We start from the raw sequence: 241032 nt of genomic DNA, 5'->3' as shown, positions 1-241032 counted from the left end.
TTAAAACTGTGCTGGCTACGTTATTATATATTGGACCGTTTGGCGAGAAAAAGCTAAGAAAACAGCCCTAGGCTTACAGAGTTACCACTGCTCCACTCTGTAGTTCTCTCTCTCTCTGTTAAAGCGCTGCCAATGGACCTCTCTGGCTGCTGAGCTGCTGTTAACTTTCGCGCGGGATTTGAAATCGTAACGGTAACGGTGCCTGGGCAAAGGAAATGTGCATAACTTAAGTGCATTGCATATATAATTGCAGCTACGATGCACCTAAGGCTGGCCACCCAAACGACGCGTCTTTGTCGTTTTGCTTGGCTTGCCGAGATTGGAGATTCGGATTGAGACTGAGACTGAGCCCCGAGCCCCGAGCCCAGCACGCTCCAGTTATTTTGGATGCACTTGCTTTTTTATTGGATGTTGCACGTTAGTTTCGGACCTCCGATTCGGATCCGGAGTAGCAGCCGCTTTGGATTTCACCAAAATCCTTTAAATCAACACACATGAATATTTATACAGATTTTACAGTTGTTAATCACTGAATATTACCGACGGCCGCTCTTCACGGCTCCTTGGCTACAAGAAATCTTAAGCGGAGTTAATTATGCGCCGCAAATTAATGTTCAACTGCATGCCAATCTTTGATCCAAGCTATATATTTTCAATTTAAAAAGCTTAAGAGCAGGCGCCAATATTTGTCACCTCAACGGAACTATCGAACTATCGCATTGTCACAGTTAACATAAACTGTTAATAAACCTAAAATAATAAAGATAGAAGTACATGTTAGAGTGTATAAAATAAAAAGGATTCTTATCTCTTTAGGTGTATATTGTATGAGAGAAATAAGAACATTTTATTGGCTTATTGGAAACATACTCTTTATATTCTGGCAACTCTGGCGACGAAATGTTCGATAGCAATATCGATAGCAAATACTCGCCTATCGCCAAGCCTCTCCATCCCTAACTTAGAACTTAGAACCAATAACAAAATTTCTAGAGTGCATTTGACTTGATTTATTAGTTTGTAGTACATAGCAAAATTCTGGTCTAGACCGATACACTAAATTAAGGAGGCTACACCCCCGCAATATCCGCAACCCAGAGACTGTCGCAGCAGGCTCCAGAAGAGCAGTAAGCGAGCAGAAGGATAATTAAACGAGGCAAACAAAAGCGAAACGAAAGACTCCAAGAGTGGGTGGAACAAAAACAAAAATTGCCCGATTTTTTCTCGTAACAAAAAGAGAACTATATAGTAAGGGAAACGGACAGAAATCCAAAAATTTTGCTCGATAGTGCTGTGCGTATGTGCAGGTGTGTGCGAGTGTGCGAGTGTGCGTGAGAAAGCTGGCGGCGCGTGCATTATTACAACGATAATTGCAAATAACTTGCGTCAACATAGGGGCGGGGGGAGAGCGCGCGCGCGATAGAGTGAGACAGAGCTGCGAAGCAACCGAGATTTGGCCACCCGCCCAGGCCCCCGCCCCACTAGTCTCCGCTGCCTTCACACTTCCGTGTTTACCAAATCAGTCAAAAACAGCAACAAGAACAACGGCCAGCAGCAGCACCCACAACTATCAGCGAGGGAAACGGATAGTCGAAGAGTCTGAAAGAGACAGAAATTAAAGACAGACATGGATGTCCTGGAACTCCTGCGCGCCAGCGCCACCGGCAGCTACACGGCTCTCTTTTCGGATGCCTGGTGCCAGTACGTTTCCAAGCAGATCACTAACTCGGTGAGTGTTACTGGAAACTTCAGCCCTTCTTTGTTTATTGTTCGCAGCCGAGTCGAGAGAGTGAGTCAGTGGTGTGATAAATGCGGGCGAAAGAGAGAGCGCTTAAGAAAAACTCTTTCAGGAAGTAGCTCAAGTTTCTTCATCAGCTCAGCTGCCTCTTGACTTTATCAGAGTGACCTTCGTGCTGTCAGGACTCTGTCAGCTGTCTTGGGTTCGGAACCCCGCTAAAGAGAGGACGAAGAGCAAGAGCGAAGCTCCAAAATGCTCTCGACAATAATTGGCAGCTGATGCTGGTGGCCCCTCCACTCCTCACCTGCCCTTCCCCCTTCCTAATCTTTACGTCACGTCCGTGTTTTGGTATTCGCCTTCAGTTCTATATGGCCTTACATAAAAAAACAAGAAAAAACTAAACCGAAAACCACTACAGTAGCCACCAGCTGATAAGCACTGATAGTGGCAGTGCTGAGGCAGTAAAAAGGGAACAGCATGACCCCCAAGAAGCTGATAAGACTTCGCATAACTGATTGCTAATCAGAAGCACGTGCATGTGTGGGTGGGTGGGGTACTGGGGTACTGGGGAGGGTTCAGTTCCTACCAAATCAGTTTTCAATAATTCAATTAACCCCTTGGGGCTAAATCAATTTAGCCTCCAGTCCGTCCGGCAGTCCAACCGTGTGACTGGATGGGTAGTCTTCCCAGCTAGCTACTCTTTCTCTGGCTTTTCCTGCTCTTCCATGGCCAGATCGGATCACTGCAAAGCCAATTCAATCCAATTGGATCGGCGAGGAATGCGTGGCTCGGTTTCCAATTAGCTTGGCCAGCTTGGCTGCCAATTGGAATCTGTGCTGCAGGAACGAGAACCTGTTGCGAAAATAAACTGTAAACAATAAACAAACAGACAACAAGTTAATAATAGCAACAACAACAACAACTAGAGGGCAAGTAACAGAAGTGGAATATCAAAGAGCGAGCGCCAAATGCGGAAACTGCAGACGAATGCATCTTGATAAACACCAACAACAACTAAACAACAACAACTAAACAATAACAATAACAAGAGCTGTGCTGCGGCAGAGACGTCGCGTCGACGTTTCAATGTCAAAATGCAATAACAGAATAGCGATCAGCGCCAGGGGCAGGCGGAAGGGGGTCTGGGGGGATTAAATTACCCTTTCTTTCCAAATCACTCGCAATGGCTAATGACTAAATTGTTTCCATTCCACGACTAATACGACTAATGAGAGAACTATTCCTCGAATCCTTGCTCTCTCTTTTCTGTTTCTGTTCCAATAATCGCATTCCATGGCAGCCCAGTCCCCCCCTTGCATTCTTAAGCCCCACCCCCACTGATGAACAACAAAAGTGCAACCGGACAGCTGATGAGCTGGATTACACGGGCGTGACACTGGCTGGGAAGCAGCTTTTGGGAAATTACAAGTGTCCGTTCGTGCTGAATAATTCAGAGAACAAGTGGCATGCCTATAATTTAGCCATAACGCGCTCGAAATAGCCCCCAAACGCCCCCTAAATGCCAATTTAGAGTGGACAAGAACAACAAACAGGGTACTTTCAATAAATTATTACAACTTGCAGTTTAAAAGTCAATAGATTTTGTCAAGGACTGTCCTTGGGGGAGCTCTTTAAAGTCTACTTTTAACTACATTTTAGCTACAAAGCCAAATAACAATGTAGTTAGTCCTAAAACTCTATACAAAACAGATACTTTATCTATCAGATACTTAACCTAATAGTTGTATCTTTCAGATGTACCTGTATTGCGCCCTGGGCGTGCTGTCGATGGTGTTCCTGGCGTGGTTCATGTACTTCAAGCGCCTGGCCCGCATCCGGCTACGAGACGAGGCATCCCGCTCCATGAGCGCCGTTAACTCCTCGTCTGGAGGGGACCTGCGCGGCCTCAGGTTCCGGAAGCGGGACAAGATGCTCTTCTACGGCCGGCGGATGCTGCGCAAGATGAAGAACGTCAGCGGCCAGATGTACAGCAGCGGCAAGGGCTACAAGCGGAGAGCCGTGATGCGCTTCGCCCGACGCATCCTTCAGCTGAGACGCGACAACATGCCGCTGGAGATGCGCACCGTGGAGCCGCCGGCCGAGTATCTGGAGGAGACGATCGACGGCAGTGATAGGGTGCCACCGGATGCCCTCTACATGCTGCAGAGCATCCGCATCTTCGGCCACTTCGAGAAGCCCGTCTTCCTGCGGCTCTGCAAGCACACGCAGCTCCTCGAGCTGATGGCCGGCGACTATCTCTTCAAGATCACCGATCCGGACGACAGTGTCTACATCGTTCAGTCGGGCATGATCAATGTGTACATCTCGAATGCGGACGGGAGCACGCTATCCCTGAAGACGGTGCGCAAGGGAGAGTCGGTAACGTCGCTGCTGAGCTTCATCGATGTCCTGTCTGGGAATCCCAGCTACTACAAAACGGTGACAGCGAAGGCGATAGAGAAGTCCGTGGTGATACGGCTGCCCATGGAGGTGGGTTGAGTCACTTCCATCCCTCGCCCCATTCTCAAGCTCATTCTTTCTTTCTGCAGGCCTTCGAGGAGGTTTTCCAGGACAACCCGGACGTGATGATTCGCGTCATTCAGGTGATCATGATCCGCCTGCAGCGCGTGCTCTTCACCGCTCTGAGGAACTACCTCGGCCTGAACGCCGAGCTGGTGCAGAATCACATGCGTTTCAAGAGCAGCACCATAATGGCGCCGTCCACCCACTCCTCGCAGTGTTCGCGCCAGACTGGCTCCCAGCCGACACTCGGCGTACCCGCTCCAACGTGCTCGAACACCACCACCACGGCCTCGCCGACGACCGCCAATACGGTGCATTCCGGTTTGGCAGGTGCTAATGGCGTCATTGGTCAGAGCCGGCCACCCATCTCGCCTTCCCGCCACTCGCGGGAGGAGCATACCCTATCCGATCCCAATCCCAACCCGGATGTGATAAACACCAGCGTCGGCGGCGCCTCCGGCACCAGCATGTACGCCGAGGTGCACGGCGATGCGCCCAACGTGGACGTGTTCCATCAGCAGCAGCACTCCGTGGGCAATCTGTCGACGCGACGCGGTTCCATCTCCCAAATGGCTCCCGATTTGGGGCCGGCCCTGTCCCAGCCCGGACTGGGGCAAGGTCAGGGCCTGGGACCCGGTGTGACGGGAGCTCCCCCGCTGATGACCGGAGCACCCGCGTCCAAGATAGACATGCGACTGGTGCATGCCTCCGCTGTGGACAGCCTGCGCAAGGAGCTGGGCCTGCCCGAGGAGGACTCCCACATCATTGAGCCGTTCGTGGAGGTGCGAGAACTGGAACCGAATGTCACCCTCATCACGGAGGGCAACTCGGACGATGTGTGCGTGTGGTTCGTGATGACCGGCACTCTGGCCGTCTACCAGGCCAACCAGGACGCGGCGCGGGCGAAGCAGCAGCAGGAGAAGAACGACATGCTCATCCACTTTGTCCATCCGGGCGAGATTGTCGGCGGATTGGCCATGCTGACGGGCGAGGCCAGTGCCTATACCATCCGCTCCAGGAACAACAGCAGGGTGGCCTTCATCCGCCGTGCGGCTATTTATCAGTGAGTGGTGAACCCATCGAAATAAATCCCCAACTAACCAGAACGCTCTTCCCTTTCAGGATCATGCGGCAGAGACCCCGCATCGTGCTGGATCTGGGCAATGGAGTGGTGCGTCGGCTTTCGCCTCTGGTGCGGCAGTGTGACTACGCCCTCGATTGGATCTTCCTGGAGTCGGGACGAGCCGTGTACCGGCAGGACGAGATCAGCGACAGCACCTACATTGTTCTGAGCGGACGAATGCGATCTGTGATTACGCATCCCGGTGGCAAGAAGGAGATCATCGGCGAGTACGGCAAGGGTGACCTGGTTGGCATCGTCGAGATGATCACCGAGACGTCGCGCACCACCACCGTGCTGGCCGTGCGCGACTCGGAGCTGGCCAAGCTGCCCGAGGGCCTGTTCAATGCCATCAAGCTGCGCTACCCCATTGTGGTAACGAAGCTGATTAGCTTCCTCAGCCACCGCTTCCTCGGCACGATGCAGACGCGCTCCAGCAGCGCGGCGCCAGGTGGACCCGTCGAGGCCAATCCCGTCACGCACAAGTACTCCACGGTGGCTCTCGTGCCCATTACGGACGAGGTGCCGCTGACGCCCTTCACCTACGAGCTCTACCACTCACTTTGTGCCATAGGTGGGCTTTAAATTTATTTAAAAATTAAACAAATCTATAAAAGAGATTCCCATTCCGCCGAAACAGGTCCCGTCCTCCGTTTAACCTCCGATGTGGTGCGCAAACAGCTGGGCCCCAACATTTTTGAGGCTGCCAACGAATACCGACTGACCTCGTGGCTGGCGCAGCAGGAGGACCGGAACATCATCACCCTGTACCAGTGCGACAATGCGCTGAGTGCCTGGACACAGCGCTGCATGCGGCAGGCGGACGTCATCCTGATCGTGGGCCTGGGCAACGGCTCCCATTTGGTGGGCAAGTTCGAGCGCGAGATCGATCGGCTGGCGATGCGAACACAGAAGGAGCTGGTGCTGCTCTACCCCGAGACGACGAACTCCAAGCCGGCTAACACGCTCAGCTGGCTGAATGCCAGGCCCTGGGTAACGAAGCACCACCACGTGCTCTGCGTGAAGCGCATCTTCACCCGCAAGAGCCAATACCGCATTGTGAGTGACCCGTACCAATAAGATCTATCAAGTCCTATTCATGCGTAGGTGTGGTTCCTTCGCCAGGAAATAACCATAGTATATAAGCTTTAGACTGGCCTAGCCAGCACAGTCCTATCCCTGACATTCGCGGCTAATCAAGAACAATCCGAAGCACTTGAGAGTCATTTTGTTATTGCCATAAAAATTAGATAGTCGTAGATTGGACGTGAGCCCTGTAATCGCGCAGACCTCGCTGAGATCGCAGATTTTTTCATTTTTTCATCATCACGCTTCAAATTTTCATGACTGACAGAGTGTTGGAGATAAGGTACAGATACTAAACTGGGAAATGAGATTGTTTGTCGCTTAAGGTTGTCATTTCTACAACTGATCTCCTGACGACCCATTGAATCTACTTCCAGAATGATCTCTATAGTCGCGTCCTGCTCTCGGAGCCGAACATGCATTCCGACTTCTCGCGCCTCGCCCGCTGGCTGACTGGTAACTCCATTGGCCTGGTCCTGGGCGGGGGTGGAGCTCGCGGTGCGGCCCATATCGGAATGCTGAAGGCCATCCAGGAGGCGGGTATACCCATCGACATGGTGGGCGGCGTCAGCATCGGTGCCCTGATGGGAGCGCTCTGGTGTTCGGAGCGCAACATCACCACAGTGACTCAGAAGGCGCGAGAGTGGTCAAAGGTAATTAATTATTATTAATTAATTATATTAATTAAAAGTAATTTATATTTTAGAAAATGACAAAATGGTTCCTACAACTGCTGGACCTCACCTACCCGATCACCTCGATGTTTTCCGGACGGGAGTTCAACAAGACCATCCACGACACCTTTGGGGACGTGAGCATCGAGGACTTGTGGATACCCTACTTCACCCTCACCACCGACATCACGGCCAGCTGCCATCGCATTCACACCAATGGTGAGTGATGCTCGCTTCGCTCTTGCCTTCTCTCTCTCTCTCTCTCTCTCTCTCTCTTTTTCTATCTCGGTGTCTCTTTCCCGCTTTATCTATGTACCTCTCCCTGTCTTTCCCTCTACGCCTTTGTTAGTCTCTAATTTGGTCTATAGTTTATTTTGGTATGCGGTGGATATCAGTCTTTAAAATCTAAATGTTTTTTCATTCAAGAACGTACAAGTTGCGACATGTTTTCGTTTCATTATCCTGTTGCTTTTGGTCTCAATCTGCGACTGTACTCACTTTTCATATTCTCGCTTTCTCGATTGATATCTGCTGCATTATTGTTTGGTTTATCGATAACTTTGGGTTTTTGGAATTGTAACGGTAATAGATTGGGGGGCAAACCCCGCTTTTCATTTGGCTTTGATGCACTTTTTATTCCTTAACCGTATTACCTCGTATTTTGCTTTTTGTACACATATGTATGTAGTTCTATGGTCCCTAATGTCCTTAGAGCTAAACGAGTCCCTAGTGTGAATCCAAACCAAGAACCCAGACAATGTGACACGCACACACACGCACACCCCCTCGACACAACCTCACAGCCTCATTCCACGGTCCGCCAACATAAATTATTATTATTAGAGGTATTTTCATACACATTTTAATGCGAAAATCGAACTTATCGTATACTTAGTTTATCGATTGCTGCGCTGTCGATCGAAATTGTGCCGTTACGTTTGAATTTGAATTTGAATTTGAATTGAAAATTCTCATTGTTCTTGCTGTTGCTGTTGTTGTTGTTGTTGATGTTGATGTTATGGAGCTTTTTGTCAAACACGAACTCGAAAACCAATTCTTGTGCTTTTTGCTAGAGGCTAAAATCCCGTTTTTTCCATCGCACATTTCTAATTGTTCCCTCATCGAACCCCCCCCCCCACATCCTTGCATTGGTAAAAAATGAAAAAAATACCCTTTAAAACTAAGAAAAGATCGCTCAAAGCTGTTTTCTTTCTCTTTTTCTCTCTTCCCCCGATAAAAAATAATACAAAATACAAAATTACGACTAAAAACACTAAAAAAAACAACACCTTAACACCTTTATCATTGCTGGCATGTCTTCTGTCGTTGATATATAAAAAAATAATATCACCACCACCACCACCACCTACAAAATCCAGGATCTCTGTGGCGTTACGTACGCTCCTCCATGTCGCTCAGCGGCTATATGCCACCACTGTGCGATCCAAAAGATGGACACCTCCTGCTGGATGGCGGCTATGTGAATAATTTGCCAGGTAATTACCAAAAATACCAACTAGCAACTAGCACATAGAATACGATTTAACAAAAAATAGATAACATTCAACCTAAAAATATAAATAAACATGAATTTAACCCCGAGCGTCTAATTTCAATCTAAAAATTTATTTTTTTTTTTTTTTATCGATTTTGACAAATGTCGATGGCACAGAGAGCGCGCGCGCAGAGTGTTGGAAATTCCTCTTGTTCGATCATGTTCGGTCATGTTTGCCTGCGTTTCGTTTCGCGTTCCATTCCATTCCGTTTCTAACCTAATCCTGGATCGTCCCGATAGTTTCTGGTGTAAATATGTATAGTCCTTACCCCCCCCCCACCGCCCCAAAACACAACACAAAAACACACACACACACACCGACACAAGTGCACAATGTTTCTTTTAATTTCTGCCCCCCTCCCCCCCAAAAAAAATAATGTAAATTATTCTAGTTTTTTGAAAATTGATTTTTTGTGGTATGCGTACTTTTTAAAATGGTATTTCTTGCTCCTTGAGTTGCTCCTTAGTTTGTTACGTCCCATTCGTCCCTCTGTTGTTGTATTTTGTATAATTTGTAGTTAGTTACCTTCATCTTAAAATCTTAAAAAATATCTTTAAAAAAAAACCCAATTTGGTTAGTTTAAAATCTGTCTATCTCGTTCTCTCTCTCTCTCTTTTCTATTTACCTCTCACACACCAAATAAAAAATGAATATTATTAAAAATGACACAATTCACCATGCAATCCACTCACACACTTCACACTCCACACTCTACACCTTTGTGCCCGTGATACTGTGACACTGTTGTTGTTTTTGTCTCTTTGGGTGACCTTTGACCTGAAGGTCAGCTGTGGCGATACTGCCGCGCCAGCATGTCCATTGCCGGCGTCTTCCCGCCCTTCTGCGACTATCGCGACGGCCACCTGCTCCTCGACGGCTGCTACACGAACAATGTGCCAGGTAAGGATCCAAGGATCCATCCCGAACTCCAACCAATCCACCATCCACACAGCTTCCGTTCCGTTCCAACCTCCAACGCTCTGTGCCGCCTTGCGTCCGCCCCAGATTTGGGAATCGAATTGAACTCATTAGCTCGGCTTTGCCTCAGCATCTCAGGACGTGCTATTCCTATTTAATTCAACTGTAGATCCTTAGATCCTGGGGCAAGCATAAAACAACTTTAAAACAATTAAAAATATAAAATTTATAATTTCTTTACTTTAAAGATAAAGAAATTGTAAATATCGGGAACTAAGCTATCAACAAAATTTGTTAAATCGTAGACACTTGCATGGTTGTAACGAAAAACTAACCACACATTTCTCCACAACCACATCGTCAACCCAACCCCCAAATCCACTCCAAACTCGCTGTTGCATGCCCCACACACACACCCCAACCCCCACCCCCACCCCCACCTTTTTAATCCGCCACGATAGCCGATGTGATGCACAACCTGGGCGCCGCTCATATTATCGCCATCGATGTGGGATCCCAGGACGACACCGATCTGACCAACTACGGGGACGACCTAAGTGGCTGGTGGCTGCTCTACAAGAAGTGGAATCCATTCACCTCGCCAGTGAAGGTGCCCGATCTGCCGGACATTCAGTCCCGACTTGCCTATGTGTCGTGCGTCCGCCAGTTGGAGGTGAGTACTTGCTACTACCTAGCCTTCCTTGCCTTCCAGAACACTCATTTTTATTCCCTTACCCAGGAGGTAAAGAACTCGGACTACTGTGAATATATCAGGCCCCCGATTGACAAGTACAAGACTCTGGCATTTGGCAGCTTCGACGAGATCCGGGACGTGGGCTACGTCTTTGGCAAGAACTACTTCGAGAACATGGCCAAGGCCGGGCGACTGGGTCGCTTCAACCAATGGTTCAATAAGGAGCCGCCGAAGCGCGGCAACCACGCCTCCCTCAATGAGTACACCTTCATCGATCTGGCCCAGATCGTGTGCCGTCTGCCGGAGACGAATGCCGGCAACTCGGCGGACATATTCAGCGAGGACGAAGACTGTGATGGATATATTTCGGAGCCGACAACGCTTAATACGGTAGGTGCCGGTGGCGATGGTGGACGTGGTAATTTGTGGTACAGGTGGAGCAATCACCAGATTTGTATTATTGTCTTTTTGTCCCTGCCAAGAAAGGATGAGCTGTACTCTTTTTGATTTCTTTTTCTGTTCCCTATATTTCATGTCGCCCGACCAGGATCGACGGCGCATCCAAGTGCCACGTGCCGGCAATTCGTTGTCGTTTTCCGAGAACGAAATGGACTCGGATGTGGAGCTGGATCTGCAGCTGGATCGAAAAACGGAAAAGTCTATACACTCCGCTGCCACGTCGGTGGCGAGAGGCAGCATGCGTTCCAGGGAATTTCATAAGCTGGAACAGGATCGGAGTGTGGAGATCACGAGGCTCAAGGACGAGACTGAACGCATTATGGCGCCAACGAATCTGGACCGGAAAGGGGATGGTCAGGAGCAGGAAAAGGAACCGGAACAGGAGCAGGAACTGGAGACAGAAGAACCGAACCAAGAGAATACCGAAGTAGAGGAGGAGCAACGGAATCAAGGCGAAGGAAACGAAGACAACAAGGAGAACAAGGGAGGCGCGTATAACGAAACCAAAAACTAGGCTATAGAGGAGCAGAGGTGGATGTCCAGGCCACAGTACCCCAGCAACAGCAACTACTCAACCCACTCAAACACTCAATGCAAAATCCAACTCAATCAACTTGAAACTCCAATCACCAATCTCCAGCAACTGGCAAACGGATCATGTTAACCCCTAGGTTTAAGAGCAACCAAGACTTAGGCTTAGCGTAGCATATAAACGAATTCTGATACCCTCAATCCCATCCAGACCCGTCCTCTCCTTCACCTCCTCCCTGAGCTGAGCCCTTTACCTTAACTTTTCACGCATTGTAATGGAGGCACAAGTCCAAAACGAAACATTATTGTATATACATAGTTATATATTTTTACTGAAGCAAAAACACAAAAACAAAGACTTCCTTGCAATAACTCTTGATCCACGATCCTTGATCCTTGATCCTTGATCCCTTACAACCGCCTCCTATTGCCGCACACTTGTTTAGTCTCTTATTTTTTAATAGTTACGCAAAAAAGTTTGTTTAATGGTCGAAATATTTTACTCTATTTTTTCTATTGTGAATGCAAGCTAAATAAATTTAAAAAACTTGAAAGTACAAAAGCATCGAAATGTTACTGAAATTTTGTTTAAAATCTTTACCTTTAGAACTCCGAGTAGAATCCTTCTCAGTCAAAACCCGGCCATAAAATGTAGGAGCAAAATGTCCCCAGATCGCGAAGTCGCAGTTTTTATGGGGGTGCCCCTTGGAAAAATTGAAAAATTTCAAAATGACTTTTAAGCAATATTTTGAGTGAGGAAAGGCGGCTATTAGTTCGCTGATCACAAAACTGTATCTTATTTCCCGATCGGATATAAATTGGCAGAGCTATGCTCATCGGAAGGGACAGAAATGTCCTCACTGTAAAAATGACGATTTTCATGGGGGTACCCCTTGGAAAAATTTAAAAAATTTCAAAACTTCTTTTAGGATATATTTTGAATAAGAAAAGGCGGCTATTGGTTCGCTGATCACAAAACTGTATCCTATTTCCAGATCGGATATCGGCAGAGCTATGCCTATCGGAAAGGAGTAAAATGTCCTTAAATCGCGAAGTCGCGACTTTCATGGGGGATAAGTTGTTTCGCTGCGTGCTTTAACGTCACTGCTAACTCCTCCTGGTTTCTGCTCGCCCGGTACTGCAAACCTGTTACTTCAAATCTTTTTCAGGACGAATCTGGAGCAACTGGTGAACAGAACCCGAAGGAGATACTTTTGAGACTTATATGAATTAGTTAGATGTAGCTTGACATTTTATTTTATTTTATTTCAGGTGACTAGTTCGCCCACAAGCCTTAAGCTCTCATCCTTTAGACTCCTGGGTTTCCAAGATCAGCTCGTCCACCAGTTCGGCTATAAATCGTTCATCCACCACCCGTGGAGGCTCCTCGCCCTTCACGAGGATCTGATGCGGCTGGTGCGGCTGCTGTGGTTGGAACAGCATACCCTGGGGATGCCAGTAGATCATATCCGGATACTGACCCGGATAAAAGTAGATGTAATCATCGACTGGCTGACGGGGAAGCGGGATGCGGCGACTCTGGGGCGGGGCATGCATCGGCAGCTGGTGACCGACGACGAACAGATCTGGAGTTGACTTGGCCGCATGTCTGGAAGCTTTCCTCGGCGGGCGCTTCCTCGACACTGGAATGGGACTGGCACGTGGCGTTGGTGGGGGTGTGGGAGGAACCTGCCGTAGATGGGGTCGCGGCAACAGGGCATGCGCCTCCAAGCTTCGCATTTGCTGTCCGCCCTTCATCCGCCTCTGGATGCTCAGCTCGGCGATGGCAATGGCGATGGGAGGCGGGGATGCGTCGTTGCAGAGTAGATCGATGGACCGTTTTCCGGTCAGCCGCTTGAGGCGTCTGGTAATTCGTTCCCGTTCCAGGCGATGTCGCTGATAGGCCTGCTTTAGGCGATCCTCCATCTTGACCAGTTATGGGGCTCTATGTTTGTTTTGGTTGTTTTTCCACAAAAAGAGCGGGGTTTTTCCGAAAAAATAATTGTAAAAGCAATGTCTCGACCAGTTCCGAATTTTGATTTAAATCTACAGGGTGGCCATTTATTAAATGACAAGCTCTTGTCACTATATTGTTTGCTGATTCGGGCCCGAATCTGGCGATCCGGGTGGCCATTGCTTTTCCCACCCATCTGTCAGTTGGGGATGTTGGGGCCTCAGTGTGTTGAATCCTCACAACTCGAACGGCTCCCCCATCGTATAGATCGTATGTGTAGTTTCCTGTTTTTTCAAAATTTATTCAACTGAAATTTTCTAAGTAATCAATCATCGAGTTGGATTTTAAACTTTTCTATTCCTACCGCTTTTTCTACCGCGAACTAATATTGTTTTTACAGTTCCTGTTCCATCCTAGCCCAGATTAGCGGGTTTTTAAGATGAATAAGCATAGGAATTCGCAAGGTATGTTACTATCCGGTGCTCCACAGGTCTTCCATCTACTTCAAGCAGTGTCTCCTGGAGGATAATACTACACACTAACCCATTTCTCGATCTCTTTCCATCAGGTTTACCACGATTGATTCGAAATTTTTACACATTCCCCAGAGTCTGGCACCATATTTTATTCCACGCAATCTTTTGTGGTAAATTATAACAAGTTTTAAACATTCTTAGACCAAAACATAGACGTTTTGACTTGAGTATTCGTTTTGAAACTAGAAGCAATGTCCTTGGCTTACTTGCGCTTACTTTTCATATTTAACTTAATTGGAGTGGCTTTCCTCAAGCCCAATTTTAAATAATTCTCCAAATTTGAATATGGAAAGTATAAGTACTAAACTTGTGTAGTTCTCCGTCTGCGTATGTCTGTAGTTTAGTTGTGGGGTGGAGTTGGCTTCGTGATGAGAGTCCTTTTCCTTTTTTAACCGAATCTAATGACCTTAGGCGGACCTTCGTCGCCGCCCCGTGTTCCCGGACCACACCAGGAGCGCCGCAGCCAGAAGAACCGTCGCAACAAGACCGATGCCAACGGGGAGGAGCGCACCGTCGTCAACCGTCGCCCCAAGTACTTGCCGAATCTGAAGAACCTTCAGCTGCCGCGCACCATCTGCGAGCACAGCGACCGCTTCGTCCTGATTCCGTTGTCCTTGCAAGTGCACCAGCACGATGCTGCCGCCGCTGCCGAGCTCCAGGACGAGAAGTGCATCTGCTTCGACTTGCCGCGCACCATGTTCCCCATGCACGCCCCCCTGGGCAAGATCACCTATTTGCCGCGCCAGCTCCTGCCGTCCGGATTCGATGCTGGCGGCGTCTTTGCCGGCGGCGTCCTGTCGCGCAAGTTTTATCCCATCGGGCTGATGGCCATGCAGCAGAAGGGCCAGACCCCGCCCCTGTTTGTGGGCCGTCGCTCCAGCGTCGTGGCGGAGCCACGTAGACGCCAGCCGGTAATTAACGCTGCTACTGCTCTGCAGCCGCCAGTCCGTCTCGCCTTGAACTTGAACAAGCGCCTGCTGCGCCACGAAATAGCTGTGGCCCAGATTGTCCACCAGCCGGCCAGCCTGGCAGCCGTGGCCGAGTATCTGAAGCGCCAGTGCCCAACTCAGACCAACATTTATGTCCCGGACATGAGCCAAGTGGCCCTGGTGACTGCCCGTCCGTGCCGCCTGGCCATTGTGATCCTGTCCACCGTTTTACATCCCCATGTCCCGATGGTGGCCTTCGCCACCTTGGGCGATGATGGCGAGGCCAATTGTCCACGTTTCGAGTTGCCGTGCGAAGTCTTTCCCGCCGGCGACGGCTTCCGCCGTCCGGTCTTCCTGCCGCCGCAGTACTTGCCGCGCGGCTTCGACGCCGGCTGCGTCTATTCGCCGGGCTCCTTGCCGGACAGCCTCTTCCAGGGTCCCCTGAAGCTGGGCACCCCCCAGCCGCAGCACAACGTCGCCATGACTCCACCCCTCTTCGTGGGCCGATGCAAACGCGGCGTCTCCTTGATCCCGGACCACCAACAGATGCTCATGCAGCTGCAGGAGCTCTCCTGCCAGGTCTCCCTCGGAGGGGTAGTTGCTTCCGGGGACAGTGCATCGTCATCATCCGCCGCAGCCGCCGCTGCTGCCACCGCCGCCGCTCTGGTTCCGGCTCTATCTTCTCTAACCGTCTCAATGCCGATTCCTCCCACTACTGTCGGAGTAGCCGGCGACTGCCACGAACTGATGGACATGGACATCGAAGAGAGTGATGATGACGATGAGGAGGAGGAAGAGATTCCGCGATGCTCGCACTGCCCGAGGGTACCGCCAATACCGCCGCCGTGCACCCTGGAGTTTGTGGAGCGCCTGGCTCCCGAGAACTGGCGCAACGAGCTGGCCTCGGCGCCGCCCGTCAAGACCTTTGATGTGGACGCCGACATTGACGCCATTGGCGATGTGCTGGAGGAGATGCGCACCCGCGGCGTGGACCTGGTCCTCAAGGGGGACCTCGGCCACGGCTTCAACTACGATCGCGCCTGCGAGCAGTTCCGCGACATGATGGAGCGCCGCGACGAGATCCGCGACCAGATGTCCGTCTCGATGCGGGATCACGAGGAGAAGATGCAGCGCTTCAAGAAGCGGGCTCTGCGCCGCCTAAAGAAGATCGGAGGCCTAACCGATGACCCGAACGCCACGCGCACCATCTGTGCCACCTGCGGCGAGTTGCACTAAGAAGTGCCTCTATAGAATCTACAACAGGAAACAACTTTAATAATGTGCCATATGTCATTATCATTTCATATATGATTCATAATTGTTGCAATTTTATTTAGGATTTTCCGGGTTTGTCACATTTCAATTTGTATTGGGGATCTAACTTGTGGCTTGTATCTGTATCTTGTATCTTGTATCTTGCTAGTGTGTGTGTATCTGTATCTGTGCATTTAATCTCGTAAACTGTCTGCCATTAGATAATTATTTTATTTGTTATTCTAGGACGCCAACCGAAGTCTCTATATTTTAATAGCTACATAGTAAAAAAAAAAAAAAGTATAAATGTGATTTAAAATATAATATATTAACTTCTCTCAGTGTATTTACAATGTGCAGCAAATTGAAAGAGAAATGCAGAGGTGGGCCAAGGGGCGGGGGTGGGCGAAATCCAACTACCAATTGCTAATAAAAAATAAAAGACGAACAACCATTCAAATGGAAACCTTAATGTATATTGCTAGATTTCCGGCACCGGCTCCGGCTCAGAGTGCCCCGGAAGTGAAAGACGTACAACTGATCGATTAAATGAGAAACGGAATTAATTGAATCCGATTTAGAAGCCCCACCTCGTCCGATCCTCAGCGTCCGATCTTAATCGTATAATCGTACAAGGTATCTATTATGTGTATGCAAACTAATTTCTACGCAATTCACAATTCGCTTTTCGTTTATTTGTATTCTCTTGCATTAACTTTAGTATTTATATGGTATTTATATATATTTATGGTTTATATATATATATATTAACTATATAATTGTGTTTTAACTGATTTTTAGTATTTAGTTTTCATTTTTTACATGCACAAACTCATGAGGCCAAGGAGAGAGTTGTTATAATTTGTTAGGCGCTTTTCGCATCATCTTCCTTCGATTTCTTTCCCTAAAAAAAAAAACCTATAAAGTTAAGGACTTAAGACTTAGTTTAGGTAGAACGCAACTAGAGAGACCCGCGCGGTGCTTCAACTTTTTTTTTTTTTTTTTGTTTTTTTTTGTTAATTTTATGTTCTGTTAACGTCTTTGTCCAACAAGCCACTCAAGTTTTTTGGGTGTAATATATATATTTTTGTTATATTATATATGTATATTTATAAGTCGTACTAAATTTCTTGTTAAACATTTTCGTGTTTTTTTTTTTTTGCTGCTCGAGAGATTCACATGCCCGTGTGCCGTGTTTCAATATATTTATGTATCTTGGCTTAGACGTTGCTTGTTTGTTCTGTTTGCCAAACTCTCTCATCCAACAATTATTTGAATTCCCTTCAGTTTCCACCTCGGCCTTTTCTTTTCGCGACTAATTTTCCGTTTTATATATAAAATACATATTTGAATATCAACTATTGCGCCAAAAGAAGAGAAAGGAAGAGAAACGTCAATGACCGTAGGTGCATACGGATACGGATGCGGATGCGGTTTGGGTTTGGGTTGAAGATTCAATGCGAATCCTATTCTCGCCATGAACTAAGCTTAACTGGGGTTCAGATTTCATTAAACGGAACTCGCCTAATCTAAAAAAGACAAAAAACTGGGAGCGAGAGAGCCTGTATGTGGGTGTGTCTTGTGTTTGCATGTGGACTTATCGAATCTCGGATCATGTGGCTAGTGGTGTGGTTCTGTGTGTCGTTTCTGACTCGACTAGGCGGAGAGTGGGGGAGTGGCAGGAGCGGCTGCCAAGACGACATTGTTCCAGTGTTTATTCCCTCAGATCTGGCCAACCAGCTCCTGTATGCTGCGCAGTAGGTCTTCCATATTTCACAAGAGATCCCGGTGGAACACCCAGGTGTGTTTTGTGTGGGCAAACTTATGCGACAGCCACTGCGACTCGAGCAGATTGAACCGATCCTGGCTCAGATACAAGGGTTTGCCGCGTCTGTCAAAGGAGTAAATTAATCTCTCTTCCAAAAAATGAGGGTGAGATGGCTTACTTGAGATCGCGATCCTCTTCGTCAAAGTCGTCCAGATAGAGTGAGCCCCACAGGCAGGCGCGGCGTCCGCGGATCACGATAATATAGGTTGAGGTGACCACCAGGAAAATGCCGATGCCTCCACCGCAGGACAGCGTGTGCTGTCAGAATGAAAAGCAGAAGTTTATGACTAAATGCCGCAGACTAATGGGATCAGGGGGATTGTCAGTCCACTTACCCGCACCGCCTCGCAGCAATCGTTCTCCGCACAGCAGTTCTGCTTCAAGCACACAATCGTCCCGCACAGCAGGCAGATGGAGCTCTCCTTGGGTACTTTGTAGCAGTTAAGGCAGGGCCGTTCGTGGTAGTACTGTTTAAAGCGGACAGGATGATGAATCAGAGCCTCTTCGTATTACACGCAGAAACACTCACCGTAAACAGGCGCTCGTACTCGCGGGGCAGCTCCAGGAGGCGCGGCTGCTGCCACAGTGAATGCTGGTTGATGAGCACTAGTTCCCGCACGGTGTCCGTGGGCGGGCGGACGTCCATGAGCTGCTGGCACCAGAACTGCGGCAGCGTGCGCTCGGTGCCCGGTATGAAGCACAGACCCTTGCTGGCATTGAAGCAGTCCCAGTCCATCGAGTCTGTGACCAGTTCCAGGTAGTAGACCAGGCGCACAAACTCCAGGCCCGGCGCCGAAATCTCCGGCATCTCTTGGCGGTACAAATGCTGACGCAGCAGAGCAGCCACGCGCAAAAAGGGCAGGCAAAGCGATTGGAGCTGCAGCTCCATGGACTTGAGGTTCACCCCGGCCGGGGAAGCGGAAGAGGATGAGCAGGCTCCTGCTCCAGCAGCGGAAGAGGAAGTGCTAGCAGCCGCAGCTGAACTGCTCGTGCTGGGTATGCTATCACGTCGCAAGTGGACTAGCTTGTTTGTCTGTTCCAAGACCAGAGTCATGGCCTTGCCCAACTGCGAGGAGTTCTCCGGGCGCTGGCCACCGGCACGACGGCGTCCCGGTTCCGGCGATGATTCCGTGGCAGCACTATCGCTGGCACTGCCGCCGTAAGTGGCCAGAATATGATCGACCTCGAGATCCGTGAGGGTGACGCAAAGCTGGACTACGATCTGGTAGTATAGCAGGTTGTACATCACCTTCACCATGCAGGTGAAATAATCTGCGAAGGAAAACAATTCGTAAAGATGCCGAATTGCGCCTAAAAAGATAGAATCACTCACCCTGGTCCAGGTGTAGCGGTGCCAGTAGAATAAACTTGAGCAGCAGTGCTATGGGATCGGCCAGCAGGCTGGGTATCAGCTCCACGCAATGCGCCGGCAAGGGCTCGGTGTCGCTCACGGGCAGACCCGCCAACGAGGCCCAGCTACTCCAGAGCGGCCACTCCACCAGGACGCGCACGTGCACCGAGAGCACATGCAGAAGCGGCACAATGCAATCACGTTTCGGCTTGTATCTTGTGGCGTTGGCGGAGCAGAGCGAGCCGCCGCGCTGAATGATCTCCGCCTCCAGGTTGGTGCGGGCGATAGAGGTCACGAAGACGAACAGCTTCCGGAAGGTGATGGAAGCGCACTTGGCCTTGCGCTGGGAAATATTGGTCATCACCTCCATGGCATGGCCCATGGCCTCCGTGAGCTTCGTTGCCTGCTGAAAATGGATTCGAAAGTGAGGGATGTGATGCAGGCAATGTGATTCAACTCCACTTACCGGTATTGTCTCATTCTCTTTGATCAGATCGGTGAGGTCGGCCACCAGGCGTTCGAACGGTTGATTCCCGCTTCGGACCAGGTGCGTCGGCCTGTCCAGCTGCGGACTGAGCGGCAGCACAGAGTTGGATAGCTGCCGGCACACTGGGCAGTAGAACTCGCCGCGATCCTGCACAGGCTGACGCTGGGTGGTGTACAGCGTCTTCAGGTACGCCTCCAGGCAGCTGAGATGGACATGGTGCCCGCACGACTGCACATGCACTCCGTTGTCGTAGGCCATGTTGTTGGACAGATACCAGGACTCGTCCCCGAACTTGAGGCTGAGCAGTTCGGTGCGGCGTCCGAACTCCGCCGCCAGGCGAGTGGTGTGCGCCAGTCGGTACTCGTCCTCCACATTCAGCGGCAGGGGCAGGCGCTCGGCAATGCGGCGACGATGGCCGACAATGCCGCTGGACTCCACCAGGACCACCAGTCCGATCGGGTTCGACTCGGTGCTGGGCGTGGTGCAATTGCAGATGATGCAATCGTACTCCTTCTCGCGCGGCTGCTCCTCGTACAGGTCCTCGTCCTCGTCGTCCTCCAGTCCGTAGTTCATGCTGCCGGCCGCCGCCGCCGCCGACTGCATGAACTGTTTCTGCTTGTTGGCAAAGTCCTGCATCATCTTCTGCTGGCGCTCGCGAGCCCGCTTCCGGCGCTCCTCCTTCTCCTTGGTCTCGCGCGCCTTGGCCTCCGCCTGCTTCTCGCGCTGGTTGGGCCACAGCCGGGCACGGATGTCATCGATGTTTTGAGCGCACAGCTCGTCGCGTTTGGCTATCTTGCGCAGCAGATTCCCGATGAAGAAGGGCCCGTCGCCGATTCTCGAAGCAGACACGTGGATGTCCTTATAGTTGCGAGTGGCGCTTCTGCTGCTCCCACCACCACGTCCCCTCTCGGCCAGGGCAGTGCTCTCGGCAGCCGCCGACGAGGTGCTGGCCACGTCCATACAGTCCACGTCCATGGCGTCGTCTCCGCCAGTGGCCCGGTCATCGCCGTCGCTGAGCGAGAAGCTATCGAGCGTTCCGCTGAGTTGGGAATGGAGCTTGAGCAGCAGCGATAGGATGCTCTCGTCGAGATGCAGTTCGTCCTTGTTGCCAACGCCGCCGATGGCTATGTCCACGGACCTCTTTCGGGCACCGCCCGTCTCGTAGTTCATGCGGCGACCGCCGCCAGAGCCACTCACGCCCGACGTGAAACTGGATCCGGCGCCCAGGGCATTCGATGGGACTATGTCCATGTTGCTGGGCACGGCCACAGGCTGGACCCGCTGGAAGGGCAGCAGCATGCCGCTGCCAGTGGGCGTGGTGGGGGAGAACATCTCGTTGGAGGGATTGCCGACCGAAGCATTGCCCGCTCCGGCGCCACCACCTACTCCGGGACCTCCGCCAACGCCCACGTTATTGGTCTCGGCCAGGAGAAGATCCCGGCGTATGGCCACCTCCATGCCGCTCTCGGGCAGCGTGATCTGTTGCAGAGGAAAGTGGAAGTCCAGGGCAGCCGCTGGACTCATGTCCATGGCGTGATCACCGTCGCGCAGCAGCTCGTCGTCGTTGCTATCCTGGCGTATCACCACCCCGGTTTCGGCAACGACCGAGAGATCCGGCGGCAGAGCCACTTCCATGCCGGGCACTCGCAGAGGGACGAGAGCCTGCGACACGTTCCGGCGACTCAGGGCACCCGAAACGGCTCCAGACATTCCGGCGGAGCCTATGGCACCGCCAATAGCTACACCGCCGGTGGCTTCATCGGCATCGGAGTCAACGTGACCGATCATGCGCAGCGCGTGATCCGGATCGGTTTCCACGTCGTAGTCGAGGTCCGAGTAGAAGGGATTCGAACGGTAGCTGGAGGTAATCACCTGGGGATCGCGCGACTTGAGCGACACCTTCTTGACCACGTGGCGCAGATTGCAGCTAAGATTATCCGTGGGATAGCACTGGAAGAGCTTCGGCGGCTCCTGCCGGCCGGGCCCATAGCCGTGATAGCCCGATCCGCTGGACGACGATTCCACCACGGCTGCGGCCACAGATGAGGGGGCGCGGTCGCCGCTGCCGCCAGCGCCACTACCACACCCGCTTCCCGCCTGACCGGAGCCCACGTCGTTGCTGGTCTCGACGGCGATCTCCAGAAGGAACACAGCCAGGGCCAACAGGTGCTCGGACACGTCGCGCGTGTGCACGGCCCGGAAGAAGATCGACAGTATGGTGGAGTGGAAGACACGAGAGTTGAGGATCCGGCAGGGATCGCTGAAGGAGCTGTTGGCCGGCAGAGCCTGCGGCAGGCGGAATGGGGGCCACAGGTTGCCGCTGGCCGGCATCTTTTCTTTGGACTTCACGTAGTTGGTGAAGCGATCTAGCGACGACTGGAAGTCCCGGCGATGCACAGCCCGCAACAGGACGTGGAGCGGATCGTAGTGCTTCTCCCACACCTCGTCAATGGGCGTGAAGAGGCCCTGCTCCAGGTTCTCGCTCCCACTGGACGGAGCCTTGTACACGGACAGCTTTTTGAGGAAGATCTCGAAGTTCTTGGTGTGCACATTCCCGGATCGCTCCGGCATCAGTTCGAGGAGCTGCGAGTGGGTCTTGTTCTCGGTGGCGAGCAAGGCACTGATCTCGATGATGCACTGGGTGGCCTCGTCGTTGCCCAGGTTGGTGCGGCTCGTGACCAGGGTGGCCAGGAACGTGAGGAATCCCTCCAGCATCGAGGACTGCTCGGCCTTCTGGGGCTGCTTGAGGGGCGCGGTCTCCAGCCACTGGCCCACGTCGAACAGCTCGATGGTGTTCTGCAGGAAGAAATACTGCGGCAGGTTGGTGGCGCAGATCTGCAGGAAGAACAGGTCCATGTCGGCCATCGAGTTGCAGAAGTTGGCCTGGATGTAGGTCATGGCCTGGCCCTTGATCTGCAGTCCGTTGCGCACCCATTTCCCGGCCAGGATCTCGTAGAAGAAGCTCTGCAACGAATCAAATTTGAGACATGAACTTCGGATTCAAACGCGGAGCGCCACATTCATCGATGACTCATGACCCCGGCTATCGAAACTGGCTCTGAATTTCAACCCTGAGCCACGCACTACCTATTATGCTCCGACCTCACCTGCTCTCCCGCTCCCGCTCCCGCTCCCGCTCCCGCTGCCGAGCAACCCGAAGCACCAAACAAAGAAACAGTTACCGTGGAGAGTGTGTGCCGTTGTGTGAGAGTGTGTCTGCAAGGGGCAGACGACACATGCGACGCACATCTGGGAGGGTTTGTGGCGATGGCTGCTCTGCTCTCAGCATCGGAAGCGAGACACTTTAATCCACTCGCACCATCAGCCATCGCCAGCATCTGCTCACAGCAGCACAGCTCTGCTCTCCGCCATCGCAGCGACCCATTCCAAGCCACAGAAGCTGAACCCGACACTCGTTCTCTGAGTGCTGGCCGCGGGTTTCGGCATTCGTGTTTCGATTTTCAGCGGGCACAGTTGCGTGCGTGTGTGGGTGTGTGCTGGCTTCAGACTGCCCGTAAACAGTTCTCCGACGGGCGAAATTTAATAATAATATTTAGAGTTACCCGAAACTAAACAAACAATTCAACGGAAACGCGCCACACTCGCCACCCTCGCCACACTCGCCGCCATGCATCCGAAACTGGGACTTCCCCTTCTGATAACCAGCATAATGCTGCTGGTCTGCCACCAGCCCACGCCCACCTCCGCCCTGATCGAGGACGTACTGGACATCATCCATGTGGTCAAGGAGGTCACCTCCGGCGTGCTGAAGGCCTGGGACATCGTCCAGTCCTCCCCCCTGGCGGCAAACATTGATTTTCCGCTGATGCGGGAGAAGCAGAAGAAGGTGCTGCAGCGCCTGAAGGAAGTCAGTCGGCAAATCGACCAGACCGAAGAGCAGGTGAGTCAGTTCCCACACTCTGGGAGTGGGAAAGTCCCACTCGGGCCGGCCACTCATCACCACTTGTAACCTCGCCTCAGCATGCCGAGTATGTGGCCATGGCCATCGACTCGGTGACCAGCTACATGCACAACAACGCCGCCATCATGGCCAAGATGAACGACATCGCGGACACGATCAACAGGATCTCGTCGCGCTACCAGCAGATGCAGAAGTACGAGGCCTACAAGGACAAGCTCGAGATGTCCACCCTGATCACATTTGCAGAGTGGACAGTCTCCCCGAACGCCCATTCCGTCCACCACCTGATGGACCGCCTGCACATTATTCTCTTCGGAACCGAGGACAGGGCGAACAGCTCCTCCGGCAGCAGCAACTTGCTCTCCCAACTGGCCACCGCCTATGAGGTAATACCATCCGTAGCTTGTAGGGGAACAGAACTGGGGAACAGTCAACATAACCCACAAGATCCCTGGCAGTACGAGTCTAGGTTAGACCCACTTTGGGGGCTTCCACTGTAGCCTACTGTTGTAGATCATGAATGGGGTGGCAGTGTCGCGAATTGCGAATTGTGCTTCCTGCATGCCATGATGCCCGGCTGGGTCGTATAATTCGGGTGAATCATGCCCACTTGATTCGGGTCTAATGAAAGGCTTTAGGCTACCCGACTTTCCGGTTGTCTTCGCTTCGTCACTACGGGTTCTTCGGCAAAAGAAAGTCGCGCTTCCAGGGTATTAGTCATCGCCCATCATTAGTGTCTTTGTGGCAAAAGCGAAAGATTTTAGGAACAGTGGGCTGCCGCTTTAAATGCATAAATTAATCGTAAACAGAGCTCGCCCGCCAAACACGCACTTTATGCAAAAGCTGGTGCTGGGCCTGTGTGTGTGAGGTCAAAGGTCTGGTGTCAACAAAAGACTGCGAATCTTGTTAAACAAAAAACAAAATGACAAGAACAAAAAACAAACAGTGGAAGAAGGCAGAGGCACTGCAGCACTGCCGCCCCCATGCGGAGGTTCAAAAATAACGAAAAAGTGGAAAGGGGAGAAGGGGAGCGTAGTCGAACTCTTTGTTTTCCTGCCTGCGAGGAGGCAGGAAGAGAGCAGGCGCTGGCGCTGGAGAGAGCGCTGGAGAGAAAGAGCTCAGTGCAGGTGGGGAGAGAGGCGCACAGCTGTTTGGCATACAAATTAATCGGAATCGAAGCCAGGGGGGCCAGTGGAGAGCGGTGGGACGGGTGCCAGGCAACTTTCTAGTTATCGAATATCGAATATCGAATATCGAAACCTGTGCGATCGCTAAGATATTGTGCAACCGAGCTCGGCTCGGCTGGTGGAGCAGTAGTTAGTGTATCAATCAAGTCCGGATGGCCAAGAATCAAACAAAATTTGCTCAGCTCGCGCTCTCCCACTCATGAACCGAACACACAGACCAGACCGACGACCACTCGTCTGTGTTTGTTTTTGTGTGAATGTTTACGCTTCACAAGAAAGAACAACAACAACACAGGGCCTGAAAAAGAGCTTCAGTCAGCAGCGATTCATTTCAGCTTTTTTCCCCCCATTTTTGTAAACGTACACGACGTCGACGACGACGACGACGACGACGATGATGACGGCCACTAACACATCCGTAAATAATAACGAGCGGAGCTGAGCGCGGAGCGCTTGAAAAAATCAGAAACTGAAAATCACAGTAGCTGAACAGCTCTCAGAACAACAACATCATACCGAAACTGAGCAGAGGGAACGCGAATTAAAGTAAATCGCAAATTATTAATAACGAAACTGAGTTGATGTGGACAGGTGTCCTACAATAACGGGGATTCATTGTCCGTCAAGCAGTTGAAGCTCCACTTCTTAAAGTGCAAGCAGTGCATAAGCATACGAGTAAGAAGAAGCAGAAAGCAGGCTATCCACTGAAGAAGAAGAAGAGCGGACGGACGCAGACCTTTCAAGGCTGAGAAACCCCCTTTATTGAAATCCAACAGCGGATATATCTTATCGGGACAGCCGCGAAGCCAAGATGGCGCCGCCGTCTATCGCCGTTAGTTCGGTTGCGATTTCATGCCTTTGCTGGATGATTTCCGCCGCGGCGGTCTCAGCTGATGGCTGGATGCAGAGGCACCCCGCCTCGCAGAGCCGCGTACCCCAGCTCACGGTCGACGCCATGCGCACCGAATACATTGCCCTGGAGAAGGCCCTGTGGGACTATCTGGAGAAGACGGCCAACAGCCAGAACAACAAGGAGACGCAGCTGCGCAAAATATTCGACTCCCACAGGGACTTCAACGGACGTCCGCTAATGGAGCGGACCTTTGAGGAGAATCGCTACAAGCTCCTCAACCACTACGAGTGGTCCCTGCTGGAAAGGGATCTGGTGTACATCAGTAAGCTGTACGAAGCCTACAAGGTACTCTCCCCCAGACCAGAGATCCCTTCCAGACTTGCTCAAGATCTCTTCCTCTCTCTCTCTCTCTCCCGGAAACAGGAAGTCTTTGTGAAGCAGAACAACAGCGCTCAGCTGGATGAACTGGCTGTTCTGGACCTGGCACGGGAAGTCCTGCGGAACGACAAGACCATCTCGATTCCACGCATCCTGGACGAGATTGAACGAGTGATGGTCCAGCAGACGCTCTACTACCGGGCCATGCTTGTTAGTTCCCAAAGTTCCAACCTTTAAGAGTCTCCTGTCATGCCACGCTTTTGTGAAACGTGACATAAACAATACTTTTTACTGCCCACCAGTTTAGAATTCGAAAAATCCCATTTTCTGTGCCCAATTTGCGACAACCCGCCACCCGCGAACAATTATTAATTAGCGAGTTATATAGCTTTCGGGGCATGCCAGCGATTTTAACGGCCAGATGCGATGGCCAATTACGGCTAAAGAGCCAACCGAACGTACCAGGAACGCCACATGACAGCTGGGACACTCCGATAACTGGATATTGATAACATTCGTGCTAATTTCTGCTTGCAGGTGTCCAAAGATCAGATTTGCAACACGCAGCAGTCGGCCCAGCAGTTCGTGTACTCCCTCTACGCGGACATCGCCCTCACCGAGCTCAAGGCCTACACCATGATGGAGTTCTCGTGGATGATGCTGCGGGTCTACGGCAAGGGCAACTACACCCAGGAGGCGGAGCTGATGCGGAACGACTACGAGAAGCGGACGGAGCGCACGCTGAAGCTCCTCAAGGACGTGATGCTGAGGGCCGACCGTATCGTGTACCGTTGCGATCCTCCCAAGCACATTCCCAAGGTTACCTACGACGAGGTGACCCGTCTGTTGCAGGTTGGAACATTGTATCTCTCTTTTGAAACCATATATAAGCTTTACGATCCATTTTCAGGGCTATGTTGAGAACGAAGTGGACCTGAACAACGAGGAGACGTGCCGGGAAACGTGCGACTTCTACCAGTCGACCCGCGCCGAGGGCTGCTTCAAAGAGAAGTACTGCGCCCGCCAGCAACGCTGCTCCGGCCGCATCTACAACTGCCAGTTCATCGACTCCGACATGTGGGTGTGCCCCTCTCCCCAGAACAGCACCCGGCGCTACGAGTTCATTGAGTACGAGAGCGGACGTGTGCTGGGACAGAGAACCAAGTGCCACCGCGGCACCACCAAGGTGGACAGCTGGTGGCGGTACCTTCTGTGGCACTGCAGCTACTGCTTCTGTCTGTGCGACGAGCAGGGCCTGAAGTCGGATCGCTTCTTCAACCTGCGCGACTCCATCGCCGATGTGAAGAAGAACAGGTGCGTGGTGCTCGAATTTCATCGAGGTCCAAGACACTAATCCCCAAAGGGAACATTCTTTTCCAGAGTTGTGACTGGCCTGCGACTGGTCAAGTCGAATCGCATCTTCCACCTGCAGATCCAGGAGGGAGAGCTCATGCCGCGCGGCGTCATCAACCAGAGCACCTTGGAGTGGAGGCCGGTGGAGAAGTACAACATCTTCGACCGCGACGTCAAGAAGGGCGTGGACTATCACACGCTGAGCTACGAGAGTCGCTCCATCGACCTGGACGACGTGAACACGGACGACAACAGCTTCGTGGTGACTGGCGTTAGGTTCCGACTGGTGGGAGCTCACCTCAACCTGGAGGCCTACTTCACGGAGTTCGACTTCAAGACTGGCAAGCTCATCCAGCCGGAGATCAACAGCTACTGGAAGTCCAACGACAACACCGACGTTGGCGGCGGAGCACGCAGGTGGGTCTCGATAGAAGCCACTCCACTCCAGTTCGTTAGTTTTAATCTCGTTGGTGTTTTTCAGGGAGAAGCTACGCCTGGCAAACACCGACCTGCCCACAAGGACAATTGCCACGTCGCTGGTCCAGTCGCGGCACAACCAGTACATCGACTTCACCAACACCGGCCTGGACAAGGACGCGGCCCAGAGCACAGTGCCGTTCATCGACATTCAGGACGTCGTCTCGAATCCCCCAGTGCCCCTGTCGGGCATCGGCATCTACTACAAGGGACGCAACGGCTATGGAGGCTTCGTGGGACCCAAGATCATCACCTACGACTTCATGCCGCACGTCCAGGTGCCCAGGACGAAGGCCTAGGGGAGAGCAGCAGCGGGCGTAGCAGCAGCAGCATATTTCATAGCTTTCTTAGTTTTACACACTACTCTATCCAAACACTTGCAAATACTGTCGCGTAGTCTAAGCCAGATCGGTGCTAGGTCGGTCTAAATCGAGGGAGGACGAGTGGGACGTCGGAAGTCGGAAATCGGAAAACGGAAGAGACGCAGAATCGGCAAGAATCGAATCTAACTCAAATTATATTGAAATTTAGCCATAAAATGAGAATAAAGAGAATCTGAATCGGAGAGCTATGGCTATTTAATCGTAACAGTGGGAGGAGGAGGACTCACCTGGACACGCAACGGATGGATCATCAGCAGGGGCAGAAGGTAGGGGCGCGAGGGCAGCACCTCGCTCAGACTGATTCCCATTTTGGTGACTGCCTGGCACACGAAGGCCGCCAGGTAGCGGTGCAGTGGAAAGTGGAACGAGGCCTGCATCATCTCCTCCTGAAATAGAGAAGCGCACACATTAATCCGATTCATTTCCGCTCGGGGGAGTTGTTTCATTTCCTCACCATCGAGAGCCGTGCCTCCATGAAGTAAATCGAGTCGAGCCACTCGTGCAGCGTTGTCACACAGTAGTTGATGATCTTCTTGGCCAAATTGGCGTGCGTCCCGTCCTGCAAATGGGAGATGATGGACCACATCGGATAGGCACTGGCCTCCAGCTCGCACGAGAAGGCCGCATAGTAGCTGTTCGGCTCGAACTCGACATGGGAAGCCGTTTCCCGGAGGTTCACGTTCATGCCCTGCAGCATCTGCAGGAACTGGAACCACATATCGATCAGGTTATCGTCCCGCAGGAAGACCAAGGCCACAGATTCGTGCGAGAGTACATTGTTGAAGTCCGATACCAGCGGCCAGTAGCAGTGGTCCTTCATCACCTGGCGCGTGCAGTCGATGACAAAGTGGAAGTTCTTGAGAGGATCTGGAAAGCGAATGGGATTGGATAAGTCAACAGGAAGAGATCTCACAAGATCACAAGCCACTCACCGTGCAGGGTGTTCTGTATGAGTATCTTGGACATCATCAGCTTCAGACTGATGATCATCACATGCAGCAGCGACAGCTCGTTGACCATCTTCAACGCGAGGCTCTCGTTGGAGAAGAGCTGGACGCTCATGTGCACCACCCGGTTGCTTAGTGTGTCCGGATCGCGCGACATTTCCAGTACGGACGGAATGCGACTGTAGTGCATCACAAATGTCCGGGTCAGGTGCTCCTTGTAGTCCTGATCGGGCAGCATGTTCAGCAGGAAGCAGACCAGCGTCTGTGGAAACTCGAACTTGAAGGTCCAGAAAATGAACTCCTCCAGCAGCGTCGTGTGGACCAGCTTGTCGCCCAGCGCCGGCAAATCCCTGTACTCGTCCGGCGGCTCTGGATTGGGGAATCTGTTGACCGCATCCTCGTACTTCTCGCGATTGGCGCGCAGGAAGCGGCCGTTGCGCGTATCCAGGCAGGGCGCCTCCATGAAGTAAGCGTATACCTCCGGGTTGATCAGAGTGCGCGTCATCACCTTGCGCATGATCTCGCCCATGTTGTTCAGGTCGATCAGCATGTTGGCGAACTCCTCGCACGAGTAGGAGGTCTTCGCGTGCACCTGCAGCGATGTGTCGCTGTGCTCGCGGAAGTGCTGCAGAAGGCGAAAGAGCAGCTTGGGCATGATGGCCTCCGCCACGGCCAGCAGGTTGTTGGGCACTGGGTCGCGGTTGACTCGGTTGTTGATCCCGTGGTCGCTGCAGAAGCCCTCGGCCTTCATCACGGACGTGTCCCCGCAGTCGCAGGCGCCGCCCGCCTGCGAGAGGAACATGTTGAAGTCATGGTTCGCGTGGTTGCCCTTCTTGAAGCAGTCGCGGCAGATGGACATGCAGGGGGATATGCCGCAGGTTCGGCATCGGTAGGCCACCACATGCGGCACCCAAACGAGGCCGCATTTGGCATGGTTGTCATAGCTGCGCACTGCAATTGGAAGAGGATTAGATCCATTAGTGGGGCAATCGCAAGAGACAATCCCATCCCCGCCAGTCAGTTTTCAATCAGAACCGTACACTGTCCTTGGGGCTCATCGGATTGCCGCACGGCGGCAAGTGGCGGGTTTACAAAAGTCTTGAAACAACGCAGAATCTATGTATATATCTTTTCGAGGTGAATCTAAATCGTGGCGAGGTGAGTCGCTTCAGCCGGAATGCCATTGCTATGGCTATGGCTATGGCTATGGCTATGGCTATGGCTATGGCTATTGGTATTGATATTGATTTGATTCGAGTTCCAAAAATAAAACGATGCACTCATTGCTAGTTAGCTTCGCTTGTTGCGTGTTGCGTGACTCGGTGTCTTTGTTTTTGGCTCTGTGCGGCTGAAAGTGCGGCTAAAAAGGTCAACGGCGACCTCCGCACGCGGAAGGAACCAGAGGAACGAGAGCAGCAACTGACAACAAACAAGAAACAATAAACAATGGCAAAAGTTGATTGACAATTTTGTAAATGGCGATCGATCAGCAGACAAGTTGGCAACTAGCTCTGGCCCGCTCTTCCGCACCGGCCGTCCCTTTCTAACTCAGAGACGGGGGGGTGGGGGGACAGGTGATGCATGGGAACGGAAAGAAGGTGCACTCGCTCTCGCACACTAGTGTCTAATAACATAACGGTCGGTCAATTGCCGATTAAGAACACAGTGGGCCAAATCGCAATCAGTGGCAGTAAATTGAATAAAATAAATGATTGCTCCCACTGTGCGTGAGAGGTGGCGGAGGTGGTAGTGGTGGCGTGTTGCGCCGGCAACTTTGTCAAATCAACAACAATGACGGTCAATAAACTTTGGTCATGCAGTGCAAGTCTGCAGTCTGCAGTCTGCGGTCTGCAGTCTGCACTTTTCCGAAACTAATGTTCTTCAGGCCCCGAAGTGGGTGTGTGGTTCAACGGGAAGATTGAACTTTGTATCGTTCTGTCCAGGGCCCGGACCAGGCACAATTTAGTGGAGCAAATCAGCGAGCAACTGGCTCAAGTGTTTGATTTGAGCGTTCATTACGCAAAACGGCAAAACGGCAAAACGGCAGGACGGCAGCTGCAAACAGCTGACACAACCACAAGGTGCAACTTGCAGTCCACTGTGCGTGTGCGTGTCTCTTCCGTGGGGGCGGGGGCGGTGGCCCGACAAGTGGGACAAAACGGGAACGAACGCCAACCATGAACGATAAAACAGACTTCGGCGACATACGCAGCCTGGCACAAAAAATAAGCGTAATCATAAAATACTATGCAAAAAGGCAGAAAAAACAAAAAAAAAAACTAAAAGAGCATTGCAAATAGATGAGCGGCCGAGATTAAATTGGGCTAAAGTTGACTCCCGTATCTGTGTGCGCCGTGCCGCCAGTGTGAGTGAACGCGCTTGATTGCTGTTGCCATGGTGGTGCACTCCTCGGTGCTCTTCACGCTGCCATGCACCTTGCTCCCCCCTCGCTCTCTCTCTCTCTCAATCTCTCACCTGGCGCGCTCTCGCTACTCCCTTATAGGGCGCGCACAGGTAACGCACGCACGCACACATGCAGCCGCTCAGGGGCAACGGACTTGAGCGATCAGCTGGTGGAAGAAACTTACCGATTTTGACAAACTCCTGCGGCGTACGGCCGCCGGCGATTAGCCATCGTATCCACTCGATGTTGTCCGGATTGTCAATGGGCGTGCCCGGATTGAACAGAGTGTCCATGATGGAGTCCAAGTCGGGTGTTGGGCTGCCACGGCAGCACTCCGTGTTGATCAGGGCGGCCACCTCCTTGCGGCTGCGCAGGCTGAACGAGGACGTGCCAAAGAAGAAGCTGGGCTTGGCGCCGGAATCGCCAGTCGAGGCACCTGCTGAACTATTGCCGCCACTGCCTCCTGTGCTCGCTGCACCCGATCCTCCCGATCCACCTACCCGATTGGGTACCGGCGGCGGATCGGCACTGGAGTCCCAGTCGTGAAATGGCGAATGTGAGTTCCCTGGCCCAGCAGCTCCGCTAGCTCCGCCACTGGCGCGTGGCGAGCTCCCAGCACCGGCGGCTGCTGTTCCCGTTCCCGTGCTTATGGACACATTGGCCGGAAGCACGTAGGCCACCGAGGAGAGATCCACATCGGAGGCCTCGTCATCCTCCTCATCGTCCTGTACCATCATTGTCTCCCGCACCTGCTCCACATCCTCGATGCTGATGTCCGGATTGGAGAGGTTGTTATCCTCGTCCATGGTGGTGGTGCTGCTGTTGGTGCTGCGGCGGCTGTCGCTGGGTTGTTTGGTATTTTGGTGACGTCGCGGCCGCTAGGAGCACGCTTCTTTACGATTCTTCTTCGATTATTCTCTTTTTTTTTTTCGAAACAAGTTTTCAGCTTGTGCTGGCTGGTGCTGGTGCTGGCCGCTGCCTGCTGTCTGCTGCTCTTACTGATTTTTTCTGCTTCGATTTCTTGTTGTTTGGCTGCTTCACTCAGACTTTTTGGTTTTATGGGCGAGTTGTGTCAAATTGAATGAATTTTGTCGTTTTTGTCGTGAAGTTGCGTTTCAGCTGCGGCAGAGGGCTCTGGATGTGGAGAGCACGGATAGGATAAGCAACCGATTGCGGAGGAGACGGATAATTTCACAATACCACACGGAAAACCGACAACTGAAAACCAAACACTTGACTTTGACTCACACTCGTTGGAGCCGCTTCTACATCTCCACTTCTACTTCCACACACCTCGCTTCCTACTCCACTCTCTCGTTTGACGTCGATTGCACGGCCTACTGTATACCCAATAGGATATACCTCCTATATCCACATCCGTGTGCGGATGTGGATTTGGATTTGGATGCAGAATCGGTTGGCTTCTGGGTCACTACTTTTCACGCCGTTTCTTGTTGCTGTTTCATTTGCAAATAAGCCGTCACACCAACACACATACACAAGTGTGGCCAAATATATTATTCGTGCATTGAACTTGCCAATTACGCCTATTTTAGCACACTATCCACCAATTTGTGGCGCCCGCGGCTCTTCTACGGAGCTCCCGTGTCCAATGGCACCCGTATCGCCGCTGCCTGATTGCTGGCAAACGCTTTTATTCCTGCCAATTTTGATATTTTTGCTCCACGAATCCGTTCGCTTGTATGTGTATATGAATTTTATCTGCAATGCTATGCGAGAGCTGCTTCTGCTGGTCGTTAACCAGCACTCGCGTTATCCAACACTGATCAAAACATATTTACGGCAAGAAGAAGAACAACTATCGATAACTATCGAGTGATACCAGACTGTTTACAGACTGTCAACCCCCCCCCCCCCCCTCAAAAGTCCACAACTTTCCCTTCCCCATTACCCAAAGCACTATGGCACCACTCTGGTTGCACTCTTCATTTCCATTCTTTATTTCTACATTTATGCTGTATTTTAAGTTGTACAAAAAAAATTAACGCAGCTTGGGGAAAAGAACAATAGAGCGCCGGCACCTTTAACCCAAATTTACAGACGACGACCACGACGACCTCCCTTCCTGCGGGTGGAGTCCGAGGGAATGGGAGTCACATCTTCGATGCGACCGATCTTCATGGAGGAACGGGCCAGAGCGCGGAGGGCGGACTGGGCACCGGGTCCGGGGGTCTTGGTCTTGTTGCCACCAGTGGCACGCAGCTTAATGTTCAGAGCGGTGATTCCCAGGGTCTTGCATTTCTCAGCCACATCCTAAAAGGGGTAACGAGAATTAGTAATAGATTCATGAAGGGTGTATTGGGGAAACCGGCTCACCTGGGCGGCCAACATAGCGGCGTAGGGAGAAGCCTCATCACGATCGGCCTTGACCTTCATACCGCCGGTGACACGGGCAATAGTTTCACGGCCCGACAGATCCGTAACATGGACGAAGGTGTCGTTGAAGCTGGCATAGATGTGAGCCACTCCGAAGACGATCTCTCCATCGCGAACCTGGGGTCCCAGCTGGACCTGGACCTCTTCCTTTTGAACTTTAGCCTTTCTGGGAGCCATTCTGTAGCGTCTGTTCGTCGATCAGCAACTATTGACGGATAGAGAACATATATTCATTAACGCCGGCAAATCAAAACAACAACAACACAAAACAGCGAAGGCCACATAAACACAAAATAATTCATTTGCATCCGCGTCTTTTAATAAAGTATTCGTTATTTTATGAACATTATTGCATACTCAATAAAATGCAATATGTGTTTCATAGTTTCGTTTGTTGCGATAAATTCGCAAATCATGTTATTTTCACAAAAATATTTAGGAATCAAAAATAAACCAACCAATTGCGTGAACGGATGCGAAAAAAGAAGGCAAAAAGCACAGCTGTTCGATAGATATCGGTAACAGGGATGATAATATCGATTAATCGACTATATTTTCGCCGATACATCGTTACAAGGGGTGGCAACGCCGCACAGCTAATCAGGCGTTTTTGTAAACATTTAAAAATATCTTAACGAGATGTTATCCCATATACATCCTTATATACCATGTTCAGAACATAAACTAGCAATTACATTATCTTTTCCTGGTTTATTACAGTTCATTTATGCACAAAAGCCAAACATGTTTATGGTCATATACACAAATGCAATATTTTGAATTGTTAACAGAGTCCAGTAGTTCGAGAGCATTGGATTCCATTTACAGACGACGACCACGGCGACCGCCCTTCCTGCGGGTGGAGTCGGATGGGATGGGGGTCACATCCTCGATGCGTCCGATCTTCATGGAAGAACGGGCCAGAGCACGCAGAGCGGACTGGGCACCGGGTCCAGGGGTCTTGGTCTTGTTACCACCGGTGGCACGCAGTTTGATGTGCAGAGCGGTGATGCCCAGAGTCTTGCACTTCTCAGCCACATCCTAGATAAACAGGAAATACATTAGCTTCCGGCACATCCGGGCTGACGGATAATAAAACCTACCTGAGCAGCCAACATAGCGGCGTAGGGCGAAGCCTCATCACGATCGGCCTTGACCTTCATGCCACCAGTGACACGGGCGATGGTCTCGCGACCAGACAGATCCGTAACATGGACGAAGGTGTCGTTGAAACTGGCGTAGATGTGGGCCACGCCGAAGACAATCTCGCCGTCGCGAACCTGGGGTCCCAGCTGGACCTGGACCTCTTCCTTCTGAACTTTAGCCTTCCTGGGAGCCATTGTACGGTAGTTTGCTGATCAGAAACTGCGGGAATAACAAGGAATATTCACATTTAGTCCACATATCTCCACGGTCACAAACAAAACAATTGCATGCGCACAAACAAAACAAAAAACATAAAAAAAATTGGGTATGGAAGAGTTTTTGTAGGGTTCTGTATTACGGCCATCGAGCCTGTTTGAGGGGACACTTTATTACATCTCAAAAGGGCTCGAAATCGGCGTTTTTCGGTAAAAATTAAGGGGCTTAATTTTCGAACGAACCACTTGCGTGAACCGGATGTCAAAAAAAGAAGGCTGTCGTAGCTGTCAAAATACCAGGGATGCTCTGTAACAACGACAGACATGAAAGAGATGTCCCATCTCTAATCGGTTATCGAACCAAGTTGGCAGTCCTCATTTTGGTATGACCAGATGCATATAGTCGTAACAGTCTGGCCACTTTGTGGACCCGTATCACAAGACACCCACAACACAAAACAATCGAATCCTTAGACCACGACTTCGTCCACGTAAGGAAAGCTTATCACAATGTCGTGGGTCTCTGACTATCGGTACACCTGGCTGGAATCCACTACGATGCAGGTGCTCCGTGCCTGTGGCCACATTCCGCACCACGTAGCCTTTGTTATGGACGGCAATCGACGATTCGCACGATCACAGCAAATTGATAAGATTGAGGGTCATTCTCGTGGCTTTGCTAAGCTGGCAGATTGCCTCCGCTGGTGCCTGGACATTGGCGTCCGTGAGGTGACCACCTTTGCCTTCAGCATAGAGAACTTTAAGCGCTCCAGCGAAGAGGTTGAAGGTCTCTTTAATTTGGCCCGAGAGAAGTTCGCCCGGCTTCTGGAGGAGACTGAGCGTTTAAATGAGCATGGCATTCGCATTCGTATTATTGGCAACATTGGGCTGCTGCCGCAAGACCTCCAAAAGCTGGTGGCCACAGCGATGCTCAGTACGGAACAGAATGACAAGCTTTTCCTCAACGTGGCCTTTGCATACACGTCGCGGGACGAGATTACCCAGGCGGTGGAAACTGTCCTGCGTCACTCCAGTGATGATCTGCGCCCGGAGGACATCAACGAGCGGTTGATGGAAGAGTGCCTCTACACACGCCATTCCCCGCCTCCGGATCTGGTCTTTCGAACGTCCGGCGAGACCCGATTGAGTGACTTTATGATGTGGCAGGTAAAGTGATGTATCCAATGCTGTGCATGGTGCAATTAATACTGTGGGGCTTATACTCGTTATACCCCACACTATTCTCAAAAATACGTTTTTAAATCGGTATTCTTACTTCTCTTCAGCTAAGCACTTCAGTGCTTTACTTCAGCAACGTCCTGTGGCCCCAAATCACGTTTTGGCACTTCCTGGCCAGCATACTAGCCTATCAGCGCGACCGCTGGCAGCTGGACGACTTCAGAAGGTCGGAACGACTGCAAAGTCTACAATTGGCAAAGAGTCACGACTTTTACAGCGAGCGGATGCAGAAATTCCTGGCCATCATAGATGAGGACCGGCGGAAACTTTTGGTGCGACTGGCCGCCAACTAATGTTTGTGATATGCTGTTAGATAAAGCCGAGTTATGTACGTTGTGCAAATAGCTGCCAAGGCCCAGCAGCCTTCTTCCAGATTTCTGTGAGAGATTTCTTTAATAAAATACACTTGTTTAAGATATTCACCTGGCTTTGTGTTCGCGGCAAAAAAGCACTACTTAGTTAAAAAAAAAAAAATACAGAACAATAATTCTTAAACGCCTATAAAAAACTTTTGAAAAGAAACAAATTGTTTTATTTAAGACTCTTAAATTAAGAGGAACGAATACGTTGTGACCACTGATTGAAATTTCAAAGAGCACTAGAGTATTTTTATTTCAGAATTGGGGACGAAGGGTTTATAAATTTGTTGCATTAGATTGACCTTAGTTGGCTACGCAGAAGGCAAGGATACTTTGTTACCAATAAATATTCCTATAGTTGCATCGAAAATTTGAATTTTCTGTCTGACCTTTCTGAATGGCGCCAAGATATCCTCTTTGATCCCAGTATTACCGGTTAGAAAAATTAGCCATGTCAAGTTATATTTTGCCAATAAATAATAATAATTATTTCAAATGCTTATAGTTATTACAAAAGGTGGTAAATTTCTTTTTAGCGATTTAACAGATAGAGCTTTATAACCGCAATCTCTACCCGGTTAAATAGCAGGGATGCACAAATAGAGGTGGAACTTGGATCCCTCCCCGTGTGGCAACTCTGCGGCGATTGGCAACGCTGTTTTCGCTGTCGATGGTTTCACAGCGAACTATAGACGCGTTTTTTTTTGTTGTATAAAATACCTAAAATACAAGATTAGTATTAGTTAAACCAACTAAACTTTAGTTAGCTTTACGGTTAGTTTTCCGTGGAAAGGTAAAGTCACGGCAAACAAACAATTCACGGCAAAAAGAGGCGTGCTTGTAGTGAGCTAGAAAAAGAAAACCGAAACGACCAAGCAAGTCAGGGAAAGGAAAATCGAAAAATCGAAGAGGCTTCTGAACGGACCGAATCGAGCTGTCAGCAAATGTCAGTAGCAGGGCATAACTACATAAATTGAAGCCCCCCCAACAAGTCAGGCTCTTCAAAATTTACACAGAAGGCAGCCAACAGGAAAAAAGGTAAGTCTCTTCGAGGCGTGAAAAAACAGTGCATTTTTTTTATTTCTTGTGATTGTGTGCGCGGCGGTGCTTCCTTTCTCGCAAACGCTATGTCTCTTTACCTCTCTTTTCCGCCGCTTGCGGCACCCGCTCTCGCTATCACCCACCGTTCTCTTTATCGTCTTCTCGTTTTCGGCCGTGCGATGCTGTATTGATTTTTTCGGTGGTGGGTGGGTGTCCTCCGACTCTGTTACGGTCTCCACCCGGTTTCGATACTCTGCGTATATACATATATAAGTCCGCATATATCCGCATAAATATATATATAGTTATTACATATATGTATTACATACATTTATATATACATATATATATGTACATACATGTTTAAATTTTTGCATTTCAAAATATAGCTCCGTTTTACCTTTCAAGTAGGCTGCCCCTTTCCAGTCGAACCGTTTAGTCCATTTACATTTACACATCCACCAGGCAGCAATAAGTTTCGGTGAGTTAGAGCTAGTGTGAACAAGAAAAAAAAAAACGAAAAAAAAAAAAAAAATTTAAATAAAAAATCTAATTCGCATTAACAGTTATAAAGTACAAAGTACTACGCGAGTGTGTGCCCCTCCATCAGTCTTTGTTCCGCTTCCTTTTTAAGTGAGTTTTCGTTTTCCTTTTCGTTTCCGTACAGGAGTCAGGATTTAACGCGATGTACGCCGGAGCATATGCACCCAACGCCGGGGGCGTTCAGCAGCACACAGGAGGTGGTTATTATGGAAACGGTGGCCAAGGCGGAGCAGGCGGCGGCGGAGGTGCCGGTGGCGGACCGCGCCACGAGCGCCCCTACTATCCACGCAACAATTTTGCTGGTGCCGGCAATGGGGCTCCTCCAGGAGCCGGAGCCGCTGGCGGAATGCACTTTGGCCAGCCCTACGGTGTAATGACCTATGGTATCCAGAACGGGATCGGTATGGCCGGTGGAAACCCATCGACCGGCGGCGGAAATCCGTACCGCCAGCAGAACGGCGTCGCTTATGCCGGCAATGGCATTGGACCGGGCGGTGGTAACGGTGGCCCCGGAGGCAGCGGTGGCAATGGAGGCGGCGGCGGTGGCGGCTACGGCGGACCCCGTGGCAAGAACCCCAACTACGCACAGCGCTACCAGAAACCGCACAACGGCGGTGGCAACTATCAGAGCGGCAACTACAACGCCGCCGCCTTGGGCATGCTATCCAAGGAGGAACGCGCCGAGATCCAGCGCGAGAAGGCCAAGAACCCGGGCCGTAATCTTGTCAAGCCCGTTTGGAGTAACCTGGAGCCGTTCAACAAGGATTTCTACAACATCCATCCCAATACGCTGGCCAAAACCGAACAGCAGGTGGCCGATATGCGCCGTGAACTGGAGATTACCGTTTCCGGAAACGATTTACCACACCCGGTGGCGAATTTCGAGGAGTGCTCACTGCCGGCTCACGTCATTGATGAAATGAAACGCCAGGGCTTCACCAAGCCGACAGCCATCCAGTCGCAGGGCTGGCCCATTGCCCTGAGCGGTCGTGATCTGGTCGGCATTGCCCAGACTGGCTCTGGCAAGACATTGGCCTACATGCTGCCGGCCATTGTCCACATTGGCAACCAGCCGCCAATCTTGCGCGGCGAAGGACCGGTGGCCCTCGTGCTGGCGCCCACCCGTGAGCTGGCTCAACAGATACAGTCGGTGGTGAGGGACTACGGGCACTTGTGTAAGCCGGAGATCAGACACACTTGCATCTTCGGCGGATCGTCGAAAGTGCCGCAGGCCCGTGATTTAGAACGCGGCGTTGAGGTGATCATCGCTACTCCCGGACGCCTGATTGACTTCCTCGAGAACCGCAACACTAATCTACAGAGATGCACCTACTTGGTGCTCGACGAGGCAGATCGCATGCTGGACATGGGCTTCGAGCCGCAGATTCGCAAGATCATTGAACAGATCCGGCCCGATCGTCAAGTGGTTATGTGGTCCGCCACTTGGCCCAAGGAGGTGCAGGCTCTCGCCGGTGACTTTTTAAACGATTACATCCAGATTAACATTGGGTCGATGAGCCTGTCGGCCAACCACAACATCCGCCAGATAGTCGAGATCTGCACCGAGATGGAGAAGCCACAGCGCATGGTGCGTTTGCTAAAGGAGATCGCTCCGACCACCAACAATGCTGCCAACAACGGCAACAAGATTATTATCTTTGTTGAAACCAAAATTAAGGTACATTTTAGCATTTTTCCTTCATCCTTGTTTCTTAATCATCTTTTCTTTCTTTTTTTTTGTTTGCGTCCAGGTGGAGGACATCTTGCAGATCATACGTACTGAGGGCTACACTGCCACATCCATCCACGGCGACAAGACTCAGAACGAGCGCGATTCGGTGCTCAAGGACTTCCGCAACGGCAAGTCAAACATTCTGATTGCCACGGATGTGGCCTCGCGCGGCCTGGACGTCGAGGACTTGCAGTACGTGATCAACTACGATTATCCAAACTCGTCAGAGAACTATGTGCACCGTATCGGTCGCACTGGACGCTGCCAGCAGCTGGGCACCGCCTATACATTCTTTACACCGGACAATGCCAAGCAGGCCCGTGAGCTTATCTCAGTGCTGGAGGAAGCCGGCCAGACGCCCTCGCAGGCGCTCCTCGATCTGGCTCGCTCGATTCCTAGCTCCGGCGGCTATCGCGGCAACAAGCGTTGGAACAATTCCGGTGGTGGAGGCGGTGACCATCGCAACGGCGGCTACCAGCAACGCAACAACAATCCATTGAACTACCAGGCCGGCAATAGCTATAATAATAATCGCGGCGGACCACCGCAAGGTGGTGGCTATCAGCAGTATACCGCAGGCGGTAATAGCTATCAGAACGGCGGTGGTGGAGGCGGTGGTAACTGGAACCGCATGAACCATCAGATGAATCATCAGGACGGAGGACAGCAGCGCAACGGGAATGCTTATCGCCCTCGTGCTCCGTTTAATAACGGAGGACCACGTGCCATAATGGGCCATCAGGGCGGTGGCGGCGGTGTTGGAGGTGGTGGTAATGGTGGAGCTGGCGGTGGCTCCGGTGGAGGAGCTGGCGGTGTTGCTCCACAACCGCATATGGGACCCCAGCAGGGCGGACATCCCCCCTATATGGCCCAGCAGGGTTATCGCGGTCGTGGTCAATTCGTACCGCCAGGAGCCGGAGTCGGAGCTGGAGGCATGCCGCCGCGTTTCCAGCAGTATCCCAAACGGGATTATCAACAGCAGGGTGGAGGCGGTGTGCACCACTATCAGCCACAGCAACAACAGCAGCAGCAGCAGATGCCGCAACAACCGATGTCGCAGCAGCAACCGTCAAAATCGGCCAAGGACGACGGAAAACAGCAGACCCAGGCACCACCGCAGCCACAGCAGCAGCAGCAGCAGCAGTACGCTGCTCCACCGCCGCCGCCCGCTACCGTGACTACTCCATTGGTGCATTATACTCCGGCCAATTCGCCGCCGATAGCGGCTGTAGCTGCCGTAGCTGCAGCAGCCGCCGGACGGGCTGCGGCCGTGGCACCGGGGGGTGCCACCTATATGTACGATGCTGCCGGAGGAGTGTTGGCTACCACAGCCGCACCCGGCACCAATCCTTATGCCAATCAGTTCAGCATGCCGGCCACCTACTATGCTACTCAACATCATCAATTCGCTCCGGCTGTGCCGGCCCCAGGACCAGGACCGGGCCAGCCGATCGAGCAAACCGGACAGCACTAAGCGTTCGTTCGACCAGAGTAAACGGGAATATAGTCATCAAAATCAATATCGGATAGTGGAAAGCGGATAGCGGACAGCGGACAGCGGATAGTGAAGAGCAACAACATCAACATCAACATCAATTTGAACAACGTCAAAAGCAACAAGAACTAGAACCTTATTACACGGACAATGAAGCAAATATCTAACGAAATACATCCAGACCGTAAATGTCAGTCAAGTCATGAAAACTAAATGCTCAATGAAAGGCAAAATGCAAATTGCGTAAAATGCTTATATGCTAACAGAAAATATCTAAAAAGAAACAGATAAAGAAAGGATATTTTGCAAACACAAGAGCACAATGTGGACTTTTTGGTCATATTTTTTTTTTATATTTACACATCTTCACACTAGCTATTCTATTGCTATTCTATTTTTTGCTCAGCTTCGGGTAGAAGTTGATTTTTTCACATTTTCTCCTTTCTGGTTCTTTTCTTTTTCAACTGTTGGGCTGACAATCACAACACACAGACAGCGGTGAGTCGAGTATTCCTCAAAGATCCCTAAAATCCCTGCAACTAAAGTGATTTTCTATATATCCACAGCTTTAACACCTGAACCAAAGGACACACTTTACAAACAGCAAACAGCCCAACACAGTCCTCAACGAGGTAAAGAGAAAATCCAACTCGAAAGTAGAATACTTTAATTAGTTCTTAAACCTTTCCAAACACACCAAACACAAACAGAAACTGACAGTTGCATGTTCTTCGAATGTAGGATTACTCTAATTTGTTTAATTTTGCCGGCAATCGATACCCATTACAACTTACAACTTTGTTAACGTAAATCTAAACTCTGCGACAGGCTAAACTGTTAATTTAGTGATATTCATGTGTATTTAGTTTTTACACAACAGAAAACACAAGCACGCAACCAAAAAAATAATATTTGAATTTGAAAATTGTGAAAACAAACGAGAAATAGGTGCAGTGCAGTGGAAACGACTTTTTCACTAACTTGGTTGGTAAGAAATGAACGGTTTGCTTATAATAACACATTAAAATGAAATTGTTTATTTTGTTTTTGAATGATATGTACATCCGTGCTAAATTTGCAAGAAGGCAATTACAACAATGGAAAACTGACAAAATTCTACACAAATTCAATTCAAGATGCAGATGCAGACTGCCAATTGCAGATTGCATATTGCAGATTGCAGATAGTTTTCGTTTTCTAATTATTTAAGGAAACAAACACTAAAAACGAGATGAAATTTCGAAAGGAAAGGCAGCGCTGCTTTGGTAGGAAGTATGTAATGGAAACTAAATAATAATAATAAAATGTAAACACACACCAGAAGACACACCCAACATACGCACACACGACACACATACTACATACTACATACTACATACGCTTCAGATTTATATAGTTATCATTTTGAATTTCCCAATTTTAAGATGCATATATGTGTGTATTCGATATATATGTAGATTTGAGCTTGATTTTAATCGAAGATTCAAACTAACTCGAGACTAACTCATTTTGTTTAAGAAAAGACAAGACGACCATAGGATTTGATAGTCCCCCAAACACATTCGCATAAATCAATGATGTTTTTTCAAAAGTTCTATGCAAATACTTGAAAACTAAAATTAATTACACGAATTGACCAAAGATCAGATCAGAAGCCGGAAAAAGCTAATGAGAAAAAAAGAAAAGACGCCACATTCATCCATAAAAACAAAGGAAAACTACTAATTTTCAAAAGCAAATAAGACAAAAATAAAATTAGGCGGGATAACACCTAACAATCGGAATCGGGAATGAGAACGAATCGAATCGAACAAGAGTCGAATATATGTAATGATGCCAAGCAATGCCACACGAAAATAATGATAATAATAATACAGCAAACATAATACATACTTCTGACTTTTCCAAAACCGAGAATATTGCTAACAAAGGTAGCTTCTTAACCATTTTGCTCTCATTAAGAAACGATTATTTCGATTATTGTTTAATCACTTTTCGACCAGTGTTCAGTGCAGTCGTGGTAGAAGGTATATGAATTGCGAACTGATTGGCAGCTCTCCGGGTTACATGAAGGAAAATGAAACTCCCAATATATATAGTTAATTGTCCAGGTATCAGGTATCAGGTATCAAGTATCCAGTATCCAGGTGTTGCTGTTGTTGTCCTCCTCCGATATATAGATCTCTCTCTCTCTCTCTCTATGTACATAATGTGTACATATATATATTCAGTTCAGGAGACGGAACCGACACAAGGGATTTTCTACAAAAAAAAAAATTTAAGAAAAATAGTTTAAAATCACGTAGATTATATTAAATATTCAGACACATATATATATAACACATATATATATATATATTTATATATTTATATTTGTTAGCCGGACCAGGGGAGTGAAAAGAGAAAATTTTTATAAATTTGTTGATTTCTCGTCCTATGATTTTCTACGAATACGTTTCATTATTAGAAAATAGATGAAAATATTTATATATCTATATATCGTCAACACAAGGATCTCTTTGAAGCGAAACAGATATAGGAAGAGGGGAAACTCGATTTTTATATGCATAAAAATATATACATATATACAACTAACATTCATAGACGGAAGGATATGGAGGAGGAAGATATATATGGTTTAATTTTTATTCCACTTCTCAGTTGATTTTATTATTTCTTCGGGGGCTTCTGTTTTTGTTTAGTGCTTTTCATTTAAATCAATTTCCCGCTCCTAGCACGGCGGGTACATGTTATTAGTTATTTTATTCGAGGTGTACTCGGTACTCGGTGCGTATACGCAATATTTGCCAGGGAAAGGGAAATGCATAGATATCGGGAGTCGGGCGGGAGTTTACTTCTTATTTTTTACTTTTATTGATTATGATTTCGATGCAACCGAATTGTGATGATGTGATAGACTTATATAAAGAATAAAAACAAAAAACATACGAAAAAACATACAAAAGTACTAATTAAATAACCAATTTAAATAAAGTAACGCAGCCAGGCCAGGCCAAAAAACGCAAAAACTGAAACTGAAGCTGAATCAGTGTCTGAATCAGAAGAGGAATATGAATATATGTTATGTATTTGTATTATTGTCGTTGTCGTTGTCGCTAATATATATTGACAATGTCCGATGGCTACAATATATAGATGTATTATGGATGACTTGAGGCATACATTCTTTTTTTTGAAGAAATAAAACTATAGAGCGCGATATTTGTATTGTATTTATCTATAAGTTGTTGTATACACACTGCGAAACAAACAAACCAAACAACAAACTCAAAAACTAAAAAAAAAGCAAAAACACGGGGAACATACACACGAAACCAAAAAACTTAAAAAACAAAAAAACGAGAAAAAAAGAGCAAAAGTTGAAACTGATAATATTTAAGGTTAACTCTGACCCAAAAAAAAAAAATTATGAAAAGGTAACGAAAGCATTCGTCTTCCCTATTTTCCTGAACGAAAAAAAGTGAAACAATTAAAATTGGAAAGGTAACGAAGGCATTTGTTGTCCCTTTCGAACTTCGTTTAAGTCCTGATCGATCGCTCTCTCTCTCTCTCTCTCACTTTCTTTCTCTATCTCTATCTTTGTCACTCAGAATCCCTGACTAAAAAAATCGCCTATATCAATGATAGAAATTTGCGAACACATATATTTTTGAAAGTATAGAAATGCAACTTTTGAAAAAATGCAACCAAAAATGAAAACTGAAGAAACTAAAGACTAAAGCCCAAAAAAAAAATGGAATTCAATGGTTTGGAGCAAGGACACAAAAAGGAATAGAAGAAATAACGCCGGAAAGAGGCCCACTTGGGTGGGGGAACGTTATTTTGGATAGTTTGTATAGCTGTTTTCGTTAATTTGCTTAGGGATCTAAATCGTTTAAAGACACACACACACACACACACACACATATGTATATATATTTGTTATATATATACTGTACCTATTGTACACTAGTTTTTGGTTGAATTTTTTGTTTAGTCCCTTTTTGTTTAACCCTCTTGTTTTGTTATAAGTCCTTGTTTTGTATACCAACAATTATATCATATATATGTATAGACATACATGTATCTATGTCGTATAAGCGATCGAGTGAATTGCATTTACCGTTACGGTGCGGTTTGTCGCACAAGTGCCAAAAATGCAAAAACCCAAAAAACAGCACACCCCCGCACTCACACACATACACACACACCGAACACACACACACACAAGACACCCACTCCTTATGGCACACATGAAAACCCAAAGAGCCATGTTCAAATTTTTGTAATCATACCCGGTACTAGGGGGCAATTATACAATTTTTTGTTGTTGAAAATTTTAGTTTTATTAGTGACGAATTTAACGTATATTTTGAGATTGAAAAAATAAAATTTTTTGTCGTTATGATTTATAGTTTAAATTACCATTTATTTGAAAATCACGTAAAGAATAATGGTTTTGCGAAATCAAGGACATGGCTGAAGGGTTGGAAGGGAACACGAAAATATTTACATACGAAAACAACCTACAAGCATACTTTTAAGCGCCAAAGTTAGGAGCTGTGACACGCAGCAACAGAATTGTTGAACAAAAAATGGTAAAAGCAAAAAGCAGCAATTGTATATCATAAGCAAATGAATTTGGAAAATTCACATTTGGCCGCAAATCGTAGGACGATCGGATCGAAGATTAAGATATAACTACTAATCGGGGGAGGAAAATGTTGAAACCAAAACAAACCCATTGTGATAAAACAGCTGCGTAATGAAATACGTTAGAGCCCGATAGACGACGGTAGATTGTGACGTCGTTTTACGGTTTTTATTGTCTAATTAATTGTGTATTTCGATTGCAATTCGACAAGTGCATGTCCCGACAGGGGATGCCCACTAGGTCCTACTTACTATAATATAATATAAATTCAATCAAAAGCAAGCAAGCCAACAATTTATCCAAACTAGTTTTTAAAAAAAGGGAAACATATACAACTGAATCGAAAATGAAAACTGAAACTGAAACTGAAAAAAAACTGTTTAAAAAGCAGCCAACAACAAACAATATACACTTACACGAACTCTTTTTAAAAAATAATTTGAAAAGCTAAACGAAAGGATACAAAATGGTAACACTTCCTGATTTTCATTTGTTGTGTTGATCAATGCAAATTTTAGCAAAAACAAAATATATAAAAACTATGAGATATGTATTTTCGAAGAAGCGTGCATTTAGAATATCCTTATATTACACATGCAAACCATTTGAATTATTTGAAGATAATGCCTATGATCTGAATCAGAATCGGACACGGTAGAAGAACTCGATGCAAATAAAAACAAAACAAATAATATATATTGAAGCTAAGCAAACGCGTTTGAATCAATGTTTGCAGCTAAAGCCTAAGCTAAGTAATCACACATACACAATATTCTATTGATTATAATATTGAATATAATTATATATATTCGTATGCAATTTACTGCATACTCGCACCCCTCGCCTTCGTCCACAAAACAAAAAATTACAATTAAAGCATTAAAAAGAATATTAATTAGGCGACGAAAGTGATGAGAAACTAATGGAGGAACCTAATTTGTAATCAATTCACCTATCTAATGTACTACATACTAGGTTACACGAACACATAAATAAATCACTTCCCCACCCCACTCCAATTCCAATATCCTTAAATCTTAATCCTAAAATCCTTGAATCCAAGCCTTTGCTCCAGCCCAAAAAACGCATAAATTTGATTGTAAAGGGCTTGTTTACAAACAAAAATCATAAAGAGCGAATATCTTCTATGTAACAAATAAAAGCCAACAAATCACTTTTAAATACAGAACAATTTTATTTTGAACGTGGGCTTTTTTAAGTTTTTTGTTCAGTGGTTTCGGGGACCTCGGCAGGGCCTTTACGTTTAATGAAATTGACTTTAAATGGCATCGACAATTTAGATTTTGAGAAACAAAACATCCAAATGACATAAACAAACAAAAATCAACCCGCTCCCAATTTTTTAAATTTTTTGAAACGAAAAATGTTCATAACTCGGGTAATACTTGTCAGATCAAGAAATGTTATACCTTCCCGATTTTAGAACTCCGAGTAGAATCGTTCCCAATCAAAATCTGCAAATGAAAATTTTGACCCATTTTTCGAAATTTTTCAAAGGGCCATCATGATTTTGGCCAAAAAGTAGCCCAAAATTTATTTTTTTGATATGCAGTTCGATGGCGATTAGTGTTCTGATTCATAAATGGTATTCCGTTTTGGAATCCGTTGCGAAACAGTTAAAATATTCACTAAAACGTTCATCAGAAGTTCATAATTTGAACAAATAAAAATACTTAAAGAACCGGGTCTCAATTATTTTTATTTCTGAAAGGCAAGTGTCTTTAACTCGCCTAGTACTTGGCAGATCATGGAATTTTATACCTCCCCGATATTGGAACTTAGAGTAGAAACAGTATATTTTGTATTAAACCTAGCTAACAAAGTTTTTATTGAAAAATGTAGAGTTTTAATTTATGAAACGGATTGAGCATCAACAGGCAAAAGATATTTCTAAATAACATTTAAATAGACGTATTTTGAATTATCCACCGCTAGCGAAAGGTTTCAAATTTCCCACCTCTAACGAAGGGAACTAAAAATATCGATAGTAAATTATTTTGAATTTCCCACCTCTAACCGGATCTAAAACTATCGATGATTGAACCGGTTTTTATCTCACCTCTAGTAAAATTTTTAAATTTCCCACCACTAACTAGGTGATCTAAAAAATATCGATGATCGAACCAATTTTAAATATCTCACCTCTAGTAATTAATTTTGAATTTACCACCTTTAAGTGAACTAAACAATCGATTAACTTAATAAATTATTTTAAATTTTTCACCACTAACTTGGCGAACTAAAAATATCAATGAACTAACCGGAATGTTATTTCCCCGCCACTATCGAAGGACAACCATAAGTAACCATAAATCATAGACTTAACCAACCTAATATTGATTTCCACACCTCACCAGGATTACGGAAGGTGTCTCCTGGATACGAAAAATATTCTCATGCAGGGTATAATGAACAAAATGGACACAAAGGCGACCTCCCACAAATAGCTGCGGCATGTTAAGGTGTAAGGACGAATACCGCGGAAAATAGCATGAGTGAAAAGAACGTATCTGGAGTTCCAATTTATCCACGATCGGTTCTTAAATAGAAAACATTTTTGTAATGAAATGGTATCCAAATAAATAATGTATATAAATAAAACAAATGTATACAAATAAATAATGCGTGTGTTTTATTTTCGGAAATACTTTCAGTCAATAGCCAAAATTGGATTCGAAATGCTTTGCCAAATTACAGTCTCAGAAATAGGATCAGAAACAATGATCCTATGACGGAGGAATGCGATTGGCAATAATGTACATTTTTGATGAAGTTTTTAGCAAATATCTCTGCATTTCCTTGGCCGATTGGGAATCCAATTACCGTTTTGGAATCAGGACATCAATATCCTTTCAACTGCAACCCAACATTTCGAAAATCAAACAAAAAAAATTCGACCGATTTTTGAAAATTTTGCGAAAAAGGGAAAAATTTTATTGTTCGATTTCGAAAAACTTTAGATGCAGATCGAAGGACATTGAGGTCCTGATTCCAAAATGGCTTCCTTTTTCAAGATCGGTTGGGAAATGGCCAAGATATGAGCTTGGCAAGATGCCCAAGCGGCGGCCGGCGTTTCGGCCGCCAAGGCTGAACTTTCGGAGCGCATATCTTGGCTATTTCTGGACGGATTTTGAAAAGGGATGTCATTTTACGATCAGGACTCCGATATCCTTCGAACTGCATCCCAAGATTGTGAAAGTCGGGCAAAAAAAATTCGACCCGATTTTCGCGATTTTGACAAGGGGTACATCAGGATTTTTTGCAAAAATCGGCGAAAATTTTATTGTCGGATTTTAAAAATCTTTTGATGCAGATCGAAGGATGATGATGTCCTGGTTTCAAAATTACATCCTTTTCCAAAATCCGTTTAGAAATGGCCGAGATATGCGCTTCGAAAGTTCAGCCTTGGCGGCCGCAAATTTCTTAGAAATCGTATGGCAGAAAATCTGAAGCACCAGGCCAACAGAAACCAGCAGAAGGTGGACGAAACCAAGCAGTGCAAGCAGTGCAGTGACGTCAGAGCAATTATTATTTTCTGATCATAAGGGGGGAGCGGGACAAACAGATCCGAATATATAACGGCCTAGCCTTGCCTCCCTTTTCACCTAATGCAATGGAGATCCAACTTAGACTTCGTGGGGGGGAATGGGACAATGCACTAAGAGGGAGACAGGTAGACAAATGGGGCTCTCTTGGGGATGGCAGTACTGAGTGTCTTGGAGCCACGGTACTCACGACATCTCGGCACGCAGTAACATTCCCCATACAAAACAATGAATTTTCGCTCACGATGGCCCCAAATCGTGACACGCGCAGAAAAACAACGTGTGTCGTTTTAACTTTGCCATCTTTAAGTGAATATTACCGTTCTGGACTGGAAATTGCGATGCAGGGATTGGGGAAGTGTCGGCCATCATGGATTTCAGTACCGTTTTTTTCGAATTTATGAGAGAATACTTAGATTAACCCTTCACCTGTCTTTAACATTGTTCAATCTTTATTTTAAGTTATGTACATGTACCTAGAAGAAAAAACAATCCATCAATGAAACACAACGAGTTAAAAATGCTGAAATTATAAAAAGGAAGCATTATTGTGCTTTTTTATTGCCGTATTAATAAGGCTTTGCTTGCGAAAATGTTCTTAGAACTTTAAACCCATGGGGCCAGTGAAGGGATAATCGAGACAAAATTCTGGCGAAGTGAGGGTGAGGGGATGGTGGAAATCCACCTTCTGCTGATTTCTGTTCGCCTGGTACTTCAGATTTTCTGCCATACGAATTTCGTGCAATTGGCGCAACATTTTGGGCGGCGCAATATCGCCACTTTTCAAACTCATATTTTAGGCAATTCGCAATGGATTTAAATGTTTTAAAAAATACAATTAAATACTATAGTATTTATATTCAACAAAATTATATAATTTCATAATTAAAAACTTCCCAATTACCCTTTTTTAAGCCATTTCTTAAACGCCTCTTCATCAAATCTAGAAAAAATTTTCCTTGATTTCAGTGGATTTTACCCGTGGCCAGATTTGAAGTACCAGGCGAACAGAAGCCAGCAGAAGGTAGCCAAGACAAAGCAGTTCAAGCAGTTCTATGCAATTTTTCTCATTTCGCCATGTGTGGGAAAGGGAGGAAGGCAGCTATGGTGGCACCTTGCCTCCCCATTGAACCTTATGGGATGGGGATCACAGTATCATACTCTATGGGGGAGAACGAGATAATGCGATCGAGCGGGACAGGTAGATAAATTAAGCAACTTTAGTGATGGGGGAGCAGCAGTGATTTAGCACGACATTTATCACGCCATCCCGGCACGATGCGCCATTCCCCATGCGATCCAATGCATTTTTACTCACGCGAGCCCCAAATCGTGACACGCGCAAAAAAACAACGTGTGTCGTTTTGACTTTGCCATCATTAAGTGAATATTACCGTTCTGGACTGGAAATTGGGATGCAGGGATTGGGGAACAGTCGGCCATCATGGATTTTGGTACCGTTCTTTTCATTTTCAGCAAGAGTAAGTTAAAGAATATGTACCATTAGAGGGAAAGGGAGGCAAAATGCCGCCATATTCAGATATGTTTGTCTCGCTCCCCCCTTATGACCAGAAAATAATTCCTCTGACGTCACAGCACTGCTTGATTTCGTCCACCTTCTGCTGGTTTCTGTTGGCCTGGTGTTTCAGATTTTGTCCCATACGATTTTTAAGAAATTTGCGGCCGCCAAGGCTGAACTTTCGAAGCGCATATCTCGGCTATTTCTTAACGGATTTTGAAAAGGGATGTCATTTTGAAACCAGGACATCATTATCCTTCAATCTGCATCAAAAGATTTTTAAAATTCGACAATAAAATTTTCGCCGATTTTTGCAAAAAATCCTGATGTACCCCTTGTCAAAATCGCGAAAATCGGGTCGAAATTTTTTTGCGCGATTTACAAAATCTTGGGATGGGGATACAAGGATATGGAAGTCCTGATTCAGAAATGGTATCCCGTTCCGGAATCGGTTGCCAAATGGCCAAAATATGCGCTTTTTTTTTTTTTTTTTTTACTTTTATATATGTAGAAATTTTATTCACATGATTAGCGCACTGCTACCCAAATGGCAGCTTAATCTAATCGTCTTATCAAAATTAATAACAAAACTATGTCTAAGCGGTGCTTAGGGCAAAATATGCGCAACCAAAAATTCGAAAACCCAAAAATTGTTGCATACCGTGAGGGGCGACTTCTGGATTGGATGCGAGCCTGCAGTTTGGCTTAAAAACTCTTCTTTTGATTTAAAACCCCCTCAACAGAAACACATACATTCGTTTTATATATTTTTGACTTTTATTTTATTATTATTCAGTTTTATCTTTTTGTTTTTCTTTCATAATGAATATTAATATCCTTCTAACTGCATCCCATGATTGTGAAAATCGGGCCAAAAAAATTCGACTCAATTTTCGCGATTTTGGCAAGGGAAAGAAAGAATTATCAAAGAAAAACCGAAGGAAACAATTGAATAAAAATAAAATTAAAGTCAAAAATATATAAAACGAATGTATGTGTTTCTGTTGAGGGGGTTTTAAATCAAAAGAAGAGTTTTTAAGCTAAACTGCAGGCTCGCATCCAATCTAGGAGTGGCCCCTTACAATATGCAACGATTTTTGGGTTTTCTAATTTTTGGTTTCGCATATTTCGGCCATTTGGCAACCGATTCCGGAACGGGATACCATTTCTGAATCAGGACTTCCATATCCTTGTATCCCCATCCCAAGATTTTTTAAATCGCGCAAAAAAATTTCGACCCGATTTTCGCGATTTTGACAAGGGGTACATCAGGATTTTTTGCAAAAATCGGCGAAAATTTTATTGTCCGATTTTTAAAAACTTTTGATGCAGATCGAAGGATAATGATGTCCTGGTTTCAAAATGACATCCCTTTCCAAAATCCGTTAAGAAATGACCGAGATATGAGGTTGGAAACAAGCGCCTTGGCAGCCGCAAATTTCTTAGAAATCGTATGGCAGAAAATCTGAAGCACCAGGCCAACAGAAACCAGCAGAAGGTGGACGAAACCAAGCAGTGCAAGCAGTGCAGTGACGTCAGAGCAATTATTATTTTCTGATCATAAGGGGGGAGCGGGACAAACAGATCCGAATATATAACGGCCTAGCCTTGCCTCCCTTTTCACCTAATGCAATGGAGATCCAACTTAGACTTCGTGGGGGGGAATGGGACAATGCACTAAGAGGGAGACAGGTAGACAAATGGGGCTCTCTTGGGGATGGCAGTACTGAGTGTCTTGGAGCCACGGTACTCACGACATCTCGGCACGCAGTAACATTCCCCATACAAAACAATGAATTTTCGCTCACGATGGCCCCAAATCGTGACACGCGCAAAAAAACAACGTGTGTCGTTTTGACTTTGCCATCATTAAGTGAATATTACCGTTCTGGACTGGAAATTGGGATGCAGGGATTGGGGAACAGTCGGCCATCATGGATTTTGGTACCGTTCTTTTCATTTTCAGCAAGAGTAAGTTAAAGAATATGTACCATTAGAGGGAAAGGGAGGCAAAATGCCGCCATATTCAGATATGTTTGTCTCGCTCCCCCCTTATGACCAGAAAATAATTCCTCTGACGTCACAGCACTGCTTGATTTCGTCCACCTTCTGCTGGTTTCTGTTGGCCTGGTGTTTCAGATTTTGTCCCATACGATTTTTAAGAAATTTGCGGCCGCCAAGGCTGAACTTTCGAAGCGCATATCTCGGCTATTTCTTAACGGATTTTGAAAAGGGATGTCATTTTGAAACCAGGACATCATTATCCTTCAATCTGCATCAAAAGATTTTTAAAATTCGACAATAAAATTTTCGCCGATTTTTGCAAAAAATCCTGATGGTACCCCTTGTCAAAATCGCGAAAATCGGGTCGAAATTTTTTTGCGCGATTTACAAAATCTTGGGATGGGGATACAAGGATATGGAAGTCCTGATTCAGAAATGGTATCCCGTTCCGGAATCGGTTGCCAAATGGCCGAAATATGCGAAACCAAAAATTAGAAAACCCAAAAATCGTTGCATATTGTAAGGGGCCACTCCTAGATTGGATGCGAGCCTGCAGTTTAGCTTAAAAACTCTTCTTTTGATTTAAAACCCCCTCAACAGAAACACATACATTCGTTTTATATATTTTTGACTTTTATTTCATTTTTATCTTTTGGTTTTTCTCTTATAATTTTTTCTTTCCCTTGTCAAAATCGCGAAAATCGGGTCGAATGTTTTTTGCCCGACTTTCACAATCTTGGGATGCAGTTCGAAGGATATCGTAGTCCTGATTACAAAATGACATCCTTTTTTTGAAATCCGTCAAGAAATAGCCGGGATATGAGCAGAACCCCTTGGCAAAATCGCGAAAATCGGGTCGAATTTTTTTTTCCCGATTTCCAAAATCAAAAGATGGGGATACAAGGATATCGAAGTCCTGATTCAGAAAATCTGAAGTACTAGGGCCGCGAAATGGGGCGTCTGAATATAGCAGAGACTATAGTTTGACCTTAAGGACCTTAAAGGTATTATAAAGCTTTTGGCAGGTAAAAAGGTGAAAGAAAAATTAAACAAAAAAGTTTGAAGGTTTTATTTGTAATCGATACAATGTAAATGTGATATGAGTTTCTAGACTTTTTCCAATAAGGATTCCTTATTCGACTGATCTGCTTACTCGTGCATGATGAAGCGCAGGAAACGCCTGTAGTTAATACCCGGATGACCCTCATCCTCCATGCCCCGGGTTAGAATCTGCAGCTCCTCGCTGGTGAAGTGTTCCTCGCTGCGATTGAGTACGCTGAGCAAAATAGATTGATCGATGTAGCCAGTGTTGCTGGGATCGGCCTCTCGCAGGGCATCAATAAACTCGTCCCTCTTGGCCATGTCCATGTCGATGGCATTGCGGCCAATAGCCTGCAGATACAGCCTGGCCTGATGCACCGTCTCCTCCGTCTGGCCGTCCTTGGCGAACATCTTCTTTACCAGATGCTCGTAGTGGACATTCCCGCTAATGTCCGAGACTGTATGGAGCAGACTGAAGACCTCCGCCTCCTCCAGGCGCTCACCGACGGTGGTCAGCATGTGACGCAGTTCGGAGTAGGACAGGACACCGGATCTTTGGCGGTCGCAACTGCGCAGAGCTACCAGTACCTCGTCGGCGGTGAGCTCGTCATTCAGGGTGGCCAGTTGGCAGTAGAGCGTGAGGACCAACTCGAAGGACGCCCTTCTTGCCACATGGGCGCCCAATGGTCCCAGCGCTTCGCGACGACGGAGTTGCTCTACCACGCGGTCGGAAAGCCACTTTTCGCTGGGAAATAAGCCCATGGTTCGGAGGCATTCGGCCACATCAGAGAGATCTATTGTCGGGGCCCCACCTAAAACGGTTACTGAGCCCGATTGTTCTTCAGTTCCAGCTCCAATTGCTGTGCCTTCTTCAGCTTTTACTTCTGCGTTCACTTCTTCTTTGGCCTTAGCTTCGACGTCTGCTTCTCCAGCCACTGAGGCGGTTCCTGCTGATCCCGCTACCGTCTCCGCTCCGATACCTGCCTCGGCTGGAGTTCCCTCCACCTTCGCCTGCGCCCTTGCGTTCACCTTGACGGCAAACAGCTCAAAGATGTCCCGCAGCTTGGGCACCTGGGGCAACATTATCATCAGCTCGGACCGTTTGTGGAAGAATCCAAATTTGTGGACAGATCGCATGTCTTCTGAAAACACCTCCATAGCTACTAGTATTTTTTTTTGTAGTTTTTTGTTTTTTAAATAGAAAAGAAAGTGTTACATAAGATTTTTAGATACGAGAGCCGAATACATTTACAGGGTGAAGTTTTAAATGTGAATGTTCTTGCAAAGCTTGCTAATAAAATAATTGAAAATATATATTTTAGAACGTTACTTTTCTGTTATTTATTTTATTTTATTTTAAAACTATAAACGCACATATTTTGTTTAAATGGCAAAATAAACGTGGAAATCGATTTTACTGCCAAAAGCAAATATTCATTACTTTATGAGGTATTTATTACATAATTGTACATTATGGTGTTAAAAATATTTCATTTACATTACATTTTGTTAAAAAAAATAGGCTCTTGATGGATCTCTAATCCGTAAAACCCTGGATCGTCTCCCAGGTGCATTTAGCGTAATCATGATCCCAGGGAATGTGGCGCTTTCTCTTCCCTTCCTCCTCGGGCGGGGAGGATCCATTTGGATGCCCTGGATTTGGCGCCTGGGAGAGGGGGGGTTCCACGACTGCATCAAAGGTGTCTACCTTCATCTTACCTGTATTACAACGGGCGCTCGTGCTTGGAACAGGTTCCTCCATCACAGGTTTTTCGTTTACAGCATTTTCCATAACAGGAGCTGCTATCACAGGAGCAGGCATCACAGGTGCAGCCATCACAGGAGCCATCATCCCAGCAGTTGCCATTACGGAAGCATCCATCACACCTGTTTCCAACACAGGGCCTTCGACTAGTAATGCTGTAATCACAGGGGTTCCTTCCGACAAAGCCTCTGTTGCAGGTGGTGACGGCGGTGGTATGGGCATCATACCTATCGGTGAAGCTGTGTAGACTCCATTGCTGCTCACCGTCTCCACCGTGGCGTCCTGCTCCTCCGGCAGGTATTCAATCAAGCTGTCCATGTCGAGGTGTACATTGCCCTCGCTATCCTCCACATAGCAGACAACACTCTCCTCCGTGTCTAGGATGTAAACAGACGATTCGTTGATGTCGATGGCCACCGTGTCAGTGGCATTATAGTGAACCGGGCCATCGCCCCCGGTTAGGATGATCAAGGGGCCGTCGTCAATGCCGATCTGGCGCACAGACATTGGCTGCATCTCCTCGGTGATTGGCTCTTGAGTAGTGTAGAGGTTATAACTCCCGTCCGGCTGAAGTAAGAACATGGTGGACTCCATGTAGCCCATTGGGCCGGTTCCATCGGGTTGCTCCTCAAGCTCTAGAATCTCCGACAATTCGGGCTGCTCCGCCTGATGCAATTGCTCCGATTCCGGCAGCTCCGGATCCTCCTGTGTCATCTCCAAAGGATCCAGTTGGTCTATGGGCTCGAACACCTCCTGAGGCACCTCGGCAACGGCCACTTCCTCGGTTTCCATGGGTTCAGGTGTGGCTACTAAGCTACGGGGCTCTATGCCGACCACAACCTCGATCTGGGAGCCGAGCTGTCTGGTGAAATGCTGGCAGAGATCTATGGCGTGTCGGATCTGGTCCTCGCTGAACTGCGCCTCAAGCTGCTGGGTAGCCTCCACGGATGGCATCTTATCCAAGATACGTTTCAGCTGAGAAGTGTCCAGTAGAGGAACACTGCCCGGCGAAGCGTTCAACTTAAATGGAGCCATCCTCTTCAGCTTTAGGTTACAATCCCTAAACAGAGATATTTATATTTATAGAGATAAAACTTATTGGTTTTTTATTTTAAATTCACAAAGAATTGGAGAAAATGAAGGTAAAGAAAAATTGTTGTTGGACGTAAAGAAGAGAAATGTCACTTTCTGACAGAAGACTTCTGTGCAAAATGACGGAAGGCATGTGGATAGAGGATTAGGTTGACAGAAACTCACTTGGCCTTCGAAGTCATTACGGCACTGCTTACTGGAGTCACCAGGGCCTCCAGTCCATTGGCCATCTCATTGAAGTGCGGCTTCTGATCCTTCACATCCTTCAGTTTCTGGGCCATGGGACCACGGCTCTCCGGACGCATTTTGATGGCCAAATTGGCATCAGTTGCCACTGGTTTCTCCACCTGCTTATTTCCTTCCTTCATTTTGATTATGAACTTTTTTTGATGGGATTGTTAAATAAACTGAAAAACTCAGCGAAAAACACAAAAGTTGAAACGAGAGCACGTCCTATTACTTCCAGTACTATTCACTGAATGAAGGTTGTCAGCTTCCGTCGGAACCAAGTCACAAAATTCGAATGAGAAACTTGACAGCTAAGTCAAAGGTTGCTTAGATAATGAAGAAAAGGATGCCCACTTGGTCAGCAATAGCTCTGCAAAGGGTTCCAAATTGGCAGTTCCAGGGTTTCCTCTTTTTTTTAAGTTTCGGTCAACGGCTTTTCAAACGTTTTCGTTACAAAAAAGGTTATACAATTTCATATTTTAGCTGAAATCTTTTGATGACTATTTGAAAACCACAAGCTCTTCATTTTTTATAAATTCAATAAATATGTTTATTGTGACGCATAATACATACTCTTAAAAATAATACCAAAATCGGTAAATTCGAACGTTGGACCTTCATAACATTTGATGTGCTTTACTGGTTTCTTTCCCAAAATCTTTTGGATACTTACTAAATACTTTACACCTTATCTTAGGCTACATTTTTGGTGGAATCATCGAGTTGTGAGAAGAGCGTTTAAGGTGTTTTATAGATATACATATATGTAGGTGTGGAGCCGCAGCAACTGAGAAAGAGCAGTAGATAGCATCTCCCACTCGTTTTCGTGCATTTGGGCGGAGGAGGCGGATCAGGAAAAGATCTTTTTGCAGTGGGTGATGAGCGAGGAAAGCATAAAGATCTCCTCGGTGAGGTTGGTCATATGCTGGGGAGTGGCAATCAACGTGGGTGCGAATACAGTGGCCAAGTTGTGCTCGTTCATCTTGTTGACCGCGTAGTGGGAGGCCACGCGCTTCAGGTGCTCCAGCATATACTGCAGGCAGCTGTAGTGAGCAGGTGGCAAACGATGCACTGCCTCGGTCATGAGTTCTAGCTGCTCAGCTAGGTTGCTGTTGCCTATGAAAGAATATATTTACTCAAAGTACACTTTTAAAAGCGCAATAACTTACGGCCGGCCGCCATGAAACTGGGATAGGCCTGAAATGTGATCAGCGGCACTGGCAACAGGCGCAGATAGAGCTTTAGCGTTCCGGCAATAACGTTAACATTCCCATAGGCCGTCTCCGACATGTCCGTTTTTTCCCCGTCCTTGTCCAGAGCCAGCTTCAAGGCCTCGATTTCATCGGCAAATCCGGAAACCCGATAGATGCCCTCCTGCAGCATGCCCCTGGCCTCAACCTCTTCCACACAGCGGCGCACTACGAATGGTATTGGATGGTGCTGCTCCAGCTGGACCATGGTGGTTAGATCTGTGCCAAATACACCGCGAATGCGCTTCAAATCCGGCACACACTTGGGCGGCACCAGCTCAGAGCACTTAGCGTGAGCCACAAAGCCACATGCCTCACACTTGACACCCTGGGCGGTGAATCCCCACAAGAAATTGGCGCAGAACTCACACCAGTTGAGGCCCTTGAAGGTGTGCACCTAGAAGATCAGGATAATATAGTTTATTGTTCGTATAGTGAAATAGAACAGCACACACCTTGAACTGATGCGGCTTCTCGTAAACCAGAGGCATGGGATCTACCGCCGCAGCTGCCGGAAGCCTAACTTGGGACTGCTGTAGCTGGGACTCCCCTTTCTGTTCGGCATCGGTCTGATCGTCTTTTCCTGGCGCCGGCTGTGATGTTGGCGCTGGATCCTTGGGCTTCTCTGGAGCCATCTCCTTGGAGAGCGCTCGTAGCTTACGCCCATTCAGCGTCATGTAGGGACTCTGTTGATAGCAGTTTCGGGTCTGCTGGTTAATCTGTTGGATAATCGGACCGGCGTGAAGCTCCATGTGATAGTTAATCAGCCCGTCTGCCACCATGTCATGAACCGAGTCAAAGCACTTGTCCTGATCAAGAAGGTAATGCCCTTTATCGGGCTTGTAGACCACTTTAAAGTGTTTTGTCCGCTTGTTGACCCGGAGACTGAGAGTGTAGTATCCGTCAGACTGTGGACTTCGCCGGACGAGATAGCTTCCCTCGCAAGCATTAGCCAGCAGCTCCTCGGCCTCCAAGTGACCCATCACGCCATGGTACTCGGAGCCGTACAGCCGCACAGCCAAGTCATTGGCCCCCACAGCCTCTGCCTTGGATTTAGCCGGCAGCGTCAGCCGGACTCTCGCACAGCGCACTGGAAAAGGAGTCGGAGCTTCCAACTGAATCTTGTACACTAAATGAGAAGGAGATTGGTGAGTAAGTGCTGGTGGAGGGCGTTGCCTGGACTTACACTCCGGCTTCCAGACCTTCTGGACGGGAGAGCTGGGCTCCTGGGAACCACTGGCCACTACGCCCTTACCGCCGCCAGTCTCCGGCCCTGCGTTTAGGGGCATGGTGTATCTGCAAGCTGTGTTGGGGCGGCGGCTAATTAAGGAAATCAGTTGCGGCAGCGGCTAATTACTAATTAATTGTCGGGAAACATCTTCGCTTTTGTTTTGGAACACAAGAGGCAGTGTGGCCAGACGGTCAGTCAAAATATACCAAAAAGCTTAATTCGTATTATGCTTTTTTGGTAATTTGTGGGCGGGCTTTTTGAAAAACATGAATCACTTTCTAATATGTATCATACGGCTATATGAGTCGCCTGATCTATTAAAAGAAAAAACCCAACATAAGAGGGATAATGTATTATTCATATGAACTTCATGTGTCAGCCCAAAAAAGCAGAAGAAAAACACCATGTAAGGTTTCAATTGGTTTAATAGTTTTAAGTACGTTTCTTTTGTAAAAAGACCTACACATTCACTTGTTCTTTTAATAATTATTTATTAAATACAAATATTAAATTATTTAAAAAAAATAAAACATGTAAAACTTCAAAATGCGCATTTAAATTCAAACATACGCCGCTGACTTCGTATATTAAATTTAGTTACAAATACTTTTCGTGATACTCTCGCTGTTTGCTCCACTTGTTTTTAAATATTTTCTTAAGTTTTGACATATGTATCGAGTGATTGGTACAAAAGAACGCCTGAACTACGGGATAATTACGTTTTTTCCTGTTTTTCGTTTTCTCTTTTAGAATAATACGCACAATTCACAGACGTGGATTAGTGATTAATCGAGAACCTATATGTCTACGTCGATGGTTAGTAAGTTGGAAATGGAAGTGGTTGTGGCCTCCAACCTCTCTGTGCTGTTCTGCATTCTTCCCAGCTATCGGCTTTGTCTTTCGTTGGAATTCCCGGGGCAGGTGGCTCTCAATTGGAATAATGGAGTTGGAGTTTCATTTATTTTTGGAACTTATGGCGGAATGAACGGCTCTCAGCTAGCTTGGCAGGTGTGTGTGTGTATTGTGTGTTTCAAAAGTGCTGTGGATAGTTAGTGGGTTGTGTGTGGTGTGTGTCGGAGGATATCCTCGCTTCCTAACCGCTCATAACCATGCGCACGAACTCCTCGTAGTTGATGTTGCCCTGCTGGTCCTCCATGTTGGCCAGCAGCTGCTCCACCTCCTCATCGGTCAGCTTCTCGCCGAGCGTGGTCAGCAGGTGGCGCAGCTCGGCCGAGGAGATGTAGCCACTGGCGTCCTTGTCGAAGTGACGCAGTCCCTCGATGAAATCGTCGGCCGTGTCTCCCGACCGGGCCTTCGAAATAGCCTGGTAGATGGGCAGGAAGACCTCGAACGAAATGCGCTCATCGGGCTTCAGTTGGTGGGTGCACTTCTTCACATCCGACTCGGTGGGGTTCTGGCCCAAGGCCCTGAGGCACTCGCCCACCTGGCTGAGCTGGATCTTGCCATCGCCACGGTTGTCAAAGAGATTGAAGGCCTCCTGGAATTCTGCATAAGAAGAAAAACATACATTTTATTTGGGTTTATGGATGAGATGCTGCCAAATGAATCTGCCACCTTCCAGCGTGGTGAATGTGGGTTTCACATGAGCCGTATAGTAATACATCTTCTTATATTTATGACTTTTATTGTGGTTTCGCGCTTTGATCACCACCTTGCCAGCTACTGTGCGGTAAAATGACTGAAGCAACTGCCTCAAACTCCGGCTGCCCGGATTTGGAGCCTGGCACCGTCGCCCCTGCCGCCGGCGTCTCCTTCTTCTCCTCCACCTCCCATATTGCTACTCTGCAGTCCTCCCCACTTAACCGCCTTGCAATACCCTCACTTCATCGGAGAACTTGTTTACGCAAAAGCAACAGGCCTGGGCCGAAGTTGGGGCTGGGATCCCATGAAATGAGCACTAAGGCTTTGTTTAAAATTACGATACGTTGAAAAATGAGTTGTTTAGAGCAGAGATTCACATTGAGTTTCATGGAAGAACACCACGTATGGGTGGGAGGCCCTTTTCCTAGGCAGGGCAGTAGCATTTGGCATTCGGAAACTGACAGTGATGAGTGAAAGAGCGTCAGGGAAAAGACTCCTGCCCCACAGATTCATCTGTGGGTGGAAGAGAACTTAAATTAGAACGAAGGAAGTGAGTTTAAAGAGCATACCGCCAATCCTGTTTGAAAATCTACAATAATCTTCCCTCATTTTCACAGAAAAGAGCATGCCATATTCCATAAACTTTAGACACGAACGAGGGGCAGTTTTTGTTTGGTTATCATGCGCATACAACATCCAAAAATGGCAATAAAAACAAACGATTCCAGCAAATTTTTGACCATTTTTGGCGATGACAAAAGGCGACGAATGCGAATCGGCGGACCAAAGCCGAAGTTTGCAACAAGGTAAGCGTCTATATAGTATATATCTATATATCTGTGGCATGTACTTGATCGAATGCGATGCGGGCTGACGTCAGGGATCGGATCGGATCGGTCGGACTTATCAGGCAAATAAATACACACACTGCCAACAGCCCAGGCCACAGCAATTGATTTTGATTAAGTTATCACGGCGGCGTCGCCAGTTGCGTAAAAATTCGATCGCATCGGATTGGACTGGGATTGGAAACGTGACCCAGAGAAGGTGACTGGCCCAGCCATAAAAGGAAGCTGGCCTGTCACTGTCACTTTTTAAGTGGTTTTTGTTTTCGGATCTTATCGCTGGCATGTTGCAGTTGCAATTGGTGTTGCATTAGTTGATTTCTCGTTGAGCTGCCGGCGGGTCGAAAAACCGGGTGATTATCGTACAAGCTGCCTCTCCTGCCTATCTAATCGCCCACATCCTATGCCTCGAAACTGTGTTTTTTCGCGGTTTTATACCCTAGACTAAGGGTACTAAGATTCTGAGTAGAACTTGATGGAATTCGTCCCCAATAAACTTTATTGCTTCAGTCTTTGGGAGCTTAGTCTTTTGAAGAATTGCATCCAATGATCTTTAACGATTCTAAGTTATCAAGACTAACTATGCAAACTATAGCTTTAATGGTATACATTTCTTAGAGTTCTCTCGGGTTTATCTCTTCTATAAACTACTATCATCTTTTCTAGGGAATCCAATATTTCGACGTCCGATTTTCTTCAGGTTTCGAGTGTTTCGGCGGGTGAGTCATCGCGATCGTATTCATATATTCGTCTTCGTACTCGTATGGCTGCTTTCCAGTTGTGCCGCCGCCGCTGCTGCCCTCGTATTTGTTTTATCAATGATTCATATTCAACATACCTATAGGTATGTCGCCGCTGAAGATGTGTAACACTAACACAGATACTTTTTCGTCGCTTTCACATACCGCTGCCACTGCTGGCTTGGGGGTCACAGATGTGCTGGCCCACAATCGCATGCAAATGTTGCGATTTGTTGGCACTTCGAACTTGTGCGCCCCATTTCCCCAAAGACAACACCCACCCAACCCACACAGCCCCACTCACACACACACTCGCACTCGCACTCACCAGCCAACTGATCCTCGGTGTAAGCTGCCTGAAAAACAACAAAACAAAGGAAAACATGAGTCGTCGTCGTCATCGTTGCTGCCGAAGCGGGAAATAGGAGGTCCCGTAAACATTCAATTGTTGTCAAATATACAAAGTGTCATGTTGCCTACTTCACGCACTTACCATATCGATTTGTTTTTTTAGCTAGCTGAGGGAGAAGAGAAAAACACAAAACACGGGAAAATTCGGTGGCGAAGCAAACGCAAGCAAATTTTAATACGGCAACAATGTGACCAGCTGCCTTAACCGACTGTATCCAAATATAGTGGGCCTACCGGCAGGTTCAACTGCTAGGGCTGCAAACATTTATCGTATCGTGCATGTAATTTTTGGCTATTTAATAAAAATTTAATAAAAACAAATTATTCAATATACAAATAGAATTTTGTTGATTATAACGAGGTTTTTGTGCTTACTTCTAGTCTAGGGGCTGGTTAGCACCTTGCAAGCACCATCACTAGAAACAGTGTTGTAAGACACTTTATGCTGCCGGCACACGTGCGGCGGGATTCATTTGTTTTTGTTTCTGGTCAGGATTTAAGATCCCCAAAAGGACCCTCGAGGACTTACCTCCCGCCATGGCCAGTCAGAAACTGGAGTACGATGCCACGTTGGGCGGAAAAGTGACGCTGCCCACGCATGTTACCACATATCACTATGCGGCCGGAGCACTCCAGGAGATTAGGAGCCTAATAGAGGAAGCTACGCATTCCTCCCAAAGAACCAGCAAGCTGATCTTCCAGACTCTGCCCAAACATATGCGCCGGCGGGCTATGTCGCACCACCCTAAGCGACTACCAAGGAAGTACCGCCAGGCGCACAAATCTCAAATGGGGAAGAGTGGCAATCATCCAGTGAACACTAAGCGTCCCTCTAGGAAGTACCGTCGACGGCCGAAGAATCTACTCAATGAATACGTTCGCCGGCAGCGAAAACACATTTGGCTGGAGACTCATATCTGGCACGCGAAGCGCTTCCATATGGTGGACCGCTGGGGTCATCGTTTGCCCCTCGCCAGCTGTGATAAGACCTATCGCGCCTGCTATCGTGCCAGTGCCCAGCACTGCTTGCTTCAGGACATTTCTTTCTACTGGTGTTTAGAGCTCCGTGGTAGTTTGGAGATGTTGCGCCAGGGTTTCGCTCGTCTGACCAGTCCAGACTGTGGTTTGGGCATCACCGCCAAGACCTTTGTTACTGGTCGCCGCGAGGGCAGTGTGGAGCTCTTCGAGGATAGTCAGTACCCGCACCGGGCTCTGCAGAAAGCAAGATTTCTGTGGCGTCCTGAAAACGATGGTCAGACGGAACGCGCTCTCTGGCTTTGGCTACATCCCAGCGCGGCTCAGACTACTCTGGAAGAGCTCCTGAAGGTTTTTCAATTGAAGTCCTGCAAACAACAAACACTGCCCTTGGAGGAGCACATGCAAGTGGACGAGCCTCTCGAAGCAGGGGAGCCAAAGAAGCTTAATACCGAACAGGAGAGTCTGGATAAGAAAACCTCTAAGGAAGGCCAAGACCAGAAACTTGCTAAGAAACAGAACACTGAGAAACCGCTGCGATTCTGGACTCTGACCAAGGCCTTTGAACGATATCCCGCCTATGTGAACTCGGATAATACTGTAAACTTGCTGGTCCTCCGAAAGGAGTTCAATCGCTTCCGTCTGACAGGGCCGAGGGCCCAAAGTATTTTGGCAGCCAGCTTGCGTCCACACCAAGCTAACCCTCCAGAGCTCCAGCATCAGTCTGAATACGTCCAGGCAGCCCTGCAACTAAACTCACCCAGTGAATTACTTTCCAACATGGTTATGGGTGTCCAAGTAGCAGATCCTCGCCTGCAGCGTCCCAAGAAACGCACGAAAGCGGAACCCGCCGAAACACAAGCTCGTTCTCCTGAAGATTTGCTGGTGAACCAGCCGAAGACCTTGCCAGATAGTCCCTTGTGGCTTCTACAGGAACGGCAGCGCTTATCCAAGAATATCCTGTCCACGGAGAGGTACGATAAGTTGCGACAGCAGCACGCCATCGTTCCGGGAGCATCGTGTGCGTTCGAGGCGAAGATGCAGGCGGTTCCTCTGCTCCTAATACAGCGACCGGGATCTCAGGATGCCAGCTACAAGAGGCTAGGCTATGGCTGTGGTTGGGACGTGATTGCTCCGGCTGGCTATGGCATGCTCCTGTGGCTGACGTTGACTATGTGGGGCGCACGGCCTGGGGGATTGCGGGAACTGGATTCAGTGGCCAGGGAGGCGGGCTCCGAGATGCATCTGCCGGATACGGTGGCTGGTGAGTTCTGGAAAGGAGTTAGTTATTAATTTTTGGGTAAACTAAAGTTTCCTTTCAATTTGTCCAGGAGTCCAAGAAGCCAATGCTGTGGCAGATGAGCGGCGGGCTAGATACTTCCGGCTACCTCCAAACAAGCGCACCAATTACCGGAAGTTGGCCGTGGTCAGTCCGTTTAGTGCCCCCTGGAAGCAGCTGGTTCGGGATTGGCACGATGCTTCGTCTACTGGGCCCTTTTATGTACTGCGGCATCGCCAGCAGCTGGAGGCAATAGCCGATAGCTTGAGGCGATGCAGTCCTCTACCAAAACCCTTGCCCCAAGCAGCTCTAATCCAAATCCAACTGCGGCTTTTGGCCCGAGGCCATGTCAAGACCAACGCACTGATCTGCCTGCCCTCCACGACGGACTACCGCAACCGCTGGCGGCAGATAAAGCGAAACGATCAGGCTCCCATACATGTGGAGCCGCCACAGCCGGACTTGAATGAATCTGTCCGTAAGGAACTGCGGCGTGGACACAAGCTGATGCTGAAACGTCTGAGGGGACGCAGACTTCGAGAGAAGCGCCGTCTCCAGGAAACAGCCACTAAACGCGTTCACATTCGGCCGGCTAACACAGCTGGGCTGGTGCGCAGCCACCTCCTGGAGATGTGCCGCCTGTGGCTGCCCAACGATTCGTCCGAGACTCGGGACAGCGTGCGACGGCAGTGCAGTCGGGAAGTCTTCGGCTACGTGTCTTCAGCCGGCTTCAGCTTCACGGAAGCCACAGTGTGCGCCGTCGGTTACGTGACTCCTGGTGGCTTGCAAAAGCTGCTGCAGGACGTGCCACAAAGCACCAACAGGAACCAGACGCGCCAGCCACTCATGTGCCTCCTCCGGGATCCTGATAGCCGGGACTATCGGTGGGCCAGCTTCCAAGTGAATCTGGACGTGTCCACTCAATGTGCTTGATACGGATTCGTTTCCAACCGAAGTATTCTTAAGACCGTTCTTGTTTTAACTGTAGGCTTAAGGCGAAGATATGGTACCTATGACGGAAACCTCAACCATATTCCCCATAAATAATAAATCAACTTGATTTTTGTTGTACATATTTAATACTAATTTTTATTCAATTTAAAATTACTTGTATGTCATCTTTGCTTCGAAAACATGCGAACAATTTGATGTTCAAATTGTTAGCATGTTCTGGGATTTCTCGGTATCTTCGTTATGCAAATTGTTATGGTTTTTCTTCGAGTGTGTGTCTCTGAACGTGAGTGTGGCTTGAGTGTTGTGTGAGTGTGTACGAGTGTAGATGTCTGTTAACAAAATTGTTCAAATTGTATTCGTTCTCGTTTGGTTTCGTATCTAAAATGCGACAATGATTAAAAAATTGCATACAATTTTTGTATTTTTTCATGTTCTGCTAAATTTTTTTGTATTATATCGGAGAGTGTGCTGGCGCACACACTCATAATTAATAGAATTTTTAGAATTCATTAATATATTCATTCATCGTACTCATTGTTCGAACTTGGTTGCTTATCCACTTGAATTCGTTTCGTATTTGCTGATTTATTTGATGCGGTTATGGGAAAATGTATTTGAAATGCATGTAATTTTCGCTCTTTATATATATAATTATCAGTTATTGAAATTGTCTATATACTTACGAGTATATAAGTACGTCTATATATATATATATTTACTTGTGTGTGTGTTTTTGGTTGTATCATGGAAATTTTAGCGGCTGCTTTGGTGTTTTTGGTTTTCTCGGTTTGTGCGTTAAGTTTCTCGCTCGATCTGAATACGTTTTTTTCCAACTCTTCTCGTTTTCGAATTTGCAACTCTCCAGTGGCTCTACTTAGATACAGATACATAATTCCATTATGTAAACTCTCACTTATAATTATACAACTTAGTTGAAACATTTAATAAATATTTCTTCTGTCTGCTCACTTTAATGTTGTACGGCGTAAAATATGATTCGATCTTATGTTTAACTAAATTTTAAGGAAAAAACAATTGGATTTATTTATATATATATACTCATATATATATGTATATGTATAGTTAAATATATGTATGGATTTATGTGTGACTTTTATGCGTACAAGTACAATTTCTAAGAGCCTATGCAAGAACAAGTTTCAAACTGAATTTGATTCGCAAACTTTGAATATGATTTCCCTGGATGTTATCCTCCAGATCCTTGTTGTTTGAATGTATATTGTGTGTGTGTATGTATGTATATGTGTGTATGTAAGTGTGTGCTGAACTACTAATGGTTGGGTTTCATTATTTTCGATTTGGCTTTACCTATTTGCTTGCTACCACGTTACATTTGATTGGATTACGAGTTTTGAATATATCGTTTAGCGATATAACATGCATTTTATATAGACTTGTAGACTTGACATTCATCTGTGTATAATCAGCGATATCCCGCGGATCCGTTGAGGGCAGTGAGTTCTACCAACAAATTCTCATCTCATATTTGGTTTGGTTTTCTTTGGTCTTTAGCAAACTGATGCTTTCTGACTGCCTGCGAGGGGATATCCTATTCTTCCACACAAAAAAGAGGATAAATGGAATATGGGGGGGACAGGAGAAAGGATCGGATCGGATAGGTCGGGTTCACTCCTCGGTATAGAGATAGAGAGCTTGGGACCAGTCCCAGCCCCAATTCTTGTCTTGCGCATCGTCTCCATTGTATAAAACGTTGAAATACTTTGAATTTGGTGGGTTAGTATACATATATTTATAGATATACGTGGCAATATATCTTTCAAAATGTTTTTGTTACTCTTTAACAAATTGTAAATTGTAAACAATTTGATGCCTTCTGTCAATGGTCTCATCCTAGCTCCTAGCCATCTTCTTGACCTTCTTCTCCTTGTTCTTCGATCATCAAACTCGGCAATCCATTTTGCTTTAGCTAAAATTTCATTTATAAATGCGGGGATTCACGTGGAAAGATTTCAATTTAAATGTCTTTGTTTTCAGTTTTCAGTTTTAAGTTTTCAGTTTTTGGTTTTGATTCATTGGGGTTTTCGTGTTTTCTTTTGAGAATTTCTTGGTTTATCCGATTCTCCGCTATAACATACATACATATTTCAATTATCATTATTATTATTACCGTTAATTATGTTTTGCTTTTTAACATCACTACTAATAATCAAAAAATGGACATTTATAAACTTTTATATAATGTATATTAAAAATGTTTTTGTTTCTTTTTGTTTTTTTTCGGCCATTGGATGCCACAATTTTGTATGTTCTTTGTATATTATTTTTGTATTTTTTGTTTTTCGTTTCGTTATGTTGTTTTTGGGGAAATGTGTTTTACAATTGGCCATGAAGTTGTCTTAGCGCCATTGTTTCTAAATTCTTACAAAAGTTTTCGGCTCAGTTATTGTGGGACTTAGCGGCTGAGGAAAAATAAAGCACAGAAAACGAAGGGCGATTAAATGAAGTTGAGAAAACAATTCAATAGCTAAATGATAAATGTTAAATTATATAATTCATCACAGTTTTTTGTTGTTGTTCTTGTTGATCGGCTGTTACTTTTATGTGTGGGGAAGTTAAATTTTCAAATCTATTCAGAATGCTCGAGCGAAATTCCATTCGTTTCCGGTTTCCGGTATCGTTTCGTTTTCATTTCGTTTCCGTTTCCTGTGGCTGCGTTCTTCTTCATGGCATTTTGCATTTCCCTGTCTGTATCTGTGTGTTTTTGTTTTCTGTTATTTGTTTTTTTTTTTGGGGTTTTCCGGGGAGTCTTCCGCCGGACTTACCTACTCGTTGAGCACACTCAAAATCTCAATCGCAGAGTCGCAAACGCGCGAAAGTAAACAACCATTTTCTTCAGAATAACTTCTTATTCGAAAAGTAAATTTTAATTGATTTTGTCGTTTTTTTTTTAATTTTGAATTTTTAAATAATGGTAAAACAATTACAAAATTTATATTAATTTGCGTTTCGTTTGGTTTTGTTTAGTAACAAGGTATTGCAGCGTGTTATGAACGAAACTATAAACTAAACAATATTTAAACATATAACTCAGGCAGCATAAACGCTATGACTTAGTTCTTAAGTTTTTCAAGTGATAAAAAAAAAATAATGTATGTTTACGGGGAATTGGGGATGGGGGTTTCAAAAATCAACAAGCGACTTTGCAAAGCGATTTAAATTTGTTATCGCTATCCTTTTTATCGTTATTCGTAAACTTTTCGATTTAAGCTTGTGGTCCGATCGGTTCGTTATCGTTTTCGGTTTTAAATTTTCTTTTCACTTTACTTGATTACCTCGCTTTGGTTTCTTGTTTAAATGTTTTGTTTATTCTTTATTGTTTTTGAACTTAGATAACCTATGCATATGCGTAACTAAAGACGAAAACGACGACGGAAAAAATAGAATCAATATATTCATATATGCATTAATGTATATATTATATGTAGTATGCATATGTTTAATACGTAATTAGAAACTAACTTTTCACTTGATTTCGGTTTCGGTTTTGGTTTTTGCGTTTTGGGTTCGCTACATTTTGGGTTTTTTTTTTTTAATTTTTGGTGCATTTTCATAATTCCCATAACTGCCACGTCCTGCTATGGCCAGGACATACGTATGTGTGCCGGGATATATGTGTCTGTATATATTTACGATCCAGCTTACTCCAGGCGTGCCTTGTAGGTGGTCTTCCAGATCTCGGCGAGTGTCACAGCGCTGTGGAAGCGATGGAAGATGCACAGGGGCAGTGTGATGCGCTGGATGATCGACCAGGGCACAAATCCGTAGAACTCCAGCTGAACCTATAGTGTTGAGATGGAAATGGGTTAATAAAGCTCTCATGGAAGGGTTCTCTTCGGGCTAACAGCAACAATAGCATGCAAAGCTCACAGCAATGTCAGTATTTGAAACGTTTAACGGAACAATGGAAATGAGTCGATATTCTCAGAGATGAACTGTGTTTTTAAGTGTTTTCTGAACCCATAAAAAAAGCATGCCAAAAAGACGAACAATTTACGAACAAGAACAAGGACTTGGAAGACATGAGTTATATTTTAAACAAATTATAGTATTTGTTATCGGGGTTATCGGTTATCGAATATGCATAGAATAACGGTAAGGAACGAGAGCGTTAATCGTCTTACTTAAACTCAGTCTCGCTTACGTACATATCTACTTACAGGATTGGCGAATACTTTTTGAGCTTCGAATGTGTAGATGGCGAACATGGCCACGTTGCAGATGAGTAGGAAGGTGACGATCTGGCGGCCGGGCTTGCTCCTGTCGTGCTCCGGCAGGTGGACACGTCGCCGGGACACGTCCGCAATGAATAGCAGCTGGAGGATCACCTGGAAGACGGCAACTCCGCCGGTAGTCGTCACCAATAGACTGGGCTCGCTCTCCAGTACCTTCAGGCTGCCGGCTATGATGCTGAACACGGAGTAGGTGAACAATCCAAAGGCCGAGATGCGCAGCAAGATGTCGTTGAGGTTCGACTGCTCCTCGCAGCGGAACTTGAGATTCTTGACTCTGTTTTCGGTTGGAAAGGATTATGGATTAGTCAAGATCTGTACAGACTTCGTTAGCTACTGCCTGCAGGGGAAGAGTATTGCGCACAAAGTATACATATTTGGGGAATAATTCCAACAAGTTTCGAAAGCAAATACTTCTCCCCTTCACAGGCAATCAGCTCCCAGTCCCATCCCAGTATCCAGACCTGATAAAGCCCACTATTATGGCCAGTATGGCGAAGGCCATCAGGATGCAATGACTGGCATCGGCCAGGTAGATGGCCAACAGCGAGAACTGCTGATGGCGCACCAAGACGAAGAAGAGTATCAGGCAGATGAGGGCCCCGACCAGCAGCAGCAGCCCAAAGAAGAGTCCCTTCGACGAGCCAACGCAGTCGACGCGTCCGGAACGCGCCTGCTGAGCCATAGCCACCGCCCGCCGGGAGAGCATCACCTCCAGCCGGTGCTCCAGGTCCTCGTCGTTCATCCGGCCCGGGTAGCGGCCGATGTGCTTCCACATCACATACAACACCACCGCCCCGATCAAAGAGTACTCGATGATGAACGGATACAGATACGGGGCCGAGTCGTAGACAATCGTTCCCATAATATCGATGCGTCCACAGGCGGTGGAGTTGAGTGTACCAATGTTGGAGGACAGGGCCGCCGGATAGATATTGTCGAGGCTCTCCAGATTCTCGAAGCTGACCAGGCCGGTGGACTCCTCGTGGCCAAAGTCCGTGTACGTCTGGAAGCTATTCTCCATGGGTCCCTGGCCGAAGAGGTTGTTCATGATGCTGGCGCCCGGGCCCTGAGTGCTGCTCTCCGGGCTGAGGCTGCTGGCAAGAAAGGCGTCCAGTCCCGTACCCGCACCCGTACCCGAACTGGCGGTAGATGCCGGACCGAACCCGTCGACTGGCGCGGCGGCGCTGGAGAGGATTCGCTGTAGGCCACTGAAGCTGCTGCTGGTCTCCAAATTTCCGGCCGACTGCGACGGCGATGACGGGAATGCGGTGGTGAAGGTCGATGATGATGGGATGTAGGTGCTGGTGCTAGATGGAGGCGGAATCGTAGTGGTGGTGGTGGTGGATGTACTGGTGGATGAGCTGGTGGAGGTGCTGCCGCCGCCGGAGATGCTATTGGTGGCCGCGGTGGTGGCGCTGGTGATAAACTTCTTCAGCTTGCGGGCCATAGTAGTGCTGTGCCATTGGTAGCCCGGGGTGGTGTACGGCGCCCGGGTTGTGGTGGTGGTACTGGTGGTGGTGCTCGTCACGGAGTCGCCTCCCATTCCCAGGCTCTTGGAGATACCATCGACCGTGTTGCGGACCAGCTTGGACAGGACGTTGTCCGTTTTGTAGACGTCCTTGGGTAGGATGTCCTCACCGTCCAACACCTCGAACTCGCTGTTGGGTCCGGCATGGGTCCGGAGCACTGTGCCGGCGTGGCGCAGGGCATGCTGCCTGATCGAATGGGCAATGGAGGAGGCACCAGGCTCGGGGTCGTTCTTCTGGTGGTAAATAGTGATCTCCAGCAGGGATTCCTTGACCAGGGTGCGGATCCACACGCAAATGTTGGTGGCCACCACGTGCATCAGACCAAAGCGGGCAATCACCTTGAATCGGTGGATGTTCAGCTGGAGAAAGAAAAGAGATCCGGAGAGGAGCAGAGGAAGAGAGAGAGAGAAATAGCGATCCACGCTTGAGTACGGCTGGCAATTTGGCGGAGTTTCAGGAGATACTTCGAGAACATTACGGATTACGTAGATTAAAGTACGGGCAAAAGTGAGTTCTCCCAAGGAAGAACTGGAGGCCAAGTCCACTGCAGCTCGATCAGTTTATAGACCAATTGCAAGGCTAAGGGGACTAGGGATAACTAGGATACAGATCGGACCAGATTGGACTGGACTTGGATTGAAATTCGGTGTAGTCTGCAGTGGAGGTGGCAACTAAGCAAAAACCAATCGACCCATGTGGTTGTATCTTAGAGATATAGTAACTTGTAAGCTAGTGGTTATCATAACGTACGAGTATATGGTAATATATCTTTTTACATAGGGGTAGTGGGTATGCAGAGGTGGGCGAAATGAACAGATCTTTGTGTGAGGTGGGGGTAGAGTATAGTAGGGTATCAGTAGAGTAGAGTAAGGTAGAGTAGAGTAGAGTAGAAAATGATATATATCGTACCTGAAATGGCGGCCTAGTCTGCGATCGCGAATCGAATGGGGCGGAGTTGTGGGATTATGTACACAAAAATGGTTCATTAAATAACTACGTAGCAAAATTTCGAAATTTTTTGTTGTTTTTTAAAGAATGGATATGCGTTTAATGGATGAATGAATGAATGAATGAATGAATGAATGATGGGTTGGAGTGATTGGAGGGATGACTGGATGTGTGTGGAGAATATACTGTGCGCGCAGACCAACCAGCAGAGGCCTCAGGAGTCCATGTTTAAGGATGTGGACTTAAACATAGACTACGAGGACTCGCAGTGCATAAATACAGATTCTGCGTATGTGAACTTTCTTGATGTCTTCAAGGGGTTGTCTAATCTCAAGCTCTTTTTTCAGTGCACTTGTCTGTGAGTGGGTTTCGTCTTCAATGATTCACTTCAATGATCGTTTCTCGAATAAGTAGCAAGCGAGTGAATGATGTGATATGGCAGCGTGGTATTTGATGGATGCAAGTGCGGTTGCAGATGCAGACACTTTACAGATACAGATACAGATACAGATACAGATACAGATACAAATGCTGATGGATGATAACTGAACGCAAAGCTGCCAATTAAGACGCCAATGATACGGATTTGCTTTTAGTTTTTAATTCATAAATCCGGAACTGACTAAAAAAAATAGGACCGACCTAACTCTTTATTCTTTTCGTGTTTTACTTCATTTTTTTAACCGGATAAACTAACCTCGCTTCGGGATCTTCTGGGGATTTCTGAGGACTTGGAGTCGTGTACTTATGGTTGGTTTAACATTTAATTTTAATTATAGTAGTATAGTAGTAGTAGTAGTAGATAATAGCAGTAGGAGGTAGTATTTATCAGTAGTAGGTAGTCTCATATGCTTACAGTGTTCGTTATCTTAATGTGATTAGTTTTGAACGACTTACCCGGGCGTTCATGAATATAAAGTACATCTGCATGAAGGTGAAGATCATCTGCAGGAGGGGGTTGACTCCGATCAGGATGTGGTGGCACGGAGAATCGAAGGGGATCTCGAAGAAGGAGCCAAACTCCAGTCCAATGTAGATCATGGCACCAAGACCGAAGGCTGTCGGGGAATAGAGACCAGTATATCAAAAAGATATCATAGGAAACTGTATAGCCGCTCCTACCTATGGCTCCTACTCGCAGGAAGAAACTGCCATGGGTGGGATCGCTGTGAGTGGTCTTCCTCTTTCGCACATTCTTCGGGGTGACGGCCACCTCGGCATCCACGGGTGCTTCCTGTTTTTAGTTTTATTTGGATATTGAAGAGATAATGCAATTAACAATGCCAGATAATCGGCTAATTGAAGCGACCTCAGTGCGCTTAGCACCCAATTAGCTGGGTCATGCTTTTCACATCCGAGGGACGGGCTGTGTCCTCAGTAATTACTGCCAATGGATGGGGTTGAGAATTACCTGATAGGCGGCGCCCTTGGCAGCCTTGCCAGAGTCCTTAGAGCCCTTCGCGTCCTTCGAATCGGCCGGATCGGCATTCTTGGCTTTCTTCGACTTTTTCTCCTTGGGCTGGGGTTTCGGTTTGCTGCCACCGTTGCCGCCGTTGCAGCAAGAGCTTTCTGTAATTAAAAGTGACTAGTGAGCACCAGGTATCATATCGTAGGCCTTCAGACCTTCCCAGGAGCTTGGAAAGGTCTGACAACCTAGGAGTATAGTTCTGAGACCTTATATAGAGGATATATTTGACTTACCCTGCAGCAGGAAACAGAAGACGTAGAGGAGGAAGAGTATGCTGACGCCGTACAGATAGGTGAAGAATGTCTCGTAGTAGAGCACCGGCAGGCGGTGGGTGGTTACGTCACTGATTACGTAAGCGATGCAGACGACGATCAGGAGGATCGCGTACACCAGGCTGGTCACAATGAAGAGCGATGTCCTGCGAATCGAAGGGCAATTGGCGGGAGGGGCGGTTCCCGACATGAACACATTAGCTTTCCCGTTATCAGACTCATTTCGCGATTCGATTATTTACAGAAGAGTGAACAAGGGTGCTCGAACAAGTGTGTGTGCTTGTGGGTGTGGGTGTGGGTGTGAGTGTCAGTGTGTGTGGTGTTATTTTTCTCTGTGTAAGTGTCTGAGTGTGTCGGGATGTGGGATGTCGGGGCGTGTGTGGACTAACTGTGTCAAGATCTGGCCATAACTGGGTGCTATACTCCCCTAAATTGACCCACTGCCCCGCTTCCGAAAGTGATTCTCAGTTAGTGCTAATTTTCCACTTTACCACATTGTTGTTAGGTGTTCTCTACTCTTATTTTTTTGTGTGTACGAGTGGGGTCTTGGCATGCAACTACTCGGCATCGGAATCTGGATTTGCATCTCGAGTGGAAGCTCGAGAGCATAACCGCCTGGTATTAGCCCCTATTTGATGTTTGATTATCCACAGGGTCTGCACAGTGGTCTGGATTGGCTTATAAGCTAACAGCGATGTTCTAAGCTTCTAGTTTTTATTATTTCTCTAGAGGTTCAACTTTTTAGAATATGTAAGCATTTAAATACCTTTTTATTTGAGTTTAAAGGGAAGTCTAGTTGTGTTTATCTTTATTGTTAGTAATTTATTGTTAGTAAAGGTTATTTATTGCATATCCTATAGATTTCAGTGTTTTCAGCCCACTGTTCCTGCTGCGAAACTCATTTACAGTATTTTGTGACCCAGTTAGTTGCAAAAGCTGCTTTAAATACACAAAGCGGCCACCCACCTACACCCACACCCTCACCCACACCCACTGCCACCACCCACCACTTGAGCACCCATTTGAATGTGTAAGCAGTGGGTAATGGAAGGGAGGGGGCTGTGGGTGGTGGGCTGTGTGCTCCATGTCTGAGCTGAATCAAATCCCATGTTTGCATTGTACATCTACGAAGAGAATTCCTTTAATTATGCATGACATCAAAGCTGATTTTCCAGCAATTCAAACACAACGGAATGCTGTGCGAAACGTGAAGGATGTGCCTCCTCAGGATGGACATATTTCAGAGTAATATAACCAATTACGATAGCCCTAGAGTGTGGGGGAATCATGAAACAGAGGACGAGGGGGGGGCGAGGATAGGTCATGGTTCTCGTGTCACATTACCATAGTTCGATGGGTCCAGTTATCGGATTTGTTTCGTATGTGCCCTGTACCGTAATTTTCGCTGGCATAAAACTGTATTTATTTGGATTTGGCTTGAACGTGTAGCAAACCCTATAAGATTCCAGGTGAATAAAATGGTTCATTTCCAATAGGCTTGCTTTCATTTTTTATGTTTTGGATTTTATTATGGATTCACATACATTTATAGCTTAGGTGGGTCCGCGGGCGAAAGGACGCAGGGGGCGTGACAAAGGGATAAGCAAAACATAAAAAAGGACCCGAAAAGCGCATCTTCCGGGGACCTTGGGGATGGGGAGAGAGTGAGACGCAAATATACGCTTTACGGTTCACGCTTTACGGCCGGGAAGTGGGAGGTGGATTGCACTTTTTGTTATATAGCATATACATAGACATAATATATATACGGGCTGGCGTATTTATATACAATGTGTAGGGGTGCGGTTGTGTAAGTGAGCGTGTCAATGTGTGTGAGTAGGTGCCTTGGGTGAAGCTGTTATACACAGGGATTAGCTAAATACTCGTACTAAATCGAGGCGCGGCCTTGGACACGACTCCCACACCCAAAGGATTAACCACACAGGAATAGGTGTCAAATCAGGGATATACGATTGCAAGAATCTCCTCAAACCTTTACCCTTTCAAAATGAGCAAAGCTTTAAACTTCCCACGCAACCTATTCGATCACTTATTCGATATCCCCATATCCCCTAAAGTGTTATCGGTAAAACTCCCACCTCTGCAGCGGCTGCGGCATGACGTTCTTCAGCTCCATTTCCTTGTTGGCGGCATTGTTCTTCTCGGCGGAATCGGTGCTGCCGGCGGTGTGGGAACGGGACACCGGTAAGGTGGCCATATTGTCCCCGCCCTCGACGTCGACGGTAGCGACCTTCACTTCACCGCCGCCCATTGTTTCCGTTTCCGTTTCGGTCTCCGTTGTGCTGGCTTTTCCTCCGATCTCGATTACCTATCGATAACTACTTCCGCTTTCTCCTTCGATAGAGCTCCTTGGCGGTTATTTCCGGTAGATTCACTCGGTGTCACTGGTTCTTTTGTTTTGTATTCTGTATTTTGTCGACTCTAAATGAAACAATTTGCGTGACACTGCGGTTTTTAATTGTTTTAAAAGCAACAGAATTTCTTGTTATCCCCCCACCGACTCATACCGGGGCCTATATCTGTCCCGTTTCCAGATTGACTTTCTATGGTTCCCTCTAGCTCCCTCTAGCTCCCTCTCTGTTACGCATTTTTCGGGTTCGAGCTTGTGGAACGCATCTCTCAGGATGCATGTTGACAAATGGGCAAATGAGGCGTGGCCAGTGCATCCCGGATGGGGAGCGACCTAGTGACCTCTCTCTCTCGCGACTCTTGACTCTCTCTCCGCTACCCTTCTCCTGTCGCCTTTCTCCGGCGTGTAAACAAGCGAATCAACCCCCGTATTTTGGCATTCCGGCGGGGAAATTGTATTGTATCAAAAATGGAAAGAAAAAAAAAACAAACTCCGTGTGTATGCAGTGGACCTAAGTGGAATTTCATCTCCGGCGGAGGAGATTCTCCAGCTTCCACCCTGTCCCTCTTCCTCCTGTATCTCTGTCCCTCCGGTTCGTGCTCTCTCTCTGGCTTTTGTGTATAATAAGCTCCTTAATGTATATGTTTTGCGGGTCCTGCCTTCCCGGTGCCATCCAAGTCCTTTTTTTGGAGGCCTGGCCACAAAGTGTTAACTACAGATTTTCGGCAAATTGTTTCATTTCAGTCACAAAAACAAAAAGGAAATCACAAAACGATTCTAGATTTTCAAGGTTTTTCAGGATAGTCAAAGTTCCCGCAGATTTGCACACAACTTCCGATTGTTTCGTCTTGCACTTATAATCACTTGCAAAAAACACTATTTTCAAGCAACAAACAAGAAAAAAAACGAATTGTTCTTCAGTTTCATTCAGGAAAAACTACAGTTTTCCCATTTCAAGAAGTTAAGAGCTTGGCTGGGAGTCCTTTGAAGAGGGCTCTGGAGCTATGCTAGGCTGGAGGATACCTGGCGAACGTTTCGCTCGACACGTCCAAGACCCTTTACTATCCAACTACAACTGAAACGAAAAGGACCCTGGCAGGATAAATTCAGCATCGCCGCAGACGCAGCTTCAGATTCAGTTTCGCACTTTTTTTTCCCATTTTTTTTATTTAGCCGCAGCCGCCCTCAATCTGCGCCGAATCTCTCTCGCCTTCTCTCTTATTTTCAATGCCCGTCTCTGTCTGGCGGATGTCGCCTCTCTGTCGCTCCGGCTGAAAGGATTTTAGGGGAAAAAGGGTCCTGTACGTATGGAAGAAAGTAGGACACGCTTGGTGCGCGTTCTTGTTGCTCTCAGTTAAGTGTTCGGTTGGGTTATTTTGGGTTATGTCGGGCTATGTTTCCATGTTCCATGTTCTTTGGTTCCTCGGCTCCGAGTCCTGAGTCCCGAATCCACCATTCATGTTATTTACATGGCCCAGCATCCCAATCCCAATCCCAACCCATGTACACATCCAACTGGCTTTTGTTTGCCTTGATTGAAAGTTAACTGTCATCTCCTTACCTTTTTTTATTATTTATGATTTTATCCCAAGAGTTTAGAATGCTTTTGGCTTTCTTGGCTTCCGGACTTGGTCCTGCGTCCATTGCAAAATTAATTTGCGGCTTTTAAAGGTTTAAATATTCATTTCATTCAACAGAGTTCCTTTTAGGTTTTAGCAATTAAGAGCCAACTATTTTTCTTGAGCTCGTTCGGAGGATCCTCCTGGTTTAATGGGTGAAGCATTTCCCTACAATTTCCATTTGTTTCCCATCTGGAGTGCCTGTGCTGGCCAAAAAGGTATCTTTTAATTGAGTTTCGCATCGCCGGCCAGCAGATGCTTTGTTTTAGCCACACTCGCCCTGAAAATGGGTCACTTTGCAGGGACGGCGTTAAAAAAAATAAAACGCCGCCACAGAGGGGGCAGGTTGAAATGCCAATCAGCGCCGAGATGCAGCTTGCAACGGAGAAAAAGAGGGGCAGGCATCACAGGACCACAAAAAAAGAGAACAGAACCGGACGAGCCGTCAGTCATCGGAAAGCAACAGCCCAAAACTCAATTACCCGGGATGGTCCTGCTCCTGCTCCTGCTCCTGTTCCTGAAGCTTGTGCCGATGCTACGAGTACTACTACCGTTTGTTGTTGTTTTTATTGTTGTTATAGGGCCCACCCCGTATAGTAACCCCATCCCCTCGACTCACCAAACAGTGGGTTGCTTTCAGGCTATTGTGAACTTGAATGAGTCGAGTCCGCATTTAGGTTCTTTTTTGCAAGGGCTCACATTTTCATATTTTAATATTTAGTTCAAAGTACAGAATGAATTTAATAACGAAGGAAACTCAATTAAAGTATGTTGCTTTTAATTCGGCTAAACATCGACCAAGATATGGCCTTCGGAAGGGACCAAAGCCGGAATCCCCAGCATTTGAAGGGGGTCCCCTAGAAAAAATTGAAAAAATGGGATCGAAAATGTTGTTTCCAGGTTTTGATGCAGTTTTGCGGAGAATGGTTCCAGAAATCGTTTGAGGTACTTTGCTTGAGAATCGGATCAATATTGCCCGAGATATGGCCTTCGGAAGGGACTAAAGTCGGACCCCCAAGAATTTGAAGGGGGTCCCCTAGAAAAAATTGAAAAAATGGGATCGTAAATTTTGTTTCCGGGTTTTGATGCAGTTTTACGGAGAATGGTTTCAGAAATCGTTTGAGGTACTCCGCTTGAGAATCGGATCAATATTGACCAAGATATGGCCTTCGCAAGGGACCAAAGCCGGAATCCCCAGCATTTGAAGGGGGTCCCCTAGAAAAAATTGAAAAAATGGGATCGTAAATTTTGTTTCCGGGTTTTGATGCAGTTTTACGGAGAATGGTTTCAGAAATCGTTTGAGGTACTCCGCTTGAGAATCGGATCAATATTGACCGAGATATGGCCTTCGGAAGGGACCAAAGTCGGAATCCCAAGAATTTGAAGGGGGTCCCCTAGAAAAAATTGAAAAAATGGGATCGAAAATTTTGTTTCCAGGTTTTGATGCAGTTTCACGGAGAATGGTTTCAGAAATCGTTTGAGGTACTCCGCTTGAGAATCGGATTAAAATTGGCCAAGATATGGCCTTCGGAAGGGACCAAAGTCGGAATACCCCGCTTTTGAAGGGGGTCCCCTAGAAAAAATTGAAAAAATGGGATCGAAAATTTTGTTTCCGGGTTTTGATGCAGTTTTACGGAGAATGGTTCCACAAATCGTTTGAGGTACTCCGCTTGAGAATCGGATCAATATTGACCGAGATATGGCCTTCGGAAGGGACCAAAGGTCCTTGCTTTGAAAGGGAGTCCCCTGGAAAAATTGGAAAGGTCCACTCTCCAGTTTTTTGTGGGAGTCTGATGAGAACAATTTTGTTTCCTGCCTGTCGTAGCTTCTCTTCAGATCCTTAATGTCTATCCGGGCGTTCATTAGAGCGCAATTATCTTGCTGCTCCTTTGTGCTGGCGCGTTTAATCCCTTTGGAGGACCTGCGTAGCCCATAGTGCGCTGCGGCAGAGCTTACGATAAAACGACGTCAAGCTGTCTGCGATGTTCGGCTTCGACTTCGTTCGTCCTTTTTGGTGTTCTCGTCCTGTTCGTCGGTTTATCGTCTCGTAACTCCATTTCGGCCGGCTCGTGTTCGTGGCGTTTGCTTTGTGCGCATTTCACAACAACCAACATTGCGGCATTCTGTTTTGCTTTCCCGTTCGCCGACAGTCCTGGCAGCAGGACCTCCATCTCCTGCCTTCCGATCCGTTGCCTCCTCCCCCTCCTAAGTCACCCAACTCCAATATGCCGCAGTCATTTTGAAGTGCAGAATGAAAGGTAGAGAGTGCGGCAGGAGCAGTACTGAGATAAAAAACTGCGGGATACACTGATAAAAAGTCCTTTGTGGGCTCTAATCTCTAGTTTCTGGTTTAAGCATTGCCTGGAAAACCTATTTCATAACTTTGTCAAATAATATTTTTGAATATCAAGCAACTATTGACTCCTTTTTTGTTTCAGTGCCTAAATAATTGTAAGGATTTGCGTCGCAATTCGCCAACTGCGTCGCAAGGATGCATCGAGTGGCAAAGAGGAGGGTGAAGAGCGGCTTCCAAGGGAGGGTTTCCACGTCGCAGTCCCAGTCCCAGTCCCCTCCAGATGATGAAGTCGTGTGACCCAAATGCCACTCACTCACTAATCCTGGGAGCAGAAAAATGCGGAATAAAATCCTTGAAATTCGAGAAGCCTAATGCGGAATCAAATTGAAATTGAGGCGGAGGAATATAACTTTATTTGGTTTTTAGACTTCCTCTGAGTACCAATAAATCATCGACTAGTTGTTTTGACTAATTTGGCTCAATGACGAACGGATTAGGAGGACCAGAAGCGCCCTGGGGAGCACCCCTCGCGAAGCTATAATTGTTGCTACGGCGAAAGCCTTTCATCTACGGGGTTGGTTCGTCCTTGCCTAATTATATTTTTAGCCACCCTCGGTGAGGTCTTTATCGCGGGCTTAAGATATTATTTATAAAACGTCCTGGTCGAGGGTGACCATATCCTTGGGCTAGGCGGCGAAAGGTCCTAGTCCCCAAAAACCTTGTGCCTAATCGGCTGATAATTTTCTGTTTCCGCAAATAGATAGAACAGAGGAACAGAGGCCTACAGGTTTTAAATATGGTTGCATACTTAGTAGCTGTATGATAGCCGGTACCTTGGAGGTTTACTTTTTGCAGTAAAGTCAAAACTCTGGCCAACTGCCAAGCATCGATGGCTTTTCTGCCACTTTTTAACTTTTTTGTACAAGTATTGTTGGCGAATTGCTAAAACTCACGAATGTAAGTCATTCGTACAATGACACTTAATGCCCAGAGACAAAGCCGCCCAGTGGGTGGTGGTTGGGGTGTCTAGGGTGGCTAGGGTGATGTGGTGCAGATGCTGAATGCTGATGCATATGCCAGATCTGGTGGCATGCATCGCTGACAGTTCATGCCGCAGCCAGCCGAGTGGAATGCTTTGTCGGTTTGTCAAGTTGCGTAATTTGTTTGCAACTTCTTCCCAGCATTGCACCACTCCTCGCCACCTAAGCCACCCAACCACCCAACCACCCAGCCATCCAGCCACCCAAAACATCTAGTCTCTAACTGCATTGTGTTAGCGATTTTGGATGACTCGCCTGCCTACTTATTTGTTTTATGTGTCCCCGGGTCACGGGGAAGAAAGAAAACTATAAATGGGAATGGGAGTGGTATGGGGGACTGGTAATGGGAGTAGGGATTGGGAAGACAACCATCGGAAATGTAAGGCAATGTTCTGCCTGTCGACCAGTTCATTGACATTATAATCCCCGGATCCGCTGGATGCCAAAAAAACAAAGAAACTTTGGAGCAAAGAAAAAATCAAATTGGGCTCGGCTAGTTTTTGTGTGCGACTCCCTAAGCGGATAGGCTACTTAATTTTGTGTTAAGCCACTGGAGAAAAAAATACATAATCGGGGAATTAACTTTATTTACATTACGTCTCGATTACAACGTTAGTGGTGCGTTTAGAGTTAGGCAAGCTACTTCTAGGAGAAGCCATCGCAGGATGCAGGTGGAAGGTCAAGAAGAACTACTTTCGAGTGAGAACTATCGACTATATAGCTTAGATCTGTTGGGTTAGTATAGCAGTACGGTAGTGGTTCTACGTTCAGTGGTCTATCGGAAGTATGATAGGCTTTAGATGTCGGAAGAGAGAGTACAGGCTTTAGATATAGGATAGGGTTTTCAAATCACTTAGATATTTAGCAGAATCTGACCTTGGCTGCGGACGCATCAGGACCGGTGGATGTTTGCCGCTGTAACGGTTTCTTACTTATTAAAATTGAACTTTAAAGATCTTAGCATATTTTAGACATAAGGTAATTGATATTTTTCTACATCTTTATACAGTATCAGGGATCTACACAGAGTTCTCACAGATCAGAAATAGGGATGATGATTTCTTATAGTTTTTGTAGCTGCTCAGGGATGATTGGAATGGAATGGATTGAGACGGAGTGAATTGAAACGATAACGGAAGAAGCTTAGTTACGGAAATGGAATGCGAGAAACACGAAACACAAAACAGTTGATGGTGGAGACACACATATTTGGAGTATAATTTATTTATACTTTCGAGTGGTGCTAGCAAATGGCAAAAACAAGTGGTTCTTGGGATGGGGTATCGATTGATTTATCGATTATCGATTCGGAGACTACTTACTTGGCGTTTTTCGGTCGTCGCACATCGATGGGAAAGTCGTCGTCGAAATCCAAATTAAAGTCCTCGCCAAGATCATGTGGAACTAGCGGAGTCCTTTGGTGGGCGGGACTCGTGTGGTAGGTATCGCCTTGTAGCTGTGGAAGTATCAACAATTGACATTTTTATTTTCCACTCTATTTATGATAAAGGGATCCCGCTGACACACAATAAATTGGAATTATATATATTTTTTTATAATAATAAAATATATTTACACAAAAAATAATATAAAATTACTTTATTTTGAAGATTTTAATCCATACACCAAGAGAGTTAGAAAATAATATGTCTGTATGTTGAATCAATTCCAATTTATTGCAAAAAATCATATTACTTTGTTTTTGAATTTAGTGATTTTTGAAGGAACATAAAGTTAAGGGCGAATCGGTTACTCGTGCAAGGATTTTGTTGGTTATTTAATTTGGTTTCGGGTCCGGCTAGAGAAGAAACAATCTTGAAACATAAATGGTTAATCTGCCACAAACACACCGACACACAAGCACACACTGAACGAAAGAGGAGGGTTATTCCTTAAATCATATGCAATATTTACAAACTTTTCGATTAGTTATGATTATATACATTCTGGGACTTGTGGTATGTATGAGAGTGGGTCTTGTGAAAAGCCTCCCATTTGTAAATGACTTGAGTTTTTCGCTTGAAATGTTTTCAGTTTTCAGTGTGTTATGTACGAGTCGTGAGGGTTTCGAATGTGGTTAGATGATATATTGCATATGAGTCGAACTTGAATCCTTGTAGCGAGTAGATCGAAGGGCCCCTACCTTCACCACAGTGCCGACCTGGTTGGACTCGGATGCCGACTGGCGGTTCTCGAGCAGATTGGCCCGCTCCATGTTCTCCAGCTGAAGTGTCTCCCTCGGTTGGTCCAGCAATCGTTCCCGCATCTCATGAATGTAGGGACACCGCTGCATTCCCCGCTCTCGCTCTCGGTCAGATCTGTCAGATATTCGGGTATGTGTTTGGTTCCCTTAGATATGCTCGCTGATATTTGGGGCTCTTTAATGCTAGTTTTTAGCTGGTCTCTGGGTTAGATTCTAGCGCGGCTTATAAGAACTAGCTCCAAAGGCGGAGTTATTGGTTTTCCATTTGTATATAGGTGTGTATATAGGTTTATATTATAGTATATATAGCGCTAGGTAGTACAAAGTGCCTAAGGAGGTAATCAAGCTGTTGGTTGAACGAGAAAATCAGTCATACGGTTTGCAGCAGCAGTTGAATTTCAAGACTTTTGGTTGCACAAATTGGTCGAACTGCAAATGAACAAGAAATAAATAATTAATTAATGAGAACTTGGAAAAGCTTCAATCAATATATTGCTTTCAGACTGCGCCCAGATGATGTGATTATTATTTTTACCCGCGAGTCTATATTTTCTTATGGAAATATGGGCCAGCATAGTGTCTGATTTGTTTCGATCAGCTTTGTTTTTATACGCATTCCCCGATATTTTTGCCAGGGGCTTAGTTTGGGAGGGATTGGGGCCCGGTACTCCAGAGGCTGCCTACGACCTGACGCCTCTAGAACGCATGAAAACAAAATAAACATTATTGCAGCATGCAATTCCGATTTTATATATACTCTCCATATATAGAAGATGATTTTTGGCGAGAGTCCAACATGAAAGTGTGGCGCACAATCAAGGGAAACTATGCTTTAGTTCAGAACTCTGGAGTCTGAGATCTGGAAGAGTCGGAAAAACCCCCTTCCGCCATCAATCTGTCAAGATCTTGGCACGAATCCATCAACATCATACTCTGGCATCCATGGATTAAATGTGATGGCCATAAACCGCTCCCCCATGGAATTTCCAGACTATCCACTTGTTGCTCTTCAACGGAAAATGCTACCAATTCAAGGCCGCACATGGAAGACTATTTTGGGGCAGCCGGCAGCGGAGGAGCATCACATCTAATGCTTTCGATTAAAAATATTTTTGCTCTTCGGGCCTGTTTGGAATTTGGCAAGAAATCATAAAATCAGAATATTCTTTATGGACCTCGGTCGTTGGTCGTTGCATTGCTCCAATTTTGATCTTGATTGTTAGAAGAATATACATTTTATAAAATGGATTTAATGGCAATAACTTATTGGCCATTCAGGTCAAGTTCTATTCAGCTTTTTGTTTCGTTTTCTTACCAACAATGTTGTTTAGAGCCAAAATAAGAGAGCTGCTGCGGCAATTAACAGCATTGGGTTAGTTTTTGCACATATGGGTGGTGTGCGGTGTGTGCGGTGTGTGTGTGTGGCTGTTAGCCATCAAATGTTAATGGTATTAGCCAAGCTTTCAATTTGCGCGACTGTGTTGGTTGGCTTGATGTTGCTACCCAAACGGGAACATGCGACAATTCTATCTTGCAAATGGCCATGGAAAAGTAGAAAAGTCGCAGCAAAAATAAAATAGAAAAGAGACAAAGAACACACTGCTACATTGTGGCCAGATTGCCTTTATGACCGCCGACACTGCACCTTTCTACGCTTTTTTTCTAGTTATTTCTTTCTCAGGTACGCTGAGGTAATGATGTCGTAAACTCTAGACTCTGGAGGCTCCCAGGGGAGGATGATGGGAACTTCTTTATGGGAACTAAACCAAACGTGAGCAGAAAGCGAGATCTCTTGTCTCTTCGGGAATTCTCAAGGAGGGGTTTGGAAAAAAAACTGAGTTTTTTAATTATTTTAGACCAATTAACGCTTGACCTCCCAAATGGATTTTTATTGGTCCCGAAGGAGCTGCCAGTTAAGAAGGCGTCTCGTTCTTTATATTCTCTGGAAATAGGGCCTACAATAAAGCCGAGAAATAAAACAAATAGAGATCCAATATTTGTACTTTACAAATATTAATAATTTAATAATATATATTTCAAAAGAAAACGTCCAAAAGGCGTAACTAATCCGATCATAAAGATAGAGATAGAGGTTCAAGTCGTGTTGATGCAGGTCGAAGTATATTAATTTCTTATTTTAAAAGGACATCCCTTTCTAAAAATCACAGAGAAATGAACAAGAGTCATATATATGCTTTGAAGTTTACGATCAAACGATATTCGATATTGAGAGTTGGCCACCAATATACCGATCCTAAATTTTGAATTCCCCATCTCTAGTGGTGCGATCTAAAAATATCGATGACCTAACCGGTTACCTGATTCCCCACCTCTAGTGGCTGTTAATTTTTATGATTTAAATAAAAAATGCACAATTTAAAACAATAAGAAACCGTGATACACCTAGTCCCAATTATTTCCATTTTCTGAAAGGAAAAATTTGTATAACTCGGCTAATACTTGGCAGATCATGAAATGTTATACCTTCCCGATCTTAGAACTCCGAGTAGAATCATTCCCAATCAAAATCTGCCAATGAAAATTTTGACCCAAATTTTGAAATTTTTCAAAGGGGTACCATCATGATTTTGGTAAAAAAATGGCCCAAAACTTATTTTTTTGATATGTCCGATCTTTTGATGCAGTTCGATGGCGATTAGTGTTCTGATTCATAAATGGTATACCGTTTTGGAATCCGTTGCGAAATAGCTAAAATATCTAGTAAAATGTGCATCAAAAATTCATATTTTGAAACAATAAAACAATTTTAAAACTAGATCCCAATTTTTTCCGTTTTTGAAAGGAAAAATGGTCATAACTCGGGTAATACTTGTCTGATCAAGAAATGTTATACCTTCCCGCTCTTAGAACTCCGAGTAGAATCATTCCCAATCAAAATCTGCAAATGAAAATTTTGACCCATTTTTCGAAATTTTTCAAAGGGGTACCATCATGATTTTTGCCAAAAATTGGCCCAAATTTTATTCGTTTCATTTTTGGGATATTTTGATGCAGATCGAGGGGGAATGGAACCCTGATTCACAAACGGTATTTCGTTTTTGAATACGTTGCGAAATAGTTAAAATATCCGCTAAAAGGTGAAGCAAAAATTCCGATCGGTGGACAATAAAAAACATCAATCACGGGGGGAGATCAGGGAGATTATTGCGTCTTTGGTGACTGGGCTTTTCCTTTCTTTTTTTAACAAGGTTTTTCCTTTTCCAGATTGGTCTCGCATCAATCGATCTGGAAATATGAGTGCCACCAAATGGCTGCTCGTTTTTTATGGTAAACAAGCTGTGCCACTTGAATTGGGCGACCATTACATCGCGCTGCATTCGCTGCATTTGTTGCATTTGCTGCACTCGCCGTCGATGTTGCATGGCTTATGACGGGCCCGCAACAGTGTCCGATGACAGATTACAAACAAATGACAGCCCCACCCACCCACACACGCCGCAGATCTAAAATAACGAGATCGGCGCCACTGCACAGCAAGAAAATGTGCGTGGAGTATATCTATTAATAGATATTTTGTGGATTATTTGAAGACGTGGAAGATGCGAGGGTCTTAAGGAACTTTCGTTTCGACCAGCTGTTAAAATGTATCTCTGGAATCTATTCTCTCAGTGTACAATAAAAAGCTGATCTGTGAATGTTGCAGAGACGGCGCCCACATTGAGAACCGGATATGCAATTGTATACTTTGAAAGAAAGAATGCCAAACTGGGAGTCCAAATCCGTATCCGAATCGAAATGAAAATGGGAATGCAAATGGGAATAGTTAAGGGGCATGGATGCAGTGTTTGGTATGGAAATGAGCCTGAGAACTCTGCCGGCAGATGGACGCAGTCCGGGGCATTGGGGTGACCTTATAAACAAAACCAAAATCATCACAAAAAAGAGTCGTCTGGCGGTTGCAGTCCGTAGTCTGCAATCCGTCAGTTTTTTAGGGTGCTGGTGGTGGTGGGTGGTGCGTTCCTCCATTCGCTCGCACACCCACCCACCCATCCAGTCATCCATCCATCCATATCCATCCATCCAGTCATCCAGTCATCCAGCTGGCAAGTCATCCATCCCCCGAGGTCGTCGGCTCATTAGTTAATATACGTATTCTGGCACACGATATGCAGAATGTGCATTCCGCTCTGTTTTTGTTTTGTTCCCTTTTTTGTCCACAGTATGTATATATTATATTTTATGCTGCCAAGTCCAGTCGTCAAACCACCACCACGGCCTAAGGCAAAAAGAAGGAAAGGTAGCCGCACCACCCACCCACTAGCCGAACCACCCACCTAACTAACCACCGCTGGAAATCGCGTGTCGCTCGCTTTTCAACCCTCGCGAATGTGTTTTTCATCTTACCGCGCTTTTTTCCAAAACATTCAATTTTCTTAAGCTCAGATCGATTGATAATAATCGATAAATGTCGATAACGATCACTGCCACTGGAATATTTAAGAACTTTCATCTAGAAATCGAACTCAAGCGTTGGTTTTGCTTGAAAGATTCAAATAAAAAGCAAATTAATCTAGAAAAACTGGTTGTTTTGGCTTTAGATTAAAAAAAAAACAAATTTGTAGAAGACTGGAAGACCTCCAAGACCTCCGGGCTTCAAATCTTCTGCTTCTGCTAACAAAATATAAGGAAGCCCGTGTGATCGACGGGGAGGATTAAGGTGTTGACCCAATTCTGTTAAATGATCTGCCCTCCGGAAGACTTCCTCCTCAGTCTTCTGCCCTCCGGCTTTTGCTTCTGTGTGGTTTTAGTATTTTTTCCCCTTGTCGCGTTTCTTGTGCAATTAAGATTTTCCGCTTGGCCCAGCACTTTTATGGGTTTACTTTGGCGAAGGTAGCGAAATCCAGAAACAAAAACTACAAAAAAAATACATGGGTGGAAAACCAAACCGAACCAAAACCCAGCGATTCCAATGTCTTTCTAATGGAAGACCAAGAAATGTGTGTTTGTAACCGGAGAAGGGCAGGCCGTTTGATTGCTTTCGCTACGTGTGGGGGGGAGGGGATCAGAAAGAGCTTAGCACAGTCAGCCTTCGATAGGGGGGACTTCCCCGAAAATTCTGACGACATTGTGACAGTTTTTGTGACACTTCTAAGGTGGTTCCTGGATAGTTTCATATTTCTACCAAGCAATACAGTGAAAGGATTAAAAACAAAATGACAGCTCCTTCGTAACAAGGCTCTACTGTACATGATGTCACACTTGTGCGGCGGATCTTTCTGGGGTATCCAGTGGATCCAATCCACTTGACTTACTTTATATTTTAGGGCCTCTTCTCTCGTCGTTCGTCACATGCGTCTTCCTTTTCAGTGATGTCCTTTTTGATGTCCTCTTTGTTTTGCGGCGGAAACAGTCTTTTGGGGAGGCGGCGAGGGGGCGTGGCGTCTGTTGCGCGCGCTTTTATTCCGTTATATTCGCTGCGGCTTGTTGTCCTTCCTGTTAGCCTTATTCCTCGGCTCTTGTTTGCCTGTCATTCACTCCTGTCTTGGCCAAAAATACGTGTTGACTGACTGGACCGGAAGTTCACGCCAACACAAGTGCAACACACACACACACACAGGTCCAGAGCAGACAAAATGGACGACGCACTTGCCAAAAATTTACTTCGCACTCTGATCTCCGTCTTTGTTTTCTACTTTTCAGTTTTTGACTTTTTGGGAATAACACTTGGCTCACTGCACAAAAACAAAAACAAAGCAAATGATTATAATGCAAGCAATTAACTAGCTATTAGACAGTAACTAACCAACAACAACAAAAAAGCTTGTGGGAAAAGAGCAATTACAGCCGCTTACGAATGACTAACTAACGCGATTCAGTCACTTAGCATTCTTGGCCAGAAGCTGCAATTGCTATTTCAGAATCCTATTCGGTTTTTTGTTATTGTTGTGGTTATTGTCTGATTCTGATTTTTGTGATTAATTTTTCAGGCATTTGGCAGGCACCGGTCTGGAAAAGCTGCCTTCCATCGCTCGTAACGGTTCACTGTCGACTGCGGCAGCAGCGGCGGCGACAGCAACAGTCGACTCGACGCCGCCGGCCGCAATATCGTAAATTTCAAACGCAACGATACGATATTCGGAGTTTCCGGCGTCTGTTGCTTGCCTTTTTGAAATAAAGTATCTTTCAGTGGCATATTTTGGGGAAATTGTGCGTAAAAAATGAATCTTATTTTAGATTTGAAGATATATGAGTCTTCGATATAAAAGACCAATTTTAAAATGTTTTTTTTTCATTATAGGAATATAAGTTTTATGGTTTTTGTAAATAAAATAATTTAAAACTCATTCCTTTCTATTAAAATTATTATGTTAATAATATAAGTGTTACATTATTAATCGATTAGTAAAGAATTGTTGTACTCCAGAACTTTAGGATATAATATTCACATCTCTGAGGATAAATCTTTATTATTTTGCTTGATTAGGCAACAAAAAAAGGTTTAAAAATATCTAGAATTATATAGCTTTATTAAGATGGTAAACTGATATATAAGGTACTGATATTTCCTTTCTTCTAACAGTTATTCAATATTATTATCTTCTGGAATACAACTCAATATCTCCTTCAATCAACTTCAATTTATTGGAAATGTATTAGAAGTTAAACACTTATCGAAAGCCCCTTGAAAATATTAGGAGTTCCTGCGACTAGAAAACTAGGCCAATTACATTTTCTGTTTGCATATGCACTCTATTCCCTGTTGAGGAATTGGAGAAAAAAGCCGTGTAGTAGCAGCAGGGACTAATGGACAGCTACGAGGATGTCCCATGGGGAGGATGTCATTGTCCGACTGTCCGACTGTCCGCCAGTCCGGCCCTACAGCTCTCCGGCTCTTCGTTCGATTTGTCCAAGCGGGTAATCAGATTATCAGCCGTGAATAGAACGGGGCGCTGGCCTCTCCCCGGAGACAAAAGACGCTAATGGGCCGAAAGGTGTGACCCAAGAATCCAAGATGCAGTCTGGGGATGGTGGGGTAGTTTTTGGTGGCAAAGTGCGAAAAAGGGGCGGCTAGTAGTTGGGTAGATGGGTGCTACGGTGGCCACTTTTACATTTGACGCATGCGTCGAGTCCTGCCACAGGACATTCACCTCGGATGGCTTTTAGTTTGCCGCCAAACAGGGTGCATTTGCGTTTCTAATTGCAGGCAGGCAGCTTGGCGCGCCCACGACATAAAAAATACACAAATAAAAAATCCGAAATAGTTTTTTTTTTGGGGGGATTAGAAGGATAGTATGGGCTAGGCAGGCTAATTGAATTAGAATATAGCCACGCATACATATAAACTCACACACACACACACACTGAGACATGGATATGTCCTGCAGAAATCGGAGAAGCCGCGCCAGGCGAGTGCTAACCTAGTTTTGGGCCAGCTTGGTTGGCCAGGGCGTGGTTCAAATCCCGGGTAACCATTCCGGGTATATATACAGTCTCAGACCCAAAGATACATAGGCTGGCTGGCTGGCGGGCTCCAAAAAGAAAACAGCATCCACAAATTGCAGTTGAAATCAGGGGAACAGCATCCACAGGCGAGGCGTTGGGGAGAGAGAGCGAGAGAGGGCGTTGGGGAAATGAGCAGGCCATCTCTCTCTTGGGAAAGTGCACGCACTTTAGAAGAAAGAGAAGGGGAATACACTCACAGATACAGATACAGATACAGATACATGGTTGCCTGACTTTTGGAGATACTCGCTTTGTACAACTATTTGCGAGTACATTACACTTTTCGGCTTCAGTTCGGTATCTGAATCTGTACCTCCATCTGTATCTGTATCTGTATCTGTATCTGTATCTGTATCAGTGGACGTAAATGTATCTACATATCTAGCTCTATCTGTATCTGTATCTGTATTTGTATATGTATCTTTGCCCCCATCTTTAAAACCCCACCCATAAGCCCCAGGAAAGTATCCACCTAGGACATTATTCGCAGAAACACTTCTGATGACCCAAATAGAAGTTCCCCTCCCCCGGAAAAAGCAAACGAATTACGTTTCAATTTAATAATCATATTTATTGCATATTTACTGCCATTTTATAGTCAATATAGTTTGGTTTATGATTCGGGTTTTCCGCTTTTCGGGGGCTGTATGGCTTTCTTGGGGAACACAGAACATTCACGACTAGTTTTATGGGGGGCTTGTGGCTTTCGCTTGATTTTCGTTTAACCTTTATTGTAAATACATATAAATACTTGTAACACTTAATGCAAATTGCTTTTCCTAGGCTTAGTCCAGTTCCATAGCTGTTAAGTATTGTATCTCATTTTCTTGTCATTTCTTCGTTTTTCGGGAAAAGTTTCAAAGTTTGAATGGTTGTTGGAATGGGGGGAAAATGCAATCCTTAAACTACAAACTACTCGAAAATGTCAAACGGATGCAGATTGGCGATGCAGATCGCTGGAAATGTTGAAACCTCTCTCCCAGGAAAGGGTCTTTCGGAAAAGTCTTGGATAGAAAAGTTTGAAGGGCCAAGAGAATACAAAGTGTATAGTCTATAGAAAGTGAGTCCCACGATTTCGATTATTACATTTATTTTGATTTCTTTTCTTATTAATGAGAACAAATAGTGGCTTTTGGGTATAACTTTTAAATATTCTGTTATTATTTGTTGTAATTTTTTCATTCACTTTGCATAAAATGTTACTGCCTTGCTCAGTTTCTGGTTTCTGGTTTCTGGTTCTACGTGGAATAGGAGTTCCTCTAATGACGTTCGATTTCGCAATCGCAACTACTTACTTCAATAAATACTAATGCAATAATCAATTATTAAATTTAGTTTTAAATTTTCGTTTTTCGATTTGATTTCGAGTTCGATTCCCGTTCGGTTTTCGAGCAGTGTATTCCAAGAGTCGGTGTACAATAAATACATGTAAGAAAAATGCATATAAAGTTATAGTTAATTCTAGTTAAAAATTTAGTACGAGTATAAAATTGAAATAACTAATTTAATATATATATACTTTAATATATATATGTATATTTTGTTCTTAAATTGTTTCATTTCTTGTGTGGCTTTGTGACTTTGTGATTTTTGTGAGTTTTGTGACTTTGTGACTTTGTGTGTGGTTTTGGTTTCGATTTCGATTTGGCATTTGAATAACTTTTGAATATACAATGGATGAGTTAGTAAATTCAAAAAACTCTCTCTTCTCTTTTTTTATAATCATAATTTTTATCGCAACAAGAAAGCAATTACAACATAGGCTACATAAAGAACTCTTTGGCATTGAAAAATATACAGAGACGATCGCAAGTGTATATCCTAGACATATCTTATACCATTATGGTAGACGAGAAAAAAAACAGACATCGATATTCGTAATACGTAACTCCTTAAAAATTGTTACTCACTAGAGATTTCTTTGTGCGTCTTACAGTAGGTGAGATTTCTCCAATTTCTCCAAGTGATTTGTCATCTACATTTTCATTATTTTGAGCATTTTTAATACTGTGTGTGTGTGTATATGGGGGGGTGGGGTGTGTCTGTGAGGGGGCATCGGGGAAGGGGGAGGGGGGTTTGAAGACCAAGCTTAGAAGAAACACAAGTACATATCACATAATAAACCTATTTGGGCAAAACAAGGCTCCTAACAAGTCAATAATATCAACAAATTCGATTAACGCTGTGATAAAAATCAGGCATCTCAACAATCTTCTCAAACGAGGGCGTGGAGGGGGCGTGGCTACATTATCCTTAGGCTCTATAGACTCTAGACTCTAGACTGTGTGGGGGAGGGGGTGTTTCGTCAGTGTGTTTCGTGAACTGTCTACTTGGTAGGCCAGTGTGTGTTGTAACTTTTGCGTTGTTCTCCTTTGATCCTTAAATTTGATCACCTCGATTCTCTGGTGGGGTTAATGACTTCCTCTCTTCATCCTGATCCTGATTCGGATCCTCTGCTTATCCTTTACGGTTTCCATTATATGAGTTTATGCCTTTGAACGCCGATTAATTATGCTTGTAAATATCGTTTAAAGAACTCGCCTCGCTCGCTAAGATACAGATGCAGTATTTGGTATTCGGTATATAGTTCGGTTGCCTCACAACCCTTTGTGCTGATCCTTAGTCAGTCTCTCATTTATATCCTTTGTATATAAATGTATAAAATGGTTTACAGTTCAATTGCGATCGCGAGCTCGTCCAACAATCTAGCCAACTATATAGTTTTTTTTTTCTTCCATTTTTTGGTTTTCGCTTTTTTGGTTAAATATAAAGTCTGAACATGAATTCCTCTACAGTTACGAGTATGTCCTACCATTAATCTTGTATAGAACTCAAAAAGGAGATGCGGGGTCCTCGAACGACTCGCAAAGGCGTCCCCCGAAGACCCAGGATCTAGTTTTTAAGGATTCTTCTAAGTAGTTTCGAGTACGATATGGCGTATACGTAATGTGGGATTATCTACTGCGTATACGTACTAGTGGCATAGTGGCATTGCTTTTGGGGTTCCTCGTTTTTGATTTCTCTCTCAATATCCTCTCTAAATATCCTTCTCCTCTGCCGGATATGTTTCTTGTTTTCATTTCTTTCTTTCCAGTATTCTAGACTGCAAAATAGACTGCATCCGCTTCTGTTTGTGGTTTCTTGGTGGTTCCTTCTCCTAGAGGTGGTTGGGTGATGGTGGTTTCTAATGGTGGTTTCTAATCTGCAAGTGGCTCTGCAACTCCTACACAAAACTGAGCTCATGCCCGCTCATCGCGTCGATGAACTCAAAGTGAGCGTAAACTCATTCGCCGTTGATGACGTACACCGGACAGAAGGCCTTCTCGGTGTTAAGGCTCTGCGGCGACATGGCCCGTGCGTGGTGTGGTGCCCTCAGGGTGGGGCCATTGTCGCCGCCTTGTGCCCCTTCCGGATCGGCTGCAGCAAGAGTGCCGGTGCCAGCCTCTCCCCCAGCTCCCCCAGCTCCAGTTCCAGCTCCTTCGCCTCCTTTATCATCTTTACCTGATCCGCCCCCCGAACCCGAACCCGATCCCGATCCCGAGCCACTCTCACCACTGTCCACCTCCTCCACCGTCTCCAGCTCGCCCCCGGCCAGGGTGGTGGAGCAGTAGCAGTAGGAGAGGTTCGTCTTGAGGTCCTCGCAGAACTGCTGCTGCTGCGCAATGCTCTGAATGCGCGAGCGGGCGAACTCTCACATGTACGTCGGCTTGAGCTTGTAGGCCCGCTTCCAGATCTCGCACAGGCACACCGTCGAGTGGAACCGATAGAATATGGCCAGCGGCATGGACACGTGCGTGATGATCGTCCAGGCCCACAGCCCGTAGAAGTTCAGCTGGATGGGGTGCGACTCCGCCCGCGACTTCTCCAGCGTGCTGATCGCCCACATCGCCAGGTTGACCACCAGCATGAACGTGACTATCTCCCGGCCGGGCTTCTTGCGGATGTGCTCCGGACTGACCGCCTGCCGCCGGCTGGCGTCCAAGATGAACATCGTCTGACAGGCGGTCTGGACGATCGAGGCCAGGGCGTTGATCGGCACCAGCATGTCGTCGCTCCGCAGCGTAAAGTGTCCGGCAATCACCGTGAAGATGTTGTACAGGAACGAGCCGGTCTGGGCGCCCACCAGCAGGATGTCGTCCAGGGAGAAGCTGCGGTAGGCGTCGTACTGCAAGTGCCGTATCTGGATCATCCCCAGCAGGGTGGCTATGGTGGCTGTGCCGTAGATGAGCAGCTCGCAGATGGTCACCTCCGTGACGGCCATGGACACGAACTCCGGGCGGGAGATCAGCACGAAGAAGATGATCAGCGAGATGATGGTCAGCACCAGGATCAGGATGCCCACGAACAGGCCCTTGTGGGCGCGGGCGCAGTCCACGGAGTAGTGGTGGGGCGAACGCTTCATCGGCGAGCTGATCATGTCCGGACGTTGCGGCGTGGGGCTCTGGGGCCGGGAAATGCTGCGCCACATCACGTACAGGATGGCGGCACAGATCAGGGAGTACTCGATGGTGCACGGGAAGAGGAACGGCGAGGCATCCTGCACCAAAGTTCCGATGATGTTCGTCCGCCGGCACTCGAAGATCTGGTACGGACCCTTCAGCCCGCGCGGCACCCGCAAATGGGCCGTCGGATCCTGGGGGATGATGGCGTGGCCCCGCGAGTGTCCCGGTATCCTGTGCGAGATCCTCAGGGTGCGGTTCTCCGGGTTGTAGAAGGTCAGTATCTCGTGCTTCGTCTCCTGGATGAGGACGTTCAGCCAGACGGCCAGGTTGGTGCCGATCATGTGCATCAGACCGAAGCGGGCGATGATCTTGTAGCGGTAGACCTTGATCTGTTCGTTGTTCAGGAAGATGAAGTACATCTGGATGAAGATGAAGGCCATCCGGGTGGCCGGGGTGAGAGCCAGCAGCACGTTGTGGCACTTGGTGTCCGGATTCAGTTCAAAGTACTGCCCGAACTCCAGGCCCGAATAGATCATGCTTCCGATGCCAAAAGCTGGGGGAGAAAGAAGTAGGGTTGGTCACACTGTCGATTCCTGGTGGGGGAAGCCCGGGGAGACTCACCTACGGCTCCCATGCGCAAGTAGAAGCTACCGTAGTGGTGCTGCCGGCCCAGGGGCGAGAGGAGTGACGGTCGCCGCACCGGCATGGGCGGCAGTCGCCGGTGCATGGAGTTGCTGTCCGTGTCCGATTCATCCATGCTGTCCGTGCCACTGGCCTTGGTGGTGGACTTGTTCGGAGAAGTGGCTGGGATTGATGACCAATTTAGTTACTGCTCTAGTGGCTACTATAATGGGTGTCCTTACCTATTGGAACCGGAAGCTTGGGCCTTCCCCAGAGCAGAGTGGCGTACATGAAGAGCAGGAAGATCATGCTGCCAATGTACAAGTACAAATAGTAGACCTGGTGGACAGGGAGTGGCAGGATTAGGAACTATTATTAGGCACTACATCTCTTCGACTTCTTACCTCGTAGAAGGAGGGGGGTATGTAGGTGGATATGACCTCCGCCATGGGGAAGGCAATGCCCATCACCACCAGGAGCTTTCCATAGAGAGCCGAGAAGAGCGTAGCCAGAGCGTCGCCACTAGGAGACACAGATTAAGAGACACGAATCGGAGGAGATGTCCAATACTTACGCCTTGACCCGCGGCATGGGTGGATAGACGAAGGAGGGGCGGTGGGTGCGCTTGATGGCGGGCAGCACCGGGTAGTTGGTGAGCTGGTGCGAGTGGTACAACGCCAGCTGCCCTCCATCCGCCTGGCTGCTCATCGCCGGCTGGGAGCTGCTGCCGCCCGGCGAGGACGGCGGATCGGAGGATCCTCCGCCGCCGCCTCCGATGTCCCGGTCGCCGTCCCCGTCTCCGCCGCCAATAATCAGGCCACTGGGCCCGGGGGTCTCCTGGATCTGGCTGCGATGTGGCAAGCTGGACTCGTCGATGGTCACATGGTGCTGGGAACCGGAGCGGGCCGAGACCCTGCCCGGGGAAATGGCCACAACTGGCTCAGCAGCAGCGGAGGACGCACTCAAGCCGGAAGCGGTCGCCGCCGCGGTGGCAACCAGCAGTTGCCTCCGTTGCCCGTAACCGGGACTTCCGGCCGGGTCCGAAGGCGGCGGTGGGGGCGGGGCATAGCTGCTCGGCACCGTGGGCGTGGGCACCCGGACACTGTGGTGCGTGTGGTGGTTCTGGTGGTGCGGATGCTGGAACTGGTGGGGCAAGTGGTAGTGGTGGTGGCTGGGCCTCGGCTGGCTGGTGACCGTCACCGGCTGCGGTGGCGGTGGCTTCTGCTCGTCCTGGTAGCTGACGGTGGCCACCGGTGGCTCCGGTTCTGGTGGTGCGGCGGCGCCGGGAGCGGTGGCAGTGGCGGTGGCGGCACTGGAACTGCTGCAAGTGGAGGTGGTGGAGGAGTGAGAATAAGTCGGAGACGAAGACGCGGAAGACATGAGTGGTGGTGGTGGTAACTGGTGGTGTTGGTGGTGCGACCGACGTGGGCTCACTGAACCGGGGGATTGGGATTTCAGATCCGGCAGCCGATTTGCAGACACAGACACAGATGAGCCCGAAAGCCAGCACAGCAGCAGCGATTGGGATACACAGACACATGGAGAACCATAGACTTAATTAAATAATGGTCTCCCCTCCAGAAACGCCATGCATACCAGCCATATCTGGTATATAGGAATCGTGCATACATGAATATATATAGTCTTTTGATCTGGTGCCAGACATTTCCGCTGATACATTGAACTTGACGACTTGAACTTTAAACTGCCGATCAGCGACCTGAGATAGTGACCTGCTAATGGGGGGAATCTCTGGGCAGTGGCCTTCCGGAAAACCACCCACTTACAAATCACCCGATTCCACCTACCCCACAGACAGCTCTTCTAAATTGCGCTTAATAACAGGTACAGATACAGCCGCAGATACAGATAGAGTCACGAGTGCAGCTACAGATACATTTACAGATACAGATACGGATACACCTACAGTTGCGAATAAAAAACGAGAAAAAAAAGAACAATCCCAGTTCCCAGTGGAAACAGAAACTTAATGAAAAGTCCCCATCCAGAGCGGTCTCCACGGGCAATTGAAACTAATCGCCGTCTAGTGGACACCGCATAAAAGTACACTGAGTTTCATGATTATAGTTTCCAAACAAATAACTTTCCCAGCTAAGGGGCAAAGTTTCGGGGAGACAGAGTCAGAGTCGCTCGGTAAAGTTGGCGAATTAATGCCATGCCAGCACCATGCCACTTTCTCTTCACTGACTCAAAACCCCCATCTCGGGACGAGCTTACACTGCCAGACCGCACTGTACCTGAAACTAAAGTGAATATGGACTGATGTGCTTATGTTTAGCCCATCGTGTTTGCTGGCTAAATGGGAATATGAAATATTTTTCAGTTCGTGATTGGGATGTTTAATTAAGACGGTGGGCGGCATGCACATGACACATGACACATGACAGGTGTATGAGGTGGATGGAGGTTGCAAGGCTAGAGGATGGAGGATGAATGGCTGGATTTCAATCTGAAGAGGTCGCATCCTGCTTCACACGCCCCCCACACTTCAAAGATCCACACGCATCATTTGTTTGCATTCAAATCGCATCCAAAATCCGCAATCCCCAATCCCTAATCCCCATGCCGCGTGGCGGCACCATCATTACGCCGTATGGCGTTGCACGGAAAACCCGGCTGGGGGGTGGCTTATAAATAACCTTGACATCGGGACATACAGGGACATGCCGGGACACCCAGAGGAACAAGGCAGTGGTGCTGCAGCAGCTTTCGGATGAGTGGTTGCAATTGTGTGGGTCATGCACTCGAGCGCACTTGTAATCTGATTTCTAAAAGTGTGCTGCATACTTTATGGCGTCCTTTCCACATTTTCCTCTTGTTTTTTTCTGTTTTTCGTGTTTTTGTTTGTTGTTGCGGGGTTGTTAACCCCAAACAAGCACGGCATGCCCTGAACTCGACTGTTGCATAAATGAATGAAGAACCTGCACCCTCACCTGCACCTTGCCGCGACCACGAAGCTCCTGCCACCCAGTCACGGAGGTCGACTACCCCCTTATTCATTGACGTTTACTGAACAGGGAGCTCTTGAAGAAGGAATATCATTCCTTTATCGTGCAAACCGAAAATCCGATATATATTGGACACTTTTGAACCTCAAGAGGACGTCTTAATGGAGGGTCCCTTGGAAAAATTCGAAAAAATGGGATCCAAAATTATTTTTTCAGGTTATGATGCAGTTTTGCGGAGAATGGTTCCAGAAACCGTTTGAGGTACTCCTTATAAGAATCGGATCAGAATTGGCCAAGATATGGCCTTCGCAAGGGACCTAAGACGGAATCCCCACTTCCTGAAGGGGGTCCCCTAGAAAAAATTGAAAAAATGGGATCGAAAATTTTGTTCCGAGGTTTTGATGCAGATTTACGGAGAATGGTTCCAGAAATCGTTTGAGGTACTCCGCTTGAGAATCGGATCAGAATTGGCCGAGATATGGCCTTCGCATGGGACCAAAGTCGGAATCCCCAGATTTTGAAGGGGGTCCCCTAGAAAAAATTGGAAAAATGGGATCGAAAATTTTGTTTCCAGGTTTTGATGCAGATTTACGGAGAATGGTTCCAGAAATCGTTTGAGGTACTCCGCTTGAGAATCGGATCAGAATTGGCCAAGATATGGCCTTCGAAAGGGACCAAAGTCGGAATCCCCAGATTTTGAAGGGGGTCCCCCACCAAAAATAGGAAAAATGGGATCGAAAATTTGGTTTCCAGGTTTTGATGCAGATTTACGGAGAATGGTTCTAGAAATCGTTTGAGGTACTCCGCTTGAGAATCGGATCAGAATTGGCCGAGATATGGCCTTCGCATGGGACCAAAGTCGGAATCCCCAGATTTTGAAGGGGGTCCCCTAGAAAAAATTGAAAAAATGGGATCGAAAATTTTGTTTCCAGGTTTTGATGTAGATTTACGGAGAATGGTTCTAGAAATCGTTTGGGGAACTCCGCTTGAGAATCGGATCAGAATTGGCCAAGATATGGCCTTCGCAAGGGACCTAAGTCGGAATCCCCACTTCCTGAAGGGGGTCCCCTAGAAAAAATTGGAAAAATGGGATCGAAAATTTTGTTTCCAGGTTTTGATGCAGATTTACGGAGAATGGTTCCAGAAATCGTTTGAGGTATTCCGCTTGATAATCGGATCAGAATTGGCCAAGATATGGCCTTCGCAAGGGACCAAAGTCGGAATCCCCAGATTTTGAAGGGGGTCCCCCACAAAAAATAGGAAAAATGGGATCGAAAATTTGGTTTCCAGGTTTTGATGCAGATTTACGGAGAATGGTTCTAGAAATCGTTTGAGGTACTCCGTGTGAGAATCGGATCGGAATTGGCCAAGATATGGCCTTCGCAAGGGACCTAAGTCGGAATCCCCACTTCCTGAAGGGGGTCCCCTAGAAAAAATTGGAAAAATGGGATCGAAAATTTTGTTCCCAGGTTTTGATGCAGGTTGATGGAGAATTGGTCTAGAAATCGTTTGGGGAACTCCTCTTGGGAATGAGATAAGTATGGTCGAAGATATAGCCTCCAGAAGGGTCAAAGTTGCATGCCCCACGCAATGCCCGGATTATTCCGTATGTAGTTGCAGCTTGACGTCTCTGACGTCAAAAATCATGATTCCAGCCGGACAAATCAATCCGAGAAGCACGCCCGCAAATGCTCGGCCATTATCCGGGTTCCGGCAACTTGTCCGTCAATTCCAGCTGCTAATTTCCGGGCCCGGCCGGGCCGGGCCATCAAGAATTCATGAGTGCGAATGCATTCACCCCGAAGTCGGACAAAGGAGGTTTTCAGCTTGCAGCTCGCTGGCCTGGAAATGTCCATTACGGGTGCTCGCAAAACTAAAAAAATAGAGAAATAAAGAGGCACAAAAACCACATTGGCTGCAAAATAAAGCAGGTAATGGCAATGGCGAGGATGATGACGATGTTGCACAACCCGTAACGAGCAACCAGCAACTTTCAATTGACCCATTTAGCCGTGGTCGGGGCTCCTCCGGAGTCCGGGCTGGAGACGCCCCCCGGGGGCAGCATAATGGGTGCGGCAGCGGCCAGACACACAAGGAGGCGATACAGGTGGCGCACAGGTGACACCCACGGAGGCCGAGGACAACAACCTGCCATCCCGGGCATCCTCCGGCTGTCACCTTTCACCTCAGCGGGCTCCTCTGTTTGTTGTATTCGTGCGGCAACAATTTGTGCATGTGGAGTCCGCATTGTGGAGCCAATCGGGCCGCCAGGGCGTATACGCAATTCAGATGCCGCATACGCCGTGTGGTACGGCACTGAGGGAAAAAACGGCAACAACCAGGCAACAGAAACAGAGTCACTGCAAGGGATTCCATTAAAAAGTTTTCTAAAACATTTAAAACTTTATCAGCAGCCCCGTACATAATTAATTTAGTGCGGAAAAGTGAAAAATGCATCATTTTCCCCCAGTGGAGAATCGCCATGTTCGACTCCGGCTTCGGCGCTATTACTGGGCGGGGGAGGGGGGCCTAGCCCGGGCTGGTTACCCGGCTCTGGTTACGGCGTATAACTTGTGAGGGTGTTGCTCTGGAAACGTGATGTTTAATTAATGCAAAGTGGAGGGAGGCTGCAGACAACGCCGAAACGGAGCAGCGAAGCGAATGCAGATGGAGCATTACGTGGAAAAGGTGGAGCCGGAGGCGGATGCCAGAAACGGAGCCAACACGAGCACATCAGTTAAACAGTTTTGTTGGGCTATTAGCAGCGACTAATGGAGGCTGACGACGCGAATAGTTAGATGAGATTGCGAGAGGGGATTGGGAAGTGGAGGGCTGGGAGCTGGGGGCTGGGGGCTGGGAAGCTGGGGATGATTATGCAATTAATGAAGTGCACGACAAGGACGACGAGGAGAGTGCCTGGCAGGCCCGGAGGAACCTTGGAGCACCCACCCGACGAGCACAGACGAGATGATACAGTTAGATAGGCGGGGGAGGACATGCTCAAGGAATCTCTGAGTGAATCGCATGCTTCTCCCACTCAAGAGACTTTTGTGCCCGAAACGAGAAGCCCCGAAGGCGTCTCCAATCTGCTCTACGGATTTAAATCTCCTCCGTGCGCTCTGAAACCCGTAATTCGAACCATTAACCGCATTATTATGATGCAGTCCCCCCGATATCCATCCCCAGTCTTAGTGGTTTGGCTCACCTGATCTGTTCCTTCACGCCGGCGACTACTGAGACTCCGGCGGCGGCGGCTGCTGTCTCCGCCAGCTTGGGTGGACTGCTCACCATCGGCGGGCTGCAGACGCGCGGCGGCGTAGTGACCCGGGGAGGGCTGTGCATCTGGCGGGCAAGTTCCGGTGGCGGACTTCGCATCAGCGGGGGCGAGGGCATCACCGGAGCCCCCTCTCCGGCCGGAGGGCTCTGGACCCGATGCGAGCCGGACTTGACGGAGCCAGCCGGGCTGCGGATCTGGGACCGGATAGATGCTTGCGACTTCAGCGAGGCCTGCGGCGACAGGACGCCTGGAGCGGTTCCGGATACGACGGAGCCAGTGCGGGAACCGATGCGAGAGCCGGCCTGGGAGCCACTTCGTGAGCCGGGCAGCTGGGAACGCTGGCTGCCGCTGCGACTGGGGCCGCGACTGTCCGGGTTCGGGGATCCTCCGGATCCGGCTGACATGGAAACGGAGCCAGTCAAGCCGGCCAAGGCTCCACTGGCGATGCTTGCCGCCCGCGGAGAACTGATACTGTCGCCCGGGTGCTCTGGGAGGGAGACCCGGTCTATGGAGAGCTCATCTGTCTCCACCTTGGTCAGCTCCTCCTCCTCTTCGTCGGGCTCCTGCTCCAGGGGTGGCGGTGGAATGAAGCCACGATCTTCGTCCAGCTCTGCAAAGTGCTCCGGAGGGGGAGCAATGATGGAGGAGGCGGAGTAGCCGTTGCTGGGTGGCGTGGTTATGGTTGTCGACTCGTCCTCGTTATCCAGTGAGCGGCTGTACTCTTCGCGAGTTCCGCTCACCGGTCCAGCCTCTAGCTCTGGTTCCGGTTCCTGATCCTGCTCCTGTTCCTGCTCGAGCATTTCGGGAGGCGGCTGCTCGGCGTCCAATCTGGCATGGATTGGCGGGGAATTCGGCTGGGACTCAGCCTCGCCTTCGCTCTCCGAGGAGGGGGTGAGGGGCGGTATCTGGCTGACGTGCTGGGCGGGCGGCGACACCATCCGGCTGATGTTAAGTTCCGGACAAGGTGGTGGAGTCACTGGCGGAGAGGGCGACGTGGAGGGGGACTTGGTGAGAGGGGGCGTGACCTGGCCGAGATTGCCCTGAACATAGGAGAGGTTGGAGGGAAGAGGTGGCAGAGGCGGGGGAGGGCCATCGTCTTCCTCATCCTCGTCCTGGGATTCCTTGGCCTCGGGGTAATTGTTGGCCGTTTCCGATTCCGGTTGCTCCTCCTCCTCCTCCTCAGCCCCCATTTCCTGGGGCGGTGGAATGGCGACCACCTCCTCTGCATCGTCAGTTTCCTCACCCTCACCATCGTCATCGGTCCGCAGACCGGCATCCTCCATGGGCGACAGCGGCGGTGGCGGTATCAGCTCCAGTTCCAGCACTGAGTTGATGGGCGAACCCGGCGGAGAACCTACACCTGCTCCCTCCTTCGGTGGCTCGTCCTCCTCGTTCTCTTCGTCGTCCTCGTCCTCCTCCTCCTCCTCGTCATCGGCCGCCGATTGCTGCTGTGGCGGCGGAGTGGGCGTCGGCGGAATGTCATCCGTTTCCGTCAGCGTGGGCAAGGGCTGGCCCAGCAACGACGGTGGTGGCGGGGGCGGGGCCACCAGGAGCATCACCTCCTCGGCAAGGGAGATTGTGGGCAGTGGCGGCGGCGGCGGGGGGACCACCTCCGTTGTGGCTGTGGCGGCGGTGGTGTCCACCTCCTCGATATCGGAGTCGATGCCCTGGGCGAAGTCCATGTAGAAGTTGTCGCGGGAATCGCTGCTCCCGCGTCGCAGTTTCAGCGACAGATCCGGCGAGCTGTCCATCTTGCTCGCTCTCACTCTCGCTTCCGCTTCCGCTCCCCCTGGCTCTCCCTCGCACTCAACTGTTTTGCTTTTCTTTCGTTTTTTTTTTTTTTTTCCGGAGAAATTCCTCAACACTCCCGGCGGATGTGGAGTGGCGGCCTCTGGCGGCTGGTTATCGCTTTTCTTCGCTGTCTTTGGCTCTGGTCCGGGCTAATAACGGTCCTGTGAACTTGGCTTTCGTTCTGATTAAGAGTTACTTCATTTTTGGGCTTTTCACTTGATTTCACTGCACACGCATATTATCCCTGTGTGTATCCCTGAAAATGCACAAGGAAGTGTCAAAAACACGCATACACACACGCACACACACACACCATAGCACAGCATAGCACAGCACAGCATCGCGCTCGCTCTCTCTCGCTCACTTCCCTCCCACTTCCATATAGTCTCTCTACCACTATTTGTTTTCAGGGGAGAGGCGTGGGCGTTTTTGAGGGGCGTGGCAATGCAATTTGCTGCGCATTTGGCTTTTTACGCAATGAAATATGTGCTTGTTGTGTGTGTGAGTGTGTGCGTGTGTGCGTGTGTAAGTGCGTAGTAGGCACAAGGATGAAAGGATAAAAGAGGCACTAGTCCTTTGGCTGTCAGGCAAAAGTTGTTGCTTGTCAAATTAATATGTTGCTATTCTTTGCGTTCTGTTCTCTTGCTTCCAAGACAGCACTTGCCACTTTCGGAATGTCCTACTTTCATGTTTACAGATTTTTCCTCCTCTCTGCCACTTTCAGGACATTAAAGCCGTTACAACTTCACAAAGCTTTTCACATCAACTGGAGAAGATACATAGTTCTTGCTTATAAATAGATAGTCTATTTATGAAGTTTCTTCTCAATCACAATAAAAAATATTTAACAAAAAATGCGACTTTACTCGTTCGTGATTCGTGATTTTGTGTTCCGGTTTCCGTCGAATAGTCTCCGGGTGCACATCAAAACACACGGGCTCCTGGACGAAAAATAACGGCTTTATTTCAATTTCTGCACTTTCGTTCGGGCTTCGGGTGCTTTCCGACTCTGCTCGGCTCCGCAGCGACTGAGAGCAGCAGAGAACCCCAGCCTCCCCTCAGCAGCATAACTGTGGATCCATGCGAAAACAGAGGCAAGCATAGGAAGCTCGTGCCAAATTTAACTGCGCCACAAGCACTCTCTCTTGGGAGCGGGAGAACGAGCCACAGAGAGAAAGTACGCCTCAACTACGCAGGCGGTGAGATGCCAGTCACGAGATGGCGGCGGCAGGGAAGGTGGAAGTGGAGGGAGGTGTTCCCAGAGAGCCACCTAGTCCGGGCTCCGGAACGGTGGTTGTCGAACTACAACTGCAACGCACTTGACCGGGTTCCAATAGCATTGTTTGCCAAAGTTTTCAGTTTACCGTAATCACAATTCTGTGGCGTAGAAGCGCCGGATTAATCTGAAACTGGGGTAGGAAGTCAAGAGCCGGCCACAAGACTGTACTGAACAAAAAATACAAATCTCTTTAGCTTTATAAACTTAGTTTATTGTACCATTCTTGTTATCAATCAATTGTATAGCACACTTAATGGGTTAACTTTCTTTGGAGTTACAAATCAAGCCAAAAGACGCATAGATTACACGAATACATAAAAAAAACAATCGTGACATCGTTATTTTAATAATAATAATAAATAATAGCAATAAATCGTCCTCTTTTGACATTCTTTCTGCCCATTGTGCTTCACAGTCATATCAGCTGTTGTAAGGAGGTTTAGAACCTCCTTAGTGCGAAAGCATCTCTGTGTGTGAGAGAGATGCTGTGCTGTGGAATGAAATGAGATTCCTAAGCTACAGCTCGTTTATTTGGAGCAAACAAAAGAGAAGGCAGCAATAACAAGAACATCAAACGGGAGCGGACCGGTAATCACGGAAGTGCGCACGCCAGCTTCCTCCTCTCTCACCTTGCTCACCGCACACGCCCTTCCACCCCTTCCGGTTTCACGCAGCGATTGACCGTTAGATGTGCTGGAATTTTAGCTAACAACAAGAGTAAAAGAGCGGGAGAAAGTCAGAATCCTTTTCATGGAATGTTTTGGGAAAACATGCTGGCCCATTGTATTTTGTATATTTTATTTTTATACTTTCCGCATAAGAGTCTGCGCGAAGATAAAACGAAGCAAAGCCGAAGCTGGGAAAATAGAACTTCCGCTGGGAGTGCTGGGGACCTAATAACGGAACTGCCTATGGCGAATTTCTACAATTTCCGGCAACAGGTTGAAATGTTAGAAAAACTGCCTTAAAATTCGTTTTTTCGTTATATTTATGCCGAAAAGTATGCTAGCAACACAAAGCCGTGCGCCCATTTTGTGATCTCGATTTCACTAGTTATCGATAAACTCCCATCACCAAGAATCGAATGGCAACGCCTTTCTCCAATCGGTTAGGTTTGAAAGTATCTTCCACAGCTCAAGTTCTATTGGTCTTTAATTTGTAGTCCATTTTCTTCTCAGGCAGATAGCAATAATTTAAAATTTCTTAAGGATATTACAGCACAGAAGGAAGCCGAAAACTAGGTTTCTTCGCAAGGACTCTCCACCAACGGCTGGATCCTTGACTCTGCTCGGCGATTCATAAGGAGGCTTGTTGTAAACAGGAACATAAAACGGTGTAGAAAGTATGGCTAAAGGTTCACCTAGTATAGAAAGGTATGCATATGTTGGTAGTCTGGAGTGTAACAATGACATCCTTATCATTTTCGTCTTCTAGCCGAGCTAGGAGTTGGAGTTGCGCTGCGAACTTCATCCGATTTCGCTGTTTTTTTCCCATCGCGTATCGAAATCAAGATATCCGGCTCCAAGTCCTCCATCTGCGACTTGCCCCAATCTTCGGGTCCGTCACCAGACCAAGCCTCCTGCAGTGATGCAATATATTCGCTAAAGTCTGTGGCCGTGAACTTGTGCTTGTACGGGAAGACCAATTTCGGCGCATGATAGGAGCACTTGGGGTGGTACTGCCACAGTCGTGGGTACACCAGCTCGAGGGCTTTGCGGCTGCACATTAGCACGAACTCATCGGTATTGTACTGGCATCGGGTACCTATGAATGCCATGGCGTCCTCCATGCGCGACATGGTGCGGGGATCCGTGTTGAGAGCCAGGAGCACCGGGTCTGGGCGGAAGATTTCACGTTTGTCAGTGCGCGTGCAGGACTCGCGCAAGCTAAACAGGAACGTCATTGGCACATAATGGAAGCGGACGCAGTCCATCAGGCGCTGCATATGGGGCAGGCGCTTATGGACCAACTCCGGGCAATGACCCACCCAGCGCAGCACTGCAAAGAAAATCTCCATCTCCGAGTTGACGCCCAGAGTGTCACGCAACAACAGCTGCTCCAGCGCGTCCACATCCAGGTCGAGGAAGTGCTGACTTCCCACCATTGGCAAAAAGTAATTCCGTATCCGCGAAAGCATAATTTCACGTAGCTCTGCCAGCTCTGGTAGCTTCTGGGCCTGGACGTAACAGCGGAAGGCGAGTTTCTCCCGCACCGAGTCGTGGGACACTCGTTTCCAGAGCTCGGTTTCCAGCAGACTAACCTTCAGGTGCTTTGCGGCCTGGAGCGTCGGCACAATATTCTCCAATTCAGGGATCTCCGTGGTGCGCATCCACTTGTAAAGCATTTCGAAACCAACGGCTGGCACATCATTGGGCTCGAACTCAAACTCCTGGAGCCGCCAGTCGCGAGTGGCGAACCACACAGAGTAGCACTTGAGCAGACTGGGAATGCAGTCGAAGTGATCGAAGTCTCCTACCCAAATGCGGGTTGTGGCACATAAGTTACAAGCTACCCGCTCCTCAACCAGTTTCTGCAGTGTTGGCTTCGACTGCTGGTCGCCCACAGTCGTCGGACACTGTTTCACTTTCAAGATAGAGAAAAATGAGATGAAAGGCACTCTTTTGTTCAGCTGTTTTATGGTGTTCCAGTCGGCGTAGTCGTTGTCCGTAAAGGTCCTCCAATGGAAAGCCGCCGTGTTGCAAGCCGTGTAGGCATCGGAACTAGATGACGAAGGCGGGCAGGAGGACGGATCATCCTCCTGAGTTCCAGCATCCCCCGTAATGGTTTGGTTTGATTCTAAAGAGTACTCCGATACGTTGTCGCTGCTGCTGCTTTTCGCTTCAGAGGCCCCCGGTTTAGAGGCACCATCGCCGATGTTTTCGGTTTCGGGAATTTCGCTAGCATTGATATTTTCTTTTGAGGAAACCAAAGTGGTGTCGGAGCTCTCGGCTCGAGCTGTTGTCTCTGAGTCAGACATGTTGCAAACTAAAATCTGAGCCAAGGTCTGGGGCCTGTCCGAAATCGGAACTGACAGTTTTCAGATGGGATTCCACAGCCTACTTAAAGGGAGACTAATAGCTTTGTTTAATTTTTAAGTTTTATTTAATCGTTTTTAGAATTAAAAATGTTTTAGAGGATACAAAATACATCCTACAGCTTGGGCCGGGCTAGGCGACGTCTCTGGGAGGCCAGTGGAGTGGACTCCTCGCGCAGCTCGGCCATCAAGGATTCTCGCCAGGGTCGGAGCATAAGTTTCTTCGTAGCCATCAGCGCTGTGGAGGGAAGATGTGAATACTGATCCATCCGGCTCCAAAACTCCAGGGAATCCTTCACTACGCCGGCCACCACACCGTCATTTCGAGCACTTTGAGCATCCGCCTGCTCCCCCAAAAGCAGCAGCCCCCGGATGTGTGGAAGCGTCCAGTTGGGGCCCACTGCCGCACAGGAGTCAAGGTGTGAGAGGGCGGGATGGAAGCTGGCCGATTCAGTGGCATAGACTAGATCGCACAAACTGCAAAGGCTGAAGCCCAGTCCCAGGCATTGACCCTCGACAAAGGCCACTAGGAGTTTTCTGTGGCCCAGGAGCTTCTTGGCCAGGGAGCGCATCACGAAGTTGGCGGCCTTCTCGTGTATGTATTGTTCCTCCACCGGGTCGGGATGATCTATAGCTTCGGTGGCCCGCTGCCGGGTTCTTTTCAGCAGCCCCTGCTTCAGTTCCAGGGGATAGGAATCGCCACCGCAGTCTACGGAAAAATTTCCACAGAGCACAACTATTCGGATGTCCTCGTCTTTGGTGGCCAGATCCAGGGCTCTCATCAGCTCGTAAACGGTGCGACGCTGCCAAGTGGGCCCGAACTGAATGCGCAGCACTCCAGCAGAGCCGCGGCCCACCGAAAGCTGTCCGAAATGCTGGAAGTCTGCACCCGCGGCCATCGTCGATTCGCGACGTTCAGACAGAAACTGCCTCTTGCTTATTTTAGCAGGAGGCAAGACCTGCCGAGAGACATGTTTATCAAGCGATCAAAGTACAGAAACGCACTGCACCCTCTCAGCCCCGCTGGGGTGGAGCGGACTAGCTCTCCCCCTCCTACCATGCATGTGATCGTATGCTGTGTATGCGATGTGTATGCAAATGAGCAATCCCCCCTCTGTCTCCGTAACGCGATTAAGTGGCTTGGGGAGGTTATCGACTTATGGGGGCAATTACGCACTCTGATCTTTCTTTTTCCCGAGATTACGCTCCGGCGTTTGTTTTAATAGCTAAGAAAGTCTAATGCTAAAAATATACAGGGTGCAGTTTAATAAATAGTCGCGCACTCCAACCAGGGATTAGTGCTCGTCCAAGTGGGAGAACTTTTTGCGCAATTTCTCGCGGCGTTCCTTCTTGACGTGGCGCCAGGGCTTTGCCATCGGATCGGCGGCGGCCACCAAGGATCCGTCGTTGCTCAAGCGGACGTGTGGAAAGTTGGTACGCCCCTTGACATGGGCGTGGTTGGGCTTATCGTCAAAAAACTGCTGGTCCAAAGCCTTCGACTGGCTTTTATCAATCTGAAAAGGAGAAGCGATCATTAGGACGGAATACTTCGCAGCCTTAAAGGCTACAAGGTGGAGTCCTTACCCTCATGGCTCTCTGCTGCTGGCTGGGAAGCTGTGACTCCTCGATCACCTTCCGCTGGCGCTCAGGGAAGATGTGATACTCTTCCTGGACCACGGAAGGCGGTCCCAGGGAATAAAGAAGCTTGCCGTTGACATAATCCTTGAGCACATAGCGAGCTGAACGCGCTTGATCCGGTTGCCCGTTGGATGTCATGAAGCCCCTGTTGTCTATGAAGAAAAGAAAGGCTCATCTCAATGTACAACCGTCACAAATATATACTCACATCCGTAGGCCAGTAGAAGCTCCTCAGAATGCGGTGGACGATTCGGATCCTCTCCCTCCAAGGGCTTGGCTATCACGATGCCGTATTTGTCCTCGAGAACATGGCGCGGAATGCGTTCGCACAAAAGATTTACAGCCGGGACGTGGTCACGCATCTGGTCGATGGGCAGGATGCCATTGAGCAACATGTCCGCCTTGGTAAGCACGAAACTGGGCATAACCAAGCCGGGGCAGTCGCACAGCAGGATGTCCTTGTCCAGGAAGAGGGTCTGGAAACGCTTTGTCTTTCCCGGAGTGGCCGAAACAGAGACCTTCTTGACGGTCATCAGCGAGTTGATTGTGCTGCTCTTTCCCACATTCGGATAGCCCACCATTCCGATGGTCACATGCTGCTCTGTGTGCCTCGGCCCGGAGTAAATGTGACGCAGGAACTCTATAAGCTCCAGGCGGGACAGCACCTGAGAGCTGTTCTTATCGGTGGGAAGGCGAGGTAGCTTATCCTTGACCTCCATTATCTTCAGCTTCTGCTCGATGACCTCCAAGGTTCCCTCCCATTTGTCCAGGGACTTCTGAATCTCCTCGGCCGCCGTACGCAGCTCCTGTACCTCCGAGTCGGGCTCCTGACGAGCTGCCTCCGCCTCGCGCTTCAACTCCTCCTCTACCAGTGTGGCAGAATAGAAGGCCGTGCGAATGCCTTCGCCGTCGAAATATTCCGCCCAGTGGCGACGCTGCTCAGCCGTCAGAAGATCCGACTTGTTGACCAGAATCATATTCATTTTGTTGGGATTCACTTCCTTAACGTACCGCTCCAGATCTACGCTGCGGAAGAGCAACGGGTTGCGGGCGTCTACAATTTGAATCACCACATCCGAGCGCTCAACGACCCGCCACAGCTGACGCCAGAACTCAAGGTTCTTCTCGTAGGGCGTCATGATGATCTCCTCGTCCTCCTGAAGCAAAGCGAGATCTCGTCGCCAGTCGAGGAAGGCCTCATTCTCCGTCCGCTCCAGCTCTTCTGGTTTGGTGTTTTTGTCCCATTTGGGACGGCGGGGAATCTTCAGCTGGTCACGGTGCTCATGGTGCTTCTGGTGCATCTTCTGCTCCTGTGTCTTGCTCAGCAGTCCCACCCGTTGCTTCGGATTCACGAATGTGATGTTCAACTTCTCCGCCTGGAACTCTGTGCCGGCCAGCTCAGCAGTTCGCAGAAAAGCCTGAAAGGACGACTCCTCCGTCACGGAGGAAAGATTCAGGCGGCCCCAGTCGTAGCCGTCCTGCAGTTCCGTGGTGTGAAGCTACGGGAGTGGAACATCTTGTTTATTATTTTGATCTCTGTCTGCTTCTACGCACTACGCACCATTGTGTCGTTGTCCACCTTCCTGCGGGGCGTGTGGCCAAACCGATCCTTGATCAGCTGGCGTCCCAGATTGGGCGTGGTGCCCTTGTTTTTCTTACCCATTGTAAAATAAGTAACTACCCCGGCAGTGAAACAATTCTTTAAAATAAAAACACGTGCAATTCGTTGCCTTTCCCGAGTTGACTGATGGGAAAGAGCTGCCACCTGGTTGAACAATTCGATGGTGGAGCCACACGGTGGGGAGTGTGTGTTGGGCCAGACAGTTTGAATGAATGGCGCGTAATTTTGAAATACGTAAATACAAAAGGCAACTTCCAAAGGCCCAAAACTACACATTCATACAAAACATGGAATAATATTTATTTATTTTTTGGTACATAATCGCAGGCTGTTTGGAATATTTGTTACAGTTCTGATAAACGTGGGCTTACAACTAGGATTCGAGTGGTCTTAGCAGGATTGAGAGGATGGTCTCCATAGCTATGGGATGCTTAGTACAATAGTTGATAACACAGCGAGTATTCAGTACAAATCTTCCTCCTCCTCGTCTTCAAAATCGTTGCCATCATCCCACACAATGGGCCAGACCGAATTTCTGGAGCAGACGCCTCCCAGCGCCCTGCAAAAGGTGTTGAAGGTACTCGACTGCGGGAACCCAAGAATCTCCCGTTCCTCGTAGATGCGGTAAGTGAATGTGCTCTCATATGTGCCTACAAAGTACCGGGCATACGCACACACAAGCTGATCCACCACGGCCACACCTCCGTCCTTTAACTCCCGCCGCTGGACATTGGATTCGGGCGTAAAATGGACGAAACGGAATCGGTAGAACAGTTCCTTTAGCTCCATCAACTCATACGGAGTGGCATCGGTGGCCACGAACACGGTGGTCAGGTTGAAGCCGCGCATCAGTTGCTTTGCCTGCTGGGCGGCCGATTTCAGGGTGGGTGTGGTCCCCTCCCGGGCTCTCACGAAGTCCCCGCGCCTCAAATGGGCGCAAAGGTAGTCCCCGCCGCGGGCATTTCGCTTTGGGCGTTCCAGCTCCCACATTGCCGGTCGCTGAACTCCGGTAGCGTCGTCCTTTGTGGCAAGAGTCTGTTTCCTGAATTCGGCGGCAACATTACTGAGGGACGAAGAAAAACGCATCGAGCGACGAGCCCGCCAGAAGTGCTCGTCGCCCCAGTGGTCGTGGAGCACTGTCTCGGCCGAGAGCACAGCATAGGTACGCATGTCGTCGGCATCATCGGGTCCGCTTGTGTCCTCGGCAATAGCTTGGCGAAGCAGTTTTCCCAAAAGGCCAGCACTGCCCTGGAAGCGGACGCAATGAAAACGCTCTACCCGCAGCTCCGGTTGCTGGAGAATCGGTCCTCCGGAAAGGGATCTCTCGTTGCAAGGCGCATCCGTAACACGTTCAAATTTGTCCCTAAATATTCCTTGATCCAGCATATGGTCGTAATGCTGCAGACGGAATGCGTGTGCTACGTGCACCAAGGGAGCGCCTGGGCTGCCAAACAGGCGCTGCTCGGCCAGAAACTCCTCATAGTCCAGCACCGGAGCGTAGCGGCGGAGACTGGCTAGATCAAAGAAGTGGCTCCATGGCAGGTTGCTCTGCCGCAGCCCTTGAGAGTTCCAGTGATAGAGCCGCGGCCAGGGGGGCAGTACGAGACGCACGTTGCGGAAGCGTTCTTTTTGCCGTAGTCGCCTCACGAAAACTGCCATGCGGATGTATACGTCCCGTCGGAGATTGAAGCCCTCGGAGAGATTCACGTCGTATAGGATGTAGACGACACCTCGTAGACGAAGCACTGCCGGCGGACAGGTGTCGGGCAGCGGCAGGAGCTCCTGGATCAAATGTCTCGGACAAGTGGCATCCCGGCGTCGGGGGATTTTCCTAGTTAGGACTCTGGACTTGTTGCGGTAGGCAGCCGTTAGCTGGAAGAGTGTCAGGAGCAGCAGGAGGAACGCCAGGGACTCTGTCCCTGGCCACCGTACTCGCATAGTGTGTGGATAATTTGTTTTCGGCGCTTTTTTCCCAACAGTTTGCAGTTTAGAGTGACCATATACTCGGGAAACAAAAAACCCGGCTGCTGGGGCCGTCTGGCCGTCTGGGCGTCCCACCCCCTCCTGGTAAGCTTGGCGAAATGCTGGGGATAATCACAAGCAGCTGACTTTAGCAAAACACTGCTATTCGATTTTATCGCTAGTTACGCGAATGACGACGGGCGCGAGATGTGGAGCGCCGCGCAACCAGAGTACAAATTAGAATTCCAATAAGTTAGACTAAGGCTATTCCGGGCCCCCGTACACATTTCCAAAATCCCAACCCCCACCCCACCAAGTAAGTGAGAAGCCCCATTCCCAGCAACAGCAACAGCAACAGACCAACAACAACATCCCATACGGTCCTGCTTTGTTAGTTTTCCGTTTACGAGCGACGTAATCTGTTTGCATGATGACTGGCATTGCGCCAAACGTGCCGTTATTTTCCATTCATGCGAAATCTTTGGGGTAGCGAGCGGGGACCCCCATCCCCTCTAGCTCTGTTACATAAAGTCCTTGTGAGAACACTTCCGCCAGATGACACGCACTCTCGGAGAGCTCTGTGGCCACATTTGAGGGTCAAGATCGGCGCAGAGGTTTTTCCCCTCATCGAATGTTCGTGCATCATCAACTGCACTCGGAGTGGCCCCGGCGCGTTGCTCACCATGTTCGAAATTAGAAATTGCACTCAGGGGGGTGGAACTTTTAGTTTTCGTGCGGCATCCACCGCGATCGAGTGCCGATCCAAGCAGCCAGAGAACACGCAAGTATCCCTCTAACCCGTTAGCCTTTGACCATGGCCAGCTCCCCTCCTCGCAGACTCTGACCTTGGCCGGCCGTTTTTAGTTTTGTTAGTTGCTAGTGTCTGTTGCTATTGCTGTTGAGGATGCAGATGGGCAGGGAATTGACTAGAGCCTCTGAACAGTTTTCAAGATATGGTGCCTCAGTCGGTTAAGCTTCTCCAGGCATCCCTGTTCCGCATTCAGGGAGCCGGGAAGATGAAGATCCATCCCATGGCCAAGGGAGCGCTCACCTATGCCGTGATGTGGCCGGCGGGATGTCTGATCCAGCAGGCGATAGAAGGCAAGAGTCCGCGTAAGTAGAAGCATCATGTCGTGGCATCTGAACCTCCTCCTCCACCTCCCAGCCTTCATCCAATGCTAAAACCCAGGAGACTACGATTGGGCCCGGGCGCTTCGGTTCAGTCTCTTCGGAGCCCTCTATGTGGCGCCCACTCTGTACGGTTGGGTGCGCCTAACTAGCGCCATGTGGCCGAAGACCAACCTGCGCTCAGGCATCGTCAAGGTAAGGACGCCATCAGCTCGGGGCGAACACGCTTAAGCTCATCGCAACCTTTTCAGGCCGTCACTGAGCAGCTCTCCTACGGACCCTTCGCTTGCGTCAGCTTCTTTATGGGCATGAGCTTGCTGGAGATGAAGACCTTCAGCCAGGCCATCGACGAAACGATAGAGAAGGCGCCCCCCACCTACAAGGTAATCCGCTTGCAGAACCTGCTCCATTGATCCCGCTCATTGCCCATTACTAATCCGTGCACCCATCCAGGTGGGAGTCTGCATTTGGCCCTTCCTGCAGACCATCAACTTCTCGCTGGTGCCGGAGCACAACCGCGTTGTCTTCGTGAGCATATGCAGCCTGATGTGGACCATCTTTCTTGCCTACATGAAATCCCGCCACGAGAACGAGCCGGCTGTGGAGGAGTAGCCTTTTGTTTAGTAATCCAAATTCCTTGTTTGTTTGTTGTTTAGGCCAATTGTTGAATTAGATAGAGATAGACGTATATTTTATGCAGAGGTATTTTACTGAGGGGTGTTCCAAGTGTTTTTCTTACGGATGGTTCCCTAACTGAGTAGGGCTGGTGGCGACCGCCCCACTACTAGTTGGCCTACCCACAGCGACGACGGGGTAGATGAGCTGCCCACGGTGGTTACAATCCAATCAACGTATTCCGACACCTCCGTGAACACTCCGGGAAACGGGGGTCGTGCGCACGGCTTTTTGCTCCAGGATACGATGCCTATTTGGGTGTCCGAGTTGGTAAGCAGCAAGGGTCCTCCGGAGTCGCCACTGCACTGGCCCTTCCCGCCTTCTGGCACGCCGGCGCAGATCTGACTGCTATGCAGCTGCTCCTGGTGACGCTCACTGCACTCCTGGTCGCTGAAAACTTGAAGGTTGACCTTCTGGAGGTGCCGTTGTACCACGCCACCAGTCTGAAACAGGAAAAGGGATCAAGAGAGTTCCCAAGGATATGATATTTAATCCATACCGCATTCAGACCCCATCCAGCAAGGACAGCACTAGCATTTCCAGGTGTGTGCTGACGAGGCTCAGGGAGCCGCACCGGTTGGGCGCGCTTGCTCATGGAAACGTAATCCTTCAGCTGCAGAAGTGCTATGTCGTGGACGTACTTGTTCTGGGGATCGTATCCTGGATGCACGTGGATGGCAGCTACTTTGACCAGCTGGGTGGTGTTTCGCGCTAGACGCTGGCTGCCGTACTGCACATCGACCTGCTCCGGTGTGGATCCTCGGACGCAGTGGGCGGCGGTGAGTACCCAGTAGGAGTTGAGCAGCGTGGCACCGCAGGAGTGGTTGCCACTCTTCGAACGACGCAGGGAGACCACAAAGGGAAACTCGCCGGGCGCCGCGGTGGTTCCATTCACGATTTTTCCATCGTTTTTAAAGGCGGCAGCCAAGACGAAGGAGATCTGTAGGCACAACGCGAGCCGTGCACTCGAAGCCATGTCGGAATCAATGTGCACGACCCGCCAAGGGAGCTGGCTATTTTATGGGGCCAACGGGTGGGACCCGCATTTATACTTTGCCTATGGGCTGGCCTGCTGGTTCAGCTATCCATGCTAATGAGATGCATACTTCGCGATTGTGATTCCGCAGGCCGAGATTGCAATGGCGGCCCCACTGCTGTGGCAGAACTTCAAGGCGCTCGTCACCCGCTACCCCATAATGCGCGGCATGATATCGTACAGTCTGATCTGGCCCACGGGCAGCCTTATCCAGCAGACGGTGGAGGGCAGGAGTTGGGGTAAGTAGCTGGAGCTGTGTCTGCTAGGAAAAGGTCCATTCTCTGTGGTCTTTCAGGTACCTATGACTGGTGGCGTGTCTTGCGCTTCAGCATGTACGGCGGATTCTTTGTGGCTCCCACGCTCTACGGCTGGGTCAAGGTAAGTGACGATTCCTGCAGCAACAGATACTAATATACTGTCGCTAAGGTCTCGAGCGCCATGTGGCCGCAGACTTCCTTTAAAACCGGAGTGATCAAGGCGGCAGTGGAGACGATATCCTATACACCCGGGGCTATGACATGCTTTTACTTCTTCATGAGTCTCCTAGAGTCCAAGACGGTGGAGGAAGCCGTGGCCGAGGTCGGAATTAAGTTCCTGCCTACATACAAGGTATGTTAAGCCGTGGAGACGATTCCTTGAGGTTTATTATGCTACTCTTATCGCTCCATAGGTGGCATTGTCAGTTTGGCCCCTGGTGGCCACCATAAACTTCACTCTAATCCCGGAGCGGAACCGTGTTCCGTTCATCAGCGCATGCAGCCTTTGCTGGACCTGCTTCCTGGCTTATATGAAGCATCTGGAGCACCACGAGGTGGACACAGCCATTTAATGTGCCTGTTATTGTTTCTGTAATAATAGTTTTTGAATAAAGTAGCCATTTAACGTATGAAAAGCTCCTGTGTGCCCAGATTCATCCACATCGCTCAGTGTTGGAAAACACACTGCTGACATTTTTCATCCCTGGTTCCATGGCGGCATCTTTGTTTTATACCTTTTTTTAGAAATTGCAATTTCACAAACTTCGGGTTTTCTTTTCTAAAGGAACTTTTCTAAATCTAAAGTAATCTAGGTTCAAGAAACTAAGAACTAAGCTGCAACTAGTCGGAGTGCACCACCGAGCCACTAGTAAGTGACGCCCACATCAAGGACCTCCATCTTTTTAAACGATTTTGTTTTAGGAATAATAGGAATACTGGATGATTTAATTGCTTCACTGCATCTTTATATTTATCCTCACCCCAAATTGTCCTGTTGATCCTGAACCTGCCAATCCTACCATTCCTCTCCAGCTTTTGGTTTAAAAGTTAATCATAGCACATATTTGTATGCACATAAAAGATTTATGATACACCCAAAGCAATGCTTTTAATTAATTTATTGTCGATATCGTATCGGAGTGCGTACAAAAGTAGTTCGGGTCATCAAATTTCCATTTCCATTTAGCCCCCTGTTTCGAATTAGTTTTTGAATTGATTAGACCTCAAGGTGTACATATGTATGTAGGCACAGAAAATGCAAATCTGACTGTGTGTGTGCTTCTTGACCCAACCCAATATCAGTGTCCCATTCCTGCGGTAATTCCAGCACCGCCCCAGTCCTGTATGGCTAGAGAAGACGCGTCCTCGCTCTACGACGACGTCAGGGGCACCAGCTTAATCCATTCGTTGACCACGGCCTGGTGGTAGCCGATCCGCTTGAGCAGCGCCTCCGACCGCCAGTTGACGGCCACGATCCAGGCGGTGAGTGTCACGTCCTCGCTCTTGGCAATGCGCCTAGTCATGGCAGCTGCCAGGAGGCCGCCCAGACCTCGACGTTCCGCTTTGGGCAGGACTTGAAGCATGCTGGAAACCAGGTTAAGGCCTTCATATTATATTCATGTATTTCAGATATGTGTGTGAAACTAACCCAAGGCCGGAGAAGTCGTTCTGGAAGATCCAGGAAATGAGCTCGCCCGTGTCGCTCCGGCAGATGCCCAACGTATGGTTGAAGCGGATGAGAGCCCGCAAATAGGCCAGGGATCCCTCCCCTTTATTGGGCCAAATGGAGTGGACCATGGCCGCATCCTCGTCAGTTAACCGGCGGATATCGAACTCGGACAGCAATTCCGGCACCTCGGCTTTTCTCGCCTCCTCGTGGCCTAACACCATTCCGAAACACTGACGCGGCTGCATCTCCAAGACACCCTGTTTCTGGGCCAGCGCCTTGACACGGTCACAGAATCCTAGATCCACATTGGTCAGCAAGGCACCCTGAGTCCATTCGATGCGGTTGGTCTGCTCCAGACACTCCCACATCTCGGGGCAGTCGTCCGGCTGCCAACTGAAGAACGAGACACTCTGGACGACGTCGCGGTGGAGACTGACGTACGTTCCCCACTTCCGGAAGTCACCACGTCGATGGGTGAAGAACTGCTTCCTCAGGGATATGTAATCCGGATCACCGCGACCAATTTTTGCTTCGTCTAGCTGGCGATCCCACTTTCTCTGATTGTAAAACAGCAGGTAGTGAAAGTTTTGGACTCCGAACTTGAGCTTGTAGAGATCGAGAAGCTCGTCTACTTCACTGTCGCTGAGTGGACGCAATATATCATTATCCTTGTCGGTTCCCATCGTCAGATCGTGTCCACATGTACGTATGTGTATTATCGGGCTGTGTTTTCTGTCTGGCCGCCTCCCAATCGCTAGACAAACTGGCCGGCGCACAACACGTCGCAATTAATTCGATAGTTCCACTACTTAATTGTAATTCAGCTGATTAGATTTCTCTCGCTTGTCCAGGAGCGGACTGCTAAAGAGAATAAGGCACAGTCCGGCTGTCTCACCCGGAACAAGTTCATTATCACCAGGTCTTAAGTGACTTTATTGGACGGCGACTTCGGTCAGCTCAAACTATGGAAACTATTGCATAAAATGGAAATAAACATTGCATCTTGCGGTGTTTTGCGCAGAAGATGAAACAGAATTCCCTTTGCTGGGTGACTGCTTTATACCCTTACTGGGACTGTCCCTTTATATGACTTTGGATGGACAAATCCGCTCCTGAGACGCACAGTGACGTCGCAATCGATATGCATATATGCATTCCGCGCAATGAGTTCAACGAAATGCAGTTCCAGGGAGGGGAATGGGACCAAAACATTACAAAACAAACCAAGGAGAACATAGAAGGCCATAAAGGGATGTGTCTATCGGTTTCCCTAGCAACGCAGTAGACTGTTATTTTCAAGGCACTAAGTACCTAAAGCTGTAATCAGCACAACAACCATTGAATATGGTTCGCAGTGAGTATCTGAAAATATTTAATATGAACACATTTTTTAACCAGTATTATGTTTAGTTACCGAGGAGTTGATCCGCAAGAAGGCCGAGCACAACGAGCGGCTCATCAGCACCCTGGAAGAGGTCTCGCTGCACCAGGAGGACATCGAGGTGATCGAACACATTGGAAACTGGTGCCGGGACCTGAAGATTCTCCTCTTGCAATCAAATCTCATCGGTCGCCTGGAAAATCTGCACAAACTTAAGCGCTTGGAGTACCTAAATTGCGCCGTCAACAATATCGAGCGTATCGAGAACCTGGAGGGCTGCGAATCTCTCAAGAAACTAGATCTCACCTTAAATTTCATTGGTCAAGTGACTTCTGTGGAGTCCTTAAAAGGGAACATCAACCTAAGGGAGTTGCTGTTGATAGGAAACCCGTGCGTTGATTATCCCAACTACCGGGACTATGTGATAGCCACTCTGCCGCAGCTGGAGAGCTTGGATTCTGTTGAGGTCACGCCCTCAGAGCGTCTGCAAGCGTGTCGCGAGCTAGTCGCCAACCGTGCCAACATGGTTCAGTGTCAGGCGAATCAGGCCATAGAGCGGGATGAGCAACGAATCCGTGTAGCCGATCAGCAGCGGGCTTTGGCGCAGCACTGTGCCTCAATTGAGGACGAGGAGGAGCGCATCAAGGCCTTCTGGCAGGCCAAGAGTGAGCACTGTCCTGAAATCCGCACCGAGATCGCCAGGCAGCATCGCCTTGGACGCGAGCGTCACGAACCAAAGTCCAAGGAAACGGTTCCAAAGAGGCCGCGCCATCTCTTCGCTCCCTGTGGAAGGCCGTACAATTTGAATCAGGCCAAGCTGCGTTTCAACTTTCAAGACGAGCCGGATCACTACCTACTGCATCTAGAGATTTATAGGTGTGTGATTGGAAAGGGTCCATTATCGTCCTTTTTTGGCCAAAACCTCAACTGTCTATAGCCTCAACTGTCTATAGCTCAGCCAATTCCTGTCAGATCCTTGAATGTCATACCTTCCCAGTTTCAGCGCTTGAAGCACTTCACATTTCTACCAAAAAATGGCAGTCACAAATTTTTAACATTTTTCGAAAATTATCCAAGGGGTACCCTCATAAAATTTCATCAAAAATTGATGAATTTTTTTTGTGGTAGATTTTCTTGAAAATTGGTAGTATTTTGAACCACAATTACTATAAAACTATCCGTTTATTGATCGGTTATGAATTGGCTGAGATATGGCCTTCGCCGCTGTTGAAAATTGAATTTTTGACTTCGAAGGATCTGGGAATGGTCTAAGATGGGTTTTCTCTTCCTTTGTATAGCCATAACCTAGCCAATTCCTGTCCGATCCAAGAATGTCATACCTTCTCGGTCTCAGCTCTCCAAGTAGTTCTTATTTCTACCAAAAAATGGCAATCAAAAAATTTGACCATTTTTTGAAAATTTTCCAAGGGGTACCCTCATAAAATTTCATCAAAAATAGGTTCAAAATTTTTGTCGCAGATTTTGTTGAAAATCGATAGTATTTTAACCCAATATTATAACAAAACCATCCCTTTAGTGATCGGTTTCGAATTGGCTGAGATATAGCCTACAATGTACAAGAATAACTTCATTTTCCAGACATTTGGACACTTCCCTAATCGACGTAGACGTGGAGCCCTTCTACGCCCGAGTAACCGTCAAGAAGAAAATCTTCCAGATAGCGTACAACGACGAAGTGAAGCCGGGTGAAACGTTGGTGCAGCGCTCCCAGGCCACAGGTCATCTCGTGGTTACTTTGAGGAAGCTAATGGTGAATGAAGTGCTCCTGAGCGCCAAGAAGAGTCAGTCCCAGAGGTGGGTTTCCGAATATTGCGAATGAAACAGCATTGTAACTCGTCTCTTGTATCTTTTCCAGTCCAAGCGATAAGGTGGAGCCGGTCGCCAGAGATACTGGCGAGATAGAACTCCGTGGAGTGGTCGACATCAAGAACATATGTCCACCCCCCGATCTGCCGGACTTGATATAGTTAAGAACGCAGCAGGATATTATTTAAAAATGGTTTATTGAAATATTTGTCGGTTTTGGTTTGTTTTCTCCTTCAATTCAATCATTGTTTTGTGTTTGGTGTTTGCGCCAAGCTCTCAGCCAGTCGTCTAAAGAGAGTCGTCCATCGGCCTTCTAGTGACCACCAGCCTGATGGGATGTCTATATGTGGATGTGACTACACGTGTGTATCTGGGTGCGTGTTTATAAAAACATTCAATATTTAAATGTAGTTACATGGCCATTACATAAATACCATAATGAACAATAAACAAGCACATATGAGGGAGAGAAATCGAAACAGAAATTGTGTTCCCAAATATTCGATATCCTATTTTTGTGTATTACTCTCTTTTTTTGTCACAGAAACCATTAATGCCAAATCAGGGAAATACATACAATACATATATATATCCGATGGCTACAAATATCAAAAAGGATTCAATGGCGAACGGGGATTTGGAGGGGGCTTCACAAAATCAGGGGATAAGTCTTGTTCTGATTGTTGGTTGGTGTTTTTTTTTTTCATTTTTTTTTTAACATTTTTCTGTCTCTGTGGTTTAAAAAGATTCTCGTTCATGTTGTATTTACAAGACATGACCTTTCGGGTTATTAGTATTACTATATATTCATTTTGTATACACATTCGTGTGAATGTAAGTGGCTGAGCTGTGAAATTGCTATAAATTACAAGATACATAAAAAAATTCGATTTGTTTTCTGGTTTTATGTTTTCGGTTTTGAAGTTTTGTTTCATTTTTGTCTGGAGAAGTCGCTGTTGTCCTGTGGGGAGTTGGAGGAGTTTCTTTTTATACCCATTGTAGGGGGTATGTCCTGTTTTACTGTGAAGTGATCATAGTTTCGCCTTGTCTTGTGTTCTTTTTATTTGTTTGTTTGTTTGTTAAATGGATATAGCAACAATCTTGTATTCTCTCTCGCTCATATATTTCGGTATTTGTTTTTACTTTTAGTTTGTATCTTTAAATAGTATTGTATTCTAGCTGTGTTGTGTGCAGTTGTATTCCATCGTCTCTGTTTTATTCAGTTACATATTTAAGTATTCTCGCTTACATTATTTAAATCATTTCATTTTGTTTTGCATTTGCTTAAGTCCATGGTTTTGCTTTTGTTTTAACTTCATTTCGTTTTCGTTTTCGACTTCGTTTTATTTTGTTTTGGTTCTCTTCTTAAAAACGTGTTATAAAAATTAAAACTGAACAAAGTAAAATATTTCGAAAAAGCGTTTTCCTGTGGTAGCTGTCTATTTTCCGTTTCTGTTTCTTCGTCTCATTGTGTGTATTTATGTTTATGTTTTATTGCTGTTGACACAAAATATTGATTGGTATTGACAATATTCATGGTTGAAAAAACGAGGTAGGACATTGTTTTGAATATTTTTCGCTTCTTATTTTCCCATCGATTCTCTTTCCCGTCTAAGCCAGGCATCAAAAAAACAAACAAGCTCCTCAAAGTGATTTGTTCAAGGGGGCAGGGGTGACATTTTCGGGCCTTGTCAAGTGTGAAATAAACTACAATTAGAAATACATGTTTTGGTTATACCTTATAGACTTGACTTATATACCTTTATCGTCAACTAAGCTACGATGTCTAAAATACACGATCCTTATCCTCCATATCCTATACGTCCTCTCTATCTCCATCTCTTTCAATTTAGCAAACGACAGTAAATAAATAAGATATTACGGAAGCGGTGACAGCGGTGACAACCGATCCAACTGAAGCCCAATCCCAGAAAACGTACGCCTCCGCAGCCTACAAAACTAAACAAATACCAACAGCAAATATATATAGGTGTATGTGTAAGTGTCTTCGTGTTGCTGCCCTCTGTCTTCCATTTTCCATTTTCCACTCTCCACTTTCCATTTTCCATTTTACGTTGACTGTGCGTTGTTCAGCAATTGCAGCCAAGTGCCAAAAAAAAAAAAAACACCAACAAATTAAATTGACTCAGACCCGCAGGATCTCGCACGCTTTGTTGTAGCAAATGGCTATCCAGTCGGGCTGGGTGGCGCCCCACTGGATCTGATTGACTTCGCCCTCGGCAGCTGTATAGGCTAAAATTGGATCCTCGATTGCGCGTGGCATTTGTTGTATATCCCAGATCAGTGCTTGGTGATCATCACCGGCAGTGCAGATGTGACAGGAACTGTGGAGACACCATCGGGAAGTAGTAACTCATTTGATTATTCAAAAAAAATGTGATAATTACCTATGCGGCGCCCACGCAATACCGTTGACGCACGCTCTGTGATTGCTCAGTCTTGCAACGGGTGTACAAGGAACACGAACATCTAAAATAATAACTTCACATGAATCCATGGCAACTGTGGCTAAATAGTTCGGGTCCTGCTTGTTCCAGGCCAAGCGCAGCAGCGCGGTGTGGGCGGGATCCTGAAAACCATACAAGTGAGTATATTTCGAGCGAGACAGGGGGTATGCGTGGCCTCTAACTCACCTCATAAATAATGGTCGAGTGCTCCAGGTGACGCAAATCGAACATGCGCACCGATCCATCGGCTCCAACCGAGGCGAACATGTCCCGACCGCCGCCTGCCCGCGAAAAGGCAATGTCATATACCTCCTTGTCGTGGGCAATCAGCTGCGTCTTCACGTGCCCCGCCACGTAGACGCGGGCATGTGGCTGGCCCGTCTCGAGGCCCCAGATAGTGCAGGTGGTGTCTATAGAGCTGGTGCCAACCAGATTGGGATCCACTTCGTTCCAGTCGAAGGAGGTGAGCGGGGCGCAAAAATCACTATTCTTATTGTTATTTAATACGCATTCGAGACGAGTGTCCGGCTCTCCAGCACGCCACACCCGGAGGTAGTCACCGCTAGTGGCCAGCAGATCGGGATAGACCCCCTTCGAGTCCGGAATCCACATGATCTTGGTCGTCGGATATGGATGGTCAAATGTGCTGCGATGGATAAATAAGGGTTACCAGTAAATCAAAGACAGCGGAGTAGGCTCTAAATTTAGTTACCTCTTGGCACTAAATTCGCTGGTATCCTCATCCAGGCTGATGATCTGCACCTTGTTGTTGTACTCCTCGATGAAGCTTCCAAGGGCCAGCCGAAAACGCTTGTCCGGCCGGACGCTCCAGTTCATGGAGTACAGCGGCCATGGTGCGAGATATTTATAGATCTCCTTGCGCTTCCCGGCGGTCGATGACATAACTGTGGGGGCAGACAAGGACAATAAGGAGGAGTGCTGGGCAATCAGGAGAGACAGGACAGACCTGAACTGTGTGACTTGTACGGGGTAAGTCTACAATGAAGATGCTATCCGTGGGAAGGGGACTCTCCTCAAGAACGTGGGACGAGCTGGTTCAGTGGATGATGGCAACCAATAGCGGACGATGGTTTGGATTTTAAGACGGTGATAATGACCGATGATGAATGTCTGATGGTAATAATGATGATATGACGACGCCTTTCAAAACTGCGCAAAACTGAACAAAAAGCCAATGTGCAATGGGAAACAGAGATGTTCTTCGTTTGTGTCTCGCATTGGCACTTGTACAACGGACGTTCCTGGCTTTTCTTTACGGGTTTTCCTGAGAATTCACTTCATTTTGCGGCGGCAGTGTTGCCAGCTCTACCGTCTTCCGGCTGAATGCGATTCTCTAGCGAAGTTCTTTGCCTGAATGCGACGTCGGCCAGTGGGGCGGATTGGTGGGGAACCGTATCAGAAACCCGGCTCCAGCGGCGTGGACATGTCGGCCGCAATGCGTCCGCTTGGCTGGCTGGAACTTTTCCGGCCCTCCCTTAAACTTGACAACACTGAATCAGAATGAAATCACAAAAAGCAAAACCGTCTGTATTCCGTTAGACTATGTTGATAACTTGGTAAATGCTATTTGCTTGCTTTTCCAGCCACTTTTGCGAATGGCGTTTAGAATTTTCACACGGAGAAAGAATTTTCACTTGCGCTGTATATACTAGAGATGTGCCAGGGCTTGAGTTTGCGATTCGATAACTATTCGATTGATTTATCGAGGCGCGATTGGTGGACACTCAAATTCCGCTTTGCTCAGTTATCGCCGCGCGGCCACACTGGCCAAAATAAAAAAAAATCAGTAAAGTAAGTTTTCTGCTGCTCTGAAAATTTCAATATTTTTAGCAGATGAATAAAGTTATTTGACACAATTATCGTCTGAGAGCGAGTCGCGGTGTGTGATTTATAAAAGTATATAAACAAATATAGACGGTTTTTTTTTTCGAAGCGACCTCGTTCGACTCGTGATATTCGTTTTGCGGTCAAATTTTCTCCACTCTCCCCCTCTCACTCTCTCCACCACTCGGCAGCTTCAATATTAGCCTGGATATTTCGGTTATTACCATTTTCGAGGATCGGCTCAAGGCTGAAAAATATATAAAGCCATCGTCACTTTTCCACTTTCCTTTTTGAGCAAGATATTTCACTTTGCGTAATTCGTATTTGCGCGAGTGTTAGTGTGTGTGTGTGTGTAAGAGAGAGCTCGTGGCCGTGTGTGTGTGACTGTGTCCCCAATCATGCTGTCCCGCTTGGCCCCATATGGTGGCGCTGGTTTTACTACTGCCATCCCTTGCTCCCACGCCCCCGCCCCCTCACTGGCCCCCCATTTCACTGTCAAACCAGCAGCGTGAATGTGTGCCTGTGTGTGCTTAAAGCGCTTTTAAAAATAGACTTATTTCGTTTCATTTTATATTTTGTTGTTGCTTTTATCATAATTATTGGATTTTTGACGGCAGCGACGGCGGCGGCGGTGGCGGCAGCGGCAGTGAGAGCGTACAATTTTTTTGATCCAAAAGGCGCAGCATCATGAATAATGAAAACGTGGTAACCGAACCAAAAAAAAAAGCTTTACACACTATGCGTGTGCAAGTGTTGGTGTGTGAACTTGAAGAATTTCATTTATTTCTGTAGGCGTGTGCGTGCGTGTGAATGGGTTGTAGTTGGTAGTATTTTATAAACGAGAGATCGATTTGGCCATTTTATAACAGTTAGGGCCCATCAACCCCCCACCGCCCGTTCGGTAAATACGGCTAGCATGGAGAAAAGTAACGGTTTCCTTATGTAGACTGCCTGGCGGCACACACACACACAGAGGCACTCGCTCACACACACACACACACAGGCCCCACTCTCACACTCCAATACAACTTCAGTTTAGTGTTACCGCATAACCCAACCCCTGCCCCCACCCCCTGTAATTGTTGTTGTTATGACGAGAACTTGCAAACCGTTTGTTTTTTTGTTTTTTTTTTTATTATTATTTTGCGATTGTAAACAAGTGACGCAGCTGATCAGTTTTCCATGTCCACACCACCCCCCACCCCACCCAGTGGCCGAAGGTTGCGGCGCATCTGAGCGGCGGCCCCTAGGTGTCTCGTCACATGTGTGCTGCGGGGCTTAATTAATTGATTAGAGGCCCAGTGTGTTGGTGGAAAATCAATTCGCGAGCCGACGGAGGGCTGGAACTCGGTCTCCTTGGCATCCCCGGGATATTTAAATTTTAACGAGCCTTGAACTCGCCGGCCTTGGGGCTCCAGCTCCGGCTCCGACTCCGGAACCGAAGCCAGCGCCGTGGCTGCGAACGCGGAAGCACTTGATGTCCAATGACTAATATCTCTTCCCCTTTCCAGTTGCCTATTTATTCAACAGCAACAGTAACGGGTCTTAGATGTAGGACATAAGCAGATATTAAGTTTAAAACTAAGCTCCGGGAATAAGGCGAGGATAATGTGTAAATAAGCAGTCCACAAGGAGTCGAGGTAGGAAGTCCATTTCCCAGTCTCGTCAAGATGCCAAACTAATTGCTCTTTTTAAGCAGGAAAGCAGACAAAAGCAGAAGCCACCACATCCACGCCAGAGGGACATCCAGACAACGAAGCAAGGCCAAGGGCGCGTGCAACTGACACTCTATTGGGAACACCAGAGACCGAAATCCTGACCGCGGTTAGACCTGAGCTGCTGCTGCTGCTGCCACTAATATGCGTGTAATTGCGCCGCGTAGATCGTCAACGTCAGCGGCGGGCAGCGGCAGTCTATACGGCACATCGTCGGCCGGCGGCGCCACCGGCAGCAGCAGCGCCTCCACCAGCGGCAGCGGTGCGGCGGACAGAAGCAGCATCACCACGAACGGCTACTCACGCTACTCGTCCAACTACGATCGCAGCAGCAAGTGGCTGCCCCCGTCCGGCAGCTCCTCGGCCGGCACTTCCTCGTCCTCGTCCGGCTACGGCAGTAGCTACTACCCCAGCTCCTATTCAACGTACTCCTCCAGCCACACCAGCGGCTCCTCGTCGTACACGCCCCGCTCCAGCCTGCAGAGGAGCAGCGTCGGGTCCAGCAGCTCATCGTCCTCGTACTTGAACGGAGGAGCCGGCTCCAGTTCGTCCGCCTACCGCACCAGCTCCTCGTACTTGAGCAACTATGATTCACCTACGTACAGCCGATACGGAGTGAGTGTTGTTTTCGTTTGCCTGACCTTGTTTACTTTACTATTATGCCCCCGCCCCCCTTGGGAATGGTTGAAACCGGTGGCAGATCTCTCTTATAATCGGTTTGAAGTGGTATCTCTGTCTATCTGTAGCCTTAAGCGATTTCAACCCGTATGCTGGGCCCCCGGTATAACTCTAATCACTCCCTCCTCCCCCAGTCATCATGCGTTGTGCCTTCTGTATCTTCAGTACATTTGGTGAAGTCATCGCACGTCATTCGAAGCAGATACTTAGTCATGTACGGAAAGGTGTTGAGGCTACCACACTATAGGGATAGATCGATACCTTGGCTATTAGTTCGTATAAGACCATAGAAGACTGTGCCCCACCTGAAGACCCCTCGCATTGGCTTAGTCATCTCAGATCGCACCTCCATAAACGCCACCATCTCCCGTGGTGGTTAACCGCTCCGATACCGCCGACGGCAGGCTACACTCACTCACGCCTCACGTCCAAGCCTCATGCCTCATGCCTCATGCCCCGAGATTGTGGTGATCCCTACCTAGCCCTCCCCCACCGCCACCTAGCCTCTCCCGCCTCGTTTCGGCATTCTAGACCCTATGATAGTGTCATGATATTTTCGTTTTGCTGATTTGCGTTGCGTTTTGCGATGTTTGTGTTGTATTTTTGTCATTGCATAGAGCAGCAACAACAAGCCACCGAACATCACCACCCAAACACCCACCTTAGCACACCCACACCCACACGCACACCCACAACCACACCCAGAGCCACACACACTCGTACACTGGCTCAAGACCTCAGGCCAACACTCACGCGTGGTGTTTGTGTAGAAAGGCGGCGTTCTACGACAAAGACAGAGGCCACCCACCACAGTGATCTCTCGCCGGCGGGGACATCTGTTGGGCAAAGCCCCCTGGATGGCAGGGAGGCTCCACTCTGGCCAGATAAGGGTTTACGTTCTGGGTTCTAAGGGTTTCAGAGTTCAGAGTTTGCGTTTCTGGGAAAGGCCTCACAGTCCAGGCGGGAAGGCGAACTGAGCCGAAGCGACCAGCCCGCGAACCACTTGTTGGCAGCAATCCAACCCAACAACACCGAGCAGCACCTATATAGAGCAGCCGCGACGACGGGAATACTGCCACAATGGTGTCATCCGCCTCCTCCCCCGCGCTCTTGTTTAATTCGCATTTTTATTTCAGTCCGCAGTAAGGTTAAGGTGCGTGCGAGTGTGGGTGTCTCAGGGCCGTCTGTCTGAAGTTTTTGTTTGGGTGTACGGGGTGGGGGTGTGGGTCGGTATAGGAGGCGGTGCTATAGGTGCGTCCTCCTTACGGCCTGGCACACTAGGAGAGAAGTGTGCCAACATTTTGGGTTGAGCGTCTGGCAATGAAACTGTGCGGTGTCGGTGGGTGGGCCGATTATTTTTGCCCAGACAGCCCCTCGCAGAGACTCTGCGACCAGGGATTCCCTCTAGTCCTAGCCACTAGCCTAGCTAAGCCCTCGAACCGAAGCTAAATACTATTTTGAAATCATCTGCCATGTCTTTCTGCCGTTTCATTTGTGTACAAAACCATCATGGAACCATCATTGACGTTTCTGTTTTTATATTTTTGTTTTTGTTCAAATATATTGCGCCCGCCCACATATATATCTCTGACATTGAAACATGTTGCCGATTACCGTTTTGCCGTATACCGTTACCGTTCACCGTTTACCGTTTTGAAAACCGTTATACATTACGCCTACCGTTAAACGCCCACCACCTCCACAACCACCACCGAACCACAAATATTTCGCTCATTCCAACAAACATTTAAATGTTTCGCCAAAAACCCAAAATACAAAAATCAAAAAACATAAAAAGCTATCGCGAAAAACTGGAAGCAAGGTTGCATCATCGAATGGCGACAGCTTGAGCTCGAGTGGTGGATCCACCAGGAGGGTGGGGGCCGATGACTATGGCAGCATCCGGCGCGGGGAGACCGCCAAGAAGCCACCGCCCAGTGGAGGCACCACCTCCAGTTCAAACTCGAACTCCAATTCGAACAGCGGTGAGAGCAACAACGGCCACACCCCAAACACGAAAAGACTCTCCAGCTCATCCTCATCTCCGTCGCTGGCCCGCCTGGTGGCCACCTCCGGATTGGACATCTACGAAAAGTACAGTCCGGCCAACTATAAACCCAACTGTGACCTGTCACGTTCCAGGTCGGCTCTTGCTGAGCCGGATGTCGAGAATGGCAGCAGCAGCAGCGACGCACCCACCACCACAGTGACCCTGGATCGGCCCCGGAGCAGCCGCTACAGTCGTCTCTACAGCAGCGGCAGCGATGCAGGGACTGGAGAGCGGGAAGCGAGCTCGAGCAGACTGGGTTCCGGCAAGTTCACGCTGAGCAACAGCAGCAGCAGCGGCGACGTCCCCACCGCCACTTTCACACTTCGCAGCAGCCGGACCCGTCGCAATGCGGAGGACACGACGGTGGCTCCGGCGGCAGCAGCGCCTCCACCGCCACCGCCGCCGCCTCCTCCGCCCGCCAGCACCTCCAACGGCCACAGGTCGGCGGAGAGCAACGGCCTGGAGGCGAAGCTGAACGGGCTGTCCTTGCTCTCGAGTTCGCCGAAACGGAACGCCATCTACGAGAGCCGCAGCGGCAGCAGCCTCAGGAACCTGGACACCACCGACGACTCGGGTGTGGGGGCGGCCGGCGCCTCCAAGGCGGAGGACAGCAACGGGGACGTGACCGCCACGGCGACCTTCAAGTTGGGCGACGGCAGCAGCAAGGTAGAGAGTCAAGCGGCGCTGCTTACCCCAAATACCCAGAGACTAACCACTTTGCATGAGCTCCCCCCAAACCGCAGGCAGGAACTGAACCGAGTTTCGTGAATGACCCAAGACTAATCCAGATCCTCAGATCGAGACTATGGCTCGAACGACCTGAAACCGAAACCGAATCCCTTACATTGCCCATTTATGCCATAATCCCCCTGCTCTGAGAGTCCCCCCGAATTTGAAATGTGTTTTATTTTGTTGTGTGCTTATTTGTGCGATAGCCCGGCCGTTTCATTTAATCAAGTTTACATTTCTATGTATTTTTAGCTAAAATCTATCAGATTGCGCCCCTTCTAACTTTAATTAATCGCAAAGAGTATCGCAAAAATAAAAGAACGCCACGCAACTAATATACATCCTCAGAAACCTATCACCACAAAACCAGAAATCAGAAATCAGAAACTAAAACAAACTAAGCCCCCAAACAGAGAATCCCCCTTAGGGTTGGTTGACTAGGAGAGCTTTCAGGATACAGGCAGCAGGCAGCAGGCGGCTGAGGCTCCCAAGGCAAGGATCCCAGATCCCTAGTCTGGGTCCTGGTCCGGATACCGAGATCAGGGTAGTTTGAGTTCTAGCTCAAATGTTCAATTCTCGGAATAAAAACAAACACAACACATCTCGTACCCACTCAACCGTAGACAAACAAAAAAACCAAAAATCAAAAGAATCCCGCAAGCCGTAGAATCGAAGCCAGGAGTAGAGGAGACTCAAGAAGCCGGGAACCGGAACCGGAAGCTGAGCCACACGAACCGAATGATGTTAGACATTAAGAAGACCAGAGGATTCCACAAGATTCCACAGGCATCCAAATTACAGTCGGCGAACGCGGCCCCATCAGCCGTAGCAGGACCATCCACCGGAGGATCATCAGCATCAGCATCCGCAGCAGCAGCAGCCGCTGGAGAGACAAGCGTAGTCACAGCAACAGCAACTGGTAGCCACAACTCTTCGTCGCGTCGAGGTTCCGGCTCCATTTCGCGACTAAAGGGGAGTAAACACACCACGGCAACCACTGGTGCTTCCGGCGGAGCATCGGTGGCTGTGGGCAAATCGCACGCCGCCTTGGCGGCAGCCAAATACGGCGGAGGTGGAGTAACTGCAGCCGTACGCTCTGGAACTGGAACTGGAGCAGGAGCAGGAGCAGGAGCAGGAGCTAATCCAGTGCGAGCCGCCAATCAGCGCTACTTCCTGGTATCCAGCTACAAGGACCCCACATTCCTCAAGGCCGAATGCGAACTGGCCCATGCCCAGGTGACGACCCATCATAAGGGCCATAAAGCCAGCGGCGGCGGACCTCACACCGGCCACGGCAAACGCAATCGGGCCGGGGAGGATTCCAGAAACAACAATCCCGGTATAGGATTAGGAACAGGAACCGGGCCAAGCGGACATCGATCGAATCCGGCCGGGGGGCTGGGTGATATGCGACGCACGCCCATGTTCAATGGCAATCAGCAGACCGGCAGCAACGGCATCGGCATCGGCATCGGCACCGGCACCTCCACGAGCACCAACAACACCACCTCCAGCACAACCACAACCACAACCACTACCACCACCACCACCACTACCAGCAACCTGCTCAAGTACAGTGCCAGGGCAGCGGGAGGAGCCACTGCGTCCGCCCACCACCACCACCACCATCACCACCACTCCCAGCAGCAGCAGCAGCAGCAGCAGTTGCAATCGCAGCCACAGCAGTCGCATAAGCTTCACAAGCTGAAGCCCATCCACGGCAGCTGCAACAACAATTCGGGCACTCCCGTATCCGTATCGATTATGAATGGTCACTCGACGGCCACAACCAACAACAACAACAACAGCGGTGGACTCAACAGCAGCAACAACGCGATCAACAACAACATGCAACGGCAGCAGCACCACCACCACCACCAGCAGCAGCAGCAGCACGACGACATCAGCTACATAGACAGCGATGAGCCGGCATCGGGATCGGCAGGAGCCGTAGCCGGAACTGGATTAGCGAGTTCGGGAGGAGCAGGAGCGGGCACTGGCGGTATCAAGTCCAGCATTTGCTACTTCAAGCCGATCACGCCGCCGCAGCTGAGACACCACCACCAGCAGCGGGAGCAGCGACGGGGAGACGACCAGGAGACCCAGGCTGGCAACGGCAAGCGCTACGCCCGGCCCAAGTCGACCATCATCGCCTCGGCCCACTCCAACTTCGCGGCCAACTACGAGAAGTTCAACAACTACCGCCAGACCAATGGCACCTCTGACCACGCCGCCGGCTCGGAACCGCGTCACAGTGCCGGGGGCGGGGGCGGGGGCGTGGGCAACCCCAGCAGCAACGCCCGGCGCTACGGGATCGACTCGCTGAGCATCAAGGCGTCGATTGAGAAGTTCAACAACCTGAGCGGCCAGAAGCAACGGCAAGCGACTCCGGCGCCAGTGCAGGGAGCCGGATCACGGGCAGGCTCGTCGGGCAGCTCGGCGGCGTCCGGGCGCAGCAGCCAGAACATTGGGAGCAGCAGCGGGAATCTGCAGCAGCGCTTCAGCAGCGATCTGGACAACGTGCGCGTGGCGGCCGGCTACAGCAGCTCCTTGACCCGCACCCCGTACCGGACGACGACCAGCGTCGGTCAGGCGGCGCCGCCGACAGCCGCCGGCTCCGGCATCGGGTCGACGGCGGTGGTGACGCCCATGAGCAAGGTGACGATGCGGGGAGCCCATGCCCATAGTAGCAACAGGCAGGCGGCCGACTGCGAGGCCATGACTAAGGTAACGAACAACGACAATGCCGCGACAGCCACACCAGCTGCAGCAGTGGCAGCCACACCACCACCACCACCACCACACCAGCCATCAGCCACGTCTTCCGTCTCCACCACAGCCACAGCCACAGCCTCCAGTACAGTCCCCGACACAAGTACAGCCCCAGCTTCAGGCCCGGTATCCGCCGCCGCCACCGCCGCCGCCGCTGGCGATAGTGTAAGTCGAGCGACTTGGCCAGGCTCAGTTTAGTTTTCTTTTCTTAACTCTCCTTCCGTTTTTTCTTCAATATAGTACATATAGTTTCGCATATACCTCTCTGTATGTATAGAGTATCCAATATTGTGTTCCTCATACAGCAGGCGAGCCATCAGTTCAGTTCGTAGATGAAACATGCAATCCCATGCCTCGTTATCGCTCCATCACGCCACACCGCCGCATCACTTATTGTTTCCGTATCCTTGCATGCCGCTTTGTCTCTCCCGCCACCCTCTACCATGACTACTACTCGTCCGGACTACTACTCATTCCAGACATCCCGATCATCCCGACCATCCCGATCATCCCGATCATCCGGATCATCCCGATCATCCCCACCCCCACCGTACTAACTTGGTCTAATTGTTGTTTCTTTGTACTCACTAACCGCTCGATTGCTAACCAGTTGCTTTGATTAATTTACTTTTAATCGATTGATTTGAAATTAACCAAGATCGCCCAGCCGATGGGCAGCTGGCGGAGACCGACCACGCGTCCCCTGGCTGCCCATCGAGTGGGCCCACATCCGGCCCAGTTGCTTCGCCAATCTAAATGGAATCGTTCTTTTCTGTTGACCAGACGCAGGCGAGGAGCGTCACCGGGAGCAGCGGCAGTGCTCGGAGCGTCCTGCCGCCCGTGTCGCCGACGTCGAGCCGCTACTGGGACCACGACCGCGATGGAACCACCAGCCGCAGCACCGTCGGCAGCACCTCATCCGCCCTCACCTCGTCCTCGCTGAAGCACAGCACCGACGACGGCTACAAGAGCGCCGCCTCGGCGACCCGGGAGGAGAAGTCGGAAGGTGAGTACTGTTCGGTTTGGGACGGGGGCACACCCCGATTGAGTTGGCCATGATTTTGGGCCACACACATGTCACAGTCTGACAGACGGGCCGAGGCCTCAGTACGACAAGTCAGTGTAAATTCTCAGTGAACGCTCGACACGGAAACGGAGACAAGAAACCGGGAACAAGAAAAGGGGGAACCGAAAGGAACAGAGACTACACACACACACATACACATGCAGAAAAATTTTGATCGTAAAGGACACGCCAAGAAGGGGCAGGAACAGGAACGCGGCAAAACGGAAGTGAAGCGGGCGGAACGTAAGACAGGAGCCAACCGACGGGCGGCGAGCACCGGTAGGGGTGGGCGGGAGGTAGTCCTGCGGCGGGCCAAGTGGACTGCGGACGCAAATGCGACTGCGACGGCATATGCGAATGCCAGTGTTCAATCGCGACGAGGGAACCGAGCGGCCGAGCGGCAGACGACGAGACGAGGCCGATGCATCCAAATTGGGGAGTGCCCATTGGCGGTGCCCGAGCATTGCCTCGACACCAATGTCCATTGAAATTAATCTATCCCGTTTCCGAATGCCAATCCACAGGTTTGTGCGGTCTGAGAAATATTGGGAACACGTGCTTCATGAACTCGGTCATCCAGTGTTTGAGCCACACCCAAGAGTTGACCCGCTTCCTTCGCTCGCACCATGGATCGCGTTCCTCCTCCACCAAGGATCAGCAGATACTCCACGGTAACAGCTTGCCGGAGCACCACCCAAATACTGGTATTCATGTGCCATTTGCTTTCCAGAATTTGCCAAACTCATCCAGGAGATGTGGACCTCGAATGTGCACACTGTGACGCCGATGGAGCTGAAGCGCGCCTTCTCCACTAAGCACCGAATGTATAGCGACTACAACCAGCAGGATGCCCAGGAGTTCCTGCGCTTCTTCCTCGACTCGCTGCACTCGGCCCTCAACTCGGGCGTGAAGGGAGAGACGCTCAACATTGACGATAATCTCAGGTGAGTGGAGCACACCAGCGTCCAGACACTAGGACTACAACCAATCCAACCCCCCAACAGTGACAATAAGAAGGCCGACCTCACCTGGGAGTGGTACACGCGGCATGAGAACTCGCTGGTGCGCGACCTCTTTGTCGGACAGCTGAAGAGCACCCTCAAGTGCACCACCTGCGGCAACACTAGCGTTACCTTCGACCCGTTCTGGGACCTGAGCGTGCCATTGCCCTCGTCATCGCGCTGCAAGCTGGAGGCCTGCCTGGACCTCTTCATTCGCGAGGAGGTGCTCGACGGCGACGAGATGCCCACATGCGCCAAATGCAAGACACGCCGGAAATGCACCAAGAGTTTCACCATCCAACGTTTCCCAAAATACCTAGTTATACGTGAGTACTAGGTAGACTAGAACTAGAAGTACTAGAACTAACTCGACTCTCTGCAGACTTGAAACGTTTCTCGGAGACGCGCTGGAGCAAGCTCTCAAACATCGTGGAGTTCCCCACCATGGATCGCGAACTCAACATGGGCTCTTATGGCGCCAACTCCAACTCCAATGTGCATTACTCGCTCTACGCGATATCCAATCATATGGGTGAGTCTTACTGGCCGTAGGGAGAAGCTACAAACTCATAACTCGTCTCTCATCGCAGGCTCAACTGCTGGTGGGCACTATGTGGCCCTGTGTAAGCATCCCGTTTCCCGTAAGTGGCACGAGTTCAATGATAACATGTAAGTAGGATGAGTAGCGAGTGCTGGACCATACACTGATGCGTTCTCTCCCTCCAAACAGTGTCAGCGATGCCTTGTCCGAAAACTTTCTCGTTTCATCCAGTGCCTATATACTTTTCTATGAGCGTGCGTAAGGTGTCCGCGCTATACTAAGTGGTGTACTCCGTAAAAAAAAAAAGAGAAACTGGGACGAAGTCGGATGGCAGCGGCAACAATTCTGTGCAAGGGACGGGATAGGAGGAGCATCTACGAACTAGTGACATCTAAGCTGGATTCGGATATTCGGGAAGACGACGGGAAGAGGGAGGACGGAGGACGGAGGAAGCGAACGGGGACGGGGACGGCGATCACAGCCAGCGCAGGCAACCGGAGGAGGAGGCAAACTTGTAGAAACGCTTCGTAGAACCGCATAAAATGAAAATTACTTAATTTAACTCAGCTTAACTGCAGCAAAGGCAAATGAAACGCAACTAACACCCAAGAACCCTTAGGAAAACCCAAAACCAATTGAGCCAGAGGCAGAGGCAGAGTCGGAGACGACATGGAGTCAGAAGCAAAGTAGCAAGTGTGCATAGGACACAAGGACAAGTGTACATACTACATATATGAACTTCGATGTCTAAACAAACAACTAAATACAAACAGAACAGAGAAACAATGAACTTGTGAACAAACAAAAAAAAAACAACAACTTTCGGCAAACCAAAACCAAACAAACCAAACAACCAAATGCGAAAGCAAAACAAAGGAATATTCGGATACATCCTGAAAAGAACCAAGCGAATCGAACTATTTACAGGATTCTTTTGTATCACACACACCATGCCACACACACACACACTAAACAAACACACAACATGCACACCATATACACACCCTCACACTAAATCTCGAAACAAAAAGCTCGAAAATAAGCAACAAATGCAATCAGCGATCTATGTTTCAATATTCCTCTCTTTAAGTGTTATTTATTAAAACAAAATTTTTACATTGAATTAACCGGAGGATCGTGTCTCTTTCTGACCCTCCTCCTCCTCCAGGCGTAGTCCAGTTTCCTACTAAAATCTAATAGAATTATGCATTGGTTTGCCGAAAAGAGTGTCATGTGGTTGTGTGTATAAAGAAAAAGTCAAAACTAACTACGAGGAAAAGTGAAAAACCAAAAACCGGGAAACTTCGAAAGCTTCGGATTAAAGGACTCATAAAGGATTCGGATACTCGGAAGAAAACTAAATATTTCAATTCGTCTTTCTTGTGCAATATATTTCATAAAAACAATAAGAGAAATAAGAAACAAAATGCTGCAATAAATAGTTCCAACCTAGAACTAACAGAATTAACAGAACAGAAAACCTTAAAGAAATAAGAACAAAACATCGCAATCGCACCACAAATCACACTAAACCTTAACTAGGAGGAGCGGCTTTTTAGCAACTAAACAAACAATAGCAATTAATTAAATGATAATTGATAATTGATAATTGATAATTGATAACGAGAAGGGGAAACGAAAACGAAAACGACGCGCGTAAAGCTGAAATCTGCATTGTGAAAACGTACTTATGATAAATGCTAGTAGTAAAATTTAAACAAAAATTAAATTAAAGCGAGTGGGGCGCAGCGACAATGCGAGCGAGAGAGAGACAACACCAAAAACACGAGTTCGAAAAATACTGTTATCGTTTAGCCAAGACACCAACCAAAAACCATCCAGCCCCATGGGGGGCCTAACTTCCCCAAGATAAGACACCAACCGCGCGGACTCCGCCAAGGGCAATATGTAGATCGTTATGTCGTTTTTTTTTTTTTTGTTTATTTAAAATTATTTCAATTGTATTATTTATGCGTTTGATTAATCGGGCGGAGAAGACCAGAACTAGTCTCAAAAAAGATGCAATGAAAGCTATGTATGAAAGCTATACCTTATGTTAAAAATAATAACTGTTTATGTCGTACTTTCTAATTTGTTTGATTTTGTGCATTGTATTTCGTAGAATAAGTCGAGAGTTTTATCCCTCCACCCACTACCCACTACCCACTCCCCCCTCCCTCCCGAGAGTACACACTAAAAATCAACTTATACTTGCTATATATATATACATATAAAGAATATATATTTTTGTTGCCTATTTTGTTTTTATACCTACATGCATAAATGATATATATTATGTAATTTATTTATTTATTGTATTTATGTAAATGATATATGACCACACAAATACACAACACACACACACCAACACCCACACCCACACCCACAACCACTCAGTTACACTCAGCGAAACTGGAATAAATATGTGTACATAACTTAACTTGTTTCCGGCGAATCCAATAACTAAGGTCTAGGAGCGAGCACCCCAGCAGATCAACTGAAGGATAACAAATAACAAATCGAAGATCAGGATCAGTATAAGACACACTTATTTATGTGTAAATTGAAAAGCAACTACTATATATTTTTTTCTGGTTTAACTATTAGTTACAATTAAAGTTGTTGGATATTTTACTAACGTTAACGAAAACCAAACAAAACAAACAAAAAAAAAAAAACCAAGAGGAAAAACCAAAAAATAAACGCAAAAATAAAAATTGAAAACAAAAATCCAAAACCTTCGGAATTTGTTAATCCCTGGCCAACCACGAGAAAGAATATATAGCCTTAGATGCCTTCAATGGGGATTCGCGTCCATCCAAAGTCAAATAAAACGAAATACGAAATAAATATCTGGTTTGAACCATTCCGAAATGGATTTCATAAATGAAACTAGCCTTTATTTTTCAACAAATGTGACCCACGCTTTGGGTCAGTGGGTCTGGTCTGGTTCCTTTTATTGTTCGTTAATAAAAGTTATACTTTAGCGACAACTTTCTCACATTTACAAAATATATCTATAAATAACTACTACTCAACTCCATGTCCATCGGCTCACTACGCACCATTCGCGTACTCCGTACTCCGGCTTTTTGGCTGTGTATTTCTTGTTTTTTCTTTTCTTTTTTATGACGTCCAACGATTTCGTAACAATAACAGAAACTTTAGGAAAAATACAGGTGCAACGTTAACTTCAGATGTATTAAAATCATGGGGGAAGTGTGGGGTGAGGTGGTAACTGGTATTTCAGTGGGCATTTTATGGGCGTGGGCGTGCCTGGTGTCTGTGTGTGTGTGTACGGCGCTCATTGTTGACGACGCTTTTGTGATCGACTGTGATTCCGGACAAGAGTTAGGTTCGTTGAGCACCAATTCCGGCAGCTGCGGCGGCAGTTTAACAAAAAAGATAACACGTTAACTGCGCGCCGGGCGCCGGGCGCGGCGGCCGATCGCTGCTGCTCGCTGCTAGTCCTTGGAGACGGTGAGAACAACGGGAATTTTGGCGGCAGCAGCGGAGGCGGCAGTTTAGTAGGATGTTGTGACAGTGGCAACGGCGGCGTTGGCGACGACGACAACGCTAACGAGTCGCCGCCCGCGGCCAATGATCATTTGCTCTCATCTTTTTCGGCCTTCTCCGCCTTATCGGCCTTGGCGCTGGCCCGCGTGGCCTTCTTGTCCTCGTACATCTTGATGAGCTCGTTCTTTGTGGGTATGGGCTTGATGTAGCCGTGCTGCACCAGATACTTGATGGAAACGGTGGTGCAACCTTCGGATAAAGTCAAAATTACTGTCTGTAAAGTGAAATTCGAGTCCCCCCCACATACCCAGAGTAAGCGCATAACGTAGAGGAGTGGCCACCTTGTAGCAGAGATATGCTATGGCGTAGTGGCCCATATCCGAACCCTGCACCTTCTCGATGATCGTCTCACTTAGGTGAACATACTGCAACAGAGACGGCACGTCCACGCCACTGAAACCGAAAAGAGCCTTGATGAAATGGGGCAGAGTTATAGCGAGGGATGTACAGACCTTTTTGATAAGTAATAGAAGCCTCCGAACCAGCCCACTGACGTGATCACATGCACCGGTATGAGCACGTACCAGTACTGCTTGTACATGTGTTTGAACTTGGCGAACAGACCCATGTTGGCAGCTTCGCCAAAGAGATCGCTCGACGTGGTGGCAGCCGGCTTGGGGGTTCGCGGGCTGGATGCTGATGCAACCGGCGTTGCCGCGGGAGCAGCGGCTGTTGGCGCGGACTTGTGACTGCGGCGGGTGATAGCGAAGGGCAGGACTAGGCTTCGCTGCCGAGCTTCCTTCAACTGGGGATTCGACACCAGCTTTGGCGCCACCGCCAGGCATCTGAAGTGATTGGCTCCGAGGAGCCGAATGGAGCAGGCGAGCATGCGCTGCCTTGTGAGAAGAGCCACCGTAGCCATGAAGCCGATATGTCTTGTGGAGCAGGTGGAAAGCCTCTCCAGCAATCCCAACTCGTATCGGGACCCGGGCACGACGCTATATTACAACTTACGCGCTGGATATCCCGGTTAACGTAGCAAATCGATGTTAGGTGGACTCTCTCGGTAATAAGACTTCACGTGCTGTCCCACTGTCCCACGCAGAGCCGGTACAATAATAAAGATCTCCTGATTCAGCAGTTCTGCCTCCGACCCGAAACACCACTGGCCTGCTTAACAGCGTCAGAGATGACGCAAATGTATGTAGCTTCTGATGGAATCGAAGAATAATGTTGCCTCGCTAATAGTATCGTAGTATGGATAACAATACTCTAAAGACTCATTTTTAATTTTCAATTTTGTATTTTTTTGTGTTGTCGAGTTTCTTTGATGTTTCGAATCTGGGTAAAAAGTGCCTTTTAATTTGGCCATAACAGGTGACAGATAGCTACGTGCTGTCGGGCGCAACAGCGATAGGCACGTTCCGATAACTGTTGCTGGGACGGCTGCCTATCGATAACGCACGGACGGAGCATATGTTTCTGTTTCTGTTGCCGCATTTTCGATCTAGTTGTATTTCAATAATATTGACATAGATTCAATGGAGTCGGCCCTGCAGATGGATGATCCGGAGTCACGGGTGGGCCAGCCCTCGACCCTGGCGCTGGAGACTGCGGCTCTGGGAGAGGAACCCTCCAAACTCCTTTCCGGCGTGGTTGCTCTCAGCACCTGCCCGGGCACCACACCTGGCACCCCCCAGAGCAAAAATCAATTGAAGAAACAGCGTAAAATGGCCGAGTACGCGGAGTTGCGGAAACTCCGGCGTGAAAAAGAGCGAGAGCGCAATAAGCAGAAGAGGCGGGAGGCCAGAGCCCAGGGACTGCCCATTCGGACGGGGCCTTCCCGCAAGGAACTGAAGAGGCGACAGGCCATCACCGGGGCGGATGGCACACCGGCCCTCAAGGTGGCCATAGATCTGGACTACGACGAGCTGATGCAGGAACGGGACATCGCCAAGTGCGTCAAGCAGTGCCTGCGAATCTATACCATCAACCGGAGGAGCTCGCACCCCGGTGAACTGCACTTCTCCGGCATTCGGCGGAATGGCAATATCCACAAGTGGTTCATGAAGAACGACGGCTGGGAGAACTGGAACGTGAAGTACCATTTCGACAAGACGCACAGGGACCTCTTCGACCGGGAGCATATGGTCTACCTCACCTGCGAATCGGAACTGGTGCTGGACAAGCTGCAGCCGGGCTGCACCTACATAATCGGCGGCTTGGTGGATCACAACCACTTCAAGGGGCTGTGCCATCAGAGGGCCACGGAGGCGGGTCTGAGAACAGCCCGCCTGCCGCTCAGTGAGCACGTCGACATGAAAACCAGATCCGTGCTCAGCACCTACCATGGTAGGCCCACCTTGCAGGGGTAACACTTTATCTCCAATGATAACCGTTATGTTTTTTTTTAGTTTTTGAGCTTCTGACCAAGGTGGCGGCTGGCCAGGACTGGACCACAGCCATTCTAGAGACAATTCCCGTAAGGAAAGGGGCCAAGGCGAAGGACAGAGCAGAGGACGCGGAGTCCGAGCCAAAGCAGCTCGAGGATGAGCCCGAATCCCGGGATCCGGACATTGATTCCCAGCCCTCAGAGTCGATAAGCGCGGAATCCGAACCTCCCTCGGGGCTAGACAGTTGACCCGCGTGTGGTTTGCAATTCGAGGTCTTTTTGATTTTTATTTTAGTTTCTCTTGTTTTTATAAAATCACATTTAGTTTTGTTTCGCAAATTAAAATACAACTTAAAATATATAGCGCAAAAAATAATAATTAGAATTAAAAGTGGATTATTTGATTGCTGTTATGTTCTAGAACGTGCGCCCGTTCCCGGCGACAAAAGTCGCGGGTGAAACGCTAGCTTCTTCCAATTTCTGATCTCTGTTGGTTTCATCTTTTGTGGTTTTATGTTTTGTGCACGTCATATGGCGGTTGGGGGTCTCCTAAATAGCACCGAACCAAGTTTATACAATTATGCGGATTAATTTTACAAAAAAATATTCTATTTTCAACACCAATTATCCTTTTTGTTTTTCACACTTTTTTTCGGGCTTTGATTAGGATTTGGATACAGATTAAGTAGCTTTACGCCCTCACATCGAACATCTATATAACTTTCAATCGAAATATGTTTCTTTTTTTGAATATTGTTGTGAGTGTGCTGTTCCTGTTTGCTGTTGCTGTTGCTGTTGCTGTCGTATATGTATATGTACATGTTTCAGTTTTTGTTTTTATTCATCGGGATAAACTATAGTATTTAAACTAAAATAGGAATAAGCATCGAACACTTGACTGTTCAAGGCAATAGCGAAACGAAAACGAAACGAAACGAAACAAAACGAAAACATACAGATAGTTGAAAACATTTTCCTTAATCGTAAACTTTAGGGTAGAGGAGCACGCAAATACACTCGCATGTATTGTAGTAGATAGCAGACCGATCCGATCAGATCTCTAGTGTATAGCAGTTTAGCAAAATATATAACTGATCTCCACCAGGGATTATAGAACCTATGTATCCTCCAAGCAGTCCGCGTCCGTGTCCGTGTCCGCGTCTATGTCTGTTTGTGTGCATATGTATACATATGTTATGTTAAGATAATAGCTTTATAATACGACAAATCGGAGCGAGCCGACATCGGCCATCCGCCATCCGCCATCCGCCATCCGTCATCCGATCCGATTCTACTTGCTTCTGTTTTGGCTTTACTTGAAGTCATCCGTCTCGAGTATCTCAAAGTCACTCTCATCGGACGAGTCCAGGGCGGTCACCAAGCGCTGCTGCTCGCGATCTCGATTGGAATCGGTGGCGTCGCTGCCGGTGGCGAGAGCTCCGGAGCCTGCGCCAGCGCCTGCTGCCCCCCATTGCACCAGGCCGGAGACTAGGCTGGGCAAGAGCTTGCCGCTGTTGGCGAGCAGGGCCTGGGCTTGGCTCTTCACTGCCAGAGCGACTAGCTCGCCAGCCGGATCCGGCTGGTCCGGCGATGCGGTGGCGGCGGCTATCTGGCGAAGCTGGGAGCTGCTGCCATCGACGGCGTTGTGATCGGGGAACAGCAGCCCCTTGGACAAACTTTCCTCCGACGAAGACGAGGTGGTGGACAGAGAGGAGTCGCGCTTGAAGTGCCCCTTCCGGAACTTCATGTCACTGTCGTCGGTTGCCTGTTCTGCCTTTGTGTCCTTTTGCTTCTTGGTTGCCAACGGAGCCAGCTCGTCCTCCTCGTCCGTGGAGTGCTCGTCGATCTCTGGTATCACGTCCGGAATGAGCAGCTCCGAGGGAATGTCATCACTGCGTTCGTCGTCATCCTCGTCGTTGGCTTCTGTGGGCGAGCTGATGGTGGCCACATCACTGGCACGCTCCAGGACAAACAGATTGGACTCGTTCACGTCCGGCAAGAACTCGTCGTCCGCCTCGGTTTCCAGGTTGTTGTAGTTCAACTTCTCCGACCACTGGAAGTCTGCAATGGAGAGGAGTTTGGTAAGGAGTAAGGACTATATGATCTGGAGGGATCTATACGATCGTCTTACCCTTGTGCTCGATCTTCAAGAGCTTAAAGTTGTACTTGGTGGAGACCAGGGCGGAGATAACCAGGATGGCCAGAACAAGGGTGGAGCCCGAGATGAGGTGGCCGAGCACTGCGAGGGTGCCCAGGCATCCGCTGCTGGCCAAACAGAACATGCTGGGACTGTTGTGGCGCCACTCCTCGATCCTCTGTAGCCAGGAGTTGATCTTGGTGCGCAGCTCGTCCGTGGGAACGATTCGGAAACTGCACCGTGTCCAGTAGATCCAGTAGCCCAGCAGGCCCAGAAACAGAACTCCCAGTGGCCGGACCCTGAAAGCAGGTAGAGTCCAGAGTAGAGTGGAGGAATGGAGAGGATGATCTCGGACTGCAGCAAACAAAGGCCAGCTAGCTAATGGCGCTGATTCCCCCGATTCGCGATTAGTCTATCGGGTTTAGGGTTCCAATAATTAATAACCGGCCGAAGTGAGTGGCCGAAACATGTTCTACCACCGAACAGGAAGCAGAAGCTAGCCCCCCGAAAAAGCTGGTTTTCTGACTCTTGATTTCTGTTTAGGAAGCCAACGTGCGGTTCGAAAGCATAGGGTTTGTCAACCTGTGATTATAGTTAAAGCGGAGCTATCGGAGCCAGTCCATGACCTCAGGAGGCTGGGCTGGTCTGGTCTGGCAGCCTCCTTACCCTCTCGAAACGCGCTGTGCCCGCAGAAAGTCATCATCCGAAATAAAAACATTCCAGACAGCTGACGGAGGCAAGTGGTGCTTCGACCAGAGTGCGATCCACTGGCGGTAGTTCCACTGTAATCTGGTGTTTACTTTATGGAAGCAGCTGACTCGCGAGTTTGTCAAGACCCTGCTGCCCCCCGTCCCAAGGAGGAGCCCCAGGTTGCTGGACGTTATCAGCTGCGGGTCTGGGAATCCATTTGAAGCCCCCGCGTTTCGGGCCTTCTGTTTTCGTTCCTCCCCATTCCGGCGTGCTCTTGCCGATTCCGCTTTGGTCGGGTGTTTGTTTGTTTTTTATGGGCCTGCTCGGTACCCGCCCTACGGAACGCTGACGACTTGTGTTGCTCTTGAGAAGAGCCTCTAATTAATTATCTCGCTGTCCGGCCGCTAATTCGCACTTTGGCTCGGCGTTGAGTAAACAGAAGGCGCAGACCCGCAGAACCGCAGAACGGGGGGAGTTTTTGGGAGATGTTTGGCATTTATTTTTGGACGATCGCAGATCGACTGATCTGCGACATTTGGCGCAATTGAATGCATAACCAGATTGCCGCCCCATTGTTATGGTGACTGAGACGCCCAGACACAGACACGGATACAGATACAGATACAGATACAGATACTGATACCACAAGTGGAAGAGCCAGCGCCAGAAAGCGAATATCGCACAATTGTCCCGTTTAGATACGGAAGCGGAGAGCGCTGCACATGCACTCTGGGCCACAGTGCCCGCTGGCTAGCAGCTACTCTACTAAGTACATATATCTGGCGACTCTCGAGAGCCTTGTTTTTGCGCCGGATGGCGGAGGAAAGTGCCACCTTCCTTATCGCTGACCTACATAGCCCCGTCTTCAGAAAGAGCAATAATCACAGTCTGATTAATGATATGGAACCACGTACATATATCGCTGCCGATGCCCCCCTGTGGGAGAGCTGCGTGCCATTCATTCTCGGCATTTCATTTAATTCTTTTTTGGTTAATTACGCCACACAGAACGCTTTAAATGGGGGGCTTTGGTGGTGTGCATGGAGTGCCATTTACATACAAGGGTGTATACATATGTGTGTTTATGTACGGAAGGGGCCAGGGGCGAAAGGCGTGGGGGCTGGGCCCGCAGTCGGCCAAAATGAAGGTGCATCACGTACGGAAAGAGATCTCGCCAGCCGCCACAGATGCGGCCAACAAAGTAGCAGCTCTTCTAAAGTGACCTTTATCTATACTATACTATATTATATTGTATTCCCATTCTATCACTGTTTGTTTTAAGAACCGCAAAGGGAATACTATATTTCTGACCCAAGTTCTGCGGGGCTTACTGGGTCGTGCCCATCAGCCGTTCGTTTGTAGAGCACTCTGTAGATATATTCCCAAAATAAAACATTGCAACTTTCAGCTTGAAATTGGCCACGCGACGTTCCTTTGGCTCCACCCAGCAGCTCTCACACTTTCCCTGTCTTTCTGGGCTGCTATTTTTACAGAACCGTCCTCCGTTCTGGCCCCAACAAGAGGCAATCGTGGGAGCCGGAAGATACACACATATATGATATGTAGGTAGGGAATGTGTTCTGAGGAGCCTGACCCATTTCTGGCTTAAGAATTTCTCGAATATTAAGTGCTCCCCTTGGACCCTATGGCTCTGAAAGATTACAACCCATAGTGCTTCCTACTCCCAAGAAAACAATACTTCGACTTAACTATAAGGCCACATTCCCTGGCTGATAGCGCGGTGGGGGCTTCGATAGCGTCGTGGTTGGAGCTTACCAGGTCATAAGGAGCATTGTGACGACCGCGGCCGCTCCGCAGTAGAGCGTGGGATGCGACCAGCGGGGCAGGGCCTGGAGCATTGTGGCGGATGTGGCGGTGCTGACTTCTGGATGTCGGGGGAGGATGTCCCAAAAAGGATTGCGCCCGCTCTGCGACGCGACTTCCGGCTGCGATCTGGCTGCGGCCTCTATTTCTAGATCTATTTTTATTGTAAACTTTCGGTGGCGATTGATTATTCAGACGGCTCGGCGAGACAATCCAGTTGCGGTTGGGTCAGGTTCTGGATGGTTTCGGGCTCCGGGTTGTACGCATGGGCGGAGTTTGATTGTTGCTGCTCCCCACTCCCTCTCGCGCGCCCGCTCCTGCTGCTCACTCTGCTGCTCTGTTCCGCTCGCTCTTCACTTTCTCCGGTGGCTTCCTCCGTGGTGGTGTCCGTGGGGACGGCGCTGGTTCACAATGGCCTGGCCCGCTCTGTCGGTTCACAATATAACGAGAAAATGCTGCGTAGAAGGCGAAATAATAATAATAAATAATACATAATAATACCCCAGTCGGACTTTTCGGTGCTAGCAGCGTTTCGGTGCATTCCGGCAGGCATCTTTCGTACCTTGCTCTCACCCACCCCGAGTTGAGAGAGGGAATTTGTTCTCTCAACATAGATTTCGCTCTCAAAAAACTGGACTTAGAAAATTTTCGTCTCGCTTGGGACTTAGAAAAATTTATGCGTGGGACTTTTAACTTAGAAAAAATTATTTCATGAACAATTCAACGTATATTATTTAAGTTTACCAATTTATGTTCTATAATAATTTTATTGAAGTGCAAAATTTAAACATAGCTCAATATTTAATGAAAAATATTATTCATATAAGGAATTTATTTTTTACTTTAACTGAGGGCAGCAAAAAAATAATCCCGCGTAATTAGTGTGCGTTTTGTGCAGCGTTTTTATGCTAAATCAACCCAAATCGAAACGGTCACATAGGGTTGTTCATAGTGAGTCGCATTGGTTTATTATTGTGAAATGGTAAGTTTACTGCTCCGTTCATTCAATTATTTATATTTTATTGTGTTATGGTAAGTTTACTGCTCCGTTCATTCAATTATTTATATTTTATTGTGTTGATAATGATGAATAAACGTTATTTCATTAAACAAATATTTTCAGTTCTGGCTGTACTAGAAATTTGGACGTCTCAATATCTTTATTTGTAAGAATCTTATTTGTTTTTATTATTTATTTATTTTTAGCTTTTTTTTATTTCTTTTTTTTATCTTTTCAGTTTTATGTATTAAGATTAATAAATAATAAATATAATTAATAATAAATAAATATGACAAACAACTCACTTCGAATTTAGTAAAAATCAATGGGCATGGTTGGGGAAAAACAAAAACAAAAACCAAAAGCAAAGCAAAAAGCAAGGGAAATTTTTTTCAACCAGAAAATCCCTGGGTGAGATTTCGCGCCGATCTCCCCTAGCCAGTAAGCTTGCGGGTAGGGGAGAACCGCCTTCTTTTTCCGATCGCCAAGCATATTGATACTCGCTCCGCTGGGTGAGAAAAGCGGCCACGCCAATGTAAATCGGAATGATGGTTTTCCGCAGATGGTAGTGCGCCGCGCACTCCTATTTCCTACCGCGGGATGCGCGTTTGGCGAGCGCCAGGCACGACTGGGACGGTGAACGGAGAAGGGAGAAGGGGGTGGGGTGTACATATGTACATATATGGGCGCCTACATGGCAATTTACCAAAACCAGGCCAAAAACAAAAACAAGCCGCCAAAAAATATGAAAGAAACTGGCCCACTGGTATTATTGTCCGATTTCAGATGCCAAATCGCACAAATCCATATTTTTGAGGGCCCGTCCCGTCCCGGCAGATACACTCGAAGAAAAGCCGACACACTGGTGTGTATCTCTGGCCCAATCTCAGTCGCATTAGTCACCGGAATGGGTGTTGTAAGAGTTATTTATGGTCCGTCCGTGGGACAAGTGCATTGAGATGTGCCGAGTGATTACTGTTTTATTGCCTTGTTTTCTTCCTGTGTACTCACTAATACACACACTCATACACACATGGGCGGTGCAATTTTCATTTTGGCAAACGTCGTCATTGGCTTGGAAAAACAATAACACCAATGGCAACCCAGCAGTTTGCAATTAAAACAAAGAAAACTGCGTTGTGCACCATGGAAAGTGGCATGTTATTGCGACTTTCCCCAAGGACTTGTGAAATAATTAACTATTCTCCTCGACCCGACACTTTTCTATATATAAGCTTGATTCTTTTTTGTTCCACATATGCATAATAAGTACATATGTACATATATCCATGGGTATAGTTCATGTTGTTTACTTGGGGGGTGATGACGAAAGGGGTGGTGGTAGTGGTAGTGGTGGGGGGTCGCCAACGCAGTGCTCTGCCAGCGTCGCTGCCGACGCTACAAGGCACCGGCTGCGTGCGAGCGAGGTGGAGCTGACAACTAAGATGACACCGCGTGGGAGAATGCGCGAGCGTGAGAGAGGCTTTCCCACAGGAAAAGCAGGGGGCGGGGAAAAGCTCTCCGGGAGTTGTGATGATAACACAAAACATAGTGAGCCAGCCCAAAAACAACAACAAATACAAGAACGTACCACAGAACATAAAAAAAGCAAAGTTGTTTGGCCTTCGATGTCTTTTCAATTGCGTCGCAGAATATATACACACTCGCGCTCTCCCTCACACACACACACACATACACATACACGTGTGGGTATACATATACATACATACATATGTGCGAAACTTGCGCTTCTTGTTTTTGTTTTTCTTACACTTGTACCTCGTATTTTTTAATGCCAAGTAAATTAAAAAGCGGAGACGGTGGGCCGACTGGGAGGGATGGGAGGTCTCGGACTTCCATGTCAAGTGATATTGGCTTGAGTCACCCCCCAGCGGTCAGACAAAGCCATTTTTGCGCAAGGAGACTGCACATTTGCCGCCCACACACCCCCTCCCACTGCCACAGACACGGCCACAGCCACAGACACACTCACGCAGAACTTAGAACGCAATTTTGGAGTGTGAAAAAACTGGAAAACTAAACAAAAAACACGTTTTTCAGCACATGTTTGCCGAATACGCTTTGCTGTATTCAGTTCTGTAACTGGGGGATAACCAAAACACACACACACACTGCAAAACCAAACAAAAAACAATAACACCGATCCGTACTTTTCGCAACAGCTGGTGGTATCCCTTCTATTTAGATATTTATCCTATTTTCTGGCCAGTTCTTTCGCTAATTTCAAACAACAGCAGCCGATTTTCGATCTGATCGCGCCACACCAAAACACTGTCAGCTGTCTGAAGACCTCCGACTCGCTCGAGATTGTTGTAAGTTATATATTGTCTATATATATGTGTAATGCAGATTAGAGGTGGAGAGACATCGATGGTAACATCGATACTTTCGATAATATCGCAACTTGACTTTCTAGCGCCAACAAAAAGCTTAAATATTTTTGTTAACTAGATTTATTATCATTATAAAATCTTTTATACATCCAACAATTTTATATATCATGGTTTCAAAATAAATAAAAATGTCAAATCATTTGAAATACGAACCTACTGGTTATTCCAGGATAAAATTCACCTGAATTCGTCTGAGACTACCCTTTTAATAATAGTTTTGGAGTGTTTAAAATTTTCAAACTGCATTTAAGTTAAACTGACAATTTAAATTTCAAACCTTGGCGGGCTGTTAGCCCAGCTAAAGAAGGTAGAGAGTTATCGATAGTTTAATTTGAAAATTTAGTCCCACTCACCCATTTTCAGAGCGGAAAAGAATTAAAACAACTTAAACTTGCACAACGAGCCTATAACGGAAAACTCTAGGCTTTATTTTGTCTTAAAATACGTTTTTAAACCATCTATCGGTTTTTGGCGCCAAAACGATACCGGCGGAGTGTCATCATTAGCTGCCATCTCTAATAGCAACTGACAAACATAACAAACATTTATTAAAAAGAAAAATAACACTACAGTGCGTACACGCCCAATCCACTCGAAATGCTTTTACCATTCTAGACAGTCGCCTTAGATCGTTAGATCACCCCAAAATTCAGATCATCCATTCAAAATTCCCAGTGCAAGCCACCGATGGATAGCCCCTGGTATGTAGTTATAGTTACCTGAATTCAATAGCTAATGTAATAAGTACAACCTTTACCCCATTAGCAAAGTCATGGAGCAGCTGCTGGCGGCTGTCGAGGAAAGCCAGTGCCTGGCCTATTGTCACAGCAGCACCACCGCCTCCACTCCCACGGCCATCACAACCATTTCATTGGAGTGCTCCTCCATTCCAGTCTCTCGTTTCCGGTTGGATGGACAGCCCATACTGCCGCCGTTGGTTAGTGGTGTGTTTTTTCTGGGGAGCGTCCCTACTCAACCGTATCTTACTCGCTTTCCAGATGACGAGCTCCAAGCGCAGGGAGGTGCAGATGGATCGCCAGATGGCCATCCAACTAGAGGAGCAGTATCGACTGGCCAGATGCTCGGCGGGCTCCGAAGAACGCAGAGCTTCTGCCGCGATGGCAACCAGGAGAAGTCTGCCGCAGCTTCAGCAAACGGAGACGTTTATTTATGACAGTACTCAACGTCAACCGCGTCCCAAAGTACTTGGGCTGGAACAAAAGCAGCTACCCACCATCCATGTGGATCCTCCCACACCCAATATAGATCCACCCACGCCGCCGCACGAGGATACTCCACTATCGCCGCATCGCAACAAGCCCAATCGAATAACCAATCGTATCTTGCAATTCGAGCTGACCGGACTGGGAAATCTTGCACCTGGTGGCGCGCCCACAGTGCCTCCTAGTCCTCCCAAGAAGTGCATCCTGCGGTCCAGCACCAGTCCCTCCTTGGCCCAACAGCAAGAAACTGCTCCAGTCGATGAACTGGGGGTAAAAATGGTCACAGCAGAACCGGTTGGATTTCAGCGCTCCAGAAGCTTTACTCTGGATGAGCCCTCACAGGTCCTGGTCGAGCATATGCAGAGGACTCATGCCCTCGTGGAACCACAAGTGCATTCACCACGTCCCTCGCAGCTGGCCAATTACCAGCAGGATACCATTGAATCTACGGCTAAGAAGGTGAACAAGAGCCCCAGGAGTAGCTGTACCAGCACCAGTCCCACTTGCACGAGGCGGAGAGAACGGGAACGCGTTGATAACCCGGAGAGGGAACGCGAGATCGAACACATGATAGAACGGGCTTTGGGTGAGCATGGTCCTGTGGATTCTTCCCGCAAGGCAGGGATTCGCAAGTACCTGCGTGGTCATCGGGAGCGGCTCAATCAGTTGGTACAATACCAGGAGGCGGAACGCAGGCGCATGCAGGCGGAGTTCGACCGACAGCAACGTTTCTTAATTGACGCTTTATGCGCAGAAATCGATGAATCTGCGTCGGTGGGCCCACCGGAGAGCCTGGTATCGGCGTATACAAGCACTGGGGATTTGGAAAGGCAGATGGCGAGCAGTTCGCTGAGTGCGGACATTAGCAACCGGGAGTTGACCACGCCTGGCTGGTCGTCGTGTCTGGAGACCTCGCCGCGGAGTTTCGACGATCTGGACGAGTTCCTTCATATGGAAGATAGCTGTAGGTTGGCTGCCTCAACTTCATCGCGGAAGCGACTCTTCAGTCCTAAGATGTCACTGACCTACGACTCCGAACCGCAGCCATTAGAGGAGATGAGTGCGCCAAGCACTCCGCGATCCCTGCCATTGCGGAACAGTAGTTTAAGCAATACCAGGCGTAGACCAGGACCAGGATCCGGTCCCATCCCACAAGCTTCACAAGTTCCACCTCAACCAAGAATGCGGCCCCGGACTGTGGGCAGTCCCAGAAAAAGCAGTGGCGGTAGCTCGGGTCTGGTTAAATCTCCGGTCAGGGTTGTAGGAGGAGGAAGCGGCAAAAAAGGATCGTCCGGAAGTGGCAATTCCGCACCATTAAAGAGAAATGGGAACGTGCGACACATGAATCAGTCTGTTCAGAGTTCGGGGCCAGCTCAGGCGATGTGGAGTCCCATGAAGACGAAGAAGATACCATCACCTGTGCGGAGGAACAATGTGAGTGACTCAAAAAGAAGGCGTCTGCTCTTCAAGCTGTTTTCTGTATCTCTGTCTGTATCTTTCAGGTTTTCACTTTCACGAAAACAAGTCGGTTGTTTCTTCCCGCAAAGATATTTCTAGTCGAGCCACTTTAACTCGGGAATACGATTTTCTCCGTCAAGAAAACAAAAAAGAAATCCTTGAAAGCGAGGAGAGTGAAAGTGAAAACCGAGGAAGAACAAATATCTGTATCTTTTTTTTTCAATCCTATGTACGAACCGATTATTTCCTCATTTCCAATGCAAGCAGCGCAAGAAGCCTTAGCAAATCCAATTCAGGTGGCCAGCTAACCTATACCAATTGCCTTAACAAAGACTGCGTGGAGGGAAACGAAACGGGAACAAGCCTATGGCACCTGTAGCTAAATCTTATACTAACCCATCCAGCACGTGCCTTTTTCGCCCCTTTAACTTTTCATTTGATCCTCGACAGAATCAGGACGCGAATTCGGGGGAAAATTTTGAGCAGGATACGCGTGAGTGGGCAGCTACGAGAATTAATGCCGCTGCGAGGGGTTTTCTGGTGCGACGACTCTTCGGTACTGAGCAAGTGCAGCGGATAGTCCAGACCATTCGGGATACCTTGATATTTGTGCTCAATCTGCATCTGGAGACCTGTGGCAATGGCCAGGACGCCAAGGAAACAGCGAATCTCCGTTTGAAAGCACGGCTATTGCAACAGGTGGGTTTTTTCCCCATGTGGCTTTTGTAACAACTTTCCTAATAGTTATTCTCTACAGCTGTGCTCGGCCAGTCGCACCCTGCACCTTATTTTCTTTCAAACGAGCATCAAGGAGCGCATGGACATCATCTCCAGGGATCGGAAACGTATCAAAACCAAGCTCCTGGCGATGCACCTGAAGCATCGCTAACTGGTTTCCATTTTTACACCAATTTCCTTACTAAATCAGATATTTGTTTTAACCCGAATGAAAAACTTGCGCTTTTCCATAATTATTTTCCCTAAGAGTTTCGATTTTTTGTTCTTTAAGTTCAAAATCGTATTTTTTTAATGCCTTTTCCGATGCACTTTAAATTCAAGTTGTTTTAGTACTAAAAGAATATTAGATAAGTATTAAATACTATAATGTTGAACTTGAAAACTTTTAAAACAATTTGTGAATGTCTCGTCGTTATTTTGAAATCTGAACTTTGGCGCCAAAAATTCTGCACTTTTTGCCGCGGCTTTTTGGCGCAGCTTAAAGCTCGCACCCCCACTAGTGCCGCGAAAAGCTGCGCCAGATCGAACCGGTAACGAATATACGAATCGGGTAATATTTCCAGAAAGGACCAATTTTTCGCAATATGCGTTTTTATGATGGTGAAGATAAATTGTTGAAGGGAATAGTTATGGGATTCTTTTGTGGAGGTATTACACATTTTTTTCGAAGGTTTTTTTAAAACTTTGACGCAGATTTGAAATTAGGGGGAAAGTAGGATTTTTTAGTGGGTTTTCGGGGCCTGCCGAGAGCGTTTGGTGGAAATCGGATTCGGCCATCTGGCGAAAGCTTTGCAGTGAGCGGACGTGCGTGCGTGTAAAGCCGATAAAATAAACCATCATTGAACTGTTAAATAAACAATTAATAATAACTCACAATCCCCCTCGCCCCCTTGCCCGCATCCTCCCGCAACGCCAAATCCCGCGCATTACATTGCCCGCCGAAAAGATTCAAAAACTTAAACGCAGCAGAATTTCTTTCGTAACTCTTTGTGACAAAAATAAAAAATACAAGAAAATCGAAGGCCAAACAGAGACGGCGAATGTTTTTGTTTTTACTGATGTGCAGACTTGCTATTAAGAATAATAATATATAATAATAGCAGTCGAACCGCGGCTAGACCCCCAGCGAGGAGTGTGTGTGGGTGTGCGTCATGTAAATGGCAAAGAGGCAGTTTTGTTGTTGAATTTGTTGCTATTTATTAACCGCACTAACAACCAGGATAACAAGTATTACTAAATGTCGTATACCGAGTTGGAATCAGGATACCAGGACCTGCGTCAAGGCAGTGCTGCCGCCGCAGCTTCAGCAGCCGCCCACAATCAACAACAGCAGCAGCAGCAGCAGCAGCGTCAGCATCCGCTCTCGACGTCGACGTCGGCGGGGGGACAACAGCAGCAGCACCGCGTCGGCTTCTATTTGGGTCAGGATGGCAACGTATGCGCTTTTCTCATTTTCTTCTACTTTCTACAGATCTATTTCCTAATCACTTACTAAAACCCAGTTACTAAAACCGCAGAACTACTGCTAATTTTAAGCGATTTGTGTTCTTGTGCAGCGGCGGTCACCGAAGCAGAGCATGGGCGATCCGAAGTTTATTAAAAATAATCGATTGACTAAAGTTAGGCTTAGCTTTGTGCCGGAGCTTTTCGATTCTGCAGATAAGTTTTCTAAAAACTGTTTCAGATAGTAGTCCTATTGTCCTGGCCGCTGCTGTAGTCTTCGCTGCATGTGGGGGGGCTGGCCCTGACTTTTTGCGTGTTTGTTGCAGTGGCAGCGGCAGCAGCAGCAGCAGCAGCAGCAGCAGCAGCAGCAGCAGCAGCAGCAGCAGCAGCCTCTTCTTCTTATTTTCCCCACCACCAACCAACAACAGCTGACTACAGTCTCAATGTCAATGCCAAAAGCTTTCGCTCTCTCCAAGCCTTGCTCTCCCCACTGCACCCCCCACTGCACTCTCAGAGCGGGCAGTGGCGTTGGCAGGATTTTTTCAAGGATAATTGAAAATGTTGGGCCGGCTCTTTGGACGCCACCACCCACCACCCACCTGCCAACGCCCCTGCCCCTGTATATATGTATGTAAATTGATTTGCTCTTCCCCTAAAGCAGTTCAACAAATGGGCAATAGCTTCGATAAGTTTGGGGGCGGCGGGGGCGGTCACAGTTACAGCAGCAGCAGCAGCAGTGCGCGACGTCGCGGCTGGAGCCGACGTAGGCGCTGTCCAGCGACAGGAGGAGCAGCAGACGTGGGCTCCCCAGCAGCGCTGTCGACGGCGGCAGGGGCAGCGGCAGCGGCAGCGACAGCGGAGGAGGAGCAGGGACGTCGCTGGCTGACGCACGTCAACTCCACTCCGAATCTGGGCGGTGGGTGTGCCCCTCTGGTGTTTGGGGCGACAACTACACACTGAGAAAATAATGTGCCTCTGATTTTAACCTTGAGTAATTTCGATTTGATGTCATTTTAATTGGCGCTAATTGAAAAACACGAATCGGAGCAGATTTTCTGAGTGTGGTAGAGTCATTCGGAAGGTTATCCTTTTCTTTAATCATAAAACTCGCTTTTATCCACCGCCCCTCCAACTCTCCAATCTCCAACTCACCAACTCTCCAACCCTCCAACCCTCAACCCCCAGAGACAGACATCAGTGAGTTGCCGCTGGAGCCGCGTTCTTCATCTTTCTCCCATCCGGTGATTTTTTAATTTTACTTTTTTAAAAATATATTTTTGTTTGGTTTTTTTCTGGCAGCTTCCTTGTTTATTTTTTGGCTTTGTTTCCGTTTCAATTCAATTGTTTGCGCGCTAAATTTTAATTAAGTTTTCGTCTCCTTGGCTGCATTAATTAATTAGCCCGTTATTTGTTCAATTTGTTTGCCTGCCCGATTGTTTGCCTTTTTCGTGCTTTTTTGGGGACCGGGACCGTCTGGGATTCTGGGTGGCGTCTTGAACCTCAGTCGGGTCCGGACTTTGCCAAGGAGAGGTTCCTCCTGCCGGGTGAGCTAGAGCGAGCTAAATCAGGTATTTATTGCCCCAACAGATCAGTTTAATTGGGACTCGACAAGAGAAGTCTTTGGGGGCTTTGGGGCTGCTTCCATTAAAATTTTCACGCCATACTTTGCGGCTGATCGCCGTGGGAGTCGGGTGCTAATGAACTGCATGGCTCGTCGCTTATACGGAAATTTGTTTACCTTTGTGGGCAACCAGAAACAGACTTTATGGAGCACCGCCCAATACCCTAATTACAGCCATTAGGTATTTTTTATAGGGTATTGTCTTACACCCAGACTCTCGAATCGACAGGGCCTATCGGGTTCTATATTTACACAAATGCTCCCCCAGATTCCAAGGAACCCTCGGAACAAGACCATTGCAGGCTTCCAGGCCGGACTCTTGGCCGGCAGCGATCAGTGCCAATCGGGGCATCCGTGGATCAGGTAATGGTTCTGTAATAGCTCCGCAATAGCTTCGGGAGGTACCTCTGGCCTGTCAGTGCGACGTAGCTCCGGATCTGTGTCTGAGTCGTGAGGTGGCTATTGTCCGATTTTCACCTACCAGATTGGGAGATCTCTGGTGCTAATGATCGGAAACAACGCACAGAGCTCCATCCGAACTATGGACACAAGATATTTGTATATTGTGTGCCTATTTGCCGGAGCAATTGGCTCTTGGCGGGGCTTCTGCTGGCTCTGCCCCCCTATCCACACAAGCTCTTATCACCTCAAGCTCTTATCGGTTCCGGGGGCTGCTCAGTACCGGTTACTGTTTAGAGGTTACCGGTTACCCGTCACCCCTAGCCCCCCACCGCCCAGAGGTCACCAGTTACCGGTTAATTGTTCCGGCTGTTGTTATTGTTCCCGCTAATGCCTCTGTTCCCATTGTCGTCGCTGCCTTCATTAACACTTTTCGATCGGACGTCGGACGTCGGACGCCGCCTCTATATAACTCGTAGTTAAGTCATGTCGTCAACAAGTAAGAGCGGGGATGATAACGCCTTAGTATGTCGAAATATTTATACACAGAGATAGCGAACCGATTGCTTCTTGCTGCGCCCCAAAGTTACTCCCCAAAAGTTACTGATGTACTCCCATTGTGTGTATGTTAATAGGGAGATTTCGGATCGATAGCCGGAATACTTAAAGGTTAAACAATACCGATCATAGGCGGTATATGTTTCTCCAAGTGTTCCCCCGCGTTTTCTCTCGGGTGTCTCCGTAGACGCCTCTCTCTCCCCGATTCTCTCAATCAGCCAAATGAGAAGGCTCCCCCTTCTCCGTTTAGCGAGTGGGCTGGGCAGACCAATTGGCGTACTCCCACTCCCCCAAGACGATGATGGGATCTGATCCAATCCGATACGGCCCGATTGGATGCCCAGCGACCCCAGGGACCCGTACCTTGGGGTTTATTCCGATTTTTCGCCTCAGCTTCGTTCAGTCGCGTTCCGTTAGTCGGTGGAGCGATCTCGTCGTGCGCCGATTTCAGTTTCGTGCTTTTTTTCCGTATTTATTCGGCGGGCTGGGTCATCATCTGTGTATCGGGCACGTACTGGCCGATTCGTCTCGGAATTCCAGACCCTATAGCAGTGTTGCCAAACTACTGGGGGGAAATTGGTAACAAGTTCTATCTGGTAACGGCCAAGAAATGACGTTTCGAAAGTGAGAAACAGTTCGTAGTCTTTTCCTGATAGCCGCTTGGCTCCAAGCTCGTTTTTGGGCCAGAGGAACATCCTATTTGTGAAAGAAGTGTGGATATAATGGAGTGGACGTGGTTTAAGGACTGGTGGCGCCTCAAGAAGCTCCGTTCACGGCACCAGAGGCACAAGAAAAAGCTCGAAGCCGCTGCTGCTGCCGCTGGAGCAGCCGTAACTGCCGTTACGGCTCTGCCCGGATCCAATATCCCGGAAAGCTTGGGCGCCCACGAGCCCCACTCCATTCGTCGCCATAGCCTGGACCCCGGGCCGGTTGATAGTGGCGTCCGAAGAAGGCGTCGGGCGCGTGGCCGGGACCGCCTGCGCCGGAATCGCTTGCTGCAGCAACGGCAGAGGCGCAGTCAGAGTGCCGGAGTCCAAGGCGACAAGGAGAATCTGCAGGGCTCGGGGCAGAACAAGGATGATGACGACGGAGAGTACGGTCCCTTTAATGTCAGCGACTACGAGGACTACGCCCCGGTCCATGGAAGCGACGAGGACAGCGACGACTTCTGCTTCTGCGATATTTGCTTGAACGTACGTCTAACCTAGGATGGTGTTTCTAGGCCGGACTGCGGGGGACTCAGCGCTAAATGGAAGCTAATTACTGTGCTGATCGGTAGAGAACTGAGCCGGCTTATCGTTTTTCTACAGCTCGTTCATATAAAATGTTTATTTATTGGCTAAAATATTGGAAAAACTAGACAAAAATGCAAATTAGTGAGTGGGTGTTGAGGGTCTAATCTGAGGTAAGAGTAGAGACGAAGACGGGGCTATCCCTTCAGGGCCAGGGCGAGGGTCGGGATGGGTTTCGTAGTCACTTCCAGGAACACGTGACACTTTAATATTCCTGAAAGCAAGCGCCACCAAAGCACACACTGAAAAGCCAAAAAAAAAAAAACACTTTAAAAGTAAACCAGGAACCAGAGAAAGGAAGGTAGTAGTCGGAAGGTAGGAAGGTCCGCCCGTTCATTGCCTGTGGCATGTTGACCGCTGCCTGGATTGCCTGATATCCAGGGAACAGATTGCGCCGTCCCGATGTTGCATTCCGCTTTACCGCCTCGAAAACCCGGGTGCTGTATGGGAAGCATACTGCGGCGGAAACGGCATCGTAGCAGTCTGTTTTATGCCCGTTTCTTTTTGTATTCTAAGGGCGACACGGACTTCGGGGACAGCAATGACGGGATGGACTCCGACACCAGCACCTCCTCCAGCAACAGCAAGCAGGTGGTCGTTGGAATATGTGCGATGGCTAAGAAGACACAGTCGAAGCCCATGAAGGAGATCCTGACGAGACTCGGCGAGTTCGAGTTCATCAAACTGGTCACTTTCGAGGAGAACGTGATCCTGCGCGAGCCCGTCCAGAATTGGCCCACCTGCGATTGTTTGGTCTCGTTCCACTCGAAGGGATTCCCGCTGGAGAAGGCCATCGAGTACGCCCAGCTGCGGAATCCATTCGTGCTGAACAACCTGCATATGCAGTACGACATCCAGGATCGCAGGCGGGTCTATGCTATTCTCGAGAAGGAGGGCATCGAGATACCGCGCTACGCCGTCCTCGATCGGGACTCTCCCGATCCAAAGCGTAAGTCGTACAGTAGCTCCTCTCCACTATGATTGACTTGATATCCTCTCATCCGCAGATCATGAACTTATCGAGTCCGAGGACCATGTCGAAGTCAATGGCATCACCTTCAACAAGCCCTTCGTGGAGAAACCCGTCTCGGCGGAGGACCACAACATCTACATCTACTATCCGACGTCGGCGGGCGGTGGAAGCCAGCGGTTGTTCCGGAAGATTGGCAGCCGGAGCAGTGTCTACTCGCCGGAGTCGCGGGTGCGCAAGACGGGCTCCTTCATCTACGAGGACTTTATGCCCACCGATGGTATGCAACTTGCCACTCACTATGCTCCCATGCTCTATGCAGCTGTAGGTACTACTCCTCGATCCTTGATCCTATCCTGCATCCCTGCCTCCCTGCCTCCCCGCTTCCCTAGTGCGGTGATGGGAAAGCACAGTACTCCTGCACCTTCTCTCCTGCCTTCCCATCACAGCTCCCCCCCCGCCACCTCGACACCCGCTAATTCATAATCCCGCTCTGGCTGTTTGTTTTTGTCATGGCTTTGGCTGGATCCCCGTAGACCACATAATGCCCCGTACACACCAATGCAACAGCGCAGCATCGCATCCATCGCCCATTGTGCCTGTCCCGCGTTTAGCTCCGCACGCGCCGCTCATCGTCGTCACAATTATGAATGAATTAATATAATCGTTTGAAATATATTGTACTAGCAAACTGAAACAAAAACTATACAGAAACACAACACACAGTACCAGTGGCCGCCAGTCGAACGCACTGAATCCAGCATCACCTTTACAACTTAGTGTATTTTTCAGGCACGGACGTCAAGGTGTACACCGTGGGCCCGGACTACGCCCACGCGGAGGCCAGGAAGAGCCCGGCCCTGGACGGCAAGGTGGAGCGCGACAGCGAGGGCAAGGAGATCCGCTACCCGGTCATCCTCAACCACTCTGAGAAGCTCATCTCCCGGAAGGTGTGTCTGGCGTTCAAGCAGACTGTCTGTGGATTCGATCTGCTCCGGGCCAATGGGAAGTCCTACGTGTGCGACGTGAACGGCTTCAGCTTCGTGAAAAACTCCAACAAGTACTACGACGACTGCGCCAAAATTCTCGGCAACATGATCCTGCGGGAGCTCACGCCTACGCTGCACATCCCGTGGTCGGTGCCCTTCCAGCTCGACGATCCCCCGATTGTGCCCACCACCTTCGGCAAGATGATGGAGCTGCGCTGTGTGGTGGCCGTCATCCGGCACGGCGACCGCACCCCCAAGCAGAAAATGAAAGTGGAGGTGCGCCACCCCAAGTGAGTATTCGAATTCCCTTTCCAAGAGAAGTAGTTCACTTCTTCCTAATCTTTCCGCAGGTTCTTTGAGATCTTCGAGAAGTACGACGGGTATAAGCTCGGCCACGTGAAGCTAAAGCGACCCAAGCAGCTGCAGGAGATCCTGGACATAGCCCGCTTTCTGCTCAGCGAGATCCACACCAAGGCCCACGCCGAGATCGAGGAGAAGGAGTCGAAGCTGGAGCAGCTGAAGAACGTGCTGGAGATGTACGGTCACTTCTCGGGGATCAACCGCAAGGTCCAGATGAAGTACCAGCCGCGAGGAAGGCCCCGTGGCTCCAGCTCGGACGACAGCAAGTCAGGTAGGATGTCCTTAACCATCCCCTTAGCTAGTTACTGAACAGAATCCTATTTTCTTGCAGCGGACACTCCCATTGAGCCCTCGCTGGTGCTCATTCTGAAATGGGGTGGAGAACTCACGCCAGCCGGAAGAATCCAGGCGGAGGAGCTGGGCCGCATCTTCCGGTGCATGTATCCGGGTGGCCAGGGCAGGTCGGACTATTCCGGGACCCAGGGACTGGGGCTCCTGAGGTGACAAGGCGGGTCTGCAGTCTCCCTTCCGGTCTTGACATGATTTCTTCTTTCAGGCTGCACTCCACATTCCGTCACGATCTGAAGATCTACGCCTCCGACGAGGGGCGAGTCCAGATGACAGCCGCCGCCTTTGCGAAGGGCCTTCTGGCCCTGGAGGGCGAACTCACGCCCATTCTCGTCCAGATGGTGAAGAGCGCCAACACGAATGGATTGCTGGACAATGATTGCGATTCCAGCAAGTACCAGAACCTGTAAGTACGACGTGGTTTGACTCTCTGATCTCCTTGTAATCGTATCCATCCTGCAGGGCCAAAGGACGTCTGCACGATCTTATGCAGAACGATCGCGAGTTCACCAAGGAAGACCGTGAGCTCATCAATCCCTGCAACAGCAAGTCCATCAACCAGGCCCTGGACTTTGTCAAGAACCCGGTGGACTGCTGCCACCACGTGCACCTGCTCATCCGCGAGCTGCTGCACATCATCAGCATCAAAAAGGACGATCCAAAGACAAAGGACGCCATCCTGTACCACGGCGAGACCTGGGACCTGATGCGCTGTCGCTGGGAGAAGATCGAGAAGGACTTCAGCACCAAGTCGAAGCTGTTCGACATCTCCAAGATCCCGGACATCTACGACTGCATCAAGTACGATCTGCAGCACAACCAGCACACGCTGCAGTACGACCAGGCCGAGGAGCTCTACATCTACGCCAAGAACCTGGCGGACATTGTCATACCCCAGGAGTACGGCCTGACGCCACAGGAGAAGCTGGCCATTGGCCAGGGAATATGTTCACCGCTGCTCCGGAAGATCAAGGGCGACCTCCAGCGGAACATCGACGAGGTGGAGGATGAGTTCATGAACCGCCTGAATCCGCACTACAGCCACGGCGTGGCCAGTCCCCAGAGGCATGTGAGGACCCGGCTTTACTTTACCAGCGAATCGCACGTCCACTCGCTGCTCACAGTGCTCCGGTACGGCGGCTTACTGAACGTCGTCACGGACGAGCAGTGGCGCCGGGCCATGGACTACATATCCATGGTGTCCGAGCTGAACTACATGTCCCAGATTGTCATTATGCTGTACGAGGATCCCACGAAGGACCCCACCTCGGAGGAGCGCTTCCACGTCGAGCTCCACTTCAGCCCGGGCGTCAACTGTTGCGTGCAGAAGAACCTGCCGCCGGGTCCGGGATTCCGGCCGCACTCCCACGGCGACAATGCCTGCAACGTGAGCCTGCAGTCCTCGGACGAGTCTAATCCGTCGCGGATCGAGGAGGAGAATGACTCCGCCTGCTCCAACGAAGATCAGCAGGGCAAAAAGCGAGGGGTGAGTTCTGAAAGTCCACTTTCCTGCAGATCTCTTCATTATCCTTTCGTCCAGAATGGGCAGCGGAACGGGGACCGCAGCGCGGAGCGACAGCCTGCGGCGAGCGGAATGGCTTTTGGATTCAATCGCCTGGAGCTGCGCTCTAAGCAGTTCAAGTCGAAGCCCATTCCCATCGGCGCCCACCACACTGTCAGCGGGCACGAGGCCATGGACCTGGCCAAGCGGCTGAACGAGGAGCTGGCGTCGCAGCAGCAGGCCCAGTTCTCGCAGCAGCAACAGCAACTTCGGCCCATCAGTCCGGATATCCGGGCGGTTAGTCCGGACTGTGAGCCGCGCTCCCGCAGCTTCGAGCAGAGGGCCTCCTCCGGCGTCGGTCCCAAGGAACCGGGTACGTATGTCGCTCTCTTTTTGGGGCACCTCGATCGAGCAAAGCTTGCCGCCTGCCGCCTGCGCAGCAGCCTCTTGGGCGGGCTTGAGATTGGGCTTGGGCTGGGAATCGGATTTGGGATTGGGATTGGGATTGGGGCCTGAACCAACCCACCAACCCTGAGACCCAACCACCCAACTGTCAGCCAACCCGCCTTCCAGCTCCTCTAACCCGCGTCATGTTCTTGTCTAACACATCCCTCCCACTCCAAACACCTCGCGTTTCTTGTGTGAACTAATTTGGCAGAGGATCTGGATTCCTTTTCAAAAAATAACACTTCCAAAACCTAATTTGATGTAACTACTGCTTCCATGTGTGTTTTATTTGGATCAATTTTTAATTCATTTTAAGATCGAATGAAAGATCGAAACCAAACCTTCTGTCACTTGTCAGTTCGGTCACTCCGATGTTATCCTCTCCATCTTGTAATCGTGCATACTTTTATTTCAAAATCGTTTTTATTTGAGTCCTAATTTTTTGGAGGTTCTGTGCATGCCGTTCCTATGTTTTCTGTGTTTCGTCTCACGGTTTCCCCACCCACACTGCCAGCTAACAATGAAAAAAGTGAACCCCTCCAGCGAGAACCCCCCTCATTTCTTACATTATATATATTTTTATAGATATTATAAATTCTTAGATAGATGTCTCTCTAGATTGTCTCTCTCTTTCTATATATAGACATAAATTGAATGGTAAACGGAAGAATTTTCGGTTGTGACTTTATCAATTTTTTCACTATTGTTGAAGAAGAATTTTACAAAAATTTTCATCTCTATCTCTCCCTTCTCGAGCTGTGCCCAACATTTTTTGGTTTTCATTTTTTCTACCGTGCAACGATCGAAGAGATTTCCCCACACTCACACACCCAGCTATACAGAAACACACCAAACACATCCTCCTGATCCTTCTCTTCCTGATCGATCTGCAATTTAAAAAAACAATATCAAACTGTTGAGGAAAACTGTAAATCTATAAGCATCTGGCCGCGGAATCCCGTGTACTTGGCAATGCTGGTCACACTGTCTCGGCGACAAACACACACACAGCCACACTGTCCAGGACCCCCACACAGCCACATAGGCGCTGGATTCAGCTGAGCCCCAGGAAGGATTTCTCAGCTCCTCCTCGTTTTGTCCAACACGAAAAAGGGGGAGCCTAAAAAACAAGTTTTCGAAATCTTTGCTGGGGTCCAGCTGAGCCGATCCCCCCTTTTTCTCTATGTGTCTATCTATCTCTCTGTTTCTGCCTGTTTGTGTGTTTCCCACTGTCCTGCCTTTCACCTGCCTTTGTTTTTGTCTCAGTGCATGGAAGGTCTTTAAAAAGTCATTAAAATATTGAACAACTAAAGCTTGGTTTTCGGAGTTCCCCAGTCTGCGTCTGTACGTTGCTCGTTGTTGTTGTTTGCAGACTCGGGCCAACCTCGCCATATCCTCAAATTCTCCATTCCACCATACCCCCAGATAACCCCCAAAAATACAAACTCATACGGATCAGAAACATACGATAACCCAAATCGGACGCGAACTCTACTTACTGTATTTCGAAGCCCGGTTTTGCACTTTTTTCTCGACTAACTAAACTTAGTGAACTCTTACTAAAGAACTTACCACAGCAACTGCAAAGCTTTCAAGCCTAAAAATGTTACAACTTTATTTTAAAACTAATTTTAATAGCTCATTATTTCCCTTTGTTTCTCCTTTTTGTTTACGAATCTTCCTTCGTTTCTTATCCTTTTGTTTATGGAACCCACTTAATTTATAAACTTCTCTACGCGATCTTGGACTTTTTGATTATCTCGGCTAATGAGTTTTCTATTTACAATCACAACCACCATTTTAAAAACAATACACCAATGATACCAACATGGCTGACTGGAACTTGGAATTGATTTGGTCGCCCACCTCCATCCACACGCCTAACTAATAACCATATTCCTCGGATCATGTTGCTATCGGACGGCTATCTTCGCTTTTCTTGGGGGGTTCAGGGCCTACTTTCGGGGAGATTGCCAATGCTCGAGTGGGCGTGGCCAGCTCGAAGGGATCGGATGCCTCGGGCGCCAATCGAACTGCTCTTCAGATCCGCGTCACGGACAGCTTGTCCTTCTTCAAGATCGATTCGTCTACCAATGAGTTGCCGTTGTCGGACATTGATTTCTCCCTGAATCCTGGGACGCCGCAGTGCGGTCCGTCTGGCCACAAGCGCCTTCATGTGCTGACCATGCGCCGCATGGAGAGCTGCGACGAAGGGGACGACCTCGAGAACCTGCAACAGCTGCAGCACTTGCCCCAGATCTCGCCACTGGCCACGAATGAGCGCCCCCTCAGCTGCAACTGCAGCAGTTCGATGGTGCAGGAGCACTCGCACTCGAAGAGCCTGATCGACTTGGCGGGTCCGGCTCCCTCTTCGCCGGAAGCGGCCCCTCCGAATCCGGAGAATCCCGGCTGCGGACGCGGCGATCCAGCAACGGAGGCGAGTGCCAGCAGTTTCGACGACGACTTCCAGTTGTCCAGCTCAGCTCCGGCCATCCTGATGAGCTCCCAGTTTGGCCAGCGGCCGGTGGTGGCTTCGCTGTCTCCCCTGCAACATGCCACCACCTCTCCGACAGCCTCCACGCTGCGCCTCTGCCAGGACATGGAAAAGGCCACGGTTTCGGCTTCTGCTGCCGCCTCCTCCGCGGCACAGCGTAAGGCCACCAGCAGCTCCTGCGGCCAGCTGTCCATGCCGGCCTCTGCTCCGATCCTTGCGGAGAATCCCTTCCGGTTCAGTGTTTCGCCTGCCAATGCAGGAAATGCGCTCTCCGGCGGCTCCTTTGTGAGCTGCTTCGAGCCAATAGAAGAGCAGGTCACGGCCACAAGTGAGGCAGTTCAAAGTCCAGGGCAGGCTCAACAACAGGTCCAGGTGGTCTACAATCTGCCGAGGCTGTTGGTAACGGCCTCGGGGAGTAGCACAGAACTGACAAACGCCAATGACTGGGTGACTTCACCAACGACACCAACATGCGTTGAACAAGAAACAGCCACTGTTACACCAACTACAACCAAAGAACCCACACCAGGTACAATACAAATAACAGCTTCATCACAACACACAATTCCAACACCAAACCCAGCCATAACAACAACAACAACAACAACAACAACAAAAGCAGCAGCAGCTTTGTTTGATAATACAGCAACAATGTCTTCTAATCAACCATTTACTAACCAACTCCAATCGATCGATCCCACCTCGACTAACGCACCACCACCACACCAACACTTACTCCAACAACATCAACATCAACATCAACAACACCACTCTCTACAATCAACAACGGCAACTGCAATCATCAATCAACAACAACCATCATTCACCAACATGAAACAATCAAACAACACCACTATCTCAACAACAATCACAAACTCAACAACAACCACAATCACAACCACTACGACCCCGTCTTGTTGTATCAACTCCATCGCCACAGATAGCCAAGTCTCGGTCTCGGTTTCGGCCTCGGTCTCATCGGCGAACTCGTCCACCTCGTCGCGTCGCCAAAGACACAGTATTGCCGGCCAGATGTCCTATATGAAAATGTTGGGTTTCGGTGGTTTTAGCAAAAAGATGGCCACCAGCGCGAATAGCCTTTTCAGCACCGCCGTCATTAGCGGCAGTTCCTCGGCACCGAACTTGCGCGACATGATACCGGTCTCCTCCTCCGGTGAGTACTCCAAACCTCGTATCTTATAGTTAGATTCCAAAGGGACTCCGTCTAGAATACTTGAATATAGTGGGGTTTCCAATGCCATGATAGGAATTGATTAAAAGCCTTTATCCTTAGAAACCTAATAATAATATATATCCTGATGCTCTAGGATTTGGAGACGTACCACCAATTCGACCACTGGAAACACTTCACAATGCGCTGTCACTGCGCAAGCTGGACAGCTTCCTGCAGGACATGATACTGGCGCAGATATTCAAGACGCCGACAGGATCGCCGCCGCGGGGCTTTGAGGTGCCTTGCGAAATGCCGGCGGTTTCCTCCCTGACGCTCGGCACACACCACTCGCCGACGTTGGACAATATGACGCCATCGAGTACTCCGGCGGCCACGCCCACGGAGATGCCACGCGGCGGCAGCGAGTCCAGCTCGGCCAGGCAGTGCTCCCTGGTGAGCCAGTCGAGGTTCGACCCCCAGTCCGCCAGCCAGGAGCCGGGCAAGAAGCGTAAGTGCTACCGCAAGACGGATATCGATTGGTCGTAGACCCCGGAAACCCGAACCCGGAAACCTATTTCCCATAATGTCCACTTGCTGCAAAAATTCCAAATTACATAACACGCTTGTTGGAATTTATTAAATCTGTTCCCTGTTTACTTTTTTTAACTTCTTAAGTTAAATGCTATGCTTAAGTTCTAATTTCCAAGTCATTTATTTGTTTTTTCTTTTGATTTTTCAGAGGATTCTACTGAGCCAAGCATTTAAACTAAATGCAGACACTTTTTTTAACTTTATGCATATTTCCAATATGTACTATTTTCGGATTGTACACATGTTTGTGGATATATTTATATTTTTGGTCCTTTAGCCTTTTGTTCTGAAGTTTTGAAATAAAGATTGCCGGAAGAGCAACCTTTCTATCTTGATTTGCGATTTTTTTTAATAGTATTCATTAGCTTCTGACTGTGAACTAACGTCCTTGATTGTCCTTCCCATTTTTGGGTTAAAAGCTTGGCAGCAGCAGCCCCAGGATAGATATTCCTTGGCGGAGAAGGAGGAGGCACACGAAGCAAGCGATCAGGGCATGGAGGAGGAGCCAGAGCAGGCGTCATCGCTCCCGCCGGAAGTGGAGAGCAGGTGAGCCAAGCTAAGGAAGTCTCCTTTCAAAGTTAACACTCTATTCCCCGTCCTGTAGCCTGGAGATAACCATGGAGAACATCGAGTTCGAGCAAGACGAGGAAGCACAGTTCGAGCCCTTGAACCAGGACACCCTAGGCAGAGGCTTCTTTCTGAGCGTCGGAGAGCAGGAAGCCGGCGGCGGAGGAAGTGGCAGCACCTGCCTCACCCCAGTTAGCTTCGGCATGGATCTGAATCTCAGCATGGTGGCCAACAAGGGATCCATGTCGCTCTCAATGGATGTGAGTGGGCTCTCCAAAATTATTATGACTGTAATGATGGTGAAACTGATTCAATTCCAGGGCTTCGACGATGACGAGGACCCCACTTTGTCGGCGGCCACCACTCCGTCGCTGCCCGCGGACTGCGAGCCTCATCTGGAGACGTGCTACTGCTGCCCCAGCCACGCCGAAGCTCCGCCGGAGGTGGCCAGCGACGATCCACGCTTCGGATTTGCTCTGCCCGTCCGTGTGGTCACCCAGGCGTCGCCGGAGCACGTGCGTCAGGTGCGGCGGGCCCACGACCCGGTGTCGCCGCGCATCCAGAAGCAGATCAGCCTGTTCGAGGGCACCGCTGCCGGCAGCGGTACGGATAAGACGGACTCCAGTGGGTCGGTGGCCGGCGGAGGAGCTGGAGCGGCGGCTCTGCATGCCTCGATCAACATACCGTCGGCGCAGCATTTGCGGCAGGATGCCCGGCTGCGAAAGTTCGAAAATCTCACGCAGTCCACCTCGAACTCAAACTTTCCGTTCGAGAGCAACACGCTCAAGCGGGTGCCCATGCAGGCCACCGGGGACTACTCCAACGTGAGTCACACCCAGAGCTGCATCAACCTGAAGAGCGGCGGGAGCAGCGCAGCTCTTGGAGGATCGCCGCAGCGCCAGCGAGCAGGCGTCGGAGCGAGCGGCCGTGGAGGAGAGCCTGTGGAGCGGGAAGCGCCGGTGGGAGCCGCCCATCTGGGCCGACTGGTGAGCACCTGCTGCTCCGCGTCTGCCTCCGCCTCCGCCTCCGCCTCCGCTTCACCCTCGCCGTCGCCCTCCCCATCGCCGGGTGCTCTGATCGTGAAGGAACGCTTCATCGAGCCTCCCAAGAAAGGCATCATCCGGGGCTACCACGGCAAGACGCAGTCCATGGATGCGGATTTTCTGTTCAACGAGTTCCTGCTCCTGCCGGCGATGGCGCCCGCCAAGCTCTCCATCGAAAGCTCGGACATAGACAAGGTGGAGGAGCATCCCGTGGCCTCCACCAGCAAGAAGCCGCCCTTTTAAATCCCCCTATTTCCTTCGTGAATGCTGATCTCAAATCTAAACTCGCTTCTTAGCTATGAAATCTTAAAAAATTAATCAAACTTGTTGTTGTTGTTGGGCCAAGCAAATAAAATAAAACGGCAATCTCTATTTTTCTGTCCAAAAATAAAGAAAATGTCTGTGTACTCTCGATGGTCTCTTTGAACCATTTCCTCAGTGGCTCAGTGGCTCAGTGACTATTCTTGAGATTCTCGTTGAGACTTCACTTTCGCTTGTCGTTAAATCGGTTATATCAGATCCCCCTCATCCGATTCGATCTAGGTTGGGATTACTCAACAATCAAGACAACGGATGATAACAATGGGACGACGATGATGATGATGATGAGGGGTGATGTGATGCCTGATGGCTGATGGCGGATGGCTGCTGGTTGTGTGATGGTGATGCCATGCTAATGATCGGGCCAAGTGAAAGTTCGGCCGATCGACTGTCAATGACCGATGCCATGGCCAGAATGCCTCTCTACCTGTCCGGGCCCCCCACCTAGTCCGGGGGCTGTATGGTAAGCAAACGGTTTCACTTGTCAACCTCGATCCACATTCAGCGGCTGCCATTGGAAATTCTAGACTGCGTATGCTGGGCACGTTGCTTGGATATGCACACTGGGTGACTCCGTACGGTCGTGTGTGTGCTGGCAGAGTGTGGGCTTGGCTGGGGGGCGTCTGAATTTAAGGCTAAGTAAATGGCCCGCAACGTTTTGCATGCCTGATTTTGCCAAGATTTTACTCAAAAGCCGAGATACTAAAATTATAGTAGAGTCTTGGTCTTAATCGCCTGGAAGTCGAAGACTATACACACTTTAGGAGCTATATCTTTCCGATATGCTTCTTAGTAAGAAAGTCTGGGGTCTAAAGCCTAAGATACTAGTTGTCTAGGAAACTGAATAGCGGACAGACGGGCTGGGCTAGGTCTCTTCACTAGATGATCTCAACTGTAATACCCTCTAAAAGGGCACAAAAAGAAAGGGCCCTCTGCTCTCCGAGCCAAGAACTTATCGTGTAATTTATCAAATTAAGTTTATAAGCCCCTTGCAGAACGCACTGCTCTGCCTGATGCCTAGTTTTCACTTTAACAACAGTAATTAGCATAAGCCTAGCAAGAAAACTAAAACGAGAAACTAAAGCAGAGACTACAAAATAAACTTTTCCACTCAATTTAGTTTTTTGGTTAATTTTGCACGCACGCCTCCGAGTAGTTGGGCTGTAATAGGAGCAAGTGAGTGGGCACAACACAATCTCTCCTGCTCCCACCCCCAGAAGACACTGAGAAAAATAGTTGCTGTCTTAGCATAGTATACAAGGTATACCCCTTCGTTTCAAATTTGCTCCAAGCTGAGTAACTAGTAAGTACCCCACATGTAGATCCATTTATGTACCTTGAAAACCACCCAGAAATTTCTCTCAGTGCATGCAAAGGTAACCATTACCTGTGCGCTGTTTGGCATTTGGATGCGGGTGCAGGTGCAGGCACATTGCTGCCTCTGAAGTACAGGTGCGGTCCCGCCTCGCCGCAAAAGTTTCGCCTCGAGGGAAAGTTCTAAGCCGGGCGAGCTGAAAGTGTGTGACCCTTATATTTTCGCGTTTTTTTATGCAAATGCCTTTTGGCTTATCGAATGCCAAAAAAACAAGCCCCCAAGAGCGAAAAAATATGTAGAAAACAGAAATTCCACGGCCATAAGTTCACTAATAAAATGTATACACGAAAATTCAATGGAATTTATATATTCTCAAAAACGAGACGTATATTTTGGCGAAATCCCACTCGATCCTAAAGCGGAATACCTTCAAAGATGCGTTAATTAATTTTCTTTGGATTCGCATGAAAACCTAAAAACCAAATTTTCAATCCGATTTTTTAAATTCTTTCTAGGGGACTCCTTTGAAAAGTGGGCATCTGCGTGGGGAGTGCTACTTTGGCCCCTTACGAAGGCCATATCTCGGTAAATTTTTATCCGATTCTCAAACGGGGTACCTTAGACGATTTCTAGATTCATTCTCCGTAAATCTGCATCAAAATCTGGGATCAAAATTTTGGATCCCATTTTTTCGATTTTTTCTAGGGGACTCCCTTCAAAAGTGGGCATCTGCGTGGGGAGTGCTACTTTGGCCCCTTTCGAAGGCCACATCTCGGTCAATTTTTATCCGATTCTCAAACGGAGTACCATTATCGATTTCTAGATTCATTCTCCGTAGATCTGCATCAAAATCTAGAAACAAATTTTTCGATCCGATTTTTTCAAATTTTTCTAGGGGACTCCCTTCAAAAGTGGGCATCTGCGTGGGGAGTGCTACTTTGGCCCCTTGCGAAGGCCATATCTCAGTCAATTTTTATCCGATTCTCAAACGGAGTACCATTATCGATTTCTAGATCCATTCTCCGTAAATCTGCATCAAAACCTGGAATCAAAATTTTGAACCCCATTTTTTCGATTTTTTCAAGGGGACTCCCTTCAAAAGTGGGCATCTGCGTGGGGAGTGCTACTTTGGCCCCTTGTGAAGGCCATATCTCAGTCAATTTTGATCCGATTCTCAAACGAAGTACCTCAAACGATTTCTAGATTCATTCTCCGTAAATCTGCATCAAAATCTAGAAACAAATTTTTCGATCCGATTTTTTCAAATTTTTCTAGGGGACTCCCTTCAAAAGTGGGCATCTGCTGGGGAGTGCTACTTTGGTCCTTGCGGAGGCCATACCTCGGTCAACTTTTATGCAACTCTAATGCGGGTAAATGCATTAAATGATCATAATTACCCAGAATTCCCCAGGTATTGTGTGGTTTAACTTTTGGTTGCAGTTTTCGACTTTCTAAGGGCCACCAACAGATGTGTCGAACAAGAGCCTATCAGTTTCTCCCTTAACATTTCCGAGCCATGTTTATTTGAAATTCAAATTTGCGTTCCGTGGTGCCGTTTACCTTTTTTGGCTTCTGACAGCAGCCCCCGAATTATTTGCATAATAGAAAATGTTTAAGTTGTTTCCTCTGTTTTTTGTTGTTTGGTTGGGGTTTTAGCTGCTGGCAGAATCGACAAGATCGGAGATCGGAGAAAGAGCCGATCGACGAGGTGTTCACTTTCTTTTTCACTTCGAAGTGAATTTTTCCTTCTCTGGCTTTTTATTTTTCTCGAGAGACAGTCGATGGGTGCTGGATATGTATATAATGATGATGTCTCAACCTGAGGTCGCAGGTGAAACTTTGGAGACCCCTGGCTCAGTAGAAGAATGAGACAAGTCTTCTATATGTCTTCTATATAGAGCCAATATAAGATATAGTATTTGAGAGTGGAATGCCCATCCTGTTGCCGATTTGTTTCGTTTGATTTTTGAAAGGTGGCACATTAATCATGTGCCGAATGAGCCGGACTTGTGCATTGTTTGGTTTCAGCCCGGCTAATTACGCACCTTTTTAATGGTCACTGGATAGGCGACTGCCGGGGGTCAGGGTGTGGTGCAAATTGCAAATTGCGCATACGCCCCGGCTGACATGTGAATGAAGCGGCTGATGGGCCGAGACTGCGGGAGATGCGAACGCGAGAGAAAAGTCGTTAACAGGCAAAGTTTTCGAAATTATATATCTCAGATCTGTGGTTCCCCTGACGCCCCCCGCTCTCCCAAACGCACTGCCACCAGAAAAATGTATAAAAGAATTCCCAAAAATCCGCTGGAGAGTGAAAGCAGCCGGCAAAATGCGAGAGTTTCGTTTGCTTTTTTGGCGGGGCTCCCAAAGATCATTGACTGTTTGTATCAGTATCTGTATCTGTATCTGTGGCTGTATCGGTGAGTACTAGGGTATCTGCGTGTGGGTTGAGTGCCACACTTGCCGCTTGTTTTCATTTCTGGGCTTGGCCCGATCGACCACGATCGGTGATCAAAGTATTGAACTCGTTTCTCATGGGGTGAGGGGAACTTTTCCGATACGTGTGGGTATCTGGCGACCATTTAATCTGTAACTATTTTGGGGGCAACTCCAAATAATATTGGGTATAAACCGAAAAGAAAATTGCTACAATCTCTGCGCATAAATGCCCGTTCTTTAGTGGTTGCCAACAACTTTGTGTCTCGAATCGAAGTAACGATCTCTCGCAAATAATGGATATGTAATATGCATTCTGCTTATCATGTAGATGTCTTTCGCAATGTGCTCAGCGATTTATAGGCCCGTAGTCGCCGAATGAAAACGAAATTGAAAACGAAAACGAAAGACTCAAGACACAAACTTGTCGCACAAGCACCACAGCCGTTTGCAAACTTACATAAAGCAAGTGCCAGAAGATACAATACGAGAGCCCCCCAATAGCCTTCCCTCCCGAAAAAAGGCTGAAAAACAAGTGGAAAACCAGTCATGAAGTGGCCAGCCAGGAGTTTTGTGCAATTACTTAAATATTTTTCCTTTCTGCAGGCGCGAGTTGCTTTTGTCCTATTTTGGTTTCTTATTTTGGCAGCCGCTTGCGTAAATTATACTTTCGCGATCAGACACACAATATTTTTATGAATTTTTCGACGGGGCACTCGAATTTGGTGTTGCACTTTTCTGTATTCGATTTGCATAGGCTCCGGCTTGTGTTTATGGCCCGGCAGGTGAACGCTCTATTTAAGCCACTTTAATGCCAAATGGTTCGCGCCCAAAAGTGCTCCAAAAAGCAGAGTTTAATTGCCAACTCAATTGTTTTTGGCGGCGCGTCTTCCTCGACTTTTTATGTGGCCTATAATTTCGTATTATTTTTGTGCTTTGTGGCCTTTTGTTTACGGATCTGTTAGCCGTTGCTTTTGGCCATTAAGCATTTGCAATGCAACCGTTACACACGCCTTTTACATTTTCCAAGCGGTATGAATATTTCTATGTGGCTCTGCCATCCCAGGGATACCAGCTGCCAGCTACCAGCTACCAGCCACCAGTGCTTACATAAGCACGCCATTAGTTTTAAAACTGAATAAAAAATAAAATAATGAAAACGAGCCAACATCGCAACATGGCCAAATTGGAAAAAAGATTCTCCAGTCACGTCGCCAGCCAAGTGCCAAAAAGACAAACAAACAATACGCATTTTTCAATCCCCCTCAAGGCAACAACATTGAATTCTTCTCTTTATTTTTGTTAGTTCTTTTATATGTGGTTTCAATTAACATAAGCATTACAACAACAGTCACATCGACTGCGAAGAACAAGTTTTTGAAACTTTACTTTCGATTGTGTGTTCAGAATCGCTAAGGTCCCCAGCTCGAATTTTATAATTTTGAACGGAACGTGTTGGGGGTTGTAGGCCTTCTTGGCCGTGTTTGGCCCAATTACCTGGCTTAAATTAAATTATTCTGGGCGACGTTTTCTCTAATTTATTTCCGTTAAGTCCCCAAGATGAGCACCTGGAATCACTTTCAATTATTTTCGCCCATCATGACGTCAGCAAATGCTTCAAATTGAAATTGAATGGCAGATTGAAGATGCTGCGCGGCGATTCGAAAGCGCCTTGTTGTTGCCACCGATGGAGGCTACTCTGTAGCGACTCTGGCGGCTGCTGCGCTTGCTGCACGCTCGTTTACGTTTCTTGTCGGCACTTCTTTAAACGCAGATTTACGCGAACAGGTTGTAAGGCAACAACACCGCCGCTGGCATACCAAAAATGTAAAGCTCCGCTCTGCCAGCCAGCTTTTTTTTGGGCAGCGCGGCTGGCAGCGCCAACGACGGCCAGCATTGCAGGCCCCAACCGCAGCAGCAGCAGCAGCAGCAACAGCAGCAGCAACAGCAGCGGCAGCAGCAGCAGCAACTGTTAGTTGTGTTCGAACGCGCTTTGGAGCAACACGTGCTGCTCTCGACGCCCCCACCGCTCACAAACGGTAGCTCGTGTGCTGCTATCCGACAATACTATCCGATCTTCGATTATTTTCCAAGCCCCTCACGTGGTTCGGCGGTGATCTCTTTTTTGTATCTGTGTGTTCAAGTGAAATGGAATTTGGTGAATTTTAATTGCACGCAGCAAGCTGCCGGCAACAGCAACAGCAAGAGCAACAGTGGCTACATTTCATTCAACTCCAGATAGAGCAACAACAGCACCAGCAACATCGGCATCATTCGGAGAAAATAGCTGATAAATAGACAATAACATAAAACAAAGGCCGGGGACGCCGCTTCAATTACGGTGAGTTTGCACCTCGGCATGGGAGAAAGAGAAAAGCCGGAGAAAGAGTTCGAGTGGGGGGGCAAATGACACTATTAGGAGCACGTGCAACCTCAAGCTTGCAACCTCAAGAGGACAATGGTGGATTGGAGATGTTTAGGATGGTTATGATATCATAGTTTAGAAGAACAATAAGCATATTCACTTAACTTTAAATGGCGGAATGAAAACAGGCTGGCCCACCGTTGAAATAACAAAAAAATACGCTGCTCCTTCAACTCCAATTATAATCTCTGCCAGAAGTGACTCATAGAACTCCCCAGACCGATCGACTCCCATAGCCTCTCACAATTCCCACTGAAATGGGACCATTCGGTTTCTGTGCAATTGTTTTGTGCCGCTTTTTTCAACTTTGAACAAGAAAACAATTACACTCGCCTCAAATCCATATAAATAAACGGATAGACGGAATTCGGACGTGGAGGTTAGGCAGATAAAAAAATGGTCAAAAAATGGAAAGTCTTTATAAGCAATTTTTACAAGATCGTTGGCTGCCGTTTAGCGCACAAAAAATTGACAACCACAACGAGCGGAAATTTGTTGGGTTTTTAACGACTTTGCCCTGAGTCTTGAAGCACTTAATGTTCGGCGAAGTCCACGGGTCAACTCTGCCATTAGAATGCCTCAGTTTGGGGGAAAACAAAGTGCCCCAACTGGGGATTACGTAAACCAAATACAAGAAATGTCTGCCGCGGCTATATAATTAAGTTCCACCTTGAAAATAGAAGAATTTTTGACAATGCAAGGCAGGCTTGGAGGTGGGGCTGGGAGCTCCGAGCTAGTTACCCCTCAGGTGGCAAGCCAATCATATTCATTTCAATTTCCTGATGTGCGGACGCCTCCAGTTGCATAATTGGACGCCCTCGGCACGCGTACCTGTGCGATAATTGCAGGAAATGCAGGTACACACCTCGCACCAAATATCGTTGCATGCGGGGAAAGTTTTCCTTGAAGTGCGCATAATGTAAATAATAATAAATGCGAGGCGAAGACAAGAAAACTGCAAAGGGGCCAAAAAGCCGCAGCAAAGCCGCAGCAGTGCTGTGCTGCCCACTGGCTAATTGAAAGTGAAAGGGGGAACCAACCAGACCTGGGGCTTGAGGACCTGGCACTTGGCACCTGGCACCTGGCACTGGGACGGCGCAGGGAGCAGGCATGTTAGAGATAAGATACCCGGCTCCCGAGGTGTAGGTGGCTCTACGGGTACCGGGTATGGTGTAGTCTACCAACTCGCTTGCAAAAATGGCCAAATTTGATTCGAGTTTCTGATCAAATCCCTGCCGACTTAACGACCAAACCGCAAATTCGTTTCCCTCGCAAAGAGTGTTCCGTTTTTGAATTTATTTCGCTTCGACTCTTTTTGATTGCCCGGCCAGATTTGAACGTTCGAATGGCAATGTTTTCTGGCTTTTTGTTCGCTTTGCCGTGTCTATTTCATAAGATCGGGGCATAAATTGGCCAGTTAGCCCCTGCCCGGTTGCCACAGCTTGGCTCTCAGCCGCGTGCACTGCAAGCGGTTCGACTTTGGTTCGTGGCAAGTGCGTAAGGCAATTTCCAGTGCCACTGCCTCGCCACCTCCCTCTGGTTACTTGCCAGCGTGCAATTATTTTCATATGAAGTCATTTCAAATGCTAATTCCAGCGACAACAGCCGCGCCAAACGGCGACGACCTTGCCTTGCCTCGCCTTGCCTTGCTTGCCGCCTTAATTGTAGCACGATCGGGAGGGAGTCTGGGGGCTGTGAGAGTGCCGATACTCAGCGGCGAGTGCGTGCAACGACTGTTGTTCAAACTAGATTAGGCAGCACACACATGGCTATATATTATATATCTCGCATACACCCGATCAGACACAGGTTTGCCAACACATGCAGGCCGCTGGCTGCCATTGCACTTGCCTGAGATAATAAACAATCGGCATCGGCATCGGCGGAAAATGGCTCTAAATATTTACCAACTAGGGTCAATCACTTGTACGATGTGGTTTCCACACCACCAGAGCGACCAGAGGGACCGGTCAGGTGGATACTTTAATTAATAAATGCCACAGACTCGATCATCGGCGGGGATTGGACACAGACTTTCGGTTTCCTCTAACAAAAAACTGTAATGACCACGAGGGCTGAATTTTGATTAATAATTTTGATCCGAAAGAGCCATCGAAGCCACTGCGCAATTAGAAGACGGATTTCTGATTATATGCGGAATATTTTTCACTTAAACCTTAATCAACAACAATAATAATGAGGCAGGCAGACAATTAATTGTCATTGGCGGCCCTGCCCATCACCAGGCCTTGCTGGGGCTCCCAAAATAGACGCCGGATCGATGCGAAGGGGCAGAGGTAGGGGCAGCTCCCATTGGCCAAAATGAACAGGCGGGTATTAAATTCCATAGGAAAACAAACAACAGAGGCAACAAAGAGCTGCGCAAGTACTCTGCAGGCTGACCACAATTTTGAAGGCTGCACAGACTCTTAACCCACTGTTGGCCAACATCCGAGGCGAGATGAGAAGCCCGAGCACAAAGACATCGCTCTCAGACGGAGGTGAACAATGCAAAATTGTCACTTGGCCGGAGAGACTCGTACCCGTAATCGTGTGACTTAAATACTTTGACATTTCAACCTCTGTCGGTCTGCATTAGGAATGCAGCTCATGTACGATATGTTGTCGGCACACATAATAAACACACACGTGCAGCTTGCAGCTCGCAGCTCGCAGCTTTGCAACTTGCCACCGTCATGATCATCATAATTATTCTCATTCCAATTTATTTTTCTGTCCAAATGCCTGCATAAAATTAACTCCAGGCCATGGCTTGGCTGTCTATGATATAGACATGCCATTGAGATTTTAGGTGTGGGTACAGGGCGGTCTCTGGCTGGAAGACCTCAAGCTGAGCCTCGGACCAGCATTCCAGAATCCGCAGAATCGATTAGTTAGCATAATGTATATTTTATTCGCTTTTCCCGGCCCAGTCGCAGCCAAGTAGGGCCCTCGAAACGAAAGACTTAGGAAACGAACTTGCCGTTTTGTTGCCGCTCTTATTGGCAAATGGAGTGGCACTCGGCCAAAGAGTTGTCAAGCGAATTGGTCACACCCCCGGGGCATTCCAGAGCCACCCAGCCGCCCCCGTCCGTTAGGAGGTGCACTTGCTCTACTTGCCTCCGCAGGCACCCTAATGACGGTATTCTCGGCAATTGTGTTCTTAACTGGCTCTGTCTTGCTCAGCTGCCTGGGATGATGATGATGCAACATTAGCCGCTACATCGGGCCAACTCAAGTGTTGCAAGTGCCAGTGGCTGCCTGTTATTGTTGTTATTGTTATTGTTATTGTTGCAGTGTCACATTTCACAGTTATTTGTTGGTGTTGTTGCACGTGCTCTTTTGATATTTTAATTTACTTTTGCCGCCCGTCTGTCACGGCAGGCGGTGTCTTAATTACCTCAGACGACGTCAACATGCATCACAGCTAATCATATAATATCAGCGGTGCACTGAGCAAAATCGGGGGCTGGTCTTCCCCCCAGAACCGTTTAGTTGTCTTGTTTCTGCAACTGCAACAGCTGCGTGGGTAGCGGGAAGGCCCAGCATGCCACTTGAACCGCCAGTACAACCGCATCTCGTGTCCCAGCTTTGTCTATAGTCGTCAGTAAGTTAGTCAGTCATTCAGTTAGGCAGTCACTCAGTCTGCCACTCAATCAGTCAGTCAATGCTGTGGGAATTTTCACATACATCTGTGGACTTTGTTGTTCGTTTTTGGTTTATGCAGGTGTCTTTTCGAACGGATGATGCAATTAGTGGGCCACTTTGTGGGCCGGATTCTGTGGCAGAGCTCCCTTCCCGATTTTCGAATCAGGTGACAAATTGCCGGAGCATTTTCCACGATTGTGCAATCGGAAAACACGAAAAATCAGCTGCAGCTGCTGCCTCAAGTGCCTGCCACCGTAACCGCCACCGCCACCGCCACTTTCCGCTTGCCACTTGATGTGGGCTTACAGCTCCCACTAGCACGGCGCGGAAAACGAGCCGGAATCTAGCCTTCTAGCCGAGTGGCTGTTTGCCTAAATGCATAAAATTGAAGCCAACGCTCATGAGTGGCTCCAAACATTCCCCGACTCCGCTCGAAACGATTTCGGCCAGGTTTCAGTTTCAATAACCGATTTGCCACGAATAATTAGCAAATCCCATGGATTGCCTCAGCGATCAGGCAAGGCACACTCGAGAAACTGTTGGGTTTCGAAAACAAACATTTTTTCGGCTCGGAAAACCAAAAGAGGCGGCTATAAAATGAGGAAATCCTCCTTCCAAGCAGCCCCTATTAAAAAATAGTTGGGCAAAAATTGGTCTACGCCAATCAATTGGCCTCCAAAATTATGGCCGGCATGGGACGCCAGCAAGTGAAAGTGTCGAGTCGCACACACGCAGCTCCGGCGTTACACGTATCTACTGTATCTGTACGTTATAGTGTGCAGGTGAGGCAGAGCTGACCGCCGAGATTGCTGCCAAACCGGTGCAATTTTACTTTCAGGAAAACCTATCGACAGGCCTCTTCCTCCCGAATCCATTTCCATCCGACCCGAGCTGTAATTAAGTGCTTCGTTGAGGGATTTAAATTATACCTAATCCGAAAGGTATCACTCCGAGGTTGCTGCTTCGCATTCCGACTGGGGCTTGCCCTTTAATTTTTGCCAAAAACAGTAAACTCCGTTTAGGAAACCTGTTATTGAATGGTTTCTGTGTTGGCCGCAAATGTTTCTTTTGTGTTTGCTTTTCCCCGGCTCTCGAGTTTTCTTTCAGCGCCAGTGCGATTTATTGTCTTTGATTTTGAGTTTCACCCAGCGCGCTCCAGGTTGCTGGGCCGCTACGGGTTGAAGGCTCTCCCCGGATATACTCTGAACTCTACTAATCGAAGCTCGGAGGGATCTGCAAAGAATAACTTTTAGTTTGTGGCAAGTGGCTTTCCCCTTCGCGCAAGTTAGCTTTCAGTTGGAGCTGCGGTTTTCTTGGTTTAGCGCTTGGGCGGCTTTCGAGTGCAGCACCAGCTGCATTTTGGCCACAGAGCTGGCCGGCAGAGCAAGCCAAGTGCCTGGATGCCCAAGAAGCCGAATTTCCAAGCTCGAAGGGAGACTCTATTGACAGCTCCGTCGTGGGAAACGCTGATGGGCCTTCGAAACTGGAAACTTGAAATCGAAAATAGAGACTCCATCTCCGGAGCCGGACAGGCGGGGCGTACTTCCCATGCTAATTGAAGAGTGGCGACCGCTCAGTCCCCACTCTCGTACCTGGCCAATTACGCCTTATGGCCGTAAAGGCGACAACAGTGAAAATGAAAATGAAAAGTGCCACAAATGAGCAGCCGGACCTGGTCGGTGTCGGAGATGGAGTAGAAAGCAGGCACCGGCCGAGGCACTGGCAAATGTCAACAGAAAACCAGATAAATGCCACAACAGCCGCAAAAGATTCTCCATCTTTCCCCCCGTCTGGCTTAATAAAACAGTCTCTCTGTGGTGCGGTCAGGAACGTTTTTATTTCAGTCTTGTACAAATTTATGAATAGAGGCATTAAAAATTTATGGAAAACCCTGTCGTCCTGTAGCAGTTGCCTAGCTCTTCCTGAATCCTAACTGCTTTACGACCTAGTACTTGAAATTTAGTTTATCACTGCGTCCTGCCATTTATCCACCTGGGGACGAGGGATGGGCTTAATAAAAAGGATAAACAGAACAAAAATACTCACCATAATATATTCTACCGTATCTACTTATCTATAATTTAGAATCAATCCCCAAATGCTGCTCTGTTACTGGTAGGTTAACACTACTACTATAAGATACTCTTCATAATTTTACAAACTACCCATAAGATCTGGATGAAAGAGCGGCAGATTAGCAGAATAGAAACTGTGTCGAGTTCTTGCTCCACTTGCCTTGTATTTGCTTCCTAGTTCCAACTAGTCTCTCAGTCTTCGCTGAACCCTTCCTCTTTGACTCGCCCTTGGAGCTTCCCTCCTTGCGTTTTCCTGCAGAGCTGCGTTGCTTCTTGGTTTCCGAAGATTGGCGAGCACGAGGCTGCTTCCCTGGCTCCGTTTCGATGTGGGTGTCCAAGGAACGGCCCAGTATGGCTGTCAGGCTCGGCACATCGCGAAAAGTGTCATCGGAAGATTCTCCAAAAAATGTCAAGTCTTTAACGACTGGAGCTACTTCTGCAATCAATAGAAGTAGCTCATGGAGCTCATATAGTTAACTTATCGACTCACCAATTTCAACGGGCTTGCGCTTTACCAACTTCTTGGGCTTCTTGGCGGCGGCCTTTGGCTTCCCGTTGGCACGGGATCGGGCATTCTTCACCACGAGCTTCTTAGTGGCCTTCACCGAGGGCTTGCCCTTCAGCAACTTCTTGGCAGACCCACCACTGGCCTTCTTGACGGCCTTCTTAGGGACACGGGCCTTCTTGGGGGCACGGGCCGGGGAGCTCTCAACCGTCTCAATGGGGGCGACCTCACAGGAGTCGCCGAATCCGCGGAACGCACGAAGGAAAAACATGATTGATCGGCACGAATTTAAAACCAAAAATAATATCTAACTGACGTTCTAACTTTATATTTCCTTAAGATTTCTAACGATTGTTTTAAGACCCGAAGTATATGTTCACTGTTTGGTGTTCAGCTATAGAATGAATAGGAGAAGCGGATGCCGCCGGGTCGTCGAATCGAAATTTTGACAGTTCGATTCCATGGACTACTTTTCCCACAAAAACCCAATGTCATGGACTACTTGTCTCAGAAAAGTTCAGATTTTCAGTCTGAACACCAGCTTTGACTTTTCCACTCGTGCTCGCGAAGAAAGACTTCAAATAAAAGCCAATTTGCCACTTGCGGAAGGCAGTTTTCCGCATCAGATGCCATTTAAGTGGCTTGCCTCTAAGCGGTATCGCGCATACGCCGCGTGGAGCCCCAAGACAATGCCACCTCTGGCCACTCCCCCAGTACTTGCCTTTTTTCCTTTTCAATTTAGGTTTCAAGTTGTTTTTTGCTTTCGATTTCGGCTTGGGCTTCAGTTTCAGCTTCGGTTTCGCATTCTGCTTAATTGCCAGCCAAGTGCGAACCGGTTCGGCTTAAAGAACAATGACAACCGGCCACCAAATGTCAAGGTGGATAATGCCAGCCGTATCTACTCGCTCATATATAGATAATACTCTTATAAAGCTATAGCCGAAAATCAGAGAACGTTGACAAATGTTGAAGGGTATTACGGATGGATTACCGGTGGGGGCAGAATATTTGCCAAGTGGCGGCTATTGTGGCAATTATGGAATGAGTAATTATGGCTTGCAGGTAATAAAAAGATCAATCAACAGATCAGTGGCAGGGACGAAAGGCAGGGCGATAAACGAACAGATTTCGAAAGTGTGAGCCAAACAAAAGACTTCAGCAAAAAACTCGAAACTATGTGGCCGGGGGCAATTGGCTTTAATTCGCTAATCTGCCCGGCCCGTGGAATTTTATACACTGAAAATAAATCAATCCTCTCCTGTTTGTCTTGCAGCCCCTTGTCCATGATCCAGTGAAACCGGAGCAGGAATCAGCCCAGAACATGACAGAGAACAGCAACCAGCAGCCGGCTAGTGGAGGAGGAGACTTCAACGGCCGCCACTCGGCCTCTCCGGCCAGGACGATCGACTCCCACGACTCCACCACGGGCAGCATGGACACCATCGTAGACCGCAGCCTGAACCGCGAGGAACTGCTCCAGGCGGCCACCACCATCGAGCAGAGCACTAACACCACAAACACGGGATCGGAGAGCCTGACAAACTCGCAGATCGGGATGCTGCAGCGGGACCAGGAGCAGCGCAAGCAGCTGCAGGAGGATCAGGAGCAGGCACGCCAGGATGCCCAGAGTCACATTTATTCCAGTCCAGTGTACGATGAGAAGCCGCCAGCCCTGAAGCTGCTCTCCGCCGCCCTGGACCTCGATGTGGAGGCGGCCAAGGCGAAGAGCCAGGAGGACGAGGCGCAGAAGCCCAAGATCATCTCCCATCAGGAGTTCAAGCAGCAGCTGGAGGAGGCTATGGCCTCCAGGATGCCGGGCAGCCAGGCGACGAAGACCGGCTCCAAGAGCGCCGCCAACACTTTGGACTCCAGAATCAGCCGCAAGCAGCGCTGTCCTCCAGAGTTCATAAAATACAAAGAGGGCAGCGAGGGCAGCTCCTCCTCAATATCCGCCCGGAACAACCGCAAACGGAAGGCCAGCAACGAATGCTGCTCCGCTTTCCCCCTCCAGATCGTCCTGGGCACTTTGCAGCTGGTGTTGGCAGTCTCCCTGGTGGCCCTTGGATCCTTGCTGATTGTCCGGGACGCGGCTCTCTCGATGGCCGGCTGCGGTATCTGGACGGGATTGATAGCCGCTGTCACCGGGTCCCTGGGCGTAGTCAGCATGCGAAAGACTCAGACCGCCTTCCTGGCTCTCAGCTTGGTGTGCATCGCCAGCAGTACCTTGGCCCTGGCCATTTCCGGAGTGGGTCTCTCCCGGGATCTCAACCGAATGGCGGAGCAGAAAGGAGAACAGGTAAGCCCATTTTTAAGTAGTATACAGGAACTATTTCATAAATATTTTCAAAAAAGATTTAGGTTCCCCTTTAAATCGGGTTCATCATTTTCCAAAATGTAGCCCTTCCAAGTTTCACTCCCCACGCAGATGCCCACTTTTGAAGGGTGGGTGGTGAAGTCCCCTAGAAAAATTTGAAAAAATCGGATCGAAAAATTTGTTTCTAGATTTTGATGCAGATTTACGGAGAATGAATCTAGATATCGTTTGAGGTACTTCGTTTGAGAATCGGATCAAAATTGACTGAGATATGGCCTTCACAAGGGGCCAAAGTAGCACTCCCCACGCAGATGCCCACTTTTGAAGGGAGTCCCCTAGAAAAATTTGAAAAAATTGGATCGAAAAATGTGTTTCTAGATTTTGATGCAGATTTACGGAGAATGATTCTAGAAATCGTTTGAGGTACTCCGTTTGAGAATCGGATCAAAATTGACTGAGATATGGCCTTCACAAGGTGCCAAAGTAGCACTCCCCACGCAGATGCCCACTTTTGAAGGGAGTCCCCTAGAAAAAATCGAAAAAATGGGATCCAAAATTTTGATCCCAGGTTTTGATGCAGATTTGCGGAGAATAAATCTAGAAATCGTTTGAGGTACTTCGTTTGAGAATCGGATCAAAATTGACTGAGATATGGGCTTCGCAAGGGGCCAAAGTAGCACTCCCCACGCAGATGCCCACTTTTGAAGGGAGTCCCCTAGAAAAATTTTGAAAAAATGGGATCGAAAAATTTGTTTCTAGATTTTGATGCAGATTTACGGAGAATGAATCTAGAAATTGTTTGAGGTACTTCGTTTGAGAATCGGATCAAAATTGACTGAGATATGGCCTTCGCAAGGGGCCAAAGTAGCATTCCCCACGCAGATGCCCACTTTTGAAGGGAGTCCCCTAGAAAAATTTGAAAAAATTGGATCGAAAAATGTGTTTCTAGATTTTGATGCAGATTTACGGAGAATGATTCTAGAAATCGTTTGAGGTACTTCGTTTGAGAATCGGATCAAAATTGACTGAGATATGGCCTTCGCAAGGGGCCAAAGTAGCACTCCCCATGCAGATGCCCATTTTTTTCTGAAGTCCCCTAGAAAAAATCGAAAAAATGGGATCCAAAATTTTGACTTCAGGTTGTGACGCAGATTTTCGGAGAATGAATCTAGAAATCGTTTGAGAATCGGGTAAAAATTGTCCGAGATATAGCCAAAAAGTCGTATACTCAAATCAAATTGTTTTAATGTATGTATTATGGCCCAAACTGATGAAAGTTTTTAATGAATATTACATTTGTATCCACAGTTCGACCTGATGAACACCAACAGCGAGGTCTCGGCAGCCTGTGGATTAATTTTTGCCCTTTTCTTGCACTTTGTGGTCAGCATTGTGTCAGTTTATCGATGCGCCCTCCAAATTTGCACAAAGTGAGTAGAACAATTCAAATTATCTAATTAAGTCTACAATAAGTGCGGGGATATGAATCTGGACCTCTCTATAGTCGACAATTCTTAGGCAGAGATCCAATTTAATGGAGCCTGTATATTTGAAGTGAATGTGAATAAAGTGAAAAGAATTTAAATTTTCGATAGACCGCGCTTCGATTACCCGCGAAACTGCTGGCAGCGTTGCCGGACTGTTGCTTCAGACCAAATCTCCGGCAACACCGCCGCGCCTAATAAAAATCGACACACCTGCGCCGCTTGGCCACACTGGATATAAAATAGGAAAAATATTAGATCAACAATTGTATTGTTTAACATGTAAATAATAGTGATAAGAAGACAGCTGTGCGAAAATTAGACTGGCGCGAACCGTTTATAAAAGACAGACCTTGGCAAGAGAAGTGCAGCAAACGGGTCCTAAATTCCAGAAGGGAAGCAACAGCGCAGCAGCAGCGCAGTCGACGCCTACGCGCGCCGCAAAGTAGCAGCGGAAGTAATAAAAAACAGAAAAAAGTGGGTGAAAAGTAAAAAGAGAAAGCGGATACGAGGCAGGAGGAAAGTGCGGAGGCGCAGACGGAGCGGAAGCAGCGGGAGAGCGGAGGGGAACAAGCACAAAAGTCATGCCGCTGGCGGACTCGCAAAAGGATCTCCGCCAGCAGCAGCAAACCCCGCAGCAGCAGCAGCTGAACAGCAACAACAATAATGCAGCCCAGCAGCAGCAGCTGGCGGGGCAGAATCAATCCACAATGGGCTCCATGGGCCTGCAGCTGCGCCAGCGCATGCAGATCACCTCGTCCGGATGCAGCAGCCTGGCGGTCACGCCCATGGAGCACACACCCACCGAGGAGGACGAGGAGAGCGGGAGGGCGGTGACCACGGTGACGTCATCGCAGCGGAGACAGCAACAGGTGCAGCAGTCGGCCCTGCAGGCTGCGCTGGAGCAGCACCACATCTCCCCGGCCACTGGACCGGAGGAGACCCATCTGCAATCGAGCCGAGAGAAGGCGCCGGGCAAGAAACTCTGCCCGCCCCCAGAACTGATGGAGCTCAGTGACTCCGAGTCCGGCGGTGGTCAGGGAGGGGCAGTCGGCGGAGATGTGCTCGAGCTGAACGAGAACGAGTTCGAGCTGAAAGAGGTCATCAAGGAGGGACACGACAAGGCCGATCCTTCGCAGTTCGAGCTGCTCCGGGTGCTGGGAGAAGGCAGCTTTGGGAAGGTGTTCCTGGTCAGGAAAATAATTGGCAAGGATGCCGGGACTCTCTACGCGATGAAGGTCCTCAAGAAGGCCACTCTCAAGGTCAAGGACCGGGTGAGGAGCACCAATGAACGCAAAATCCTAGCCGACGTGGGTCATGCCTTCATCGTGCGCCTGCACTACGCCTTCCAAACGCCGGGAAAGCTCTACCTGATCCTGGACTTCCTGCGCGGCGGCGACCTCTTCACTCGGCTGTCCAAGGAGGTGATGTTCACCGAGGAGGACGTCAAGTTCTATCTGGCGGAACTGGCTCTGGCCCTGAATCACCTGCATGCGCTGGGTATTATCTACAGGGACCTGAAGCCGGAGAACATACTCCTGGACGAGCACGGACACATAGCGCTCACCGACTTCGGTCTCTCCAAGCAGCCCCTGGACGGCTCCAAGACCTACAGCTTTTGCGGGACCGTCGAGTACATGGCGCCGGAGATTGTGAACCGGAAGGGGCACGACTTTGCCGCCGACTGGTGGTCCTTCGGCGTTCTAATGTACGAGATGCTGACGGGCAATCTTCCATTCCACGGACAAACTCGCCAGGAGACCATGAACCAGATTTTAAGGAGTAAGCTCGGCATGCCGGAGAACCTGTCTCCGGAGGCGCAGTCGCTACTGCGGGCGCTGTTCAAGCGGAATCCCCAAAACCGACTTGGAGCCGGAGCCCAGGGCATACTGGACATCAAGGCGCACTGCTTCTTCGCCACCATCGACTGGGTGCGGTTGGAGCGGAAGCAGGTGCGTCCGCCTTTCATACCGGCGGTCAGCCGCGACGATGCCTTCTACTTCGATGTGGAGTATACCTCGAAATCGCCCCGTGATTCGCCCGGCGGTCCCATATCCGCATCCGCACACGAGATCTTCAGGGGCTTCAGCTTCGTGGCCCCAGTTCTGCTCGAAGCCCAGTGCTCGAATGCCGCTTCCAACAGCTGCTCCACCAGCGCCAGTCCGCTGCACATGGCTGCCGCCCCTATTCCCGCCGTGGCGTCCGCCGCTCCTTCTATGGCTTCCCGCAGCTTACCAGGAGTCTTGCCGGGTAACTTCCATGCAGAGTACAATCTGCTCCAAGAGCTGGGCCGTGGCACCTTCTCCGTTTGCCGCCTATGCGAACACCGCGCCTCAAAAAAGCACTACGCCGTCAAGGTGATCGAAAAGGCGGCCGTGGCCGCCGCCTCCACATCCGCCGACTGCTGGGAAGAGGTGGAGATTATGCTGCGGTACGGAAACCACCCGAACATTGTGACGCTGTACTCCGTGTACGAGGACGCGGGCTCTGCCTACCTGGTGATGGAGCTGCTGAAGGGCGGAGAGCTGCTGGATCGCATCCTGGCCGTGGGCCAGATGTGCGAGAGCGAGGCGAGTGCCGTGCTCCGGACCATAGCCTCGGCGGTGGCCTATCTGCACGAGCACGGCGTGGTGCATCGGGATCTGAAGCCCTCGAACATGATCTACGCGAGCATGCGACAAACGCCGGAGACCCTGAAGCTCTGCGATTTGGGTGAGTGGCTTAAGGCTTGGGGGTGACTCCCGCGATTAATACTAAGCGTGACTTTTCAGGCTTCGCCAAGCAGCTCCGGGCGGACAACGGCCTCCTAATGACACCGTGCTACACGGCCAACTTCGTGGCGCCGGAGGTGCTGAAGCGACAGGGCTACGACCTGGCCTGCGACATCTGGTCCCTGGGCGTGCTGCTCTACATAATGCTCTCCGGGAGAACGCCGTTTGCCAGCACTCCAAACGACTCGCCCGATGTGATCCTCAAGCGGATAGGTTCCGGGCACATCGACTTCACCAGCAGCCGATGGGCTCTGGTCAGCACGCCGGCCAAGGATCTGCTGCGCCAGATGCTGCACATCGTGCCGGAGAACCGGCCCACGGCGGCCAATATCCTGGAGCACACGTGGCTGCGCGAACAGTTTGCCAGTGGAGTCCAGCTGACGGAGTACGCTGTGGCGCCCGGATCGCAGCTGTCGATTGGGGCGCAGCAGCAGCAGCAGAGCCACATCTCGATGGCGCTGCGCGGAGCAGTGGACGCCACATTCCGGGCCATCGCCATACCGCAGGCCGCCAACGTGGGACCCGTGGAGCTATCGATGCTGGCCAAGCGGCGGGCCAAGGACCGGGCCCAGCTGCACTCCTAATCGTGGGCCGCAGCATCCTGGTGCCTGAGGCGCCAGGCCAAAAGGCAGCTAATGCGGATGGTTTTCCGAATCTATAGTATTCTAATCCACTGCTGTGTCGCGTTTCCCCGCCGGTTCGTCAAGCCGAACGGAGGCGGAGGCGGTGGCCGAGGCGGAGATGGCAACGGGCACGGACAGGCCCTCGGAAGCGGTTCCCGCCAGCGCTGTCGCAGCGCCAAGCTGCGGGTAGTCTAGGCCTGGCCCGGAACCCGTTCCCGAGGCCGTTCCCGAGTTGTCCGGGGCCTCCAAGTATTTTGACAACCAGTGTTAATTATTTATTTTATACGAAACAAAAACATACCAAGATGCCAAGCCCAGGCGCCAGGTGGGCGAGCTGGCGCGTATTTATATCCTATATATATACACATATATATCGTCTAAAGCTACTATATAGAGCCTGCAGTAGGTCGCGGTGAGAGGACGAGTGCGAGTGCGAGTGCGAGTCGAGCAGGATATGCAGACTCCGCTTTAGAGACACAGAACTAATACCTACCACCTCCACGCACAGTTTCAATGAAGATGAACGCATATTTTTAATTAAACTAATCGTAGATAAATTTTTTCAACATCACCGTGTTATTGTTGTTTAACTAATTGTTTAAAACGAAACAAAAATCCAAAAAAAAATGCATTCTTTGCGAGAAAAGGAAAAGGCAACCAAACATTTTATATTAAAACTAATACAATTTTTATCGCCAATCTATGGAAAAAGACCGTATATTTAAACCTGTAAAACGTAACAAACTAATCGAGATTGTAAAGAAATAATGCGTTTTTGAAGAAATTGAAAACGTAAGCGGCCATCGCAGATTCTTCTTGGAATGTCAATTTAGCACAAAAGCAAACTAATAATATGTACATATGTAGGGTATTGGCTGGCAGTGCGTTTCAAAGGCGTAAGGCGGCCAAGACACTACACCGATAGATGGACACCCCCGTGCCTGTCCGTACACTTTTGAAACGCACTGTTCGGAGCACACAGTTGTGAATAGAAAATTGGTTTCCCACTTCGCGTTCCCCAATGTCTTCCAACTGAAGTTGTATCGTTCGAACGGCCTGCAGTATACACTGTAGCACAATTAGGAAGGCCTACCACGCACATATTGAAGTATCGGGAATAACGTTCAGAAAATAGGATTTTTGAAACCTTAGCCTTGATTCCCGGTTCCGTGTTTCGGACACACTAGACGGAAACTGTCTGTAGTGACTGTCTGTTTTCAGAAAACAAATTCGAAAATTTTTGAAAAATTGTAGGGCTTATGGGTGTATGGGTGGGTGTGACCGAGTGTGTGTATGGGTGGGTGTGTGTGCTGTGCACATGTGTGGGTGTGAGTGTGCGTGTGCTATAAGATAATGCGCTGTGCCACTACTGAACTTACTGCTAAACAAACAATAATTGCATATAATAGTACTATATACACCACATAGAAAATGTTAGTTAAACTTGCAAATTTTTAAAACATGATATAGGAGGAGGAGTGGATGGGGGAGCAGGAGGAGAGGTTGCCTGCGGACAGACAAATATATATATATATATCCGACATTAGCTAGCGAAAGAGTAGTAGGTTACGAGGACACGGGCCACTCACTTAGTCGCCAAAAGTCATATCTGGGGTGGAAGCCAATTGTTTTCGGGATGGGTTTGGCGGCATTTTGTGCTAAGTGAGTGGGTTCCATTAACTAAAAAGGGAAATAATAATGATTAAATAAAGCGACGGTTTGTTGGGAACTAAATGCTGTGCACACACAGAGGTTGGGCTGACAGCGCCGGACGACAGTCCACAAACAGAGAGCGTCTTCTAAGCAACCAAATATTTGAACTCTGATTTCCGAGCATCTCCTCCGGCAGAGTCCGCGCCCGTCGCCCGGACTCGGCGTCGATGAAGCTCCTTACTAACCATAAAGCCGCCAACAGCCCCAGTAACGGATGCTACATACATATATTTTCTTAGTAGATTTTTACAGCTTCCAGAACTATATATGTATATACATAGGGTCAGAGGTCAGAGGACACAGGACGTCGGTGAGGGACGCGATTATTAAACCCCAAAATGGAAACCTTAATAAGAACAATTTGAATGTAATCGAAACCGATTCCAAATTATTGTAAAGTTGATTCACAAAACAGCAAAATAATTGAAAGCAAAAAAATAAATAAAAATTTAAAAGCCCGCCTCTGTCTTCTCATTGTAAACTATCACATTGCCGTAATCTTGCGGCTAATGGCTAATGGCCTTATCTGTGATCCAGTAAGTCCAAAGCAAATGAATCACTCCGCCCGGGCCTAATCGTCCGGCAGATAGCACTATCACCGGGAGCGATAGGCGGCCAACGGGTTGCGAGCACTACTAACTTCACAGGGGATCAGAAGCAGTGACGCATATACATTGGTCTTCAACTTAAGTTAGTTAATTTCAGTTAACAATAGTTGTTTTCACTTTATTTAATTGTTTTTAAGGGGTATTTGCAACTTAAGCTACTTAATAATTTCTGGTTTGTTTTCAGTTTTTATCATAGGGTTTTGATTTGGGTAATTGAAGGGGTTGCTCCTGTCTCGGGCTTTGTTCATCCTCAGTGGTTTAAACACCGTGTGTATGTTAAGGTTTATCGTCTTAAGTCGTTCGCACTACATCCAGCTTGGTTAGGTATTGGTTTGGATCAAAAATAAATATACTTATTCGTAGCAAATTAAGTGGCTTCTGCGCCCTGGCTCCTGCTGTCTGTACATAAGCTAATTATGTAGAAACTCGAATGTCTTGAGTGGAGTGTAAAAATATATAGATGTGCCATCCGCCTCTCCTCCATATCTGTATCTGCATCTGCATCTGCATCTGCATCTGCATCTGTATCTGTGCCACGTGTGTCTGGCGTTGCGGCGAGTCTATCTGCGGCATGCAGACGACCTTCAACTATGCTGTATTGCTGTGTGTCTATATAAATACGTGGCTGACGGCACGGCCTAGTGCTTGCCCTTGCCCTTGCGACCCTTGGCCTGCTGCTGCCGCGGCGTCGTCGCATCCTTGTTCGAATCGTTATCCTTCTCCTGCTCGGCGGCCGGCGCTGCAATACCATGATGTTAGAAATGCCTCATAGAGCTAAGGGTACACTTACGTTCTGAGGATGCGGTGGCAGTGTCCTCTAATTGCACACGTTCCAGCGACGGCGCCAATTCCTCCTCGGGCTCCGGCGCTTTCTCCAGCTTCTGCTCACTCTTCTTGGGCTGCGGCGACGTCTTCGGTGTGGTCTTGGCCACTTCATGGACCACCACCTCGCCCTCCTCCTCCTCCTCGACCACGTGCGCCTCCTCGGTGATGACACCGTTCAGCACATTGACAGCCTCCTGGGCCATGTTGGCCTGCGCCTGGCGACGCTTCGCCTCGAGATCCCGCTTGTAGTTCTGCGTCCACTCCACATGCTCCTTGTAATACTGGCCAACCGGGATCACGATCACGGATATGTCATCGACTGTGGCGGCCGCTTTGCTGTCCGCCAGTCGCCAATGTCCAGAGTCGTTGATTTTCCCGCGAGCTCTGGCCACCAGCTCCTGGGCGACCATCGTGTAGCGATGCTTTTCCGTCGGATACTTTGACAGTGTTTGGAAGACTGTCCTGGCGACGGCATCGTTCTCCGAGACATCCCACAGACCGTCGGTGGCCATCACAAGTACGCCGTAGTCCCCGTCGCGGTTGTCCTCGTCCGGTATGCTCACTACTTGGGTCAGGTCGCGCTGTCGCACATCCGGATGTGGTGTGAGGAACGGTTTGATTTGAATGCCCGTGTTGATAGCGAGAAGTTCATGGTCGCCGAATCCTCGGGTAACCCCCAGGGTGCCCAGGAGCCGGCTCCTCTTTCCCTCACCATTCACCACTGGAATGCGGAGATCGTCGCGGGTCAGCGTCTTGTACGTCCATCCCCGCATGGTGCCCTGCCGGCAGAGGATGCGCTGCCCCATATCCTTTATGTGCGGCCGCTTGGCGTACTCCATGGCCACGTACTGGTTGCCCATGAGATGTGGCTTTAGTCTGGCCACGTTCAGCAGCCGTTCTCGCTCTGTTTCGGGTGTGTGGTCCGCGCTAAACGGCACTGGATAGCAGTTGGCTTCCAGCGGATCAGGTTCTATTCCCGCCTCCGCCTCCTGTTCCTTTAGGTTCCTCTTCACTGTGGCCTTGCGTTGGCAGAGCACAGCCCGAGAGTCTCCAGCGTTCGCCACATACATTTTGCCATCAATAAAGAGCGACACGCAGGCGGTGCATCCGCCGGCGTCCCTATATCGATCACTGTCCTGCGCTATTAGCGAATCCATGTTGAAGAACGCACTCTCCAGCGCTCCGATGATCAGCTCGTCCTTTGTCACCCGTCGCTGGAAGTAAATGGGATGCGGAAAAGTTGGATTCAGCTTCCCGCCTTCGGCACCACCAGCGGGGGATTCCGAATCGCGTGGAAGCAGTAGCTCCAGGCAGTCCACTAGCTTCTCGTGTAGGATGTGATGGAACTGGTGCGAGGCAGCCAAGGCAGCTCCATAGCCGGCATGACCATCGAAGATGCCAAAGTATGTGTATGGGAGGTCCGGATGTTTGTGCTCCGGATCGGAGAGGACTTGCCTGCAAAGATGGCATAACATTATAGCACTGAAAGCTATTGGGATCTCTCATGACTCACCTGCAGAAGGCACCCTGGTCCTCATTCCACTCTGATTTTCCGGAGTTCACGCACTCCGCGTAACCTGTTCCCCAGGGCAGAAGGTTTATGTCCCTGGGCACGATAATGGGCCGCACATTGTGATCCGCCGACGCGCGCAGCTCGTCCGGAGTCAGCAGCTGCAGAAAAGGCGGCCTGGCATACGGAAACTTGTCCGGCATCGGCTGCCCTCCTCCGAATCTAGACCGCCCTCCATGGGAATTGTGGTGCCCTCCGCCAGAACTACCGCTCCGTTCCCCGGTGCCCGGAAGCGGGGGCAGATCCGGCACAATGGCCGAGATAAAGCGCTCCTTGAAGTTGCTAAACATTTTAATACCTTTGTTTAGAGGGAGCTAGCCCCCTCCCTTTCGCACTAGCTTATCCTTATCCTATCGACGGGCGCCTTCTCGCTCCCACTCCCACTGACGTGGCGAGCTGGTGTTTTGCTTGTATCTTCCGCTGTTTCGTCTCCTCCGTGATTTCGATCGATTTCCGGCAGATACGCCGTGGGGCTGGTTACCAGAGGCCTGGGGCTTTGCGATCGGATTGCCCAATGATGCAATGGTTGGCCCGAGCACGCAGATTTCGCTGTTTTGCCTGTTTGCTGAAGGGGGGTGTCGAAAATATATATTCATATCGAAATATCAATATTTTTCCCCAAAACAGATATATCGGCAAAATATCGCTGTATTTTCTGGTATTTTCTGCTTGGTCACACTGATCTCCCACACACACACAAATGCATTTTATATCGATATATCGATATTTTCTTGGAAAGTACCATTATTCGATGAACTGCTTGAAAAAATACTAGTGGCTGGGCGGGAAACTTAAATTTAAAAAAAGAGCGCCTTAAACTCGAGCTAATGATTTTCTTTATTTTTATTTAAAGATCGGAGCACAGCGAGCTTCGGGACGTCATTATTAAGTCAAATTCCTCCGGAATACCCTTGGACCAGCAGAAAGTAGATCAATACATCAAGGCAGTGTCCCTGAACGGAAGCGAAAAGGTACGATATTAATTTTAAATAGCCATGGATTACGTTTCACGAAGCTTTTTATCTGACAAAAAGATAAACTCTGAAAAGTTGGCCGCCATGTGGATGTACGCCACCCAAATGGGCAACTACCCACCGTCTTCGGTTCGCAAACTGACGCCTCCCTCTCGACCAATCATGCTGATTCCCTCGACAGCTGGCAGCGGGGTAAGTGAATCTTCAATCTCCCAGTAGACAATCCTTTCAATCTGCAATCTCCTGCTCTTTCAGATGGCGCCGCCGCCGCCCACGCGTCTGCCACCTCCACCTCCCGGCACCGGAGCGGGATTATTGTTACCGGTTCCTCCACTGCCTCCGCAATACCGCGGAATGACTCTTCCCGCCTACATGCGTCCACCTCCCATCCCCGGCTCGGTTCTGTACGCCCATCCCGCCAGCCTAAGCGGCACGTATCGCACCCACAAAAGCACCAAGTCGGCGGAGATCAACGGACAAAGACGGCGCCGACGGGCTGGAAAGTCAGATGCCAATCGTCGCCAGCGTCGCAAGTCGGAGGCTGATGTCCTAGACGGAGCACCCAACTTCCAGTACACAGGGCTAGACCGCGCTATAGCCGATAGCTTTCTTGCCCGACAAGAGCAATCGCAGGCGGGCAGTCACATCGACTACTCGTCCTCCGCATCGTCGGACTTGTACGGCGGCCAGCAGCGCGCCTCCTCCAAAACGAAGATTGTCTGTCGGGATGTCGTCATGTAGAAGGCCCCGAGAAAGCGTGACGACCGGAGTCACAACCTTAATTTTGTACATAACTTTCCACTGGCCAGAACCCTGGCTGCACACAAAGAAAATATTCTTTTTTTAGATCTATCTCTAACTCTGTCTCTGATCCCTATCCATATGCGTATTAACGTTAAGTCAGTTATCAATATGAATCGAAAATGTTATATTAAATATATATATGTATGTGTATATGCTATACATTCAAAGGAAATGTTCATTCTTTGCAAGTTGGGACCCAAAAAAAATACCGTAGAAAATAAGTCCGCCCAAGTGTAAATCCTTAAAAGTCCTCGTCACTGTGGTGCTCCGTTTTGTTAGCTGTTTTCGGACGCAGCGGCAGTTCCCCGGTTAATTTCGAAATGCTGATGTCATCGATAGAGTTTAGGTCAACTGGATCAAGGATGAAAAGGATTAAATAACGCTCAAACTACAAATAGCACTGGCGGTCTCACAATCATCGTCCCCGGCACCCAGGGCCATGCCTGTCATTCCGCTGATTCCACTGATGCCACTGATCCCACTCAGCCCGCTCATGCCCATGATTTCGCCCACATCCAGCTCGCTGTCCGAGCTACCGAAGCTGCTGTCATCGTCCCGGGAATCGAGCATACTGCTGCCGGGACCGTTCCGCCCATTTCGAGTGGCGCCGCTCGCTCCAGCTCCTTCTCCAGGATCTCCTGCAGCCGCTACTCCAGCTCTGCCTCGCCGGGTACCTCTATCGCCTCTGCCTCCATCGGCGCCGCCTCCTGAAGGGAAAAGTAAACTTCGTGAATAGCTTCAACTTAAGCAAGCAACAGCAACACCTACCTCCTGTGGCGCCTTTCCGGCTTCTTCCAGTAGTGGGCCTCATCCTGGAGGTGGCCGTGCCAGGCCTCTTACTCTGCCCGGGGTTTAGGCCATTCTGCTGGAGTAGCTTATCCTCATCGCGTATGTCCGGTATCTCGGAGTCCAGGCCGAAAACACTGCGGCCATTTACAACCATTTCGAGACCCGGGTTCGAAATGCCTTCGCCAGCATTCTCGCCGTCGTCATCATCGTCCAGGTCATCGTCGTCGTCATCGTCTTCGATGAGCCCTTCTGGGATGAAGGGCATGGAATTTTCGGCTGTCTTTTGCAAAACAGGAGAGGCAATGGGCGTGGCCCTTTTCGTACGGGACTCAAGCTGAAATCGCAGAGCATCACGGACGTGGAGGCGCAGAAAGTAGCGCTGGAACAACTGCTGCAGCTCCTTCTCACAGTCCTCAAACTCCGCCATGTGAGCAGGACGGATCCGATGCAATGCCTCCAGTCGTTGGCGAGTCCTCTCCAACTCAGCCTTTCGGCGCTGCAGTTTGGATCCCAGGGCATTCAACTCCACTCGTGTGGCTTCCAATTGGGCTTTGCTAGACTGCAACCGGAGCTGATTTGATTGAATGGCATTTTTTAGAGTTCGCTCCACGCTCAGGAGCTCCAAAGGACGTTGAGCCTGCGCCGTCCTGGCCTCCTTATTGAGCAGCTCCTTGGAGAGCAGATCATAGAGCGTAGCTCCCCGCTGGGTTAAGTCAGTGGCTAGTTCTCTAGCCTTACGCAGATCCTCCATTTTATCGCCAATATCCACGGGATTCAGGCTCCGGTACTGATCCCTTTGTTCCTCATCCTCGTGGTCAGTTTCGGTTTGGCCGCCTGGAGCTGTCAGGAGTCGGGTTATCTTCTGCAGCTCAGCGGCAGTCACCGAAGCTGCAGCATAGAGTTTCCGGGGGTTTAGGCGAATGGCCGCCTTGGTGACGAAAAACTCGGTTGCAGAACGCACTAGCAACACCCTGTGCTCCTCAGACTCCACGCCCCCGGGCAGGGAGGCACCTGGCTCCATTAGACCCGCCAGCCATTGCAGCAGTTCGGCCACAATGTGGAAGCTGGCCAGGCTGCCATGGGGACTGGCCAATGCCTGGAGTGGGAAAACCCTAGGGAACCCCAACAGCTTTAGCTGCTCTCCGAGATCTGCCCAATACAAATCAAGGATTTTGATAATCTCATATTTATAAAGGCGGTTAGGCAAACTCACCTCGCACATCCTTGAAAGACATTCCAGTTTCTGTCCTGTTCCTGTTCCGCTTCACCTGGTTTAGCTGCGCCGGCTGCAGTGGCCAATGGCATTTTCCATGCCAACATTTGTTGTGGCCCTTTTCGGCAGTGTTTGGGCCACTGGTGTCCAATTTGAAGGTTGCCAGGCAACGCACGACACTGACAAAAACAAACTGTTTTCGAATTCAGTAAATTTTTTAAAGAGTTAGAAACTACTTTTATTTTTTCAGTACAGCAGTCAGTCAGTAAGAGAAGCATAAAGAGCTACAAAAATCAGGCGCTTATTGAATAAATCTAGCTTGAAAAATTTTAGTTTTAATGTTTTTTTAAAAAGAAAATTAATTCAAACATTTTTTAGCCCACAATAATTAAAAGCCTTTGCATATAAAATATCGCTGTTAAATATACTGTTTTTATTTGTATGTTAATTTACATTTCAAAAAAATCGCTCGAGAATCGAAAAACACCCAAAATTCATGTAACTAGCACCTGAAGTACCAGGCGAACAGGAAGCGGAAGTAGGTGGATGTAGAAAATTTCTTACAGTGCGCCCCTGTGAACCCAAAAAATACTGCAATAACAACGCTATACTATATATATAAATACTACGCTACGTCGAGAAGGCGTTATTTTGTATTTTCAAATTTGTCGATGACAATAACTGTTAGAAAAAGCCCGCTATATTGAAACTTTCAAATCGACCACCTTCAGTTTTCTGTTCGCCTGCTATTGCGGGTGTTGTTTACATGGATTTTGGGCGTTTATCGACGCTTCCAGCCATAGATCAAGTAGCGTTTGATGTTCCAATGCTTTTTGATAAATTTGGTAAATATTTTGCGGCGATTAAAGAAAATTCTACAATTTTCATTTGGTAAACATCTAATCTATGTTTCAAAGTAAATAAACAATATTGCATTCCCGTTTTGAAACACAGAATCCCCTGGAACCTACATACGTGCATATTTACCACACAATGATAATTTTTGAATACTGTTTTCTGGAAATTAAGGAGGCCTTGCTAATTTTAGTTTGACAGATTTGGATTGTTCAATTTTCACTATTCACCTACCTATTGAAGGAAGAAGTAAGATCCGGATCAAATCGAGGAAAATTCCTATTTCTGCACAAAAAACTCAATCAAAAGCTATGGCTCCACGTAAGCGTATCTCTAAAATTGCCCCGCGCGTTATGGCGCCTTCGGAGAAAAAAGAAAATTTTCGCAGCGTCGCCACACAAACTGACATTGTTGGACGTGTGCCGCTGGGCGGCCAACGCAAGCGTATGAAGATGTCCCCGGGATCCAAGCAGCTCTTCGATTCGCATGTGATTCCGGCCGTGAACTCGGCGGTTGCTGGTTCAGCTGTTCCTCCATTCCCAATCTCTGTGATCATTACTACTCCGGCTTTGGCCGCCACTATTCCGTGCGAAAACGAGAAGATGTGTCAAACCGAGGCCCCGGGCTCCGTAGATATAATGGATGGCAGAGTTATTGTCGCACGCGCTGGTTTTGGGGGCAGGATAGGCCATCTGAAGACAATTATGGTGCAACGCCGTGCCGAGGCTATTGGTTGGGACCGTCAGCGCGTGGCCACTTTGATCAAGACCATCAACGCTGATCCGCCGCCGCGCTGGCATGCGGCTTCCCAGATGTGGCTCGAGGTGGACAAGCTAGAGGAGCGTATTGAGGCATACGAAGCCCACGAGAAACTACTTAACGAGGTCCAGGAGAACTCGTCCCCTGGAGAATCTGAACCTGCTGCCTAAAGCTCTACCTCAGTATTTGATTTATATTATAGTCATTAGTCAGTATCAGTAAGCTATTACTCAGTATTCAGTTAGCCATAATACTCATTACTTTACATGTGTCAATTTGTGTTGTGCCAAAACTAGTTACCTACCATTAAATATGAAAAGGATGCATTCAAGAATTCTTTCTTACATTACATGCTTTACGTTAAGAACGGTCGATTTTAAAATTTCAATGTGTCTGCCAATTTTTAAATTTCCCGCGTCGCTAGAGAGGAGCCAAATAAGGTTGCCACTAAGTCGATAACGATAACTTAATAGTTGTACAACTCTGGTGGCCAGCTGTTTACTCTTACATATAGGTGGGTGTATGTTCGTGTAGATTTATTCATAGCCCCAAAAAGAAAAACGCAAGTTTCGGGGATGCAAGATACAATTTTATATAAGGTCTAGCGTGTTTGCACACAAGTCATATTCACATTGGAGCTACGTCGAGCGTTCTGTCACCAAGCCCCCCAGCCCCGCAAACGGCATAGAGGAAGAGTGTGTATGTGCGTGCTCTGCTGCCTGTGTATGTGTGTGTGGTGTAGGTGTGCGTGAATGAAAAACCAGCAACTGTGAAAATATAACCAAAAATAAGGTCCACTAGATTCCGCCTTTCCCAGAAAACAAAGCAGGCGGGTCTTCTTCTAACTAACAGAAGCATCAGCAGTTAAATCGGTAGGCGGTAAGCAATTAGCACTCCCCGCTCCCAGTTCTCCACAATTCAAAATACACCCACATTTTTGGAACCTTTCGATTCTTGCAGTTCCAGGCCAGGATGGCGGATGCCCAGGCAGCGGCCCCAGCAGCTTTGACGGCCAGTAAGAAAAAGTTCAAAAACAAAAAGAAGACGGATAAACTGGAAAAGTCTTTGGAGCCACAACCGTCCAGCAATGGGCATGCCCCGGGGGCAGGATCGGAACCGGAGCTGAATGGTCTGCTTCAGCAATTGCATTTGTGCAATGGCCACAGCAGCGGCGCCGTAAAGGAGCAGCCTCAGCAGGAGGCTACAGATGATGAGGCGGCCACGCCCCTAACCGTCTTGAACGGTCATCACAGCAACAATAATCACATACGATGCAGCAGCAGCATAAAAAGCAGTTCCCACAATAACAACGTGGATAGCAGCAACAACAACAGCAAGAGGAGAGATCATCTCCAGCAGCAGGAGAGGCCAATCACCGCCACGAGCAAAACCACTGCCAACACGCAAACCACCACGACCACAGCAACAGCTACAAAGACAACAGCGGCAGAGGCAGCTACAATGGAGACGACGGGGAGTAGTCAAGCTAAGGAGCCGGTGGAACACCTGCCCTCCACTTCAGCAGAGGCTGTTGCCATACCGGCGGAGCCCCAGCAGCCAGAACCTGCCATTTCAGCCGACGAGATTGTGTACAAAGAGTACGAGGCGGAGCACCAAATGCATGTGAGTTACCATTTTCGATATACAGTCAACTTAAACAACCTAACTTAACTCCCATTTAACGCAGGACATCATGCGACTCATTCAGGCAGAGTTATCCGAGCCCTACTCTATATACACGTATCGCTATTTTATCTATAACTGGCCAAAGCTCTGCTTCCTTGCGTCGCACGACAATCAGTACGTGGGCGCCATCGTGTGCAAGCTGGACATGCACATGAATGTACGGCGCGGTTATATTGCCATGTTGGCCGTGCGTAAGGAGTATCGCAAGCTCAAAATTGGCACCACACTGGTCACCAAGGCTATAGAGGTGTGTACATATCAGTCCGGTATACATATTTTACCATAATTTTGTCTATTACTCATTCAGGCCATGCTGGCGGACAACGCGGACGAGGTGGTGCTGGAAACGGAAATGCGAAATGAGCCTGCATTGCGGTTATACGAAAATCTGGGCTTTGTGAGGGACAAACGACTGTTTCGGTACTATCTCAACGGAGTTGATGCACTGCGGTTAAAACTCTGGTTTAGATGAGTGCCGCTGGCGGCTGCCGTCGAAATTGTTGTCTAAGTAGCCGCCGGTCCACATGGCATGCTCTGCGCTCCGGAGAACCGTTCGTCCTTGCAAGCTGGCAGCTTTATGCAGAGCGGCGACCCCTCGACTTTTTTGTACCTATTTAATGAGAAGCATCGTAGTATCAGATTTTTTTTCCTTCTACCTACCACCTATCATCCCTCTCCCCTGCTGGGCGTCAGCCTTGCGACTGCCCTGTCTTTTTGTCCCAATTGTAAATTTTTTTTATGTAGCAGAAGCAGCAGATCAGCCACAAAACGAACCCGACCCAGAATTTTATTAATTATACAAAAGGCAATTTTACATGCAATACGTGATTTACCATGCATAAATTAAACTCCAAATTCGTAATCGTGCAATTAGTTATGTACATTCAAACAAACTTAAAAGCAAAAGGCAGTAACACACAAACTATTAACCGTAGAATCAAATTTTGTAAAAAGATTGAACAAGGAAGTGGAGCAGGCTATTGGAAATTCTAATAAACTATGCCGAATAATGTTTATCGGTTTTTGCAAAAAAAAAAAACGAAATTGGATCAAAGAGCAAAGAACAGAATAACACTCGACTCGTACACAAAAGCATATTGTAGCGATATATATACAATACATACATTACACCTGTTTAGGTTAAATAGTGATCCGAGGATAGCGACAAGGATATGCCTAATCGCCGATTAACATTAAAAAAAATGCAATAAAACCTAAAAAAAATAACATTAATATGTATATAGCTTTTTTGTATCTGAAGGACCTCACTATTCCTATTATTATTTTTTGTTGACGCCAGTGGATGGGAATTTGTTTCAGACATCCCCTTACATAGTCTGTTGATAAATGGCCAAGATGGGAGCTTGCCAATAAGCGCGTTTTTAAGCAATTTGCAGCGGGTTTTGGCCGCCAAGGCGTTTCTTTCCAAGCTCATATCTCGGCTATTTCTTAACGGATGTTGAAAAGGAATTTTGTAACCAGGACGTTATTATCCTTCGGTCTTCATCAACAAATTTTCTGACGACCTTCTGCTGGTTTCTGTTGGCCTGGTGCTTCAGATTTTCTGCCATACGATTTTCGAGAAATTTGCGCCGCGTTTTGGCCGCCAAGGCTGAACTTTCGGAGCGCATATCTTGGCCATTTCTTAACGGATTGTGGGAAAGGATATCATTTCGCAATCAGGACATCGATATCCTTCGAACTGCATCCGAGGATTTTTAAAATCGGGCAAAAAAAATTCGACCAGATTTTTCGCGATTTTGACAAGGGGTACATCAGGATTTTTTGCAAAAATCGGCGAAAATTTTATTGTCCGATTTTAAACAACTTTTGATGCAGATCGAAGGATAATGATGTCCTGGTTACAAAATGATGTCCCTTTCCAAAATCCGTTGAGAAATAGCCGAGATATGAGCTTGGAAAAAAGCGCCTTGGCGGCCGCAAATTTCTTAGAAATCGTATGGCAGAAAATCTGAAGCACCAGGCCAACAGAAACCAGCAGAAGGTGGACGAAACCAAGCAGTACAAGCAGTGCAGTGACGTCAGAGCAAATATTATTTTCTGATCATAAGGGGGGAGCGGGACAAACAGATCTGAATATATAACGGCCAAGCCTTGCCTCCCTTTTCACCTAATGCAATGGAGATCCAACTTAGACTTCATGGGGGGGAATGGGACAATGCACTAAGAGGGAGACAGGTAGACAAATGGGGCTCTCTTGGGGATGGCAGTACTGAGTGTCTTGGAGCCACGGTACTCACGACATCTCGGCACGCAGTAACATTCCCCATACAAAACAATGAATTTTCGCTCACGATGGCCCCAAATCGTGACACGCGCAGAAAAACAACGTGTGTCGTTTTAACTTTGTCATCATTAAGTGAATATTACCGTTCTGGACTGGAAATTGCGATGCAGGGATTGGCGAACTGTCGGCCATCATGGATTTTGGTACCGTTTTTTTACAATTTATGAGAGAATACTTAGATTTAACCCTTCACCTGTCTTTAACATTGTTCAATCTTTATTTTATGTTATGTATATGTACCTAGAAGAAAAAACAATCCATCAATGAAACAGAACGAGTGAAAAATGCTGAAACTATAAAAAGGAAGCAGTATTATGCTTTTTTATTGCCGTATTAATAAGGCTTTGCTTGCGAAAATGTTCTTAGAACGTTAAACCCTTGGGGCCAGTGAAGGGATAATCGAGACAAATTTCTGGCGAAGTGAGGGTGAGGGGATGGTGGAAATCCACCTTCTGCTGATTTCTGTTTGCCTGGTACTTCAGATTTTCTGCCATACGAATTTCGAGCAATTGGCAAAACTTTTTGGGCGGCGCAATATCGCCACTTTTCAAGTCCATATTTTAGCCATTTAGAAATTGATTTAAATGTTTTAAAAAATACAATTAAATACTATAGTATTTATATTTAACAAAAATATATAATTTCATAATTAAAAACTTCCCAATTACCCTTTTTTAAGCCATTTCTTAAACGCCTCTTCATCAAATCTAGAAAAAATTTTCCTCGATTTCAGTGAATTTTGCCCGTGGCCAGATTTGAAGTACCAGGCGAACAGAAGCCAGCTGAAGGTCGCCAAGAAAAAGCAGTTCAAGCAGTTCTATGCAATTTTTTCTCATTTCGCCATGTGTGGGAAAGGGAGGAAGGCAGCTATGGTGGCACCTTACCTCCCCATTGCACCTTATGGGATGGGGATCACAGTATCATACTCTATGGGGGAGAACGAGATAATGCGATCGAGCGGGACAGGTAGATAAATTAAGCAACTTTAGTGATGGGGGAGCAGGAGTGATTTGGCAAGACATTTGGCACGCCATTCCGGCACGATGCGCCATTCCCCATGCGATCCAATGCATTTTTACTCACGCGAGCCCCAAATCGTGACACGCGCAAAAAAACAACGTGTGTCGTTTTGACTTTACCATCATTAAGTGAATATTACCGTTCTGGACTGGAAGTTGGGATGCAGGGATTGGGGAACAGTCGGCCATCATGGATTTTAGTACCGTTTTATTCAATTTTAAGCAACTGTAAGTTGAAAGATCTATCGCATTAGGGGAAAAGGGACGCAAAATACCGCCATGAACTAGCTTTATCTCCCTCTCACAGTGCAGAGAAATCTGTGCACTGCTTGCTTTGACGTCACTCGGCGACCTTCTGCTGGTTTCTGTTGGCCTGGTGCTTCAAATTTTCTGCCATACGATTTCTAAGAAATTTGCGGCCGCCAAGGCGCTTTTGTCCAAGCTCATATCTCGGCCATTTCTTAACGGATTTTGGAAAGGGATGTCATTTTGTAACCAGGACATCATTATCCTTCGATCTGCATCAAAAGTTGTTTAAAATCGGACAATAAAATTTTCGCCGATTTTTGCAAAAAATCCTGATGTACCCCTTGTCAAAATCGCGAAAATCGGGTCGATTTTTTTTTGCCCGATTTTCACAATCCTGGGATGCAGTTCGAGGGATATCGGAGCCCTGATCGCAAAATGACATCCCTTTTCCAAATCCGTCCAGAAATAGCCAAGATATGCGCTCCGAAAGTTCAGCCTTGGCGGCCGAAACGCCGGCCGCCGCTTGGGCATCTTGCCAAGCTCATATCTTGGCCATTTCCCAACCGATCTTGAAAAAGGAAGCCATTTTGGAATCAGGATCTCAATGTCCTTCGATCTGCATCTAAAGTTTTTCAAAATCGGACAATAAAATTTTCGCCGATTTTCGCAAAAAATCCTGATGGTACCCCTTGCAAAAATTTCAAAAATAGGTCGATTTTTTTTGTTCGATTTTTGAAATGTTGGGATGCAGTTGAAAGGATATTGAAGTCGTGATTCCAAAACGGTAACTGGATTCCCAATCGGCCAAGGAAATGCGGAGATATTTGCTAAAAACTTCATCAAAAATGTACATTATTGCCAATCGAATTCCTTCGTCTGAGGATCAGCGTTTCTTGTCCTTTTTTTTTTTCGAATTTTGCGTCTTTTTGGGTCTGAATTAATAAGACTGTTGTATTGCACAACATTTTGGCCAATTCGCAACCGATGTTGGCTACAATTGGGCTATGTGGTACCTGAAAGTATTCTCCCAAATAAGACACACACATTATTGTTTTACATTATTTTTTTTTTATGTAATTTGTATAGAATTTTTAATTTAAAAAAAGGTCGTGTCTGTAAGAACCGATCGTGTTTCTTTCCACCTCTGCTATTCACCGCGGTTGTCCTTCTACCTTAACGTGGCGCAATTTATTTTGTTCATGATATTCTGCTTATCCTCTGATGCATTTCTCATATCTAGGAGACACCTTCCGCAATCCTGTTGAAGTGAGGAATTCAATATTAGGTTTAGTAATTCTATGATTTATAGCAGTGGTTCCCAAACTCTTTTCTCTCATAGACCCCTTTCCAAAACTTTGCTGGATCCGGTGGACCCCCTGCAGCTAAATAACTCAATTTAATAATCAATTTTCGTAATCAACGACGAATTGTTACACCCAACGTAGACCCCCGTTGAGTCTTCCATGGACCCCTAGGGGTCCACCTGGACCACTTTGGGAACCACTGATTTATAGTTATTTATAATTGTCCTTCGCTAGAGACGGGAACTTCAAATTCTGGTTAGCTTATCGATATTTTTAGATTGCCGAGTTAGAGGTGGGAAATTCAAAACATTCAATGGTGGTGAGAAATTTAAAAACTGGTCCAATCATCGATGATTTCAGATCACCTTGTTAGTGGTGGTAAATTCAAAATAATTTACTAGAGGTGAGAAATTTAAAAACAGATTCGTTAATCGATTGTTTAGTTCACTTAGAGGTGGGAAAATCAAAATAATTTACAAGTGGTGGGAATCTTCGGAACCGTCCAGCTTATCGGTATTTTTAGTTCCCGTCGTTAGAGGTGGGAAATTCAAAACCTTTTGCTAGAGGTGGATATTTTAAAATACTTCTATATAATCGACATTTAGAAAAATCGTTCGCCTTGCGAAATAGGAAACTCGAAATTCAGGATCAGTATGTTGATGCTTAATCCGTTTTATAAATTAAAGCTTAATATTTATAAATTAAAAATTATTTAGCTTGGTTTAATATAAAATATGTGGTTTACGGGGAGGATAAAATTCCATGATCCGCCAAGTATTAGACATACATTAGACAATAATTGATACCCAGTTCTTTAAGTTTTTTATTGGTTCAAATTATGAACTTTTGATGCACGTTTTAGTGAATTTTTTCACTGTTTCGCAACGGATTCCAAAACGGAATACCATTTATGAATCAGAACACTAATCGCCATCGAACTGCATCAAAAGATCGGACATATCAAAAAAATAAATTTGGGCCACTTTTTGGCCAAAATCATGATGATACCTTTGAAAAATTTCGAAAAATGGGTCATAATTTTCATTGGCAGATTTTGATTGGGAATGATTCTGCTCGGAGTTCTAAGATTGGGAAGGTATAACATTTGATGATGTGTCAAGTATTAGCCGAGTTATGAACATTCGTTTTATTAGATCTTTTAGATATTTCACTATCTTTAGATATGTCACTTTTTCAAGGGTACGGGTACATTTTGAAAAAATTCGACCAATTTTAAAATGTCTCTTGAATAAATCATATATGAGTATCGTAGGAAATTATTGGTCCACAGCGCAAAATGAAAAGTATATTTGAATAGTACATATTTGGCTTTATTACCATATAAAAACATGTTTCAATGACTATCTTGCTTATTTATTACCTATAAAATCATAAAACCAACTTCAGATTCCAACAGAAAGTTAAATTTAAGTTGCACTTCTGGACATCCGAAAATTTTGGTTTATTCGTCATAGAAACATGATGGAAATACTCAACATGGGCGTGATAAAGGCTTAGACTTATGTATCTAACATTATGAACAACATTTATGTCGGGACAAGCCCCTATTATATACACCAGGCAGGAATTGTACCCTCTATCACCTGCTACTCCGCCGACTGTTTTTGGTCGGAGTCGATGACCCTCGGATTTGCTTTAGTTCCGTTCGCGTGGCAGTCTTGATGCCCTGCACCTGCTGCCGTACCGATACGCTCTTGTAGGTAATGGGGGAACTGGTGGATGCGGTGGAGTTACTGGTGGGTGTGCTGGAGCGTACGTTTGGAGTCTGCGGCGTCGAGGGGCTGGGTGTCAGTTCCTTTTGCTCGAAAAGATCACTCACTTCTACCATGCGCGGCTTAAAGAACATGTTAGGCCTTATCAGTGGCTTCTCTGGATGCTTGAACAGATTTAGCAGACCCCAAGAGTGTTCCTGTCGTTCGCCCTCGCTCACAGGCAGGGCCACGTTTTCCACTTCGGACTCCAGCACCCAAGCCGCGTTCCTCACTTCGATGCGCAGTCGCTCACACTCTTCCATGCTCACGTTCTTGCTCACGTTCAGCAGCTGTTCCAGTGGGTTAACAATGTACATGGCCGAGTGGTCTGGCTTTGACAGCGCCCGACCCTCGTTCAACGAAATCGCCCTGTTGTGAAAGTCAAACTGCGAGTAGAACTCGAAGAACTGCAGCAGGAGTTCACTCAAGGAGCTCTGATTGCGACTCCGGAACCCCAGCCGATCCATATCTCGAGCAAAGGTGCAGTTGATTCCGTCTTCTGTGACCCGTGAGTCGCCCGGTTCCGCCGCCTTGGCTAGGGCTCCAATGGTGGGCAGAATGGGTTGCCGCAACTGCTGCAGAAAGAACATGACCAGGCAGGTGAGTGAGAAGTTGCTGATCCAACGACCTGGCGAGGGATTCGTTAGTCCGCAGCTTTGTGCCCATCTCCGGATGCTGAAAGTCAGCGGACGCACGCGTGGGTCCACTTCGCCGAACATGTACAGTAGCTCCGACATGTAAAAGCCAGTGCTGCAGAAAGAACAAAAATAGGGAATCCAGTCATAATCTAGGTTCGAAAACATGTAAACATAAAGATGCAAAGCCCCCAACCCTTTATCTAGTGTGGGAAACTGACCCCTACCACTAGGCCGGATATGATGATGAGTGCAGCCCGGTGGGAGTGAATCATGGTCATCGGCATGCCAACGTCGTGAGAGGCACCTGAATCACCTGCCCCAGAGAGCTGTTACAAGGCATTTGGCAATCGGCACTTGCCGCCGCCCTCGCTATCTAATCTAATCGAGCTGCAGAGCTTTCTTATCTGTGGCTCTGGCCCGCTCTCTGGCCTGAATGTTGTCACCCATTTATCGGGCTGGGTCACAACGATTTCTACGAAGGAAGCCAACGGATCTCTGGTTCTGACTCCGGTTCCGTGACTACACAACTATATTTTTTTCTGGTGATCCGAGCGAAACGAAAACAATACGAGGTGAAGATCTGAAAGAAACGCTGGGCAGAGGCCATGGTTAATTTTTTTGCGAGTGAAAAGATGTGAAAAACCTGTGTTGACGTTTTCATTCCACTAAGGAACTTTGGAAACAAAACAAACAATACTAATATCCTTTGAAAGGAGGTTTGTCCTGCCCAGAAAGTATTCCCTGTCCAAGTTTTCCCCATTTAAACCACTGTGTGTTGCAACTTGGCATTCGTGTTGGTATTAATCATCTAGTGCGTGCTGATAAGGCTATTTGCTAAACACACTGTTCCCCGATAAGGCCAAAAGCGATACTATGACGAAGGGGCAGGTAGAGCAGGTGGAAGCCAGGGGCCCACAATAAAGCCAACAAAATGATTAATAAACGCGGCTAGGGCAGGGCAAGTGGTTCTCGCGGATGACTCAAGACAAAATTGAAAAAACAGGCATTGAACCTGATGCAAGTAAATTGGTTTTGAGGTCCTCATCACATCCTCTTTCTATTTTAGACATGGGCATCGGCTACGGAGCCTCCGACGAGCAGCTGGAGAAGCAAATCGGCTGCGTCAAGTACACCCTGTTCTGCTTCAACATCGTGGCCTGGATTATATCCACTGCGCTGTTCGCCCTGACCGTCTGGCTGAGGGCCGAGCCCGGCTTCAACGACTGGCTCAAGATCCTGGAGGCTCAGTCCTTCTACATTGGCGTCTATGTGCTCATCGGCATCAGCATCGTGATGATGGCGGTCAGCTTCCTGGGCTGTCTGAGTGCCTTGATGGAGAACACGTTGGCGCTATTTGTGTTCGTCGGGACCCAGGTGTTCGGTTTTATATCCATTGTGGCCGGATCGGCGGTTCTGATGCAGTTCAGCACCATGCACTCGAGTCTGCAGCCGCTGCTGAATGTTTCCCTACGGAGATTCGTCTCTACTTCCGAGTACACCTACTCAAACTATGTTCTGACCATGATCCAGGAGAACATCGGCTGCTGCGGCGCCTCCGGCCCTTGGGACTACCTGGATCTGCGACAGCCGCTTCCCAGTTCCTGTCGCGACGTCGTCAGTGGTAATGCCTTCTTCAACGGCTGCGTGGACGAGCTGACCTGGTTCTTTGAGGGCAAGACTGGATGGATCGTGGCCCTGGCGATGACCCTGGGTCTGCTGAACGTCATTTGTGCCGTGATGAGCTTCGTTCTGGTCCAGGCAGTCAAGAAGGAGGAGGAGCAGGCCAGCAACTACCGCCGCTAAAGCTCAAATGATAGCCCCAACCCATTCGCATATCCTAGTTAGCTAAGTTATTAGAGTACGACGACAACGAAGACAATCGAAAGACCCTGCGATAGATTTAAGCCTCCAACCAGTTCGAACAATAGGTACAATAAAGATTGCGATCCCTACACAGATTGTGTGTTTTTTTTCATGGGACTCCCTTTATAGCTAGCTTTGGTTTGCCATACTCACAGGTTACTCATGGACAAATCCACCTCCAGATCAAGATGTTCATGATGGTACTTGATAATCGGAACCCGGGCCTGCAGGATGCGCCTCACATGGCAGACGCCGGGCAGGAAAAGGTGCAGCATATCCCCGAAGCACTCCATGTGCCGCTGGGTTTGCGATCGTCCGTTGCTTAGGTTCTCCTTGGTGTGAAAGACTAGTCGCGAAGGCTCGCTGACCGCCAGACCCTTCTGCGAGCCGGTATCGTCGTTGAAGCGCAGAATCAGGTCCAGGTCGCAGCCCATTTTTCCAAAGCCGTTCACGGATGACCCAAACGGCTGAGCCTGGGCAGTGGGGAACATTCCAGAGATGGCCTGCTGCACCTGCAGGGCTGCCAGGAATCTCAGACGAATCCCCAGGTCATTCAAGCGTGTGTGCTTGTGCAACAGCAGGACCTGTTCGTCGATACTCTGAGCACCGCGCACCAAAGCCAGAAGCTGAGACGACTCCATCACCCGGCCACCATCGATAGCGTTCAGCGCCGGCAAGGTACCACTGGGCGCCAGATTTGGAGAACGTTTACTTCCCGCCGGGGGTGCCCGGAACCAAAGGAAAGGTGATCGAACAGGCACTCCACACAGGTCTCCATTGCTTACGCCAGAGTCTATGGCTGCCGCAGCCTCTCCAGAAGTGGAATACTCTAGGAGCACGTAGTGAAGAGCCTCGTCCTGGCGCACGCAGTAATGGTGGGCCCCTAGGATGGATCCAAACCGGCTACAGTAGTTATACAACTCTGGGTATGATTTCTCAGAGCTCACTTGGACTATAATACTCCGCTGGGCCTGCTTCTGCTGGTGACCGATGAACTCCTCGTAGCTGAGCTTACCAGCTGCAGTAGTTAGAAGATTAATTATTAGACGAACAAATCTTGGAACGAAGCTATAACTCACCTGCATTCCGGTTGGCGGAAGCCGCATCGGTGGATCTGTGTTTTACGCAAGAATTTCGCCAGAGCAGCAGGTTTTGGCTGCGGCGCATGAGACAGTTCATGACGGCAGATGGGTTGACTGGATGCAAGTCCTAAAAGATCTTCATGTGTCCAAAATAGAGCTTTGAACCAGTATAACTCTCCTGTGTCCCGGGGCGCAGGTTTTGAGGTTATGTGTATGTTTCAGCTGTCTACCAGGGATGCAGTGCTACTATTTAAACTATATCGGTTCAGAGATCTGCAGAATAACTATATCGTCATAATAAATATATACCCATGGTTACCAACCTTTCAATTATCTCTACATAATCTGTATCGAAGGACTCAGTATTTATCGTTGGAGCCCAAAAGAAAAACTACCCATATGATGGTTTCGCCAGCCCTGTTGGCGCCACATTTGAACATTGCGTTCCAGATAACAACCAATAATAATGATTTACGAAACTATTTATTACACGCTCTTTATTTAATGTGTTACATTAACGTTATTTCATGTGTGGGCTGTCCTGGGGATAGGTTTTTCGTAAAACTAGTTTTAATTAGGCTACATATACGTACAAAAATCGGACTCGCGAGTATATTTTCCAAATATACAACACCTCCTCGATCAACATGCGGTGTATATATCCCGGTATAAGTATACATTGTATATACATTACATTAATATAGGGTAATACAGGATGTTTGGGTGCGGTTATTGCTGATATATGTATGTATGTATGGCTGCTGAGTGAATTTAGGGGAGTACGAATAATATTGTTCATCGGGTGAGGTTAATACAGAGGGTTACAGCTTAAGTTTAAGGTGTGTGTTAGGTGTATTACATTTATTCATTATTAGTTATTAGTTTTTTGTGTTCTGCAACAATTTTATTGGATTACACTTTGTGTGCCGTGTGTGTGTATGTTCTTCTTAAATGCAGAGGCGCCAAATCATCGAGTTTGATTTCTGGTTTCGGTTTTTTGGTTCACTTATTATCTCAGTATCACATGCGTCCCCTCCGAAAGCGGCAGGAAACACCGGAAACATATCCATTTAGCAACAATTTACACGCTTTCTTTGTTAAGAATACGTAGCTTTTGAACTCTTTCTCTCCGCGAACAAGGAACACATTAAAAGCAGCAAAAACATTGGATTACAAATTAAACATAGGTAGTAGTTTGCTCTGAGCTGTGTTTGTGTGCGGTGTGTGCGTGGAAGGCGTTAAAAGCAGTACATTTCCATTTGGTGTGATATGGTTTTAAAAACACTAAACGTTACATTTTGTTCTTATATAAATAAAGATTTAAATTAACATAGATATTGACAGATGTGGCTGCAATGGTTGTGAAGCCCATTGTACTCTTAATAATGGTAAACACCTAATGGACTTACTAAAAATGTACAATTTAAAAACAAAACTCGAACAAGGTAAAACTGGGTTTTGGAATTTTAAAAAATCACGGCTGGATTAGCTTCAGAACATCCTTACAATGTTATACAAAACATACATATCAAATATCTATGTAAAGGATATATGAGTGTGGATTTCCGGTTGTTTTAGTTTTGTTTTGGGTAATTCTTTTAGTTTTTCCGCTGGCTAAAGAAATGCACTCGATTATTGCTTGCCACAGCCACGCCCACAGCTCCTCGTTGCGCCCCGGGCGATCTATCTAGATTTAAGTAGATGTCTGTCTCTAAATATCATCGATGAGGCGACCCTCGATGACTGAAGAGTGGTGGTAATTGGGCCGTGGCCGGAAGTCCTCGTTCTGTTCGTTCAGCTGCGTGGGCGAGAGATCCACACCGGGACACGATGGCGTTACTACGATCTGTTCGTACTCGTGGATACGCTTACTGCACACCAAACGAAACGAGATGGCAATCATAAGAAAGTTCTCATGGCACTCGGGAGCGCGAGAAACAAACTCACCCAAAGCACCGGAATATTATGCTCTTAAGCCAGGAAAAGAAGTTAAACTCGGCCGTTAGGCCAGGCTTCACCGCCGGATTGGCCGTGCCTACATAGAACCACACAATGAACACCACCAGAAAGCAGGTGAGCGCATAGTACCAGTTCACCAGCAGCATGACCAAAAGCTTGGTAAACGCCTTCAGGAAAAGGGAGCATTAAAACCCAACATTGCTTCTAAAATTGAGTGAACTTACTCCAAGCAGCGAAGCCCAGCGGTTGCAGTAGCCGGAGTACCAGTTTTTCGTCTTGGAGTGGATGGGCGGTCGGATGGGAGCAATGGGCTCGGCCTCGTCCTGATTCTGCTCCTGGTCTGGCGCTCCGTCCTGGTCGACGGCTAGAGTCGTGGCGTCGTTGTTGGCCGATGAAGTCGCTGGTTGCGTCGTTCGGCTTGAGGTGCTTGGTCCCTCCCCGCTGAACTCCGACTGGTGTGGTGCCGTCTGGTGGAGTGGCGAGTTCTGGGGACTTTGCAGGTTCTTGTGCCGGACCCGATCGGGAAAGAGCAGGTCGAGGTCATTGCCCGTGTCTGAGACACTTCCGTAACGACGTGTCTCATAGCTGGGGCTTGAGGCCTGGATGCGGAAGCGCTCCTCGCGCTGTTCCTGGATGTCGAAGGTCTGGGCCAGTGCAAAGTAAGCATAGTCGATGCAGGCGTACGTCAGCAGGAAGGGCATCGTCACAATGGGAGCCAGGAAGTTGATGTCTCCGACAATAATGAAGGTTACAGTGACAAGGGCCACAATGGCCATAGCATACAGAGGCACTTTGTTGGGACCACGCTGAAAGCAAGTTTATGAAGATCAGTAAAAACTTATACTAAGACAATAAAGTTTTCACAATAGAGACAGAATACTTACTCCCTTGCCCAGGACATCGATCCCTGGAATAACGCTCTCTTTGGCAATGCTCTGTAGGACACGTGGTGTGCCGTACATCGCGCCCAAGCAGGAGGACATACTCGACACGTAGATTCCAGCTAAGAGAAGGAAGTGAGTGGCCGACACGGAGACGGCGATCATAAAGTTGGTGCGCAGCGTGTCTCGCTGACAAGTCGCACCCAGGAACAGCACAAATACTAGGTACAGGAATGTGCTGGAAAATCGAGGTGTTGAATAAAGATTTTTAGTAGTGGATGTTGCAACTTACGATGTTCCGAAAGCAGCAAGGGTGCCGTTGGGAATGTCCGTGGAAGGAGCCCGCAGATCGCCGCTCATGTTGATGCCAGAAAGAACACCCGTCACGGTGGGGAAGAAGACTCCAAACACACGAAACCAGGAGTACCCGTTCTCGTACATCGGCCACAGGTTAGCGACAAAATTTCCACTTACCCAGCCATCAAATCCATTTTCTGTAATCAGCCGTTTTACAATAACAAAATACGCAAAAATTTGTGGAGACCGCGTTCAACCTACTTTCATTCTGTCCAATAAAGCTGCCCACCATAAAGTCCAGCGCCGATATAAGGAGGATCATAAGCAGAATAAACTGCAGCTTGATCACCCACTTAACGCCGGCCACATTGATGCAGCCAAGCAGAAGGACTGCGGCGGTTGCGAATCCTCTGATGGCCCATTTGCTTTCTCCGAGATTCACAAGACCGGCCATCGACTCACCAAATCCCATCACATTAAGCGCACATCCCACCGCCTGACCGAAGCAGTAGAGCAGTCCGAGGGCGCCACCGAAGCGGGAGCCCAATGTGTGCGCTATTAGGAAGTAAACGCCGCCACTCTCAACGCGACATCGTTCGCAGATGCCAATCGCTGACAGCACGCTAACGAGGGCTATAACAACTGTGCAGAAGATGATTAGCACCGCGTTGAGAATGCCAGCCTGGGCAACAATCCACCCGGAGCGCAAAAATACGATCACACCAAACACGTTGATCAAGCAGGAAGTGAACACACCGTCCCAGGTGCCAAAAAGTACCGGCTGCGAAATGAAAAAGTTGGATCGCCACCTGTTGAGGATGAAGAAGGCGTGGTTAGTGTATCCTTGATAGTAAGGACCACCGTTCTTACTTACCAGGGTTTGTCGCCCTGCTCGCCGGCAAAGATCTCGTTCGCTCCAGATGCATGGTGCCCTCCAGCCGCATAGGTGTACTCGTTTCCGAGATCTACGAAGCCGCCGGTGTTGTTATTGGTCCTTTGGCGAAAGGTGGCCACCGCCACCTCGCCATCATCCTCGTTGCCTAGACCGAATCTCTGCCAGTCGACGGTGCGTCGGCCTCCGGTTCCGTTACCGCTACCGTTACCTTCCGAGGTATTACTCATCTTGGTTCCGCTTTCCCTGCTGATACTCCCGCGCTTCTACCGTTTTGCCGTGTTCTTGTTGTTTTTGGTGTTGAGTTTTTGTTTTTGTTAGTGTTGAACGAGGCGAGTTGGCCTGCTGCGCCTTCGGGTTATCTCTGTATCGACGAATCGAGCGTAATCGCGGCAATTAACTGATTGAAATTGGCTCGATACCCGAGGTTCTATTTCTGGCTAATTTGGAATGAATCCACGCAGGCAGGCGGCTATGATGATGGAATGAGTAGATGCCACTCCACTCTTAGTGGGCAGGTGCCACTGGTGTCGGCTCTGGCTTACTAGCAGCTGGCTGTGGGCCGCATCTTTCGTGTCTGGCTAACGGAGGGTATCTCTGGGTATAAATGCGCAGAAAGTTAAATAAAAACACTCTCTCATATGTAAACTATATCGTCATATATACAATAGAGGTGGTCCCTAAGCGATAACATCCAGGGCGATTAATAACCGAATAATCGATGGCCCCTTCGTACCATGTGGCATCACTTGTCTTCACGTGTTGATTTAACAATAATTTTGGCTCCCATTTACTGACGGTAAAATGGGCAAAATGGGCAAGAAGAAGGAAAAGCCGGGGAAGATGACCAAGGCGGATCCATCCTCCTCAGCTAAAAAGCCAAAGGCACCTGCGCCGGCAGCCGTCGACCCAGAGAGCGGCATATGGAAGGATGAACGTTTTCATCATCTTCTGGCGGATCCTAGATTCCGTGGAGTACCCAAGGTGCAGCGGAAGGTGAAGATCGACCAGCGCTTCCAGGGCATGTTCACGGATGAGAAATTCAAAGTGAAGTATACCGTGGATAAGTACGGCCGGCCAATAAACAAGAGCAACGCGGAGGATCTCAAAAAGTTCTACGAGTTGGATGAAGACAGCGATGATGAGAAAGATGAGGAGGAACAGGAGCCGGAAGAGGAATTGGATAAGAAAGAGGAGGTCAAGGCTGAGTCAGACTCTGAGGAGGAGCGGCGTGCCGAGGAGCGTGCCATAGCTGATTTGGAGGACCAAAACGAACTGGGTAATGATGCCTTGGACAGCGATGAATCTGATGTTCCCGAAGATCTCCGCAAACGTTTGACCAACCCGGACGTCGATTACGCCCGCGGTGAGGGCGGTATCACGGACTCCTCCTCTGACGAAGACAGTGAAGATGAGGAGGACGAGGGGCCTGAACTCCAAATCGACCATGTGTGGGGGGAGCTCGACAACGACGCCGAAAGCACCGAGGAAAGCACCCATCGCCTCGCCGTCTGCAACATGGATTGGGACCGTATTCGGGCCAAAGATTTGATGGTCATGCTGAGCTCCTTCTTGCCGCCAGGCGGGACTATCCTTAGTGTCAAGATATACCCCTCACAGTTTGGTAAAGAGCGAATGGCTGAAGAGGAGGTGCACGGGCCCAAGGAGCTTGTGGAGCGAAAGGAGGAGGCCTCTGACGAGGAGGAGGAACTGGTGCGGGAGAACGACAGCGATGCCGAGGAGGGTGAAGACTACCACATGGAGAAGCTACGGCAGTACCAGCTGAATCGCCTGCGCTACTACTACGCCGTCGTTGAGTGTGATAGCGTCCCTACTGCGGATAAAATTTACCAGGAGTGTGATGGTATCGAGTACGAGAGCTCCGCCACTCGCGTAGACCTGAGATTCATTCCTGATGATACCACCTTTGAGGAAGACGCTCCGACCGATGAGTGCCTGGAGCTACCGGACGCCAGCAGCTACAAGCCACGTCAGTTCACTACAACGGCGCTGCAGCAAGCCAAAGTGGATCTAACCTGGGACGAGACGGCTTTGGATAGGCGGGAGTTAGGCGACAAACTGTCTTCTGGCCAGGTGGACAAGCTGACGGATAAGGAGCTTAGGAAAATAGTGGCATACAGCAGTGAGGAGGAAGAATCTGCGTCGGAGGAGGAGGAGCCAGAACCGGAGAAGCCAAAGGAGAAAGAACCAGCGCAGCAAAAGCCCAAGAAACTCTCCAAGCAGGAGCGCATTGCCAACTACAAAAACCTTCTTGCTGAAATTATGGAGCAAGAGAAGAAGGAAAAGGAGCAGAAGTATGAAATGGAAATGTCCTGGCACATAGAGACGCCCAAGGAGAAGGGCGAGGAGGAGCAGCAGACGATTGGCAGATCGGATCAGGCTCAACTGACTCCCATCGAGAAGATGATCCAAAAGCGCAGCGAAAAGAATAAGCTGCGGAAAGAACAACGTAGGCAGAAGCAGATCGAAGCCAAGGGTGGCGATGGTGGTGACGATAGCGATGCGTCTTCCGTGCCAGATGGCATTGATCTGAATGACGCATATTTCGCCGAGGAGTTTGCCAATGGAGACTACGCTCCTCCAAAAACCAAGGCTTCTAAGGATAAGAAAAAAAATAAGAAGAAACAAAATGGACAGGCGGAGGATAGCGAGGCGCTCCAGCAAGAGAAAGAACTGGAACTCCTGCTGGACGACGGGGACGAGCGTGAAGAGAAGCAGCACTTCAGCCTGGCCAAGATTTTGAAAAAAGAGGAGCAGGAGTCTGGTGGCTCCAAGCGGAAACGTCGTCAGCAGCTGAAGAAATCCAAACAGGTCGGCAAACCAGCCTCCGAAAAGCCTGACGATGACTTCCACATGAATGTAGACGACAACCGCTTTAAGGCGGTTTATAAATCGCACGAGTTCAACATTGATCCCACCCACTCCCACTACAAGGCCACCAAGGGCATGCAGCAGATCATCGGGGAGAAGCTGAAGCGCAGGCAGCAGCAGGTCCCTGGAGCCAGTGGGGACGCGGATGGGGAGGAGGCAGCGACGGTGCCCAAACGTAGCAAACAGCAACTGGAGCAGAACGCTTTAGTGAAGAGCCTGAAGCGGAAGCTCCAGCAGCGGGAGCAGAAGCCTTAGGACAGTAGCACTACTGAACTTAGTATAGTTACGACTCTTTAAAATAAAAAGATACTGTTATTTCTACATAGAGTGAGTGAGTTTTGGAATTATCCAGATCCTTAGTCCATAAAATAGTTTATTACTTAAGCCTACACACTGAACACTTTTGGCGACGGTGGATCGCAGATTTTTTAATATTTGTAATCAAAGTAATGCCTATAGAGGGCCGATGTGATGCCGGCATCCACGTGATATATGTCCGGCAAGCAGATGCGGCGCTCCTGCTCGTATACAATCATCATTTCGCAAAGACGCGACCACACTGGATCGTAGAACCGCCGGATAAGCAGGCAATCCAATTTGGGACTGGAAATTGTATGAATTACGCTCTGAAGCTGCTCCGGCGTAGTTCCCGATCCATAGATGACTGTGAAGGGACTGTGTCCGATGCACAGCTCGTAGACCACCAGTCCCAGGGACCAGATATCAGACTTAAAGCCCGCCTTGCCCGTCGGATTCATGGCTTCCGGGGCCATGTACAGGGGAGTGCCCATGACCGTCTGGGATTGGGTGCTGGGTGCATGCACATTGGAGATGCCAAAGTCGGCTATCTTCACGCGATCCTTGGCGTCCAGCAGCATGTTCTCTGGCTTGATGTCCCGATGGATAACGCAACGGATATGCAGGTACTCCAGGCCCAAGACCATGTCCCGAAAGAAACGTAAAAGTCGGTCCTGATGGATTCCGCCAGTGCCTGGAGGTAGTTTTTGGATCACATCTCTTAGTGTTCCGTTGGGCAGGTATTCCATGACTATGTTCACGGTGCCGGCGTGGGTAAACGAGCGCAGGAACTGGACGATATGTGGATGGCGCAGCTGCGAGATGATGTACACCTCCTCCTTGATAAGTCCCAGCTCTGTCTTGGGATTGCGAACGATGATCCGCTTGACGCAGACTTGCCGGCCTGACTGGTAGCAGAGGAACACCCGTCCGAAGGAGCCCTGGCCCAGGACTCTAACCGCCCGCAGTTTGGAGTCGCCTAGATCCATTCAGATATTTTAGATTGAAAATTGTATATGCAAAGTGTTTAAGTTTACAGTTAAACTTTCAGGTGGGGCGCGCCATATCTCTTGAAAATTCTCTGATGGTTCTTAAACTTTCGAAAGGTCACACTCGACCCGCCACGATAATTTCTATCGATAACAATTTATCAAAGCTAATTTTGAATTTGAATTTGAATATTTGTCAAGGAAGTTGGAAGTCTCCATTCTTCCAGGTGGCTGCAACATTGAAAGAGTTTAGAACAATATAGTTTTGAATTTAAACTTTCTGCACTTAGACCATTTTTAGTTTAAACTTTAAAGATGTAGAAAGACAACGCTTCCTGCCGAATTATCAGTTATATAATATATAAGGCGATTTAATGCCGGACTTATAATTAAAACATCCAAGACAGGCAGATCTAAAACAAAGCGGCATGAGCCGGGGCATGTTGAACATGCAGAGTTACTACCAACTGGCATAACTGTTATGCAAAATTTGCGGCTGCGGCTGGGAAAGCAGTTTACTTTTACTTTTCAAATCGATTATGTGCAACACGGAGAGTGGCATGGAGCCGTGTGTGGTGTGGTGGTGTCTGCCTTTTGTGTGCGCGCCCCCCGGAGCACACTAACCCATAAAATCGAATGCAGTTAGATCTCGCATTGGAGCGATTTTCGGCGAGTCGTTCACCTATTATCTAATATATTTGGCTGCATACTTGCCGTACTTCAATTTCTGGCTGCTTAGATGGGATCAGAAAGAAACTCTGGTGGGGCAATTACCGCCCAACAGTGTACGCACCTTTCACCTGCCACCAGTTGCAACTGAAATGTTGCGAAAAGCCCTTCACTCAATCTCGCCCTCATTTATCATTCGGGCAATTGGTCGCGATTAGGTGCCACAAGCTGTCTTTAAAGTTGCGACACTGGAATGTAATAAGGAAGTTAATGTAGCCATACAAATTCCTTAACATGAAACCATAAAGAACATGTTCAATAAAAGGTTTCAGTAGCTGAGATCAGGGTGGCTGTTACTGGAGTCCAAGTCGGGAAAAGAATTAAGACGATGGACAGTCACAATTAGGAAGGCGGATCAATCCGGGACCGTTTACTAAACAATCCATCTCCGTCTCCGGCCTGGCCTTCCTCTCGTTTGGGTTGCCTAATTGCCTTGCACTTGCAACAAATGTTTTTCAACGGCAACTGGTTTCGGCCTGGGCTGTTTTGGGTGGTTAACCCGTTGCCCGGTACCGTGTGCTGCCAACGGGTTTCTCCTGCGCAGGAAACCAGCCAGCATCGCACCGCATCGCAATCCCAAAGGCCACATGCCGTATACGTAATCCGCGCTTTAATTGAACCACTATCACACGCACATATTAACGTGTGTCGAATCGAATTTTCCAAACAATTGTGGCAGTGGCCATAAATTACAACAACTGCCTTGCGTTTGAGTTGAAGTTCGTTGCCGTTGTTGACGTTGTTACTGTTGCTGTTGCTGTTTTTATTTTCGACAGCGCTCCAGCAGCGGATTGGCGTGTTGCTGTTGTTGCTCTTGCTGCGGCATGCAACTCCACACCATCCGTTTCCACTATAAATCGAATCTGGTCCCCAACGGCAGCCACATTCATCCAACCGCCGTCAAGGAGAGCACTCGCGTATCGGTCCTGCTCCTATCGAATACTGGAATATATAAATACTTTTTTTGTCTGTGAACTACTCTGTGTGTGAATTAACATCAGAAAATATGCTGAAATTCGTTGTAAGGAACATGAAAATGAATCAGTTTGTTCTCATATATTGTATTTGTTAAAATAACGTGCCAAAAGTGTGTCAAAACATTTTATTTAAATATCTCTAAAGCACTATTCAAAAACGAAAGATGAAATGTTTAAAACCACTATTTTTTAAGTTTATCTCATTTATGGTATTAAAATAGTGTAAAACTTTAAAATATATTAGATAAATATTTGTTTTTGAGATCCAATATGTGTTTGGAAACACAAAATCGAAATTTAAACTTGATAATGAAAATGAGACCTTTTATAATGATTGAATCAAGTTTTGCAATAAGAAAAGTTTACAATTTATTCACCATTTCTGAAATATGTCTTTCTAGCTGCCCTTATTAGCCCTTCTTGCCCTGAGCTCGGCTCTGAAGATCCACGATTACCACCACCAGGACCACGAGGAGTACGAGCACCATGAACCGGAGCATGAGGAGACGGAGCTGCACCACGAAGTGGATCACAAGCATGCCACTTCCCACCAGAGTGTCAAGTTCCATCACTACCATGCCGTGCCCGTTTACATCAAAAAGGAGGATCAGCATCTGGTAAAGAAGCCAATCGAGATCGGAGGCAGTAAGCAAAAGCTCAAGATCCTGCACCCAAAGACGGAACACAACCATAACCATGGCCTGGTTTTGGAGAACCACAGCGAGTCGCATCTCCACGAGCATGGCCACTACGAGGAGCCAGTGCATCATTCGGAGCACTACGAGCACTATTCACACCACGAATAAGGATTCCGATCGGAGTCTGGAATCCGCTTTGCCAAATAAGTTGTGTTTCGTTAGTTTTAAGATTGTATGGTAATCTTGTGTTAATAAAGCATTCTCCTAGAGTAATATCAAAGGTCTGGCGTCTAGACAATAGTTTTAAAAACATTTTCAAAAACCGGTTAAACTTTTTAAAGTGTGCCCGGTTCGTTCCGATAACAAAAATATCGATAGCTTCGACTATTTGGAAACATCGATAAAAAGATTTCGCATATGCACCTCGAATCTGGCAACACTCGCCTCGTTCTCTCGGCGTTTTCGTTGAGAAAAGTGCACAAAAATCAAAAATTGCTGTTTTCTGCTAAAGTTTGCTCGGGTGATTGCTGAAAAGTGAGTAAACTGAAGTGGCACATTAAGCAAGTCGCCCCAAAATCGAAGCCGGTTGGTTTTATCATTGAAAAGGCGTTTTTTTCACGCTTTTAATGGTGCTTTTTCGCTTGCACGGGTCCTAAGCCTCACTAACACCCATTGTGAATATGCGTGTGTTGGTATGAGGCTGCGTATGTGCACCGCGGCTAGCTGTGTGTGAGAGTGCCATTTGGGAGTGTGTGCGTCCGCTTCGTGTTGGTATCGTACTTTTTTCTGGGTGCTTCGTTGGTTTTTGGCGTTTCTCCCGTATTTTGGTTATTTGGGCGCCTCCGAGATCAAGATGCGGGGCCCCCGAGAGCGGGGACGCATGGGCAAGGATGCCTGGCAGCGTCCTGCAAGCTGCATCCTACTTTCTGTGCGGCCCCATACGATGCACTGCTCTCTCGCCCCCTCTCTTTCGCACTTCGGCTGCCGAAGGCTCCAAAGTGAGGTACACACACATATTTTCCTGGTCCGAGGGTCCGAGCCAAATCGCGCGTCACTCTGGCGCTCAATCAATCCAGATCCTGCGGGAGAAACGGACACGCATCGCGGAAGCAACTGCACTCGCATCCAGAGCACCAGCCCATCCAGCAGCAACCACTGTCTAATTCAATTACCAGAAGCAGTAGAAACCCCTGCAGCACCCACGCCACCTCCACCCAACCATCCCTTTCTTTATTTCTGTTTTGCAGTTTCTGGCGCGAACTGCGACACAAAGACAAGCGGAGACGACGCTGGGAGTCAGTGGATAACCAGGACTACAGGAAGCACAGGAAGGCAGAAGTCGAACAGGCAGGAGCAGCTACAAAGGATGTCCCAAGCCGAAAAAATGCAGGCCCAGGAGCACGACGAGGAGCAGTCCTCCGACTTGGAGGTGCGTAGATTCCTATTTGATTTGAATTTTCCACTTCACCAGCCTTCTTCATCTACCTCCTTTTTCCTTTGCTGCTCAGCAGTCGGGCGACGGAGTCGAGGGTCAGAGCGACGAAGACTACAACGAGGATGACAGCAACGGCCAGGATATGCAGCAGGGCGACCAGGAGGAGGACGAAGACGGAGACGGGGACAACCAAGACGGCCAGTCAGCTGACGGCCAAGACGGCAACGGCAACGGCAACGGCAATGGCAATGGAAATGGCGGGAATAACAGCGGAGCCACTGCCAAGCAACTGCAGCAGCAGCAACAGCAGCAGCTCGACCGCGCCAGCGCCACCAATCTCATCATCAATTACCTACCCCAGGACATGACGGATCGCGAGCTCTACAATCTTTTCAGCGGATGTGGACCCATCAACACCTGTAAGATAATGCGCGACTTCAAGGTGAGCATAAAAAATTGCGTTTTGCTCTTGCTCGTGGTGCGACGCGTGTGTGTATATCAAAATATGCAAGAGCTGAGCTGAAGTGGGGCAGCTGTGTGGGCAGCTGGGGCCCGGATCCCTGTGTTTCCATGGAGACCAGGGTACCAGGAATCCAGGTGCACTGCACGTCACAGGTGCCGTCCTTTTCACTCGTCGCATCACTGCATACATACTTGCAAGCTCCCACGCTCCACTGCTCCACTGCAGGACTCATTCGCTCACTCACTCTCGCTCCTTTACTTGCATCCCGCCCTCTATTCTGGACGCCCACCGCTCAGACCGGATACAGCTTCGGCTACGGGTTCGTGGACTACAAATCGGAGGCGGACTCGGAGGACGCCATTCTCAAGCTCAACGGGTTCTATGTGCGCAACAAGCGTTTGAAGGTGCGTCAACAATGCCCCTCCCCCAGGGTGTTCGCCACATCCCCTTGCCACACAGAGACACCCTTTAACAAAACGCCTACTTGCAGGTCTCATACGCTCGTCCTGGGGGACAGTCCATCAAGGACACCAATCTCTACGTGATCAACTTGCCGCGCAACATCAACGACGCGATGCTCGATAGGATCTTCTCCGCCTTCGGCCAGATCGTCCAGCGCAACATTCTCCGGGACAAGCTAACTGGACGTCCCCGCGGAGTGGCCTTTGTTCGGTGAGTAGCGGGCTGACCTACTCCACAGTGACCCCATTTCAGGGGCGCCTATAGAGTTCAAAGAGTCTCCCAAAGAGAAGGAGTTGGGCCCTGTAGTGTCCAGTGTCCAGTGACCAGTGTGGTTGTGAAATTGAGATTATATTGTGGTACAGAAAAGTGAGTGGAGAAAAGGATTTGTGCTCTCTGGATTCTTGTGTCGAGTCTGGTATGGTTTTCTGGACATAAGCAACCCGAATCCGGTTCATTTGTGTTACATTTTTTACAAATCCCTGTGATGCTTTTCGGTTTAAGCTGGAGATGACTCCAATCCCATTCCAACACGCATGCTAATAACGACTTTTCTGTTTCGCAGCTACAACAAACGCGAGGAGGCCCAGGAGGCGATCAAAACACTCAACAACACCGTGCCAGAGGGCGGATCGCAGCCGATCTGGGTGCGACTGGCCGAGGAGCACGGCAAGGCCAAGGCGGCGCAGTTCATGGCGCAGATCGGAGGAGGAGGTGGACCGGGCAGCGGCCCTGGTGGGCCCGGAGGACCTGGGCCGCACATGGGCGGCGGGCCGATGCAGATGCCCCACCATCATAACAACCACCACCACAACCATCACAACAACAACCACCACAACGGGCCACCGCATATGCAGCATCTTCAGCAGCAGAACCACCCGCATCCGCACCACCACCCGATGCACCACCAACAGCACCACCACAACAATCACCATAATAACCACCATAATAATCACCACAACAACAATCACCACAACATGGGCCCACATCCGATGCAGATGCACCCCATGGGTATGGGAATGGGCATGGGTATGGGCATGGGCATGGGCATGGGAATGCCGATCCATGGAGGCGGCGGTGCCGGAGGCGGAGGCGGTGGTGGCAGTGGCGGTGGCGGTGGCGGCGGAGGAGCCGGTGGCAACTTCCACCACATGGCGCACAGAGGTAGATCAAACAGAAACACACGATCTCAAAAACCGCATCCCTATAACCATGCACAGAAATTTATCTAAACGCAATTAATCTCTTTACACGATATTAGCTGCATCTCACAGGTGAAGTGTTCATGCTGCCATTGCCGATTTGCAGCCGATTCCGAATCTGATTCCCAACCAGCCAGCCGCAAGCGAGCAATGGCAACTGCCAGAGCCACAGTCACATCATAATCCAGTGCAACTGCATCAGGCACAGATTCAGCTGCAGATGCTGAACCAACCACCGCCCATTAGCCACAACCACAACCACCAGATCTCGGTCTCCTCGAGCCACGGCAACCTATACAGATCCGAATGCAGCTACATTGCGCCGGCCTACTTTCCGGTTCTAACCACCTACCCGACTGCTTCTGTAGCCTCTGCCGCTTTCGCCGCTCCGGCAACCATCGTCTCGTCAGAAGCTGCAGCAGCAGCCGCAGCAGCACTACTGGTCGCTGCTCCCACCTACACCCCCACCCACACCCCCAGACCCAATCCAGCAGCCACCTGCACCATCACCAGCCCGACCCAGGCTCTTCCTTTGGACTGGCATCAGGCGTCTGGGGTTCCGTCGATCGCCGCCCCCCTGATGTACACATCCCCCGTACCCCTTGCATATCAGACAGTGACCTCCACACTGGTGCAGCCCCCAGAGATAACATCCACCGTGGCGGCCATTCAGTACCCAGCAATGGCCACAGTCGCCACTCCGTACGAAGCTATCCCCATTACCGTGGAGACGGGAGCCACCCAGAATTCCAGCACTTGCGTCTTCTACCAGTACGCCAACGACAACTACGTGAACACGGTGAACTACTACGACGCGGAGAACGGTGAAATGTGTGCCATGGGTCTCGTCTACGTGACCTATAGGGAGGACGAGGAGGCATCGGGCGGGGAGCCGTACTTTGTGGAGACGGTGCAGCTGCCGGAGACGGAATATCCAGTGCAACAGACGGATACCTTGGACCCGACCCTGGTGCCCCAGATGAGCAGCATTAGTTTTGGCGGCGGTGCTGGAGCTGACGAAGAGATGATGGAGAACGACGGCGAGGGCGGCGCAGTAGGCGGGGCAGCAGGCGGCAGACAAGGTGAAGGACCGGAAAGTATGGGAGGAAGCTGGCACACAGGCGGTGGCAGCTACAACTAATTTATGCAATTTTTAGACTAGCAATTCAGCAAGGTCAGCAAGCTAAAAAACGAAAATACGAAATGCAAAATGCAAAATACGAAAACCCAAAAGCCCAAAAACCAAAAAGAGTAAAGAGTAACCCTCACCGTATAGACCTTTATTTCTCTCTCTCTCTCTCTGTGTCTCTCTAAATGCATGTATGTATGTGTTGTATTATCCGTATATATGTATATCCATGTTAGAGAGCCAGGACGGGTTGAGATTGCCCAAGAACTGGCCTAGGAATAGCAAATCAAGCATTGGCAGCAGGAGGCGAATATAAGAGGATGCAAGTGAAAATCACAAGTATCGCAAGCAAGAGCAGAAAGAACACGAACACCCACAGATTAGGAGACCATAAGTTGATGATGCATAGCGTGTAATAAGATCTATGAAACGATGTTCCAAAGTACACAAGTCCCCACAAACAAACCCACAAACCCCCTTAACCTTAACCTTAACCATAACCCCATAAGCCCCAACCCAACACAGACAGCTCCGCCCGAGGAGCTAGCTAATCCTTTATCGTAGACGACGGTTGCGCATATTGATGAAACACGCGAGTGTGGATTTCTCTCCAGATCCAGATCCAGATTCAGATCCAGATCAATAACAATGAAACAGAAAACAGAAAAACAGTAAAGAAACAATTCCAATTTGTATAATTTGTATAAGCGATGCATACAAAACCGAGGAAAGAATTATGAATTATTATGAAGGAGACTTGAGCCGACAGACGACAGAGCCAACGGCCCGCGAACAGAGACTACGGACTATAGACCGACTATAGTGTGCAGTGGACCAGTGGGCCACCTCTGCCGACGATGATAGTTAATAACTCAATGAGGATCTGCGAGTCGTGGCACATGCTTTTTAACTACCATACCATAATAAATAAATTATTGATGTATAACTTACACTAAACGCCCTACACGCCCTATATATAGATAAATATATATGAATGTAAAAACACCAGATTCTATGCGAAAACCTTCAAACAAACTCGACAAGAAAACTGCTGAATATAAATAAATTTGCTATTTTTCACCAGCAACCGCGGGACACCCAAGTCCCATATTTTTTTTGTTTTTTTTTGTTTTTGTTTGTTCGAGTCGATATCTTAAAAGGTAAAGCCTAGTCCCTAGCATTATAGTAGTTAAGGTATGCAATTTTTTTTCAGAATAATCGTAGAGTAAAAGGTTTATGAAACAACCGAAATACATGTATTTAAAGTTAATAATTGTAGAAAACGAAATCAAAAATCGAATCAGACTCGCGTCGCCGCGAATGAGATAGACGATGCGAGGAGCAGCGAACTTCAAGTGAAAGAGAGCGAGAGAGAAGATACAGGCGGTACAGTCACGCTGTGAGATGGAGCTTACGATTACGATTACGAGTTACATATTAATTGTGCGGAGATCGGGATACTCCTGTGAATCCCCCCCAGCCGACTTTTGGCATAGTTGAATTGTAGTCTATACTATACATACACACATACATACATACAAATATACACATAAATATAACTAGTCCTTAAGATTTCCGAGACAACCGGAGATGAACAAAAGAAGCTGTGGCACCTTTACTTTTACGGACATGAAATTGACATGAAATACAAATTACATTTGTAAATCTATCAGATGCATCTGAAACTCGAGATAAGGGATTTAAAGATTTAAAGATTGTTTTATGTGCAACATCTCTATACAAAAAGTTTGTGTAATAAATGTGTTTCAATCACAATACGAAACTGTTTTCAATTGGCTTCTTCCTTGAGTATTCGTATCAGATCCCGAAGATCGGTTCCCGAAGATTAACTGACTCCAAATTTTAGATGGTAAAATCCTATGTTTATAATTGCACTTATAGTTTTCACATGTTCTCCATCTGGCAGCTTATGATTTCATGCAAGTAAATTTTTATTTTTCTAGAGTGTTCAAGTTATTTAAAAGTGTAGCCTGGTAGCTTACACCAAGAGTTTTGAAATTCACTTTAAATTTCCCGCATTAAATTAGCACAGTGTGGCAGCTCTGTCGATAACTTTTATATTCGATAGACCCTACTTCCAGGCCAGAGCGAGAGGGACCAATTAACAATCAGCTGCGTTGTTCTTGTTGGAAGGAGTGTTGCCAGAATTTGATGGACTGGAAAAGCTAAATTGGCAAAAATAAATATATATAAATACTAAATAAAAATTGTTTCCGTGCTAAAATTTTAAAAAAGAACACTAATACAAGATAATAGAACGATTTCCAATTTCCCTCTGGTAAAAAAGCCAAATTTGACGGGAAAAAGGCCAAGTTGGCAGCTCTGAGCATTCCAATGTCAATTAAATAAGCAAAAAACGCGAAGAAAAGCGCAGAGGAAAACCAGGAAATCGAATAGATAAATTGCAGCTAGGCTTCACTTCACTTCACATTCTTCATAGCTACAGTCCGGAGTCCGGGAAACGGATTGCATAGAGGTGAGTACTGGCTGCCAGCCTGGGAAAGTGAATCAACACGAAGGCTCCACCAAAAAGCGGAGCGGACTACGCAATAAACGATAACGACCTTCCCTCTCCTATCCCTCGACTCGCCTCTCTGCAGTAGCCATCGCTGGGAGCTGAGCTGCAGCTAGAACTGGAGCACCTTTCCATTAACCACTCGCTGGATCAGTAATCCAGGACGATGCCCCAGACGAGGGCTGCGGCCGCGGAGGCGGCGGCCGCCGGTACCGCCAACGGCCAACCGCTGGTGAAGATCGGGCACTACCTGCTGGGCGCCACTCTGGGCACCGGGACCTTCGGCAAGGTGAAGATCGGCGAGCACCAGATCACCCGCGTCAAGGTGGCCGTGAAGATCCTCAACCGTCAGAAGATCAAGAGCCTGGACGTGGTGGGCAAGATCCGGCGCGAGATCCAGAACCTGAAGCTCTTCCGACACCCTCACATCATCAAACTTTACCAGGTGAGAACAGATCCGAGGGCAGAGCGCTGAATGGGATACCATTGCCGGAAGGTGATACGCCACTCACTTAGCGGGGCAGTGTTCGAAATTTCGGGCGTGGATGAGTACGTAGGGTTCCCCCGCCCCGAGACACAGGTGTGCGACATAATATCCGTCAATGCAACCGTCAACGAGAAGCTAGCGTCTATCGAGGAATTTGAAGAATCGTCAGCGTCCCATTAGCAGGAAATTAATGGTATCTGCAACCCAAAACCACTCCAACTGGCCGGTGGATAAACAAAGTTGCAGTCCATAGTAAACAAAATTGCAATTAGGGTGCTACTGAGCCTACAGTCAGCAGGTTTGAGTTGTCTGGGGTCTTGGGTTTCACTCGTCCCCAGAGATTACCTGAATGGGTTTCAGGAAACCCAGCCCAGTGCTCGTGTTGTTTGGTTTCTTCAAAGAAATTGGAAAGCGAGAGAGATTAAAGGCAGACGCCGTTCAATGGCAACATTGTTGTAATTGTTTTTGCGAAATCTAATGAACACTTGTTGTAGGTCATCTCCACGCCGTCGGACATCTTCATGATCATGGAGTACGTGAGCGGCGGCGAGCTGTTCGACTACATTGTGAAGCATGGGAAGCTGCAGGAGCACCAGGCCCGTCGTTTCTTCCAGCAGATCATCTCCGGGGTGGACTACTGCCACCGGCACATGATCGTCCACCGAGATCTGAAGCCCGAAAACCTGCTGCTGGACCACAACATGCACGTGAAGATCGCCGACTTTGGACTGTCCAACATGATGCTGGATGGTGAGTTTCTGCGCACTTCCTGCGGCTCTCCGAATTATGCCGCTCCGGAGGTCATCTCCGGCAAGCTTTATGCCGGCCCAGAGGTGGACATCTGGTCCTGCGGCGTCATCCTCTACGCACTGCTCTGCGGCACGCTTCCCTTTGACGATGAGCACGTTCCCACGCTGTTCCGCAAGATCAAGTCGGGCATCTTTCCGATTCCCGAGTATCTGAACAAGCAGGTGGTGAACCTGGTGTGCCAGATGCTGCAGGTGGACCCGCTGAAGCGGGCCACTATCGAGGAGATCAAGAAGCACGAGTGGTTCCAGAAGGACCTGCCCGCCTACCTCTTCCCATCTTCCATCGAGCAGGACTCGAACGTAATTGACACGTATGCGGTGGCCGAGGTGTGCACCAAGTTCGGGGTCAAGGAGTCGGAGGTGCACAACTCCCTGCTCAGCGGGGACCCTCACGATCAGCTGGCCATTGCCTACCATCTGATCATCGACAACAAGCGCTTCGCCGACGACGCCGCCAACCAGATAAACGAGATCAACAATTTCTTTGTGGCCGGATCGCCGCCGCCGCCTCCGCCACCGCCTGCGCCCCAGTCTGGCCTGGGGGATCAGGCGCCGCTGGCCACCGTCACTGTCGGCGGCGGAACGGCTGCTAGTTCGGGCACGGCCACTCCAGTGCCGCCAGCCTCGGCCTCCTCGACGCCAAGTAGCACAATCAGACCACATCCCGAGCGAATTGCTCCGATGCGCGACCGCCAGCTGGCCATGTCCGTCCAAACGTCGGGCGGTGGGGCGTTCCCGGAGAAGACGGCCCGTGGCGGAACTCCAATCAAGCGTGCCAAGTGGCACCTGGGCATCCGGTCGCAGAGCAAGCCGAACGACATCATGCTGGAGGTGTATCGCGCCATGAAGGCCCTCAACTACGAGTGGAAGATCATCAATTCGTACCACGTGCGCGTCCGCCGCCAGAACGTCAAGACGGGAAAGTTCTCGAAGATGTCGCTGCAGCTGTACCAGGTCGATGCCAAGAGCTATCTGCTGGACTTCAAGTCGCTGACCAACGACGAGGTGGAGCAGGGCGACGACGTCATCATGGAGAGCCTCACGCCGCCGCCCCTGAGTGTGTCCGGAGTGATGCCGCTGCAGCCGACCGGCCACCACACCATGGAGTTCTTCGAGATGTGCGCCGCCCTCATTATTCAGCTGGCGCGCTGAGCCCTGGCTCCCCCAAACCCGAAGAATACCAGGAGTGGGTGACCGCCGTCGTCCGCAGCGCCGGGCGGATGGATGGATGGATGAGGATAAGGATGAAATGGGATGGTTATGGAATCTTCTCGGTTGGTGGCCTGCGTTTTGAACGGCGGACCGCCCTAAGGATTGACCATAGCCGGGATGACATAGCCGTACGAAGGAGGTGTTGCTCGGGTGGTCAGAGTTCCCAAACGTAAAGATCCCACACTTGACTTGGCTTCTTCTAACTCCCCCCCCCAAATTATCTGTACTGTTCCGAAATCCTATTTGAAATTGAGAGCATTTTCCGCAAGTGGAAACTACAAATTATAAGTTTAGCCTGCCCTAGGGACTATTTTATTGTATCCAAATCCGAAAACATTTTCGGGCTAATTCTGTATCTGAACTCTGAACTCCGCGTAGAAACCCAAAGATTAAAGACCCGCTGCTGAATGCTTCCTGGACGAACTCCGACCTCTCGGCTTCCTTTGTGCGGCTGTGTAATCTAAGAAAAAGCAAAAATTGAAAAAAGAAAAACAGTTTTCGAAAGCCCGTCAGCCGTCGCTGCTATTCGCTTCGCCGCAACCGATACCGACATCGTTACCGTTTCGGGTTAGTCTTAAGCTTTTTTATTATCCGTATTTTCCCGGACGACTGACGGGCTTCGAATTTGTTTCTGTTCTGTTTATATATATACATGTTGAGTTATTATTTTTACCCAAATCCAAACCGTACGTGTACGTCTATATTTGTATTATGCCTAACGAATTGAGTACCGGATCGTTGTCCTGGAGGATGTTGTTAGATCACTATTGTAATTAGCTTGGGGCAAGAGCGAGTTTTATGTACGTATATTGAGTAATGTCATGTCAGAATAAAGCGAACGCCAATTGTTCATAAACAGTCCGTGGTTCTTTCATTGCCCCTTGGAGTAAACATTTGGGAGTGCTTCAGAATAACGCTTTAGCCGTAATTAGTGTTAGTTTATTGCAATTAAGGTATTTTGCACGTTCAGCATCGATGATTGTGAGTCCTGCCTCGGGATAGGGCTATCGCAGTTACAGTCTCCTGTTTCGTGTATAAAATCGCAACCGTTCGATCTTCCTCCGCCTCCGCTTCCGCCTCTTCCTGTACTCCTGGTTCCCTATGAGCTACGCCTACTGCTTCTGCTGCTGCTTCCGCTTCAGTTTGTCGATTAGCGTCTCGATGCTGTTCGCATCCACCAGCCCGATGAACTTGTCCACAACCACTCCGTTCCTGAAGGCCAGCACCGCGGGCACAGCCTTCACCTCGAAGGTCTCCACGAGATCCAGGTTCGTCTCCACGTCAATCACCGCCAAGTCGATCTCGCTGGAGTTCTCCAGCAGCTCGAGCATCTTGGGCGTGAGGATCTTGCAGGGGTCGCACCACTCGGCGTGGAAGTTCACTATAACTGGGTTGTCACTATTGATCACCTGGAAATAGTTAGTAAGAGTGTGTAGTTAGATAAGATAATCCGGGGCTGACAGAAGGCGTTGCCTTATGCAATGTTGGTAGCCGAAAAGCCCACCTATTGATTGCTGTCGACGGGATTAGATTAATAGGGCAGATTCAGGGGTTTCTTTACCACCCACCGAGTATCTTGATCTGTTTGAGGCAAAGTCCAACCAGAACCAGAACGAATCATCCCGCCTTCTGCAAAGACCCATAGTGTTTATCTCGCCGCCTTTTTATAGCCCTGCAATGCGAGTAGCGTCATAGTTAATCGTTTCGCCGTGGTCCCGTCCGGCGGGAAGGGGTTCAAACCGGAATATAATGTTTTGGGGCTCATTTGCATGCACGAGCCAATCGCCAGCAACGCAAACAAAACGAAACATGGCACAGCACGACCCACACATGTGCAAGGCGGTGGGTCCACGGTCAAAAGTGCGTCATGGGGTGGTGTGGGATGTATCTATCGACCCCCTCCTTCCCCGGCGAAGCTTGCTCACGTACGCCAACTATGCAGTCCGATTCCTTTGCCGTTCCCGTACATCTAGCCGTTGCATAATCCGCCCTGAGGCGCCAGCTGACTCACCTTCTGATCAAACTCGTAGTGATCCTTGATGACCAGCTTCTTGAGCAGGGCCTGCGACTGGGTGAGGTACTTCTGCGTGGCCTTGGCTGCTTGGGGCGCTATCTTCTGACAGCTGCTCTGCGCGCTGGAGGAGCCGATCCAGCAACAGGCCGCCAGACGTGGTGCGATTCCCTCGGCGGCGATCTTCAGCATTTTCTCTTCTGCGATTCGGGGACAGAATGCGGGACTAAACAGACGGAATTTGCGCGTTGTGTGGGCAGGCGATTAGATTGCGGGGTGATGTGTTTAACCAGTTTCGTATTTCCGTGTATGCGTAATGTTTGTTTATAAACTGCAGAGCTGGCAGTGTGACCAGGTATCTCCGGTGGGCATTCTATCGATCAATTTTATGGGAAACTATACACTGCCAAAAAAAACTATAAAAAGATCAATTTAAAAAATGGATAATCTAGACAGGCGGTATATAGAGTTTATGCCTCACAATAAGCTTCTTTTTAGTCTAAAAACGAAAAGATAGGGTTCGAAAATTAAATAAAAAACCTTATCCCATAAAATCTGAATCTTTGCACTATACATGCGGAGAAAGTATTTCGTTTAAACATTTGTTCGTTACTTTTTGAAACATGTTGTGGAACTATCGACACCATTTCGATAAAGTCGATAGTAAAAGAAACATTTGACAACACTGGAGCGGGCGGTTGCGCGCGTTCGCTCCCCCTTCTTGCGGCATTCGTGTTTTGGATTTGGCTTTGGCGTTTCGTGTGCCATTGTCTTGTTGATGTTTTTGTTTTTTATCGTTAGCCGCGTTGCCGCCAGAACCGTTCGCCACTGTAATTTGTGCCGCTGCAGCCGCATTTTAGGTTGTTATTTTTGTTTTCCAACTGCGGCTGCGTATTTTTTGTGTCCTTTTTGTTTGGTTTTCGTTTCGTGACCGCCGCGGACTCCTGCCGCAGGACCTCAACTCCCACTCTCGCTGCCACCCGGGAACAGCAGCTCGAAAGTCGAGCTCAGAGAGTGTCCTTTGGAGCATATGTCCGTGTGTTGCTGGCGTGTGAGGACGACCTGCGAAAGGACTCGAGTAAGGAGCAGCGTAACAGGAGGCAGGACAAGCATCAAAGTAAGTTCTGAAGTTGTACAGTCGCATTTCTAAGTCGGGAAGTGGCACGAGGCAGGATATCTGCCGGAGGATTCCAATTGGATTCTTAAGCTGCATGTGTGCCTGTGTGAGTGTGCGAGTCCTGATTTTCCACCCCGAGAACGCGCTTGAAAACCCAAAACGCGGTTTAGATTTTTTTCTCCTGCTCTCAGCCACCCTCCGCCGCTCCTGGCAACATCTTGAAACGTGTTTCGGGATGCCTGGGTGGCACAGCTGTTTGTCCTTATTCCTCGCCAGAGCGCCCGAGCGCCCGAGCGCCCACTCCCCTCCCCTGCTTAATTTCTTTCTTTTTTCTTTGAGAACGATTTATGACATCAACACACGCTTTCGCACTCACACTCCGGCAAGCACACACACACACAGAGGCTCTGAGTCACGCACAAAGCTTTGTCCTTTGAGTAAAGCTCTCCTCGCCAGGACCTCTTGCTCTGGCGCTTGATTCGTGCTTACAAGAAGCCGAGACCGAGGCCGAGGCCGAGGCCGAGAACGGATAACGGGACACGAAACCGAACCCAAAGTTTGGAGTTCCTCAGCCGAAGCTTGAAGCCACGCTGCTTGTTGCTTTTTTTTTTTTCGAATACCCTGCAGGAGCCATCCTGAGTCCTGTCTGTTGAAGGAAAACTGTCGATCTCTGGGGTTAAGGTAATGGTTCTAGATATTATATTATATATAGGTACAGCTGTTATACAACTTGTAAGAGCTTGAGGGAGCGGAACTCTCTTGTGTTTGAAGCCTAAGTTAGAGCCTCGAAAGCGTGTCCAAGCTTCGGCTCTGTCCGAAGCTGGATTTCTACCCGCCTTCCTTATAGCTTCCGACTTCCCCTTGCCGTCCTCGTTGTCCTAGCCTCTGTCCAAATTAGTGCTTATCGATTGGCAGCAGTTTCTAGGACCAATAGTCCTTATTGGTTTTCTGCTTTCGGACACAGGCCATTGGATCTGAAGGGTGTCTATACTGGAGTTGCTTTCGGGTCGATTTCGAAAAGATTCCAAGCACAAGGCGGAGAGAACCTGAAGACTGGAAGCCAATATTGATGAAAGCCAACAGAGGGGCTGGGGGCCGAAACTTTACGATGCTTTCGGCCCAAAAATAGCCCACCATCCATTGCAGCAGCCATCCTATCGGAACCGAAACTTCCAAACTGATCTCCGCAGAAGATCGCCTTGGCACCTCTCGAAATAGGCTGTGCTGGCTGTGCTGGCTGTGCTCGCTGAGTGCTGTGTTTTGTATATACCATGGCTAGAGAACTTCCCCTGCAACCGGTGGACGGGGCGGGGATTTCCGTGTCTAATTTTGGGCTCGTCTTGAGCAGGTTCTTCGCCGAGTTCGTACCCCCGGCTCCTGCTCTATTTCAGCCCCACACCGAGCACTCGAAGCAGCTCTTGTAGCTCTCGTCTATTTCTGATCCGGCTATAAATAGTATGGACCCGGACCCGGGCCCGTTCCCTTTCCCTTTCCCATTCCCCCCCTACCCCGTAGCCGACTTCGGCTTAGTTCGTGGCTCCGCTCGGCTCGGGGATCGGGAAACGGGGATCGAGTAGAATGCCCTGGCGAAGGTGGAAAGCGAAGTTCAACCACCTTTAAATAGATTATACAAACAAACCGGGAGGGGCGTGCAGGAGGGGCTTGGTGGTGCTTGGAGGGGAGGGGGTGGAAATCAAGGCGGAAGCCTATATCAAACACACACACGCTCTCACTCCGAAACTAGATAAAATACCAACACAGGAACGCATCCGAGGCGGAGAGCGAGAGCTGATGGCCGCCAGCCATCAGCCCTCTGATCCCGACTCCCTGCCTCGCCTCCCCGCCCATTTGAAAGCCCCTCCGCTCCGCTCCGCCGGCCCGGGGCCGGGGGAAAGGGCCAACTGTCGGCGCGGCTGCCAAAAATAAATTTGAACTCAAATCTCTGCAGAAAAGGCGGGGAAAGCTGCCAAGAAAAAACCAACGCAGCGAACTCGCCTCCAAAGACCGGCCCGTATTCCGCCCCTCTCTTTGGGCCTGGGCCCACACTGGGCATGTGGCTGCCGGCCATTCGATACCCGATGCGTCCGTGTGTATAGCCTGTCCAAAACCATCCAGCCCACTCTTCCCACACTGTGAGAAATCGGGTGCGCAGATTCTTTTCGGAGGATGAAAGCGGATATTCCCCAGTATCCCTGCAAAATCCTGGAATTCCCTTATGGCCCCTTGCGATGTCTATATCTCTGCCGATTCTCATCCGATTCTCTTGCGGAACACCTTAAACGATTTGTGGACCGATTCCCCATCATTCTGCATCAAAACCCCGATTCAAAATTTTTTATCCCATTTTTTCAAATTTTTCCTAGGGGTACCCCTGCAAAATCCCGGATTTCGATATATGGCCCCGAACTATGTCCATATCTTCCCCAATTTCCACCCGATTCTCTTGCGGAATGCCTTAAACGATTTGTGGATCGATTCCCCATCATTCTGCATCAAAACCCCGATTCAAAATTTTTTTCCCATTTTTTCAAATTTTTCCTAGGGGTACCCCTGCAAAATCCCGGATTTCGATATATGGCCCCGAACTATGTCCATATCTTCCCCAATTTCCATCCGATTCTCTTGCGGAATGCCTTAAACGATTTGTGGATCGATTCCCCATCATTCTGCATCAAAACCCCGATTCAAAATTTTTTCCCATTTTTTCAAATTTTTCCAAGGGGTACCCCTGCAAAATCCCGGATTTCGATATATGGCCCCGAACTATGTCCATATCTTCCCCAATTTCCATCCGATTCTCTTGCGGAATGCCTTAAACGATTTGTGGATCGATTCCCCACGAATCTTCATTTAAATATTAAGTTTTTTTCGATTTTCCTGATAGTACCCCTTGTGAAATAGAGTTTTTAGAAGTAGAGCTCCTTGCAATGCCTATATCTCTGCCATTTCGAAGGCGATTTTGAAACGGAATGCCTCGAAATGCGTATGTAGCCTTAATCTGTGAACCAAGATGAGTGCTGGGACGAAATGCATTTGGGATGGCTGGTGGGCGGAGGCGCCACTGACGGGAAGAAGCCCTCGTGGCACGGCTACAGCTGGGGAGAAGAGGGGGGCGCGATGGGCGGTGCGACTCGTACGTGTCTGGCGTCATTAGTTTTGAGTTTCCAAAAAACTCACGCACACCAGCCTCTTCTCCGGAGGCTGGGCAGTGGGAGGGGGAGGGGGAGGGTGAGTGGGAGTGGGAGGGAAAGGCCAGAAATGGAAAATCGAAAATGGAATACGGTATGTTTCCCATACGCTCATCAATTTCCATCGTCGAGAGAGCTTAAACAGCGGCTATTTGTAAACGCAGCCAAAAGGCATCTGCCTGAATCTCTGCCGCTGCCTCCGCCCCCGCCTCCACCCATCGCCCATCGCCCAACGGCCTACAGTCTGCAGCCTACAGCCCACAGCCTACAGTCGACAGCCTCGCGCCTACCGCCCACCCACTCCTGACCAGAACCAGAAACCAAAGCGATCCAAACCGATCTCTCTCTTGGTAGCTCCCTGCCAGCCGGCACCTCGCGCGCTCCGCCACTTTGGGGCAAGCTATTTTTAAAGTCGAAAATACTTTTTAGCTGCCAAGTTGCGAGATGCCAAGTACAGTTGCCTTCTCGAGCGATTGGACTAGATCAGCTCGGGCTGGGGCATTAGAAATTCCCACTTTTCCAGAGGGGTCTCAGAGGGGTCTGTCATGGAAGGTCTGTAAACTCCTGAGGAGTTCCACTCCTTGCCTCTGAATCTCAACTAACTCCCAACTCCCGCTTAAAAGAGACTGGAAGTAGCTGATATTAATTAGGGAAATACCTAAGGACTTTAAGGATTAAGGACATGGTCTGGAGTAGGGGCTGAATCCTTGTAGAGGGGGATTTTTGTTCGGAAAGTTTTTAAGTTTCCTTTTTGTGGCAAAAAAAAGAGGTCCTGAGTTTCGAAATTCTTCAAGGAATGGCGGGAGTGCCCCAAGCCATCCTTAAACTCTTGAATCTTGCGACTGGAGGCAAGAATAGCTAGAGTCCTTGGAGTCTTCTTGGCCCGGTTTGTCGTCCACTTTTCCGGCCGCGGGCGCTGCTTCTCGTGTGGCTGCGGCTGTAGACGTGTCTTTGGCTGCGGGAAATGTAAATCGTTTTTCCCGAAGCTCCGCTCTCTTGCTCGCCCGCTGGCTCTCGATCCCGATCCCTCCCGGGCCCCTCGCTCTCTGGCTCTCTTGCAGATACATAGATACTCAGCCACAGCCACTCAGACACAGACACAGATGGCAGGCGCAGGCACAGATACTACGGGGCAGAGCAGAACTTTCGGTTGGAAATTTGCCAACCCCTCATGGCGCTTTTCGACGCGAGCAGCTCGACCCCAAAAGACGTCGGGTGCTGGGCGGCTGCAGGGTCGGGTCGGGGGAGTGCTGAGTGGGGCAGGAGGCAGGAGGCGGGGAAGGTGGAGGGGGAGGGGGAGGAGCAGCGTGCACCTTCGGAGACGCGGCCAACAGGCTGCGACGGCTGCTCGGACCGCTCGAGTCGGAATTTTGTGTGCCTGTATTCTGAATTCTGCGGCTGCTCATGCGGCTGAATTCCGAATTCTCGTTCAGTATCCAATTAGACTGCGACGGCTGCTTTGCCAGAGATCGGAG

The 241032-nt window shown here is 48.4% G+C and overlaps 48 protein-coding genes and 1 long non-coding RNA gene across 102 annotated transcripts; 23 read left to right on the top strand and 26 right to left on the bottom strand.

The window, feature by feature from the left end:
- The first annotated feature begins 926 nt into the window (after positions 1-926).
- LOC6503680 (neuropathy target esterase sws) lies at positions 927-11856 on the top strand. Of its 4 annotated transcripts, XM_044716845.1 has the most exons (12): positions 930-1729; positions 3494-4228; positions 4288-5324; positions 5384-5955; positions 6022-6440; positions 6845-7120; positions 7174-7360; positions 8521-8637; positions 9481-9597; positions 10077-10288; positions 10355-10699; positions 10857-11856. In XM_044716845.1, exons 1-12 carry the CDS (start codon positions 1628-1630, stop codon positions 11280-11282), a joined length of 4545 nt encoding a protein of 1514 aa, XP_044572780.1. In that variant the 5' UTR covers positions 930-1627; the 3' UTR covers positions 11283-11856. The 4 variants fall into 4 exon arrangements, with proteins under 4 accessions (XP_044572781.1, XP_044572780.1, XP_014761025.1 ...); XM_014905539.3 differs by lacking the exon at positions 8521-8637; XM_014905538.3 differs by lacking the exon at positions 9481-9597.
- A 673-nt stretch (positions 11857-12529) lies between these two features.
- On the bottom strand, positions 12530-13376 carry LOC6503978. Its single transcript, XM_001963908.4, has one exon. It carries the CDS (start codon positions 13223-13225, stop codon positions 12602-12604), a length of 624 nt encoding a protein of 207 aa, XP_001963944.1. The 5' UTR covers positions 13226-13376; the 3' UTR covers positions 12530-12601.
- An 83-nt stretch (positions 13377-13459) lies between these two features.
- Positions 13460-16036, top strand: LOC6503681 (DM7 family protein GE17493). Of its 2 annotated transcripts, XM_014905540.3 has the most exons (3): positions 13460-13717; positions 13822-13899; positions 14201-16036. In XM_014905540.3, exons 1-3 carry the CDS (start codon positions 13693-13695, stop codon positions 15952-15954), a joined length of 1857 nt encoding a protein of 618 aa, XP_014761026.1. In that variant the 5' UTR covers positions 13460-13692; the 3' UTR covers positions 15955-16036. The 2 variants fall into 2 exon arrangements, with proteins under 2 accessions (XP_014761026.1, XP_001963943.2); XM_001963907.4 differs by lacking the exon at positions 13822-13899 and having other exon boundaries at positions 13461-13717.
- Positions 16037-17172: 1136 nt separating this feature from the next.
- On the bottom strand, positions 17173-33350 carry LOC6503977 (E3 ubiquitin-protein ligase Ubr3). The gene is made up of 10 exons (XM_001963906.4): positions 31727-33350; positions 29124-30089; positions 28646-29058; positions 28419-28577; positions 19618-22602; positions 19134-19557; positions 18330-19072; positions 18136-18267; positions 17919-18058; positions 17173-17863 (listed from the first exon to the last, which is right to left on the bottom strand). Exons 1-10 carry the CDS (start codon positions 32346-32348, stop codon positions 17746-17748), a joined length of 6702 nt encoding a protein of 2233 aa, XP_001963942.3. The 5' UTR covers positions 32349-33350; the 3' UTR covers positions 17173-17745.
- Positions 22885-28373, top strand: LOC6503682. 2 transcript variants are annotated; one of them, XM_001963905.4, is made up of 6 exons: positions 22885-23539; positions 23620-23946; positions 26516-26830; positions 26889-27292; positions 27359-27748; positions 27813-28373. In XM_001963905.4, the coding sequence occupies exons 1-6, from the start codon at positions 23267-23269 to the stop codon at positions 28105-28107; spliced, it is 2004 nt and encodes a 667-aa protein (XP_001963941.2). In that variant the 5' UTR covers positions 22885-23266; the 3' UTR covers positions 28108-28373. The 2 variants fall into 2 exon arrangements, with proteins under 2 accessions (XP_001963941.2, XP_014761027.1); XM_014905541.3 differs by lacking the exons at positions 22885-23539; positions 23620-23946 and adding exons at positions 24833-25945; positions 26024-26188.
- A 124-nt stretch (positions 33351-33474) lies between the features above and the next one.
- Positions 33475-34478, bottom strand: LOC6503975 (40S ribosomal protein S14a). Its single transcript, XM_014905643.3, has 3 exons — positions 34398-34478; positions 33880-34144; positions 33475-33816 (listed from the first exon to the last, which is right to left on the bottom strand). The coding sequence occupies exons 2-3, from the start codon at positions 34114-34116 to the stop codon at positions 33598-33600; spliced, it is 456 nt and encodes a 151-aa protein (XP_014761129.1). The 5' UTR covers positions 34117-34144; positions 34398-34478; the 3' UTR covers positions 33475-33597.
- A 152-nt stretch (positions 34479-34630) lies between these two features.
- Positions 34631-35674, bottom strand: LOC6503974 (40S ribosomal protein S14a). 2 transcript variants are annotated; one of them, XM_001963902.4, is made up of 3 exons: positions 35544-35674; positions 35043-35304; positions 34631-34980 (listed from the first exon to the last, which is right to left on the bottom strand). In XM_001963902.4, exons 2-3 carry the CDS (start codon positions 35277-35279, stop codon positions 34762-34764), a joined length of 456 nt encoding a protein of 151 aa, XP_001963938.1. In that variant the 5' UTR covers positions 35280-35304; positions 35544-35674; the 3' UTR covers positions 34631-34761. The 2 variants fall into 2 exon arrangements, with proteins under 2 accessions (XP_001963938.1, XP_044572779.1); XM_044716844.1 differs by having other exon boundaries at positions 35479-35559.
- A 16-nt stretch (positions 35675-35690) lies between these two features.
- LOC6503683 (dehydrodolichyl diphosphate synthase complex subunit DHDDS) lies at positions 35691-37061 on the top strand. The gene is made up of 2 exons (XM_001963901.4): positions 35691-36467; positions 36587-37061. Exons 1-2 carry the CDS (start codon positions 35811-35813, stop codon positions 36830-36832), a joined length of 903 nt encoding a protein of 300 aa, XP_001963937.1. The 5' UTR covers positions 35691-35810; the 3' UTR covers positions 36833-37061.
- A 444-nt stretch (positions 37062-37505) lies between these two features.
- Positions 37506-42024, top strand: LOC6503684 (ATP-dependent RNA helicase dbp2). Of its 3 annotated transcripts, XM_032452657.2 has the most exons (4): positions 37506-37936; positions 38348-38420; positions 38607-40160; positions 40234-42024. In XM_032452657.2, the coding sequence occupies exons 3-4, from the start codon at positions 38625-38627 to the stop codon at positions 41686-41688; spliced, it is 2991 nt and encodes a 996-aa protein (XP_032308548.1). In that variant the 5' UTR covers positions 37506-37936; positions 38348-38420; positions 38607-38624; the 3' UTR covers positions 41689-42024. The 3 variants fall into 3 exon arrangements, with proteins under 3 accessions (XP_032308548.1, XP_014761028.1, XP_001963936.1); XM_014905542.3 differs by lacking the exon at positions 38348-38420; XM_001963900.4 differs by lacking the exon at positions 37506-37936 and having other exon boundaries at positions 38329-38420.
- A 12473-nt stretch (positions 42025-54497) lies between these two features.
- On the bottom strand, positions 54498-55771 carry LOC6503973 (myosin light chain 3). The gene has a single exon (XM_001963899.4). It carries the CDS (start codon positions 55649-55651, stop codon positions 54602-54604), a length of 1050 nt encoding a protein of 349 aa, XP_001963935.2. The 5' UTR covers positions 55652-55771; the 3' UTR covers positions 54498-54601.
- A 155-nt stretch (positions 55772-55926) lies between these two features.
- Positions 55927-57850, bottom strand: LOC26513670 (fibrous sheath CABYR-binding protein). Its single transcript, XM_014905723.3, has 2 exons — positions 57516-57850; positions 55927-57318 (listed from the first exon to the last, which is right to left on the bottom strand). Exons 1-2 carry the CDS (start codon positions 57716-57718, stop codon positions 56031-56033), a joined length of 1491 nt encoding a protein of 496 aa, XP_014761209.1. The 5' UTR covers positions 57719-57850; the 3' UTR covers positions 55927-56030.
- A 249-nt stretch (positions 57851-58099) lies between these two features.
- On the bottom strand, positions 58100-60249 carry LOC6503971 (N-chimaerin). Its single transcript, XM_001963898.4, has 4 exons — positions 60015-60249; positions 59284-59957; positions 58748-59225; positions 58100-58694 (listed from the first exon to the last, which is right to left on the bottom strand). The coding sequence occupies exons 1-4, from the start codon at positions 60115-60117 to the stop codon at positions 58429-58431; spliced, it is 1521 nt and encodes a 506-aa protein (XP_001963934.1). The 5' UTR covers positions 60118-60249; the 3' UTR covers positions 58100-58428.
- Positions 60250-60466: 217 nt separating this feature from the next.
- Positions 60467-63944, bottom strand: LOC6503970 (myosin-2 essential light chain). Of its 2 annotated transcripts, XM_001963897.4 has the most exons (3): positions 63740-63944; positions 63575-63602; positions 60467-61565 (listed from the first exon to the last, which is right to left on the bottom strand). In XM_001963897.4, exons 1-3 carry the CDS (start codon positions 63740-63742, stop codon positions 61153-61155), a joined length of 444 nt encoding a protein of 147 aa, XP_001963933.1. In that variant the 5' UTR covers positions 63743-63944; the 3' UTR covers positions 60467-61152. The 2 variants fall into 2 exon arrangements, with proteins under 2 accessions (XP_001963933.1, XP_014761128.1); XM_014905642.3 differs by lacking the exons at positions 63575-63602; positions 63740-63944 and adding an exon at positions 61635-61759.
- Positions 62054-63792, top strand: LOC26514959. 2 transcript variants are annotated; one of them, XR_004310340.2, is made up of 3 exons: positions 62054-62211; positions 62279-62467; positions 63173-63792. It is a non-coding gene; the product is annotated as an uncharacterized LOC26514959 (long non-coding RNA). The 2 variants fall into 2 exon arrangements; XR_006507590.1 differs by lacking the exons at positions 62054-62211; positions 62279-62467 and adding an exon at positions 62645-63109.
- Positions 63945-64069: 125 nt separating the features above from the next.
- LOC6503685 (ribonucleases P/MRP protein subunit POP1) lies at positions 64070-66991 on the top strand. The gene is made up of 2 exons (XM_001963896.4): positions 64070-65896; positions 65964-66991. Exons 1-2 carry the CDS (start codon positions 64195-64197, stop codon positions 66842-66844), a joined length of 2583 nt encoding a protein of 860 aa, XP_001963932.1. The 5' UTR covers positions 64070-64194; the 3' UTR covers positions 66845-66991.
- A 2548-nt stretch (positions 66992-69539) lies between these two features.
- On the bottom strand, positions 69540-90927 carry LOC6503969 (proton channel OtopLc). 12 transcript variants are annotated; one of them, XM_044716843.1, is made up of 13 exons: positions 90849-90927; positions 90159-90578; positions 84844-85314; positions 84005-84138; positions 83559-83597; positions 75318-75502; positions 75028-75185; positions 74739-74850; positions 74514-74674; positions 73578-73595; positions 71601-73027; positions 71053-71413; positions 69540-70686 (listed from the first exon to the last, which is right to left on the bottom strand). In XM_044716843.1, exons 3-13 carry the CDS (start codon positions 84973-84975, stop codon positions 70546-70548), a joined length of 2868 nt encoding a protein of 955 aa, XP_044572778.1. In that variant the 5' UTR covers positions 84976-85314; positions 90159-90578; positions 90849-90927; the 3' UTR covers positions 69540-70545. The 12 variants fall into 12 exon arrangements, with proteins under 12 accessions (XP_044572778.1, XP_044572768.1, XP_044572767.1 ...); XM_044716833.1 differs by lacking the exon at positions 69540-70686 and adding an exon at positions 76701-76811 and having other exon boundaries at positions 71285-73027; positions 84826-85000; positions 85262-85314; XM_044716832.1 differs by lacking the exon at positions 69540-70686 and adding an exon at positions 76701-76811 and having other exon boundaries at positions 71285-73027; positions 84826-85314.
- Positions 90928-92899: 1972 nt separating this feature from the next.
- On the bottom strand, positions 92900-106587 carry LOC6503967 (proton channel OtopLc). 2 transcript variants are annotated; one of them, XM_014905641.3, is made up of 7 exons: positions 106316-106587; positions 103587-105705; positions 97987-98733; positions 97817-97934; positions 97655-97751; positions 97413-97595; positions 92900-97344 (listed from the first exon to the last, which is right to left on the bottom strand). In XM_014905641.3, the coding sequence occupies exons 2-7, from the start codon at positions 105407-105409 to the stop codon at positions 96041-96043; spliced, it is 4272 nt and encodes a 1423-aa protein (XP_014761127.1). In that variant the 5' UTR covers positions 105410-105705; positions 106316-106587; the 3' UTR covers positions 92900-96040. The 2 variants fall into 2 exon arrangements, with proteins under 2 accessions (XP_014761127.1, XP_032308385.1); XM_032452494.2 differs by lacking the exon at positions 106316-106587 and adding an exon at positions 106133-106267.
- A 1558-nt stretch (positions 106588-108145) lies between these two features.
- LOC6503964 lies at positions 108146-109705 on the bottom strand. Its single transcript, XM_001963890.1, has one exon. It carries the CDS (start codon positions 109703-109705, stop codon positions 108146-108148), a length of 1560 nt encoding a protein of 519 aa, XP_001963926.1.
- A 106-nt stretch (positions 109706-109811) lies between these two features.
- Positions 109812-110787, bottom strand: LOC6503963 (enoyl-CoA delta isomerase 2). The gene has a single exon (XM_001963889.4). It carries the CDS (start codon positions 110659-110661, stop codon positions 109879-109881), a length of 783 nt encoding a protein of 260 aa, XP_001963925.1. The 5' UTR covers positions 110662-110787; the 3' UTR covers positions 109812-109878.
- A 159-nt stretch (positions 110788-110946) lies between these two features.
- Positions 110947-113215, bottom strand: LOC6503962 (large subunit GTPase 1 homolog). The gene is made up of 4 exons (XM_001963888.4): positions 112962-113215; positions 111609-112899; positions 111347-111552; positions 110947-111276 (listed from the first exon to the last, which is right to left on the bottom strand). Exons 1-4 carry the CDS (start codon positions 113061-113063, stop codon positions 111058-111060), a joined length of 1818 nt encoding a protein of 605 aa, XP_001963924.3. The 5' UTR covers positions 113064-113215; the 3' UTR covers positions 110947-111057.
- An 85-nt stretch (positions 113216-113300) lies between these two features.
- Positions 113301-115022, bottom strand: LOC6503960 (GDP-fucose protein O-fucosyltransferase 2). Its single transcript, XM_001963887.4, has one exon. The coding sequence runs from the start codon at positions 114957-114959 to the stop codon at positions 113484-113486; it is 1476 nt and encodes a 491-aa protein (XP_001963923.1). The 5' UTR covers positions 114960-115022; the 3' UTR covers positions 113301-113483.
- Positions 113511-116806, top strand: LOC6503687 (mpv17-like protein). 3 transcript variants are annotated; one of them, XM_014905543.3, is made up of 5 exons: positions 113511-113645; positions 115927-116096; positions 116173-116306; positions 116363-116494; positions 116565-116806. In XM_014905543.3, exons 1-5 carry the CDS (start codon positions 113641-113643, stop codon positions 116721-116723), a joined length of 600 nt encoding a protein of 199 aa, XP_014761029.1. In that variant the 5' UTR covers positions 113511-113640; the 3' UTR covers positions 116724-116806. The 3 variants fall into 3 exon arrangements, with proteins under 3 accessions (XP_014761029.1, XP_001963922.1, XP_032308388.1); XM_001963886.4 differs by lacking the exon at positions 113511-113645 and adding an exon at positions 115160-115299; XM_032452497.2 differs by lacking the exon at positions 113511-113645 and having other exon boundaries at positions 115965-116096; positions 116149-116306.
- Positions 115318-118714, top strand: LOC6503688 (protein sym1). The gene is made up of 5 exons (XM_001963884.4): positions 115318-115764; positions 117914-118061; positions 118118-118200; positions 118249-118431; positions 118493-118714. The coding sequence occupies exons 2-5, from the start codon at positions 117926-117928 to the stop codon at positions 118649-118651; spliced, it is 561 nt and encodes a 186-aa protein (XP_001963920.1). The 5' UTR covers positions 115318-115764; positions 117914-117925; the 3' UTR covers positions 118652-118714.
- Positions 116800-117920, bottom strand: LOC6503959 (trypsin-1). The gene is made up of 2 exons (XM_001963885.4): positions 117286-117920; positions 116800-117229 (listed from the first exon to the last, which is right to left on the bottom strand). The coding sequence occupies exons 1-2, from the start codon at positions 117760-117762 to the stop codon at positions 116861-116863; spliced, it is 846 nt and encodes a 281-aa protein (XP_001963921.1). The 5' UTR covers positions 117763-117920; the 3' UTR covers positions 116800-116860.
- Positions 118715-119182: 468 nt separating the features above from the next.
- LOC6503958 lies at positions 119183-120819 on the bottom strand. Its single transcript, XM_001963883.4, has 2 exons — positions 119728-120819; positions 119183-119663 (listed from the first exon to the last, which is right to left on the bottom strand). Exons 1-2 carry the CDS (start codon positions 120429-120431, stop codon positions 119450-119452), a joined length of 918 nt encoding a protein of 305 aa, XP_001963919.1. The 5' UTR covers positions 120432-120819; the 3' UTR covers positions 119183-119449.
- A 143-nt stretch (positions 120820-120962) lies between these two features.
- On the top strand, positions 120963-123461 carry LOC6503689 (protein tilB). The gene is made up of 4 exons (XM_001963882.4): positions 120963-121102; positions 121159-122005; positions 122729-122944; positions 123006-123461. Exons 1-4 carry the CDS (start codon positions 121093-121095, stop codon positions 123115-123117), a joined length of 1185 nt encoding a protein of 394 aa, XP_001963918.2. The 5' UTR covers positions 120963-121092; the 3' UTR covers positions 123118-123461.
- On the bottom strand, positions 123135-127171 carry LOC6503957 (DDB1- and CUL4-associated factor 7). The gene is made up of 5 exons (XM_001963881.4): positions 126392-127171; positions 126137-126329; positions 125611-126070; positions 125365-125546; positions 123135-125301 (listed from the first exon to the last, which is right to left on the bottom strand). The coding sequence occupies exons 2-5, from the start codon at positions 126325-126327 to the stop codon at positions 125103-125105; spliced, it is 1032 nt and encodes a 343-aa protein (XP_001963917.1). The 5' UTR covers positions 126328-126329; positions 126392-127171; the 3' UTR covers positions 123135-125102.
- On the top strand, positions 127154-140261 carry LOC6503690 (ubiquitin carboxyl-terminal hydrolase Usp2). 6 transcript variants are annotated; one of them, XM_001963880.4, is made up of 11 exons: positions 127154-127236; positions 128781-128909; positions 128969-129599; positions 131461-132378; positions 135997-136219; positions 136804-136950; positions 137010-137223; positions 137284-137606; positions 137663-137812; positions 137871-137949; positions 138011-140261. In XM_001963880.4, exons 3-11 carry the CDS (start codon positions 129129-129131, stop codon positions 138081-138083), a joined length of 2598 nt encoding a protein of 865 aa, XP_001963916.2. In that variant the 5' UTR covers positions 127154-127236; positions 128781-128909; positions 128969-129128; the 3' UTR covers positions 138084-140261. The 6 variants fall into 6 exon arrangements, with proteins under 6 accessions (XP_001963916.2, XP_044572765.1, XP_044572766.1 ...); XM_044716830.1 differs by lacking the exon at positions 127154-127236 and adding an exon at positions 127246-127324; XM_044716831.1 differs by lacking the exons at positions 127154-127236; positions 131461-132378.
- A 734-nt stretch (positions 140262-140995) lies between these two features.
- Positions 140996-142710, bottom strand: LOC6503956 (uncharacterized protein C18orf19 homolog A). The gene is made up of 3 exons (XM_001963879.4): positions 141850-142710; positions 141645-141790; positions 140996-141586 (listed from the first exon to the last, which is right to left on the bottom strand). Exons 1-3 carry the CDS (start codon positions 142257-142259, stop codon positions 141426-141428), a joined length of 717 nt encoding a protein of 238 aa, XP_001963915.1. The 5' UTR covers positions 142260-142710; the 3' UTR covers positions 140996-141425.
- Positions 142711-142759: 49 nt separating this feature from the next.
- LOC6503691 (tRNA methyltransferase 10 homolog A) lies at positions 142760-144273 on the top strand. The gene is made up of 2 exons (XM_001963878.4): positions 142760-143689; positions 143752-144273. The coding sequence occupies exons 1-2, from the start codon at positions 142879-142881 to the stop codon at positions 143976-143978; spliced, it is 1038 nt and encodes a 345-aa protein (XP_001963914.1). The 5' UTR covers positions 142760-142878; the 3' UTR covers positions 143979-144273.
- LOC6503955 lies at positions 143997-151763 on the bottom strand. The gene is made up of 4 exons (XM_001963877.4): positions 151552-151763; positions 148333-148835; positions 145861-146165; positions 143997-145790 (listed from the first exon to the last, which is right to left on the bottom strand). The coding sequence occupies exons 2-4, from the start codon at positions 148413-148415 to the stop codon at positions 145042-145044; spliced, it is 1137 nt and encodes a 378-aa protein (XP_001963913.1). The 5' UTR covers positions 148416-148835; positions 151552-151763; the 3' UTR covers positions 143997-145041.
- Positions 151764-152269: 506 nt separating this feature from the next.
- LOC6503692 lies at positions 152270-155446 on the top strand. 3 transcript variants are annotated; one of them, XM_001963876.4, is made up of 5 exons: positions 152270-152495; positions 152560-152731; positions 152793-154451; positions 154926-155174; positions 155233-155446. In XM_001963876.4, exons 1-5 carry the CDS (start codon positions 152482-152484, stop codon positions 155362-155364), a joined length of 2226 nt encoding a protein of 741 aa, XP_001963912.2. In that variant the 5' UTR covers positions 152270-152481; the 3' UTR covers positions 155365-155446. The 3 variants fall into 3 exon arrangements, with proteins under 3 accessions (XP_001963912.2, XP_014761034.1, XP_014761035.1); XM_014905548.3 differs by lacking the exon at positions 155233-155446 and having other exon boundaries at positions 154743-154958; XM_014905549.3 differs by lacking the exon at positions 155233-155446 and having other exon boundaries at positions 154520-154958.
- Positions 155447-155965: 519 nt separating this feature from the next.
- Positions 155966-171402, top strand: LOC6503693 (inositol hexakisphosphate and diphosphoinositol-pentakisphosphate kinase). Of its 15 annotated transcripts, none has more exons than XM_032452483.2 (15): positions 157252-157572; positions 157842-157897; positions 161043-161475; positions 161534-161776; positions 162277-162775; positions 162836-163116; positions 163177-163345; positions 163402-163599; positions 163656-164679; positions 164734-165067; positions 167094-168809; positions 168964-169317; positions 169820-169946; positions 170005-170227; positions 170288-171402. In XM_032452483.2, exons 1-15 carry the CDS (start codon positions 157326-157328, stop codon positions 171251-171253), a joined length of 6870 nt encoding a protein of 2289 aa, XP_032308374.1. In that variant the 5' UTR covers positions 157252-157325; the 3' UTR covers positions 171254-171402. The 15 variants fall into 15 exon arrangements, with proteins under 15 accessions (XP_032308376.1, XP_032308375.1, XP_032308384.1 ...); XM_032452486.2 differs by lacking the exons at positions 157252-157572; positions 157842-157897 and adding an exon at positions 159621-160427 and having other exon boundaries at positions 167094-168164; positions 168576-168809; XM_032452485.2 differs by lacking the exons at positions 157252-157572; positions 157842-157897 and adding an exon at positions 155966-156648 and having other exon boundaries at positions 162289-162775.
- A 5593-nt stretch (positions 171403-176995) lies between these two features.
- Positions 176996-197588, top strand: LOC6503694. The gene is made up of 6 exons (XM_014905551.3): positions 176996-177423; positions 185009-186031; positions 187358-187479; positions 196497-196614; positions 196678-196809; positions 196873-197588. Exons 2-6 carry the CDS (start codon positions 185057-185059, stop codon positions 197356-197358), a joined length of 1833 nt encoding a protein of 610 aa, XP_014761037.1. The 5' UTR covers positions 176996-177423; positions 185009-185056; the 3' UTR covers positions 197359-197588.
- LOC6503954 lies at positions 183081-184150 on the bottom strand. The gene is made up of 4 exons (XM_001963875.4): positions 183721-184150; positions 183391-183666; positions 183202-183329; positions 183081-183147 (listed from the first exon to the last, which is right to left on the bottom strand). The coding sequence occupies exons 1-3, from the start codon at positions 184004-184006 to the stop codon at positions 183310-183312; spliced, it is 582 nt and encodes a 193-aa protein (XP_001963911.2). The 5' UTR covers positions 184007-184150; the 3' UTR covers positions 183081-183147; positions 183202-183309.
- On the top strand, positions 187711-193098 carry LOC26514261 (ribosomal protein S6 kinase 2 beta). The gene is made up of 2 exons (XM_014905728.3): positions 187711-190245; positions 190305-193098. The coding sequence occupies exons 1-2, from the start codon at positions 188118-188120 to the stop codon at positions 190886-190888; spliced, it is 2712 nt and encodes a 903-aa protein (XP_014761214.1). The 5' UTR covers positions 187711-188117; the 3' UTR covers positions 190889-193098.
- On the bottom strand, positions 193340-196272 carry LOC6503953 (protein phosphatase 1H). Its single transcript, XM_001963873.4, has 3 exons — positions 195587-196272; positions 194039-195528; positions 193340-193987 (listed from the first exon to the last, which is right to left on the bottom strand). The coding sequence occupies exons 1-3, from the start codon at positions 195931-195933 to the stop codon at positions 193887-193889; spliced, it is 1938 nt and encodes a 645-aa protein (XP_001963909.1). The 5' UTR covers positions 195934-196272; the 3' UTR covers positions 193340-193886.
- A 48-nt stretch (positions 197589-197636) lies between the features above and the next one.
- Positions 197637-201444, bottom strand: LOC6503952 (clusterin-associated protein 1). 2 transcript variants are annotated; one of them, XM_044716825.1, is made up of 5 exons: positions 201383-201444; positions 199424-199602; positions 198190-199359; positions 197835-198128; positions 197637-197772 (listed from the first exon to the last, which is right to left on the bottom strand). In XM_044716825.1, exons 2-5 carry the CDS (start codon positions 199443-199445, stop codon positions 197663-197665), a joined length of 1596 nt encoding a protein of 531 aa, XP_044572760.1. In that variant the 5' UTR covers positions 199446-199602; positions 201383-201444; the 3' UTR covers positions 197637-197662. The 2 variants fall into 2 exon arrangements, with proteins under 2 accessions (XP_044572760.1, XP_001963907.1); XM_001963871.4 differs by lacking the exon at positions 201383-201444 and having other exon boundaries at positions 199424-199616.
- LOC6503695 lies at positions 200489-201908 on the top strand. The gene has a single exon (XM_001963870.4). The coding sequence runs from the start codon at positions 200590-200592 to the stop codon at positions 201205-201207; it is 618 nt and encodes a 205-aa protein (XP_001963906.1). The 5' UTR covers positions 200489-200589; the 3' UTR covers positions 201208-201908.
- Positions 201457-203795, top strand: LOC6503696 (N-alpha-acetyltransferase 30A). Of its 3 annotated transcripts, none has more exons than XM_032452581.2 (4): positions 201457-201551; positions 201998-202660; positions 202725-202970; positions 203031-203795. In XM_032452581.2, the coding sequence occupies exons 2-4, from the start codon at positions 202010-202012 to the stop codon at positions 203193-203195; spliced, it is 1062 nt and encodes a 353-aa protein (XP_032308472.1). In that variant the 5' UTR covers positions 201457-201551; positions 201998-202009; the 3' UTR covers positions 203196-203795. The 3 variants fall into 3 exon arrangements, with proteins under 3 accessions (XP_032308472.1, XP_001963905.1, XP_032308471.1); XM_001963869.4 differs by having other exon boundaries at positions 201505-201909; XM_032452580.2 differs by having other exon boundaries at positions 201505-201916.
- Positions 203796-208880: 5085 nt separating this feature from the next.
- Positions 208881-213197, bottom strand: LOC6503951 (poly(A) RNA polymerase, mitochondrial). Its single transcript, XM_001963867.4, has 3 exons — positions 212956-213197; positions 212030-212894; positions 208881-210125 (listed from the first exon to the last, which is right to left on the bottom strand). The coding sequence occupies exons 1-3, from the start codon at positions 213053-213055 to the stop codon at positions 209204-209206; spliced, it is 1887 nt and encodes a 628-aa protein (XP_001963903.2). The 5' UTR covers positions 213056-213197; the 3' UTR covers positions 208881-209203.
- On the top strand, positions 210452-211971 carry LOC6503698 (tetraspanin-2A). Its single transcript, XM_001963868.4, has 2 exons — positions 210452-210585; positions 211080-211971. The coding sequence occupies exon 2, from the start codon at positions 211082-211084 to the stop codon at positions 211814-211816; it is 735 nt and encodes a 244-aa protein (XP_001963904.1). The 5' UTR covers positions 210452-210585; positions 211080-211081; the 3' UTR covers positions 211817-211971.
- Positions 213198-213437: 240 nt separating the features above from the next.
- LOC6503949 (solute carrier family 12 member 8) lies at positions 213438-217217 on the bottom strand. The gene is made up of 7 exons (XM_001963866.4): positions 216970-217217; positions 216357-216904; positions 216091-216292; positions 215802-216036; positions 215142-215723; positions 214906-215084; positions 213438-214829 (listed from the first exon to the last, which is right to left on the bottom strand). Exons 1-7 carry the CDS (start codon positions 217215-217217, stop codon positions 214670-214672), a joined length of 2154 nt encoding a protein of 717 aa, XP_001963902.1. The 3' UTR covers positions 213438-214669.
- Positions 217218-217708: 491 nt separating this feature from the next.
- LOC6503699 (pre-rRNA-processing protein esf1) lies at positions 217709-220206 on the top strand. Its single transcript, XM_001963865.4, has one exon. The coding sequence runs from the start codon at positions 217792-217794 to the stop codon at positions 220132-220134; it is 2343 nt and encodes a 780-aa protein (XP_001963901.1). The 5' UTR covers positions 217709-217791; the 3' UTR covers positions 220135-220206.
- A 28-nt stretch (positions 220207-220234) lies between these two features.
- On the bottom strand, positions 220235-221276 carry LOC6503948 (CBL-interacting protein kinase 25). Its single transcript, XM_001963864.4, has one exon. It carries the CDS (start codon positions 221163-221165, stop codon positions 220308-220310), a length of 858 nt encoding a protein of 285 aa, XP_001963900.1. The 5' UTR covers positions 221166-221276; the 3' UTR covers positions 220235-220307.
- Positions 221277-222745: 1469 nt separating this feature from the next.
- On the top strand, positions 222746-223789 carry LOC6503700 (histidine-rich glycoprotein). Its single transcript, XM_001963863.4, has 2 exons — positions 222746-222915; positions 223273-223789. The coding sequence occupies exons 1-2, from the start codon at positions 222901-222903 to the stop codon at positions 223675-223677; spliced, it is 420 nt and encodes a 139-aa protein (XP_001963899.1). The 5' UTR covers positions 222746-222900; the 3' UTR covers positions 223678-223789.
- A 114-nt stretch (positions 223790-223903) lies between these two features.
- Positions 223904-229284, top strand: LOC6503701 (sex-lethal homolog). 5 transcript variants are annotated; one of them, XM_014905553.3, is made up of 7 exons: positions 223904-224043; positions 224757-224938; positions 225018-225386; positions 225704-225811; positions 225898-226079; positions 226432-227030; positions 227128-228294. In XM_014905553.3, the coding sequence occupies exons 2-7, from the start codon at positions 224876-224878 to the stop codon at positions 227142-227144; spliced, it is 1338 nt and encodes a 445-aa protein (XP_014761039.1). In that variant the 5' UTR covers positions 223904-224043; positions 224757-224875; the 3' UTR covers positions 227145-228294. The 5 variants fall into 5 exon arrangements, with proteins under 5 accessions (XP_014761039.1, XP_001963898.2, XP_014761038.1 ...); XM_001963862.4 differs by having other exon boundaries at positions 226432-229284; XM_014905552.3 differs by having other exon boundaries at positions 223907-224043; positions 225021-225386; positions 226432-229284.
- Positions 229285-230343: 1059 nt separating this feature from the next.
- LOC6503702 (5'-AMP-activated protein kinase catalytic subunit alpha-2) lies at positions 230344-234102 on the top strand. The gene is made up of 3 exons (XM_014905554.3): positions 230344-230694; positions 230819-231178; positions 231715-234102. Exons 2-3 carry the CDS (start codon positions 230900-230902, stop codon positions 233179-233181), a joined length of 1746 nt encoding a protein of 581 aa, XP_014761040.1. The 5' UTR covers positions 230344-230694; positions 230819-230899; the 3' UTR covers positions 233182-234102.
- Positions 233527-235612, bottom strand: LOC6503947 (thioredoxin, mitochondrial). 2 transcript variants are annotated; one of them, XM_032452673.2, is made up of 2 exons: positions 234810-234942; positions 233527-234650 (listed from the first exon to the last, which is right to left on the bottom strand). In XM_032452673.2, the coding sequence occupies exons 1-2, from the start codon at positions 234882-234884 to the stop codon at positions 234354-234356; spliced, it is 372 nt and encodes a 123-aa protein (XP_032308564.1). In that variant the 5' UTR covers positions 234885-234942; the 3' UTR covers positions 233527-234353. The 2 variants fall into 2 exon arrangements, with proteins under 2 accessions (XP_032308564.1, XP_001963896.1); XM_001963860.4 differs by lacking the exon at positions 234810-234942 and adding an exon at positions 235253-235612 and having other exon boundaries at positions 234159-234650.
- Between the last annotated feature and the right edge of the window lie 5420 nt (positions 235613-241032).

Source organism: Drosophila ananassae, chromosome XL (genome assembly GCF_017639315.1).
Source record: "Drosophila ananassae strain 14024-0371.13 chromosome XL, ASM1763931v2, whole genome shotgun sequence".
Lineage (NCBI taxonomy): Eukaryota > Metazoa > Arthropoda > Insecta > Diptera > Drosophilidae > Drosophila > Drosophila ananassae.
Note: the sequence above shows the minus strand (reverse complement) of the source record. Positions and strands in the feature narration are given on the sequence as shown.

What these genes read in the sequence shown, in the direction of transcription:
- LOC6503684 (XM_014905542.3), top strand. Translation starts at nt 38,625, where the DNA reads ATGTACGCCGGAGCATATGCACCCAACGCCGGGGGCGTTCAGCAGCAC. An exon ending in TTGTTGAAACCAAAATTAAG is followed by an intron (nt 40,161 to 40,233) that starts GTACATTTTAGC and finishes GTTTGCGTCCAG; the next exon opens with GTGGAGGACATCTTGCAGAT.
- LOC6503682 (XM_001963905.4), top strand. Translation starts at nt 23,267, where the DNA reads ATGCATCCGAAACTGGGACTTCCCCTTCTGATAACCAGCATAATGCTG. An exon ending in AACTGGCCACCGCCTATGAG is followed by an intron (nt 23,947 to 26,515) that starts GTAATACCATCC and finishes TTCTGCTTGCAG; the next exon opens with GTGTCCAAAGATCAGATTTG. An exon ending in GTTGGCGGCGGAGCACGCAG is followed by an intron (nt 27,749 to 27,812) that starts GTGGGTCTCGAT and finishes GGTGTTTTTCAG; the next exon opens with GGAGAAGCTACGCCTGGCAA.
- LOC6503693 (XM_032452480.2), top strand. Translation starts at nt 159,957, where the DNA reads ATGGAGTGGACGTGGTTTAAGGACTGGTGGCGCCTCAAGAAGCTCCGT. An exon ending in TCCAGCAAGTACCAGAACCT is followed by an intron (nt 163,600 to 163,655) that starts GTAAGTACGACG and finishes TCCATCCTGCAG; the next exon opens with GGCCAAAGGACGTCTGCACG. An exon ending in GATACCGGTCTCCTCCTCCG is followed by an intron (nt 168,810 to 168,963) that starts GTGAGTACTCCA and finishes CTGATGCTCTAG; the next exon opens with GATTTGGAGACGTACCACCA.
- LOC6503954 (XM_001963875.4), bottom strand. Translation starts at nt 184,006, where the DNA reads ATGTTTTTCCTTCGTGCGTTCCGCGGATTCGGCGACTCCTGTGAGGTC. An exon ending in GCGCAAGCCCGTTGAAATTG is followed by an intron (nt 183,667 to 183,720) that starts GTGAGTCGATAA and finishes TATTGATTGCAG; the next exon opens with AAGTAGCTCCAGTCGTTAAA. An exon ending in AACTAGGAAGCAAATACAAG is followed by an intron (nt 183,330 to 183,390) that starts GCAAGTGGAGCA and finishes TCTTTCATCCAG; the next exon opens with ATCTTATGGGTAGTTTGTAA.
- LOC6503969 (XM_044716843.1), bottom strand. Translation starts at nt 84,975, where the DNA reads ATGCAGCGGTGTCCCTACATTCATGAGATGCGGGAACGATTGCTGGAC. An exon ending in CCTGCGAGTAGGAGCCATAG is followed by an intron (nt 74,675 to 74,738) that starts GTAGGAGCGGCT and finishes ATTCCCCGACAG; the next exon opens with CCTTCGGTCTTGGTGCCATG. An exon ending in ATAATAGTGGGCTTTATCAG is followed by an intron (nt 71,414 to 71,600) that starts GTCTGGATACTG and finishes AACCGAAAACAG; the next exon opens with AGTCAAGAATCTCAAGTTCC.
- LOC6503963 (XM_001963889.4), bottom strand. Translation starts at nt 110,661, where the DNA reads ATGGCCGCGGGTGCAGACTTCCAGCATTTCGGACAGCTTTCGGTGGGC.
- LOC6503956 (XM_001963879.4), bottom strand. Translation starts at nt 142,259, where the DNA reads ATGGCTACGGTGGCTCTTCTCACAAGGCAGCGCATGCTCGCCTGCTCC. An exon ending in TTCTATTACTTATCAAAAAG is followed by an intron (nt 141,791 to 141,849) that starts GTCTGTACATCC and finishes TTTCGGTTTCAG; the next exon opens with TGGCGTGGACGTGCCGTCTC. An exon ending in ACGTTATGCGCTTACTCTGG is followed by an intron (nt 141,587 to 141,644) that starts GTATGTGGGGGG and finishes CTTTATCCGAAG; the next exon opens with GTTGCACCACCGTTTCCATC.
- LOC6503702 (XM_014905554.3), top strand. Translation starts at nt 230,900, where the DNA reads ATGCCCCAGACGAGGGCTGCGGCCGCGGAGGCGGCGGCCGCCGGTACC. An exon ending in ACATCATCAAACTTTACCAG is followed by an intron (nt 231,179 to 231,714) that starts GTGAGAACAGAT and finishes CACTTGTTGTAG; the next exon opens with GTCATCTCCACGCCGTCGGA.
- LOC6503952 (XM_044716825.1), bottom strand. Translation starts at nt 199,445, where the DNA reads ATGTCTTTCAAGGATGTGCGAG. An exon ending in GTCTTTCAAGGATGTGCGAG is followed by an intron (nt 199,360 to 199,423) that starts GTGAGTTTGCCT and finishes TGTATTGGGCAG; the next exon opens with ATCTCGGAGAGCAGCTAAAG. An exon ending in GGGTGCCGGGGACGATGATT is followed by an intron (nt 197,773 to 197,834) that starts GTGAGACCGCCA and finishes TCCTTGATCCAG; the next exon opens with TTGACCTAAACTCTATCGAT.
- LOC6503685 (XM_001963896.4), top strand. Translation starts at nt 64,195, where the DNA reads ATGGCCAGTCAGAAACTGGAGTACGATGCCACGTTGGGCGGAAAAGTG. An exon ending in TCTGCCGGATACGGTGGCTG is followed by an intron (nt 65,897 to 65,963) that starts GTGAGTTCTGGA and finishes CAATTTGTCCAG; the next exon opens with GAGTCCAAGAAGCCAATGCT.
- LOC6503977 (XM_001963906.4), bottom strand. Translation starts at nt 32,348, where the DNA reads ATGGACGAGGATAACAACCTCTCCAATCCGGACATCAGCATCGAGGAT. An exon ending in GCAGGAGTTTGTCAAAATCG is followed by an intron (nt 30,090 to 31,726) that starts GTAAGTTTCTTC and finishes TTCCAATTGCAG; the next exon opens with TGCGCAGCTATGACAACCAT. An exon ending in CATACAGAACACCCTGCACG is followed by an intron (nt 29,059 to 29,123) that starts GTGAGTGGCTTG and finishes TTCGCTTTCCAG; the next exon opens with ATCCTCTCAAGAACTTCCAC.
- LOC6503947 (XM_001963860.4), bottom strand. Translation starts at nt 235,444, where the DNA reads ATGCTGAAGATCGCCGCCGAGGGAATCGCACCACGTCTGGCGGCCTGT. An exon ending in ACTACGAGTTTGATCAGAAG is followed by an intron (nt 234,651 to 235,252) that starts GTGAGTCAGCTG and finishes AACTATTTCCAG; the next exon opens with GTGATCAATAGTGACAACCC.
- LOC6503958 (XM_001963883.4), bottom strand. Translation starts at nt 120,431, where the DNA reads ATGGGAACCGACAAGGATAATGATATATTGCGTCCACTCAGCGACAGT. An exon ending in AACGACTTCTCCGGCCTTGG is followed by an intron (nt 119,664 to 119,727) that starts GTTAGTTTCACA and finishes CCTGGTTTCCAG; the next exon opens with CATGCTTCAAGTCCTGCCCA.
- LOC6503698 (XM_001963868.4), top strand. Translation starts at nt 211,082, where the DNA reads ATGGGCATCGGCTACGGAGCCTCCGACGAGCAGCTGGAGAAGCAAATC.
- LOC26513670 (XM_014905723.3), bottom strand. Translation starts at nt 57,718, where the DNA reads ATGAAGGAAGGAAATAAGCAGGTGGAGAAACCAGTGGCAACTGATGCC. An exon ending in GTAATGACTTCGAAGGCCAA is followed by an intron (nt 57,319 to 57,515) that starts GTGAGTTTCTGT and finishes ATCTCTGTTTAG; the next exon opens with GGATTGTAACCTAAAGCTGA.
- LOC6503973 (XM_001963899.4), bottom strand. Translation starts at nt 55,651, where the DNA reads ATGGAGGTGTTTTCAGAAGACATGCGATCTGTCCACAAATTTGGATTC.
- LOC6503949 (XM_001963866.4), bottom strand. Translation starts at nt 217,217, where the DNA reads ATGAGTAATACCTCGGAAGGTAACGGTAGCGGTAACGGAACCGGAGGC. An exon ending in TCGATGTCCTGGGCAAGGGA is followed by an intron (nt 215,724 to 215,801) that starts GTAAGTATTCTG and finishes ACTTGCTTTCAG; the next exon opens with CGTGGTCCCAACAAAGTGCC. An exon ending in GCTGGGCTTCGCTGCTTGGA is followed by an intron (nt 215,085 to 215,141) that starts GTAAGTTCACTC and finishes CTTTTCCTGAAG; the next exon opens with GCGTTTACCAAGCTTTTGGT.
- LOC6503701 (XM_001963862.4), top strand. Translation starts at nt 224,876, where the DNA reads ATGTCCCAAGCCGAAAAAATGCAGGCCCAGGAGCACGACGAGGAGCAG. An exon ending in AGCAGTCCTCCGACTTGGAG is followed by an intron (nt 224,939 to 225,017) that starts GTGCGTAGATTC and finishes TTTGCTGCTCAG; the next exon opens with CAGTCGGGCGACGGAGTCGA. An exon ending in TGCGCAACAAGCGTTTGAAG is followed by an intron (nt 225,812 to 225,897) that starts GTGCGTCAACAA and finishes GCCTACTTGCAG; the next exon opens with GTCTCATACGCTCGTCCTGG.
- LOC6503953 (XM_001963873.4), bottom strand. Translation starts at nt 195,933, where the DNA reads ATGTTTAGCAACTTCAAGGAGCGCTTTATCTCGGCCATTGTGCCGGAT. An exon ending in GACCAGGGTGCCTTCTGCAG is followed by an intron (nt 195,529 to 195,586) that starts GTGAGTCATGAG and finishes CCATCTTTGCAG; the next exon opens with GCAAGTCCTCTCCGATCCGG. An exon ending in TGCCACCGCATCCTCAGAAC is followed by an intron (nt 193,988 to 194,038) that starts GTAAGTGTACCC and finishes ATGGTATTGCAG; the next exon opens with CGCCGGCCGCCGAGCAGGAG.
- LOC6503689 (XM_001963882.4), top strand. An exon ending in CTGCATCTAGAGATTTATAG is followed by an intron (nt 122,006 to 122,728) that starts GTGTGTGATTGG and finishes TTCATTTTCCAG; the next exon opens with ACATTTGGACACTTCCCTAA. An exon ending in AAGAAGAGTCAGTCCCAGAG is followed by an intron (nt 122,945 to 123,005) that starts GTGGGTTTCCGA and finishes TATCTTTTCCAG; the next exon opens with TCCAAGCGATAAGGTGGAGC.
- LOC6503951 (XM_001963867.4), bottom strand. Translation starts at nt 213,055, where the DNA reads ATGAACTGTCTCATGCGCCGCAGCCAAAACCTGCTGCTCTGGCGAAAT. An exon ending in TTCCGCCAACCGGAATGCAG is followed by an intron (nt 212,895 to 212,955) that starts GTGAGTTATAGC and finishes TAACTACTGCAG; the next exon opens with CTGGTAAGCTCAGCTACGAG. An exon ending in GATTTGTCCATGAGTAACCT is followed by an intron (nt 210,126 to 212,029) that starts GTGAGTATGGCA and finishes TTCTTTCTGCAG; the next exon opens with CACTGGCTTTTACATGTCGG.
- LOC6503688 (XM_001963884.4), top strand. Translation starts at nt 117,926, where the DNA reads ATGGCGGCCCCACTGCTGTGGCAGAACTTCAAGGCGCTCGTCACCCGC. An exon ending in CGCTCTACGGCTGGGTCAAG is followed by an intron (nt 118,201 to 118,248) that starts GTAAGTGACGAT and finishes ACTGTCGCTAAG; the next exon opens with GTCTCGAGCGCCATGTGGCC. An exon ending in AGTTCCTGCCTACATACAAG is followed by an intron (nt 118,432 to 118,492) that starts GTATGTTAAGCC and finishes ATCGCTCCATAG; the next exon opens with GTGGCATTGTCAGTTTGGCC.
- LOC6503960 (XM_001963887.4), bottom strand. Translation starts at nt 114,959, where the DNA reads ATGCGAGTACGGTGGCCAGGGACAGAGTCCCTGGCGTTCCTCCTGCTG.
- LOC6503967 (XM_014905641.3), bottom strand. Translation starts at nt 105,409, where the DNA reads ATGGACAGCTCGCCGGATCTGTCGCTGAAACTGCGACGCGGGAGCAGC. An exon ending in CAAGCTTCCGGTTCCAATAG is followed by an intron (nt 97,596 to 97,654) that starts GTAAGGACACCC and finishes CATCAATCCCAG; the next exon opens with CCACTTCTCCGAACAAGTCC. An exon ending in CTTGCGCATGGGAGCCGTAG is followed by an intron (nt 97,345 to 97,412) that starts GTGAGTCTCCCC and finishes TTTCTCCCCCAG; the next exon opens with CTTTTGGCATCGGAAGCATG.
- LOC6503978 (XM_001963908.4), bottom strand. Translation starts at nt 13,225, where the DNA reads ATGGAGGATCGCCTAAAGCAGGCCTATCAGCGACATCGCCTGGAACGG.
- LOC6503680 (XM_044716845.1), top strand. Translation starts at nt 1,628, where the DNA reads ATGGATGTCCTGGAACTCCTGCGCGCCAGCGCCACCGGCAGCTACACG. An exon ending in AGGCGCGAGAGTGGTCAAAG is followed by an intron (nt 7,121 to 7,173) that starts GTAATTAATTAT and finishes TTTATATTTTAG; the next exon opens with AAAATGACAAAATGGTTCCT. An exon ending in CTATGTGAATAATTTGCCAG is followed by an intron (nt 8,638 to 9,480) that starts GTAATTACCAAA and finishes TTTGACCTGAAG; the next exon opens with GTCAGCTGTGGCGATACTGC.
- LOC6503694 (XM_014905551.3), top strand. Translation starts at nt 185,057, where the DNA reads ATGACAGAGAACAGCAACCAGCAGCCGGCTAGTGGAGGAGGAGACTTC. An exon ending in CGGAGCAGAAAGGAGAACAG is followed by an intron (nt 186,032 to 187,357) that starts GTAAGCCCATTT and finishes TTGTATCCACAG; the next exon opens with TTCGACCTGATGAACACCAA. An exon ending in CCTCGACAGCTGGCAGCGGG is followed by an intron (nt 196,810 to 196,872) that starts GTAAGTGAATCT and finishes CTGCTCTTTCAG; the next exon opens with ATGGCGCCGCCGCCGCCCAC.
- LOC6503970 (XM_014905642.3), bottom strand. Translation starts at nt 61,683, where the DNA reads ATGTATTACTATACGGCTCATGTGAAACCCACATTCACCACGCTGGAA. An exon ending in CACATTCACCACGCTGGAAG is followed by an intron (nt 61,566 to 61,634) that starts GTGGCAGATTCA and finishes CTTCTTATGCAG; the next exon opens with AATTCCAGGAGGCCTTCAAT.
- LOC6503699 (XM_001963865.4), top strand. Translation starts at nt 217,792, where the DNA reads ATGGGCAAAATGGGCAAGAAGAAGGAAAAGCCGGGGAAGATGACCAAG.
- LOC6503690 (XM_032452495.2), top strand. Translation starts at nt 133,180, where the DNA reads ATGATGTTAGACATTAAGAAGACCAGAGGATTCCACAAGATTCCACAG. An exon ending in AACATTGACGATAATCTCAG is followed by an intron (nt 137,224 to 137,283) that starts GTGAGTGGAGCA and finishes ACCCCCCAACAG; the next exon opens with TGACAATAAGAAGGCCGACC. An exon ending in CACGAGTTCAATGATAACAT is followed by an intron (nt 137,950 to 138,010) that starts GTAAGTAGGATG and finishes CCCTCCAAACAG; the next exon opens with TGTCAGCGATGCCTTGTCCG.
- LOC6503692 (XM_001963876.4), top strand. An exon ending in AGCCCATACTGCCGCCGTTG is followed by an intron (nt 152,732 to 152,792) that starts GTTAGTGGTGTG and finishes CTCGCTTTCCAG; the next exon opens with ATGACGAGCTCCAAGCGCAG. An exon ending in CACCTGTGCGGAGGAACAAT is followed by an intron (nt 154,452 to 154,925) that starts GTGAGTGACTCA and finishes GATCCTCGACAG; the next exon opens with AATCAGGACGCGAATTCGGG.
- LOC6503687 (XM_014905543.3), top strand. An exon ending in GATAGAAGGCAAGAGTCCGC is followed by an intron (nt 116,097 to 116,172) that starts GTAAGTAGAAGC and finishes GCTAAAACCCAG; the next exon opens with GAGACTACGATTGGGCCCGG. An exon ending in TGCGCTCAGGCATCGTCAAG is followed by an intron (nt 116,307 to 116,362) that starts GTAAGGACGCCA and finishes CAACCTTTTCAG; the next exon opens with GCCGTCACTGAGCAGCTCTC.
- LOC6503681 (XM_014905540.3), top strand. Translation starts at nt 13,693, where the DNA reads ATGAATAAGCATAGGAATTCGCAAG. An exon ending in TAAGCATAGGAATTCGCAAG is followed by an intron (nt 13,718 to 13,821) that starts GTATGTTACTAT and finishes TCTTTCCATCAG; the next exon opens with GTTTACCACGATTGATTCGA. An exon ending in ATTCCACGCAATCTTTTGTG is followed by an intron (nt 13,900 to 14,200) that starts GTAAATTATAAC and finishes TAATGACCTTAG; the next exon opens with GCGGACCTTCGTCGCCGCCC.
- LOC6503959 (XM_001963885.4), bottom strand. Translation starts at nt 117,762, where the DNA reads ATGGCTTCGAGTGCACGGCTCGCGTTGTGCCTACAGATCTCCTTCGTC. An exon ending in CTGGATGGGGTCTGAATGCG is followed by an intron (nt 117,230 to 117,285) that starts GTATGGATTAAA and finishes TTCCTGTTTCAG; the next exon opens with ACTGGTGGCGTGGTACAACG.
- LOC6503696 (XM_032452581.2), top strand. Translation starts at nt 202,010, where the DNA reads ATGGCGGATGCCCAGGCAGCGGCCCCAGCAGCTTTGACGGCCAGTAAG. An exon ending in AGGCGGAGCACCAAATGCAT is followed by an intron (nt 202,661 to 202,724) that starts GTGAGTTACCAT and finishes CATTTAACGCAG; the next exon opens with GACATCATGCGACTCATTCA. An exon ending in TGGTCACCAAGGCTATAGAG is followed by an intron (nt 202,971 to 203,030) that starts GTGTGTACATAT and finishes TTACTCATTCAG; the next exon opens with GCCATGCTGGCGGACAACGC.
- LOC6503971 (XM_001963898.4), bottom strand. Translation starts at nt 60,117, where the DNA reads ATGCCCCTAAACGCAGGGCCGGAGACTGGCGGCGGTAAGGGCGTAGTG. An exon ending in GAAGGTCTGGAAGCCGGAGT is followed by an intron (nt 59,958 to 60,014) that starts GTAAGTCCAGGC and finishes CTTCTCATTTAG; the next exon opens with TGTACAAGATTCAGTTGGAA. An exon ending in AGAAGCCGCATCAGTTCAAG is followed by an intron (nt 59,226 to 59,283) that starts GTGTGTGCTGTT and finishes CTGATCTTCTAG; the next exon opens with GTGCACACCTTCAAGGGCCT.
- LOC6503975 (XM_014905643.3), bottom strand. Translation starts at nt 34,116, where the DNA reads ATGGCTCCCAGAAAGGCTAAAGTTCAAAAGGAAGAGGTCCAGGTCCAG. An exon ending in CCGCTATGTTGGCCGCCCAG is followed by an intron (nt 33,817 to 33,879) that starts GTGAGCCGGTTT and finishes TACCCCTTTTAG; the next exon opens with GATGTGGCTGAGAAATGCAA.
- LOC6503964 (XM_001963890.1), bottom strand. Translation starts at nt 109,705, where the DNA reads ATGTCTGACTCAGAGACAACAGCTCGAGCCGAGAGCTCCGACACCACT.
- LOC6503962 (XM_001963888.4), bottom strand. Translation starts at nt 113,063, where the DNA reads ATGGGTAAGAAAAACAAGGGCACCACGCCCAATCTGGGACGCCAGCTG. An exon ending in AGGTGGACAACGACACAATG is followed by an intron (nt 112,900 to 112,961) that starts GTGCGTAGTGCG and finishes CCACTCCCGTAG; the next exon opens with CTTCACACCACGGAACTGCA. An exon ending in GCTTCTACTGGCCTACGGAT is followed by an intron (nt 111,553 to 111,608) that starts GTGAGTATATAT and finishes TTTTCTTCATAG; the next exon opens with ACAACAGGGGCTTCATGACA.
- LOC6503957 (XM_001963881.4), bottom strand. Translation starts at nt 126,327, where the DNA reads ATGTCATCGACCGCCGGGAAGCGCAAGGAGATCTATAAATATCTCGCA. An exon ending in AGCGAATTTAGTGCCAAGAG is followed by an intron (nt 126,071 to 126,136) that starts GTAACTAAATTT and finishes TATCCATCGCAG; the next exon opens with CACATTTGACCATCCATATC. An exon ending in ACTCGACCATTATTTATGAG is followed by an intron (nt 125,547 to 125,610) that starts GTGAGTTAGAGG and finishes TATGGTTTTCAG; the next exon opens with GATCCCGCCCACACCGCGCT.
- LOC26514261 (XM_014905728.3), top strand. Translation starts at nt 188,118, where the DNA reads ATGCCGCTGGCGGACTCGCAAAAGGATCTCCGCCAGCAGCAGCAAACC. An exon ending in CCTGAAGCTCTGCGATTTGG is followed by an intron (nt 190,246 to 190,304) that starts GTGAGTGGCTTA and finishes GTGACTTTTCAG; the next exon opens with GCTTCGCCAAGCAGCTCCGG.
- LOC6503974 (XM_001963902.4), bottom strand. Translation starts at nt 35,279, where the DNA reads ATGGCTCCCAGGAAGGCTAAAGTTCAGAAGGAAGAGGTCCAGGTCCAG. An exon ending in CCGCTATGTTGGCTGCTCAG is followed by an intron (nt 34,981 to 35,042) that starts GTAGGTTTTATT and finishes CTGTTTATCTAG; the next exon opens with GATGTGGCTGAGAAGTGCAA.
- LOC6503683 (XM_001963901.4), top strand. Translation starts at nt 35,811, where the DNA reads ATGTCGTGGGTCTCTGACTATCGGTACACCTGGCTGGAATCCACTACG. An exon ending in GTGACTTTATGATGTGGCAG is followed by an intron (nt 36,468 to 36,586) that starts GTAAAGTGATGT and finishes ACTTCTCTTCAG; the next exon opens with CTAAGCACTTCAGTGCTTTA.
- LOC6503948 (XM_001963864.4), bottom strand. Translation starts at nt 221,165, where the DNA reads ATGGATCTAGGCGACTCCAAACTGCGGGCGGTTAGAGTCCTGGGCCAG.
- LOC6503691 (XM_001963878.4), top strand. Translation starts at nt 142,879, where the DNA reads ATGGAGTCGGCCCTGCAGATGGATGATCCGGAGTCACGGGTGGGCCAG. An exon ending in CGTGCTCAGCACCTACCATG is followed by an intron (nt 143,690 to 143,751) that starts GTAGGCCCACCT and finishes GTTTTTTTTTAG; the next exon opens with TTTTTGAGCTTCTGACCAAG.
- LOC6503955 (XM_001963877.4), bottom strand. Translation starts at nt 148,415, where the DNA reads ATGCTCCAGGCCCTGCCCCGCTGGTCGCATCCCACGCTCTACTGCGGA. An exon ending in ACAATGCTCCTTATGACCTG is followed by an intron (nt 146,166 to 148,332) that starts GTAAGCTCCAAC and finishes ACCTGCTTTCAG; the next exon opens with GGTCCGGCCACTGGGAGTTC. An exon ending in CTTGAAGATCGAGCACAAGG is followed by an intron (nt 145,791 to 145,860) that starts GTAAGACGATCG and finishes TCTCCATTGCAG; the next exon opens with ACTTCCAGTGGTCGGAGAAG.
- LOC6503695 (XM_001963870.4), top strand. Translation starts at nt 200,590, where the DNA reads ATGGCTCCACGTAAGCGTATCTCTAAAATTGCCCCGCGCGTTATGGCG.